This window comes from Ochotona curzoniae, unplaced genomic scaffold (assembly GCF_017591425.1).
Source record: "Ochotona curzoniae isolate NIBS_2020 unplaced genomic scaffold, NIBS_Ocur_1.0 contig_3520, whole genome shotgun sequence".
NCBI lineage: Eukaryota > Metazoa > Chordata > Mammalia > Lagomorpha > Ochotonidae > Ochotona > Ochotona curzoniae.
Window position 1 is genome coordinate 13,168,934 of NW_024465894.1, and position 243,793 is coordinate 13,412,726.

Sequence of the window (243,793 nt, forward strand, 5' to 3'; positions counted from 1 at the left end):
GCATTAAATTTGGAGAGAATGCAGATGTCACTGGGGTGGGAGGGGATGGGGTGAGGAAGTGTGCCTAGAAGGGTTACCTTCCTGTTAGATTATTCAGCTTGTCTACCCATTGTTCTATACATATGCTTTAGTTAATCCCGCTATATATTAAATAGATCCTAAGCTCCAAGTATGTTAAATGTAGAGGTAGGAAACTAATCCCTATATAAATGCCTCTTTTGGTAGTTTTTAGGAAGGGCTGTCTTCTGGGAGTGATTCTTGCTAAACCCTCTTGTAGGGAGATGTCACAGTCCTGGGCTTAGTCCTTGAAGGTGGTAGAAGGGGAAGAGGGAGAGCTTGTTGCTAGCATCTCCACACCCAGAAGATGGCTTTAGGTTACTCCAGTAGGTGTGTGTTTGTGTCTTTGGATAAAGTACCTATGTTTATTGTGGGCAGAGTTCATTCTTACAACATCTATGCCGTATAGATATCCTGGGGTGACAGTGTATGACAGAAAGTAGAAGTAGTGAATTAACTAATTTGTATCTTTTGTTATAACTGAAAGGCTGCATCTTAAACCTGCACCTCTTGGGTGCATCAAAAGTTCCTGGCAGCAGGAAGTGGGAAGGAGAGGTGTGACAATTTATATTTGGCTGCTGGCCATCCAGGTGCCATTCCCTTTGGCTGTGCAAAAGGGCATTAAGTAAATGCAAGCATGCCTTCTAGCTAATATCTCGCTAAGGTCAATGTGATTGTGAATTCTAGAAACAATACATAGTATGCACCGTTGCTGTGCGTGTCACTTTAAGTCAGGCAGCATCTTCTCTAACTCAGCCAAAGCGAGTATTTAAAGCCTGTTGCTATATTTGTCTCTTAAAATTTTTTGTCCCCAAGAAAATCAGAATTAAAATTTTTTTCTAACAGATTGAGTTGGTGTAGTGTGTTCTTGGTTATTGGAATACTCATACAGCTTTAGGATTTTGAATTGGTAAATATCCCTAAAGTGTGAACAAGCATGATGCGTACATTCCGTGTGATTCCAATCGCATTCAAGTGGATATGTGTGCAGGCGCGGGACCCAAAAGGACATGTTGAGCTCCTCTGCTTGTGATTGTGAATGGCTTTTTTTTTTTTTTTTTTTTGCTTCTTGTGTTTTCCAGTTTCCTGTAATGCACTTATTAGCTTTGAGAAAATAAAAGTTATTTCAAAACCATATGAAGTCCATATGAAGTTGCTTGTGGGAAGAGAACTTCCTGCATGGGAGCTGCTGGCTCAGCAGGTAGCCCTCACCTGGCTGCTAAGGCGGGGCTTTGCTGTCGGGGGGGGGTCACCTCACATCTAGGGGTCCTGCCTAGAGGACTCTCCCAACCAGTTTTCACTCAGCAAAAATCATTCTGCAGGGCTCCACTCCCAACAGCTCAAAATCAAAGTCCTGTTGTGCTGAAGAGGGAAAGGGTCCTAGGTAGTCATATTGTTGTTTTTATTTGTTTAAGATTTATTTTTATTGCAAAGTCAGATATACAGAGAGGAGGAGAGACAGAGAGGAAGATCTTCCATCTGATGATTCACTCCCTAAGCAACTGCAACAGCTGGAGCTGTGCCAATCTGAAGCCAGGAGCTAGGAGTTTCTTCCAGATCTCCCACACAGGTGTAGGATCCTGAGGCTTTGGGCTGTCCTTGACTGCTTTCCCAGGCCACATGCAGGGAGCTGGATGGGAAGTGGGGCTGCTGGGATTAGAACTGGTGCCCATATGGAAACCTGGCGCATGCAAGGCGAGGACTTCAGCTGCTAGGCTACCATGCCAGGCCATTTAATAAAACTTTCAAGAGCTCCCTGCTGCCTAGGACAGAGAGGTCTGACAAGGATGGCCTTCAGATCTAGTCTGAACAGTGGATTGCTTTTGTAAATAAAGTTTAATTAGGACACAGCCAAACACTCGTTTTTGTGATACTGAGCTCTCAGCTGCAACAGACACTCAAAGATCTGAAAAAAGCCTCAAACTCACTCCGGGCCTTCCAGCAAGAGTGTTTACCCCTGGCCTGGAGCACAGGAGGCCACCCGCCTGTGTCTTTCCCTCCGTGAGCCTGCAGCAGAGCAAGGAGCTGAGACCTCTCAACAAGGAGCCCCTGCCATCAGCCTGGAGCCACAGCCCCATGTGCCAAGAGAGCCTTAAATAGTTAATAGTCAGACGGTCCACTCAACAGGCCCCTAACAGTGACACCTCTCCTTACAGGTCACAAGTGGCCTCCCAGGATGTCCAGACCCTTTGGAGCCACTAGGAAGATAAGGTTCTGAGGTCTGCAACCTCTCCACCCTTTTGTGTCCACAAACCTTTACCGTAAAAACCTTCAGAGGCATCCATCCTTGTTTTAAGTTCAACATGAAAATCATTTTCTGTTCAACCTAACAAGTAGAATGGTGATACAGAATATGCTTCTCAAACTGCCTCCTTACTACTTATCTTGTCCATCCTGTAGGTTTCACCCCTGGGGAGACAGAGGGGCAGGTCCAGAACTCCAAGTGCTCTCAGAGGCACAATGGGATGAGAGCTGGAACCACGCCTGACCAGGACTCCACTGCTCAGCTTTGCAGGGTCCACCCCTGCCAAGAGTGGGATGGGGGGTGTTTGTGGATGGATCAGGGGTCAGGGCAGGGGCTCCCGGTCACCTGGTCCTATGCCAGGTACCCAGTGCTCTCTGGCTAACCAGTGCAGTTCCATAGCGGAGAGAGGCCTCAGCTGGCACTTGGTCTGTGGTGCTGATCTGCACGGAAGCAGGAGCCCCGAGTTCTACAACTGGGTCAGTAACGATTCCCCCCAACGCTGTGCCAGGGACCAAGCAGCCAGCCCTCTTTGGCCCCAGGCCTGCTGTCTCGTGTCTCTGGCTGCCCCCTCTATCAAGCTGCTCCATTCTCACCCCTAGGAGGCCCACAACCACCTGCCATTCTGTCTCCAGCTCCTTGTGTAACCCCCTCACTTCCCATGATGCTCCCTGCCACACCTCATCATCTTCAGTGACCCAGCCCATACACAATCTGCAGCCCCACCAAAGCCCCAGCTGTGGGCTAAAGCAATCTGGATTCATTACTCGTGCTTACAAACTGTAGGAATCACCAGACATACTAAATTTTTTCATTCTCAAAAAATCAGCATCGGGCCTCGGTGATATTTCAACAGACTGATTCATCAGGACGGGATGGTTGCTCCACCTGGACCAGGAGATTGCACCACAGCATCCTCACTGCAGCTGCTGGCCCAGTCCCCACGTGGGCCCACTGCTCCCTGCAGTGATCCGTCTAGCCTGGGGAGGTGGCCATGGGCACAACTGCCATCTTCACAGCTTTGATGGGAGCTTTCCTGCACCTCTGCTAAGTCCCTCCCACCCTGAGACTCAATGACAGCCTGTCCCCACCCAGCCTCCTGACAACCCACCGGCTCAGTTCAGCCCATAGGTTTTAAGGGAGACTGCTTCAGTGGCTGTGCCCAAAATGCTTCTCTGTACCGGTAGCTCCGCCGTCTGGTCTCTCACTTCCCTGCCTCTAGGCTCACATGGTGACCATTCAGAAAGCATGGTGGTTGAACCAACTTCCTTTATTGGTTCTAAATGAGGACCCCATCATTCTTAAACTGAGGCAGCACTTCTTGGATCTTGTGCCGCGGTGCAACAATGGCATGGACAATCCTCAGTGGGGGGAGGGATTTCTGGGGTGCCATGACGATGGGGTGGGGTGCTTTTTTCTTCTTTTCGATGCTACATAAGTCCAGTATCATGGACTTAGGGTGGTAGATCTGTTTCTTCTTGGGCTGGATTGGGGTGAACGGTGGGTTTTGGCGACTCTTCAGCAGCAGCCGCACCAGGTCCTTCCGGAAGACGTTCCAGCTGTTCTCCAGGAGGAACCTTTGGCACATCTCTTCATCACTGAAGGACAGGCACAAAGGCTGAGCTGCCCACACCAGCTTCTCCCTGTCCTCCAGGTTCCCAGCCTTGCCTCTCATCCCTCCTTCCTAGCCCGGAAAATATGTGTTCCGTGCCACCTCTCTCCCACTTCCTACACTCTTCTCTGCCCCCTTCACCCCTCTTCAGCTTCCTTCACTTACCCCTGTGCTGTCCCATGTAGCAGCCAGAGCTGCAGGTATAATCAGAGACACCTGTGAGCTGAATACACACCAAGTTCCAAAGACAAGGGGCTTTGATATCTCCCTAATAACATTTTAAATAGTCTGAGCTCCACAAAAAAAGATGATTAAAATTAACTCCACCTGATTCATTTTACTTCTTATAATGTGCCTACTGAAAAATTAAATAACAAATGTGATCATGGGCTATCAGGAAAGTGCCAGAAGCACAGTGAGATACCACATAAACCCCTTAGGATGGCTAGGGTCACAGAGGCTGATAATAAGAGGCACAGATAAAAATAAGGAGAGTCTGAAATGTGGCATCAAATACATCACAGGTGGCAACTGGGTCAGCCACGTTGGAAGAGGTTGGCAACTTTATAGAAAGTCAAACAGAGCTACCATAAGATCTAGCCATCTCTTCTAGGTGTGTAACCAAGAGTAATGAAAACATATGACTACACAGGAAGCTTTAGAAGACTTTTCATGAAAAGTGGAAATGGCCCAGATGCCCAGCAATGGAGACTTGGATGAAGGAAGTGTGACAATGCGCCATGTGAGTGCATCAGTCTGAAATGGCAACAACAGGCAAATCTGTAGAAATACAAGCAGCTCAGGGTAGCCGTCAGAGACTGGTCATGGCGCTCTGGCTCCACTCTGCTCTCTTGACTCAAAGCGGAGAAGATAGGGAGGGTGGGGAAAATTGGGGTGGGTGGGGAGAGTAAGAACGGGGAGATGGACTGTGTGTCACTGGTTTGTTTCCTTTTGGGACTACAGCAAGGGAAAAACAGGCTAACTTCAGTGACTTGTCTGAGGAATCAAGTCTAATAACTCACCCACAATCCAGAATCTTACTAGACTATAATCAAGACACAAGCTGGATCTGATTCACAAAGACCCACTTAAGAAAACCCAGAGGTCAGAATGGTCTACAATTAGTTTCAATGACTCCCAGTTCATGAAAAATAGCTTTGTGCAATTTTTCTCAGCTCACATTGAACAACTTCAGATTGGTAGCTTGGAATTGGCCAATTGCAGCACTCACACCAGAGAAGTTGGCAAGTACCAACAATCAGATCCCTCACCCCACTCCACCATGAAGAGAGCCAGTTAGGTACCAGTGTTGTGAGAAAGCCAGTAAAGCTGCTGCCAGCAACACAGGCATCCCATATGGATGACTGAGTCCCAGCTATTCCACTTTTGATCTAGCTCCCTGCTAATACCATCAGGGAATTATCAGATGCATCTAGTAAAGCAGAAAATGGCCCAAATCCTTTTGCCCCTGCCACCCACATGAGCGATCTGGAAGAAGCTCCTGGCTCTGGCCTGGTCTATCCCTGGCTCAACCCTGGCCATTGCAGGCATCTAGGAAGCAGATGGAAGCTCTCTCTCTCTCTCTCTGTATGTCTGTTTCTCTCTCTGTAACTCTGGCTTCCAAATAAATATTTTTTAAAAAGCACCAGTTGCTAAATAATAACCAGGAAAACACTGACACTCTGCCCTTGACACTCAAGTGTTCACTCTAGTCTATTACAGAATGAAGAGTGTCCATCTCTAATTTGGTGCACATCATGTGCCAAGCACGTCCCAGTGATTAACTCATCTGCTTTTCACATCATCCCATTTCACAATCATGGAAACTGGGAATCAGAGAGATTTCCATGGAAAATCTTCAGGGATCAGTAAAAACAGACCAGAGTCTATGTCACCTTCTGAAGATGATGGTGGTGGTGATTTCTGGTCTACTTTTTCACTAAAATGAGCCTGCTATATATTGTCTAACTTTCAAGTCCTACCTTGCAGTTGTCCTGGCAGGACCAGACCAAATGATTTTGTGGATAAAACAAGTCCCAAGGGTTGGACAATCTTCACCCTTGCAAAACTTCAGCCCACAACGCCCCTTCCCTCCCTCCTGGGAGACCCCAGCATCCAATTACCCTGCTTGCTTGATTGTCAGGATTCTCTTCCCTCTGCCCTGGGGGGTTTCCAGTTATCTGATGCTTTCAGCTGTTCATCTAGTTCCAAAGGGCACTGCTTAGTGAGCCCATGGAGCTCACAAAGACAGGTGCCTCAGCCCCTGAGTCTGTGCTCTTTAAAACCTGGAAATCCTCCGTGCAAACACAAGGGATTCGGGCTGGAGAATGGATCTGTTTTGTGCCTGCCTTAGCAGTTTAGAAAACCGAGTTCAACAATTAATGACTAAGACAAAGTTCCATCTGTCAGCATCATCGATGATTGCAACAAAATGCTGAGTGGGCAGGACAGTTGCCAAGTACTGAACATCTGCTACCCCCAAGTCCACACGAACCTGCTCTGAATTTCAATTCAATAAACGTTATAGAGACATCATAGGTCACACATTATGCACAGAGCTAAAAACTCTTACATTCTTTTCTGAGTAGGTAGATTTAAAAATAATAATTTTAAAAAATAAGGGCACAGCTATATCCTCACCTTGCATGTGCCAGGATTCCATATGGGCACCAGTTCATGTCCTGGCTGCTCCACTTATGGAGCCAGCTCCCTGCTTATGGGCTGGGAAAACAGTAGAGGGTAGCCCACAGCCTTGGGACCCTGCACATGTGTGGGAGACCCAGAGGAAGTTCCTGGCTCCTTGCTTTACACCAGCTCAGCTCCAGCCATTGTGGCCATTTAGAGAATGAACCAGTGGATGGAAGATCTTTCAGTCTCTCCTTTTCTCTGTAAATCTGATCTGCCTTTCCAATAAAAATAAATAAATCTTAAATAAATAAATAAGAATTATAAAAACATTATTTTTATGGGAGATTCTGCTGTCTTTCTGCCTTTCAAATAAAATGCATTCCCGCAAATGCCTGAAATAGCTAAAGCCGGGAGCCCAGAACTCCAGCTGAGTTTCCCAAGTACTGGACTATCGTGTTCCCAGGGTGTGCGCTACTAGGAAACTGCAATCATAAGCAGAGCCAGGACTCGACCCCAGGCACTCAGATATGGGATGTGAGGGCATCCCAAGCAGCATCCTAACTGCCTTGTTACTCTTCTCCCAAGCAAGAGGGTTTTGTCGGCCCTTCTCAGTTGAGGAAACACAGGAGTCACAGAAGCAAGCATCTTTGAACCAGGAAGAACCAAGAGTGTTTCCCAACTTGCTTTTCTGACAAAATTGTTCCAGTTTGAGTCATTTCTACATCTCAGATGTTCTTTCATTTATTTAATGATATTTCTTAAATCTACTTAATTTTAGTTATTGTTTTTACTCTAGCTTTACCGTAAGCAATAAGACCTGTGAAATCTTGGGTTTGGCAAATCAGTCCTGTGATTTTTATTTACTTATTTATTTTTACTGCAAAGTTGGGTATACAGAGAGGAGAGACAGAGAGGAAGATCTTCCATCCACTGATTCACTCCCCAAGTGGCTGTAATGGCCAGAGCTGAGCCAATCCAAAGCCAGGAGCGAGGAGCTTCTTCCAGGTCTCCCACATGAGTACAGAGTTGCAAGGCTTTGGGCCATCCTCGACTGCTTTCCTAGTCCACAAGCAGCGAACTAGATGAGAAGCAAGGCTGCCGGGATTAGAATTGTTGCCCAAATGGGATCCCAGAGCAAGCAAGGCAAGGACATTAGCCACTAGGCTACCACATCAGACCCAGTCATGTGATTTTAAATTCGCATTGGGATAAACAAGTAACTGTCAGAACTGAAAATGTTGAGGCAGACATCCGGTACAGCAGTTAAGGTGCTGCCTCTCAGAATGTCCAGGTGTGAGTCCCAGCTCTGCTTGATTCTAGGTGCCTGCTAATGTTCACCCTGGGAGGCAGCAAATAATGCTACAAGCACTTGGGTCCCTGACACCCACATGGGAGACAATAAGTCATTTTAACACACACACACACACACACACACACACACACACACAAAGCCAAGTCTTTAAAAAATTGCTGAAGCACTGAAAGACTGTAAATGGCTTGCGTTTGACCTTTTACTCGATTTCTGTGATGAGCGTGACCCATTCATTCATTGTGTACTAAGTACCACCCGCAGGCAGGGCAGGACACAGGCACCGGGCTGAAAGGTGGGTGAGGTGCAGCCCAGCCTTCCTGAAGCCCCTCACCAGGTGGTGGGGAAAGCTGGGCCAAGGGCTCACTGCACAGCAGCCCAGTGTGCTCAACAGCAGAGCGTGTCAAGGACATTCCAATGATACAGACAGGGTGCTTCTCCTGACCTGGAGGTGGGCAGGGAAAGGCCTACTGGAGAAGTGAACCTCAAGGAATGGACTGGAATTTGCCAGAAAGAACCAGAGGAGGGCAGGATAGAGGAACGGCCAGAATTGTCATGCTGTGATGAGTTGAAACAGCACGCATGGGCTCCAGCAGGGAACAGGCCCGCGCTGGGTTAGAGGTGTGACAGGTGTCCTGCACTTGACTGGGTCAGGCTGTAAAATGCCACTCAGGCAGCACTGAGTTTGGACTTTATCCTATCAGCAGTGTGATATCACTAGAAGTTTCGAACAGGCATTTAGTATGGCCAGTTAGATTTGTCCTAAGAGCCTGGTGCATAGAAACGGTCCAGAAGGGAGTAGACTGAGGCAGCAGCACCAGTTTTAGGACTGTTGCAGGATTCTAGCTCAGAGCTCCCAGAGAGGCAGTGGGGAGACACGTGTGTGTGAAGAAGATAACAGAAAAATAGAGGGAAAGTAGAGTCCACTGATCCATCCCAAATGGCCACAACAGCCAGGGCTGGGCCAAGCTGCAGGCAGGCAGCCCACAGCTCCATCCAGGTCTCCCACAAGGGTAGCAGGGACCCAAGTACTTAACCATCATGTGTGATCATCATCTACTAATGCATCGGGACACATTAGCAGGAAGCTGGGTTGAAAGTAGAAGAGCTGGGACTCAAACTGGCACTCTGATAATAGGTTACAGGCAAACAACTTCCTGCATCACAACGCCTGTCCTATCACAGTTGTTAACAAAGACCAAAATGCACAACTATAGCATGTATTAGTAATGTATGGATTTGATAAATAAATCAGCATGTCACATTTATGCTACATACACATGCCAGTTAGGAATCACTGGTACTTACTTGTAACAACAGTATGAGTTGACAGTGGTTTTCAGGCCATTGACCTGGATGACTAATGAATTCTAACATAAAGTATCTTTGCAAGCCCAATGCAGTAAGCCTAGTGGCTAAAGTCCTTGCCTTGCACAACCAGGATCCCATATGGGTGCCAGTTCATATCCCAGCTGCTGTACCTCCCTCCCAGCTCCCTGCTTGTGGCCTGGGAAAGCAGTCGAGGACAGCCCAAAGCCTTGGGACCCTGTACCCACATGGGAGACCAAGAAGCTGCTGCTGGCTCCTGGCTTTGGATTGGCTCAGCTCTGGTCATTGCAGCTACTTGGGGAGTGAACCAGCAGAGAGATCTTCCTCTCTGTCTCTCCCTCCTCTGTAGATCTGACTCGCCAATAAAAAATACAATAAATCTTAAATAATAAATATTTTGCCCCATTATAAAAGCATTAACATTCACTCTGAATATGAAAGGCACTAAATTTTAAAAATTTTTTTCTTCATCTAATTTTCCTATTTTTTTGAAAATTATGAAAGTATGTCATCCTTACCAAAACTTTAGAGAACAAGCAAAAAAAAATAGAGCCATACATACTGTCCAACCTTGACACAGCTTTTTCATAAGTCCATCTCTTTGTCCCCTCAGTATAAAGGCAGTGCGTGGGGACGGCAGCGACAAATGTGAGAGAAGCACAGACCACACAACCAGACAGCCTCGGGGTCGTAGCTTCCAGGGAGCTACCACCACAAGCTTGGCGACACCTCAGCCCGGGTCACCTCAGCTCACCTAGCTCTCCTCAGGTGAGGCAGTGTCACCGCATGTCACGTCACCGCACCTGACTGACCCCTGCTATAAAGCCACGGATTTAAAAACACAATTGTGTGATCTCACCAGCCTCTTCAAACGCGGCCAGCAGCCCGAGGATTGGGCCGACCCCGACAGCGCCAGCCCCAGTCAGCACCAGGACGCCCGGTTTTTCTTTCCCTCCCTGAGGTGAGAAGCGTGTTTCACAACCGCACGTCGGACGGGCCGCAGTCGCACACTGACCTGGGGTACTCAATCTCCATGCTCGTCAGCTTCTCTCGGAACTCTTCGTCGTCGCCAATCAGGGCGCAAAACTTGTCCTTCCTCATCTCTATGACCTCGGCGCCCAGACTCACGAGGGCCAAGGGCCGCGGGTCTCGCTGGTTCTCCGGGAGGAAGGCCTGGTACAAGCCCTGGGGACAAACCACACGCAGGGGCTGAGGCTCGGCGCCTCCCGCAGCCGGCTGTGCTCCGCGTGCTGCAGCCCCGGCCCTGCGCTCAGCTCCTGTCTCAACTCTGCTCTACCCGGCAAACCAGTTTCCCTCAGGACTTCCCACCAAAGTTAGTCAGCCAGTCCTCCTCAGGACCCCCTTTCTCAGCCAGCTCCTCCTCAGGCCTGAGGCAAGCGGCGCAGGCTGCCGCGGCTGCGCATGTGCACTGGGAAGGGGCCACCTTGTTAGGTGGGAGACCCGAGGGCCAGAAGCAAGATTAAAGCGGCAGGAGGGCCCGGTGAGGTATCCTAGCAGCTAAAATCATTGCCTTAAACATGCCAGGATCCCATATGGGCGCCAGTTCTAATCTCGGCAGCCCCGTTTCCCATCCAGCTCCCTGCTTGTGGCCTGGGAAAGCAGTCAAGGATAGCCCAAAGCCTTGGGACCCTGCACTGTGGGAGAGCCGGAAGAGCTCCTGGCTCCTGGCTTCGGATCGTTGCAGCACTGGCTGTTGTGGTCACTTGAGGAGTGAATCATTGGATGGAAGACCTTTGTCTCTCCTCCTCTCTGTATATCTGACTTTGCAATAAAAATAAATAAATCTTTTTTTAAAATCAGGGATCAGTCTTGTGGTACATTGGTTTCAGCTGCCCCTGAAAGCTGGCATTCCATATGAGCCAGGACCTTTATCTGAGTCTCCCACATGGGTGCAGGATCCCAAGTACTTGGGCCACCCTCCACTACTCCCTTAGGCACATTAGCAGGGACCTGGATCAGGAGTGGGGCAGCAGGGACTTGACCCAGCAGATATGAGCTCTCTATCTCTGGCCCTTCCTCTCTATTATTCTGCCTTTTAAATTTATAAAATTAGTCTTAAAAACAAAGCAAGAGAGAGTGTGCATGTGAAAGATAGAAAACAATTGACTTTTGTATATTAACTTGTAACCTATGACTTTATTTTAATCACCTATCAATTTCAGAAGTCTGTTTTTATGTTTTAGAATTACCTCCATGGACAATTATGTCACCTGAAAACTAAGACACCTTTGTTTCTTCCTTCCCAGTCTGACTCTCTTCTCATCTTCATATACTGCAGCTAGGACTTCTGGTACAATGTTGACTAGGAGTAGTAAGAAGGAATATCTTCGCCTTGTTCTTAGATTTTTTTAAAGCAAATCCCAGCTGTCTTGTCATTTTATCTATAAATATTTTGATATGTATCTTTTAAATATGAAGACTCTTTAAAAACATAACCATAATATGCTTATCATATCTTAAAAAATCAACATCCTTTCTTAATATCACCAAATACAGGGAGGGGAGTTTCTGAAACTGCAATAGCATCACTCAGCACTTCCTGCCCACATACATAACACGCTCTGAAGTCAGCAGGGCTCTGGGCATACATACCACAATCTCTCCTTGTTCCACGGTGTGGACCCTGATGTAGGCACCCACTGCTGCCTCTTTCGGGAGTTCACCAAACTTGGTATTGATCATGGGACATTTGATCATATGAGTATCCCTGGACCTGAAATATGACAACTTGTTAAAGATATCCCATTGTTATAGCTCAACAGGCCCGTGTGAATATAACCCAATGGATCTATGTGACTATAACCCAGCAGGCCCACATGGATATAACCTAGCAGACCCATGTGGACATAACCTAGCAGACCCTCATGGATATAGTCTGGAGCACCATGTGTATATAACCCAGCAGGCCCACATGCATATAACCAGCAGACCCAATCAGCCCTTACTAGATGCAAGGTGGGAGCTCCCCAACTCCTCCCAGAGAATAGACACCTTCCCCAGAGAGTGAAAAAGCTCAAAACCAAGCTCCGGGAGAGGCTGCCTCCCATAGCAGCAGCAAGAGAGAGGCACAGGGAAGGGTCTTGGGAGGGCATGTGATCACTCTAAATCCTGACGGCTGTTACATGGAGGAAGAAGTTGAGTCCCAGTCATTTAGACCCAAGATGAGGAAGCAATTTTTTTAAAAAAAGATTTTATTTTAAAGAGTTACAGTGAGGAGAATCACATACACACAGATCTTGCATTCCACTGGTTCACTCCCCAAATGCCTACAATAGCCTGGTTATGCCAGGCTAAATCCAGGAGCCAGGACTTTCACTCAGGTCTCCTATGTGGGTGCAGGGACCCAAGCACTTGCATCATCTTCTGCTGTTTCCCCAGGTGCATTAACAGGGAGCTGGCTTGGAAGTGGAGCAACCGGGATTTGCACAGATGCCCATGTGGGATGCCAGCTCTGTAGGGGGCAGGTGGTGGCTTAATGTGTCACATCACAGCACCTGCCCCAAGAAAGGGTTTGCTCAGCATAAATTTCTAAAATGGAACTGCCCTGCTCTGGCAGTGAGGAAGCTCTGAACCCTGAGGACAACAGAAACTGGGATTCTTTTGGACAGAAGGCAGGCAGCTTTTCCCAGCCAGTCCTGTGTGCAGCTTTGTTCTCTGGCTAGGTCGATGCACTGTGCTGTTTGGATCCATCAGCAGCTGAGAATACAGCAAGACTCAGTCAGCATGGGAAGCAGACCCAGTAGCGCATGGATGTGAAAGGCATATGCCCAGCATGACCTTAATTCACTTACTTCTGGGTCCAACCTGTCCCTTTTTCCTTTCTGACTCACAGCAGAGAGCCAGGTCTGGGCCACTTCTACCTTGGGGTTTCACACACTGTAGTCCTTGGAAGGAACATCCATGGGAACAAAAAAACTGACTCAGAAGTTGGAAGGCGCTCAGCATGAGGTGAGCAGCTCGCAAGGGCCTGGAGGCAGAGGGAGCGAGCCTGGAAATCCTGGAGGCAACCTGAGGCTCCAACATGGACGCTGTGGCTAGGATCCTTATGATACTTAGATTCCATATTAACAGAAGCGGGAGGGGTTTCTGTACTGGCCCAGGCCAAGCTGATTCTAGGCTGGTTCTCAGCAGACTCCTTTTCTGCTACTCACTCTCCTTCCCAAGAAAGGCCAAAGAATCCACCTGGTGCCAGCGTGACCGCCTCACCAGACAATGTGACAAACTGAAGACAGAACATGGGGCTAGCCATAGCCAACCTCTGTGATGGATGGCAGCTCACACAAGTACCAGTTCGAGTCTCAGCTGTTGTACTTCCAGTCTAGCTCCCGGACGATATCAGCACCTGGGAGGGCAGCAGATGATAGTTCAAGAGTTTCAATCCCTTCCACACATGTGGGAGACCCTAATGGTGTTCCTGGCTCCTGGATTCAGCCTGACCCAGTCCTAGCTTTTACAACTAAGTTGGTAGTGAAGCAGTAGATGGCAGATGTCTCTAGGTCTCTTTATCTTTCCTTCTCTGTCTCTCTCCTCTCTACTCTTTCTGTCACGCTGCCTTTCAAGTAGTTAAAGAAAGACAAAGATCTGACATCAACAACTGCTCCGAACTGGCTTCCGGCTCTGTGGCTTCCAACCTGCGTGATGCTGAGCAAGCAGCTAGAAGTCCGCCAATACCTTGCAGTCCTCATCTGAACTTCAGCAGTGAAAACCACAGTACTTAACTCCTGGGGTGACTGTGGAGTTTAAAATAGATAACACAATACTGGGCACAGAAGAGAATTCTGTAAGTGCTAACTCCATGGGTAATTACCATGATCTCACTTAATTGCTGTCTTACAACAACCCTGCAATTTGGATGCTGTTATTATGTACAGACAAGGAAACAAGGCTCAAAGGGGTCCAGTCCCTTGCCCAGGGTCATGGAGCCTTAAGAAAGGCCAGCAGGATTTGAACCTTGATTGCACTGATTCCAAATCCAGGATTTTAGATACCTTCTTGGAGCTGCCTCCCACAGATGGGGAGAGTTGGCTGAAAGGGCTCAGAATCAGAAGGGCCCAACAGAACGCACACAGATGGGAGGTGACAGCCTGATTTGCCGTGCCCCTTCTTCCTAATTAGGTTGTGGAGGTCTTGGGCAAAAAAGTAGGTTCTCTTGTGTGTCAGAGGCAGCGCATGGGGTCCTGGCTACGGAGCTTGGGAGTGCTCTAGGAGCTCTGCCTGGTCTGTTTCCTCCAGTACCCCCAAGATGCTGTTCTGTCAGTCATCTCCCCGTTTCCCCCAGTGTAGTACATACAGACCCTTTGTCTGCTGGGAACTGAGCTTACTTGATCTTCGGGCCCATCATCTTTGGGAGACTGCTTCCTGGGGCCTGGAGCTTCCCAACTAGGCTGGGCTTCTGCTGCTCCCTGGCATGCTGCAGGTGCAGAAGCTTCAGAGAACTGAAGTCCTGGAGAGGATATGATTTGATCTGGAATTCCTTGAACCTCCTCGAAGGAGAGGATTCTGCTGGAGAAAGCACACAAAAACAGTCACTGGGTCTTGGGATTTAAAAAAAGAGAGAGACTTATTTTGGTTTTATTTGAAAGGCAGATTTATAGAAAGAAGAGAAGAGATAAAGAAAGAGAGTGCTGATCCAATCTCAGGCCAGGAGCTTCTTCCAGATGTCTCATGTAGGTGCACTTAGGTCATCCTCCCCTGCTTTTCCAGGTCATAAGCAGGGAGCTGGGTTGGAAGTAGAACAGCCGGGACTTGAACAACCACCCATACAGGATGCCAGTGCTGTAGGCAGCACCTTAACTTACTAAGTCATGGCACCAGCCCCTAATTTCAGGGTCTTTGTACAGACGGATGTGGTAGTGGTGGTGATGATGGTCATAGAACTTTCTCAAAGTATGTGCTTTAATAGTCCAGTGCATGGGGAAATTAAGAAGAAATCTGAGAACAGGACATGGTGGCAGCACCTGGGCCACAGCCTTTACTTCCACTACTTCAAGACAAGAGTAATTTGCCTAACTGAAGAGAAACAATAAAGAGCTTGAGTCACCCAGAAATGACCTGAAACTTGGATTTGCATCCAGTGCTATTAGGTCCCTCATCACTCTCTTCAACAGAAAACATTTATCATAGCTTTCAAACTGTGCCAGGGTAGCAACAGAAGATACTGGAGTGATCAAGCAAGCACCTGGGACAGGGCTGTAGCATCTTGCCTCTTCAGACTATTGTCGGAATGACAGGGGAAGTTGTGATGTACCCAGCCCCGTGCCGGCAGAAACCAGCCGAGTGTGAAAGTTACTGAGATCTCCGAGGAAATACTTCTCCAAGACAAAAAAATGAGTACATTGAATATTCACTAACACTATGCTTGGTGAAGGAAGCCAGACACAACACAGTCCTTGCTGTGTGATTTCACTGATGTGACACACCAGGAAGAATGGTGAGAAGCAGATTCTTGGCTGCTTAGGACCAAGGGGAGGGATGGGGGTGTACTTAAGACTTGGGAGGGGTACAAGGAATACAAGGAATACAAGGGGTACAAGGTTATTTAAAGATAACCTTGGTGTGTGGTGGTCCCTTCACAGCTTTTGACAAAATACACTGAATCATGCATTTCAAATGTGTGTATCTGAGTTTATCAATTAGGTCTTGGGACCAATGCAATGGTTCAGTGACTAAACTGTCACTTTGTAAGGACTGGTTCATGTCCAGGCTGATCCACTTCCCATCTAGCTCCCTGCTTGAGGCCTGGGAAAGCAACAAACGGTCCAAAGCCTTGGAACCTTGCACCCATGTGGGAGATTCAGACGAAGCTCCTGACTCCTGACTTCAGATCAGTTCTGCCGTGGTGTCTGTTTGGAGAGTGAACCAATGGACTGGACGGAAGATCTTTTTCTCTGTGAAATCTGTCTTTCCAATAAAAATAAATAAGTAATTTATAACACACACAGATCTTGGAGTGGGTGTTTGGCACAGTGGTTCAGATGCCACTTGAGATGGCCTGCAGTCAGTATTCGGGTGTCTGGGCTTAAAGCAGCTGGTGATGATGGCTCAAGTAATTGTGTAGGAGACTCAAATTACATTCCTGGCTCTGGCCTGGCCCAGCCCCTCAGCTGTTTGAGGACATTTTGGGGAGGGAATTAGCAGATGAAAAATGAATATCCATCTCTTTGCCTTTCAAATAAATACATAGATTTAAATTTTTTAAAAGAAATCTCTTGGGATGGGAATGTAGCCTAGCAATGGAGACACTTTCATCACACACCAACACTCAGCTCTGGCTCTGACTCCAGCTCCCTGCTAAGGCAGACGCCGGCAGGCAGGAGTGATAATCCAAGGGCCTGAGTCCCTGCTGTTCATACAGAAACCTGTGCTGAGCTCTCTGCTCCTGGCACAGCCCTGGTCATGGCACGGGATATGGGAGAATAAATCAGCAGACAGGAACTCACTGTCTCTTCTCCTTCTGTCCCTTTGCCTCTCAAATAAACAAATAAATTAATAAACATTTCAGAAAAAAGATCTTCAGTGTTACAATCAACTATTAAAATTAATGTGAAGGGAACTAAGTTCAAGCTTACAAGCAGTAGGCCTGGTTTAACAGCAACACTGAAGGTGTTTTGGCAACACCCATCAATACCTTAAATGCACATTGGCAGTATATACAGGATCAATGGACTGATTTGGTAATTCTAAGAATTTGTTCCATATATTTCCTTGCACAGGATATAAAGATGAACATACCAAGAAATTCACCCCAGTAAAGTGAAAAATTGGGTTGTGAAAATTTGGAAATAACAAGGCATGTATAAAAGGTAATTGGTTAGTAATTATTACATATTTATGTAAAAGGATAAAATTCTGCTGCTCTAGCCAGGATGAGATAACTGGGACTAGATTTTGGCTCCTATTTGAAGCTATTAAAATACTAGACAAGCTCATAAAAAGTGTTCTAAATCACTGAATACCAGATAATGAAGGAAAATCAGCCTTCCAACATAGATAACAGGACACAGTAGGTTAAGTTTCTACCTACAGCATAGGCAGCCCATATGGGACTTTAACTGCTAGGGTACCATGCCAGGCCCTAAGTGTGTTTTTTTAAATAAACTGGTTCATAAAAATACTAGCTTCTGAATATTATCCGATGGCAGGTGTGGAACTGGGCCTAGAGCTACGAAGCCCTCACAGGCCTCACACGCTAGCCAGACCGCAGCTACTTAATCAGCATTTCAGACGTTATTCTATTTCAGTGGGCTGACGTCACAGGAGAAAAATGCAGGATGTGGGCCCGGCGCGGTGGCGCAGTGGTTAAGGTCCTTGCCTTGCACGCCCGGGATCCCATATGGGTGCCGGTTCTAATCCCGGCGGCCCCTCTTCCCATCCAGCTCCCTGCTTGTGGCCCGGGAAAGCAGTCGAGGACGGCCCAAGGCTTTGGGACCCTGCACCCATGTGGGAGACCCAGAAGAGGCTCCTGGCTTCGGATCAGCATAGCATCGGCCATTGCGCTCACTTGGGGAGTGAATCATCGGACGGAAGATCTTCCTCTCTGTCTCTCCTCTCTGTATATCCGCCTTTCCAATAAAAATAAAATAAATCTTTAAAAAAAAGAATAAAGAAAATAAAATAAAATACCAAAAAAAAAAAAAAAATGCAGGATGTGTGATCGGGATACGATGGGAGCGGGAAGCACTGCTCCAGTGTAAGAAAGCAGGCATACTTCTCCAAGGAGGCAGTGTTTGGTCTAAGGTCTCAAAAGCAAAAGAGAACTGGGCAATAAAAAGGGGGCAGAGGAGGGATGCGAGTGGCAAGGAGAGCAGACGACTCTGTGGGAAAGTCTGAGAGAGGCAGGGAACCACTCCAGAGGGGGAGCTGGTGTGCAGGGCAGTTTCTGTGGTCCAGGCGTCAGTAGATGGTACAAGGGCTCACATGACAGATCCTGGGGAGCCCTCCTGCCTCTTATCCACTAACCCCAACACTCCACCTGCTGGGAGCTGGGCCTGCTCTGTGCTCCCAGCAGGTGCCGTGGCCCACCTACCTATGAGGTGGCTCCCAAGAGGCTTGTCCTCTATCAATCCCAGCTGCTGCCAGACCCACTTGCAGTAGGATGGGGAGTCGGCGAAGTCTAGCAGCCTCAAGACTTCGCAGCTGCCCTGCACATGACAAGGGGCACAACAAAGAGTTAAGTCCAGAGGCTGCAGGTAGGTCAGGCTCTCAAAGAAATCTCTCTTACTATATCATTTGCTGCAGTATTCAAATAGCTAAAAAGGCATGCCACATTGGTGATGGAAAAAATTACCACAGAGGGCACTGCTGGAAACAATGTCAATGTTGGCTATGAACTACACATTATACATTACAACAACATTCAAATTCCCCCAATCTTATGAAAAATGATAAAAATACATTAAAAAAAAACAGACCCAGTGCAGTAGCCTAGCAGCTAAAGTCCTCGCCTTGCAAACACCGGGATCCCAGATGAGCACTGGTTCTAGTCCTGACAGCACCATTTCCCATCTAACTCCCTGCTTGTGGCCAGGGAAAGCAGTCGAGGATGGCCCAAAGCCTTGAAATCCTGCCCTATGTAGGAGACCCAGAAGCAGCTCCTGGCTTTGGATTGGTGCAGCACCAGCCATTGCGGCCATTTGGAGAGTGAATCATCTGATGGAAGATCTTCTTTCCTGTCTCACCTCCTCTCTGTATATCTGATTTCCAATAAAAATTAAATAATTTTTAAAATAAACAAAAACGAAAAAAAAGGAAATAAATATAATTCCCCAATTTTGATAACTAATCTGTGGTTAATTTTTCATTTCAGAAATAACTTGTTGGAGTACGAAGGGGTAAATAAATACAGTGAATGCTACTTAGCTCTCATATTGCGCATACCTTGGGAAGTAGCAGGTGTTGGCTCAAGCATGCAGCTCCTGCCACCCATGTGGGAGACCTCATTTACATTCCAACCTGCAGCTTCAGCCTGGCCCAGCTCTCATGTGTACCAACCTCAGCCAGGCCCAGCCCCAGCTCTCATGGGTATTTGTGGAGTCAACCAATGGATGACAGTTGTCTCTACTTCTAGAACAATTTCATCTTAGTAAAAGTGACCATGTTGGCATCATGTCATGAGAGTGGAGGCTGCTGTCTGGGAAGGGACACAGCGAGTCCTCTCAGGCGGTAAGTGTTCTGTGGAGGCTGACGACACAGGGACACACGCTTAAACACTCATCACGCTGTATTACTCGGACTTGAGATCTTCACTGCATAGAGGTTAGAATCTCAAGAGAACAAAAATAAACATTTTCTTCAAGATTCACATTTGGTTGTCTTTGATGTGCCAGTGTGATATATAACTCATTTTGCTCAGGATAGGAGAGTTCCACAACCAAACTCAGCACCTTTCCAAACTCCTAGATTGGATGTAGCAGTGTCTCGGCTTTAGCTCACAAGCTGGAAGTGCAAGATGGCTGAATAACACTCGGGGGTGGAGATTCTTGATGGCCTTCTTTCCTTGCTCACAACTCAGACGGGATGGCCGGAGGTGAAACAGCCTCATTGTGACCATTAGGCTTCCGTCCATGAGTTAGAGATAATGAGAGGAAAAGCCCAAGGGGGCCTGGGCTCTTCTTAGGATGCATTTATTTCAAAGGCAGAGTGATGGAGAGAAGAAGGGAAGAAAGGAAAGAGCAAAGAAAGGAGGCAGGGACAGGAAGAGGGAGAGAGATCTTCCACCTGCTGCTTCACTCCCCAGGTGGATCCAAGAACAGGATAGCAAGGCCTGGTCCAGGCTGAGAGGAACTCAGACCGCCACCCAGGTCTCCCGTGCAGGTGGAAGGAGCCTGTGCACTTGGGCCATCTTGCACTGCTGTCCCAGGTACATGAGTGGGAACGGGGTCGCAGTGGAGCAGCTAGGACTAGAATCAGTGCTCTGACACACGATGCTAATGATGCAGGCAGCAGCTTTGCTCACTGCACCACGACACCAGCCCTGGGGCCTGGGTTCTTGATGATTTCCTAGAATAGATATTCTATCCTGGACTGCTTAATTCCAGAACTGACAACTGCATAAGAAAATTAACTATGATTTATTAAGCAAGTGGAATTCTGGGAGCTGGAGCAGAGCAGCTGCAGGTTACAACACAGTGCAAGTCTGGCAGAGAGCGCAGGCAGATCTCCACCCAAGCCCGCAGCAGGACTGGGCTCCTGCTTGCAGTGGTCAGTTCAGCTGGATAACTTCTTCAGCAGCAAAATGTATGGTGATGCAAGTCCCCGCAGAAATGTTAAATGTCACCGGGTGACCCTCAGCCCACCCCTCTGCCATCCCATTGATCATGGAAGTAGGTTCAAGCTGGACTCTCCTTCACTAGCTGAGGCCCTCTGAGTGACCACAAGGAGCAGGGTCTCTCTGATGAGCAGCCATGGGCAAAAAGGGTGATCCTGGAGTGACTCTTGCTTGCTGAGAGTAGGGAGTGGAGTCCTAATACAACCTCACCTGTTAGCCTAACGTCTGAGCCACGTTTGACAGTGACCTTGGGAAGAATGCCAAAAGATGCATGGCTTCTGTTTGGGCACATAGTGCCACACTGCCTACAGACACACCACCTCACTCACATTCTTTCCAACAGGTCAGGAGAGAAAACTTGAGAATAATACTGCATCTCAGGGCCCAGTGCAGTTGCCTAGTGGCTAAATGCTTACCTTGCATGTGCCGCAATCCCATATGGGCACTGATTCGTGTCCTGGCTGCTCCACTTCCCTTCTGTCTCCCTGCTTGTAGCCTCGGAAAGCAGTCAAGGATGGCCCAAAGCTTTGGGACCCTGCACCCAGCTTCAGATCAGCTTAGCTGCAGCCCTTGCGGCCACTTGGGGAGTGAACCAGTGGATGGAAGATCTTTCTCTCTATATCTCCTCTCTATATATCTGACTTTCCAATAAAAATAAATAAATCTTTGAAAAGAATAATACTGTGTATTACACAATCCTTTTCATCTTCACTAACTTAACAGTTAAAAGTGATATATTTCCTTTTAATTTCACATCTGTATAAACGCTCTTTTTCAGTGGGCACTCTAATGGAAACATGACACAGATTTAAGATTACTGCTGAAGATGGAGAAGTCGGGAAACCTTTAATAAGCCTTTAGTACATGACAGCCATTGTGCTTAGAGCCTTGTTCAACTTCGCTCAGTCAACATGCGTTACCCAGGAACATACACACACTCTCACACACAGAGTCATACACGCAGTTTCCTCTTGCAAAAGTTGCCTGCGGGTTTTTAATGGCATCACTATCTATGGAGGGAACAGTTTCTTCACGTGTCCCTCACAGAGGCTAACTGTGCAAACTGAGATGCCTGTGGGCGGTAACTATGTGACACCAGGAGCAAATCAGGTTCCCCAACTCTGCAGCCCCAAGGAATATACGGGAACCCGCTGCTGACGTCGCCCTCTCGTGGCAATATTGCAAAACTACAGGAGCTGGGACTTCTAGGTTTCCAGAGCGGTGGGAGAACGCCGAGCCCTGGGATGACCGGAAATCCAAAACAGAGTGGGTAGGTATTAACCAGCTCCAGCTGGAAGGGGCTGCACAGCATAGGCCCGGGCTTGCAGATCTTGTGAATGCCAAAAGGCAGAAATCACAATTTGTATGTAAAACAATTAAATCCTACTTTAATTTCTATGTTCTTAAATGAAAGCAGAGAATGGACATCTCCCACCTGCTAGCTCACTCCCCAAACACCTGCAGCAGCCAGGGAGAAGCCGGGAGACAGACAGTCCGTGGGAGTCTCCCCTGTGGTTGGCAGGGGACAGTCCTGACCACAACCTGCTGCCCTGCAGGGTGCACCAAAGCAGGAAGCCAGAATTGCCAGTAGAGCCAGGACTTGAAAGCCGGTCCAGTGACCGTTAGCTGGAGGCTGTGCTGACTTCCTTCCTCCGTCATATCTCAAGAAGCTGCCCTGGGCATGGCCGCTCACCTTGCAGAGGAAGAGGATGCAGGCCGACTCGACGACGTCTCTGGAGATGAGCTCCCTATACGCGAACTTCACCACCTTCCCCAGGGTCACGAGATGCCAGAGCTTTTCATCGTCCCAGGACTCAAACAGCTCCATTGCCCTGCGCGGAGAGGCCCACCACGGTCAGGACCTGTGGCCCGCCCTGGCTCCTGCCAGCCACACACGGCCATCTCCAGCCAGGGTTCACGCCCTGCTCTGGGAAAAGCCTGGCCGGGAGGAGCCCTGCACCCACCCACTCATCCCATGGCCTTAGCCCTTCACCCTCACAGGAGGCAGGGGCTCAGAAAAACAAAGTAAGCCAACAGCTGACATGGGAATTCAGGCACCAGATAGAATATATCTCTCTCTGTGTCCTTGTCTTTCTCTCTCTAACTCTGACTTTCAAATTTGTGGGCTCTTGGGACCTGAACAAATGGATGGGATCTCTTTGTCTTGAAATAAAATTTTTTAATTACATATTTTAGATTACAGTTTAGAAAGGGGCTGCAAGCACAGGGTGCAGCAGAGACAAGGGTTGGGCAACTTCCCCATGCTGGGGTGAGCACGGGGAGGGAGTGATGCAGGATGCCTGGCCAGGCACAGGTACCTCCTCACCCTGCACCGACCATCGAGGCAAACCAGGGCGCCAGCCACAGGGAGACCAGCTGGGACAAGCGCTACAAGGGGCCTAGTCCACCGTGTAGCCAGCAGGGCTCAGGAGACAAGCAGTCTTACAACCATCCCACAAAGCAGGGACACTGAAGCTGAGCCCTGAGCAGGTACAGTAGGAGTCGGTTGGGCGGAGAGGTCAGATAAGAGCAGGGCATTCCAGAACATTCCAGCACTTCATACTTCCCACCAGGTCCACAACAAAGCCAAGCTCCCCTAAAATACACAGCAGACCCAAAGCCTGTTGAATGAGATGCAGTTACCTAAAAAAATCAAACCGGTACTGAGCAGCTTTCTGAATTTCTTCACCCAGTTGGTTAGTGTCCATATCCTCCCGGTCAACAACCAAGAACTCTGTCTCTTCCATGCAGACCACGGTGTTCCTCGACAGGGAAGAGTTCAGAAAGCCCATTTCCTGGTGAGTGGACAGGACCCCGGCTGGTATGAGCGTCCCCTTCCTGCTCCATCTGCACCTTGGGCACACTCATCCCCAGGCTCTCCTGCCACGCTTGTTGTTTGTGAAAAAAAAAAACAAGAGGCCTGAACAGGCCAGAGGAGAGGATGCTGGAGTGGCCTCTCTCAGGGGTCACCCAGATGAAGACATTAGCCTTGGACATGACCTGGTTCAACTCAGCCGGCAGGTGGCAGGTGAGGACACAGAGGACCAGGCAGGCTGAGGGGCCTTGTCACCCCCACCCCCACTCTGCAGGAAGCCAAGCTCACCCCGAAGGAACTGCCCTTGCACAGCAGTGTCGGGTGGGGGTCCAGGAAGGCACTGCTGCCATCCTCGTCTTCAGTGAGTGCCACTGTGCCCATGTAGACAAAGTAAAAACTGTTGCCCCTCCGGCCCTTCTTGATGATCACACGCCGGCGACTGAAGCTGGGGAGAGACGGCAGCCTGAGCCTGTGGCACTTGCCCTTTCAACCTTCTCGGGTCCCCAAGAGCGCTTGGTGCTACAGCGAGTCCCCTGGAATTGGGGGAGAAGTCAGAGTGAGCCGGCCATGGACTGTTCAGCCTCGACCCAGAGGCTGGGATCTCCATGGTCCTAAGGGCGAGGCCATGCCCCCAGTGACACGAGTGGGACAGAAGGCACTCCAGCCAGGGAATGGGGTTTTGAAGATAAGTGGATGCAGATCAGCATTCCTACCAATGTGGACTTCACAGCTGGAGCTGGAAACCCTTCAGAGGCCATGGATTCCCACCTGCATTGTGGAGACAAGAAAAAAGGGGCCCAAGGCACCCACAGCCCCCAATATCTCAGCGCCAGGACCCCAACCTCCTGCAGCAGCTGCATGATACTGGCCACGAGGCACCAGCTCTGTCTATCTGCCCCGACTGTGCCCTAAGTTTGCTCTAAACTTTCCAGTCCTTGGACAGTATTGCTGACCCCATAAAGCCAGCCCAGAACCAGCGAACCAGGAAAGCCTTTCTTCTCCCAGAACAAACCCCAGTGCTCTCTGACTTGTGTGGCAAAGAGGAGGTCATTTTCTGTTTCCCACTGGACTACAGTTGAAAAGATGGAAATGAAGGGAGGTGACAGTAGCAGTCATCTTGCCCCTACGAAGAAGAGTTGTGTTTATAAAACAAAAGAAGAGCTCAGAAACAGGAACAGACAGGCAGGTCCTTGGCACGGTGCCACTGCAGACCAATCCCAGGACATCGCTGGTAGGTCCCCTTGGCCCAGGCGTTCTGACCCTCGCAATGGCAAGAATCTGGTCTAAGCCACTAGTTCCCAAACCCAGAAATAACCAGCAACCAGCAGAGGACTTTAACAGCCACCGCCTCAAATCCTCCTCCTCCAGATTTTACGAATAAAATCCACACTCTTGTTCTTGTTCCACTGATGAGGTTCCCGAGGCTTGGAAAGACCCGGGAGCTTGCTGAGGTCCCCCTGGGCCGGGGGTGGCATTCAGTTCCAGAGCTTTCAGCTTCCTGTTCTTTGGCTTCCATGACATCACTCTGCAGGGTGGGCTGCACTTCCGCCCTGGGCCGCAACAGAGTCAACTGTGCTCTCTGTGTGGCATGCTTGTCTACACACCCCCCTGACTAAGTTCACCTGTTCAAACTCCACCTCCTCCGTGAAACCCTTGACCAAGTCAGCTGGACAGCTGTCTCCTTCCTCCAGCAGCATCCTGTACTGGTCACAGTGGACCTTGCTGGTGCACACCTGTCACTAAGAACCGTAGTTGGCCGTGTCTATGCACAGACTATAACCTCCATGAACGAATATGCCAGGGTCCAAGGCCGCAGTGACCTCCTATCCTGGCTTCTCATGGCAGGCCCTTCTTCAGCTCTTCTGTAAAGCTGGCAGCATGCTCAGAGGCCCTGGTTCTAAGGTCACTACATGACAATTTTCTTAACCTATGACAGCCTGGCAAAGGCTTCAAGGCTAATACTTAAAGAGCATAAAATAAAATTCAACAGAAGTATACTTAAATGGCTCTAAAATTCCAATGTGGGAGATGGTCATATTTGCACATCTTTATTGAGGCATCAAGTAAGATTTAGCAATTGATCCAATACCTATTAAAATGTTGAGGGCCCAGTGTGGTAGCCTAGTGGCAAAAGTCCTTGCTTTGCATGCATCAAGATCCACACATGGGCACTGGTTTGTGTCCCAGCTGCTCCGCTTTTCATCCAGCTCCTTCCCTGTAGCCTGGGAGGGCAGTGGAGTGTAGTCTAAAATCTTGGGACCCTGCACCACATGGTAGACCTGGAGCAAGCTCCTGGCTCCTGGCTTCAGATTGGCTGAGCTCTGGCCATTGTGGTCACTTGGAAGTGAACCAATGGACAGAGGATCCTTCTCTCTGTCTCTCCTTCTCTGTAATTCTGACTTTCCAATGAAAAATAAATAAATAAATCCTTTAAAAAAAGAATAAATAAGATTTTGAACATTTGGTGAACAAAAGTCACTTTTTAAGAAATCTGATGCATCTCCATTCACAATCGCTAAGCTATGGAATCAGCCCAAATGTCCATCCTATGACACATGGAGGAATAAAACATAAATATACACTGTGGGAGACTGTCTCTGGACCTCTGCCCACTTTGGCTGTATGGGAGGTCATAGGGCAGGGCACACCGTGTCCCCGGGTCTTGGCACATCGACACCTCCACCTGACCTGCTCGCTGCCCACACAGGCGAGAGCAGTGGGCTGCGCCCCCGTTTCCTTTTCTGTCCTTGGGCAAGTTGTGCTGGGATTTTCCTTCTTTCTTTTTTCTTTTAAGATTTATTTATTTTTATTGGAAAGTCAGTGAATTAACAGATGGAAATTTTTTCTTTCTGTCTCTCTGCAACTTTGCCTTTCATTTTTAAAAAGTTATTTATTTTTATTGGAAAGAAGGAAAGATAGAGAGAAGATCTCCCATCCAATGACTCATTTCCCAAGCAGCCGCAATGGCTGGAGCTGAGCCAATCTGAAGCCAGGAGCCCAGAGTCTCTTCCAGGTGTCCCATGCGAGTACAGGGTCTCAAGGCTTTGGGCCATCCTTGACTGCTTTCCCAGGCCACAAGCAGGGAGCTGGATGGGAAGTGGGGCTGTTGGGATTAGAACCGGCGCCCATATGGGATCCCGGCACGTTCAAGAAGTAAACCACAATTTTGTGATTGTGTGAGCAAGATAACCTCTAAGACAATGAAAAGATAATGATAATACTAATAAATATGGAAAAAGTCTATGGAAAACAGAATTAAAAGATGTTTACTTTGGCAAAAAAAAAAAAGAAATCCATTTTCAGTTATAGTTTGCATTTTCCATGAAATTTAAATTTTTGAAAATGTGAGAGGCAGAGACAACTTCCACCTACTGGTTCATTCCCCAAATGCTTGCTATGCCAAGCCCAAACCAAGAGCTGGAGCTCACTCCAGCTCTCCCACACGGGTGTCAGGGATTCAACCACTTGACATCACTGTGGCCTCCAGAGTCTGGCTTGGCAGGAAGCTGGAATCCAGTGGGGACTGAACCCAAGCACTCTGATATGGGATGCAGGTGCATTTGTTTTCAAAATTTATTTTTTTTATTGGAAAGGCAGATATACAGAGTGAAGGAGAGACAGAGAAGATGATCTTCCATCTGCTGGTTCACTCCCCAATCCAAAGCCAGGAGCCAGGAGCTTCTTCCAGGTCTCCCATGTGGGTGTAAGATCCCAAGGCTTTGATCTCTTCTGCTTTCCCAGGCCACAAGCAGAAGCTGGATGGGAAGAGGAGCAGCCAGGATATGAACCAGCACCTGTATGGAATCCTGGTGCATAAAAGGCGAGGATTTAGCCACTAGGGTATTGTGTTGGGACCAAGGGATGCAGATGTCTTGTCAGTCCAAACACCCACTCCCATTAGTTTTTTAAAGAGCACTCTATACATGAACATTAAATTATTTTTTGCACCAAAGGGAGCATTTTTTAATTTTAAGTGCCACAAACGTTCTAAAGTCCCTACCCCTGGTGGCTCTGGCATTTAGGGCCCCAGTGGGAGTCCTAGTTCTGTTCCTTATCTGGGTGACCTGGGATGAGCTGTTTCTCCCCTCAGGACCTACTTTCCTCCTCTGAAATACGAGTGAACTGGATCCTTCCTGAGCTTCCTACCAGATCCTCTCCAGATCCAATGGTCCTCAAATTCAAGAAAGACCCTTGAGAAGCAAATGAGATTGACTGAACCATGACCACAATAAGCATAACGGTGGACAGACAGGGTCTTTGTCGTGGCTGATAGTCTTCCGAGGGACGGGCAGGGCTGGCCACATGCCCCAAGCTGGGCTCCTGCTGCCCAGCTGGTGGTCAAGGACTGACCCCTTCACTGACCGTTCAAAGCGCATGATCTTGACCAGGAGCAGCTGCAGGGACTCGGTGAAGTTCCGGAAGCTGTCAAGGACCTGCATGATTTTAAGGAGAGTCTGGACTTCCTTCTCAGTCCTCCAGGAAGGCTTCTTCCGTGTGATCTTAATGGCCCTCGGAGGGAAGTGACCCTGAGAAGAGAAGGCCAGAGTGACTGATGGGAACTAGCAGCTCCCGCCAAGAGGCAGCTGGCAGCTCCACACACTGCCAGGTGCAGGCTGTCCCACTCCCCAGACAACCCTGGCTCACATGCCATGTGTCCTTTCAGTGTGCCAGGCTGTGGGCACCTTGGACACCCATCCCTGGAACCACATCCCAAACCAAGAGCCATCTGACAGGCGGAAGACACTCAGGCAGGAATATAAGTGGACTGGCCAAGGCCAAGGCCCGTCTCTCTCCAGCTGTGCTGTTTATGGACTTCCCCATGTTAGAGGTGGCTTCCAGGCCTCAGGGGTCTTGCAGAATCCTCTTGGGGCATGCACACAGCAGAGTCTGAGCCCAGACCTCAGCATGCCACAGACGACTGACAAGCCATGCCACACTATCAGCGAACATGGGACAAATCTGCCGGCCAGCACTCCTGCCGGCCATGGAAATGGTCCCTCACATCGCGAGTACCACCAAGCTCTTCTCCCATCTCCTCCCTTCCTTCTCTCCCCTCCGCTCTCTCCCCATATGTGCCAAGCTCTGTCTGGAGGCCTTTGCTTAGGCTGTCTCGCCTACCTGGAATGTTCTGCCCCTGGATCTTCATGTGGCCACAGCCGCCTCCTCCTCACCAGTCAGGTCTCAGTCTGTGTGCTGCCATACTCATATGAGACCAAAACAGTGGCCACTGACCACATATGGCTATTTACGTTACAATTAAAATATGAGAATAATTTCCCTGGTTGCACCAGCCACAAGTGCTCCCCAGTTAAGTATGGCTAATATGTTGGACAATCCAGATATTGAACTTTTCCATTCTCTCAGAAAAGTTCAACTAGACAAAGCTGCTCTAGAATATGAGTTCCGACATGACCAAGGCAACGACCTTGACCATCATGTTGCGCCTCCCATGCAGTAGGTACTCAACAAAATAAATATTTATAAAAAGCATGGATGGATGCTGGCAATAACAGTAATTGTTATGAAAGCAAAATGGAAATGGGAGACAGAAGTGGTGTTAATATGCAGCAAGTTAAGCTGCCACCATCAACCCTGGCATCCCATATGGACACCAGTTTGAGTTCTGGCTGTTCCAGTTCCAATTCAGCTCCCTGATAATGTAACTGGAAAACAGAAAAAGACAGCCCAAATGCTTGATCCACTGTCACCCATGTGGGAAACCTGGAAAACAGTCCTGGCTGCCAGCTTCAGATGAGCCTAGCTCTGGCTACTGGAGCCATTAGGAAGTGACCCAGTGGGTATAAGATAGCTCTCTCGCTCTCTCTGTAAATCTGACTTCCAAGTAAAATAAATAAAACCTTAAAAAAAAAAAAAAAAAAAAACGGGCCCAGCACAGTAGCCTAGCAGCTAAAGTCCTTGGCTTGCATGCACCAGATCCCATATGGGTGCCGGTTCATATCCTGATGGCCTGCTTCCCATCCAGCTCCCTGCTTGTGGCCTGGGAAAACAGCAGAGGATGGCCCAAAGCCTTGGGACCCTGTACCCAATTGAGAGACCTGGAAAAAGCCCCTGGCTTCTGACTGGCTCAGCTCTAGCCATGGCAGTCATTTAGGGAGTGACCCAGAGGACAAATCTTTCTGCCTTTTTCTCTGGGAAATCTGCTTTTCTAATAAAAATCAAATGTTTTAAAAAAGAAAGAAAGAAATCAGAAATCAGAAGTTCACGTCCCCTGGTACCGTATCAGCCTAATCCAGACCACAGACGACACACCCAGCACAGGTTGCTTTTTAAATAAATGTCAGACTGCAGACATTGTTTATGCAACTTGCCCCCCCCCCCCCCCCCCGCCCCACGTTTTTGAAGCTTCCCCCTGCTTCCCACATCCCAGTTGCTACAATAAGCCTGTCTCCCATGAGAAGCCTCCCTGATACCAAGGGTTCGCCCAGGGAAGGTGAATGTCGTTAGAGGCCTCCTGCGGACTACACTGAGGACTAGTTTCCCGTCAGAATTTAAGGGCTGTGCTGAGGCCCAGGTGGTAAGTGCATAAACGTGTGTATCAGCTTTTTTGAGGTAGAGTTCACATATCCTGTGAGCCACGATTTCAAGTGTGTAAGGCTGGCGCTTGCAGTATCTTCACAGACTTGTGCGACCACCACCACCACAGTCCGCCTCAGAACCCTCGCATTACCTGACGTATTCCCGTGCTCACTAGCAGACACGCCAGCGCTTTGCGGGGCGCGGGGCGCGGGCACGGGGCGCAGCGCCCACCTCTGCTGCGTAGGATCAGCCAGACAAGCGCCTGTCACGAGCGCCACCTAGCGGCCTTGCTTCTAACAACAGTTTTGTGCCTCTCGCTCCCCCATCCCTGCTGCTTTACACGTGGTTGCCTTGGGCTCTAGAGTGTGGTGGCTCTCAGGCCCTACTTTCTGAGGTGATCTCTAACGTCCTGTGTCCGACGCTGGCCAATCCAGAAGGCCGAGGAAGCACACATTATGAGCGATATGCTGACCGTGTGTCTTCCCAGAGTGGGCAGCTGGAGAGATAATGCTGGGGAGAGGGAGGCGCCAGGGAAGGCAGGGGTGGGACGGAGGAAAGTACCCCTGGGGTAGATCTGTTCTCACCCCTTCAAAAATCAGCATAGCAGGGCAGGGTCTATCTGCACTGGTGAGAACCTCAGGTTTGCCTTGCTCATGCGGAGACTCCCTGACATTTCGAAGTGGGATTCTTAATTGAATTTGGTAGCTGGATTGGATGGGGAGGAGCCAGCAAGGAAACAACGATGCTTGAAACTCAGAAAAAGAGTCGGAGTCTGAAGCCTTGTCACAGAAAGATCAGGGTGGAACCAGAATTCCCATCGCAGCCACGGAGAATCGTTCTCCCCACTGTCCGAGGCTCTCACGCCCTTGACTTCACCCTCTGTTTCCCCCACAGAGCCAAGCCGAGAATTTTCTCATCTTACACATTTCCCTAGAACCTTCTGGCGTGGCCTCACATGGTGACTACTGGTTCAGGGTGGCTCATGTTTTGGAGGGCCAGTGTTGGAAGGGGTCAGTGTGATGGCCTTCTTGTGAGGAAACAGAGTAGCAGGGAGAGGCCAGCTGGACACCAGTGCTCTTCCAGGCAACGGCGCAGCAGGACAGTCCCTTCTTGCCCAGCGAATCTCAGAGCTCAGCTTACCTCCTCTGCAGCCAGGTCCCGAGTATCAAAAGTAATCCGGCCTTGCTTCTTTTTCTGAAAGAGAGCAGAGAGGGGAGAGAGAATCAATGACTGCATCCTAGACCTCTGTCCCTGAAGACTGACTAGGCGCCCATGGTGGGTGGGATGCTCCAGAGAGAAATCTCCTAGCAGTGGACCCCTGCACAGCCACCCTGGCCGGAAAGCCCCCCACTCAGGCCTAACTTCATGTCGGAAAAAGACGGCACAGCTGGGAAGGCGGGGTAGCGCGGGTGTGGAGAGAAAGATGAGGAGCAAACGGAGAAGGGAAAAGGCACAGAAAAGTTGAGGGGAAAAAATAAAGGAGCAGGGTAAAAAATAGGAGGGATGAAAAGGAGGGAGCAGAAGTAGCCCTCCTCCCAGTGCTCCACGCTTCCATCATCAGGACAAAGCAGGTTTCGTTCAGTCCTGCAGTAGACGGAAGTGGGGACAGGACCTTGCCTCAGAGCTACCCAGCAAGGACCTGGTCCAGCTGGGACTCAGACCCAAGGCTCTGGCCGGCACAGCCCACGTCTACAGGGAGCCAGGGAGTCAGGAGTGTGAGGTCTTTGCGATGAGTAAACCCAACTTGTCTTCTGACAGAAAAAATAAAGAAGAGATAAGAAATGGGAAGGGGAATGGAAGAGGGGGGAAGGAAAGGGACAAACAGGGACTTGTCACCATCCTGGCCCAAACCAGGGCTCCCCTTTCTCCTCTAGCACCCACTCAGACTCCCGTCTTCCCCGCATGTAGCTTGTGCATCCCTGACCATGTGGTGCTTCCCGGGGGCTGCCGACAGACAGGGTGTCGCTCAGACACCTGGACATGCAACCTCCACTGGCAACGTGCCTGTAGCACTCACCACTGGGCCCCATGACGCAGCCCCCTGCTCTCCACCTGGTCCCACCTGCCCCACACAGGTTGTCCTGCTCGGCTCAGGGCTGCTTGGGCAGGCACAATGCAGTGAAGCTCCATCTTTCCCTCTCAATTGGCCTGACTCTGGGTCTTCAGGCTGCCAATTCCCCGTGCTTCAGGTCCAGTCTGCCACTAACCCAAGCCCCCAGGACCCAATGCCTTATCATGGCTCACTGCCCTGCAACTCAGGCTGTGTTTCCTGGTTATAGCTCTTCAACTCCACCCCTTCCCCATCCTGTGGCCCAACCACAGAGCTGCAGACTGCTTGAAGTTGGCTACTGGAGGGCCTCAAAATATCTGAACCACTCTCAGGTGAACCACAGACCCCCTACTTCTAACTCAGCCACAAGCTCAAGTTACATTTTCTGCTGGATCATCAGAAATCGAAGCTTCGTTTCTTTCCCCATCCCATCACCCCCAGACTGTCTCTTCGGCCAGTGTTTTTCAGAAACCATTTTGAGAAATAAATGTCTCAGAGTTAATCTCTAGGTGCAGGGGAGCCAGGGGCTGGGTCACTTTTATTGCAGTGGGAAAGATGACACTGTTTGTCAAGGTGCTTGTTGGAGAAACCTTAGTGTCCTGGGTAACACACCACACAATGATGCCACCTGTGGGCAACCGTGGCAAGTGAACAGAATGGTGACCAACTTCTATGAGCCCCCAAACTCAAAATATTTCATACTGGGGCCTTCTAAAAAATGGAGATAGCATAGGGACCCCAGTGAACAGAGTCCTGGAACTGTTCTCTTCACTTAAGTGGGTTGATAGGAAAGATAGGGAGGGTCTACAGCCTGGGATTGTTCAAAAGTGCAACTCTGTCGAGACTGCTGATCCTGCTTGCTCTTCTGGTCAGAGATGGGAGACCGCCTCTTCTGAACTCCTGGTGTTTCCGGCCACAGGGAGGCAGTGTTGACAGCAGAATGCTGCTAGCCTCCACAGTGAGTGAGGGTTGACTTCCAGGCCCTTGTGAACTTGGAAGGAGAACACAGGCTTGATTGTCCCCTTGCCCTTCCCTCTGGGCTCCTGCTCTTCCCCGGCATCCTCTCTTGCAAGTTCCAGGAAGCACACTTTGGCCTAGCCCTGCCTGCAACGAAGGATGTGAGTTTGTCTCATTCTGGGGTTCGGTGCCAGGTAACCCTCTTGTCTGATGATGACACTCACTCTTTCATAGAAATCTGGTCACGAAAAAAGGTGGCAGTGGGCCCCTTTGTTCTACCTTCCCCTTCTCTTCCAGTGGACTGACAAGTAGGATGCTATATATTGGACCCCCTTGAATCCTCATGACCCTGTTGAGCCCAACTGCTTACATCCCAGAAGGAGAAGAATGGGTGCTTTCGGTGAGCAGCTTCGATGATCTGATACTCCCGGAAGCCCCGGAGGCCTTGGCGGAACATCTTGCACACTCGGATCATCATGATGATATCCCTGACAAGCTGGTACAGCCCCTGCAGAAGCAAAGTAGACAAGATCGGTGGGACCTGTCTGTCCTTGACACCCCCACAGCAAGCCGGATGCTGCAGGACACTGGGGGACTTTCTGGGACTAACTGCAGTGCGCTTCTTTTCCAATAACAATGCTAAGTCTTGGCCTGGCACAGTAGCCGAGTGGCTAAAATCCTTGCCTTACAAACACACTGCTAATCCATTTCCTGACTACACTATTTCGGATCCAGCTCTCTGCTTATGGCCTGGGAGAGCAGCAGATGATGGCCAAAGTCCTTGAGACCCTGTACCCACATGGATATCTGGAAGCAGCTCTTGGCTCGCAGGCTTGAACTAGCTCAACTCCGGTCGTTGCGGCCACTTGGGGAGTGAACCAGTGGATGGAAGGCCTTTTTCCCTCTTCTCTCTTTGTAAAATCTGCTTTTCAAATAAAATGTTTTAAAAGACGTGCTTACTTTTTTTTTTATTTTTGACAATCTTTACATAGTTAATTAGGGCAAAAAGATGCTTACTTTTATACTGGAAAGTTAGATATAGAGAGAGGAGAAGGAGAGACAGAGAGGAAGATCTTCCAGTTGATGATTCATTCCCCAAGCAGCCGCAACAGCTAGAGCCGAGCTGATCCCAAGCCAGGAGCCTGGAGCTTCTTCTGGGTCTCCCACGTAGGTTCAGGGACCCTAAGCTCTCACTTTCAAACAAATAAACTTTTAAAAACAGTTATCTAGGGGAGAAAACAAAGGCCTAGCAAACCAAATAACTTGCCTAGTGCTACATGACTAACAGGTGATGAGGACAAAAGCCAGCTGGCTCCCTCTTGGCCTCCATCTGTTGCCTACTTCACAGCTGTTTCTGTAACAATTTCATCAGAGCAGAACAGAGTACGGTCTGTGGCTGTCCCAGTGCCTAGGAGACAGCAGGCAACAAGGCAGAGTCCAGAACTCAGTCCTGAAGCCTAGCTTGGGACACCTTCCTTCACGCCATGCTGTGACCTCAAAAGGTACAGAGCAGCCACAATCCATCAAGACCTCCTCTCCCACCTGCCTCTTCCTATTTGTCCAGCATTCTGTTCTTCCCTTTTGGGGCCTGAATCCCTCCTTACCAGTTCTTTTTTCAGGATTTGCCAGGCATGAGATACCATATATCGCCTCATGGTTCAGGAGTTGGAAAACTACAGTGAGCCCCTTTGCCTTTCAAGGGGAGGATGACAAATCTTCCCAGAAAATTCAGTTATAATAGAAACACAAAAATTCCTTGGTGACAAGCAAGAACTACTTTCTTCCACCGAATAAACTGCTGCTAGATGCCTTGTTGTGAGAAAACACCCCTCTCGGAATCTCCTTATGTCACAGTAGAACATTCTGCAAGGAGAAAGAAGGGTGTGGTGGAAATGACTAGTCTGTGTGTACACTCAATTCATGTTCACTCCTGAGCCATGGAGAGGGAGCAGCTTCACCCAGGAAGAAGGGGAAAAACGAGGAGCACAGCAGCTTCCTCTACTACAATGGCACGCTCCATCACAGGGAAGGTTCAGGTCCAACAGCCTCACTTCTGACCCAGCTCCCTGCTAATGTGCCTCAGAAAGCAGTGGATGGTGGCCCAAGTACTTGTTACCCCTTTGGGAAACCAGGATGGAGTTACTGGCTGTTGGCTACTGGCTTCCGTGTGGCCCAGACCTGGTTCCTGGGGAGGAAAGCAGTGGATGAAAGAAATCTCTCTTCTGTTGCTACATTGCTTTCCAAATAAATAAATGTTAGCTTTGCCAACCACCCAAGAAAGAAAATACCAGCCAAGTACAAACAGGCCTTTATTACACAAACAGTAGTGGAGACAAAGGTTTTATCCCTTCTGACATGGATGCTGGCATTGTCCCTGCTTGGACCCTGACAGGAAAAGGAATGTTGGCACTTGTCCATCATTGGCCTGTGCATGGCCTTGGCTATCTTCAGGGCATGCCAGATCTCTGGCTGAGGTCACTGCAGTGTCCACCCACTTCCTGTAACCATGGTAACCATCAATAAATCAATTTTTAAGGATTTATTTATGGACCTGGTATGAGAACTCAGTAGCTAAATCCTCGCCTGGCAACCTCCAGGATCCCATATGGGTGTCAGTTCATATCCTAGCTGCTCCACTTCCCATCCAGCTCCCTGCTTGTGGCCTTGGAAAGCAGTAGAGCATGGCCTAAGGTCTTGGAACCCTGCACCTGTGTGGAAAAAATCTCTCAGCTCCTGGCTTCATATTGGCTTAGTTCTGGCCATTGTGGCCACTAGGGGAGTTTAAAGGAGCAGAAAGATTTTTTCTCTTTGTATCTCCTCTCTGTAAATCTGTCCAAAAAACATATATTTTTTAAATTTGAAAAGCAGATTTTACAAAAGGAAAAAGATGCAGAAAGAAATCTTCCATCCACCAGCCACACAATGGCCAGAGATGAGTCAACCTGAAGCCAGGAACCAGGAGCCAGGAACCTTCTCTGGTTTTCCCATGTGAGTACAGGGATCCAAGCACTTGAGTCATCTTCTGCTGCTTTCCCAGGCCACAAGCAGGGAGCTGCATCAGAAGGGCACAGCCGGGACATGAAACAGAGCCCACATAGTGTGCCAGTGCTTAGAAGTGGAGGATAAGCCTGGTATGCTACTGTGCCAGTCCCAAATGCGTTTTTTAAAAAGAATATCCAACCCCATTTGGGAAACATTACCTTTTTTTTTTTTTTAAGATTCATTCATTTTTACTGGAAAGGCACATTTACAGAGAGAAGGAGAGACACAGAAAAAGATCTTCCATCAGGCCCAGCACGGTGGTCTAGCAGCTAAACTCCTCGTCTTGCACATATCAGGTTCCCTCCCATATGGATACCAGTTCTAATCCTGGCAGCTCCACTTCCCATCCAGCTGCCTGCTTGTGGCCTGGGAAAGCAGTTGTGGCCTGGGAAAGCATGGCCCAAAGCCTTGGGACCCTGCACCTGCATGGCAGAGACCCAGAAGAGGCTCCAGACTTCTCACTTCAGATTGGCTCAGCTCTGGCTGTTATGGTCACTTGGGGAGTGAATCATTGAATGGAAGATCTTCCTCTCTGTCTCTCCTCCTCTGTATATCTGAACCAGCACCCATATGGTATCCCGGCACATTCAAGGTGAGGACTTTAGCCTCTAGGCCACGCCACCGGGCCCTGGGAACATTTTTCATTATTTGTGAAACAGAGTGGGTGGAGGGCAAGAGGCAACGGCCAGGGCTGGGCCAGGCTGACCCCAGGAGCTCACATCAGGTCTTTGATTTGCATGACAAGGACCAAATTACTGGAACCATCACTGTGTCCTCCCATGATCTGCACAGCACAAAGCTGAGGTTAGGAGCTGTAGCTGCGCCTCCTAACTAGCATCTGAATTGCCAGGGAAAATGCCCACTTACCAAACGCTTTCTGAAGTACTCTGATCTGTGTCTATGCACACATACACACTTGAATATCAGTCTTAAGAAAGAACAAAATTCTGATCATGTTCCAATGTGCCTGAAGACATTATGCTAACTGAAATGTACCAGACATTAAAAGACAAATATAACTCAATCAAGGACCAGGACAGCTGATTCAGAGACTGAAAATGGAACAGTGGTTGTCACAGACAGGAAACCAAGGGTTATTAGTAAATGATATAAAAGTTCAGCTTTGAGCAACAAAAAGTTCTGAGACAGATCATGACGACAGGTACATGAGGATGTGAAGGTGCTAAATGCCCTTGAATTGTACCTGCGGAAAAACCACTTAAATAATCAACGCTGTTTATTTACACTTATTCACAATTTTTTAAAAGATGTGTTTATTTTTATTGGAAAGTCAGATTTACAGAGTGGAGGAGAGACAGGAAGATCTTCCATCTGCTGGTTCACTTCTCAATAGCCACAATGGTCGGTGCTGAGCTAATCTGAAGCCAGGAGCCAGGAGCTTCTGGGCATCCCATGTGGGTACAGGGTCCTAAGGCTTTGGGCTGTCCTTGACTGCTGACCTACAAGCAGAGAGCTCGATGGGAAGGGGGGCTGCTGAGACACAAATCGGCACCCATATGGCATCCTGGCATGTGCCAGCAGGCTACTGCTTCTGACCTTATCACATTTTTAAAAAAAGTTCATTAGATAAAAAACAAAATACGTACCCTGGACATAAACAAAAGGAGAAAATAATAATTTAAAAACAAAAAAACAGCACAATGAGCTGTCCCTCATCACTTACGAGAAAGGCTTTTTAAAAAATTTTTATTTTTATTGCAAAGTTAGATATATAGAGAGAGGAGAAGAGACAGAGAGGAAGATCTTCCATCCCAATATTCACTCCCCAAGTGACCACAATGGCTGGAACTGTGCTGATCCGAAGCCAGGAGCCAGGAGCTCTTCAGGGTCTCCCACATAAATGCAGGGTCCCAAGGTTTTAGACCATCCACAACTGCTTCTCCAGGCCACAACCTGGGAGCTGGGTGGGAAGCTGGGCTGCCAGGATTAGAACCGGCGCCCATATGGGATCCCAGCGAGTTCAAAGTGAGGACTTTAACCACTAGGCCACGTGCCAGGCCCTAGAATGGCCTTTAAAAACAGGACAATACCAGGCGTTGACAAGTGTTCAGAGTGACTAACATGGGCTCACTGCTGAGACCTGGCTGCTGCCCAGGCTGGTACCCCTAAATTTGGACATTCCTTGATCCGTCTGTGAAATCCTGCAGTTCTGTAAATCAAACACATCTCCATAACAACAAAAAAAAAGGCAAGCACACATAGCAAAATAACTTATCCACCTTTGGGAATTACAGTTTAGTGTCCTTACGGTCCAAGCTCTCAGAACTCTGGCTTCTGTGGTTCCCTGCTCTTTACTAAAGTATACTTGTAAACGTACAACAGCTGGTAAGACACCACCTCACGGTCACCAAGGGTAGCAAGGATGCACAGGCCTCCGTTTCCCTTTGTGTGCACCGGGGGAACCCAAGGTCTGCTCGTGGGTGGGCTGTGGAAAGGCTGTGAGCTACACACTTCCACCTGCATTGGTCTTACGGAGTCTCACAATAACCTCCAGGAGGTAAGACTCACAGAAAACTGTAGCTCATAGCAGCCACTTGCTTAGTGACAACAGCAAGCGTCCTTTCTTGCCAAGGGCTTCATGCAAGTAATTCCTGCCTGAGGGGAGAAAGCCAGCAGCAATGCAGCTCCCACCACACCCCTTGCTCGAAAGAATACCCCAAACAGCTGCAGTTAAGAAGTCCAAAGCCACAGAAAATGTCATCATTTATTTGAGCTCCCAAGCGTTTGCGACGGCACCCTGTCTGACCAAGCCCTCGCCCAGAGCGGCCCCGTCCACCAGGCATCCTAACGCGTACACACGGCCAAGGTGGGCCGCGAGCCTGCCAAGGGACAAGCGGGGTGCAGCGTTGGCGCCCCAATTCTGAGTCTACCACGTCACTCGTTACCTTCCCCCTCCTCCGCCTACGGTTGCGCCTCACGAGCGCCGCTTCCGTCAGCTCCGACCTGGCTTCCGGGTTGCTAATGCGCCGGCGGTATTCCCGAGGAGGCTCGGGGAACTTCCGCTTCCGGCTGCGCTAGGGACTCGGCGGTGCAGGTAAGCTGCGCGTCCCTCGCGTCCCGCGCCCAGTCGCCTCCTTCGTCGAGGTCTCCCTTCCCCGCCAGGGGACACGTTCCTCCGCTTCCTCATCCCGCCCCCGCGCAGACGCAGTTGCTGAGAGCCTACGGCCGCTGGACCAGAGTGCCGACGCCATGGCGGAGAGCGAGCCGAGCCTGGTGGCCGCCGGCAGCCCCTCGGCGGCGGCGCTGGACACGCCCGAGGACACTGGCCCGAGTGCGGACCCCGAAGGCCCCTCCAGCCCCTCCGCAGCGGCAGCGTCGCTGGAGGCCCCCGAGGACGCCGGTTCGAGCCCGGCCCCTGAGGAGCAGGCTTGGCCGCCCGAAGCGGTGCCCGCGCCCCCCGCGGCCCTGGAGCTGCCGTCCCCCGCCGAGGCCGCCCCGCGCTCCCCGCCCGGCTCCGGGGGCTCCCGGCCCGGCCCCGAGACGTTCCGCCAGCGCTTCCGGCAGTTCCGCTATCAGGACGCGGCGGGGCCTCGCGAGGCGTTCCGCCAGCTGCGGGAGCTGTCCCGCCAGTGGCTGCGGCCCGACATTCGCACCAAGGAGCAGATAGTGCAGATGCTGGTGCAGGAGCAGCTGCTCGCCATCCTGCCCGAGGAGGCGCGGGCCCGACGGCTGCGGCGCCGTGCCGACGTGCGCATCACCGGCTGAGCACCCGCGGCGCCGCCGGGGCTGCAGGTGCTGGGGGGTGGGAGAGGGGTCGTGACCGGGGGCCTGAGCCGGGCACCCCACCCGCTCTGTTCATGGAAAATAGAGTTTTTGGCAGCTCCAGCGGTCTGGTGTGTGTCTTTTCCTTCGTCTTCTGTCCACCACCTCCTTTGTGGCTGGGGCAAGAACAAAGCCTTTAATTCCTGTTCCTTCACTGTTGTAGGATCTGGACCATCCCTGCATTACACCTGTTAGGCAGGATGCTACGTGGGGATCCCAGTGGTCTGGTCCATACCTGGAAAGAATGATAATGACACTGTTCAGAGATGGGATAGCTCTTGTTTGTGAGCTTTATGCCTCCCCACATGTTCTTACAAACTTCTAGGCTCCTGGTAGGATTTCAGTGTAGGAACTGGTGTAAACAAATGAATTGTTTGCCTCAAGCCACTCATTTTAACATCTCTGCAACCTGCCCTCTAGCTTAACTGCTTTCTTAAAGAAAACCTGGCAAATAAGGAGAAAATCTTGTTCTTGTTTTTTAAGATTTTATTTTTATTGGAAAGGCAGGTATACAGGGAGGAGAGAGAGGAAGATCTTACATCCGATGATTCACTCCCCAAGTGACCACAATGGCTGGCACTGTGCCGATCCGAAGCTAGAAGCCAGGAACTTCCTCCAAGTCTCCTCCTTATGTGCAGGGGCCCAAACACTTGGGCCATCCCACTGCTGTCGCAAGTGCATTAGCACAAAGTTGGATCAGAAATGGATCAGCCAGGACTCCCACTTATCCATATGGGATGCAGGTGGCAGCCTAACTTGCTATGCTGGCCTGGCCTCCTCTGAAATTCTTGAGGCCTCTGTCCACTTGAGGAGGATCTGGTTGGGTTCCACAGGCAGTTTGAGGTAGATCCCAGAGAATATTTGGTGCCATCTTAACATCTTGGTAGAATTAATTATTGAGGGTTGCTTCAGCTAGACCATGGCACCCACTGGTATACATGAGGGACCAGGCCTGTGGTAGGCTGGCCGAGCTGTGCCACAGCATCCATTGGTTCACATGGGAGATGGGGCTGGGCTGGAACTGCAGAGGTAACTGCATCCACTGGTATGTGTGTTGGCTAGTGCAGGTGACAGGCCAAACCTGAATCTGCACTGGCTAAGGAACACAAAAGTCTGAGGTCCCCCAGCCAAGGTTTCTTGGGGACTCCCCAACTAGACCACTGGATTCAGACCCTGGCCACCCCAGAAAAATCACAGGATGTGTGACCCAACTTTGGAGTGCATGGACTGGGCCTCCTTAGTTGCTGATGCCTTGTATGGTGGACAGCATGCCCAGATCACCTACACTAGCAGGGGACATTGACTGCCCCATCAGAGTGAGGATGGAAAGCATTAACAGATTGGACAATTCTGACCAAGCTAGTGCATGTTCCTGGGTCTGTGGATGCACTAGTGTGGACTCTGTTGACCAACAGACCCTGGAAAGATTTCCTCAACCCTGATGCAGTGATGCCAACAATGTCTCAGGGTTATCAAAACCACACTGACACCCTGGGAACACACGCTCTTCTCCCACACCAGGTCTCTAAGATGACATCAAATGTCCCCTGTTCCTCCCTCAGGTGCTGATGTCATCTGACAGCAAGGAACGGCTCCCTCCTCCTCCTTCCCTGTGAACACAGGAGGAGAAAAAAACATCCCACTCACCTTCCTCCGTTCAACCCTCCCCACTGTAATGAGAGGTCCACATAGGCATATATCCCTCTCAATTATGTAACAATATTAAAATTTCTAATTTTAAAAAGATGGCATGGGGATTTTGCTTTTGAATAAAGAAAAACATTAAGTTCAAAAGTGTTTTGCATACTTCCTTGGGATTTCCTGGTATAGCTTGCTTCTGCTTTCCTGCAAAAGATCATCCTTTTAAAAGGTTGGATTTTGGGAAAGCAGTGGAAGAGGCTGTAGTGCTTGGGCCCCTGCCAGCCACATGGGAGACAAGTTTCAGGATTCCATGCTTTGGTCTGTCCTAGCTCCAGGCCATTTGGGGAGTGAGTGATTCAGTAGGTGAAAAATGTTAACTCTGCCTTCTAAATAAACCTTAATAAATACAAGCTTGGGTTTCACATTAGATAAAAGAATACATATTAAACCAAGGGTGAAGACTGTAATTCAATAATGAGACTGAAACATAGCAACAAGAACCTGTTTATTGTTTCCAAATACAGATACAGAAGTTTGCATGTTTTGCAAATATTGCTTCAAAGCAACATTTCTATATACAGCGCCTTCTGTTCTAACAGCGCGTAAACATATAGATCCACAGTGCAACGTTGGCTCGTCACTTAAACAAAACCATTCAAATCAGACCTTTTATCAAGGCAATTTCTTATAGGTGGATAGTTTTTCTAAAAAAAAAAAAAAAAAAGAAAAAAAACCCCTTAGGTAGTGCACATATTTCTAAATGGTAACAGCAAGGTTTGAATAACAGTTTCCAGTGCTCCAAAGTGGGAAGTTAACTTGACCTGGAACTTGGGAATGGAACCCCTCAACATGGCTTTAAGTTAGGGAAGCACGCTGCCACTATCCCTGCTTTCCAAAGAACAAAGGTCACAATGAGTGAAATGGATTATTTCCTTTATGAAACTTAATACAGATAATCATGGCCACCTGGCAGAATGAAGGTAATTCCGCTTTCTACTTTCATCTTTGAACCTGACACAAGAAACGTTAACAGCTTTCCTGTGATTTTTTTTAATGCATTTCCTGAAGGAAAAAAAAAAAAATCAGTAATGTAATACAACATCATCGTATCTCACAGTTGTGGCTACAGAATACCATCCTGTTTCTTCCCTTTTTTGGACCAGTACCACAGTTGGTACAACACAGCTTTCTGATAAACTGTACAGCGCACTGGTGCTACACACATACTCAGCATTTCTTCCCACATCAACCACCAAGGCTGGCAGTGGTAAACAACTTCTTACAGGGAAACCATGCCAACTTTGTTACCCCCTATGTCACAGCCTCATGTACTCCCCTCGATGGAAAAACTACAACAGGTTAACTTACGCTTGTTCTAGAATTCATTTCATACCAAATGGTGAACACGATATAGAGGGAGCTCTCCCTGAAACAGGTCTTCCTTGGCGCGAAGGCCTGAGTTCATGACCACAACGACCTGCACCTTAAAGCCTAACCACTGCGGCGGGCCCTTGGAGACACTGTCACCACTACTTCATGTTTACATAGTAAATATTTGCAGCAGATAACATTATAGATTCATAAACCCATAATTGTGGTTGTGGACAACTGTGCTTTGATTTTTGCATTTAGTGATAAGAAAACTAGTGAAACGGGTCACTTTGTCAAAGCATGGAACACATTCTTTCACTGCCTCGCAAGGAAAAACAAAAACAAGATACAGACATTACACGTGTGGAACCGTAACCTGCAAAAGTAAGAAATAATGTCTCAAAGGGTATGAGAGGCTTGTACCTGGACCTTAAGCAGCATAATTACTTTGATCTCACAAAACAATACATGGGAATTAAAGTGTTGAAGTATATTAACAAGACAATCCTGAAGATGCAGACCATTAAGCACACCCTTCAGGGGAGGAGAAAAGCGGCACGGGTCACATCTGACGTTTACGACGGTATAAAACAATAAGGAAATTTCCCCAAACCACATTCTCTGTAACAAATCTTTACAGTGAAAGTTCAAAATTTTGGGAACCGTTTTTTTGGACGTTAAATAAGAACAAGGAAGTGGTCAGTGTTGAGAGGTGGATAGGAAACGCTGTCCTTTGGGATTCCACACCCTGCCTGCTTCAGTTTGGAAGATTCTAGTTCCTCCACCGGCTGACAGTCTCTGCTACAAAAGCCAGCTTGGGGTGAAATACAAAATGTGTCCCAGGTACCAGAAAATCATGCAAGAGATGTGAGATACGTGAGGAGTCCTGGTGGAAAAGCAGGGCAGCCAGGCCTCTGCTTCTTCCCAGCCGCCACAGAATGCTGGAGTCCCAACAGTCCCATGAAGATGCCTAAGCACCATGCCAGGCAGAAACCAGCAGGGTGGGCATGTGCCCAATCTGACAAAAAAGTCAATTAAATACATTGCAAGTAGAATTCAACAACTGTCTCAAACTTTTTTGGTTCTCATTCCATTATCAGTGGCACGATTTCAAGTGAAGTTTGTGCAAAACGACTCTTCTTCATTCAACAATGTGCACAGAAGAAGGGAATCCCCAAGAGTCTTATCCGCCACCTTCTTAGCAGGCTTCAAGAGCAGAGTGCCTTGTCCTCCACCAGCCAAAAATGGCCTTTGTTCAGCATCCCCTCATGTTCCTGGCTGGATCCCTGAAGTCAGTTGGTGTCGCGTGCATTCGGCATGCTAAGTTCATTTAAATATGCAACGCTCCTCCTGCAGGTGCCCGGGAGTGGTGCTCCCACTAGTGCTGGGTGCCCAGTTTCATGTAGAGCAGCAGAGGGCAATCTGCTGCACCTTGCCCAGGTCTGTGAGCAGCTGCTTGATGCAGTGCTTGAGCTGCGGGAGCCTGGCCAGCGGCTCTGGGGGCTCCAGCTCCCCAGTGTAGTCCAGCCAACTCTCCAACACTGTGGCAGAAGAGAGAAAGAACACGCTATATGAGTACCCAACACTTGATTCGTTAGCAGAGCAACAAAGACCTCAGCACCTGACCCTGCATGCCCCTTCAGAGCGAGATAAGAGGGCGGGCCTCTACAGCCAATGTTATCTCCATACCTGCTCTACAGAATGACTGCTTCAGAGCTACACAGTCCTCAGTAACCACCTGCAGTGATGAGAATGTTCAGCATGGTCCAATATAGAGCCATATGCAGTTACTGAGCACTTGAAATGTGGGTACCGCAATTCAGGTAGTGAATCTTAAATTTTACACCATTAAACAGCTACATGGTACTCACTGGTGACTACTATATTGAACCACACAGTCTAAAAGGCTTTGAAGAACCTGTCTCTCGGGGTGACTGTCCACTCTTCACAGAACTTTTGTTGGAAATCAGACAGTCTGGTATTTCAACCTCAAGGAAAATTTATAGGGAACGTTTCAAGGGTCCATTTTTTTTTTAAATCATACATTCTGATTTGCTTCATGTTAGTTCCTGATTAATATATAACTACCAGAGACACAGAGCACTATTTTCCCCCTTTAGGAATTAAACACGTTATAGATCCTCGCTTCACTGTAATTGGGTCAGTATCTAGAAACCTGTCATGCTGGTGAAAGCCAGGATTTCTCCCCAGGAGCTCTGGCATTTGGGGAGAGGTCACCGGGGAACCTGCACGTTTATACGAGTCAGTCCCTCCGGGTGAGCCTGTGCTTACCCTGGCTGACCAGCAGCCATGCCTCAACCTGTACTGAGAACCTACTGCACTCTGGAATGAGGCAGGATGAAGGCCTTCCCTTGCCCCTGTCCGTTCCTCATGCAGCCTACAATCCACCACACAACCCACAACTCTATCAGATCAAACCCCACCTTCCTCTTTACCCTTCTAATGCCTATGTTCCTGGCAAGCTACTCCTTAGGGCATCCTTCCTCATCTGCTCCCTGGGTTACAGTGGTGAGGAGGGTGGGGGAACGTGCTGCCCTCGGAGCATTTAATACTGATGATTAAGCACAAAGGAATAAGAAAAACAAGACCGACTTCTTGTATCTAAATGTGAAAATCAAAACTAAAAGCTTCTAGTCGAGTAAGAGGGACTAGTGGCCTTCTAAGCAACAGCTGAGAAGTTTCAAAACATCAGCAAGGCTTTAAAAAAATAGTAAAAACCAGAGGGAAGCAGCAGACAACAGGCACAGGAATAAATGGAGAAAAGGCAGGCAGGGCTGATGGGTCCATCTGAATGGGGACGAGTGAGTGAGTGCTTAGAGAGGCCTGTTGTAAGATCACCTGAACCACCTGGGATATGGCTCACGACTCCACCCAGAGGTTAACATACAACAGTGGCTGGGGAGTGGGAGGGGTAGGGTGGGGTGGGACAGGGACAGACAGCAAGCATGAACATGCAGACTAGAAGAGCCTAAGCCCTCAGCCGTGCAGAAGAACAATTTACAGGTATGTCTAGAACTCCTAAGACAGAGCAGTCCGTTGAGGTTGGCTGGGCTGAAGAACAGAGCCAGAGCTATGGGAGGCCAGCAGCATCTGGGGACCTCAGACACCAGCAGGATGGCTCCTCTGTATCTTGGGCTGCCACATCCCAAGCTTCCCTCTTAAAGAAGTGGAATTATTTATAACAATCACTGGCAGGACAGGAGGTGACAGGCCCAGCACGCTGGTTCAATAGGCTTAATCCTCCCCTTGTAAGTGCTGGGATCCCATGTCCTGGGTGCTCCACTTCCATTCAGCTCATTCTTATGGCCTGGGAAAGCAGCAAAGGATGGCCTAAAGTCTTGGGATCTTGTACCTGTGTGGGAGACTGGGCAGAAGCTCCTGGCTTTACAGCAGTTCAATTCTGACCGTTCTGGCCATCTGGGGAATAAACCAGCGGATGGAAGATCTTTCTGTTTCTCCTCTCTGTAAATTTGCCTTTCCAATGAAAATAAATAAATCTTAAAAAAAGAAAAAGAAAAAAAAGGGGGTAGGAATTGGAGGGGGAGGAAATCCCAGACTACGGAATTGTACCATAAAATCCAAAATAAAAATTAAAAAAAAAGGGAAAATCTCAGAGCCTACGGAACTGTATCTTAAAAAAAGAAGATCACGAGGGCAATTTTCATTCCAAATACATTCCATAAGCTCATTTGTTTACTAAGTTGTCATTTTTTTCCTTTAAAATATTTCCAAATACTTAAAGATTTAATATTTCATTTTTTTTTTGGTCACTGCTTTCCTTTGTCTTTTATTTTAGTTTTATTATTTATTTGCAAGGCAGAGTGACAGAAACAGAGAGAGAACAAATACAGTTCCATCTACTGGCTCACTCTCCAGATGCTCACAATAGCCACTGATGAGCCAGGCTGAAGCCAGGACGATGGCATTTCATCTGAGCCCGGGGCCATCACATGCTGCCTTCCCAGGCACAACAGTAGGAAGCTGGATTGGAAGCAGGGGACCCAGAACTGGAAGCTGCACTCGTGTGTAGGTTGTAGGGGTTCTAAGCAGCTACTTTGCAGCATCTGCCCTCTTTTGCCTTTTAAAGCACTATTCACACAGCTTTATAAATTATTAAATAATCATTAATATTAGAACAATGACTTTTATTTACCTTTATTTACATGTCTCAGTCAACATGGTAGCTTTTCTATGTTTTCTAAATTTATTGTTCATTTATTTGAGAGCTAAGGAGACAGACCGCTCCAATCTGCTGGGTTAGTTACCAAATACTTGTCATGACAAAGCTGGACCAGGTCAAAGCCAGGAACGAGGAACTCCATCCAGGTCTCCCACGTGGATGGCAGGGATCTAACTAATTGAACTACTGCTTCATGGGTATATGTTAGAAGAAAGCTGAGAGTAGAGCCAGGAGTGACACAGATGTTGAAACCACCAAGATAAGTGACTGCTGCACAGGGCTTTATTTATTTATTTATTTTTTTTAAAGAATACCACATCTAAATACCTACAAATGCTCAGTTAATCTTGATGGTGTTTAAATGAACTCAAGAGTTCATTCCTTGGAGACTCTAAGGTGAACTATGTCAGCTAGTGGATTCTGGAGAGATTTCATCATGCTTAGAATGGAGAGACTGGCAGCAATTCAGAACTACTGAACTATCAAAACCACTTGAGCAGTGCCCTAGGAGCATGCCCCACATCAGGGACCTGGGATGGGTGGGAAGCAGGGTGGGGATTCTCCCTTTATCTCCCCTCTTACCCAAGATACAGAAAGAAAAAAATAATAATAATGTGGAAACATTTTTTAAAAATTGGGTTTCAGAAAACCCAACTAAGGGGAGGGGTACTCAGTACAGGCCAGTGGCTAGGGGTCCAGGGAAGGGCCTACCATCCAGCTCCTTCTCAATGGAGTCCATCCTGTGTGTGACTTCATCCTGCAGAGATTCCACGTGGGTCAGCAGGTTAAACTGCCACTGGTGCTGCGAGCTCAGCAGCCCCTCTCCACCTCTGTCCAGCAGCTTCCGCGCAGGGGTTTCTTCTGGGAGGATACAGTCCCTCACCTAGGGAAGCAAAGGAATTGGGTGACTGAGTGCAGGAGGCCTCCAGCCCCTCACTCCAAACCCCTCACACTCTGATTACTCTGTCTCCTATAGGTACTGGGCAGAAGTTTGCCTGATGGAACAATCTCACCCTTCAGGGCAGCCCAGACCTCAGGCTTGGGAGGCCTCCTGCCCCCAGCTTGAAGCAGGCCTCACAGAGCGGTTTCCAGAGCCCTGGGATGTAACCAGAGAAAGGCTAGTGAGGCACGTGATCCTGGCCCAGTTCCTTTCTCTAAGCCTCTGTTCTTCAAAGGAAAAATAATATGTAGTAAATCCTACTTTGAAGGTTTAGGATATTGGAACGTGATCAGATGAATACAAACAGCATGGGTCACAGACACTCCACCAGCAATGGCAGAAGCTCACTGACCTGCTTAGGCTCACCATCTCCTAACACTGAACCAACAGACCAGATGTCTGGAAACACTCCTCATTCGCAGGCCATGAGCCCTTCTAGGATTTGGAAATTCAACACTTCATTCATTTATCTTGAATCAAACCAGGTCATAGCCATGATTAAGTCATATTGACTTAATGCTTATGTGCAAAGCCATGAGCTAAAGAGCTTTCCTCAAACACGCCCCCAGAAACTGAGGGGCAGCGTCACTGGCCCCATTCTGCAGGCGTGCAAACAGGTCTCATTGGGGAGGTGAAGTAACTTGCTCAGAATCACCAAGTGGCTTGGGCCCAGATTCAGCTGGGTCTGTTTGAAAAGAATCCTTATCACCTTGCTCAGCCATGCTTCACCACTGGAAGGGCACATATGGATCTGGGACCATCACCACCCCTGAGGAGCTTTCAGCCCAGGATGCTTCCTCTTGGCAATGTGAGGTGGGCCTTGCCCTTAATGCAAGTGACATCACAGCTATACTAAGAATTTGCATGATGGAAACCACACAAAGAAAAACAGAGTGTCCATGCCCTGGTTCCATTTCTAAAATTTCTGGCAGCACTGTTCTTGCTGTTTCTCATCTTTCTGTTCCCATACCACCAGTCATGTTTCCATGGGTAATTTCTGGAACCAATCATCATCAGGTTAAGTAAGCTTTCTTGACTTTGAATTCATTTAATGGGAAAAGCATGCACAATACACAGGCTCATGACTAAGCATTTTCCACAGAACTTTTAGCCTACCGGGACAAGCACTCTAACACGGAGGAGGACAAGTACAGTGAACCACATACCTTTGGGGAGCTGGGTTTGGGGTCACCGTCACCCCTGCTCCTGTCTTGGTCTAGAGGCCAGCCCAGACGTGGGGAGAGGGAGTCGTCGCCGTTCTCATGGAGGGGGTTGACTGCATGGTCCAGGGCAGAGCCCCGTGTCTCCACCACCAGCCTCTGCTCCACGGCAGGGTAGTAGGCACGGGGCTTCTGATAGCAATGCTCGCTGGTGATATAGGACTCCTCAACAGACCGGGGCGGGGGCTTCTCCACTGCCCCATTCAAAGTTCTGTAGATGGGGTCCTCCTCCTTGCTCCTGGGGTCCATGATGTGGATGTGCGTGGAGGGAACTCGACCCTCCCCTGAGTGCTGCTTCCAGGGCTGGCACCACAGCTGCAGATCGGGGTGCTCCCTGCTCCTGTTGAGAGGGCAGACAGGAAAAGCTTTACACTAATCCATGTCATGACAGGGCTTCTCAGCCCCCACACATTCTTCCAACAGGGAGAACAGCTCTCATCTGGGTCATTCAGCCACACACCACCATGTGCTAAGCAAAAGAAAAGGCCAGTCTTCAGGCTCCAGTGAGACCTTCTTGACAAACTCCCACTGGCACAAACACAGCAGCCAGGACCAGGCTTGCTGCTGACAAGCGGTCCCTTCTTCCTCTTAGAACTGGGCCCATCACTCACCAGGTTACCAACTGCTGAGCGTCACAAAGGGCACATGAATTCACGTGAATGGAAGGATTCCACTGGTGGTAAAGTGCTCTTCAAGTGTGGTGTGCTAAAATGAGCTTTAACTTACTAACAGTCACAGTTATCCTGGCATGCAGTGGCACCCATGACAGCCATGCAGCAGTGATGGGGTGGGGTAGGATCAACTGTCATCTATATAGGGCAGTTTCCAGAACCCTTGTAAGCTCTACTAGTTTCATTCTCCCTAACAGAAACATGTGTCAGGCAGGGATTCTTAATCCTTTCTGGGGCCTCGGCCTCCACTGGGAATCTGCTGCATCTGCCCACATGTGTGCATATACACTGTGCGTGAGGCTTCAGTCTCCCACCTTATTCACTGCTTGAGTTCCAATCCAACAGTAGACCATTAAATTAAATCACTGGATCATAATCAATTGTTTGAAAAGAAAGAAAAGAATAGAAAACATCAGAGGGTACTACTTTAAGTAAAGGTAGGTGGTTTTGTGAAATTTTAGCTTTAGTACTTAGCTTTTATGTATTTCTTAATATTAGAATATATGAAAGACAAAGGGGGGAGGGGAACCTTCCATCTGCTGGTTTACTCCCCAAATGGCTACAATGGCCTAGGCTGGCCCAGACCTAAGCCAGGAGCTTCTTTTGGATCTCCTGGTTGGAGCAGAGACAGAAACAACTGGACTTACTTTTGCTGCTTTCCCAGGAACATTAGCAGGGAGCAGAATTGGAAGTAGAGAGGCTGGGACTAAAACAGGCTTCAATTCAGCCTGGGATTGCAGGCATCTGGGAAGTGAATCAGCACATGGGAGTGGGAGCCCCATCTATCTGTCTCTCAAGTAAACAAAATTTTTTTAAAAGTTAAAAGTTCAACAAGCTCTTAAAACTATGCAACCAACCTAACCTTCCATGTCATAGCATCATTCCCCTCATCAGACTTATGATGGATTTTGTGGTTTTATAATTTCTTAAATTTATTCCATCTATAGGTAGTTCCCCAAACCACAGACACCACACTTACTGTAAGATGCTCATCTTAAGCTGCAGGCCATGCAGAACCTCAATCACTCTCTGCACATCGCCAAGAAGCTGGTGTGTGGCCACAATTTTCTTAGCATTCTGATGGGAGTAGTTTTCTTCTAGAAATGCCAGGCCATGCATGTGTCCCCTGCTCAGCCACTCCTTGTCATACCAGTACTTGAAGCCAGGCCTCTGACCTAAAGGAGCAACAACAAGAGGGTTAAATGTGAAGGAAACCCAGGCCATTTCATGTCATTGCACAACTGTCACACGAACCCTAGGACAGACCAGCGAGCTCATTTTGCTATTTCAGCCATTCACTGTACATTCACCCAACACCAATCATATGCTCGGCTCTAGGCTAGGTGTTGGAGTTCTGATCTCCTGGGACTGGCCAGAGGTGCAGTGGAAACCTGAATTCTCTCTTTAAATGCTTCCACAACTTGCTACTGCTCTCAGAAGGAAACACCAAGTCCTAGCCTGGCTTAAAGGAGTCCAGAAAACTCAGCTCCTTCCTGACCTTGTCCACCACCCAGAGTGGTTTTCTTTCAGTTTGCAGAACACATGAGCTCTTGCAGGCTTGGCATCTTCTCTCTAGCAGCACCCTCCTATCTGGAGCACTATTCCGCAAGGCCTCTGCAGGACTGGCTCCTCACCCCATACCCTCCTGAGCTCCAGAGCCCTTGGCTATCTCCCAAAGTAAGGGGCACCTCAACAGTGCCTTCCAGCCATGATGGCTTCCCCCTCTGCAGCTAACAGTCTAGTTGTTTACATAAATGAGCTCATTTCTGGACCCCTGTTTCCCACTAAGAGCCAGAAGAGTCAGAACCAACTTGTTCATCATCATATCCACAGGGTTGGCAAAATGCATCTTGAATTAATTTATCAACTGAATGAAAAGAAGCTCCAGATGCAGCAGCTACCAGCCCCTCCCTTCTCCGGACCTCCTGCTCCCACCTATCATCAGACAGGCTGGTTGGTTGGTGACAGAGGTCTTGCTGGTTATAGGGCTTCTTAAGAAGGACCAGAAACATAGCACAGGTGACTTGTCACCACCTCCTGCTCCAAGAGCCCAGAGAATAGCTTTAAACCAGACTGTGGCTCACAGTATCTATAAAAAAACCAACATAATCAAGCTGATCTCCACCAAGGTCACCAGGCTCATTCAGGCTTTGCTAATGCACATCATGGGGATACACCTTTATTCTAACAATTCTTAAGCAACTTTTTACACCAATTCATAAGATGGAGTTTTGAGCCTAGCTACCTGCAGAATTCAATGATCTGTAAGCACAAATCCTGTGACAGATATAAAGTGCTGAGATCAAGAGAAGTCTATGATTATAGCTACAGAAAACATTCAGAGACTGCACAGGACTACACAAAGACAGTGTGTCTGACTTCCCAAGAATAAAGAGTGGATACTATGAAAAGGTCAACAAGATTTCTAAAAGGTGCCACTAGGGCCCTTGGGGAAGCCTCAGAGAGAGCTGCTGCAAGCACTGGTGCAGCACTACCTTTTCAAAGGACAAAGTTGGGGAGAGGACAGATTCTCGTTGCTTATCTGCCGTTAACAGGTGAAGTGATTGAGCCATTCCGGGTCTGTGTGTATTTGCCTCTCTACTGGTCTGATTATGTTCTTATTCAAAGACTAACAGAGGCAGATTCTTCTTCTCTGTCCATGCATTAATATAGTATGAGGAGACATAATGTCACCACAGAAGTTATCAGGGCCAAATCAACTATGCTGGCTGATCCTCCCCTACATAAACAGCAACATTATGAGGTGACCTTCCGGGCCCAGTGCAGTAGCCCAATGGGTAAAGTCCTCACCTTGCATGTTCTGGGATCCCATATGGGCACAGTTTTTAATCAAAGCAGCCCCACTTCCCATCTAGCTCCCTGCCTGTGGCCTGGGAAAGGAGTCGAGGAAGGGCCAAAGCCTTGGACCCTGCACCCACATGAGAGACCCGGAAGAAGTTCTGAGCTCCTGGCTTCAGATCAGCTCAGCTCCAGCCATTGCAGCCGTTGGGAAGTAAATCATCAGATGGAAGATCTTCCTCTCTGTCTCTCCTCCTCTCTGTATATTTGACTTTCCAATGAAGTGACCTTCCAAGCACATTCTAATTCCAGTATGGTCTAGGGAGTTAGAAGTCATTTGCATCCTCTGTCCACTAATTCCTTCCTTACAACCAAAAATTGGAGTAGGCGTTCCAACCAGGTTTGCCTCAGAGGACCACAGGAGGAAAAGCACAGGCTCTCAGAAGTAACCCAGCTGTAAGGCAGCAGCTGCCATACCACTGACAGCTAAGACAGGAATCATCAATCTATCCACCACTTCTAGAAAGGAGCGTGCAAGGCAGCCCCTGGAGCCATGAAACTAATCGATCCTCCTGCTATGAAATTAAATCCTGCTCTACAGGGTGACAACTCTGGGCTACCATGCCTCTGACATTCTCCAAGGGCACAGGTCCCTGCCAGGCAACACAGACACGGAGGGAGTTTCCAACCCTCCTGCAGCCCCAAAAGGAGAAGGACAGAATTCACAGTCATCTCTGTGATTTAAGAAAAAGAAAAAAACTTGCTCTAGCAGCAGGTGCATGAAAATGAGAAAGTAGCAGCACAGAAGACTGGCACGGCCTCTGCACAAGGATGAGGTACAAAGTCTCTAAATGTTCCATATTTTTAACTTTTTCTTTGAGGTTTTTATGAAAAAAACTGTATGTACACTGAAAATTTTATTAAAAGAGGGGTCAGGATTGTGGTGTAGCAGCTTAAGCTCCTGTCTGCAACTATAGGATCCACATGAGTTCCAGTTGAGTCCCAGATGCTCCACTTCCAATTCAGCTCCCTGCTAATGCACCTGGGAGAGCAGGGAAAGACGGCCCAAGTGCTTCAGTCCCTAGCACTCACATGGAAGATAAGCATGAAGCCACTGGATCTTGGCTTTGGCCTCGTGCAGCTTCATTCATTGTGGCTTTTGGAAGGAATGAAGCAACCAACAGATGGTTTCTCTCTTTCTTTTAACTCATTCAAATAAATAAACCTTTTTTTAAATTTTGTTTAGAAAAAAGGATCTCATACATCTTTGCTTTTTATCACAATTAAGAAAAAGTCCTGGCTCAAGGCCAAGCATTGCACCAGACAAGCCCTCTTCACCCATACTCTCCTGCTGTTTAGACAAGACAGCAGCTACCAGCAGGGCTGAGGACAAAGAAGTGAGAATCAGGACCACAGACACTTAGGGGTGCATCACAGCCAGCTGTGCTGTGAAAAAGGCTACATACTGTGAAAATCCCTGACTCCAGAAATCTCTACCTGGAGGGTCTTGGCAAACATAACAGGTGTATTTCTCAGGCACATTTTCTTCCAGTAATCCCATGCAGACCCCATGCTGCCAGCACTGGCACTCTTCACACTGTTAGAATTAAAGAAGCAACAAAAGTTAAACTCAGAAGGTATCCCTCCTCCAAGCCTAAGACCCACCTGCAGGGAAGAGGAAGGCAGGAGAGGGGAGGGAGGATCACGCTTCACATTTGCACATCTGGGCTGGAGCCACACATGTGCACGGGCACTGTCCATTATGGTAGCACGCTGGCCCCATGTGGGTTTGGACACTTAAACACATTAATATTCATTTCCTCAGTCGTATTAGCAATATTGTTAAATACTCAGAAGCCACATGTGGCCAGGGGCTATTATACTACAAGATTTAGATCTATTCAACAGTGCTGATCTCACAAGAACAACTGTTTCATTCTCACTTCCACAGGCGTTCACTTTGCTGACCCCTTTTTGGGAACAGAGCTAAAATTCTCTGATGCTTGGAGAAAAGCTAACTTGAAACAACACAAAGCTGACATGAAGCTACATCACTGGGGTGTCTGCTCAACTTGCTTCTCTTCACTGGCCTTCAGTTTCCCCATAGACAGCACGGAACAGCATTCCTACTTGCCACAGGGGCTGTCAGTGAGGATCTGGTGGGTCAGATTAAAAAAAAAAACAAACCACAATTGCAGACCCCTACCTCACAGCTCCACAACTCTGACTGCGCCCACGGGCATCCCTCCCCACCTTTCTGGAATACTGCGAAGATGAACGGGCATGGACAGGAGGAAGAGGGGAAAAGAGGAGGCAGACAACAAGGGCAGCACCAGGAGACTACAGCTGCAGACAGACACCAGGAGGGAAGAGAACAGAGTGGAGAGAGAAGGCAGCTTCCCAATCATACAACAGGATACTTTAAAAGGAGTTCTGAGCCAAGGCTCTAAACTTAAACTCCCCAAACACAGGTTAGCCTGGAAAGGAACAGGGAATTTTATAAGGGGGTACAAATTCTAACATGAGACAGTTATCAAGCACGTGGAACCAGATGGCCCCAGCATCCACAGTGCATCCCTTGGTAGACCGAAGGTCCTGGAGACGCTGACTCCAGCAGAACCAACAGGAGCAGAGCTAGGAAGCCAGCTTCGGCTAGGACTTGTTATGGATTCCTCCAATCAAAGATGAAAAATAGAATTTGCAAGACAACAAAAGCAGTTAGAAACAGGAAACAGACAAATAGGAAAAAACTGTATCATTAATGACTTGTCTGACTGTCATGAGGATTAGAATTCACCAAAAGCAAATTAAAACACAGTGAAGTGTCAGAAATCAAAATGACAGAATTTTTAAGGTGGGTCTATTCTATTCATTCTTTAAAAATTTAACTGCAGAGGCCAGAGTGGTATTTCAACTGGTTAATCATCCACCTCCACATGCTGGCCTTCCATATGGGTCCAGTTCATGTACTGGCTTCTCTAATTCCCACCCAGCTTCCTGCCTGTGGCCTGGGAAAGCAGCAGGGGACTGCCCAAGGTGTTGAGACCCCATACCCACATGGGGACAGGGAATAACCTCCTGGCTCTTGGCTTTAGATTGGCTCAGCTCTAGCCATTGGAGCCATTTGAAGAGTGACCTACTAGATGGAAGATTTTTCTGTCTCTCTCTCTCTCTGTAAATCTGCCTTTTAAACAAAAATAAATAATTTTTTAAAAAAAATTTTTAATAGCAGAGATCAGTGCCATGGCAGCATATCAAGTTAAGCTGATGTGCCTTATTAGCACTAGTTGGATTCCCAGCTGTCTCCTTCCAGTCCAATTCCTCATTAATGTACTGGGGATAGCAGTAGAAAATGGGGACCCTGCCACCCATACAGGAGATCCGGATGGAATTCTAGGCACCCGCCTTCTGTCTGACCCCTGACCCTGCTCCAGCTGTCATGGCCCTTTGGGGAGTAACTCTGTGAATTAAGGAACACACGATTCTGCCTTTCAAACAAACAAATAAATCCTTTATAAACAGTTGAGGGGCTAGTGTTATGACACAGCATGATAATCTGCTGCCTGTGAAACCAGTATCAAGTCCCAGCCTGGACAATGTATCCATTTGGGGAATGAAATAGCAGTTGGAAGATCTATCTCTCCCTAACTTTTGCTCTAATTCTATATTTCAAATAAAATTTTAAAATCTTCCCCTCCTCCAAAAAAGGGAAAAATTCTACAGGGTCTATTATTGTGGCATAGTGAAGCTTGTGATGTTGGCATTCCATATTGATATCTGTTCTGACTCAACTACCTGCTAATGTGACTAGAAGGATAACTAAGACCACAGAACTCTACCCAGGTCTCCCACATGGGTGAAAAGAGCCCAAATATTTGGCCTAACTTAAGCTACTTTCCCAGACACATTAGCAGGGAGCTGGATGGGAAGTGAAGGAGTTGGGACTGAAACCAGTGCACTTGTGGGATGCTAGCACTGTAGGCAGAGGCTTAGCTTGATATGCCACAGCAGCACTGACCACTATTCTTAACACTTAATAAAGCAGTCAATAGACAAAATACCATGAAGCAGAATTGGGTCATGCACTGTTAACATGGAACAGTCTTATTAAAAGGGGCCTTTATTATACACAACTGAGAATTACTAGGGAAAGCTGACGGCCAAATCTAATCAGGCTATCAGGACCCTGAATTCAGCATGCATCCAGAAAACCATTGTAGTGTTTATGAAGATTGTCAATATCCTTTAGAAAACCAACTTTAGGGCCCAGCACCATGGCCTAGTGGCTAAAGTCCTAGCCTTGAACACACTGGGATCCCATATGGGCACCGGCTCCAATCCTGGCAGCTCCACTTTCCATCTAGCTCCCTGCTGGTGGCCTGGGAAAGTAGTCGAGGACGGACCAAAGCCTTGGGACCCTGCACTCGCGTGGAAGACCTGGAGTAGCTCCTAGCTCCAGCCGTTGTGGTCACTTAAGAGTGAATCATTGGACAGAAGATATTTCTCTCTGTCTCTCCTCCTCTCTATATATACCTATATATCTGATTTTGCAATAAAAATAAATCTTAAAAAAAAAGAAAACCAACTTTATGTAACAATTTGCTAATTGTTTTTCCTCAAAACTTGAAAGGTTGTAAAAAAAAAAGTGCATGTGTTTAAATGGGACCTAAAAAATGATTCAGTGTACAATGACTCAATAGGCTAACCATCCACCTAACAAGCACCATCATCTCCTATGAGTACCAGTTTGTACGCTGGTGGCTCCACTTCCCACCCAGCTCAGTGACTGTGGCCTGGGAAAGCAGCGGAAAGTGTCTCAAGTCCTTAGGACACTGCACCCGTGTGGGAAACCTGAAACAAACTCCTGGTTCCTGGCTTCAGGACAGCTCTGGCCATTGTGGTCATTTGGTGAGAGAAACAGCAGATGGAAGCTCTGCTTCCCTCTCTCTAAATCTGCCTTTCTAATTAAAATGAATAAATCTTTTTTTTTCCATACACAAATGATTTTTTATTTCATTTTGTGACACAGTTTCATAGGCTCTGGGATTCCCCCAACCCCTTCCCGTGCCCTCCCCCCATAAAATGAATAAATCTTAAAAGAAAAAAAGAAAAAGCACACCCATACACATGTCAACACATCTATTAAGGCAGAAGAGCCCACCTACACACAACTGTGCCCTGCGAGGCTGGTGTCTTAAAGCAAAAGCCTTTCCTCCCATCTCTGAGGAATCAGCAGGACTAAGCTGCTTGGTCTTCAGGAGCAATCACCTTGGTAATAGTCATGGGTTTCGCATTTGTCTCATTGTTGTTTAAGAAAAAGAAATGAGTCCCCAAAGAATTCCAGGTCAACAAATATCACCATTCTGCCTCTCAGAACTCATCCACATGTCCCACCTGAAACATGAATATTATCCATACTGAATTTTCAAAGCCTGTTTTTACTTGCTACAGATTTTGTGCTTCTATAAAGAATTCCAATGGGAAAGTTAACTGATTCTGAAAAAGGATTGAAAACCACTAAACTAAGGGATTCCAAAAGCCACCAAGATCATCAGGGCTGCTAAAGATCCATGTTCCCTGGAGATCCCAGAGAGGTTATCATAAAGGCTACTGGGAAAAAATTAAAAAAAAAAAAAAAGACACTGCCTAAACTGAAAAAGAAAGAGAGAGAGAGACAGAGATGGTCAGCATGTGGGCTCCTATGTTTGGACACTGGTAGGAAGGGTGGGTTGGCTGGCTTAGATAGTACTGTTATATTTCTTTTGTTTTTTTTTTTTAAGACTTATTTATTTATTGGTAAGTCAGATATACAGAGAGGAGGAGAGACAGAGAAGAAGATCTTCCGTCTGATGATTCACTTCCCAAGTGAGTGCAACAGCCAATGCTATGCAGATCCAAAGCTAGGATCCAGGAACTTCTTCCGGGTATCCCACACGGGTGCAGTGTCCCAAAGCTTTGGGCTGTCTTCCGCTGCTTTCCCAGGTCACAAGCAGGGAGCTGGATGGGAAGTGGAGCTGCCAGGATTAGAACCAGCGCCCATATGGGATCCCGGCGCTTTCAAGGCGAGGACTTTAGTTGCTAGGCCATGCCACTGGGCCCTGTTTTTGTTTTTGTTTTGTTTTGTTTTTAAGATTTATTTATTTTTATTGGAAAATCAGATATACAGAGAGGAGGAAAGACAGAAAGAAACAACTTCCATTCACCGACTCACTCCCCAAATGGGTGCAATGGCTGGAGCTGAGCCAATCCAAAGCCAAGAACCAAGAGCTTCTTGCAGGTATCTCACATGGGTGCAGGATCCCAAGTCTTTGGGTCCTCCTCAACTGCTTTCCCAGGCCACAAGCAGGGAGCTGGATGGGAAGCAGGGCCACCTGGATTAGAACCATCATCTACATAGGATCCTGGTTCATGTAAGGCAAGGACCCCAACCACTAAGCCATCATGCTGGGCCCTGACCCTGGGATGGGGTGTGAGATCCGGTGGGGCTTCCTACTTTGTCTCTTTCCTTACCCCAGATACACACAGAAAAAATGTCTGGAAACAGTGGTCTTACCCATTTTCTTGTAACCCTTGACCCTTTGTGCCCTAATCAACTATGTAAAGATTATCAAGATAAAAAAGAATAAATAAACTTATTAAATAAAAAAATTTTTTTTTAAGATTTATTTACTTTTACTGGAAACACAGATTAGAGTTACAGAGAAAATAAGACAGATACAAAGATCTTCCACCCACTGGTTCAAACCCCAAATGGCTACAATAGCTGGAGCTGAGCCAATCCAAAGCCAAGAGCCAGAAGCTTCTTCCAGGTGTGCCACACAAGTGCAGGGTCCCAAGACTCTGGATTATTCTCTACTGCTTTCCCAGGTCACAAGCAAGGAACTGAATGCGAAATGGAACAGCAGGGACATGAATTGGCACCCATACGTGATCCCAGCATGTTCAAGGTAAAGATGTACCCAACTGAGCCATTGTGCCACGCCCAATACTGTTAGATTTCAAAAACCCATTTATTTTATTTCACTTCTCAATTATAAATGTGAGTCCTCATACCTAAGGAAAGAACACTTGCCTGGGTATCTTGAGTTCAAATATCCTGTTTACCCATTTTATGGTTCTACACCAGGAGCAAAAAATATCTTCATAATTTTAATCTTAACTCTTCCCTAGAGATTTGTGATAGCCTGGCTACAGGTGAAATGACACTTTTGAAAATCTTTGAAGCATGATGTGGTATTGCTACAATGAATAAAAATAACACTTCTATGCTACATGTGTGTCATGGAACACACTGCACAATCAAAAGGAGCTAATCACAGACACAACAGCATGGATGAATCTCAACAAAGGAGTGCAGGGGGTTCCCCTGTGTGCTTTTCCCAAACCTCTTATGAAATGATGTATTCAAAACAAAATTGTTAAAAGCACTGAGAAAATAAAAAGTGAAAAGGCAAGTGAGCCAACTCACTCTTCAACCTTTCCAAAAATTCGAGGAACACTGGTAAAGGCCCCCCCAAAAAGGGGACTGCTGAACACAAGAGACAGATGCAAAGATAAAGTGGCATAAATCCAAGAGCATTCTAAGTCAAGACCCATAAGAGGACCTCAAAAATCCATGCCCACAGCACTGTAAGGGCAAGAAAATGACAGGAGATGGAGCAGCCATTCCATCTCCCACTCCCGCACACATGGACATAGAGGTAGGCCCCAGGCACAGACTTCCAAACTCTCCCATCCAGCGAAAGACCAAACCTAGGATGAACATTTGGCCCAAGGCAAATCTCTTATGCCTCCAATCAAAAACTTTTATCCAACTTAAACCTGACTGGAATTCTCTGCCTACAACCTCATTAGCCCAAGTAGTCTCATTAACACAAAAATGTAAAATTGGGGGTGGAAGGAGCATCATGAATGATCACTTTACAAGAAAAAGACAACAAAAAAGAGAAAGAATCAGATGGACTTTGTAAGGAGAGGAAACAAAATGGTCCAAACTCACAATGGAAGGCCAGGTCCCTGAGCCTGGCTGTATTTTGTGTCTGGGTTCCAAGTGCCAGTCCATTTTCCCAAAAATATTTGTATTCACCCTAAAATAATCGTAACTGTTGAACCATAGCTTACTTTAAGAAAAAATAAATTGAAAAAAACCAAAAAACAAACAAAAAAAACAACTCACATTCGGGCATGGAGCGATGGCCTAGCAGCTAAAATTCTCACCTTGCACATGCCAGGTTCCCAAATGGGCACCAGTTCTAATCCCAGTGACCCCATTTTCCATCCATCTCCCTGAATGTGCCCTGGGAAAGCAGTTGAGGACACCAATGCCTTGGGACCCTGCACCCTTTAGGAGACCCAGAGGAGGCTCCTGGCTTTAGATCTGCTCAGCATCAGCCATTGTGGCTTCTTGAGGAGTGAACCATTGGACGGAAGATCTTCCTCTGTCTCTCCTCTCTGTATGTCTGACTTTCCAATTAAAAAAAATAAATTTTAAAAACAAACAAAGAAACAAAAACACCTCACATTCCCTGGCCAGCCAGGGAACTCCCAAAAACGCTTGGAGTATTTATGGCAGCACTTAGAGGCAGCAGACAGCAGCCACCTTCTCACCAGAGGAGCTGCAATTAACAGCAAGACAAGGGCAAGCAGGTGAGGCAAGGTCTTGCCAGTTAGGAAGGCCCCCCAAACCAAAGGCACATCCCAGAGATGGAGAAGACAGACAAAAACGTCAGAATATTTTTTAAAACAAACAAACAAATAAGCACATAAACAAAAACCCAGCAGCAGTAGCTGCAGAAACATTACAGAACCAGCCTCCAATCCACAGGCTACCAGGGAGAGCTGCGGACTCCCAGTGGAGGACCTCAGTGCCTGCGGCTTGTCCCCTCACTGTGTGACCTCAAGCAAGGCTTCTCCCTGGCCAGCATCAGGGGCTGAGACTCAGTAATTCCCCAAGTCCCTCCCACTTCATTAAGGGGACATTCAAGGGCTGCCCAGGATTCTGAGGAAACTGAATGGCAAACGAAGCTCAGTCCGCTGCTCTTCATGCTCACTACTTGGGGTTGCCCAGACGACCTGCCCGGGTGCTGGGTTCAAGACTCCCACTAGGGACTGCTGTGTGCCTCTTATGGCCCCGTCTGGGAGCTCTACCTACCTGAATCATGAAGTCATTTTCTTCCTGGACTTCACAGATGCAGCGGACCACTTCAAAATCATAGTGGTCATCTCCATCAAGTTCTTCATCCGGGTTGGGGGTCCCATCAACATCCTGGCTGTACTCCTCATCACTCCAAAGAAAACTCTCAGAAGAAGACTCACTGACATTATCCTCTTCTGGGAGCAAAAGGCAAACAGTACGATCATATGTTACAGTGACAACACTTAAATCCAGCAATGGAAAATAACCTTATGAACCCACCATTCCACGAGCTTTCAAAAGCTGGGAAATGGGGATGTATGTTCCTAGGACCTATCCTCTACCGCAAAACCAAAACAAGGATGCTGCTGGCACTGCCCTGGGCTCTGCAACCTCATTTCATTGAAAGAATGAAGCCCAAGTTAGCAGCCTGTTCTTTGTCAGAGGAAACGTAACTCTTCATGAACCACAGGCTAGTTCCTGAGCCTTACCCCACCAGGTCAGGCTCTGGCTTACAGAAAGCCTGCACTACTAAAGTTCTGCACAACGTGGGGAAGAGTCAGAACCAGAACTTGCTGCTAAGTGAGGAACGCAACAGCCACTATCAAAGGATCACCAAACTAGTGGTGCCTCCTTACCAGGTGCTTTCACTTTCCCTTTGTGGTTTCCAGACTCTGAGCCATGAAGTTGAGGGCTCATATGGACGCCAGGCTTATGTGAAGACCCACACCTGGTGACAGCGAATGCCTTGGGTGGAGAAGGATCCCGGGAGGTGTCACTGACCTCCTCACTACAGGGACATTCTGGAAGAATAGGGTAAAGAAGGCGTGAGCAAGCCAGACATCACCAGGACAATGCAGAATCAATCTCATCTAACCAACAAGGCCTCTGCTCCAGGGATTCACACTTGCACTTGCCTCTAAGCATTCACTCCAAGCACTACCTGTTCACACCACCCCACACCCTCTTTGTCTAAGCCAGAAAACACACCGAGGATACAACAAAGCATCCCTGTAACTCTCAAGGACAGAAGGTGTTTTCTTATACATCTTTCTTGTGAACAGATAAACATTTTTCAGGAAGCAAATCCTTTCTAGAAAGAGTGCGTAGATGGGTATTTAAGTTACAATTATAAACAAATTCAGTCACTCTTCCACACATCCTCTAGTGCTTTGATGTCCTCGTGCAGGCAGCACCAGGCCAGGGTGTGCTGGCAGATACAGAAGGTAGGCAGGCCTTCACAAACGCCAAACAGCACCTCCGCGCAGAGCCCACGCACCCTGGGAAAGGCCTGCTGGGGCCATCACGGGAGACAGTCACCCCTCCCAAGCCATGGTGAGGAAGAACAGGTGAAACCCCCAAGCAGCACTTACCAGGTTTGACTTTCTTTTTCTTTTTCTTTTTCTTCTTTGGCTTCACTCTCACAAACTCTTTAAATTTCTTCTCTTTACTCTTTTCCTTGTCTTTTGCAGCTAGGAATGAACATGAGTTGAGATTTTAATGTTTTAAATGAAGATTTATTTATTTTTATTGGAATGGCAGATTTAGAGAGAGAAGGAGAGAAAGATCGTCCGGCCGCTGGTTTACCCCACAAGTAGCCACAATAGCTGTAGTTGAGCTAATCCAAAGCCAGGAGCTTATTTCAAGTTTCCCACACAAGTGCTCGGACCTAGGCTTTGGGCCATCCTTGAATGCTTTCCCAGGCCACAAGTAGGGAGCTGGATGTAAAATGGAAAAAGACAGGACACAAACTGGTACACATATGGGATTCCAGCAGATGTAAGGCGAGGACTTTAGCCACCAAGCTATCATGCTGGGCCCCAGAAGGTTCTTAAGTAATGAAACATGTCCACTGAGAAGAAATGGACAGGCAGTGCCGCCAGTTCGCGGCCTGACAGTTTGCCTTCCTGTCCTTGCCAGCTTCTGAGAGGATGGCCTGAAGCAGAACCACTTCTCCACCACTTAGCCTTCATTTCACTTGATTTGAAAGGCAGAAACAGACAGAAAGACTGCCCACTCACTGATTTCGTTCCCACCTACAACAGCTCACTCAAGGCAAGGCCAAGCTCAAGTAAGGAGCCACAAATTCAACCCAGATTCCCAACATAGATGGCCAGGAAGCCAAAAAATATGTAATAATATAATCATTTGTAAAAACAGGCTGAGATAATTGCAGAATTTCCTGGAAATGCATTAACCTTCTGTAATTCCCCTCCTTTAAAATATAATTTTTCTACTTTGGGTGATTTTCCAAACAGACACTGTGAAACCATGAGAAGAGATTTTCTGGTGGTCCAGTCTACCCTCATCATGGTTACATACAAAATCAACAGTACTTTAGAGAACACCCTCAGGGGCTGCCACAGTGGTACAGCGGGTTAACAGGCTTTGTCCTGGCTCCTCCACTGACAACTCAACACTTTGCGGTTCTCTTGTCCAGCTGGCAAGGACTGGGCATGGATCAGGAAGGGCAGGAAGATGGCACTCCTGCACATCAGGGAACTGAGTTATGCTGGTTGCTGAGGGAGCTGTCGTGGTTCCACTGTCCCCCGCCAACACACTCCAGCAGTGTCAGCCCAAGTGAGCTCTCCACAAGACTTGGGCAGCAAGAGGCAGAGACAAGTAACAGAGCTCATATTTTGCCACCTCCCAGAGGGCCACAGCTCCATAATTCAGCTCCATTTTCACCTTGGTAGGATTCCACCAGACCAGATCAACCCAACATCTGCTTCTTGTCTCTGAGATGTAAGCACTGAGGCTTGAGCAGCAGGACCCTCTATGACACGTGCAGAAACAAGTCACTTACTTGGGGAACTGGCTGAAACACGCTTCCTCGTTAGGCTCTCCTGGCTGGACTTGTCCAAAGCTGAAGAGCCTCTCGTCTGGACGTGCCTCTTGCCTGGGCTCTCCTCTGGCTCGGGTGACTTCTCCATTCTATGGAAATACTTCATGTGGTAGTGCAATAGCTTGGCTTTGCGGAAAAATTTTAGACAGTCCACAACTTTGCACCTAAATTTGTGGTTCAGGTCCCCAGCTGATACGTTAGATGTCATAGAATCATTTGTTTTCTTAAATGTATTTGTTACTGGAAAAAAAAAAAAAAAGCAAAGATCCTTTGTGCTTTATTCTAGTTGTGACAAAACACACATTAACACACGGCCACAGCTAGGGTAGGAGCAGCATGGGCACAAAGCCCAACATAGCAATCACACGGCCCTGACAATGAGAACCACTGCTGCGAGACAATGAGGACAACTTCAGGCAGGAGACTCAACTGCGATAGTTTCAGAAAGGAGGCATCAACATATCTGTTTGAGGCAGATATATATTCTCAGGGCTTCAACAATTGGAGAAGAACAGGAAAGCCCTACATCCTGATACCTGGCTGTGTGGACAAAACTAGGGCACACTGCAATGCTCCCGATAAAATCAAAGGGATATTACAATAGTTTTTACGCAAGACAGCAACTGTTAGAACAATTTGAAATTTCAATGTCCCTCCCCCGTTTTTGTTGAATTATGTATTTTATTTCATCAAGAAGATCAAAATATTGCAAGAAAAATTAAAACACAACTCCTAACTGAATGAGTGGGAAAGCTGAAAGAGGACTCAGTGGTCAAATCCAAAGAGACAGAAGTATGGCCCTCACCCAAAATAAAACACACAGAAGACCACCGTCTGTCACACACCCATGACAAAAAGGGGAGATGTCATAAGGACGTCCTGTGGATAGGTTAGAAACTGTTTACTGCAGCCTGCCTTCACAACACCTTCACCCCACTGAAGGCAGTCACCTTCAAACCAAATCAATTCCCTTCTACAGGTCAGATCGCCTCAAGAATATCCTGCAGTGAAGATGAAGTGCAATGGAATATATATTTCTTTAACAAACATTAGTGGAAGAAGAGAATGTCAGTGGACAAATTCAAATTAAAACTTCTAAATTAAAACTACTCAGGGCCCGGCGGCATGGCCTAGTGGCTAAAGTCCTTGCCTTGAACGTGCCGGGATCCCATGTGGGTGCCGCTTCTAATCCCGGCAGCTCCACTTCCCATCCAGCTCCCTGCTTGTGGTCTAGGAAAGCAGTCAAGGACGGCCCAATGCCTTGGGACCCTGCACCCATGTGGGAGACTCTGAGTAAGTTCCTGGCTCCTGGCTTCAAATCGGCGCAGCACCGGCCATTGCAGTCACTTGGGGAGTGAATCATCAGATGGAAGATCTTTCTCTTTGTTTCTCCTCCTCTATGTACATCTGACTTACCAATAAAAATAAATAAATCTTTAAAAAAACTTCTAATATACTCAAAAATATCATAAAACACAAATACAATAGAAATCACTGATTAATGGCCAGTGGGAGAAAAAAAAATTATTTCAAGAGAAAACAACAGAGTGGTACATTGGAGTGTACCTAGCTTTGCTGCTGGCTCTCACTCTAACCGCAGCTTTCTGCTAAGATACCCCCTGTAAATCAGTTGGGATGCAGTAATTGGGCTCTGGCCATCCATGTGGCAGTCCTGGATTGTGTCTGTGCTTCCTAGTTTCACCCACCTGCCTGCCATGAGTTATGCCACATAGGGATGAGTGACTGTGCTGACCACTAAAGTTTGAGAGTTAAGTAAGAGAGAGAAAAAAGAAGAGACAGATTTTCCATCCATTGTTTCAGCAGCTAGAGCCCAGAACTTCAAGCACTTGTACCACAGTCTGCTCCCTCTCAGAATGCAGTAAGAGACAACTGCTGCTCCACTTTCAACCCATCTCCCTGCTAAAGCACTTGAGAAAACAACAGGCCCAAAGTCCTTGGGCCCTTGACATCCACAAGAGAAACCAGAAGAAACTCCTCACTCCTGCCTCTGGTCTGACCAAGCACCACACATTTTGGTCATTTAGGGAATGAACCAGAGGATGGAGGATGTCTGTCTGTTTCTCTCTCCCTTTCTTCCCACACCCTCTTTCGATCCCTCCCTGTCTAACTCCGCTTCCCAAAGAACAACAATAAAAAGAAGCAAGCAAGTAGCATAGAAACCATTAAGTTCATACAGCTGTTGATATTACTGCCAACATGATTAACGGTTCTGCTTGGAGGAAACAACATGCTGTGCAGAACTCAAGCTCAAAACTTCAAGAGTGATTCTTTACTTCTGCTGCTCCTACATTGACTGTCACAACTGGGAAGTATGGAGAAAAATGGCCTACAGATTTCACTTTTAATCGTGGCAAAAAGAAGTCTATCGTCTGGGGGATAGGGAGAAGATTAAAAGAGGTCAGGCCAGTGCAGCAGCCTAGTGGCTAAAGTCCTCACCTTACATGCACCAGGATCCCATATTCATGTCACAGTTACTCCACCTCCCTTCTAGCTCCCTGCTTGTGAACTGGGAAAGCAGTGGAGGACGGCCCAAGGCCTTTGGGACCATGCACCTGCATGGGTGACCCAAAAGAAGCTCTTGGCCCATGGCTTTGGACGGACTCAGCTCCAACTATTGCAGCCACATGCGGAATGAACCAGCAGATGGAAGATCTTTATCCCTGTCTCTCCTCTCTGTAAATCTGATTTTTCAATAAAAATAAAACCTTAAAAAAGAAAGATTAAAAAGTCTCCTAATATCCCACCTCTTGGTACTAACATCTTTTTATCTTCCTCAAGTGTGTCAGCACTTTAAAGGAACACAGAAAAGGTGGCAGTATGTCCATGCTGTGATTATAAAACAATAACATCTGTCTTCCTAGTAGATATTCTCCTTCACTGGCTTGATGAAACAAGCTTCTAGGTTAGAAACTACTCCAGCCAAGGCAAGAATGACAGCAAAGAGAGCTCTATCTGACAGCCAACTAGGAACCATATGCTGCCAACCCACACGAGCCTGGATTCCTTTTTGGCAGAGTTGTAGCCCTGCAGCGCTGGCCAACTGCAAGATTACAAGGTTACAGAGCAGGTGATTCTATTCTGCTTGAACTTCTCACCCACAGAAACTGGGAAAGCAATGTGTTGGTTTAGGCAACCATGTTGAAGGGGATATTGCTACCTAGCAGAACATAGAGGGGGACAAGCAGTCCTCTTACATTCTATATTCTTGAATAAAGTTTTTCCTTTAATAATAAGCACATTATTCATTTTTAAAAAGAAGGCTTTCAACTATTTTTATACTTTTTTTCTTTTCTTTTAAGAAATTTTGTATTGAAGAAAGTGAACTATTTAATCTTTTTGGTATTCCTACTAACAGCATCTCAAAATCCCCAAAACTACTGACCAGGATGGAGACAATCCCATCTGCCTAGCAGTGTTCAGCCTGGTCTCCTTTAAGGCCTGCCTCACGATAAGCCATCCAGGTTTCCAAACTCATCTCCTGTTAATCCACAGTGAGGCCTCAGCTCCAAGCCTGGCTGACTGCTGCTCCACTGTTTTACATTCTCAAGGTCGAGTTCTATTGGTCAGTCAGTGCCATTCCTGAGCCAATCCTCCCTGTCTCAGCCAAGTCTTTACTCCCATGAAAATTTGACTCACTCCATATGCAGGAAGATGTCCAGATGGCTGGCCCTGGCTCTCCGGGCCACATGCCATCAACTCCTGGCACAAGTGTCAACCTGCAGCACTTCATCATCAACACTCAGCATCTGCTCATGGATCCTGGGACTTGTCACCTCTCCAGCCAGAGAGCAAGAGACACTTCTCAGGATCTGGTGTCCCTCAATACCAAAGCCCTGAGTGGTGGGTGTTCTTGGCACTGACACCATGCAGCTGAGTGTTTCAATACCTTTTGACATTAGCTTCAAGTACTATAACAAACAAAACATTTTAGGGCTATGAAATAATGTCCTCAGTTTCGTAGAATAAAAAAGCAAAGGGGAAACAAGAGGAGACTGAAACACAGTGGTCACCTCCTTATGTGCAGTTTCATCTTCCATAGTTATTAAGAGAAGTCTGGAAATATTAAATGAAAAACAGCAGAAATTTACAAATATATTATAGGGACCACAGTTGCGGCACAGCTGGCATCAGATATGTAAGTGCCAGTACAAGTTCCAGCTGTCCTGCTTCTGATCCAGCCCCTTCCAAAGTACCTGAGAAATCAACAGAAGATGTACCAAGCACTTGAGTCCACAACAGACTTAGATGCAATTCTGAGCTCCTGGCTTCGGCCTGGCCTACCCTTGGCTGTTATGGCCACTTGAGGGGCAAATATGCAGAAGCAAGATCTTATCCCTCTTTCTAATTCGGCCTTTCAGATTAATAAATAAATCTTTATACACACATATAAATCCATATGTAGGGAAAATACCTACATATACATATACTAAACCATATATGTATATGTGCATGAGTATGTGCGTTTACCCACATCTGCCCAGAAAAAATACCTGGAGTCCACAGAATGGATACATGGAAACAAAGCAATCTGTGATGCTGGTGAATACTTCAAGGTTATTCCCCAGAATGCACATCTCCACTCCTGGCCCCCATAAAAATCCCTGAGCATTTATTCCACAAGATGGCAGAGCTGCCCAAGACACAGAACTGGTCTGGAGCAACAAGCAGCCTCTCTCTTCACCCTTGATGAGATGTGCAGCCTTCCACCACTGCCTGCCTGTCCTGCTACCCACAAGACTGCATTACAACAATTTCTCACATAGCAATTCTACCACAACTGAGAAACACCACAGCTGTAGCACCAGCTCAGGACAGCCAATGGCAGAAGCCTTGCTGGATGATTCCAATGATGATCCTGCCCTACTTCCTGCTTCCTTACATAACACATTCCTGGTGAATGAGTTCTCAATGACCTCCTTCCTTCCAAACTATCTTTCTGGGTTGTCCTGTCCTTGCTGCTAAACTCAGGAACACCATCAAATTTCCAGATCAACATATTTTCCTCCTCAATTAAAGAATTCCAGAGGTACTGCATAACAAGAGAGCACCAACACCATGTGCACTGCAGACTGTTCCTCCAACCCGGGCTCTCATTCTGCAAGCGGACATACAGCTCTAACGGGGGCCCTCAGAGCATCCCACTCTGCACTGTCCCTCAAGGAGGAATTCTTCATTTGATGTGTACAATACCCAGTATCTCAACTGGATTTAGGTTCTAACGTGGAAGACAAAAGCAGCCGACTGTAACACTAACCAGTGGGAGGTGTGGAACATGAGCCGCTCCCTGACACTATAAGGTCCACTGTCTACAAAACAGGGAAAATATAAGGGTACCTTAACAAGTTTGTGGAAAACAGAATTTTAAAAGTTCATTTGTGATCCTAAAAGATTTTAACACACCAGTTAAGATGCCAACGTCCTGGGTGCAGCGAGGTAGCCTAGCAGCTAAAGTCATCACCTTGCATGCACTGGGATCCATATGGGTGCTGATTCATGTCCTGGTGACTATACTTCCCATCCAGCTCCCCGCTTGTGGCCTGGGAAAGTAGTAGAGGATAGCCCAAAGCCTTGGGACCCTGCACTCACATGGGAGACATGAAAGAGGCTCCAGGCTCCTGGCTTCAGATTAGCTCAGCTCAGCCATTGTGGCCACTTGGGGAGTGAATCAATGGATGAAAGATCTTCCTCTCTGTCCCTCCTCTATATATATCTGCCTTTACAATAAAAATCAATAAATCTTTTTTAAAAAGGGGAAAAAAAGATGCCAATAGCTTGCCTCGCCTAATACTCAGCTTATGGCTCTAGTTTCCCACTGGTAAAGACCCTGGGATGCATCAGTAATGGCTGGGTCCCTGCTACTCATGTGGGCAATCCTGATTAAGTTCTCAGATCCGGCTTTGGCCTGGCCCACTGTTGGCTAGTGCTAGAATAAATTAAAGGATGGCAGTACAATCTCTCTAATGAATAGAAGAGAAATTTTAAAAGTTCAGGCAGGGGCTTGTGCAGCAGGTCATCAGGCTAACTGCAAGCATCTGCATCACATATGGGTATAGGTTCATATCCAGCTGCTAGCTGTTCTACTTCCCACCCAGCTCCCTGCTTTGACCTGAGAAAGCAAAAAGGATGGCCCAAGTCCTTGGGACCCTGCAACCACATGGGAGACCTGGAAGGACCTCCTGACTCTGGGTTTGGATGAGCTCAGCTCCAGCCACTGTGGGCATTTGGGGAGTGAACCAATGGATGGAAGATCTTTCTCTCTTCCTCTCTGTAAAACCTTTCTGGAAAAAAAAATCGTTAAAAAAAAAAAGTTCAGGATTGGCATCTGTCTGTGACATCAGGATTCCATAAGAGCACAGGTGTGAATTCTATATATTCCAGCTCCCTGCTAATGGTCTGGGGAAGCAGTGGAAGACAGCCCAGGGCCTTGGGCCTCTACTCACACAGGAAACTCAGATGAAGCTCCCCACTCCCAGATTTTGCCTGGTCATTTCAGGAGTGAACCAGTGGGTAGAAACACTTTCTAACTTTGCCTTTAAATATAAATAAATTAACCTTTAAAAAAAAAAAAAAAGCTAAATAATTCAACTACACACCATCTAGAAGGACACACTTAATTTTAAACATTAAGTTTAAAGAAAAGAAAAACATGCTGGTACAAGGAATCATAAGAAGAACTGAGTATTTACACTATTATCACACTGAATTGACTGTAAGTCAGAGACTATTACCAAAATTAGACTAAGGTTTCATAAACTGGGCAATTCACCAGGAAGCTATAATAAACACAATCAGCCTTCTGTATATGTGGGCTAAACAAACAGATTCAACAAACTATAGATCAAAAATATTTAGGGAAGATAATGGGAGAATTCACACCTTATCTTTCCTCTTCTCCTAAAAACAGAAAGGAAAAAAAAGAGAATGTGGAAATGATGCTCTCACCCACCTTCCTGTAGCCCTTGACCCTTTGCACCCTAATCTCCTATGTAAAAATCATTAAAAAAAAAAAACTTAAAAAAAGCATATTCGGGGAAAAATTATATCTGCACTGAATATGGACATTTTCATGTCATTTTTTTTCCCTTAAACAACGAAGTATAATACCTATTTTTATACCACTTAGATTGTATCATGTATTACAATTAACTTAAGATATGATTTAGAATATACAAGTGAATCATATACAGGTGATGCGCCAATATTATACTATTCAAATAAAGGACCTGAGCACTGGTAGATTTTGGCATTGAAAAGGTATCCTAGAACTCATGTCCAAAGATACAGAGAACTTATGAATATGTACGTACCTAACAAAAGAATTTCAAAATACATGAATTAAAAACAATAAAATCAAAGAGAAAATAGACAAGACCACAATCACAGAAATCTCGCCCCTTACCCTTAGTAACTGACAGAACTAGACACACACAAAAAGGCCACAAAAATCAACTGGAACGCACCACCTACTACTTTGATCTAATTAGCAGGTAAAGAACAGACATAACAAATTAGAACACATGTTCTCTTCCTATGCATACAGATTATTTACCAAGACAAATCATATGGAAGGCCACGTTATGTCTTTACAAACATAAAAAGACTGAGCATACCAGAGTATGTTTCCTGATTCACAAGGAAAGTAACATCTGAAATAACAATAAAAACCCTAAATTCTTAAAAACGATGCAACATGCTTGCTTTCCTTGCATGTTTTATCTATTTCTTTTGAGAAGCAAAGAGGTAGAGGCAGAACTCCACCTCAAATGGCTGGTGCTAAGCCAGGAAGAGCGCACACAACCTGCACCTTCTGTGTAGGCGGGGGCAACCTACTACTTGAGCCGTCAACTACTTGAGCCTTCCAGGGTTGGCATTAGCAGGAAATGAGGCCAAGAACTCTGATACAGAACACAAATATATTAACTGGCATCTTAACTGTAAGTTCAAAAGCCAGTCCAAAATAATATACTTGTAACTGATCCACTGTGAATAAATAAATCACTATTTTGAAACCTATGAGAAAAAAAAAATACAAAATAACTAAGATCTGTACAACACAGCTAAAGCAATACTTGATGAGAAGTGTTTAACACTAAATAACTCCCACTAGAAAGGAAACAAGACCAAAAATCAATAAACTATGAGGAAAAAAACAGCTGAGTGAAAAAAAGTACAGAAAAAAGTTAAAAGGTTAATTCTTTAAAACATAACAAAATAAATTCCTAGTCATACTAACCAAGGAAAGACAGGCAAAACATTACTAAAATTGGAAAATGAAAAGGGTATATCATAAAAGGAAATATGAAAAGGTGAAAAAACATTAGCAAATCCATTTTAAATTCACAATGATAGAAGCATATTTAGAAAAAGCATAATGTCAACTCTAAACATGAACCTTCCACCGTGGAAATCTCTCGTAATTCAGCAAGCGGAGAGGCTGCCTCAGTTTTCATAGTGTTTTCTCCCATGGACTTGCAGTTCAGCTCCAGGCCTGCAGCCCCGGACCCATTCCCTAAGGAGTGGCAAGTTAGTGCTGTTGAGACCTGGCCAGCGTCCAATGGAGATTTCAAACGACCTAAGATGGAGGAAAAAGAAAGACTAAGGAACACAAATGTCATCTGGGAACCACAAGTCTCAAAACATTAAGCAAGCCAGCAATTTTTTTTAGAAGAAGCCATTCATGTCAGCCTCTGGAAAATACAACCAGGTCTGGAAGAAATCTCAAGAAAAGGGGCCCAGTGAAAGGAGGAATTGTGGGAACTGTCAACAGAAAGGAAGCTACACAGTGGTATGCTTCTGAATCAACATTTAGTGGTAAACAAAACCAACCACTAATCCATCTACAACAAATCAGCCAGGAAGTACAACATAGAAGCACAAATTGATTTCAGGACCACTTGCAGTGCTTGCAGAAGGTAATGATAAGTAACCACACTGGCCAGACTATTCCAGAAATGCTTGGACTCACCTTCTTCAGACTCCTTGACATCAGATGGCATGTGATGCAAAGGATCTACATCAACTCGATCCACCAAATCTGATCCGGCCAAGTCAGGATCTGGGATCTCCTGAGTCCCACTAGTGGACAGCCTGCTGGACCGTCTCCTGGATAAGTCTTTCTCAGCCTTTTCTGTATAGTTTTTTGACTTTTCCTGGGCTACAAACCATTAGAAGAGTTGCAATCAAGAGACCAATAAAAAGCAGTAAGCACAATTATACTTCCTAGGCTGGCTGTCTCGATTAGGGTTTACACAAACATTTTCTGGAATGTTAAACTAGTGATGAAAAAGCAATACCCTAATTTATAAAGTTTTAAGCAAGGGTACCTTAACAAGTTTGTGGAAAACAGAAGATTCTGTCGCATTCCACTCATATTAGCTCATGTGCTCAAAGACAAACAATACAATCATTAGAAAACAGGGGGAAGGGCCCAGCACAGTGGCCTAGCGGCTAAAGCCCTCATCTTGCATGTGCTGGGATCCCATAGTGGCACCGATTCATACCCTAGCTGCTACACTTTCCATCCAGCTCCCTGCTTGTGGTCTAGGAAAGCAGTTGAGGGCGGCCCAAAGCCTTGGGACCCTGCACCCATGTGGGAGACTCTGAAGAAGCTCCTGGCTCCTGGTATAAAATTTGCCTGATTCTGGTTGTTGTGCCTTCCTGGGGAGTCAGCCAACGGAAAGAGATCTTTCTGTCCTTCCCTCTCTCTGTAAATCTTACTATCCAATAAAATAAATAATATTTAAAAATAAAACAGGGCCCGGTGGCCTAGCAACTGAAGTCCTCGCCTTGAACGCACTAGGATCGCATATGGGCGCCTGTTCTAATCCCGGCAGCTCCACTTCCCATCCAGCTCCCTGCTTGTGGCCTGGGAAAGCAGTCAAGGACAGCCCAAAGCCTTGGGACCCTGCACCTGAGTGGGAGACCTGGAAGAAGTTCCTGGCTCCTGGCTTCAGATCGGCATAGCATCGGCCGTTGCACTCACTTGGGGAGTGAATCATCAGACAGAAGATCTTCCTGTCTCTCCTCCTCTCTGTATATCTGACTTTGCAATAAATAAATAAATCTTTAAAAAATAATATAAATTAAAAAAAATAATAAAACAGGAGGAGAAACCAGCATTGTAGCATAGCCAGTAAAGCCTCTACTTTCTTTTTTAAGGATTTCTTTTTATCCAAAAGGCAGATATACACAGCAAGTAAGAGAGACAGAGAAAATGGTCTTCCATCCACTGATTAACACTGCAAGTGGCCACAAACGGCCAGAGCTCAGCCAATCCAAAACCAGGAGCCAGGAGCCTCTTCCACGTCTCCCACATGGGTGCAGGGTCCCAAGACTTTGGGCCTTCCTCAACTGCTATCCCAGGCCACAAGCAGGGAACTGGAAGGGAAACGGGGATGGAACTGGAGCAGCTGGAATTAGTACTGGCACTCATATGGGAACACTGCAAATGCAAGGCGAGGACTTTAGTCACTAGGCTACCACACCAGGCCCCAAGCCTCGGTTTTTGATACTGGCATCCACATGGGTGCAGGCAGGTTTAGATCCTGGCTGCTCCACTTCTAATCCAACACCCTGCTGATGTGCCACAGAAAGCAGCAGAAAGAGTATGGTCCAGAGCTTGGGTCCTTGCATGCATCTGGAAGACTCAGAAGAACCTCCTGGTTCCTGGTTTTGGACAGGCTCACATTAGCCATGGCAGGCATTTGGGGAGTGAATGAGCAGATGGAGGACTCTTTCTGACTGTTTCTTATTTTTGCTCTGTAACTCTGCTCTCAAATAAATAAAATAATTTTTTAATGAGAGAGAGATCAAAGGCTGAATTAAATAGTATTACATATTTAAACACATAAACTGGACTTACATGAATTTTTGTCAAGTCGAGGACGTTTTAATGGAACTTCACTTCCCTTTGATATTTTCCGTCTTCTCAATTCCAATGTAATTGGTTGCAAAGTTTGAGAGTTTGAATCTACTGCTACAATGTATACAAAAAAATCAAAAGAATATGTATAACTTCTTGTGTCTAATCTTTCATTTTTACACAAACAAAAATACACAAACACATTTTTTGCATTACAAACATTCTCAAATGGACATCCTTATTTAACATTTAAAAAAAAAAGGAAAATTAAAAAATAACTTCCTATTAAGAGATGCTGACTGACACCTTGCAGGTCAACGTGTTGAATCTTTTTTGGTGGGGGTTCTTATTTATGATCCAGCTCCAACTATACACTTCTCCCCTGAAATTTACTCTTCAAGACAGTACAACTCAACATGACAACTTTAAATTAGGATGGTGCAAGCACAGCAGCAAACTTATTTTTATAAAATTAAATCTTTTCATTAAACTGATCTATTCAACACTCAGGAAATTCACCACTACAGGCTAATTCCTAAAATGTGTGTGCTGGGACTAAGGTCTGCTTATTATTATAAAGTCACAACTTGCTGAATTAATTATCTTGGCAATGACCTTAGTTGTGAGTGCCCAAAAAGAAAGTCAACACTTAGAATCTCTTAAAAACAATCCAAGAAAAACTGCAGGAAACCACAGTATTTCACAGATAACGCTGCAGGCAAAATACTGACCCTTCAAACCCAGCTGACAAAATTCAACAAAGCAAATGCTAAATCCTCAGAGAATAATTTTATTTTAAAACACTTGGGCCTGACACAGCAGCCTAGTGGCCGGGATCCCATGAGGGTACCAGTTCCAATCCCAGCAGCCCCACTTCCCATCCAGCTCCCTGCTTGTGGTCTGGGAAAGCAGTCGAGGCTGGCCCAAAGCCTTTGGACCCTGACTCCGGGCCCAGCGCTCCTGGTTGCTGTCTTCGGATCAGCTCAGTTTGGGCTGTTGTGGCCACTTGTGCGGTCAATTGGTGGACAGAGGATCTTTCTTTGTGTCGCTCCTCTCTGCACATGACTTTCCAATTTAAAAAAAAAAACTAAATAAATCTTTAAAAAAAGAAAAAAAACCCTAAAGCTTAAGAAAAAAAATCATCAGAAAAGATCATTCAAAAGGCAAGCAGCGGGCCCGGGCAGTGGTGCAAGTGGTTAAGGTCCTCGCCTTGCACGCCCAGGATCCCTATGGGCACCGGTTCTATCCCGGCAGCCCCGCTTCCCATCCAGCTCCCTGCCTTGCACGCCCGGGAAAGCAGTCAAGGACGGCCCAAAGCTTTGGGACCCTGCACCCACATGGGAGACCCGGAAGAGGCTCCTGGTTTCAGATCGGCATATCACCGGCTGTTGCGCTCACTTGGGGAGTGAATCATTGGACGGAAGATCTTCCTCTCTGTCTCTCTTCTCTGTATATCCATCCGTCTTTCCAATAAAAATAAATAAATAATAAAAATTGATCTTTAAAAAAAAAAGGCAAGCAGAAAAATCAAAGAATTTGGAAGGTTTGGTAGGTAGGCAGGGCTGAGCAGTCCAAAGAGAAAAAAGTGGAGAAAAGAGCAAACAGAAGGAAGAAAGGGAGGAGAGCAGAGAAAAGCTCTAAACCCAGCAGCTTCCAGTCAGCTGTGTCAAAAGGCCTGAGCATCGCCAGCACCAAATTCAGACGAAGTAAATCTAGCAAGGGCTCAACACCTCAGCTCTGTGTCAAATCTCCCCAAAACGCTAACATTATCTTGTTCCAAGTGACAGGCACATGATGACCGCACATTACAAGTAAAGCTGAAATACAAACAACCCTCTCTAAATGGCTGCGATCGTCTTTCCAATCTGTACAATGTAGGGAGCCCAATGAGTCAAGAAACATTCCACACAATTTTTTAAAAGGATTTCAACAATATATACAGGGATTATTTGTCAACAATATATATACATATAGGGATTTACATAGGGATATATACATAGGGATTTTAAAGAGATTTCAACCATATATTTATATATATATATATATATATATATATATAGGGATTATTCAGCAACCCATCCTCATTTTGTTACTGTACAAATGGGGCTAACTATACAGAACTTGAGGGTTTTCTAAAACCTCCTTTTACAAGAAAAATGATCTGAAAAGTCATTAACCAATCCTGAGATCCTGTTGAGAAGACTAAGACAAATCTAGAATGTGTTTTCATAAATCCTTCAAGCCAGGGCAAATGGTAAATATAGAAAACACCCTTTCTCTACGCTTACAGGGGGAAAAGCAATAAATTAATGAATACAATAAACAAAATACTCATTTTCCTTATTTAAGTAAAGACACACAGCTTCATAGTAGCAAACCTGCAAAGTGGGGTATAACTTGCACAGGACACCATTTCCAGAGGGCATGAAACAAAGCATGATTTGCTAAAAGGACAATAGGTCTCAAAATACTCAATTCTTAGGTCCCTTGTTGCAGCCTGGTGGCCAAAGTCCTTGCCTTGCACACACCGGATCCCATATGGACACCAGTTCTAATCCCCGCGGCCCCGCTTCCCATCCACCTCCCTTTATGTGGCCTGGGAAAGCAGTTGAGCATGGACCAGAGCCTTGGGACCCTAACACCCACATTGGTGACTTGGAAGAAGCTCCTGGCTCCTGGCTGTAGAGTGGCTCAGCTCCAGCCATTGCAGCCACTTGGGGAGTGAATCAACAGAGAATCTTCCTATCTGTCTCTCCTCCTCTTTGTATATCTGACTTTCCAATAAAAATTAAAATTTTAAAAAAGCACTTTGATTACAGAAGGCATATTCTTTCATAGCTTCAGCAGAGGATTATAATGATTATTTTAATAAAAATGGTTCACTGTATGTTAAAAAAAAAAGCACTCAATTCTCATATACCCTTTTTTCCAAAATTAAGCTGAGATATGCCACATTTCGAAGGTTCCCATTTTCCCCTTCTTGTATAATTGTTCTTTCCTCATTTTACATAAAAGGGCCTTTCACCCCACAGCTAACACCACGCACTGCATGATACAAGGCTTGAAACACACACTTTTTCATCTGAGGACAGAACAGAGAGAAAGATTTTCCATCCAATGTTTCACTCCCCAAGTAACCGCAACAGATGGAGCTGAGCCAATCCAAAGCCAAAAGCCAGGAGCCAGGAGCTCTTTCTGGTCTCCCACACAGGTACAGGGTCCCAAGGCCCTGGGCTGTCCTCAACTGTTTTCAGGGCACAAGCAGGGAGGTGAATGGGAAGCAGGACAGCCGGGATGAGACCCGACGACCCTATGGGATCCCAGTGTGTGCAAGGCGAGGACTTTAGCGACGAGGTTATCGCACCGGGCCCAGGAAAGCTGATGATTTTTTTTTAAAGATTTATTTTTATTACTTTTTTTTTGGAAAGGCAGATATACAGAAAGGAGAGACAGAGAGGAAGATCTTCCGTCCGATGATTCACTCCCCAAGTGAGCGCAACGGCCAATGCCATGCCGGTCCGAAGCCAGGAGCCTCTTCTGGGTCTCCCACGCGGGTGTAGGGTCCCAAAGCCTTGGGCCGTCCTCTGCTGGAAGGGAAGCGAGGTTGCTGGGCTAGAACCGGCGCCCGCATGGGATCCTGGGCGTGCAAGGCGAGGACCTTAACCACTGTGCCACCGCGCCGGGCCCCGAAAGCTAATGATTTTTAAGGCTACTCCTGTCCAGCAGAAACAGGAGTGAGTCAGAAATACAAGCCACATGTAATCTAAATTTTTCAGTAGTCACAATATAACCTTTTTCAAAGATGAAACTTTGTGGCTAGCATTATGTTTATTTGTTTTTAAGATTTATTTATTTATTTTGGAAAATCAGACATACAGAGAGTAGGAGAAGCAGAGAGGAAGATCTTGCCGCCTGATAGTTCACTCCCCAAGCAGCTGCAGCTGCTGGAGCTGAGCCAATTCCAAGTCAGGAGCCAGGAGCCTCTTCAGGGTCTCCCACGTGGGTGCAGGATCCCAAAGCTTTGGGCCATCCTCAACTGTTTTTCCAGGCAACAAGCTGGATGGGAAGCGGGGCTGCTGGAATTAGAACCAGTGCCCATATGGGATCCCAGTGAGATTAAGACAAGGACTTTAGGCACTACGCTACTATGCCAGACCCTAGCATTATGATTTAACAGGTAAACCACCACCTACAATGCTGGCATTCTATATGGATGCCAGTTTGAGTCCCACATACTTCATTTCCAATCCAGCTCCCTGAAAATGCACCTGGGAAAGCAGAAGAAGACAGCTCAAGTCCTTGGGCCCCAGCAATACATAAGAGACCCTGAAGAAGCTCCTAGCTCCTGGCTGCAGCCTGGCCTAACCCTGGCTGTTATTGCCATGTGGGGAATGAAACAGCAGATAGAAAATCTGGCTCACCATTTCTCCCTCATTTTCTGCCTTTCAAATTGTTTTCATCACACCTCTCACACCCCTCAGGAAAAAAAAAAATAAGTAAAGCTCTAAGAGCTTTGTGGCGCAGTGGGTAAAGCTGCAACCTGTAATAGCAGCATCCCATCTGGTTCAAGTCCTGGCTGCTTCACTTTCAATCCACCTACCTTCTAAAAGCTTGGGAAAAGCAGCAGCTGAAGGCCAAAGTGCTTGGGCCCCTGGGGATTAGAGGCCAGGAAAAAGCTCTGGGCTTCTAGCTTGGCCTGACTCCACCCAGACATTGATTAATTTCTCTCTGCCTCTCTTACTCTTCCTTTTCTCTGTAATTCGGACTTTCAAACAAATTAATTCTTTACAAAAATACAAAATGAAAAGTCGAAGTTTTGTTAAAGATTTATTTTATTGAAAATAATCCATCTGCTGGTTCACTCCCCAAATGGCTGTAACAGCTGGAGCTGAGCTGATCTGAAGCCAGGAGTCAGGAGCTTCCTCTGAGTCTCCCATACAGATATAGGGTCCCAAGGCTTTAATGTCATCCTCTGCTGCCTTCCCAGGCCATAAGCAGGTAGCTGGATGTGAAGCAGAACAGATGGGACATGAACTGGCACTCATATTGGATGCAGGTGCTTGGAGGTTGAGGATTAATAAGTTGAGTCCATGTGCTGACCCCAACAGTGAGAATTTTAAGACTATATTTTATTAACCTAACATACTAAAAATGTTTCAACGTTACTGATATAAAAAGCTTATTGAGATATTTTACATTTTGAGGACTAAGTATCCAGTCATTATTTTATATTTACAGTACATCTCAAAACAAGTAACTACATTTCAACTGTCCAAGAATCACACATGGCCACTGGCTATCATGGTGGACCCCAGAGGACTAGGTTACATCCAACATGTATAGCCCTTGAGAGTAAAACCCACTGACAACCACTGAAGGAGAAACCACCTTACTTCATCTAGAGACAAATCAATTCATTACCTAACTTCCTATATTAATATTTTAACTTATATGTAACATTTATTGAGACTGATTACTAATAAATTTATTTGAAGCAGATTAAAATTTTATGAAAGCAAGTCTGATATAGCAGTCTGATTTGATAGTGAGGGCTAATGTATATTCCAAATCATCAGAGAACAATGTATGCACTTACTCTGTAGTTTCCATAATTTTGTGTCAAATTTTATGCTTTAAATACAGATTTCAACATTTACACTTTTGAGGAAAAAATAGATATTGCTTCAAAATGTGAGCAAGCCAGCTGTTCAATATTCATGCAATGAATATGCAAGAAAGTCTATCTGAACATTGGAGCAGGTGCTTAGCCTAGCAGCTAAGGCACCAACATCCTTCATCAGAGTTCACTTCCCTGGATCCAGCTTTTAACTCCAGATTCCTGCCAGTGCAGACCCTCAGAGGCAGTAGAGATGATGGCTTAAGTATCCTGCCACTTAGTGGAATGTTCATTTTCAGCTCCTGACTCTGGCCTACCTCAGCTTGACCGATTGCAGTCATCTGGGGAGAAAACCAAGGAATGGGAGATGTGTGTATGTGTGTCTGTCTGTCTCGAATACATCAATCTGAGAACAAATATCTGAACACCAATGCCCTAAGTTGAGAGAACCATGTGAGATTCTTGACACCACTGATTTGAAAAATAAGGTAACTGAGTTGGAATCAACTGAAGTTTATCTCATTCTAGGTCTTTGTTTAATAATTGCAAATGTCAACTGCCTTTTTTTTTTTTTAGAAACAATACATTCTTCACTATATCCATACTCTCCAACCTTTATTATTACGAATTAGCCAGCTCTGCCTTCTATTTATACTGTGAAGATCTCCAATCGCCTCCTAGAAACCTCAAAATCAAATGTATACATGCCTCCCTAGCTCCAGTGCTGCTTTGGTCCTGCCCCCTGCCAAAGCCCACAGCCTGTAACTCCTCCTCCGGTCCTGCACACCACCACCACCCCACTTCCCCACCCCTGCTGCCAAAGCACACAGCCTTCAATTCCTCCTTTAAGTCCTTTGATGGCTTTCTCATTAAAATTACTGTCTCCTAGTCCCAGGTTCTATTAAGCTTCCTTAAACTTAGATCACTAAAAAGAGTGGGGTTGGGGTGGGGAGATGACAAACTGAATTCTTCTGAATAAAGCAGAAGGTTTTAATACAGAAGACAAAGCATTTAATTAACAATTAACTATTATCCCAGAAGCTTAGCAATGGACACAACCCCTGATTACTTCCAGCTAGATGTGTAGTGTTCATCTCCAGCTCCACAGATACAACTGGCTTTCCGGTCGCAAGGTGATTCAAAGTCAGACACAAAAACAAAGGGCTCACATACAGCAGTGACAGAAAACTCCAAATGCCACAGAAGAACACGCTGTTATTGCCCATTGCAGAACCCACTTGGGAAACTCACCCGTAGGAGCTATGGAAGGGGGTCGGCCTCGTCTTCTTTTTGGCTCTCTCAGCTTCTCCTGCGGACTCTTCACAATGTCGTCTTCTGGCTTCTTATCCACCTGGCTGTCTCTGGAATACTCCCTGTCATTCTCTGAAATGTTCTCTTTGTCTTCCTTCTCGTTCTTGGGAAGGCTTTTCTCGGCTGCCTTTCCCTTTTCACAACAGATTAACTTTCCTTCTTTGTCAGGTTGCCTGGGTCGCTTTTCGGCTTTGAAGACTTTGTCCTCTTTGTCTTTCTTCACTCTGACCACAGCTTTTCTCTGCTCTTTAAACTTCACTTGTTTATCAGGAGATGGTGAAAGACTTTTGTCATCTGTTTCTTTAGGCCTAGCATTACCCACAATATTCTAAAATGAGCAAAATAGCGATGAAACATACTTTGTGATTACTTGCAAATACAAAAGTAGGAGGTCTTTGCAAATGTATGAAGACAAACTCAAAGACGAAATATATCAGGCCACACAACACCAAGCACCACTAAAAATGGCCACCTGTATTCTGCGTTTTGAGAGCACTAAGCTTAAAGAAAACAACTGCCATTGCAATTGCCTCCTTTGTTGTGATGAAGTTCCTAGAAAAGAGTCAGCCAGCCACCCCAGGGTTCTTTTCTGACAGAGACATTCTAAAAAAAAAAAAGCCTGTATGCTCTACCCTGATGCCCAACATGGCCCTGCTGACCCAGGGTTGTTCAGAGGCTTGGCTCAGTTTTCCAGCATATGCTGAAACCTTACATAAAGACCCCAGCTGGCAAATGCAGGCTGAACAGGAAAGCAAAAACATGCCCGACCCAGAACCAGGGTCTCGGCTTCCTCTGCTGGGTAAAGGAGCTACCTGGTGAAGTCATCTGCTATATTTCTGAGCAACTCTTGTCATCTGTCCATTGATAGGACAGCAAGTACTGCTTCTTGGTTACTTTCTTCTTAAACAACTTCCTCTGAAATTCATCCTAGCAGAGGCCAGCACTGTTTTATGGTAGATTGAACTGCCACCTGCAGCAGCAGCATCCCACATGAGTACCAGTCTGAGTGCTGGCTACTCTATTTCTAATCCAGCTCCTGGCTAATATGCCTGGGAAAGCAGCAGAAGGCCCAACTGCTTGGGCCGCTGCACTCATGTGGGTGCTCTGGAAGAAGATCCTGTCTCCTGAGTCCTGCCTCGATGAGACATGGCTGATGGGTCATTTGAGAAGTGAACCAGCAGATGAAATGATGTATACTTTTTTCTCTCTTTCTACCTCTCCCTTTCACCCTCCATTCCTCTCTCTCTGTTAGTGTGTTTGTGTTAACTTTGACTTTCTTTAAAAAGTTCAACCAAAAAAAATTTTGCATCTTAATGTGACTCATAATAAAATGGCTCTGAAAACTATAATGTATCTCTCAAGACATCAAGAACAGCCAACTCCCATTCCTCATTTTTAGGGGATCCCCAATGTACAACACATACTGGGCACACTGATTTCTGACACAAACAATCAAGTATACCTAAATACTTGGCATGCAAAAGTTTAATTTGTACCACAGGCAAAGACAGTAAGAATGAAATATCTTTTCAAGTCACAGAAATTATTCTGAAAGAAGCCACTTATAAGAACAAGCACTCTTAGTGGGCCCCTGTACCCATACAGGAGACTCGGAAAAAGCTCCTGGCTCCCAGTTTTGGACTGGCCCACCTCTGTCCATGGCAGCCACTGGAGAGCAAATGAGTGGATGGAAGATCTCCATCTTTTTCGCTCTAACTCTGACTTTCAAGTAAAATAATACAATGAATTTCAAAACATTTCTATATTCTCAAACAAGAAACATCAAAGTACAAGAATCTTTTAAACCAAAGCCAAAAAGTAGGCCCAATGTCAGGGTTGTAAGCTGAAGAACAAAGCCAGATCAGGGAAGAACATGTTCTGGGTCTCAAGTCTCCTGTGATAGAAACAGCTCTGAAGACAGTGTATGGAGAGCAGGAAAAAAAGAATAACAGACGTTTTTGAGAAAAGTGAAGAAAAGAGGTAAGAGGCCAAAAAACGAGTTAAATGGAAAGGGCAAAGAAACAAATATTCACAACTTCTGAAAACCTGCATGTTATTCTGATGAAATTATGTCAAGGCCTGCATCATACACAAGCATAATGATTTAACTGGAGAAACAGAACTACAATGTTAGCATTAGACACACTACAAAGCACAAGGCCACATTTCTCACCTGATCTTTGGAAAAAGCTTTGACATGAATATGTTTGACAGTCTGAACTATGCCATCATAAAATTTCACAGTGTAAGTACCTAAAATTCAAGAAGATATGATTTTATCTCAGTTTCATGAAAGCAGTAAATTTTCAGAGTATAAAAAAACTCCAATCACACAATAAGCTTGTTTGTGTTAAACAATTCTTTGCAAACCATATTTACTACTTATAGACACAATATTAATCATATGCTAGCCTTCATTTCCAATCAAGATTACATAGCTTTCATTTTATCTATACAAATCAAAATCCACAAAATGTAACTCATATGTATGGTGCTTCATTAAAATAAAAACTTGCAATAAATTTAGTACAAAGAGCAGTAAAACAATGAAGAATGTGAGGAGAAGGAAGACTTATTCCCCAATGAATCTCCTTTTTAATAATTTCATTTTCTGGGCTCAGGATAGTATTGTATTTTAAATTTTAGGATGAACTTGAAAGCCAGACTTAGAAGCTAAGACAGCAGGTCAGAAGCCACAACGGAGAACTTCGACCCTAGTCCCAGCTCCAGCTGCTAATCCCAGCTGTTGGAGAAGATATGGTACCCCCACCACAGGGGGGATCTGGATTGAGCTCCTGGCTCCCAGCTTTGACCTGCAGGCATCTGGGGTGTGAGCGGGGAACAGGAACACTTTCTTTCTCTCTGCTGCATCTCAAATTCTCAAACAGCATAATGAAGGAAACATAATCGTTCTATCAACAATATCAAGTACTTAGAGGCTGAATTAATCCCCAAATTCAAATGAATTACCTCTATATTCTCATATTTTAAGACAGAGACTTGGTCAAACACTAAATACTGCCAGCTCTATAGTCAGTCCACACCCCCCTTGCCAATCACAAAAACTGCTTACTAAGGATCACTCTTTGCTAAAAACAAATATATCAAACTGGAAACCCAAATAATTCTTTTCAAATACTCCTTCCAACTACAAAAGTCCTCACTTATTACATCCAAACCAATACTTTCAAAATTTTGCATTCTTGGCAAAATCAAGATTTTAACATCTCTAGTATTTAAAATTACCTGTGAATCACATAAAAACGGTTAATCAGTGGTAAACATGGTTTTTTCAGGACCAATTCCCTATCTCCTTTACAATCCAAGAAAAAAAAAAAAAACTGATGCTGAGTGTTAAAATGGAAGTTAAAATGGCCTAGTTCCTTCTTTCTTGCACACTGCCTCCCCATCCCACTGCTCCTCCTGACTTCAACAGGGCCTGGTCAATGTCCAGGCACCACTGCCAAATCAAGTCCAAAAATCGGCCTCTCTGTTACTCACAGTCCAGTGCAATCTGGATCCAATTATTTTCCCTATCTTTCTCATTGCCAGCATCCAATACTCTCTAACTCAAAGTGATCAATGACTTAACTACTCACTGAAATTGCCAGCATCATTTCCATCTCCACATTCATCAGTGTTACCTACCTGAAATGTGACACTCGAAGATCCTTAAGTGCCCAGCTCAAAGAACCCACAGCACTCTGTAAGTTTCCTCCTTTGTCAGCTACTGGTGATTTTCTCTAGCTCTGAATTTCTGATTCACTTGGCATCTTAACTGCAGAACTTCTCACCTGATCTACCTTTAGGTAAATATGGTCCCTAGACCAACGGTATTAGCAACATCCGAGAACTTGCCAAAAATCCAAGTTACTAGCCCCACCTCAGATAAACTGAATCACAAACTCTGCAAACAGGTTCAGAGAGGCTGTAACAAGTCCGCCAGGTGACTGATTAGCACCACTGCAGAAAACGATCAGCCATTATCTACAGACCTTTTACTCCTGGCAATTACCAAACGCTATTACCACAAGTAATCACCAATATGGAATGAAACTGGTGAGCAAACCAACCATAAGGGTATACACACTCAGGCTAGGCTTGGTCAGGTACAATCCCAGAAATTAGGTGAAAGCTTGTGATGAAGGAAGCCCAAGGACACCAAGACAAATCTCGACATGAAGCAGTTCAGTGATGATTTGTGAGTACTTAACATTCAAGGTCTGGGTTCCTGTTTTTCCCTGCCTATATCAAGAGGGTGTTGGCAAGTAAACGAGTAAAGAAAAAGCAGTATTATAAGTTCTAAAAAGATGATTCACAGGCACCCCTAATGCATGCAGCTTTGGCCAGTGTGGGGATTAAATAAGGGATAGGAGCTTTCAGAATCCAGCTTTGACGAAATGTTCAATACAAGATGGGTTACCAGGCCACACAAATCTACCATTTCAACTATTTATTGTCAAAGAAAGTTTGTTACAGCAAAACAAAAACTCACTTTCATGAACACTTTCAGTATCTAAATCAATAACATCTTGTAATACTATCCATGAGTCCAACCTTTTCAGCTCTTTGAGATTAATTTTGAGGCCCACTTCTGACAGCAGGTTCCAAAAGGTGGCCGTGGATGCAAGGATCTCAAGCTCCATAGTCTGACAGCCAAGGATTAGAACCTGGGCTCACCTATAGAACTCTAACCATTCTTCTCCCACCATCCTCGCTGCCCACTGCCTAAGCAAACTACAGACCCAGAGCCTTACTGGCTACTGGCTACTTTGAAATGACCAACAACTATGGCCTAGGCCAATTCTGGAGACAGGTCCCAAATCTACCTTAAGGGTCTCACAAATGAAAAAAGGAACACCTCACGGAATCCTCACAATGGATAAGAAAGCTCTCCTGGCCAGAAATGACAGAACTTGAAACAAGCACACCCTGCTGTGTCTGCTCTAACTTGATGCAAGGGTTACCTGCCTCAGGCTCCCCTAAATCAGCCATGTGAAACAAAACATCTGCCCCTCTTCTGAGGGGTGAGAATTCAGCATTTCAGACAATTTGATAGCAACCAGTAATAGGAGTGTAAGAAAAACAAACAAAACTGGAGCCTTTGAAATAAATAAATCATTTTTTTAAAAAAACTAAAGTTCAACTACACTAGATTCAATTCGGGATTGAACAGATTTCCATTGCTCCTGAAATCTAACACAAGGCTTATTCTCACACACCCTGGTTCTCCAGCTAGCAGAGATTGCCAAAATGCAGACGGAACATAGGTTCTTCCTATAATTTCAAAATACATTTGTCTATTCCCTCTTCCTTTTCCAGCTACTCAAGTGAGTCCACAGCAAGGGTCATCAACTGCCCTGACTGTAGGAGCAGGGACTAGATCAGAGCTGGACTCCAAATTAGGGATTCCAAGACAAAATTGGGCTCCACAGACCACCCAACCATAACCCAGCAGCACATGCACGCCTAAACCTACTTGATAATCTTACCCTGTTAGGAAAACCCTGCTCGTGGCAGAGGGTGGGGAGGAATGGGGACCAGCTGAGCACTGAGGGACCTGCACCTCAGGAACACTGGAGCCCCAGCAGGCTCATTCCAATCTCAGCTCAACTGCTTCCATGCCTTGTAACCTTAAGCAGTTTCTTCTATGAGCTTAGTTCCTCGTCTGTTAGAATGAGGTTGATGACAACAACCTTTCCATGTTTGTACAAAGTCAAAATGAGGTAAGACATAGAAGTTACCCAGCATAGGGCTTGTGGCAGAGGAAGGGATCAATAAGCGCTTATTATCAGCCACCAAATCACTCTACAAGGGAAGCACCAATCCCTATCCAACCACAGAAGAGCCACGCCAGCATCTGTATGTGTGGGCCTGAAATACTCCTTTTATCTCTATGCAAAACCGGTCAATCTCTTGGTATTTCCAATGCAGGATCAGTAACAGCTTACATAAAACAAAAACTAGGAACTCACTCAGCTACAGAGTCTAGAAATAAGCCCATTTCCATAACATTACACGTTACAAGCACGGACGGTAGGCACTGGCCCATGGACTGAACTGCTGAAGCAGAGTATATGCAACACAAAAACTGCACCTATTTTCAGTAAGAGAGACTCAGTGCACCTGCTTGCTCACTAAAGACCCATGCATCATACCTCATATCGGGGACCCTGGGATGGGTGGAAAGCTGGATGGGGCTTCTCCCTTTATCTGCCCACTTACCCCAGATACAAAAAATAATAATAATAACAATGGTCTTACCCACTTTCCTGTACCCCTTGACCCTTTGTGCCCTAATCACCTATGTAAAGATTATAAAATAATAGTTAAAAAAACAGAACCATGCATCAACAGCAAGAAACAGGGTCTTGTTTTGTCATAAACATTAAATACCTGCAGTCTCCCCAAAAAGAATGCCTTACAGAGCAGAGTGCAGCACCATCACGGCATAGGTCCCTAATGGAAGCTGGCCTGGCCAAGCTGTATAAAAAATGGGGAGCCTAGCAGCCCCAGCAGACAGTCCATGTCATATCACATTATATCAGACAGAGCTTCCAAAGATTTCCCAAAGGCAGAATCCTGACTTTTTATTCCAATACAGGAGGATTAACAAGGCTAGCTAGCAACTCCCACTATCTTCACACTAAATGATGCAGCAGGTTAAACCACCAGCAATCCCATATGAGCACCAGGTCAAGTGCCGCCTGCTTCATTCCCAATTGAGCTCCCTTCTAATGCACCTTGGAAGGCAGTGAGTGGACCCACAAGCTAGGTGCCTACACCCACGTAAGACATCTGAATAGAGTTCCAGGCTTTTGGCTTCAGCCTGGCCTGCCCCAGCCAATGTAGCTGTTTGAGGTGTGAAGCAGCAGATGGAAAATCAATGTTCTTGCTCATTCTCTCTCTCTCATCTTCCAGATGGAAGATCAATTGTTTCTCTCCCTCGCTAACTCTGCCTTTCAAGTAAATAAATCTCTTTTGAAATAACAAAAGAAATGGGCCTCGTGCGATGGCCTAATGGCTGGGGTCCTCGCCTTGCACACACCAAGATCCCATATGGGCACTGGTTTGTGTACTGCCTGCTCCACTTTTCATCCAGCTCTCTACTTGTGGCCTGAGAAAACAGTAGAGAATGGCCCAACACCTTGGGACTGTACCCGCATGGCGGTCCCTGAGCCCATGTGGGAGACTCAAAGAGGCTGCTGGTTCCCGGCTTTGGATTGGCTCAGTTTCAGCCGTTGGGGCCAAGTGGAGAATGAAGCAGTGAATGGAGGATATTTCTTTCTGCCTCTTCTTCTCTCTATAAATCTTTCTAACAAAAAAAGAATAAATTTTTTTTTGAAAATTGTATATAAAAAATAAACTTCCACTGTCAAACAACCATATCAGATAAAAAGGCTATTTCCCTATTTCTAAACTACCACATCTCTTTAAGTTATTGCTTAGTTTGGCCTAGCTCCTATTAAGATTCCTCAGTAGGGCCTGGCATGGTAGTCTAGTGGCTAAAGTCCTCCCCTTGCATGCCCTGGGATCCCATATGAGTACCAGTTCTAATCCTGGCAGCCCTGCTTCCCATCCAGCTGCCTGCTTGTGCCCTGCGAAAACAGTGGAGGACGGCCCAAAGCCTTGGGACCCTGCACCCACATGGGAGACCCAGAAGCTCCTGGCTCCTGGCTTTGGATGAGCTCAGCTCCAGCCATTGCAGCCACTTGGGGAGTGAACCATTGGATGGAAGATCTTCCTCTCTGTCTCTACTTCTGTCTGTAAATCTGCCTTTCCAAGAAAAATTTAGAAAATTGAAATTAATTGATCACCAGTGACTTTTAGTCCTTAAATGAGCATCTATTTCAGAACTATCCCCCACACAAAACTGTATACAGGTATAACCGCCCACTGCCCCCCCAGCACCACCCTGCCTGCAGCACACAGCTCTATTCTACATTTTATATCGACTTGATTCTATCTTGAACGAACTCTTCTTTTTTTTAATCCATAATACCAGGCTCTGACCCCTGCAGATGGAAAGGTACAAACAAGCAGCTTTCAAGCCTTTACTGCCTCCACCAAGGTGACAGCTCCCCAGCCCCTAAACCCCTCTTCCTCAACGCCTCCTTAGCCATTCTTCTATTCAGCCCCACCTACATCCCCATGGGATGGAAGAACATCCCTCGAACAAACCTCCACCTGCAGTTACCCGTATTACTACCCAGGACTGTCACCTGACTAAAAGAAAATCACACCCCTTCTGGCTACCAAGAGGTAAAACAGGGCTTGCTCACCATAAAGCATCCGAAGAACTTAACAGGAAAGATTTACATGTTAAGAATAATACTTGGACTTCATCCCATATAATTTCAAAAGCCAGTAAGAAACTTAATCTTGAAACAAGAATCAGAAAAAGCACACTTGGTTTAAGGACTGAGGCAATTTACTAATAGATAAGCTGGGATGTCCATTTGGCCTAGCAGAGAAGATCCCCACATCCCATGTCAGTCCTTCTGGGTCGGAGTCCTAGGCAGTAGCACGCCTCAAGCACGTGGCTTCCTGTCACCCAGGTGGAAGGCTGGGATTAAGATCCAATGCCCTGGAACTATGGCAGCCATTTGAGGAGTGAAACAATAAAGGAAGCTCTCTCTCTCAAATAAACAAATATGAAAGCCTACCCATAAAATAAGTTTTCTTAACATGATAAATCAGAAAACTAGTAACAAATTATTTGGTTTTGAATATAAACTCACAAAAGTAGCTCAGGGAAACGGGGGGGGGGGGGGGGGTCCAAAAAGACTCAGCCATGAAACCAAGGATCAAAAACTGCTTAGGCAACTCAGAGAATACATCTCTGCTTTTCAAGTTATTTCTTGACAGTTTCAACCACTATTAGACAGAATTTAGTCAGCTTAATATTTAGCAGGGCACCAAATACATACCTAAATAACACCTGGAAACTCAATACAGTCTGTCAACCCTCTAATGGCAGCACTAAGAAGCCAGACAACCCTAAACCCTCACATCAAACATGACGAACCACCACAAACTTCCTAAGAGACACGTACTAAATAGCTTTCTCTGACACCAGAGTCTATTTTGTGATCACCAGGATCCTGACAATACATATCCTCCTCAGAACCTTGCTCCAGCCTTCATGCTAGCAAAATGAGCTTCTCTGGGTCAAGGTTCCTGTCCTGTCTTCTTATAACTTGTGAACTAGCAAAGGTAACCAACTGAGTACTTTAAACCCCCAGCAGCCTGGATGTGATGAACCGCCCTCAGCCTCTCTACATCCACAGAGCACATTTTGAACTGTTTCTAATTCATCTATAACATGAACATGTAAAAAGAACATTAAGGGTTTTATGTAATCAGTGACACGATGCACTCCTAGACAGCAAAAACCTGCAAATATCCCAGAATGCTAACCAAGCTATCACTGTTTGGAAAACAATGAAAGAAACTCAGAGACAAGAGTCAAGCATCCCCTTTGTTCCAGCTTTTCTTTTTGTTTCTAATCTCTTCCTCATGCCTGACATGGTGATTAGCTTGAAGATACCTGAGAACAAATACTGCAAATACACTATCAAACTCTAATATCCCCCCTAAGTTCAAAGTAAATAACAACCCAAATGCCTTACCATCCTTGTTAACAGCAGTGACTTTGGCTGGGTAAAAACGACAGTCAGACCAGCAAGCAAGAACTTGCTCGTTTATTTGAAATTCCTAAAACAAACAAACAAAAAACCATTAGAAAATGAATTTTATAGAACAAACACTGTAACAGAATTCACCCAAGAGGCTAGGATGAAAAAAAGAAACAGCTGCTGAAAGGGAAGAAGATGTTTCTGCTGTCTCACACGGGAACCAGAACAATGGGCTGCGACACAAGGCCTCATCAAGCGGGACAACCTAACACAGCACCGCCCTGGGGATAACCCAACCCTACCCAGGATGCACAGTGAAAGCAAGCTCAGAAACCAGCACCAACAAAGGACACAGCGGTAGAGAAGCTGGCGGGGATGAGGCCGGCTCATCTTCAGGGAAGCAGCATTTATAACACCCACAATTTTAAGATCTTATGCCAAGACAGACTCTCACTTTTTAAAATTTAGTTCCTTATTTGAAAAGTAGAGCTACAAAGAATATGAAAAAGATAAATGGGGGGGGGGGGTTGTGGAGCAGATGAGAGAGAGATCTTCCATTTGATTGTTTACTCCTCAAACGGCTGCAATGGCCAAAACCAGGAGCCCTCCAGGTGTCCTTTTTGAGTGGCAGTGACAAAGTGAGAAGGTTCAGCAAGATTTCAAGCTGCCCAGTCAAGGTTAAAACCCAAGGCTGAATCAAAACCAAAACCAGTAACAATACCAGAGGTCTCAATGCTTATTTCTAAAAGGCTGAAACCAGGGACAGGTATTTGGCACAGTGGTGAAGACATCACTTCAGCAGCCCACATCCCCTGTTGGATGCCTGGGAGCAACTCCCTGCTCTGTTCCCAATGCCAGCTCCCTACTACTGCACACCCTGGGAAGCAGCCGGTGATGGTCCAGATGGAGCTGTAGGCTATTGCAGGTAACTGGAGAGTGAACCAGTGGACAGAAGAGCTGACTAGGCCCTTCTGTAAGAGATGACTTGGCATCTCTGACTTGTCCCTTCAAGCAAAAACAAAAATCCTTTCAGCAAACTTACATCATTCTGAATTCAGCAAAAGCTCAAGGCACAGTGAAGAAATTTAGAGAGCAGGAATGCTGTTCAACTGTTTTTTCAATGATATGAAAGACTTTGTATATGACAGGGTCAGTCAAAGTGGATATGACAGGTGGCAAAGTGGATGATACAGCCACCACCTGCAAATCCAGCATGCCATGGTGGTGGTGCCAGGTGCTGTCCTGGCTGCTCCACTTCGGACTACCTCTCTGCCAATAGTTTGGGAAAAGTTTAATCCCCCGCCACCTTCATGGATGAAGCTCCTGGTCCCTTGTTTTGCCCTAGTCTAGCAATTGGCATTGCAGTCATCTGGGGGGTGAACCAACAGAAGAAAGATCTCAAAAAAAAAAAAAAAAAAAATATATATATATATATATACATACACACACAAAAAAAACCCTGATTTTCTGAATAAATCTTTAAAAAAAGAAAACACAAGATTTTTGTATATGAAACCAGCAGTGTTCCACATGGAATAATTACTTAATAAATGGTCTAGTCCTTCACAATTCCTAGAATACTAGACACAATGAGTCTAAACTCAATCATTCAATCACTTAATCAACAATTATTTGTTAAAGATCTACTAGGGGTTAGGCAGTGTGCTGGAGACTAGGAACAGCAATTTCTTTTTTTTTTTTCTTTTTTTAATTTTTTAAATTGTTTTTCTTTGTTTTTAAAGATTTATTTATTTTTATTACAAAATCAGATATACAGAGAGGAAGAGAGACAGAGAGGAAGATCTTCTGTCCGATGGTTCACTCCTCAAGTGACCACAACGGCTGGAGCTGAGCCAATCCTAAGCCAGAAGCCAGGAGCTCTCCCGGGTCTCCCACGTGCATGCAGGGTCCCAAAACTTTGGAACATCCTCAACTGCTTTCCCAGGCCACAAGCAGGAGCTGGATGGGAAGCAGGACCACTGGGATTAGAACCGGTGCCCATATGGGATCCCGGGTGTGCAAGACAAGGACTTTAACCACTCCGCTATCGTGCCGGGCCCTGCTTGTTTTTACACAGCAATGCCATAAGAGATTAATAAGGTCATGGTTCATTGTTAAGCAGTCTTAACCAAATCAGTTTAGTTTGCCAAGAGCCCAGGTGCACCGGATCTCAGGGTCACAACCGTGGGCTGAACAAAGTTGGGTTCCAAGAGGTACCTTTCTCCACAACCAACACCAAAAGCTGAATGCCAGCTGCCTAACGGCTGGCCCCTCTCAATGTAGAACAGCCCAGATTTGTTAACTCACAGAAGATCCGTCCTCTTCATGTAAGCCCTCCTTCCTCAGCTGTATTTTTTCTAACGGACGTAAATAAGGACTGTCCCAGCAGAACCACTCATCATAACGATGATTCCAACGCTTGAAATGGATCAGCACTTTTCCTTCTTCGTAGTCAATGTCTTCTATGTGAGCTGGATACCTGAGTCAGAAAACAAAATTCAAAATCCCTTTAATACCACCCACAAATATCCAGAATGGTATGCTTGCACATCTCTTCACAAAGAAGCAGATCTAGCCAAGTATCACAGGCCTACCATTTAGAAACTATGTAACCAGATCTACTAACAAAGCAGAAAGGATAACAGACATATGGTTGAAATGCAACCTGGACATTCATTACTTTATAAACTATGCCACTAATCTTTCAGAGGGTGAGTGTTTGCTCTATGAGTTAAGACAACAGATGGTATGCCTGCATTCCATATACGAATGACGAGGGTCAAGAACTGGCTCTGACTCCTGACTCCCGCATCCTACGCATGCACCGGCTGTGGAGCAGCAGCGATGATGACACCAGAGTTTGTTTCCAGCCACCCTCATGAGAGACTCAAGTTGACTTCCTGGCGCCCAGCTTTGGACTCGCCTATCACAGCTATTATAAGGGACTGAGCCAGCGGATGAAGAGTTCCCTTCCCCACCACCCGTTCTCTTATATAAACAAATAATTTAAAAATAAATTAACGTTTCAGAGTCTATTTCCTCAAGTAAAGCATGGGAAGCATACATGACCGCGGTACAGCTAACATGTGATGATATATACAAAAGCATGTGAGAGGCACCAACTGCAAGTAGCTGGGCCCTTGCCTTCTAGCTGGGAGATGTGGATTGAGTTCTGGCTGCCAGCAATGGCCTGCTGCCATCTCAACTATGGCCAGCACTGAGGGAACAGAAATGAATGCTAATCTATGTTTCTCTCTCTCTTCCTACCTTTAAATTTAAAAAGTCAAGAACATTCTGTAAATTAGAACAACCCTATGACTCAGATTGTATCACAATTTCAATCTCAAGCATTCTGTAATCATATATAATGGACTACCTTGCAGCTGCTACAAAAACCAAGAAGAGGGGCTGGTGGTGTGGCACAACATATCAAGCTATTTCCCACAGTGCTGGCACACAAAATGGGTGTTCGTTCATGTCCTGGCTGTTCCACTTCTGATCCAGCTCCCTGCTAATCCTCCTGGGAAAGCATTAGAAGATGGTCAAATTGCTTGGGACCCACCGTAGGAGACCTGGAAGAAGTTCCTGGCTCCTGACTTCGGCATGACCCAGCTCTAGCCATTACAGCTTTCTGTGAAGTGAAGCAGCAAATGGAAGACCTCTCTGTCTGCCTGTCTCTATAATTTTACTTTTTCAAATAAATCTTTTTATAAAAATAATCCTGTATGTCATAACAGGAATGCTCTCCCACAGTGTACCATTAAATTATGCACAACACTGTGTATGCTAAAACAATACTGACTCTTAAAACAAGATGGAAAAACAATAGGCATTTACAAATTCCTGCATATATTCATGAAGTGTCTGGAAGGCTATGCAAGGAACTAAAAATGGGTACCTGTGGAAAGGTTATTTGTCAATTCAATACATGGGATCCCTCAACCTCCATTCCACCCTCCTTCCAGACTGAATTAGGGACACCAATAACATGGTTAGTGGCTTGATCCACACACCAGTCAGGACCTCTCGAACTCTCATCAGATTCTGACTAGGCCAAGCCAGGACCTAAAAAGCTTCCAGGTGATACTGATGCTGCTGGTCTACAACAAACAAGAGTCACAACTCCTTGAGTGCCACAACTACAGTACAAGTGGCAACAGGAGCAGTGGTGTCAGAGCTCCATCCAGCTTCCATCTGCTAATGCTAAGGCACAGTCACCCTGAGTTCTACACCTTGAGTCCTTGCAGAAACTGTCTCCATGCTAAGTCTTTTTGTAGTTAAAATATCCACACTGGTTTCCATTTCCAGCATTCAAAGCTTACTGATACAAGAACACTGTGGGGGTGGATGAAGCTCAAAGTAACGAGATTTTTATAGCATCACTTTCAATATCTTTAAATTTTCAACCACACAAATGTTTTGCTCATTCTAAAAATAAATTCAAAAAATTTTTAAAACTTATGTTTTATACAATAGTCTTTAAAATATAATCTATCAGATCTCTAGCTCTGGATTGAGAAAGTTTAGGTTCTATACTCTCTCCCTGCAACTTGGATTGGCATAATTTCCTTTCATTCTTTGTTTTTTTCAAACATTTACTGAGCACAAACACCATATTTTTCCTTTTATACAGCAAGATTGCTAGTTCCAAATTATCTGAGCAATTATTAGGACTGTCAATTGCCACAAATTTAAAAATGATTCTACTTGTCAAACTCAAATAGAAAAAAAAAAAAAGAAAGAAAAGAAAAGCCATGCAATATACAAATCACTAACAGACCTCTGGCGCAGTCAGCAAGTTTCACTATTTTATTAAAATCACATAAATGAGTTGACAAAAGTACACAATCGAAGGACATCACTGGCTTACTATAATTCACAGTGAAGTACACCCACAGAGGACTTGTGGGTGGGGCAGAGATTATCAGGGACAGATGCTTCCAATCAATAGCTTAGGCCAGTCATACTTTACTCCCCCTTTCATTCTTGTATTCAGCACCTAGTATAGTGTTATCCTTCCTAAACGAATAGACCTGCCTTCTTGATCTGTAAAAGGTGTCCTCTTCAATCCTACACTAGCCCCACACTCTTACAGCAGTTAGCCTGGCCTTAATCCATCACACCACCTTGCACACACCAGGCACTCAACCAGCGCTCACCAAGTAAATCCTGCTCTCCTGTTCCTGAAGGAACTGGGTCGTACCAAGCGTTCACAAACCACAGTAGCTCATTCCACTATCAGAACCTCCTAGGTATAAGCCCCAGCACCTCAGGTCAACACTGCTCACACAAGACCGACAAAGTACGTTTTTCAAAAGTCCTAGTATGACACTATGCATATATTAACTGCTCAAACATATGAACAGAAGGAATAGACTGTCCTGAAACTAATCTTCCTACTCCAATCCAATGACAGCTGCTATAAATACAAGATTTCTTGACAGCAGACTGGCTAACCACATGATCTGCCGAATAGTGATAAAACTGGAGGAGACATGAAAAGAATTCCCAAAATGTAATCTTCTCTGTAAAGAGGGGAGAAAGAGATGATATCTTGATCAAACACCTCTTGCCCCCTCATTCATTCACCCTATCAGAAGCTAGTAAAAATATCTCTTAAGCTTTATTTTTCACTTAAAAGGTGGAGTGTGAAAAAGAGAGTAATCTTCCATTGCCTGGCTGTCTCCCAAATGCCATAAGAACCGAGGCTTTACCAGTAAAAGCCAGTATCCAAATGAGGGATAGGGGGACATGATCTGCTGGAAGTTGGATTGAAAACAAAGGCAGGACTTAATCCTGATCATCGTAAGGTGGAATGCAGAAACACGTTTGAGCAGACATTAAATATCAAACTGGGAGCAGCGCGGTAGCCCAGCAGCTAAAGTCCTCGCCTTGAAAGTGTCAGGATCCCATATGGGCGCCAGTTCTAATCCCGGCAGCTCCATTTCCCATCCAGCTCCCTGGGAAAGCAGTCGAGGACGGCCCAAAGCCTTGGGACCCTGCACCCGTGCAGGAAACCCAGAAGAAGATCCTCAGGAAGCTCCAGCCATTGTGGTCACTTGGGGAGTGAATCATTGGATGGAGATGGAAGATCTTCCTCTCTGTCTCCTCCTCTCTGTATATCTGACTTTGCAATAAAAATCAATAATAAATTCTTTAAAATCTAAAAGAAATAAGCAAAACAAACACAACAAACTGCTGTAGTACTAAAGTTATACTGCTGCTTGTGGGGCCATATGGGCATCCAGCCAAGTCCTGGTGGTTGCACTCTGATCCCACTCCCAGCTAATGTGCCTGGGAAAGCAGCAGAGAATGGCCTTCCATGGGACCGTGCAGCCACAAGGGAAGCAAGCCCAGTGGAAGGTCTCACTCTTTGTATGTCTCCTCTGTTTCTCTGCCTTTCAAAATAGGGCCTGGCACAGTAGCCTAGTGGCTAAAGCCCTGGCTTTGCACACGCCAGGATCCTGGTGTCCCGCTTACCATCCAGCTCCATGCTTGTAGACTGGGAAAAGCCAGTAGAGAATGGCCCAGAGCCTTGGGACCCTGCACCAGCGTGGCAGACCAAAAGAGGCTCCTGGTTCCTGGCTTCAGATAGGCTCATGTCCAGCCATTCTGGCCACTTGGAGAGTGAATCAGCAGATGGATGATCTTCCTTTCTCGCTCTCTTCCTCTCTGTGTATCTGACTTTTTTAAAATGTTTTTTAAATAAATAATAATAATAAATCTTAGCGAAAAATTGTTAACTTGGAGCAGACATTAATGCACATAATGATTACATGACAAAATAACATTAGTCACTAAAACACTTTCTTCCAAAGTCCAAAAAGCATTTTTAGTGTTTTTATTGATCTAAACTAGATCAGAGTAGCTAATGTCAAATGAAAAGGCAAAAGGAGAATAAGAAACAGAGAAAAATCATCAAACCGAAATTAAACAGACATTTTCTGCATACCCACCCTAGGCCAGAAAACTATGCTAGGGTTCAGAAACACAGAACCAAACCTGTGACTGAACCAAACACAGAACCAATATCTGTGACTGAGATAGCACAGAGAGAGATAGACCCTGTTACTAGACCAGACCTTTCTATTCATCAAACATACCAACAATTTCCAACACTTAGTTATGTTTCCTTTAACTGCAACAGCTCCCTGCACCCATGATTTCCAGGTGACATCCTTACCTTCTGGCTGCCTGGTCCCTGACTATGTCATTTCAAGCCGACCCCACCTCCGGCCAGTCAGTGCCACTGTCCTGCTCGTTTCCATCACAGAATTTACATCAATCTGTACTCATTTCATTGGTTTCTCTACTTGTTTATTTCTGCCTCACCTACTACTGTCTTTTCATGAGAAATAAACATGCTTCCACAGGTACTAACAACTTTAGTCAGGTGTGCCAAGTATGCACAAAGACAACTTGTCAGGGTAGGACATGGCAGCAAGGAGAAGTCAGAGGAGGGCTGTGGACACCCTCCCAAGGCCACTCACAGGAACAGGAGCCCTGGAACTCAACGCTGCAAGATGCAGCATGAAGTGGTTTGGGGGAACAGTCCTGGAGGATGCGACAGGACCAAGCAGGAGTGAACAGAAACCGCAGAATCAGGCAAGAACACCGTGCAGTGTAATGCCCTATGGGACCGCTTCCAAGAGCAAAAACCCCTTGGTGTGACTGGCACGTCCCGAGGTCTTCAGGAGGAATGTTTCACTGTGCTTTTCCAGAATTATGATCATTTGCATTAACACCTCCCAGCTGGTGTGCACACCTTAAATAATATGGATATGCAAAATGAGCACTGTCATTATCAACTAGTAAAAAAACCAACTGGGTCCATCTCAAACACTTGGGGGCTAAAGTCTTCACCTTGCATGCACCGGGATCCTATATGGGCACTGGTTCATGTCCCAGCTGCTCCACTTTCCATAGAGCTCCCTGTTTGTGGCCTGGGAAAACAGTAAAGGATGGCCCAAAGCCTTGGGACTCTGTGTAGGCCCCGGTCTCCCAAGGGTTAACTCCACAGCTCAGCTGTTTCTCAAAGGTGTAACAGGAAGGGCAATCATGGCCTGATACATTTTTGTATGTCCTGACTGCAATTTCCCTCCTTCCTGCTTCCCCTTTTTGCATGTCCTTGGGGGAGCTTAGGTGTTGCTTAACCATTGGGAAGATCCTGGGAGGGGCCAAGCAGACTATATAAGAGAGTTCAACTTTGAATAAAGGCCTCACTTCACAAGAATGAGCCTCAGTGTGTTGTGTGTCTAGTCTGTCTTGTCTGTCTCATAATCCGAGTCCCTCCGCTCGACTCGGGGCTGGAAATATGTGGCGACGCGGGCGTTGCCAACAACTCTGCACATGTGCAGGAGACCCAGAAGAAGTTCTTGGCTCCTGGCTTCAGACTGGCTCAACCCTTCAGCCTTTTGGCTAAGATCAAGTGCAAACTGGCTCAGCTCCAGCAACTGCAGCCACTTAGGGAATGAAACAGCAAACATACCTTTCCCTCTCTCTCCTTTTCTTTGTAAACCTTTCAAATAAAAATGAATAAATCGTTAAAAAAAAAAAAAAAGAACCATAGTATGTGTTTGCAGTTGTTACCCTTGCATTGCATAACAGCTCTCAAACAGCAGGTGCAGAGGCTTTAAGACATGTCTGTAAATTTAATTGTCATTCCTTCAAGAGGCGGGGTCTAATTATTGTCCCCTTGGATGGGATCTCATTTCTAGCAAACAGAGCAGGTGGAAGCAATGCTGTCGGATATCCTAAATTGGCTCATAAAGTACACTGCTTCAACTCCCTTCTGGGTAGATAAACAAAAGGACAGAAAGGAAAAGCAACATGAGGGTCTGGCACATGAGTGTCTAGCACTTTCTACCCATCTAACTTTGGTCATTTCCTTAACTGTCCTATGCCCCTGCTGCCTCATATGTAAGGTAAGAATTAACAGAAGTATCCATGTCATAGTGTTGTGAAGATTAAATAAGGCATAACAGACAAAGCTACCAGATTTGTACCTAGTACACAGCAAATCACTCAGTAAATGTGAGACAGATGCATAAGAACATATGATTAACTTTTCATAGCCAAAGTAGCCCACTCATTTCCAAACTTCCTATAGGCACTTGTGTGATTCTTCTTCCTTCCACAGTATCTTAGTGTATTAATTCCCAACTCACAACAAACATTCAACACCTGTGCATGGAAAGCTCAGAAAAGACATGAAAGCAAGAAAAGAAGACTGAAAGTAGGCCTTTGACCTGGCAATGGAGATATCAGTTACAATCCACTGCAGTGCTGCATTAGGTTCCCAGCCCCAGCCCAATTCCAGCTCTCCCACTAACACAGATCCTGGGAGACAGGAGTGGTGCCTCAAGTAATTAACTCCCTTCCACCCACAGGAAAGATCTTGTCTGAATCCCCAGCTCCTGGCTCCAGTCACGACCTACCCCAGCCAAGTTTGGCCCCATCCTTTTTATGCACATAGGGCATAAACCAGCACACATTAGCTCACTGTCTCCCTGACACTCAACTAAATTAAGTAAGAAAAAAAATCCCTTCCAAAAAATGGTAAAACATGTAAGAACCAGAAACACAGATACACTTAGTACAAATAATCTCAAAGAAAAAGAAATACAAGGGACTGGCACCAGTATCCTATATGGGCATCCATTCAGATCTCAGCCGCTCCACTTCCAATCCAGCTCCCTGTTTATGACCTGGAAAAGTAGCAGGTGATGGCTGAAGTCTTTAGGCCACAGCACCCACATGGAAGACCCAGGAGAAGCTCCTAGCTTCCGATGGACCCAGGTTCAGCTGCTGTGGCCATTTGAGCAGTGAACCAGAGAATGAAAGATCTCTATCTCTCCTTCTCTCTATAACTCTGCCTTTCAAATAAAAATACTTTTTTAAAATAATCTTTTAAATAGGGCCTAGCACAGTAAAGTCCTCGCTTTGCACATGCCGGGATACCGTATGGGAACTAATTCATGCCCCAACAACCCCGCTTCCCATCCAGCTCCCTGCTTGTGGCCTGGGAAAGCAGTCGAGGACAGCTCAAAGCCGTGGGACCCTGCACCCATGTGCGAGATCCAGAAGAAGCTCCTTGCTCCTTTTAAAAAAAGAAACGAAAGAAAGAAATATAAGAGATAATAAAACTGCCTTAAAGCAACTGTTTTCAAGTATCTCAATACTAATAGCAGAGAATCATTTGCCCCTGTTTCTCTTCCTATACCCCAGAAACTAATCAACCTGCTTGATATAATTTCAAAAGGGTTAAATTCTTCCTGACAAACATTCAAAAAGGTTGGAATTCTGAAAACCCCTCTCTCACCTAGAGTCCTGATTGATGACCAAACTCTAGGAGGACCTCAACCCCACAAAGGACTTGACAGTTTCTAAGACATTTCCCGCATACTCCATTTGATTGACACAAAGACTAATTCCATGAGATCAATATTACCAAGGCATCTATAGTTGGAAGTCAATGTCGCAAGTCACAGGCAGTGACAGAGAGGGACAGCAATCCTTCAGCTCGTGGAATACATCTTTCTGAAAGTGCCTGAGATATTTCAACCACACAATACCACACCCAGAAAACAAGAGGGGTTGCTCACAACACAGGAGCCATCCAGTCCTAACTCTTATCTGCATCTTTTCATTCCTGATCTTTCCTCTCATCTTCAGACCAGCAGCAAGAGCAAGAGCAGCCACCATTAACCCTTTCCCTTCCTCAGACCCACCTGACTTTTTTCTCCCATAACTCCTTCAGAAGAAGGACAGGGGAAACAAGTATGAACAAGGGGTCAAGAATGGACGCCCTGTCAGAGAGACCCTATACCCAAGATGAAAGGAGGACATGCTCACGCTTCTAGACAAGTCTCCCTCCCTCATCCAAGAGTCAGAAAGCAGGAAAATAGCAGACAAGCCTCGGCTACCACTTCATGTCAGTGCTGGCAAAAATCCTTTACTGAAGACCTTTAATAAACAGAAAAATGTTAAAAAAATACCAGTTTTTTAAACGGTCCCGGGCTTCCAACTGGGCTCCCACTTCAAAGCTGATTCCTCGTCTGTTAGGTGGATGCTTTGTCATTTTCAGTCATCAACGGGGCTGCCTTTATTCTCCTGAAAAAGCCAATTAAATATTTATGAAACTTAGGCACAGTCTGCCCAGAGTGTAGCACCACTCCCTACACATAAAAAGCAAGCAGGCATTATTCCAACAGCAAAGCTCCAGGAAGCCCTGCCAGTGCTCTTTCATACCTGCCCTCACTCTAACACACATGTTGTATTCTCCACTGTTCCTCCTCTTCTGTGCAACAGCATCCTGCGGTCTCTGGGACTGCAGGGCACCCCTCCCTCAGCACTGTTCTCCAAGGATTCCTATGAGGGACACTCCTCAGAACATCAAAACACAAGCAAGGGCTGGCACAATGGCTCAACTGGCTAACCCTCAGCCTAAACACCAGCATCCCATTTGGGTACCAGTTCTTGTCCTCACTGTTCCATTTCCCATTCAGCTCTGTGCTTACAGCCTGGGAAAGCAGTGGAGAACGGCTCAATGCCTTGGGAACCTGTCCTGCATGAAAGACCCAAAAGGAGCTCCTGGCTTCAGATCAGCTCTGGCTGTTGTGACCATTTGGGGAGTGAACCAGTGGACAGAAAATCTGTCTCTCTGTAAATCTGCCTTTCCAACAAAAATAAGTAACACACACACACACACACACACACACACACGCAGTCTCCAGGTCAAATGTCATCATTTGCCCTGCATTTCACAAATATTTGTTCAAACTTCATAGGGAATATCAAGACCAAAAGTGACACAAAGTTTCCGTCCTCAAGAGCCTTCCATCTATTAGAGGAAGGCAAAAATGGACAAATGAAATAACTACAAGCTGTCAATGCTAAGAATCTAAGAAAAGGTGAGACACTGATGCCTAACTCCACATTTGGAAGGCTCAACAAAAAAAATCCCTACTTAGATTTTCTTTGATCTATTCATATTTTCTACATGTGTAGTACCTTTTGATAATGTGCATTAATGGTTTCCAAAGAAATCAACCGCTTCAATCAGCTTTTCAATTTTATTAATACACAGTAATACTGGCCCAACTGCCTCTGAATCTGCAGTCACCATTTGAATCGCACAACTGTCCATCCCTGACTGTGTATCTCTTCTCCTCATTTGTCCTTTTTTTTCACTCGTTTATTCTCTTTATTAAGCCTCTGGGCAATGCAACTGATGACAATGCATGATCAAAACTAAATAATGAGGGCTGGCATTAAAGTACGTTAAGCTGCGCTTGCAATGCCATATGGATGCAACTTCTGCCTGCTCCAATCCAATCTGGCTCCCTGCTAAAGAGCCCAGGGATCACAGTGGAAGATGGCCCAAGTACCTGGGACCCTGGCACCCATGTAAAAGACGCAGTGAAGCTTCTGCTTTTGACGTGGCCCAGCCATTTTGGGAGTGAACCAGTACTTGGAAGATACCTCCTTTTCTCCTTCTCTCCATAGTTCTGTCTTTCAAACAAAAAGTAAACAAATCTTGGAACCGGCAGCGTGGCCTAGTGGCTAAATTCCTCGCCTTGAATGCGCCGGGATCCCATATGGGCGCTGGTTCTAATCCCGGCAGCTCCACTTCCCATCCAGCTCCTTGCTTGTGGCCTGGGAAAGCAGTTGAGGACAGCCCAAAGCTTTGGGATCCTGCACCTATGTGGAAGAGCTGAAAGAGGTTCCTGGTTCCCAGCTTCAGATCGGCACAGTACCGGCCGTTGCGCTCACTTGGGGAGTGAATCATCGGATGGAAGATCTTCCTATCTGTCTCTCCTCCTCTCTGTATATCTGACTTTGTAATAAAAATAAATAAATCTTTAAAAAAAATAAAAAATAAATCTTAAAAAAAAAAAGGAAAAAGTCATTATGGGCCACCACTGGGATGCAGAAGACTCACACCATTTACAATGCTGTCATTCATAACACAGTGCTCTACTTCTAACCCAGCTTCCTACTGATGAAATGGGGAGATCAGCAGCTAACGCCCAAAGTACTTGGGCCCCTGTCACCCGTGCAGGAGACCTGGCTGCAGCGTATGACTCGGCTTCAGGCTGGTTCAGCCCTACGAGCTAAACCTGACGATAGACAATATCTCTCTATGGCATACTGCTTTTCAAAACAGTGAATAAAAATAAGCAAGCAAATCCTTACTAAGAGACAACTAATAATGAAGGTATTTTCAGGAGGAAAGATGCATTGAATTAGGCAAATTCTGATATAAGTGACTACTGCCGAACAGCAGTTCCTGGGGTCGCTGAGATGATCTGGGAACTCCCAAATGCAATCAGAAGGTCCTGTGGTTCTGACAGAGAGGTACACAATTTTACAATGAATGACTATGAAACATTTAAAGAAGTAAGACACTAATATCTCACATGGAACATAAATCTTTATCAGTAATTTTGATAAGAATACATTGCCTGAAAGGCAGGATACAAAACTGCCACGCATAAGGCCAGCACTATGACACAGCAAGTTAAGCTGTTATCTGCAACACTGGCAGCCCTTACCAGCACCAGAGATTACCAGCATTAGTTTCAGTCTGGCCTGTTCTATTTCCCAATAAAAATTTTCCAATAAAAATAAAATAAATCTTTAAAAACAATCTTATTCTCTGATTCTCCTTCTCTGTTAATCTTCCATTAAAAATGATTAAATCTTTTTTTTTAAAAATTCCCTTTGGGTCTGGGGTGATAGCCTAGAGGATAAAGGCCTCCCCTTGCACACACCAGCATCTCATATGGGTGGTGGTTTATATCCCAGCTAACCCAATTCCCATCCAGCTCCCTGCCAGTGACCTTAGAAATCAGTGGAGGATGTCCCAAAGCCTTTAGATCTTGCACCCGAGTAGGAGACCCGGAAACTCCTGGCTTCAGATCGGCTCAACCCTGACCATTGCAACCACTTGGAGAGTGAGCCAGCGGATGGGAAATCTTTCTGTCTCTTCTCTGTAAATCTGTTTTTCCAATAAAAATAAATAAATCTTTTTCAAAAAATAGTTGTAGGAAAGCTGGAACACTACCTTAGACCTAACTGTTGTTATCATTTCCTTTTTTTTTTTTTTTTTGAGATTTACTGTATTTTTATTTGAAGCAGAGTTACAAAGAAGAAAACCAAAGAGAGGCCTTTCATCCTGGTGAAGCTTCTTCCAGTCTCCCTGGAAGGTGAGACCCCAGGACCTGGGCCACCTGCTGTTTTCCTAAGTGTACAAGCAGGGAGCTGGATCAGAGGAAGAAAACACTGCAACCCTGCTCTCTGGAGAGGAGCAGGTAACAAGACACACATACTCCGAAATGTCATTTCTCACAGAGAAGACCCTGGAGGACAGCAAGAAAATGACATGAACTGTAAGTGACAGATAAAGCTGAGAAAGGGTCCTCTGTGGAGCCACAGTCTGAACAGAGACCTAAGTGACGGAGACGACAATGTAAAAGTCTAGGGGGAAAGAATCTGAGGGAGAAGGAACAATCTCCAGGCAAAGGCAGCCTGACCCAGAGATGCCACTCCCCGAGGCCCATGCCGCTTCCCGGGAAAAGCAGAAATGCAATCAGCAGGTGCAGGGACAAGCAGATCTCCCAGGAGAAGCCTCTGCAGGGGACTCTCTGCCACCAGAATTCCCTCAGGGGAAGGCCAGGGAACGCTTTGAGAAGGGAGGACAGCCAGATTTTAGACTTAGATTTGGGCCAATTCTGATTTTACTCACTGATTTCATTCACCAGCTGACTAGTGAGAAAAAAAAAAATCAGTGAGCCTCCATTTATACATCTATAAAATACAATTGAATGTCTCAACCTCCTGGGGTGGCTGTGAGAAATAAATGAGCTGGGTCCAGCATGGTAGCCTAGCAGTTACAGTCCTCACCTTGAACACGCCTGGATCCCATACGGGCAATGGTTCTAATCCCGGCAGCCCTGCTTCCCATTCAGCTCCCTGCATGTGGCTTGGGAAAGCAGTGGAGAACAGCCCAAAACCTTGGGACCCTGCACCCACGTGAGAGACCCAGAAGAGGCTTCAGCCTCCTGTCTTTGGATCAGCTCAACTCCAGTTTTTGTGGGCATTTGGGGAGTAAAGCAGCAAATGGAAGATTTTTTTGTCTCTCCTTGTCTGTGTAAATTTGATATGGCTTTCCAATTAAAATGAAGGAGAGACAGAAAGGAAGAAAGAGAAAGAAAGAGGAAGAAAGGGAGGGAGAGAGGAAGGGGAGAGAAGGGAAAGTGAAGGGAGGGGAGGAAGAAGAGAAGGGACGGGAAGGTGGCAGACATGGATGTGAGGAGGGAGACAGAAGTCAGCCTCGGAAACTCAATTCACCCCTTCCAACACACTTGAAAGGCTTTCTCCAGGATCGAGCGTTTCCACTCACAATTAAAATTCAGACTGTCAAGCAGACACAAGTTGCATTGACTCATTCCAAACAACTGAGGACGAGTAGGTTAAATCAGTGGGTCTTCCCAGCGGCAATTCAAATGGCCTGGTGCCCAGGCTTGGCTCGGGGAGGAACTTGCTACATGACCTTTGCCACATTGCTCAACCACATGGAGCTAATCATCTTACGTTTACAAGCTGCTTCTTTTCTCCCCATCACAATCTAAGAGCCCAAGATGAGCCGAAGTGCCAAGCTTAACAACATAAGCGTTACCATCATCTTTCACCTCCCACTCTGAGTCAACCCTTCTGTAGACCTGCCTTTAGGCTTCCATTGCCAAAGTGCTGCCCAGTTCAGGCCCCCATCAGCTGTAATCCAGATCACAACAATTGTTTTTATTCTTGTTTTGTAACTGAAGTTCAAAAGGGGGCCTAAGTAAGAAAATCAGCGAGTTTCAGGACAAGGCGGGAAGCCAGTCTGACTCAGATCAGGTATCACACTGCTCTAATCTTCCACCCATTACCATTTTTATACTATACCAGGTTATAAAACTGTGTATTAAAATCGTTTAACAGAACAGAACTCAAGGCACTGAAGGGCGGCAGTACGGACATCATCGGCTTAGCTGTTAAGACCAAACCAGGAAGGAGTCTCTTAAGGTGGCAGCCTAAAAGCAGGGAAACCAGCTAGCTCCACAGAAAGGCGGCACACTGGAAAAGGACTGCAAGGATGGGGATCCCAGCCCTGCCTGACCTCCTTGCCCAAGCCATTTCCGTTATGAGCCTCAGGCTCTGCTTCTACTGGCTCCTACTTCATACCATCACGTAAGTGTTAGGAAGAATTACTTACCTAGCACAGAGACTGATGTACAAAAAATCTCAAGGTCATTACCATTCTTGCAACCCACACACTCTTGCTTCATTCATGCTCCTTGCAATTCCAACCTCCAGGACTTTGGCACAAGCAAGCTGCTTCTTCTGCCTAGTCCTTCGGGGCTGGGCACAGCCATCAGTACCATCCAGAAGGACTTGCTGGACCATGCATATTCATCAAGTCAGCCTGACCTGTCCTCTGGATCACAACGTCCCTCACTTTCCACCAAACCAACCTGTGTGACCGATCTCTCCAAGAGATGAGGAACTCCTCTCTGGGGAACCCCTAACAGTGCCCTTAAACAGCAGCTCCAGGCCTGTTAAATCAGATAGCACCTTTAACTACTTGCGCCACCGCGCCGGGCCCTATTGAGTCTTTACTACAGGCTAAACCCTTGACAAAAGCCACAGAGAAGTTGGCAGCATTATCCCATTTTACCAAGTTAGTACAAGAAACCTAAAGAAAATAAATAACTTCCCCATGGTCATCCAGATAGGTAAAGAAATTGGGATTCTACTTCAAAAACAGAGACAGGGAGATTTTTTTTTTTTTAAGTTTTTTTTCTTCTTTTGGAAAGGCAGAATAATTTTTATGAAGCGAAGGGAGAGAGAAAGACCTTCTATCCACTGGTTCATTTCCCAAATGGTCTCAACAGCCGGAGCTGAACTGATCCAAAGCCAGGAGTCAGAAGCTTCTTCCAGGTTTCCCACGGGAACGCAAGGTCCCAAGGCTTTGGGCCTTCCTTTATTGCCCTCCTAGGTCACACGCAGGAGCTGGATGGGAAGTGGAACGGCAGGACATGAACAAGCACCCAAATTAGATCATGGTGCCCACAACGTAAGGGTTAAGCCATTTAGCCATCAAGCCCTAAAAGAGATCTTCTAAATCACCTTTTATTCTACAAATGCCTGCAATAAGAGCCAGGGCCAGGGCCAAGCAGGAATCAAGAACTCCATCCCGGTCTCCCATGAGGGTAACAGGGACCCGGCTACTTCAGCCATGCCGCCCAGGGTACACATGGGCAGGAAGCTGGAATCAGAAGCAGGCCCAGTACTAGAACCCAGGCCCTCCAATACGGGATACAGTCATCCCAGGAGCTCCTTAGCTCTGCAACAAACAGCAGCCTCATTTTCCTTTCTCCCTTCCTTAGAAGCAAAAATAGATTGGCGCACACAATGACTCAGTGGCTAAAATCCTTGCCTTGAATTTACTGGGATCCCATATATGCCCAAGGTACCGTCCCAGCTGCTCCACTTCGTATCCAGCTCCCTGCTTGTGGCCTGGGAAAGCAGTAGAGGATTGTCTAAGTCTTTGGGTCCCTGCGCCCATTTGGGAGACTTGGAAGAAGTTCCTGGCTCCTGGCTTCAGACTAGGAACCAGTGGATGGAGAATCTCTCTCCCTGCCTTTCCCTCTCTCTCTCTGTAACTCTGCCTTTTAAATAAAAACAAATCAATGCATTTTTTTTTTAAAGAGACAGAATGCCTTTATCCACTGTTTCATTTCCCAAATGCTCACAATGGCCAGGACTGAGGTCCTGAAAGTGAAGGCAGTCAGTCCCAGACCCTAGGTAAGGGATCCTGGACATCACCACTGCCTCCCAGGTCAGCATCACCAGGAAGATGAGACAGGGACAAGTCACCACAGGAGGTGTCTGATGGGTCTTGGCTGCTCTACTTCCCAAACTCCTCCCTGCTAATGCATCTAGAAAACCAGCGGGGAGAGGTCTCTGTGACACACATGGGAGACCAGATGACATTCCAAGCTTCAGCCACGCCCAGCCCTGAGCCTTGAGGCCACTTTAAGTGAATCAGCAGATGTCTCTCCATCTCTCTAACTGCCTCACAAAAACAAACAGAAAAAAAAAGTATCAGCAGTCACAGACAGTAAAGGAAGCCAGATGCTCTGACATGGGAACCAGTGTCTTAATCACTAGTTCTCAAATAGCTTTTAGAAAAAAGGACTTTGGGTTACTTAAGCATTAATTATCATATTACTGTTAGGTTTTAAAAAGTGAAAGAAAAAGAAAGGGGTCCAGCACAGTAGCCTAGCAGTTAAAGTATGCCACTTGCATGCACTAGGATCCCATATGGGCAACGGTTCTAATCCTGCCAGCCCTACTTCCCATCCAGCTCCCTGCATGTGGCCTGGGAAAGCAGTGCAGGACAGCACAAAGCCTTGGGACCCTGCACCCACGTGGGAGATCCAAAAGAGGCTCCAGCCTCCTGGCTTCAGATTAGCTCAGTTCCAGCCATTATAGCTGCTTGTGGGGGAATCATTGGAAGGAAGATGTTCCGACTTTCCTCTCCGTCTCTCCTCTTCTCTGCATATCTGCCTTACCAATAAAAAATGAAGTCTTGGGCCCAGCACTGTGGCCTAGAGCCTAAAGTCCTCACCTTGAATGCACCGGGATCCCATATAGGCACAGGTTCTAATCCCGGCAGCCCTGTTTCCCATCCAGCTCCCTGCTTGTGGCCTGGGAAAGCAGTGGAGGATGGCCCAAAGTTTTGGGACTCTGCACCCACACGGGAGACCCAGAAGAGCTCCTGGCTCCTGGCTTCAGACTGGTGCAGCACCAGCCACTATGGTCACTTACATATATATATATATGTATGTATATATAACTGCAATAAAACTAAATCAATCTTTTAAAAATAAATAAGTAGGGCCCGGCAGTGGTTAAGGTCCTCGCCTTGCACGCCCGTGATCCCATATGGGCACCAGTTCTAATCCCAGCTGCTCCACTTCCCATCCAGCTCCCTGCCTGTGGTCTGGGAAAGCAGTCGAGGACGGCCCAAAGCTTTGGGACCCTGCACCTGCCTGGGAGACCCGAAAGAGGCTCCTGGCTTCGGATCGGATCGGCACAGCACCGGCCGTTGCGCTCACTTGGGGAGTGAATCATCGGATGGAAGATCTTCCTCTCTGTCTCTCCTCTCTGTATATCCGCCTTTCCAATAAAAAAAATTTTTTAATTAAAAAATTAAAAAATATATATATAAAATAAATAAATAAATAAAATCTTCTAAAAAACAGTGAAGAAGAAAAACTGAAGACCACTTATGTTTTATAGACAATACTGGTAAAGTTACAGATGAAACTACGGGATTTCTTTTTCTTAGCTCTTCCCAGTCCCATGGAAGCAATTTACAAACATTTTTCTTTTTTTTTTTTTGAAAGATTTATTTATTTTTATTGGAAAATCAGGTATATACAGAGAGGAGGAGAGACAGAGAAAGATCTTCTATCCAGTGATTCACTCCCTAAAAGATCACAAGGTCAAAGCTATGCCGATCCAAAGCCAGGAGCCAGGAGCTCTGGTCTCCCACCCGAGTGCAGGCTCCTAAGGCTCTGAGCCATCCGCGACTGCTTTCCCAGGCCACAAGTAGGGAGCTGGATGGGAAGTGGAGCTGCTGGGATTAGAACCGGCACCCATATGGGATCCCAGCATGTGCGAGGCAAGAACTTCAGCCACTAGGCCATCAGACCAAGCCCAACAAACATTTTTCTAAGAGGAATAATATAGAGGGTGGTGTTGCGGCATACTGAGTAAACCCACTGCCCCGTTAACACTGGCATACCATATGCGTGCCAGCCCAAATATCAGCTGCTCCACTACCAAGCCAGCTCCCTGCTAATGTGTCTAAGAAAGCAGTGAAAGACAGTGCAAGTGTTTGGGCCCAGAGGAACCCAGGGTCCAGTTAGGTCAAGTGACATGCCACGCTGCAAGTGCCTCCATGTCCATTCCACAATGAAAGGTCCAAAAGATATAAGCCACATGCCCAAATTATGTGTGGCCTTGAAACAACGGCAGCTGCTGCAATTCAAATTCAGTTATTCTGACCCTAAAGCCTGGGGACAAGCATCCAGGACAGAAAAGACAGCCTCTGTAACCGTCTCACCTCCTGAACTGCAAATACTGCAGAATCACGTGGGCACAGCATAACCAACTTCCTACTCATCAGAGCACACTGCACACCATTCACCACTTCATGCGAACAAGGACAGGCAAGCAGTCCAAACCAGCCATGTCAACAAACCTCAAGAAAGGACAGAAAAGTAGCCACAAATCTGAGACAGAAAACTAGAAGGGAGCTGCCAGAAAATCCGAGATGGGGGAATAAGGGGTTAGTATGGCCTGGAGGCAGAGTTTCAGTTTTACCGAGTTGAAAAGAATGACAGGGGGATGGCTGTACACTCAGTGATTTCCATATTAGTGATCTGTACACTGAAAAAGGGTTACGATCATAGATTTTATGTGTATTTCATCTCAAGGACAAAGAAAAGAGAGAGGGAGGAAGGAAGAGAAAAGCAGAGGCAGCCTGCTCAACCAGGATGAATACTGAAGGAGATTTGCATGGTCAGGAAGGAGACCCGGGTGGGGGTGGCAAAGTGTCTCAGTTCCTAGTTCCAGGCTGCCACCTGTTTGACCCTGTAATTAATTCATTCTAACCTAGCAGGGGTGGGCAAGCTTTTGTTCTGCCATACAACACATGACAATTTTCAACAACATTCACAGGCTACACAAAATTACCAACTTAAAAATTAGTCTGTGTGCCAGTGCAGTAGTGTAGTAGTTGAAGTCCTCACCTTGCTTGCAATGGGATATCATATAGGAGGTTGCTCCACTTCCCATCCAGTTCCCTGCTTGTGGCCTGGGAAAGCAGCAGAAGATGACCCAAGGCCTTGGGACCCTGTTCCCACATGGGACACCAAGAAGCTCCTGGCTTTGAATCAGCTGAGCTCCAGCCATTGCAGCTACTTGGGGATTGAACAAGAGGGCGGAAGATCTTTCTCTCTGTATCTCATTTTCTCTGTATATCTGCCTTTCCAATAAAATAAAACAAGTATTTAAAAATAAATTATTCAGGGCCCAGCACGGTGGCGCAGTGGCTAAGGTCCTCGCCTTGCACGCCCACGATCCCATGCGGGCGCTGGCTCTAGCCCGGCAGCCCCGCTTCCCTTCCAGCTCCCTGCCTGTGGCCTGGGAAAGCAGTCGAGGATAGCCCAAAGCCTTGGGACCCTGCACCCACGTGGGATACCCGAAAGAGGCTCCTGGCTTCGGATCAGCATAGTATCAGCCGTTGCGCTCACTTGGGGAGTGAATCATCGGACAGAAGATCTTCCTCTCTGTATATCTGCCTTTCCAATAAAAAAATAATAAAAATAAATCTTAAAAAAAATTATTCAATTAAGGATTGAAAAAAAACCAAGTCTGCTACATAGATTTCTTGAATTTCGTGTCCCACCTACAGTTGCGTCAGAACAGCCAGACAAATTGGTTTTCCAAGCCTCAGTCCCTGGGGCAGACATTGCAACCCTTGCCAGAGAATAAAACAAAGTAGCTGCAGACAGAGGTGGTAAGAGCACTGGAACTAGAGGCAAAGAACCCTGAACTTGGGCCCAGCAGGATAGCCTAGTGCTAATTCCTTGCCTTGCATGAGCTGGGATCCCATATCGGCAGTTTCATGTCCTGGCTGCTTAACTGTGATCTGGGAAAGCAGTAGAGGATGTCCAAAAGCCTTGGACCCTGTGCCCACATGGGAGACCTAGAAGAAGCTCCAGACTCCTGGTTTCAGATCAGCTTAGCTCTGGCCACTGCAGCCGCTTGGGGAATGAACCAGCAGACATTATATCTTTCTGTCTTCCCCCCTCTGTAAAACTTCCCTTCAATAAAAATAAATAAATCTTGAAAAAAACCTGAACTCAGCCAGGCTGTGCTTATTAGCTATAAGTTTTAAGCATTCAGTGATACCAAATAGAGTGCCCCCCACCCAAACATCAGCTACAGTTAGTATTGCAAAATCTCCACAGTTCCAGGCCAGGGTTCCACACCTTCCAGTACCTGAGTACAATATATAATCCACCTAGCCATGGACTTTTTCCAAGTGGGAAACAGATTTCTGAAAAATCAGGTCTCTACTTGGACAGTACGCTCACCTGCTGTATTTGTCTCAGATGTCTGGGAGTCAAGCTTTAAGATCCCAAGCTTATATTCCTGACACAGAATAAACTGTCATGAAATAAAAATGTCATTTTAAATTTTTCTCCAAGCCCAACTTCACCCTTCTCTCTAAAGTTCACCATATCAAGCTCCGCCTTCCCTGCTTACATTTGACTCACACAAGGATCCTTAAATTTTACAGCTCTTTGGCAAGCTTACTACTTTTATTATTTAACCAAAGGAAGCAAACTACAACTGAACACCTACCTTAGGATATATTACTACAAAGCAGGATTTCAATTTTAACTACCATGTTATTAATCAATAAATCAATGAACTATGAGAGCAAAAGTAAAACTGAGGTGGAAGTTTAGCCTAGTGGTTAGGACATCTCCAATTCCATATCACCCTGTCTGGCTTCAAGGCTTGCCTCCAATTCCTGGAGCCCAGCTTCTTGCTACTGCAGATCCTAAGAGAAAATGATGATGGCTCAACAAATCGGGCTCCTGCTCCCAGCTTCCACCTCAGCCCAAACCAGGCTGTCAAGGGCATTTAGGGAACAAACCAGCAGATGGGAACTAGCTCAAGCACGCTCACATGCTCGTGCTCTCTCTCTCCCTCTTATTCTGCTTTTGAAACAAAAAATAATTTTTTTAAAGATTTACCTTATTTTTATTGGAAAGTCAGATATACAGAGACGAGGAGAGACAGAGAGGAAGATCTTCCATCTGATGGTTCACTCCCCAAGTAACCGCAACACCGGTGCTATGCCAATCTGAAGCCAAGAGCCAGGAACTTCTTCCAGCTCTCCCATGTGGGTGCAGAGGCCCAAGGGTTTGGGCCGTCCTCGACTGCTTTCCCAGGCCACAAGCAGGGAGCTAGATGGGAAGTAGAGCTGCCGGGATTAGAACGGCACCCATATGGGATCCCGGCGCATTCAAGTTGAGGACTTTAGCCACGAGGCCACGCCACTGGGCCCAAAAAGTTAATAATTTTTTAAAGGGCTATTTTCACTAACCAAAAACAAATTTCATAGGAAAATCATTGATCAACTACCCCAGCAAAGCCTGACAGTAAATTTGTGGGCAAATGGAGACTCTGAGATGTACTACTTCAGCCTATAGACCTTGGAAAGACTTCCTCATCCTTGAAGTGGCAATATCAACAGCATCTCAGAATTATTAAAATTACTTGAGCAGAACCCTCAGAACATGCTCCACAATGGGGTCCCTGGGATGACATCAAGAGGCCTTTCCCCATCCAGCTACTGAGGCAACTGGGAGGCTGGGCGTGGTTTTTCCCCTTGCAATCCTCCTTCCGCCAGATACAAAAAGGGAAAACTTGTAAGCAATGGTCTTGCCCACTTTCCCCTGATCCTTGACCCTTCCAACCCTGATCAACTATGTAAACATCATCAAAAATGAAAGAAAAAAAAAGGAGGGGAAAAAAGGAACTATTTTCACTAACAAAAAAATAAAAAACTGAAAGTCATTGAGAAAGTTAATACTGCGGCCCCTTTTTCTCCCAGCTTACAACTAGGAAAGTGACTAATCATAGTTTGGTTTTAAAGTATGATTTTTACTAAGAAAAATGTGGTGAAGGGGAAGCACTGTGGCTTAGCAAGTTATACCACAGAGCCATGAGGCCCACATCCATGTGTCCCAGCTGCTCCACTTACAATCCAGCTCCCTGCTAAAGCACTGGGAAAGCGGGCAAATGTGGACCGAGTGCTTGGGTTCTTAAAGCCGTATGTACAAAGCTCCTGGCTCCTGGCTTCAGTCTGGGCTACCCCTGATCACTGCAGCCATTTGGAGAGTGAATCAGCTGACCAAAGGTTTCTCTTGCAGCCCCAGTGCAATAGACAAGTAGCTAAATCTTCATCTTGTAATTGCCAGGATCCCCTATGGGGCACCAGTCCATGTTCCAACTACTTCATTTCCCATCCAACTTCCCTGCCTGTGACCTGGGATAGCAGCAGAGGACGACCCAAAGCCTTAAAATCCTACACCTACTTGGGAGACGGAGAAGCTCCTGGCTCCTGGCTTCTGATTTCAAATCAGATCGCAGCTGTTGTGACCACTTACGGAATGAATCAGCAGACAAGATCTTTCTCTGTTTCTCCTTCTCTCTGTAAATCTGTCTTTTCAAGAAAATTAAATAAATCTTTAAAAAAATTTTTTTTTCTCTCTCTCTGCCCCTAACTCTGCTCTTCAAATAAATAAATAAACCCAAACACAGAGAGAAAGACTAGAAAACCGTGGGGCACATGGTTAGTGCAGCAGCTAAGCTGCTGGGAACACCCATCTCCCTCATCCCAGGGTTTGTGTTCAAGTCCCCAGGCTCTGCTTCTACTTCCAATTCCAGCTTCTCATGCACCCTGCAAGGTCACAGGAAATGGCTTCAGTACTTGACTCTGCCACCAATAAGAGAGACCAAGACTAACTTCTATGCTTCTGGCTTCAGTCTGGCTAGTTGGAGGGTCAAACACCGAATCAAAGGCCTATCTATCTCTCATTTACTTCTCTGCCTTTCCAATAAAATGAATAGTGCTTTTTCAAAATAATTTTTTAAAAAAAGAAAGTAATTGTGGAGCAGCTGGTAAAGCTGCCCCTGCAATCCATATTAGTGATGGTTCATGTCCTGGCTGCCCACTTCCGATCCAGCTGGCCTGGGGAAAGCAGACTACGCCCCTAGAGTGTTTTGGCCCTTGCCACCACAACAGCCTGGCTCAGCTATGGCTGTTGTGGCTACTTGGGGAGTGAACCAAAGAATAGAAAGTATCTCTCTATCTCCCTTTCTCTGTAACTATTTCAAATAAACACTTAAATCTTTTTCTTTTTTGCCAATTTTTTCAAAATTATTATTTTGATAATCTTTACATAGTTGATTAGGGCACAAAGGGTCAACAGGTCTACAGGAAAGTGGATAAGACCAATGTTTCTACATTCTCTCTCTTGGTCTTTTTTTTTTTGCTTTCTGTATCTGGGGTAAGGGAGGAGATAAAGGGAGAAGCCCCAGCCAGCCTCCCACCCATCCCAGGGTCCCCGATGTGGGGCATGCTCCAAGGGAACTGTTCAAGTGGTTTTCATAGTTCAACAGTTCTGAATTGCTGCCAATCTTACCATTCCAAGAATGATGAAATCTCTTCAGACTCGACTGGCTGACACAGTCCACTTTAGAGACTCCGTTTGCCCAAGTATTCACCAATACACAACCCACTGGCCAAAACGGCCTTCACTCATACAGTCAGTTGCAATTGCTGGGTCAGTTGTCTCCTGCCCTGTCTTTTGCACAAATTAATGCGTATTGCTGTCCAGTCCGATCCTGCGCACTGTATACTTGGTCCCCAGGCAAACCAGTGGGAGTTGTAGCCTAGTCAGAGTAACCCGCAATAACCTCCACCAGTCCTGCCCCCTGCGCTGATTCCCATGCTTGCCAATATGTACAACAGACTGGTCTTGTCTGTCCCACATCCCATTCAGCTCTCATACTAGGCATTAAAGCCTAGTTCAACCCAACCAGCCCAACTATCTAGCCCAAACATGTGGTGGCAGGAACCACTCTCTAGCCATGCCTGTCCCAGTGCTGGTTCTTTCTCACCAGTCAGAGTGGGAACCCATAAGGGGAGTAGCTGCTATTTCCCTAATGGGCTCACTCCTCCTCCTGGATCTTGAAGTCTCCTGGTGGTACTGCAATTTAGCTCCACAGAGTTTTCCCTGTGCCAGCATCTGACAGCTGATGCTGCGGCAAAGCCCAACCAACCCACACCTACTCTGGCTTATACATGTACCAGCAGAAATAGTCCATCCAACCTGGCTTTCCCCTGATCCAGCTTACATGCAGCCAACAGGTGTTATAGCCCTGCCCAGCCTGGTCTACCCCAATCTCAGCTGACGCTCACCAGTGGGAATAGTTGTCCAGCAAGAGAGCTCCCTGTAGCCCCCTACCAGATTCGTTCTCTCTCTCCTGGCCCGCCTCACCTCAGCATTTGTCAGTGGGTACTGTAGCCTGGCCCGGACCAGCCCAGCCTGCCCCAAGTTCTAGCTCACGCTGGTAGGGACTACAATAGCCTAGCCAGCCCAGCCAGCACCCAGTCCCGGCCCTAATGTGAACTGGCTAGTATTTCAGCCTGACCTGGCACGACTCACACACCATTCTGGCTCTTGAATTTGCCAGCGGGTGATATGAACTGGCCCAGCCTGACTCGCCCCAGACATGAGCCAAAGGTAAGCCCATGGGGACAGGTAACTGGCCTGGTCTGGGCTGCTTCCTATCACGGTTCTTGTGCTCACCTGTAGGGGCTGTGTCCCAACAGAGGAGTTTCCCAAGCTCCTTCATGAGAACCTCTCCCTATGCCAGATCTCCCACACATCAGTGGGTCCAAGGGCAAGCCCTACTATTCTACCTCCCTTCCTAGCAGGAACAGTAGCCTTTCCTGACTGGCCCTTACCCATTCTGCTTCTCACTGTTGGGTCCACACCCAGACCAGACACAGCTCACACATGGCTCAGCCAAGGGCAGACCTAGTCCAGCCAATCCTACATCCACCCTGGTTCTCACAATCACCAGGTGCTGGAGTCTAGCCCAGTCTTGCACACTGCAGACCCAGCCCACATGCATGCCGAGGGAGACTGCAACCATGTCCAAACCAGACCACAGCCTACACTCCAGCCCCGCACTCACCAATGGGACCCACAACCCAGCTAAGGCATCCCCTTAGCTTCCCAACCAGGCTTGATCTCAGCCACAGATCTCCCATGTGCCGGTGGTTTCTCTGACCCAGCTTAGCATAACCCCTCACCTGTCTTGGCCTTTGCCTCTGGATGCTGTTGCTTGGCCAGCCTCCAGTCCTAACTCTCACTGACAGGAGCTGTAACCTGGCCCTGCTCACTCTGCTCTCATCCCTGGTTCATGTAAACCAGTAGATGTGACAATCTAGCTTGGCATGTACTACACTCCTTCCTAGTTTCTGCACTTGCCAGTAGGCTATGGTTTGCTCAGCCCCACCAAGTCTGCACCCATCCAAAACCAACTCACACACTTGCTGGTGGATGGAGCTACCCTGCCCAGCCTGCCCAAGACCTCATCAGTGGGAGCTGTGAGCCACTAGGGGAGTTTCCCAGGTTCCCCCACTCAGGCCACTCCCATATCCAGATCTCACACACGCCAGTGGGTGTTTGGCCCTTACCAGACATGGCCTGTCCCATCCGTCCTGGCCTAAGTATGAGCTGATGTGGCCCAGCCCGCCCCACCTGTTTTAGGGTGTTCATGCAGGTGCTGCAGCCTGGACCTACCCCACTTGTTCCCAGTCCCATTACCGGTGAGCATCAGTGAGTTCCATAATCATACCCAGCTCAGCCCCTCACCACTCCAACTCTCAAGCTAACCAGTAGGACTTATAGTTCCATAAGAATGGGCCTACATATCCCCCACAAAATCCACCCCTGGACCTGGTTCTCTTGCCTGCTGAGTGGTGTCATGGCCCAGTCTAATGTGACCTATACCCTGATCCGACACTCACTGTCATCAGGTACTGGTATCTAGCCCTGCCAGACAGGCCCCAGCCATAGTTTGCATGTGTGCTGGCATGTGGTGGTCAGCAATGTTCCATGCTAACAAACCCAACCCAGGACTCCCATGTGGGCTGGTCTATCAGTCTGACTCATAAATATCTTCAGGTCTCTTCCCTCCAAACCACAAGGTCTCAGTCATCTTGCTTACCTGCAAGTACAGTGGCCCTGTCATTGGGTATTCCTCAGGATACATTCCTCACCTACATACAGTGGCCTTATCCATGGATGCCCCTAGGCAGTAATTCCATACCCCCAAGAATTCAGAGCTTGCTGCCTGGTGACCAGCAGGAGGAACCAAGAGAGCGCCACTGCCAGCAAGAGAGCTGCCAGCAAGCCCAAGATTTCGCACTGCTTGGCAGGAAGCGAGTATCCCCAGCAGGAAGCCTGGCCCAGCATGGGTTCTCCCAGCCACACACGTAGCCCAGAGAGTAAGGTACCTGCACCACTGCTCAGACTTACCTGGACTCCCAATGTAGATGTTAGGGAAAGGGGACTAAATGCATTAGATCTCAGCTTCTCCAATTGCAGCCTAAGGCAAATTACCTGCTTCAGCTTTAAATCACAACCTACCAGGCTAGGCTAACATGACTGGGTCCAGTATCTGGCTCTGGCTCCTGTCTCCCAACTTCCTGCAAATGCTGATGCTGGGAGGTAGCAATGATGACTCAAGTCACTGGATTCCCGCCAATCATGTGGGAGGCATGGGAGGAATTCTAGACTGAATTCCTGGCTCCCAGCTTTGGCTGGCTTAGTCCTGGCTGTGGTCGCCCTTTAGGGAGCAAACCAACAGATGGGAGTTCTTAATCTCTTTTTCTGTCCTCTAAATAAACACAGGTTTTTAAGATAAAGGCATTCCTATTACCTACCCTGCTCATTCAAAGCAAAAAGAAAGTTGAGGGTGTAGAGGGGGAAGCCTTAAAATACACATCAGATAAAAGAATTTACAAGTGAAAGAGAAGCAGAGGAAGCAGCAAACAGGAAACAGAGAATTCAAGGAACGCTTCTGTTTAGGCGTGGAGCTGTGGAGGACGTGGAGTCAAGGGAAGGCTGCAGTCAGATGTGAGGGTGAGCTGGCCACCTCGGCCACAGAGAGGCAGTGGCAGAAATCAACTCAGACAAGAGAATGACTGGCAGACTGCCCAACCAAAGCACGTGAAGGAAATCGGAACCTGCTAGGAGCTCCCACAGACAGCTGGGTGTCTAAGTGCTGTTCTGACAAAGCCCCAGAACAGAGTGGACCTTGGATATCAACAACCCCTCACTTTACAAATGGGGAGGAGGCCCAGGAGCAGCATTAAGTGACTTGCCTGAAGTCTCACACTCAGGGGAAGAATTGGGACTAGAGCCAAATCCAGATTTGGTCTGTTACTGAGAAAGATCCAACATTCATAAGAGGAATGGAGAGAAAGAGGTACGGCCAATCGGTCTGCCCCAAACAGAGCCTGAAACAGAATCATGCTGGAAAAGAACATCGGCAGGAGACAGGTACAGATAAAAAGACATTCAGAATGCAAAACCACATCTGAGACTTGGAGTAGACTCTTAGCACAGAAGAGAGGAAGACATCTTCTTGCCCTCACTACTGCCCTCAGGACCACCCATTTGCGGGACAAGCCAGCAGCTTCTATTCCATACCCAGGCTCCTACCTTGACCTATCTTGACTTCAGCCTTGTCCCACACCCAGTTCCAGAACCCAGAAAACCAGACAAGATTCCTTGTGAATTACAATACTGCTGACCCTGCAGACTCCCCAGTCACAACAGAAGCAAGCTGGTTATGTAGTAACTGAAGAATGATTCTATGTTAAGACATTCAAACAAGAATTATTTAAATATTTAAGTATCACCAAAATCCTAAAGTCTTTGTCATGGTTTAAAAGCTAAATATTGGGGTAAGTATTGTGCATATCAGGTTAAGCCCTAGCCTGTAACAATGGCACCCCACAAGGGTGTTTTATGCCCCAGCTGCTCTGCTTCCAATCCAGCTCCCTAAGTAGCCTTGGGAAAGCAGAAGATAACTCAAATATTTGGGATCCTACATCCACCTGGCAAAAAGGATGAAGCTCCTGGCTTTGGCTTACCCAGGCAGGCATGGCCAGGGCAGCAATTTGGGAACTATGAACCTAAGGATGGAAGATCTTTCTAACTATGCCTTTAAAATAAATATATCTTAAAATTTAAAAAAAAAAATTTAAACATTAGAATCACTGTAAATGAGTATTAATGAGTCTTCAGAAGGGGTCAGTGGCCTTCCACAAACTTTAAGAATGTCTGAATATAGGGCCCGGCGCGATGGCGCAGTGGTTAAGGTCCTCGCCTTGCACGCCCACGATCCCATACGGGCGCTGGTTCTAATCCCGGCGGCCCCACTTCCCATCCAGCTCCCTGCCTGTGGCCCAGGAAAGCAGTCAAGGATGGCCCAAGGCTTTGGGACCCTGCACCTGCCTGGGAGACCCAGAAGAGGCTCCTGGCTTCGGATCGGCACAGCACCGGCCGTTGCGCTCACTTGGGGAGTGAATCATTGGACAGAGATCTTTCTCTCTGTCTCTCCTCTCTGTATATCCGCCTTTCCAATAAAAATTTTAAAAAAAATGAAAAAGAATGTCTGAATATAGCACAAAATGAAAACCACTACAGCAGCAGAAAGCTAACTCCCATTTTCCTATTTTTCACAGAGAAATCTTTGGCTTTGTATATGGAAACTCACTACTCTGATGTAACTGAATAACACCAGCATCACACGCAAGTCAGAGACACAGACACTTGGGCTCACCACAGACATACCAAAATCAGAATCAACATTTTACCAAGACCTCCAGGTGACCCATACAAACATTTAAGTCCGACAGGCACTTTAAGGGTGCAGTACTTTAGAGCAGTACACAGATGGAAGCATCAAACAGTCGAAGAGAAAGGAAAAGTATATATAAAAAGAGAGAGAGAGAGAGAGAAAAGTACCTGTTTACTTTCAACATACCATGTTTTATTATTTACTTCCTAGACCTCCAATGTTTTTTGGTAATTGCAGTACCCACTAAGGATCACATGATCTCAGGGTGGAATCTATTTCACTTCCTGAAATAATATAACTTGCTTCCATGGTTTTCATGGATAATATCTTAAGTCACTCTGAAAATACAATGATAGTTCATTTCATTCAGGTTCTAGCACAGAGTTCAAGGCAATTCCCCACAAGCTTCATTAACTCCTACAGGTTCCTGGGATTATCACTGAAATCCTCCAGCATCCCCAAGAAGCAGCTGCTTGGCAAACATCCAGTTCCAGATGCGACTGAGAAAGACTTGCTCCTGGAAATGCATTCTTTTCCTGCCTGGTCTCAATGAAGAAGCTTCCAAGACCCAAACTCTTCCCCCTGCCTAGGCCCCGTGCAGCTGCACATCTAGTACCGGCCCAGAGGCAGAGAGGTCAGAGGAGTTGTTATTCCCTAAGCATTTAGGATTCCAGCTGTGAAGAAAGTAATCAGAGCCCCTAGAAACATCTGGAGAGGCAGTTGAGAAAAAAAAAAAGGAACCTACAGGCTCTAAGGAGCCAAGGCACCTGCAGACTTTCAAGTGGGTAGGGAATGAGGATACAAGACACAAGAGAGGAAAACAGGGAGCGAAAAACAGCCATCCTTCTCTTGGTCCACGAGAACAAACAGTGCCCAAGTAAATTCCTCCAAATGACCTCTTCTCGTGATACAAGGCGGGGGGGGGGGGGGGGGAAGCAAACTTAGCAAAGTAGTTTATGGACTAGAAGCAATACAAATCGAGAAAAAAAAATCCTGTAGGTGTTTTTTGGCTTTCCCTCCCTGCCCCCTTCCCCACTCCATCCTACCCCCAGGTAAGGAAAATGAAGCAAAGGAGAAAACAGAACCCACCTAACCAGAACTTGACAGAAAGCAAACCACCAAGAGAATTAATTATCCTATGAATAACCAATTGCAGGCAGGGGTTTTTTCTTCCATTTGACCCCTGGGCTAGGAAGCCAGGCCAGGCAGAGATGGAGGCTTCCCCCAGCACACAAGCCAGAGAGCACAAGATTCCACAGCCTCTCAAAGCAGAACAGTTTCCACCAGGAGAAACAAAATAAATAAATAAATAAATATTAGATTTAGCCAGCCAGAGAAAGAGCTTTGTTTGCAGATGAAAGATAAACTAGACAAGGTGCACGCAGTGTGCAGGCAATCCTTTAGCAAAGGGATCCTGGAACGGTAGCTGGGGTGTCTTCAGCAGCTCTGACCCTAGAAATGCAAACAGGAATTAAAAAAAAAAAAAAAAAAAGGCGGCGAAAGTCCTGCGCTGAACAAAGATACACACTCACCAGAGGAAGAGGAAATGGGTGCACTGACCAGCCTGGAAGAACACCTACTGGGAAACGAAGCCCCCAAGCGGGAGGGAAAGAGAATATCTGGCCTGGAAGAAGAGCCTTAAACGTAGGAAGGCAGGAACCACGGGAGAATGAAACTGAGGGGAAGTGTGCCCACCAGACCCAAGAAGCCCCAGGCGCATCTGGAGGACTAAGGACACACTATCTGACATGCACAAAATCCTGCTGGAAGGAAAAACTGGTCTGGGGAACTCCTTAAAAAACCAAACAAAAAAAAATGTTACCCCGAAAGAGAGAGCGACAAGACAACAAATTTCCTTACTTATGATATGGAAATTAGGTACTCACAAACTTCAGGACTTTGCTTTGATGTCTGATACACTAAAAATCAAGTGAAGTGTACCCCACCCCCAGATCTGAAAGATTAAGGAACTAACCTCGAAACTCAGGAAATTCTGGGAAGAAATTCTGGAAAACATGCTCTCAGATTTAAGACCAGGAAAAAAGGAACGCGGGCAATCTAAGCAAATATCCCAAAACACTGGTGATGGACCACACTTGAGGGACCCCGCGACGGGGCGAACCTCCAAATTACAGGAGTGCGTGTTAAGATTTGGAAGGAACCTTGAAAAGGAAGTGTGCTCCGGTTTGAGGTGAAGGGGGTAAGGGCGTAATCCCTCAGTTTGAAGAGCTTCAAGAATTACAAAATTCCAGAGTTGGAGCTCAAGAAACAGGGTGCATGGCCCAGATATTCAAAACTACAGAAAGGGGACACTCCCATATTCGGGGTCTCGAGAAAGGGGCGTGCTACACCCGGAATAATACGAGTCAATAAAAGAAAACGCGTTCTCAAACCACAAGGCAACCTCAGGGGGGCGGTAAGGTAATGAGGGCACCCAGGGGCCACATCACCCAGGCTCTGCCCCAAGCTCTGAACCCCACACACACCCCCACACCCCAGCTCGGCCCGCTCCGCGCCCCGGGCCCGCACCCCGCGGCCCAGCCCCCTCGGGCGGCGTTGATTGGCTGCGGCCCCCGTCACTCCCGCGGGAAGCGCCGGGCATTGGGCGCCGCTCGCACGCCCGCCACGCTCTCGGCAGCGGTCCCCGGGCCTCCCTCAGGGCTGGGCGAGCGGAGGCAGGCGGGGGAGCGGGGCCGGCCAGGGGACCGGAGCAGCGGTGCCGTCCGTCACGGCTCCCGCCCGAACGGCGGGGGCGCGCGCGCACGCGGCGCGGGACCCGGCCCGACCGGGCCCCGGCCAGCCGGCTTCGCCTCGCCGCGCCGCGCCACGAGCTCACCTCACGGCCCCGCTCCTGCTGCGCCGCTCCAGGACCAACCGACAGAAGGACTCTGCGTGCCGCGCACCACGTGACCCCAGGGACGCGCCCAGCGTATCCCCCGCCCCCCACACACACGCACCCTCGCCACCACCGGGTGACGCAGCGCTCCAGCTGCCCCGCCCAGGCCACGCCCACTGCCCTGACGCGCGGGAAAGCGGGCCGGCAGCCCAAGGGGCACTCGAAGTCCGCCTGCACCGAGGAGCTGCTCAGATGGCAAAAAGGCCGCGAAGAGCCCCTCGCCCTCACCTCCAAGCTGGCGCCACGACGATGCAGACCACCATGGCCTCTGTCCAAAAGGACGGTGGTCTCCACCCAGTTTCCGTTCCCGCATTGACAAGGAAAATGAGAACTGTTATCCTCTACTCAACATCCTTTTCCCTCTTTTCTCCGAGTTAGTACCTAGACTTGCTACCAGGATCTTGGGTGTCTGGATGTACCTCCTTCTTGTGCTTATGCCTCTTTTCAAGTCCTCAAGCATTAAGGTTCTTTCTCACCTCAGGGCTTTGTCACTCCTCTGCCTTAGGGTCATTAATTCCTAGGAAAGGATTCCAAACACTGCTGAGAAAATGGAACCATACTTTTGTCCCCAGGGACCAAGACACACCTGGTAAAGCCCCGATAAAATAATCAAGATTACTTAAGCTGGCAATGCTGACTTTTTTAGAAATTGATTTATTGGGCCCAGCATGGTAGCCTAGTGGATAAAATCCTCTCCTTGCACCCACCTAGATCTCATGTGAGCGCCAGTTCTAATCCTACTTCCCTCCCAGCTCCCTGCTTGTGACCTGGGAAAGCAGTGGAGATGGGCCCAAAGTCTCAGGATCCTGTGCCCACCTGTGAGAACAAGCTCCTGGCTCCTAGCCTCAGGTTGGCTCAGCTTCAGCTGTTGAGGCTGCTGGGGAGTGAATTATCAGAACGAACATCTTCCTCTCTGTCTCTCCTCCTCTCTGTATATCTGACTTTCCAATAAAAATAAATAAATATTTTTAAAATGATTTATTGGGCCCCTGTGCAGTAGTCTAGTGACTGAATCCCATATGAGCAACGGTTCATAATCCCTGGTGCTCTACTTCCCGTTCAGCTCCCTGCTTGTAGCCTGGGAAAGCAGTAGAGGAGGGCCAAGGCTTTGGGATTCTGCATCCACACACGGGCAATTTGGAAGAAGCTCTTGGCTCCTAGCTTCGAATCAGCTCAGCTCTGGGCATTGCGTTCATTTGGGGGGGTGAACCAGCCATGGAAGATTTTTTCTGTATCTTTCTGTATCTCCTTTCAAATAATGTGTATGTGTATATATTATATGCTTTTTAATGTTTTCTCTAAGTTTTGTAAGTCTTTATAAAATACTAATTTTTAAAAATTTTTATTGGAAAAATAAGTGTACAGAGAGGAGAAACAAAGATGTTCCATCCACCAGTTCACTTTCCCAAATGGCCATAATGCCCACCTTGTGTCCCTAATCTTAGTAGTGCCCACCTTAAAACAACTTGTCAGTTTCCCCATCTGCACTATATTCTGTCCAAACATTTATTTATTTATTTATGATCTTACATAGTTGATTAGGGTACAAAGGGTTAAGGGCTACAGAAAAGTGGGTAAGACCATTGTTTCCATACTAATATCATCATTTTTTCCCCCTGTATCAGGGGTCAGGGGAGAAACCCCACCCAGCCTCCCACCCATCCCAGGTCCCCAATGTGGGGCATGCTCTGAGGGTCCTGCTGAAGCTGTTTTGATAATTCAACAGTTCTGAATTGCTGCCAATCTCGCCACTCCAAGCACATTGAAATCTATTCAGACTCCCCTGGTTGACATAGTCTCTCCATGGTTGGGGTTCTGAGATCAGCAGTTCAGTTGGAGGGATCTCCAAAGAAACTTTGTCTGAGGTGATCCCAGACCTGATTCTTGTGTGCTTGCCAGTAGGGCCTGGCACAGTCCGTCGCCCCAATCAGCTTATGCATATGCTGGTCATTGCAATTGCTGGGTCAGTTCTGTTTCCAGCCCTGTCTTCCATGCAAACTGATGGATATTGCAGTCCAGTCCAATCCTGCCCACTTCATACTCACCAGACAATGTAGTCTACCAGGTCTTCCATGTGGTCTTGCCTGGGGACTTTGGGAAGATCATGAAAAAAGTAGCTATAAATAAATGCTCACATCCTTATTATGGGCTCTACTGTGTATATCTTTAAAGTAACTATGACCATTCAACAAATTATGTGTTTCTAATTTCCTGGTGAGGAGGACTGGTCAGGACTGCCTTGGTCTTTGCCTTGGTCAGGACTGCCTCTCCCTCGGTCTGTGGTTGCTGACACCTGCTGTTTCTCTGCTGTTTCTACACAGGATCTCGCCCATCTTGTGTGCCTTCAGACATGACAGTTTTGAACTATAGATGTCCCTTCATTATATTCTGCTTAGTTTCTTCCTCCTCAAAGCTCATGTTAAGTTCCTGCTCTGTCTTACAGCAGGATGAGTTTGGGAGGGGTTCAGGCATTGGGATTGGGGCAACTGCAGCTCCCTGCAGTGTGGTGGCTATGGGAGGTGCCCCAGTCAGGCCGGACCCAAAGCTGGGAACTCAGGCCAAAGCCACTGCCAAAAGGCAATGACTGAGTCCTAAGCTTTGGGCGGTGAACTCTGGGGTCTTTAGGATATATAATTGCTACCTAGAGACACCCATGAATAAGGCCAATGTTAGTGTAGGTGAGAGATGAAGTGTGGGTGACTCCCAGTAACAGGGTCACAAAACTTTTGGGCAAGTGTGGGGACCTAGACCTGATGGTTTGGAGGGAGTGTCCATAAGATCTATTTGGGCCAGACTGATTCACCAGCCCAATTAGGAATCCTGAGATGGGCTATTAACATAGAGCATCACTAACTGCCACACACCAGTCCACACCAAAGCTATGGATGGGGGCCTGTCTGGCAAGGCTAGGTATCAGTACCTGACTGGGTGGTGGAATAGTGGACTGGTCACATTCGTCAGGGTCAAGACACTAACCAGCACGCAAGAGAACTAGGTCTGGGGGTAGATTCTGTGGGGGAAGTGTAGGCACAATCCTGTGGAAATAAAAGTCTCGCTGGTTAGCTCGCGAGCTGGGGTGGTGATGGGCTAAGTTAGGTGTGACCATGGCACCTGCCATCACTTACGGGTAAAGGAACCGATAGCAGTCTGGGCAGGTCAAGCCAACAGCACCCAAAGGTGTATCCTAAAATAGGATGTGGGGTGGGCTGAGCTGCAACTGAGAGGGGACAGACTGGGCAGGCCTAGCAAACATCAACTCACAAGAAAGAACAGAAATCAGGATGGAACACATGTCATGCCGAACTAGGCTCTTACACCAACTGGTCTGTGTGAGCCAGGGATACTAGGCCACAACATCGAAGGCAAAGGCTGAGACAGGTGAGGGGCTAAGCCAACTGGGTTAGAGCAATCACTGGCACGCACGTAATTTAGGGCTGAGAATAGACTCAGTTGGATAGCAGTGAGAGTACACCCTTGCTGGGTTCGAGTTGCCATGGGAGAGTGCAAGGGCCGGAGTGGGGGCTGTGTTCTAGTCTGGATATGGCTACAATCTCCCTTGGCACAAGTGTGGACTAGGGCTGCGCGCACCAAGCTGGGCTAGATGCCAACACCATCTGGTGCTCTGGAGAACCTGGGTAGATGTAGGATGGACTAGGCTGGGTCTCTGCCCCTACTGAGCCATGTGTGAGCAGAATCTGGGTATGGACAAGTCTTGGCTGGGCTGAAACATCTAACAGTAAGAACTGGAACGGATTGAAGGCCAGCAAGGAGAGCTGGCCCATGGAACCACCAGTACGCCCAAAATCTAGCATAGGGAGAGGTTCTCATGAAGGAGCTTGGGAAACTCCTCTGTCGGGACACAGCCCCTACAGGTGAACGCAAGAACCACAATAGGAAGCAACCCAGAAAAGGCCAGAGAAGGATACCCACCTGCATAAATATTAGCCCATTCAAATCACCTGCTGGTGAATCCGAGCACCAGAATAGAGTGTGGGTTGGGCCCGATTCAGTCACAACACAAAGCAGTGCACGTTAAGGAATGCCAAGGTAGGGTGAACCGTACCAGATGTGGTCACTGCGCCCAAACAGCACAGGTGAGAACCAGGTGGGGAGGGGGCAAAGCAGTTAAAGTCCTCGCCTTAAACCCGCCCGGGATCCCATATGGGTGCTGATTCTAATCCCAGCAGCCTTGCTTCCCATCTAGCTTCCTACTTGTGTCCTTGGGATCCTGCACCCATGTGGGAGACCTGGAAGAAGCTCGTGGCTTCAGATTTGCTCAGCTCCAGCCGTTGTGGCCACTAGGGAAGTGAACCATCAAATGAAAGATCTTCCTCTCTGTCCCTTCTCCTCTCTGTATATTCGCCTTTCCAATAAAAATAAAATAAATCTTTATATAAAGATTTAAGACCTTGGATCCCTGCCGCTCAAGTGGCATTTCAGAGAGAAGTCCAGGTTCCTGCCTGAGGCCTTGCCCAGCCCTGAGTGTTGTGACCATTTTGTAAATAAAACAGAACATGAAAAAACTCTCTCTACCCTCTCTGTCTTTCCCCTCTCTTCTGTGTCACTCTGCCTTTCAAGTAAATCTTTAAAATAAACTAATAAATAAAAGCAAAGAATAAAATAAAAATTCCATATTTTGACATCCAGAAGCATTGAGTCAGCAGTTCAAATGCAGGAAGAAAGGACCTTCCCAAAATCCTTTGCATTTATGCTAACATGCAATTACTTAGATGTGAGTGGCTGTTTCTAACATAGATTTTTGCCCCTGAAACACAATAATGCAAAGAATCCCTAACTTGTGCCAGATATTGAGACACAAGGGGTTAAGCCCTAGCATGAGAAACCCATGTGGCCCAGCTGAGAGATTGAGTCCAGGCTACTCCACTACCAACTAATGCACCTGGGAAGCAACAGCTGACTCAAGAAGCTAAGTTCTTGCTCCATACTGGGAAACTCAAACGGATTTCGTGGCTCCTGGCTTTGGCTGGACCTGTTCTAGCCATTTGGGGAGTGGAACAGTCAATAGAAAACCTCTCTGTGTGCATCAATCTGACTTTCAAATACATTTTTTAAAAAGATTTACCTATTTTTTTATTAGAAAGTCAGATTTACAGAGAGGAGAGTCAGGGTCCTGCACGGTAGCAGTCGAGGATGGCCCGAAACGTTGGAACCCTGCACCTGTTTGGGAGACCCAGAAGAGGCTCCTGGCTTCAGACCGGCACAGCTCCAGCCGTTGTGGTCACTTGGGGAGTGAATCATAACATGGAGGATGATCCATATGCAAGCACAAGCAAGACAAGGACTTTAGCCATTAGGCTAACTAGCCAGGCCCTCAAATAAATTCTTTAAAAAATTTTTTAAATAATAATAATTCCAGTTCTACAACTCCACACACATATAGTCTGTTTTCCCACCCATTTACTTTGCATATGATAAGGATCAAAGTTGAGCTGAGCACTGAACACACAGAGCAACGTGTGATTAAGGGCCTGAGAGCAGGAAGCTCATGGCGTGGTGAAGCAACCATCAGCTGTTCTAAGTCAAGCTTCATTTTGTCTGTTACAAGTACAAGCAGCGACATAGTCATAAGGACAAGCCAAAGAGAAATCTATTCCAGGGATGCAGGGGCACTGAGCAGCCACAGGAGGGCTGGCCTGGCAGACAGGCAGGCGTAAGGGCAGTTGAGCAAGAAGCAGCCACAGGCGGCACTGTTAGCACCCACACAGTGCACCACTGCTGCAATTCAGTCCTTTGTCTTTTTTTTTTTTCCAGGGGAAAGTGCAGACGCAGTCTCCCACTACCACAAATTACGCAGTTGACTTTCACACATTTGGAGAAATCGCTAGAGTCAGCATATCTAGAGTGCAATGGATGCACTTCACCCTGGGAAAACCACCTTGGTGATCATGGTATCTCCTTTGCCAGGTAAGTATAGTTCTTTGTCTATGAGACTTTGGTTTGGGAGGTGAAGTCTTGGACCACAGCCATTATTCGTTGGCCAATCTTAGGTCACATGGGATGACTCCTTACTGCCAGGGAAAAGAAAGAGAAACGATCTGCCCCTAAGGGTATATATTCCAAGGACAGAAAGAGTTGGGGGGTAAGGGTGTGAATAGAGATAGTTGAAGGAAACTGATACTGACAGGTCAAAAACAATTTAATACAGTTAAGAATAAACTACTTAGGAAGTTAAGCTCTTTCTGATTAAAAAACTTAGAGGCTGGCATCATGGCACAGTGGGCTGGGCCACTGCTTGCAATACTGCCATTCCATATAGGTGCAAATGCAAGTCCTAGATATTTCACTTCTGATCCAACTCCATGCTAATATGTCTAGGGATGACAACAGCGGACAGCCCAAGTACCCAAGTCCCTTCCACTTCTGTGGGACATCTGAAAAGACTTCTAGGCTCTTGGTTACAGTCTGGCCCAGCATTAGAAATATTTAAATATTTAAAATAGTTGTTAACAATTAAAAAGAACTTCAGATGAGACAAGGTACACATGAGTATCTTGTCTCATCCTGTATCCAACAAAACTTGTTAGACTCTTTGTGCAATCCCAAGGCATTAACGCTGAGTCTGACAAGGAAAAGGAGGGAACCAAAACAAGACAAGTTCTCACCAACTACAGGTACCCCAAGCTTGAGCAGCTCAGTCCCCAAAGCAGGAACTGCAGGGAGATCTCTACAGCCACAAGTATGAGAACTCAGGAAACCGGAAGCCACAGTCAGAGTAAGAGGTCAAAGAATCAAACCCGCAAAGCACCAGGGGCCCAAGGAAGGTAGGCGGAGGCTCTGCCTTGGCCACAGGTGCTCCAGCCTGGGCTTGATAGAAAGTTCTGAGTTTCCAGCCCTTATCTGCAATATTACAAGATTATAAGTAGAAAGAGACACTTCTACTTTTTGTCCTAACCACTAAAAAGCCTGATAATTCCAGCCATACCACACTAAGAACAAGATCTATATCTTGCTTCCCTTTGTCCCCTGAGAGTCCCAAGACCTAGCACTGGTTCCTATCACAAAAGCAGTTTTATTTATTTTTTCACTTGCAGATTCATTGAATAAAATATAGGTACCGGCAAATTAATAACATTGTGAAAGGAACACACAAACCAAATAGCTATGCCCTAGACAACTGTTGCCTGAGAAAGACTACCATTTCATATATACACCAAACAGAATTTAGGATACATGTTTAATGATGGGAGGAACAAAAGCAGATTCGATAAGCATTTCTTGTAGATTGACACTTCAGGCAGCTCAGTGCTAGACAAAGAGGAAAGGGTTTTACCCACAGGCGATGAAGGGAATGGAAGTTATTAGGATCAAACAGCTTCCACGTGTTCTACTTCCCCAATTATTATATAATTTAATTTTTATTTCTTTGAAATGCAGAGACCAGGGGATGGCACATGGCGTACTAGGCTAAGCCTCTGCCTGCAGCATCGTCATCCGATATAGGCACCAGGTTCAGATCCTGGCTGCTCCACTTCCGATCCTGTGGACAGGATGATATAAGATCTCTCTCTGTCCTTCTCTCTCTGCCTTTCAAATACAATAAATACATGAAAAAAGTCTTTTAAAAAAAATACAGAGACCAATAGAAAGAGCCTTCATCCACTAGTTCTGTCAAAACCCCAGAGACTCAGAACTTGGTCCAAGTATCCCATGTGGGTAGCAGGAATCCAGGGATTGAAGCCATCACCAGGGCTTCACAGGGCGCACATCAGGAGGAAGCTAGAATTCTAAGTAAAATCAGAACTTGGATCCAAGCTGCCAGTGTCCCAAGCACCACTCCCGGATGCACCCTTGTGATTTTTTTTAAAAATATTTATTTATTTGCATTGAAAAGACAGATTTACACAGAGACAGAAAGCTCTCTAGTCCACTGGTTCATTGCACAAGACCACAAAAGCCAGAATTGAGCTAATCTGAAACTAGAAGCCAGGAACTTCATCCAGGCATCCCATGTGGGTACAGGGTCCCAAGGCTTTGGGCCATCCTCGACTGCTCTCCCAAGAAGAAGCAGGGAGCTGGATGGGAAGTAGAGTAGCTGGGGTACAATCTGGTCCTGGCACACTGAAGTATTTAGAAACTAAGCCATCCCAATAGGCCCATACATAAATCTTTTTATTAAAAATTTTTAATTACCTTGTCCAGAGGGAAATAAAACATATAAAGTACAAGCCATTAATAAAACATAATAAATTAATTAAAACATTAAAATTTGGGCCCAGTACAGTAGCCTAGCAGCTAAAGTCCTTGCCTTGCATGTGCCAGTTTGATCCCATTTGCTCCACTTCCCATCCAGCTCCCAGCTTGTGGCCTGGGAAAGCAGTTGAGGATGGCCCAAAGCCTAGGGACCCTGCATCCACATGGGAGACTTGGAGGAGGTTCCTGGCTCCTGGCTTTAGATAGGTTCAACTCCAGCCATTCCAGTCATTTGGGGAGTGAACCAGCAGATGGAAGATTTCTCTGTATTTCTCTCTTTCTAATAAAAATAAATAAGTCAGTAAATAAAAATAAAAATAAAAATACTCAGTTTAATCTTCAAAAAAAGTAGAGAAGTAGGTTAGGCATAAGAGTACCTAGGATTCCCTGTGATGACCTTTTTCTCTAATTCCTGATCCTTTCCTTGCTTGTGCTATTTACAGCCTGGAATCTGGACTCCAGATTGGACTTGGATACTTGTACAGGTCAAAGGAACTGTGGGTTGGGCTGTGGAGGATTAAGTGAAAGAAGTGAGATTTTAAAAGTGCAGGGCAGCAGAAAGGAGGGGGGGTACTCTTGGATCTTAGTGGGCAAAGGAAAAAGGGATCCTGACGGGTCTTCCCAGCTGTCCATTTCTATCTCTGTTGGCCCTTTTTGACTTCAAATGCACATGATTACTGAGATGTAATCAATCAGGCTTTTGTTCCTAGCCATACAATTCTCTAAACCCATACAATCCTACTTTTTCAATCACTTGACTTTTTTTCAATGCACAAGGATTTTATTGAGGCATTGTTTGTAGGAATCTGAAAAACCCTATGAATGATCATTAGTAGAGGTTTATTTATTAAAATGTTGTTTATAAACATTGCGAACAAAGTGAATGGCCCCTCTTTGTTGCCCTGCTTCCCCTCCATGCTGTCACATTTCAGGACTGTTTCTAAGATCATCCTGTTGCATGTATATTGTGGATAGGATACCAGCGTCTATATTTTTATAAATTTTTGCATTTTATTTTTTAAAGATGTGGACATTTTTTGAGATTTATTTGTTTGTATTGGAAAGGCAGATTTAAGAGAGAAGAAGACACAGAAAGAAAGATCTTCATCCGCTGGTTCACTCCCCAAATGGCTGCAATGGCTGGGGCTGAGCTGATCTGAAGCCAGAGCCAAAGGCTTCTTCCAGCTCTCCCATGTGGGTACAGGATTCCAAGGTCATCCTCAACTGCTTTACCAGGCCACAAGCAGAGAGCTGAATGGGAAAGAGAGCAGCTGGGACAGGAACCAGGGCCCATATCCGATCCTAGATGATACAAGGCAAGAATTTAGCCACTAGGCTTTTTCTTGGTTTCCCATGTAAATGCAGGGTACCAGGGCTTGAGCCATTCTCTGTCACTTTCCCAGGCCATAAGCAGACAGCTGGATCAGAAGTTGAGAAGCCGGGCCTGGCAACGTAGCCTAGCAGCTAAAGTACTCGCCTTGAACATGCCAGAATCCCATATGGGCGCCGGTTCTAATCCCGGCTGCTCCACTTCCCATCCAGCTCCCTGCTTGTGACCTGGGAAAGCAGTCGAGGAAGGCCCAGATCTTTGGGACCCTGCACCTGCATGGGATACCCGGAAGAAGTTCCTGGTTCCAGGCTTCGGATCGGTGCAGCACTGGCAGTTGCGGTCACTTGGGCAGTGAACCATCAGACAGAAGATCTTCCTCTCTGTCTCTCCTCCTCTCTGTATATCTGCCTTTCCAATTAAAAAAAATAATAAATCTTTAAAAAAAAAAAAAGAAGTTGAGAAGCCAGGAGGTGTACCAACACCCATATTGCAGGGAGAAGATTGACTTGTTGAGTCACTGTGCCGGCCCCCACAATCTTGAATATGAAAGGCTGAGTCAATTTTTGTTTTGTTTAACTTCATATCCCTGGTGCATGTATTGCTAGAAATAAGTGATGGCAGTTTTTCTTTTAATTTTCAAGATTTATTTATTTGGAAAATATATTTTCAATCTATTGCTTCACTTCCAAGAAGACCTCAATAACTGAGGCTAGGCCATACTAAAGCCAGGGACCTGAAACTCAATCTGGTTCTCAACACAGGTGGCAGGGTCCCTCGCGTTCAAGGAGAGGATTTTAGCTGCTAGGCCATGCCGCCGGGCCCTAACCGACCTTCTAAATGTGAGATTCCTTGTTCAGAACTTTTCAGGGCCTGGTGCAGTAGCCAAGCGACTAAAGTCCTTGCCGTGCACATGCCAGGATCCCATATGGGCACCGGTTCTAATCCCAGTGGCCCTGCTTCCCATCCAGCTCCATGTTTGTGGCTTGGGAAAGCAGTCGAGGACAACCCAAAGCTTTGGGACCCTGCACCCATGTGGGAGACCTGGAAGAATCTCCTGGCTCCTGGCTTCGGATCTGCTCAGCTCCAGCTGTTGTAGCTGCTTGGGGAGTAAACCATCAGGCTGAAGATCTTCCTCTCTGTCTATCCTCCTCTATTTTGCAATAAAAATTAATTAATTAATTAAAGAACTTTTCAGTAGCCTACCAATAACTGGCTTTCTGAGATGAAGGACACAGCTGTTGATCTGCTGCATTTGTAGATAACGCGGTCTAAATATACTTAGTGTAGGCAATGTCAAGCTGCGAAGGTGAGGGAGATACACAGAATTCCTGAACATTCAATTATCAGCTCCTGAGTAGGTAAAAGCCAGCTGGTGATCACTGCATAGCTGATGATCTTAAGGGATCAACACAGATCATCCCTTCTCTCTTTCATATGCAATCTCCCAGGATTCGACTTAGTCTCCAACTAACCAATTAACTTTTTAAAAATTGTAATTTGGACTTTTGAAAAATACTATTATTGGGGCCTGAGTAAGCAGTCGAATGGACGATCTTCCTCTCTTCTCTCTCCTCCTCTCTGTATATCTGCCTTTCCAATAAAAATAAGATAAATCTTTAAAAAATGATATGCATTTTCTATGCAGGAAATTAGAGGGAATTGGGAACATCTGGGGTTGAAATGAGAAAATAAGATAAGAGAAATTTTAAGATTTTCTGGGTTCTTGAAATGGAAGTATTACTGTCTCCACTGCTTTTGCAAAACCCTCCCCAGTAAATTCTATTGCATCCCATTATAGCAGAATCCCCAGTGGGCAGTTGGTCCAAAATCTGCCACTAGAGGAAAATACAATGATGCGAACATTTTAAGAAATGTTTGCCAAAGTTTTTTTTTTTTTTTGGCCAAATTTGTATATCTGTTACCAACAATCATTCCCAACAGATTAGGTAGGTATCCTGCTGATTGATCATACAATGTCAGAGAACTGCACAGATGCATTTCAAACATTGAAAAGCATAGCAAAAGTGATAGAAAATGTCAACATGGCGAGGAGAAAATATACATAGCAAATAAATAACCAAAGGAATAACATCATCATTATCATAACAAAAACAACAGAAATCCACTATGTTTTGGTGCAGTAGGTCACGGCGTACAAAGCCAGCATCTCGTATTGAAAGCATTGAAATCCTAGAACCGTTTCGTACAATCCAGCTCCAATGCAGCTGGGACAGCAGCAGAGCAAGGTCTGGAGCCCCGCCTCTAATGTGGCAGAACCAGATGAGGTTCTGGATTCCGACTTTATTGTGACCTGAGCCCCAGCTGTCACGGCCATTTGGAACATGAACAAGGTGATGTTCTCTGTCTCTTCCACTCTGTCACTCTGCTTTTCCTTTTCTCTTTTTTAAAGATTTATTTTATTTTTTTTATTGGAAAGGCAGATATACAGAGAGGAGGAGAGACAGAGAGAAAAATCTCTGTCTGATGGTTCACTGCTCAAGTGGCCGCCACAGCTGGAGCTGAGCCAATCTGAAGCCAGGAGCCAGGAGCTCATCTTGGTCTCTTATGTGGTGCAGGTTCCCAAAGCTTTGGGCTGTCTTCCACTGCTTTCCCAGGTCACAAGCAGGGAGCTGGGTGGGAAGCGGGGCTGCTGGGATTAGAACCAGTGCCCATATGGATTCTGGTGCATTCAACACAAGGAATTTAGCCACTAGGCTACTGCACCAGGCCCTGTCACTCTGCTTTTCAAGTTAATAAAATGTATTTACTATTTATAGTATATAAATTATAAATTAAACATTAAAGAGTTATTTATTTTTATTGGAAAAGCAGATTTACAGAGTGAAGAAGAGATAGTAAGAGCCTCCATCCACTTTTTCATTCCTCGAGTGGCTGCAATGGCCTGAGCTGGGCAGACAGAGTAAGGGAAATTCTGTAAAGGAGATGGACTTAGTTAGATACTACTTAGTTTCAAAAAATGAAATCTCTTGTGCATAGTTGAGTGCAAGCAAATATCCACATTTAATGAACGCGTGCTTCATGTCCAGTGCTGAGATAATTGTTTCACATATATTTTCCTATGTAGAAGGGCATTGTGACCCTAGAAGGTCAGTCAGCACAGGATTACAATTGACAGGATAATATTTGTATGAAAACAACTGAGTGGATACCATTATAACTAAATGGATATCATTTGTATGAGAACAGCTGAGTGGACAGCATGTGAATGAGAACACTTGGTGGCATATACAACAAGTAAGAGTTCCAAACAAAAGTGTAGAAATAGTTGATGGATTTTGTTGATAAGCTGAATATCTCCTCCCTTATCCTATATGACCCTTGGTGTATAAAGTCTGATGCCACTAATAAACTTGACCATCAGTCAGAATCCACATGTGCTATTATCGGCTCCGTGCACCAAGTACCAAGTCCATGGCTATAGCACAGCGACAGTCCTACTTAATACTCTCTCCATTATTTTACTTATACCACAGAGCCTCTGGGGGGTAGGGAGACTGAAATGTAATAGAGTGGTTAAGTAAATTGCATAGAATACACATGTAGGAAAAGAGATTACATCCTATGTTTTTGCCTGTTGTATACCTATCCTGATCCATTAGAGTTGACAGGTTAATTGTTCAATTGGCTAATCCTTTCCCTGCAAGAACTAGAATCCCATGTGGGTACTACTGGTTCATGTCCCAGCTGCACCACTCCTTTTTTTTTTATGATTTACTTATTTTTATTGGAAAGGCAGACAGAGAGGAAGAGCTTCCATTTGATAATTTACTCCCCAAGCAACTGCAACAGCTGAAGCTGAGCCAATCCGAAGCCAGGAGCCAGGAAATTCTTCTGGGTCTTCCATGCGGGTGCAGGGTCCCAAGGCTTTGGTCCATCCTTGACTGCTTTCCCAGGCCACAAACAAGGAGCTGGATGGGAAGAAGGGATGCCAGGATTAGAACTGGCATGCATATGGGATCCCAGCATGCTCAAGGTAAGGACTTTAGCTGTTAGGCTCTCTAGGCTATCACGTCGTTCCCTAGCTACTCTATTTCTGATCCATCTGTCTGCTTATGACCTGGGAAAGCAGTAGAGAGTGGTTCAAGTCCTTGGGATCCTGCACTAACGTGGAAGACCCAGAATTGTCTCCTGGCTCCCAGCTTGGGATTGTCTCAGCTACAGTTATTGAGGTCATTTGGGGAAAGACTTTGCTACAACACTGTAAAAGATCTTTCTCTGTCTCTCCTCTCTGAAAATCTTCCTTTCCAATGAATATAAATATATCTTAAAAGAAGAAGAATTGATAAGTTAAGCATGTTGGGTCATGGAGAATTTCAGTATATAGTAATTGTTGAACAAGAGTGTATACAAATGTGAAAATAAAAACTCATGGGCCTAAAGAAAGAGATTAGGCATTAACTGGGCATTTTTAAAAAGCTTTGCTTTTATTAGAAAGGCATATCAGATTTACGAGAGACAGAAGGTAAGATCTTCCATCTACTGGTTCCTTCTCCAAATGGCCAGAATGGCTGAAGCTGAGCTGATCCTAAGCCAGGAACCTGGAGTTTCTTCCCATTGGAATGTCAGGCCCCAAAGCTTTGGGCCATCCTCTACTGCCTTCCTAGGCTGCAAGCAAGGAGCTGGATGGGAAGTGAAGCAGCCAGCACATGAACTAGCGCTCACATGGGATCTTGCAAAAGTGAGGATTTAGTAAAAAATCCTTTAGCAAAAGTGAGGATTTTGTAAATTGAGGATTTAGCCATTGAGCCATCATGCCAGGTCCTATCTGGAGAATTTGAACTGCAGGGTATAGAAAAGACACACACATAAGTAGTATTTGAATTGGAGTTCGAAGGCTAAATATCAGAATGTTTCACATCAGTAACTACCATGAGAAGCAATAGAAACCACTAAAGAGAGTCTAACATAATGATGCTCAATTAGGTAACTGGTAAAGGAAAAACCCAAAGAATCTCAGAGATAATAATTGCAGGAGCCGCTGACTCCCCTAGAGCTTGAGGGTGTCAGAGGGAAGAGGATGAAGTGGTCAAAATAAAAACTTAAAGGAAGGGTATGCAGAACTCAAATTTCCACCTCACAGGAGGAAGTTTTGCTTGGTAGTTGCTGGACTGGGTTGGGGCCTAGCCTGGTGCGTACTAGAACCCAGATGCATGGTGTGGCAAATAGGACTGGTTTGTACTGGGACTGGAAGTGGCAAATAGGACTGGTTTGTACTGGGACTGGAATAGGGCAAACTGGATTCAGTGCTCTAATTGGGGGGAAATACCACTGCTCGAGGGAAGTTTTTCTGTAAGGCTATTCATAGGAACAGGAAGCAGGAAGGAGGCTGGCACCCTTCCCCTGCTGGTTTTGCAGCATCTTTAGTGGTCTCCAATGAAGAGTCTAATAGAGAGCCAGCAGACAAGGGAGAGAGGTTGCCTACAGAGTCTCAGGCTCAGAATCATTAGGCAGAAGTGAGGACTTGGAGCTGAGGTAACATCTGTCTCCAGGTGGCCATAGCAGCCAGAGCTGAGCTGATCTCATATGAAGACAGGGGGAAGGAGCTTCTTCCAGGTCATGTATGTGGGCCCCTATCCAAGGACTTGGGCCATCCTCTGCGGCTTTACCAGTTCATTAGCAGGGAGCTGGATGGAAAGTAGAACAGCTGGGATTGGGAAGTGGTTCCCCATGCTTATAGGCAGAGGAGTATTAGCTTGTTAAGCCACAACACCAACCTCCTTAAGTGATACACTAATAAATACACAATAAAGTTGAGAAAATTTGGGGTAATTCTTGGGAGGCCAGTGTTCCATACTGGAGTACCTAGGTTCCCATCTCTGCTCTGCTTGGCATATCAGCTTTCTGTTGAAGTGACCCTGGGAGGCTGCAGGCGATGACACAGGCACTGGAATCCTGCCCAGGTGGGGACCTGACCTGAGCGGCACACTCCTAGCTTTCATCCTGCTCAGCCCTGGATATTGCAGACATTTAAGTTAGAGACACAGGAGCTCACTTTGTCTCTTGTTCTTTGATTTTTAAACAAAACAGAAATGGATATAAAATTGAGAAAAATAGCTTATATGAAAGACGCGACGATTTAAAGACAATATAATCTGTCCAACTGAATTTTTGAAATATTTATCTTATTTATTGGAAAGGCCTGCTAACAAAGAGGGAGACAGAGATTTTCCATGTGCTGGTTACTTCCCCAAATGGCTGTAATTGCCAGAGCTGGGCCAATCCAATTCTTCCAGGTCTCCCATGTGGGTGCGGGGTCCCAAGGCTTTGTGCCATCTTCCACTGCTTTCCCAGGCCACAAGGCATAGGAGTTGCAAGAAAAAAAGATTGGGCCCAGCGCGGTGGTGCAGTGGTTAAGGTCCTCGCCTTGCACGCCCAGGATCCCATATGGGTGCTGGTTCTAATCCCGGCAGCCCCGCTTCCTTCCAGCTCCCTGCCTGTGGCCTGGGAAAGCAGTCAAGGACGGCCCAAAGCTTTGGGACCCTGCACCCGTGTGGGAGACCCGGAAGAGGCTCCTGGCTTCGGATCGGCATAGTATCGGCCCGTTGTACTCACTTAGGTTGTGAATCATCGGACAGAAGATCTTCCTCTCTGTCTCTCCTCTCTGTATATCTGCCTTTCCAATAAAAAAATAATAAAAATAAATCTTTAAAAAAAAAAAGAAAAAAGAAAAAAAGATTGACCATTAGTAACTACAGCATGGCTATGAACCTTACAATGAAACTTTTCTTAGCCATGTGGAAAATTAGCCTGAGAGGCAAAAATGCCTCCTATATTTTTGTTGTGGTTGTGAATTTCTGTATTTTAAAAGCAAAGTGAGAGAAACAGAGCTCTGTTCCATTTGCTGGTTCCCTTTCTAAATGCTGGCAGCAAGGAAATAGCAGTTCAGTTGAGTTCTGCCCTCTGGGTGACAGGGGCCCACATAGTTGCCATCATCTGCTGCTTTTCCAATTGCATTAGCAGGCATCTGGATTTGAAACCCAGCAGCTAGGGATCTGAACCAATGCCCTGAATGTAGGATACTGACCTCCAAGTCCAGGCTTAATTCACAGCATCCCAATTTTAGCCCTGAGGCAAAGCTTCCTAAGGTATTACATTTTCTCTAAGGAATCTTGTCTAGTTAATTCCTGGCCAGGCATGTTACTAATATTGTGCTACTTATTGTTCACTTGTATTCGTTTATTGAGCATCCACTTAGCTAGTTTCTCCCTGCTAAGATTTGGAAAGCCAGTGATCATTGCTGACCTGGTTATTCTCAAGAAGCTTAATCCAGCTACTAACAACATCACTCACTCCCTCCTGTCTATGGGAGGAAATGAAAAGATCTTCTCTGCACTGCTAATTTTCCAGTCCAAGGTCACATACTGTTGTAGCAGCTTCATGAACCAAGGTCTTATTCAGTCTTTTTTTTTTTTTGTCTTTATTAAGAGACTTCTGTAAGACTTCAAATTTTTTTTTTTTAGGTATTATCTTTTTTTTCCCCATATTTTTTAAAAATCTGGAAGCAAAAGCCCTTAGTGACACCTATGCTCCCCCCCACCCCCAGTATTATCCAAATAAGGGTGACTTTTCAAACTGTCATGCCTCTGGGAAACTGCAGGGGCTAGGAGCCAATCCCGGGGGGAAGAGGGACATTTCTGAATAGTAATAGCAATCCCGACACAAGATCAAACTAAACTACGCGGCCCAGGGGCTGGTAGGCGAAGGTAAACTGAATTTGATGTTCCCCTCTCCCCGCCCAGTTCTGGTTTTTCCTGCACCATTTCCGAGGGTGTTTTTTAAGCCGACCTCCGGGTTCCACCTCTACCCGTGATTCCAAATGTTGGGGGAAAAAAACCCCTCCATTTTTATCGTATCCCGCTAGGATGGTGTCTCCCCGCCTGCTCTTACAGGCTATTCCCTCCATCCTCATCTTCGGAGGATAACGTCAATACCATGGATTTATCCTACCGCCCTGTGGCCCAGGCTGCCTGATGGCGACCTTGACAGCCATCGAGGCGGGAGGTGGCGGCGGGGGAAAGGGGGTGTGAGCTATGCGGGAACAAACCTTCCAAGCGCTCTGAGGAGGCGCCACGAGAACGCGCCGAGCGCTCGAGGCCAGTCAGCTCCGAGTCTCCGCAAAGATTGACAGATTCTGCGCCAACGGTCTTTGCGCTAGAGACTTGCGCTGTATCGCGAGACTTCTGGCCCCGAGCCGGAGCGTTGGGGGAAGAGTCCGGCAGCCCTCCGAATGGGGGATGGGAACATCTGTGGCGCAATCCTTGCGCGAGATTAGGCCCTAGTCGGTGGGCCTCCTCCCCCTCCAACAGACTGAGATCTCGCGATATTTCGGCCTCTCCGGGCTAGAACTCAGGGCTGTTTCTCGCGAGAGCCCTTGCTTCAGGCCCTGTGAAGCCCCGTGTGTTTGTGTGTGAGTGTGTATGTGTTGGTGAATGTGAGTACAGGGAAGCAGTAGCAGCCGCCATTTCAGGGAGCTTGTCGACGCTGCCGCAGGGGTGGATCCTGAGCTGCCGAGGCCGCCGTCCTGCTCTCCCGCGCGGGCTCCTCTAATCCCATTGTTTCTTCTAGATTCGCTCGGGCCTAGCCGCCCTCGGAGCCCGATATTCGGGCTGGGCGGCACCGCGGCCTGGGCCTAGGGGCTTAACTGTAGCGGCAGCGGCGGCGGCGGCGGCGGCAGCAGCATCGGAAGCAGCATTAGCAGCCGTAGCTCCTTCTCGATTACGAGCAGCACAGGCGCCCGAGAACCCGCACAGGTACGCAGGGGTGGCGGACTCGATTGTGGTGGCGAGAGCTTTTTGGAGGTTAGGTTGCCTTAGGGACGAGGGGTTGGGGGGGGGGGCATCTCTCGAACGAATATTGGGAAGGCGGCCGGGGGTTGGGGTTGGCGGGATGGAGGCTGTTACGGTTTTTGAGAAGTCGACACGCGGCCGCACCCTTTGGCTTTCGGCAAGAGTCGGGCTTGTTGGTGTGGTAACGACCCTTGAAAGGTGTCGGGCAGATGGCGACCGGTTGCCTTCGGGGCCTTGGCTGACGCCGACTTCCCAACATGGCGCCAGGCGAACGCTGCCTTGGCACACGGCACCCCTCCCGGCAGAGGGAGTTTCCCTTTGCCCCTAAAATGGCAGCGCGGGGTTTGCGCGGAAAGGGCGCTCTCCCTGGTGGCTCTCAGGTTCTGGATTTTTTCTTTTTCTTTTTTCTTTAAATTTTTTCGTTTGTTGTTTTGTGTTGAGATCAAATCTTAGAGAGTTTGTATGTTTCGTGTTTGGTCCCAGGCGTTTTCGGATTAGCACGATCTAAGCCTGCAGAAAGTGTGTTGTTCGGCTCTGGAAGGTTTTTTGAAGTTTCGCAGCGTATCGATTAAAAAAGAAAATTAGAATCTCCAGGAAAGGGTCCTCACAGAATTGTCTTGTCCTTTCCCAGCTGTTTAGAGAAAATGGCAGACGATATTGATATTGAAGCCATGCTTGAGGCTCCTTACAAGAAGGTGAGAAAAAACATGTTGGTGAGGTTTTTCTATTTTCTTAATTTAGCATTATTCACGAAACTACTGCTGAAATGTAAACTAACCTCCCCGGAGTCCTCTTGATTTATCTTATCAGAGATGCATTACGTGTAACTTACAAAAGTAAATATATGCTATTGATGTAATAATATTGTGCAGTAGTTTCACTTCAGCGTGATGAATAAATGCCCATCTATCTCTCTTTGTAGACTTGCCTAACGATATCTCACCTCTACTCCCATGAATTCACCTTTGATTCCAGTGTGAACTGTCAATCATAAGGTAGTAATTGAGTGACTTATCGCTGTACCGTGGTCCCCTAGGTAAAATGACTCAACTAAGAATTACCAGCTCCAGTTTGGTATAGCAAAAAGGTGAATGTAGTGGTTTGGGAAACAGCAGGGGTCCAAGAATAAAAAAAAGCATAACCAGTCTGTGACAAGTAAATCTCCAATAATCAGTCTCATGAGAAGAAGTGGGTGAGATTTTTAAAACTCAAGTACCAGACTGGTGACAGTAAATTTTTAAGCAGGCAGGTGGCGATCTGCTGCTCAGTTAATAATTACTAAATTCTTGGATCCCTGAATAGAAAAAAATCTAAAACAAGAGACAGTATCACAGCTTAGAGTCACTTGATGACTGTTTTACTGTTCTCCATATTGTTTTATTTTCATTTAGGCCCTACCATAGTATTTCACACTAAAAACTACAAAGGAATTGTTTTGGCTAATAAGATCTTTGACCCATTTCAGTATCAGAGTAAAAGTAAACTGTCTTTCATTCTTTTCACCAGTTGGTGGTGAATCTAGCAGCATGCATGCATTATCACTTGTATCACAAACTGTAAAGCCTTGTAAAATTAGCAGTTATACTCCTATAGCTGATGTGATCGAACTTGAAACATTGCACTAAACCTTTTTAAAATAATGCATTTATTTTTTGAGCGTATAGCACGACCATGTGGTACCAATTTGGATGAATTCTTGTTAGCTTTAAATAACTTAGTTTTGTAATGCTTGTACTCTTGAAGCGCTACTTTCTGTTTGAGTGTTAAGATTCTTGTGCCTTAGTGTAACATGGATGTAATTCCATGTAAACAGGTATGGAAGTAGAAAATGTTTAGGCTGGACTGGTGGATTATTAATTGACTTTCTTGGGTTCTTGGGAGTCAACATTACTAAAGCAGTGTGAATCCCTGTTTGCTTCAGGGCGAGATGTGTGACAGAGGTGGCATCAAGCTCTTACAGTCCCAACCCTCCAACGGAAATGGGCGAAGATCTCAGGAATGGCATCGGTCACAGGAAATCGATAGTGGCTGGCTGCTAGCATGGCCACATGGGGCTTAGGCAGAAATAGAGCCATGGTACTGACGAAAGGGAACATAGAACAAGGAATAAGACTCAAGAAAGGACTTCCTTCGTGTTTTATAGATTTCATTTAACCACTGCAACATTGTAAATCTGGATAACTTATAAACTAAATAAGAAAATAAAATTTGATATGCTAATGTGGAGATGTTCCTTTTTCTATCTTGATGGCTTAATTGTAAGCAACAAAGTGGTTAAACATACCCATCTAAATTTTTTTATAGCTTTCCATATTAAACTATAAGCAAATAATTAGTTTTAAAATTGTTTTGTATTTTCTTATTCCTGTTCCCTTTACCCTTTGACAACTTGAAATGTTACCACTTCGTCCTCATGATGTTCTTCTATCAACCCTGCTTAGGATGAGAATAAGTTGAGCAGTGCAAACGGCCATGAAGAACGTAGCAAAAAGTAAGTTGCAAGAAGGGACTTGGGAGAGGGGTGAACTTAATGTGGCTGAATTCTTGCATTGTGACTCTGTGGCTAAGACCAAACTGAGTTTCTCTTCTGAAGTTTTTCTTGACTCGTAAATTAATGATTTTCCTTATGGAATAAGAAGCTCTGAGGATATAAAACTGGACTTTAGTGCCTGGATTTCAAGAATCCTCTAGACACATTTCTCTCAAAGGTCATCGTAATAATCTGGTTAGGATTTCTTGTGTTAGACTTTTTTGTTTTAAATTTATACTTTTGCTTAATATTGTCAGGTAAAACTATATACATATCTGTTACAAAGAAAAGATAACCTAGACAGAAATAATCAGAAATCGTGTGAATTACTTATGACACTTGCTGCTGAAAGGCATTTCTTTTATAGTAAGGTGATAGCAAACTTAACCTACTTAATGTAGTTTTTGCTTTATACCTTTTAAAGTCTAGTGTAGACTTTATAGAATGTAGGTTTTTAAATTATGAACATTTAGACAATTTGAGAGTTTCTGATGAGTAACTCACGTAGGAGCTCTAATATAAATTACTATATGAATGCAGTTTGTAGTTTGAAACCAATTTCTTTTTAAGATTGGATCCTAACAAATCTTGAAGTTTCAACTCTAAGGTCAGTGAATCTTCACACCATGTGGTCATGTTTTAAACATTAAATCGTTTTGCTGTGTTTATGATGTTCTGTCACATTCATGACCTCATAATAATCAAGAAGTGATAAAATAGTCATTTATTTGAGTCTCTGTGGTTCTTTTCCTTCTAAAAACTCAATGTCTTATAGTAAGTATCTCAGTCATGCTCAAAACAAATATTAAGTTGGTTATAGCTTCAATAGCCGATTAAAATCTCAAGTAGGTGAGAAAAATGGTCAGATTGGATTATTCAGGGCTTATGAAACCAGTGTTCTGTTGTATTGCCCTAAAATAATGCAGTAATAAATTTAAAATAATAATGACCTAGTTTTTTTCTACTATGGGTGGGAGATTGTATTTTTAGCAGAGATGTGGGGGTTAGGTTGGATTTAGTCATGTATTGTGATTTGAGACAACTAGTCATTGCAGATTTATGATAATCTGACTTTTGAACTTTTAGCAAGGTTTTTCTAACATTTTCTGTATTAGAAAAATGTAATCCCAACAAAACCCAGCAAGAGGAATGTTACCTACTTTGATGGACTTAATATCAATGATGTCCAATATCAATGATAGGCCTAGTAGATGAATAGTTAGAATGAGACGAAATATTTTTGGGTGCAGAATTTGATTACACCATTTGATGTCATCACTCGCCAATAATACCATCTCCAGATTGTACTCATTTTTATTATGTGTTCATGTGCATTATGGGTCCCCAGTTTTTACAGGGAAATGGAACAGCAGGCTGAGAAGTGTTCAGTGGCTATTGTCTAATGCAAAGTATTAGGGACTAAAGAATGGACAGTTTATGTTAGTCATGCAATTGATTGTTCAAGGAAGACACTTTCTAGACCATGTAATGTTCTTTGAAAATGTACACACTTTGAAAATGTTTCATTTATAGCTGACTAAATGATTCCCTAATTAGTCAGGAAATTATCACTCATTTTTTGTAACAAAAAAAATTTCAGGGATACATAAAATATAAGATATAGAAACATGCCATTTTGCATTTTTCACCATTAAACTCCATTGTCTTTAAAGCTATTGAATGTTATACAGTTTGTACGGTAGCTAAAAAGCACCTTTTTAAGAAATATTTGACTTAACTGTATATATGGTTTCTTAAAAAAACGAATGTTGATTCTCAACATATCATGTACTGTAGTAACATTAAGTTTGGCATAAACCAAGTCATCAGGATGTTTTCTGAAGAGCTATAACCTGTGAGTTTGGTAAGCTCTCAAAGGATGGTTTTTTTAGTCTCTGAGGTTGCCTTCATGGGAGTACTAATTATTAGTGTATCCAGTTTTGCAACCTCTAAGCCAGCATTAATTCTGTTAACCTCTAGAGAATTACTCAAAAAAAGGATGACAAAAAGTGACACAGTTGAAATAATATTGGCTACTGTGGTGTGATTATCTATAAATTTTGGGATAAATGACTTTTGTATTTTTTTTTCTTATTTTCCAGAACACTTTGCATTTAAAATTTAGATCTTCGTCAAATCCAGTTATAGCAAAACACCTTACAGCAGAGGCCATATAACCAAAAAGTCCAAAGGCCCAGCCCAGTGGACCATTTACTTCAATGATGTTCAGTACAAATCCCCACTGCCACTAAAGACTTTGGAAAGTCCCTTTTAAGTTGTAACAGGATTTGACTATTAGTGAGGATTTCGATAACTGTTAATGTTTTCTGAAGTTGAAATTTGTTATAGAGAAGTACACTGGTTTTGTGTACCCTTCAATTTTTGAGCTTTTATGCCGAATGTATTTTCTGATTGTGTTAGTATGCTGTGACTTTGAGTGGGGTTGCCTTCAGATGTGGGTGGGAGCTTCTATACAAAAGTTACTTCAGATACCTTGAGTTTAAATTATTTTGCAATTTTGACAGTTACTGGACCTGTTAAGTCAATAGGGAAGTTGGATACCTCTGTGCTATGGCTGAACAGAGCAAAAATTTGCTGTTTTTATCTCTGGGAGATTGGATTGCATTTTATCTTGTCTCCTATTTGAATTCATTATGTTTAGGACTTTAGGTTTTAACCAACTCAGAATTTTCAAGTTTAAGAGAGAGTGTCAGGTTTTTCAGGCAGGGAAGATTGTTCTGTTGCCTTTCTGGACGTTGCTGTGATGACTTCCATATGAATAACGAGTGTAGCCTAATTTTCTGTCATGTGCTACCTAGCATATACATTTCTGACAGTCAGGTGGATTATCTTGAAATTTTAGACAAAGTTTCTGCCTCCTTGGAAAGCTCTACATCTCCTTGTGATTGGAGTGTGGGTTTCAAGATTCCAGAAGGTGGGTGTCTTCATTTTCTATTTCCCATGCACTCTAAGATAACCTGATTTTCAGGTTCTCTGAGGCAGACCTCCATTGTTCTTGTGTTAACTTTGCCTTGATAAGAACTAAAACAAAAATAAATTTTCAAATAATAATGTAGCATTATCAAAATGTTTGCTTTTTAAACCACTACAAGTTGACGGCTTAATGGATTAAGTTTATTTGAGATATTTTTCAATTTAAAATATCTGAAGGCACCTCTAAAATTTGGATGATAATAGATAGATTTTAAGATTTAAATTTGAAATGAGTGGGTAATATACTGTGAGGCATGGAAATTAACAGAAAGGTAAAATGGGATTTTTTTTCCACTTCTGAGTTTTTTATGGACATTTGTGAAGATGGAGTTTTTGATTGCACTCCATAGGCTTGTATATACTGGCTTAAAAATAGCACACTTTTTTTTTCTGGTTTATTATAACTAGAAAATATTTCAATGGGCTCATTCAAGTCTAAGAGTGTATAGATGTACTGCATTGGTTTGTACTCCTATTGTGTAAAAATCAAAGTGTTGATATTTTTGGTCTTTGACAGTATGAAAATATTTCCATGTGAATTGGGTCAAAATTTACTTTCAATTAAATTTGTTTACTTACTGAATTTTATGTGTGTACCAAGTAATTGGTGTAAATGTGATTTCTTATAACTTTGGCATCGTAGGTATATCTTGTGACTTACAGTAATGGTTGTTGGCCACATGGAACTAGATTTTGACTTATATCTGCCAACAAGTGTGCCTGGTTGAATTGTAGCCAACAATCAGTAAATCAGTATAGTTTGTGCTCTTAAGGATGAGTTGCAGATATCAAATAATCCCTTGGATGCTCATCTTTTCAGCAATATAAGGCAAAGATGAACTAGAGTGTTTACCATAACATGTGATTATGTATCTTATTATTCTCAAAAATACCAATTAAGTTTACAAATGGATAAATGATTTTGTAACCATAAAAGGAAATGTATTTTGGTCAGTTCTTAGCCAACATTATAATCATGATTTTTTTTTTCACTTAGGAGGAAAAAAAGCAAGAGCAGGAGTCGTAGTCATGAACGGAAGAGAAGCAAAAGTAAGGAGCGGAAGAGAAGCAGAGATAGAGAAAGAAAAAAGAGCAAAAGCCGGGAAAGGAAGCGAAGTAGAAGCAAAGAAAGGAGACGGAGCCGATCAAGAAGTCGAGATCGCAGATTCCGAGGCCGTTACCGAAGCCCTTAGTATGTATCTCTAATTTTGTTTTTGGTTTGACAGTGATTTTCTGAGTATTTTGACAGCAATGTGATTTCAAGGACTTGAAATGTCAAAAACATAATTGGCCAATGAAAACCTAAGGATATTGACATTGAAGTCTGGAGAATAAAAAAAGGATGGAAGTAAATAAAAATTTATTTTTCTAGGCATACAGCTTATTTCCTTTTACTCCATCTAAAAATTTAAATTGTATGCCTTTTTACACTAGCATTAGAATGCTAGAAGGACAAGTTACATGAAGTCTTGTCTGTGGCTGTTTTCAGCCACAGACCCTTTACAGATTTTTTGTAAGCTCCTTGATAAATAATTGTGCTCAACACAAACCTTTGATGTTTTTTAATATTCCACACTGAAATTATTTTAAAGATTTAGTAACTAGGAAATTTGGTAGCATTTTTAAACAATGGGAACAGCTTATTGTGATCATTAAAACACAACGTTGGAAAGAAACTGCAAGTAAGCAAGAGTTGAATCTTAGAGTCCTTGCTGCTTTATGATGGTATTTCCCCTAAAAGAAGCAGAATTGTTGCAAACCCTGTTCAGGGTCTGTTAAGCACTTCCAGTGGTTTGATGGAAAGTAGAAATAAGACTGAATCAAAAATGGCTCATTCACCAGGGCAAGTTGTATCACCCTGTATTCTTGTTCTGTTTATGTAAGAAAAAAAAATCTTGTATCCACTGATTCATTCCCACATAGTTGCTACAAAGTTGGAAGCTTTTTCCAGATCTTAGGTGTGGGTAGCAGGGACCTAGGTAGCTGGGCCATCTTCCGCTGCGTTTTTCATGCCATTGGCAGGGAGCTGGATTAGGAATGGCGCAGCTGAGACCAGTGTCCATACGGGATGCTTGTATGGCAGACAACATAATTACCTGTACTGGCACAACACTAGCCATTTCCTCATCTACTCAGAAGGGGACAAATTGCAGAAAAACCAATGAGTTATACTGGGAAAAGAATGCAAATAATAACTGTGCTTGGGGAAACGTGGGATTTATTTGAAGCCATTTGAAAGTAATAACAATGATTTCTGATTCTGACTTGAACTTTTAAATTTTTTTCTAAGATTTATTTGAAGTAACACAAGAGCCTTGGAGAGATAGAGCAAGATATACCATCTACTACTGCTTTACTCTCCAAATGGCCTTGGGGCAGCAGCGTGTACCATAGTCAGGTCACCCCATGTGTTGTGAGGCACAAGTGCTTGGGCCGTGTTACCTCTCTTTCCCAGGCCCTTTTATCATGGGAGCTGGATCAGAAGAGCAGCTGGATGCTGTATGGGATGCCAGCATTGCAGGAGAATCTTAAACTAGCATTGCTGCAACGCTCATCCCATGCTTTCATGTTCCTCTAGCTGATTATTTCATGAGTTTTCAGAGCTGAAAATGCAACCAAAATGTTTAATTCTGAATGTTATAATAAATTTCTTATTAATTAAGATTTACTGCATTCTGAATGCAATTATAATTTATTTTTTTTCAAAAGTGAATTAAATGAAATGGGAAGGGTATATTACCTGAATGATGAGACAGAATACTGTTCTGCTCACAATACTTGTAAATTGGCCTGGGATCATGGTTGGACTGTTAAAAAGTGTTTTAAAAATGCTGTAATATTGGAGCACATTTTTTTAAATTTTTATTTTACCTATAACAAGCTACTTTTATAATTAAATATACCTTATAAGCAAATATACCGTAGAGGTTCCTGTGTGTTCCTTAAGATGTGTATTATAAGTCACTGTTAGTCTGAATTGCAAATGACACATATACTGGAATAGGTTATATTTGAAACTGAGAGCTAATTGAAATGTGCATCATTTCATTTGGCTACACTTCTGAAATAGGAGTCAGATGAGCACTGATGGAGAGCTGATTAATACAGCTTTAAATTGGACTTGTTTTTAAAAGGCACACACAGCTGATATAGAACAATTTGCTTTGTGAGGTTTGAAAACACATAATTTCTGAGAAATTAGTGAAATTACCTTCACATATCTACTAAGAAATATTTTGGCACGAAGAGCTGGAATTTAATGTGATAAATAGATTATGTGGTCTAACAATTGCTTATACAGAGAAATTTGCTTCATGACTATATGCATTATTTCCTTTATTTTAAAAGTTTGGAAAAGCAATATTTATACACCATATGTTCCTCAGGAAAGACTTAGAGGAATACACACCAGCTTCTAACAATAATTATTGCTGATGTGAACAAAGGGGATTTCTTTTCAATTTTTGTGTTATGTATTTTTTGTTTCATGATTTTATCTATAAATACAAATAATTTTAAAGTGAAACTAAATCTTGAAAATGGGTCTAAAACATTTTCAGAATTAAAAATTTGAGGCAGTAACCTTTGGTCTTGGCACCTCTCAGTGGTCCAGGTTGGAAAAACATAAGGGCAGCTTGCCTGGGAGAGAGCTGAGTTTTTTTTTTGTTTTGTTTTGTTTTGTTTCCTCTTCATAATTGAGGTGGAAAAGAAGCAGCCTAAACAATGTTAAACTTGCTGGAGAGCGCATGAACGCGATCTTAGCAAGACCCTAAACCTGTAACTAGTGTAATTTTGTGTTTCCTTTTTAGCTCCGGACCAAAATTTAACAGTGCCATCCGAGGAAAGATTGGGTTGCCTCATAGCATCAAATTAAGGTTTTTAAACATACTTCTGAATTGTTTAAATTGTTTTTAAAGGAACTAATGTGATTTTACTTGTTTGAGTAACTTCTTAAACTTTTTACCTTTGCAGCAGACGACGTTCCCGAAGCAAAAGTCCCTTCAGAAAAGACAAGAGCCCAGTGAGGTAGCTGTTGTCCCTATATTACTTTTTTCTTCTAAGGTTTTGAAATTTATGCCACTGCTAAACTTAAAAAATATAACATGAAATATATTAAGTTTTGCTCTTACTTTGTTTTGTAGTACTATAGAGCTTTCAAATCAATATGAATTTCTGCCAAGTTTTCAATATCTTAATTTCATATAATTAATAAAGGAGCATACTGCTATTAATGTGCAGTGATTGCAAGTGATAAATTTATTTAACATTTTTAATGCCATCTAGGGAGAGTTAACCTACGGGCCCGGCATGTTAGCCTAATGGCTAAAGTCCTCACCTTGAAAGCACCAGGATCACATAAGGGTGCCGGTTCTAATCCCAGCTGCTCCACTTCTCATCAAGCTCCCTACTTGTGGCCTGGGAAAGCAGTGGAGGACAGCCCAAAGGTTAGGGACCCTGTACCTGTGTGGGAGACCTGGAAGAAGTCCTGGCTCCTGGCTTCTGATCGGCTTAGCACTGGCCATTGCAGTTGCTTGTGGAGTAAATCAGTGGACAAAAGATCTTCCTGTCTTTCCTCCTCTTTATTATATCCAACAAAAATAAATCTTAAAAATTAAAGTTAACCTACCTTTAGAAGAAACAAATCATGGGTTAATTGAAAGTATGTTCTTGAATGTTTCCATTAGTAACTTTGTTCGTAAATACAGTTTGCCATTTCTTCTGTGCTGGAAACATTGGAACATATAATAGTGTTATTCATTACAGATGACTTCCCTTAAAAGAACTTCTTTTCACAATTTATTCTGCTAATTTGTTGTAGTTTAAGTGCAGATTTTGTGAAAAATTAGTGAATTTGGAAGCTCAAATAACGGATTTAAAAGAAAGTTCACTCATTTGAATCTAATTCAGATTTGCTAGTTGTACCATAGTATCGGAGGTAGAATGAATTTTATGGGCTGGTTTGGTGAAACAGTCTGAGAATGCCTAGAATATGAATGCAAAAATATAAAGATTAACATAACTTTAACAGATAATGATAATAGATACTTATGAGAAACAGAAGTCTGTTCTGCTTTAACTTTTTGTTAGGTGCTTGAGTTGCCTTTGTAAGGTTGAAAGTACACCCTACTTGTAAGCCCTGCTACTATGAGTAAATGAAAGCCTACTGTTTTAAGTTTGCCTAAATAATTTAATGGTTTTGGTTTTTTATTTTAGTTGTAGTTACTGTCTCCTTATTCATTTAAGCATCAGGAGACTGATTAAGACACCAGGTTCGTGAAATCTTATCTTTGAAAGAGTTTAGAATAAAGGAAAGAGAACTTCATGGTCGATTGGTTGATGTTCAAGGAGGTTGCAACGGCTCAGCTGGATGAGGCCGAAGCTTGGAGCTTCATCTGTCTCCTACTTTGGCGGCAGGCCTGTCTTACTTAGTTTTAATCAGGCCATTATAAAGAAGCTGGATTGGGAATAGAACAACCAGGATATAAACAGACACCCTTCGACCTGCTGTACCACAGTGCTCATTCATTAAAACATAATTTAAATTAATAACCAGTTCACTGTTGTCCCTCTAAGTAAAATAAGTTTGAATTCTCAAAATCAAATAAATTTGCATCACTTTTTTACTTTAAAGTTTATTGTTATTTATTTGCCTTTACTTTTAAGGCCGTGAGTCAGAGTTTCCATCCTAACTGATTTGTTCCTCAAATGAATTGCCAGCCAGGAGTGGGTAACTCAATCTTAATTTTTCACATGATTGTAAGAGGACCAACTATGAACATTAATAAGTTTGTGTAGTCTTCAAGACTCGGCCCATTTCAAGACTTGAGTCCGTAGATTCTTGAGATGGAGACAAACTAAGTTATATGTTCATTGCTATGTCAAGCACCCATCAAAATTATTTGGAGTTCATGATTTTTTGATGATGATGCTATGTGGAAGGATACATTATATCCATTTTGTACCTTTCTGGCATTTGGGCCTGTTCAGGTTATTTTGCATTGCTTACTAAATTGTCATGGTTCCTTTGGGAATACCCTTGTAAAAATTACTGGACTAAACTTTTGTTGCCTTGTAAGGTGCTAAGGAAATATTTAGTATATCGTCACAGAAGTATTTGGATCATGTCAAAGTTTTATATATTAGTTTTTTATAAATATGTTTTATGAAAATGGGCATACTAAAAGTGATAGTACTAATTGTTGAAGCTTATTTTACTTGCCGAGACTGCAAGTTTCAAAATAGTGTGTAAAACTGACTTTGTATTCTTTACTTCTTTTAGAGAGCCTATAGATAATCTAACTCCTGAGGAAAGAGATGCTCGGACAGTATTCTGTATGCAGTTGGCAGCAAGAATTCGACCACGGGATTTGGAAGAATTCTTTTCTACAGTAGGAAAGGTAATCATGTCCTGTGTGGAGAAATTGTCAGTGTGGCAGAAAAAGAAAACATTTAAACAAACCCAGAATTAGTTTATAAGGAAGTATTAGCTTTTGCTATGAAGTTTTCATTTTCAGGCCAACAAAGCTGCTGGCTGAAGTAATTTATCAACTCATGCAAAATTTATATGCATTAAAGAGTTTCCGTCTGTTGCTGCACACTGAAATGCTCAGGACAGGACACTAAGGCCTGAGCCATGGATAAATAACCACGTTGGCTGGGACCTTTGCAGCTCAGTTAGGAACAAGGTTCATATTCCCAAATTTGTCACTTGCATGCAGAGCCTAAACACTTGGGCCTCACTCTCCTGCTTGTCTTGGCATATTAGCCAGCCATCAGAATTTATCCAGGGTGAACTTGAGCCAGAACCTGTATACCAGTGCCATTTGATTACCTTCCCTTCCCTTTTTATCACCTTTTAGTGAAGTGCTTTTTTGTTTGTTTTTTTTTTTAAGATTTTGTTTTTCTTGAAAAGGTAGATTTACAGAGAAAGGTTGATACACAAAGGTTTTTTGTCCATTGCTTCACTCCTAAGTAGCTATAACAGTGGTAGCCTAGCTGATCTGAAGCCATGAGCTTTCCTGTAAGTCTCCCACGTGGGTGCAAGGTTCCAAGGCTTTGGTGTCCTTATTGGTTTCTTGGGCCACAAGCAAAGAGCTGAATGGGAAGTGAAGTATCCCAGAATGAACTGGAGCTTATATGGTGTCCTCATGCATGTAAGGCAAGGACTTTAGCCTCTGAGCCATCATTCAGACCCTTTTAATGACTTTTTTTAAAGGCTTATTTTTATTGAAAAGAAAGATTCATGGAAGATCTGTCTCAATGGCTGCAGCGACTGGAGAAGGACAGAGAAGGGTGGAACTGAAGCCAGAAAGTAGGACCTTTCCCTTTGTGTGCAGAAGCCCACAGACTGAACCATCCTCAGCTGCTTTCTGAGTCCGTTAGTCAGGAGGTAGATGGGTTGTGGAGAAGCTGGAGGGACCAGAGCCATTGCTAACCATATGAGATTGGCAGTTAATGGTAGAGAATCAGCCAGCTGACCCACAGCTCCCCAGCTTAATTATCAAGAAGTTTTATTGAGAAGGAGAGAAAGATTTTCCATCCACTGGTTGCAGGTGGGTGCAACGACCGGATTTGAACTGACCTAGGGCCAGAGGCCAGCAGTCTCCTCTGTGTTTTCCACATGGGTGCAGTTCTCAAATCTTTAGGCCATCTATTCCTTTTCCCAGTCCATAAGCCAGGACATGTACCAGCAGCCATATGGGATCTGGTGCATATAAAGCAAGGATTTATCCTAGAGCCATGCACTGGACTACAAATATACTTTGCATTGATAATCCTAAAATGTTACACATCTTGCTGTGCTTTAAATTTTCATGGTTTACATTAATAGCATGCAAATTATAATTCCTAAATGATAAACCAAGAATGAATACAAAGTAAAATATTCCAAATTGTAAGATTAATTTGTTACAGTTGTGTTCCATCCAGTGTTTCTCTTCCCACATTGTCTCAACGGCCATTTGGGCTGGTCAAAGGCCAGGAGATTATTCTACTTCTCCTGTGTGGGTGTAAGGGGCACACAAAATGTGTCTACCTCTTCCCTACACCATTAACAGAAAGGTGGGTGGAGAGGGATAAACCTGGAATCCTGAGCTGCCAGTGCTGCTTGACCGTGGCACTGGGTTTATACATGTTTAGGTTCAGTTTTCATTCAGATTCCTGAACCAGATTGGAATATGATATTAGTTCAGAACTGTCGTGTACTACCAGATTTCTTTTAGTTAGTGCTTTAACATAGTTTAATTAGAAGTCCAAATTGTTCTGGTGTTAATACCTCAGATCATGAGTGTCCCAGTTTATCAGTGTGTTTGGCAAGGGGGAAAATTCACTGCTCTTTTGGGGAAATATAACGTGATAATTTTTTAAAAAGCGATAACATTGGCTCAGCCAGGTAGCCTAGTTGCTAAATCCTTGCTTTGTGTGCGCCAGGATCCCATGTTGGCACTGTTTCATGTCGTTACTGCTCCACTTTCGTATTCTGCTTCCTGCTTATAGCATGGGAAAGCAGTAGTGGATTGCCCAAAGCTTTGGGACCCTTGAGGCTCCTGGTTTCAGATTGGCTCAGCTCCAGCCATTGCAGGCTCTTGGGGATTATACCATTGGATTGAAGATCTATTTCCGTCTCACTACAAATCTGAATTTCTAATAAAAATATTTTTTGAAAAAATAAATTTTTCTATAATGATTGCATGATTGATCCAGGATGGTAAGGATCAAGGTTTAGGAAAAATTGAGTGATCTCATTTTATTTGTTGTTACTGGGGAAAGGGGAGAGACATAGGGAAAAGCCACACAATTTTCTAGACATCTCAGTACCCAGGGATGAGGAACTGTCACTTATAATCAACCCATAATTTCAATGTGTGCATATTCTGATGGTTCTGCCCAGGTGGTTTGGATTGTTCTGAAATGCTGTCGATTTCAGTGATCCAAGGATGATGTCACCCTCCCAGTGTCCATTGGCTGACATAGTAAGCCTCAAGTCTCCACTCGCCGAGATTTTTTGCTGTCATCATTTGACTGGGGTAGTTGTCCCGTTTGTTCTGTTCTCCTTATTCTGCTACGGCACCAAATGAGCTGCCATATTCTCCTTTCACAACAGGGCCTTGTGTCGACTGCTCGGCCTTTTTCACTAAGTAGGACATGTTCTTGCAGGTGAGCCGAAGGACCCAGGCCAGGCATCCCAAGCCTTGCTGGTTTCTCCACCCCTGGGTCTCACAAATCCGCTACCCACCTCACAGGTTGACCCCAAGACCTGGGTTAGGCAACCTGCATCACTATTGATCCCTCTCCCCAGGGCATATGAACCTGATATGTCTGTTAGGCAGGCCCAAGGACCTGGGCCAGGAGACCCAAGGCCAATCAGTTCCCTTGCCTCTTGGGCTCCAAAACCCAGCACCAACTTCACTGGCAGGCTCCCGGATGCGGGCGAGGTGAAAATAAATCTTTCATAATGAAAAAAAAAAAAGATATAATAGTAGAATTTGAACTGAAATTGGTTAATTTGAGCTATTAAGTTACTTTAGTATTAGAATGATTGTAATACTGCAAGTTTATGTGGAATCTTAGCATTTTTTAACTGTCTAGTTGTTACATATTGGTTTTCAGTTTAGTTTGCAAAACTTTTCCTGAAAGTTTTTATGCCTAAATTATGCTTTGCCTTTTATACATTTTGGACTAATGAAGCTTACATTATTTATAGTGGGTAAGTTCAGTATGTGGTAGTGTATATTAAGGTTGTGTTTTATTTTTAGGTTCGAGATGTGCGGATGATTTCTGATAGAAATTCACGACGTTCTAAGGGAATTGCTTATGTGGAGTTTGTCGATGTGAGCTCAGTGCCTCTAGCAATAGGATTAACCGGCCAGCGAGTTTTAGGAGTGCCAATCATAGTACAAGCTTCACAGGTAATTTTTTCAAAGCTAAGTTTTTTTTTTTAAATTTTAACTATTTAGTTTGGTGTAGTGTTTCAGATTAACTGATCAAAGTTAATCACTATGGATATTCTTAATACCTGTTTGATTTTTTCCTCAGGGATTACTTTGAAGTACTATGTTTTTTCATAGAAATTGTGAATAATTTCTTCCAGAAAAAGAACTGTTTTATAATTATTTTTTAAAATATTTCATTTTATTTTGAGAATTTGTACATAGTTGATTAGGGCACAAAGGATCAAGAGGTGCAGGAAAATGGGTTAGATTATTGTTTCCACTTTTTTTTAATCTGGTATAAGTGGGGAGACAAAAGGAGAAGCCCCAAGCAGCCTCCCACCCATCTCAGGTCCCCAACATGGGGGTAGCTGAGGCACCACTTACATGGCAAAGGTGCATCAGACCTGGCCTGGGTCTCTCCACCCAGACTCTAATGTCGCACTCCCCAGGTACATCCTGCCTCAGGATGTTGGTGATGGGTGGAGGCTAGGGCGGTCTTGTTCCCAAGAGACCCCCTCCCAGTGAAATCTCCAGGAAGACTGAAGAAGCCTCTTGAGTTCAGGCAGGCCAAGGACTCTTACCTTGTGACAGAATTAACTAGTCATGGCTCCCGGTTTATAATTATTGATTTGCAGTGATGTAAGGAGTTTGTGCCTTAAGGGAATGAGTAGAAAAAATAATACGTATTTTTTTTAAGATTTATTTTTATTGCAAAGTGAGATATACAGAGAGGAGGAGAGACAGAGAGGAAGATCTTCCATCCAATGATTTACTCCCTTAGTAACTACGGTGGCCAGTGCTGTGCTGATTCAAAGCCGGGAGCCAGGAACTTCCTCCAGGTTTCCCATGCAGCTTCCCAAGGCTTTGGGCTGTTCTCAACTGTTTTCCCAGGCCACAGGCAGGGAGCTGGATGGGAAGCAAGGCTGATGGGATTAGAACCGGGGACTATATGGGATCCCGGTACGTGCAAGGCAAGGACTTTAACCACTACGCACGCCATTGTGCCGGGCCCCAAAAATATTATGCTACATGATAAGAGTAGCTTTACAAAGTGGGAGCTCTAGTTTGAAGAACAGAGTTCTGTTTGAAATAATGCAACTTATGATTGTGTTGCACTTAAACCCAGAAAGTAGATGGTGGAATTAGTATTGAATTTGGGTCTTACTTATTTCTACCTTTAAAAAAAGTTAGTGGTATTATAGATAAATTTTTTCATTCAGCTTGGCAATGTGAATATTTTATTTATTGGCAAGGAAAACGAGATGCTAACATCTTCCATCTGTTGGTTTACTGTGCATATGAACACAGTAGCTGGACCTGAACCTGATCCCAGAAGAGAAACCTGACCCAAATGTGGAACCTGAGAGTTTCTTGGGCCTCCATTGTGCGTGTTGGGTCCCAAAAATTGTACAGTTTTCCACTGCTTTCTGTCCTCGCAAACTGTGGGAGCAAAATTGATTGCAGAGGTGCTGAGACAGGAAGCACTGCGCCAATGGATTCCCAGTGCTTTCAATGGGAGGATTAGTTAGTTGAGCCATAGCACTGAGCCATAAATGTTATTAAAGGTTTATTTATTTTTAACGGAATGGAAGAGTTACAGAGAGGAGAGACAACTTCATCCTCTGATTTATTTCCCATATGGCCAGTCTAGTGCGAGTTTGTTCTGCATCTCCTATGCAGGTTCACGTCCCAAGCCATCTTCTGCTGCATTGGCATGCCTTAAGCAGGGAGCTGCAACTGATCTATGGGAAACGGAGCAGCTGAGATATGGACCACTTCATTGTGGGATCCTGGATATTGGAGGAGGGGGAGGTTGGGGTTTGATTAGCTAATTTAGCCATTGACTTGACCTAAAAATTATTTTGAACAGTGAGAAATCCAGTCCTATTTTGTTTTTCTTAAAATTACTGAAATATTTCACAGTTGCTTCTAGATACAATTACTTTATTAAAACTTTTTTGAAGATATGTGTCATAAACAGATTTAAGTTTACATTTCCTTTTTCAATAATAAGTAAGGTCTATGTGACTATGGCTAAATTACTTCTTGGCCTCTTTTTTTTTTTTTTCCTAGTTTTTAAAGGTTTTTGGGATTATGGTTCTGAATGTTTAAAGCCATGAAGTTTTTTGTTATATATTTTTTTGTTGGACAGTCTGATTAAAAAAATTTTTTAAATTAAAAAAGATCATGTTACATAGTTGATCTCATAATCAGGATCAAACGTTAGGGAAAAGTGATCTGGTCATTACTTATAAAGCATCTTTTCTTCTAGCTGTATGTGGCGGATGGCGAACCAAAAGGGTGGAAGTCATACCAGTGATAGGGAAAAGGGACACGATATTAACCCAGGGTCCCCGATACGGTGCATGCTACTTTGTTCCTGCCCAAGTAGTTTTGCTAGTACTGAAATGCTTTTGATAGAAGGGTGAGGAATCCTCTCAAGTGTCCGTTGGTTGACTTAGTTGTACTAGAGTATTCATTCTTTCAGATATTTGCTGTGGATAGATTTAAAAAGAAAATAGACTAGCATTGTGCTGAGGAATAGTGCCCATATGCCTTGCAGATCCAGTGGGAGGATTAGCTTATTAATACCACTGCACTGGAGGCGCTGTTTGTGTTTTTATTTATTTGATTTATATTTATTCAAATGTTAGATTTACAGAGAGGAGAGACAAAGATCTACCATCAACTGGTTGACTCTGCAAGTGGTATTAACAGACAAATCTGAAGCCAAAAGTTTGTTCTGGGTACCCCACATGAGTTGGGTGCAGAGTCCCAAGGACTATAAAAAATATGACTTTTATATAATTTCTTGGTACTGATTATTTGAAATTGTTTTCATGTTTGAATATGTATGTAACATAAAGCATGACTTTAATGTATGAACTGTACAATTCAGTACCTTTTATTAACTTCATGGTCTGGTTTAGAAGTAGTTTCCAATGTTTGAAAAATCTTGAATTTTGTCAGAGATCATATATTCATCAATAACTTCTTATTAGTTGGTAACCTTGGATGTGTTTCTGTTTCTATGACTTTGTCTTTGAAGCATACCATATAGAAGTGGTTTAAGAGAAAATTTGTCCTTTTGCTTCTGATTTAGGGTATCCTAAACATTAACGAACCTAAAGTAGGAATGTTTTAAAAGCCTTGTATTGTTTGTAAGCATTGTGCATTTTTTGCAATATTTTACTTGCAGGCAGAAAAAAACAGAGCTGCAGCAATGGCAAACAATTTACAAAAGGGGAGTGCTGGACCTATGAGACTGTATGTGGGCTCATTACACTTTAACATAACAGAAGACATGCTTAGAGGAATCTTTGAGCCTTTTGGAAGGGTAAGTCCATATCTTGAATGAATGATTGTTTTGAATATTGCCAAGATAATTTCTGTGTGTCTGCATAGCTATTTTATGATTGCTCATAAATTTTATATGGCAGGAGTTAGTTTCTGAAATTTCCATGGCAACGTTGAATAGGATTGGTAAATTAATTTATTTGAAAATAGAGGATTTGTAAGTTACTCATGATGTCAAAATGAAAAAAAAGAGCATCTCTTGTTTTAAAAAATTGGTGTGTTCTTAACACAGAGCTGATTTTGATACTAACCTTGCAGTATAGATTCCATGGTTGTAGAGGTTGTTTTCCTGGGGAGAAGCTTACTGGTAGCACTTAGATGTGCCAAAATTTACCCAAATATTGGAAATTTGATTACATAATTTGTGGTAGTCATGGACTGTTTTTACTGTCACCTGAAAATTAAAAACAAACTTGGTTCCTTGTTTCATGGATTATTCTATTTTTACACAATTGACTAATATGGAGATGTGCTTTTTTTAAGATTTATTTTTTTTTATTGGAAAGGCAAGTTTACAAAGATACGGGGAGAAAGAACATCCATCCTATAATTTCACTCTGTAAGTGGCCACAACAGCCCGAACTAAGCTGATGCCAAGCTTAGCTTGTTCTGGGTCTTTGTGAAATTGCATGGTCCCAAGGCTTTAGGGCATCCGCTGATACTTTCCATGGCCACAAACCGGGAACTAGAAAGGAAGTCGGGCAACTGGGATAGAACTGGCACCAATATGTGACCCCAGCAGATGTTTGGTGAGGATTTGTCCCCTAGGGTAATACTCTGAGCCCTGAAATGGTTTTGTTTAGGGGAGAAAGTGTGAAATGTTAGTTTGACCTATATTTAAAGAAATAGGTACTTTATGATAGATTATTTTCATTGGAAAGCCAGGTATGCAGAGAGGAGTGGAACAGAAAAAAACCCACCTGTCTGATCATTCCCCAAGAGGCTGCAATGGGCAGAGTTCAGTTGATCCAAAGCCAGGAGCTTCTTCTGAGTATACCGTGTGGTTACAGGGTCCCAAAGCTTTCTTCTCCTGTAATGCTCTCCCATGGGACAGGAAGCTGCAAGGAAAGTGAACACACACTGGTGCCCCTCTGGGATCCTGGTGAATGAAGATCACTGTTTAGCCACTAAGATATTTTGATGGTCTTAAATAGGTATATACATTTATTCGTCACAGTGATGAGCTGAAGAGACAGAAGGAAATCCACCCACTGTGGGTTTACTTCTCAAATCAACATTTGGAGTCAACCCAACATGTTGGGTCATCCAAAACATAGCCTGAGCCTGGGGATAAAAACATAACATTGTTGTCCAATTTTGGTGGAAGGATTGTTATCCACTGCTTAAGCAGATTTATTGGCCATATTAGCAACATAGCAGGTAGGACTGAATTAATGGTCACGACCCTGTGTGCCCATTGTGATTGCTTACATAAACTATACATTGATATGTGCAATTCTTACACTTAATTGGATTTCCACGTATAAAAAATTTTATTCCTGCTTTAAATTATCCATTGTTATTCTAAAAATGCAGTCATGACTAGACCCCCTTTTAGAATTTGCTTTCATCATTTCTTAACATTTACTAAACTGCTAAAGTGTGAACACTAATTAAATTCAGGCAATTGTGCTTGCAGAATTCATTCTGGGTGTACACACTTCAGGTCTTAGTTGTGTATGTTGCATGTATGAAAACAGTATGAAAAAATCTTTAAGCATTTTTAAATGAACGTTTGAAACATTAAGTTACTAGAATACTTTTCCAAATTGTGCTGTATTTCCCTATAGAGAGGGTAATTACATTAAAGTAATTGGCATATTCCATCTGTCAGACATTCATGTTGAGATTAGTATTCTTAATTTTTCTTATGCATTTCTTAAGATTTGCTTATTTTTATTGAAAAGGTTGATATGCAGAGAGAAGGAGCCTCATTGGACGGAGGTGACCCTATCTGAAGCCAGGAGCCTCTTCCAAGCCTACCAGTATGGTGCATGGTCTAGAGGCTTTGGGCCTTCCTCAACTGCATTCCCAGCTGAAAAGCAGGGAGCTAGAAGGAAAGTGGAATAGCCAGAACATGAACCAGTCAAAAAAATGGGATTCTGGTTTTTGGAAGGCCAGGAGTTTAACTACTAGCCTACTGTGCTACTTGCTCCCTGGGATGTTTTTGCAGTAAACTCACTTGCTTTTAGTACATTCACACAACATGCAGTTAGTTAATTTGTAATGCCTGATAACATTTTTAGTGTTTGATATTTTTAAAAGAATGAAATGGAATACAGAATTGTTTTAGGCAATCATTTATTTGAATGGCAGAGAGAGAAATTATTCTTACATTCAGAAAATTGCTGGTTTTCAAGTCAATTCCAGGGTCCACGTGGAAGGCAGTGCTTAAATATTCAGTTCATATTGTGTTTTTTTCTCAGGCACATTATTGGGTAAGATGGAGAAGCAGATGTGCCTGAATTACACAGCCTGATTGGCACTGTCTGAATCAATTTAATATGGTGTACTAGAGATGTAGCCACTTGTCTGTGTTAATAGTTTTTATGGATGTCTGGTTTTCAGTGATTTTTACATACAAAACCTAATTTTTGTTCTTGCTCTGTGTGTATATATTCATGTTAATTTAGGAAGCTGCTAAGCTGTTAGGTTTTGTGCAAGGAATGAGAAATTTTTGAGGGCAGGAGTATATTCTAAATTTTATAAACAATTTCTCAAAATTAATTGTTTCTTTTGGTTTGTATAATAATTATGCTTTGTAATTTTAGATTGAAAGTATACAGCTCATGATGGATAGTGAAACAGGTCGTTCGAAAGGATATGGATTTATTACAGTAAGTAATCACAAGGAGTTGAAATTTTATTTCATATAAGTGAAATGAGAGATTCGCTGATTATTAGGTGGGCTGAAGGATAATTGCTATGCTCATATTACTAAAATAGTACATAGATGCTATTTTTCGGGAGGCGGTAGTTAAACTCATTCTCTTATCAGCCTGTACTATTCTGTAGTCCCTTTTTATAGATTGTTTATCTGTCTCTCCACATTTTCCATTGGCTGGTTAGTTTACCAAATACCGACATAGTTACTACTTTTCCTGGCTGTGTGTGGAAACATGAATTAATGTCTCACGCTAATGCTCCTGACCATGTATATGAGCAGGAAATGAGCGGATGAACAAAATTGGCGTTTCTTTCACAATGTGGGCATGTGGATTCTTTGCTGTTACATAGAAGATACATATAGGCATCCAGTCAATCCTTTAATTGCTTACTTAAACACTTTTTTTCTTATTAAAGATTTATTTTTTAATGGAAAGTGAGATTTACAAAGAGGGTAAAACTGACAGATCTTTCATCCATTTGCTCACTCTTAACTGGCCGCAATGTCCAACATATATGGAATCTTGATGCATCAGATGGCCTCTTAATGTACTATTCCACAGTACCATCCCTACTAATTGCAACTTAATTTTTGAAATATTGCTGCTTTTTGATACAAAGATTCCATAATATCATAAAGGTTTAATTCAAAGGCAGCGTGTCAGTGACGCATATCATCTATGAACAAATTGGTTCACAAAATGGCCTTTGTAATTATAGCCAGGCCAGACTGAATGTCAGAAAACTAGTACTTTGTCCATCTTTGGTTTCCATACATTAGCAGCAAGCTGGATCAGAAGCATAGCAGCAAGGATTTTTACTGCACCTCTGACATGATATATTTATTAATGATGCTAGCAATGGCATTTAATCCACTGCAGTGCTCAAGTTGTTTAAAACTGCCACATTAAAGGTTTTTTGATCATAGTGTCTGTATAATGTGGGTTATATTGCGTGTAGTCCAAACTATAATTCTGAGTATATTATATCTACTGTAGTTATAGCAGTTGCCTGCTATAGCTGGATACGCAAAGCTGGACAGGAGCCTTGTACACTTCGCAGGTCTCCAACCAAGATGCATAGCTTTGTTGATGTATACCCACTGAAATTAATATAGTATAATAAGTTTTTTTCCTTACTTAACAGTTTTCTGATTCAGAATGTGCCAAAAAGGCTTTAGAACAGCTGAATGGATTTGAACTAGCGGGAAGGCCGATGAAGGTTGGTCATGTTACTGAGCGTACTGATGCATCCAGTGCTAGTTCATTTCTGGATAGTGATGAACTGGAAAGGACTGGAATTGACTTGGGAACAACTGGTCGTCTGCAGTTAATGGCAAGACTTGCAGAGGGTAAGTTTTTTGTTTTCTTTGTTTTTCCTTTTTTATTGGCATGGCACATTTATAGAGAGGAGGAGAGACAGAAAGATCTTGCATCTGCTGGTCTACTCCCCAGAAGACAGCAATGGCTAAAAATGAGCCAGTCTGTAATCAGGAGCTGTGAGCTTCTTTGAGACTTCCATGTGGGTGCAGGTTCCTACCGCTTTGGGCCATCTTTCATGGCTTTCCCAGGCAGGCCTTAAGCAGGGAGCTGGTTGGGAAGTACGACTTGAACCTTCGCTTGCCAACTGTTTTTGTGCTGGCCCTGGAGTTTTTCTTAGTGTTGCAAAATATTTGGCGTATGAAGGTAAAATGAAATTAACTGCATTTCTCTTTATTTATTAATTGTAAAAATTTTGGGGAATCTGCCTTTTTGTATGTTAACTGTTCCAGGATGTATTCAGAAGCCAGGAGGTCAGCCTCCATCCCCCTGTGCATGTTAGATGACTCATGTAATTGGGAGTCATCTAGCTCCCAGGTTTACACAGAATCCCAAGGATAGCCCTTGTTTGAACTCAGAACTCAGGTACACCAGTCTGGGTTGCCTTCATTCCCACACAGTTTCCCATGATTTGCGTTAAATGTCATAAATGACAAGATTATTTAGTATGCTAAATTTATTTTTTTCATCTGTGCCTGTAGTTACAAGTATGATGATTTCAGCTTTTTATTAAGTGTCAGTATAAACTGGATAAATTTTAAGGCATTCCTGTAAGATACAGCAGTGTTTTTGTTTCTTGGCTCGTTTTCTGTTCCATAATTTCTTTTAAGATGTGATAGTAATGTTTTCAACATAGTAAGGACTTTGAGATGTTTTTTTTACAGGTACTGGTTTGCAGATTCCTCCAGCAGCACAGCAAGCACTGCAAATGAGTGGTTCTTTGGCATTTGGTGCTGTGGCAGGTAGGAATTGAATCTTTTCTAATTTCGAATCACTGATTTTTCATCTAATTGGAAAAAATTTCCAAATTTTTTGCATTTAAAAGGACTTACCTGAGAATTCAATTCATCAAGTACTTTTAGCATAGTTCTGGATTTCACCTAAATATGAGACCAGAATTTTCCACTAATCAGATTAGCATGTCCGAATAGTTTTGATCCCTATAGCGTAGTGTTAACTCTTTTAAAATGTACTCTTAAAAACTGCATGCATATATCAGTTTTGTTAAATATACAAGAAGGCTCATATTTTTTCAAAACAAAATGCTTCTCTGCAATATTTCAACACTGAAAATGTCCAGTGCTTTTAAATCAAACTTAAATTCAGTTATAGCAGTATGAGTATGCAGCAGAAATTTTTTCCAAATGATACATGTTAAAACTTGAGAGAATGAAGTTCTAATATAAAATGGAGGAAAAAAGTGATTAGAATTGTGCAAGTAGGTGTTTAGTGTATGTGACATTACTATTAATCTTCCTTGGTAAGTACCTAAACTTTTGAATTTATAAATCATAGCCCGGACCTAAATCTGTATCACATAACACTTTAGAAATTGTAATTCCAATTCAGTTTTGATCATGTTTGCAAATTGAGACTTCATGTGTTGTAGAGATTCATGGTTTAATGTCTCAGATCAGAATATAAATTCATGAAATAATCTGGTTGTTTCATAATTTCTGCTGAGATTGAAGGCTTTTCTCATAAGAATATGATTTCTGCTTTTATGTTATTATTAGGACAGAGGTGTTTTTCTTTGTTTGCCTTCTAGTGGGTAACCAGAAGTGTGAGTACCTACAGAAAATGTTTGATCATTTCTTCTTATCAAATCAATAGGGCTTAGCTTGAAATTTAATGTAGTTAGAATTTTGCACAACCATACCAATGATTGTTAAGAGAATAAACAATCATGGAAGCATTTCTGATACTTGATATTTTCCTTAATATTTCTATTTTACTCCTTGGTTGTTATATGCATTTTGTTTGATTTAAAATAAATAATAGTGATATCTTTAATTATTTGCATGGATATTAATAAAACTGAAACCTTCCCAAAAAACAGACTCTGTTCTTTCAAAGTTTGTGTAACAGAAATTTTCTCCCTGTTAAATAAGATTTTTAAATAAAATGTACATTTTTCCTTTGAAAGATGGAATTGGCTTCCATCTCCATTCATGGGTGCTAGGGACCTACCTTTAAGTGCATACTGAGGGCTCCCTATGAGGAAGCTGGAATCTGCTGCAGTCCTCCTAAGGCATTCTATTCTTCCCAACAGCGTAGTCTCCTGTTACCAAGCCACTCCTTGTTTTAAAAGTTAAAGCGCAGGGAAAAAAAAGAAAAATACAACTAAATGCCTAGTAACAGAATCTGTTCTGCTTTCTAAATAGCCAGTGATAATAGACCCCGATATATATATATGGACATATTTAAGATTTATTTATTTTTATTGCAATGTTAATAGAGAGGAACATCTTCCATCCAATGATTCACTCTCCAAGTGACTGCAATAGCCAGTGCTGTGCCGAATCAAATCCAGTAGACGGGATCTTCCTCCAGGTCTCCTGCGGGAGTCCAGGATCCCTAGGCTTTGGGCCGTCCTTCAGTGCTTTCCCAGGCCAGGAGCAGGAAGCTGGATGGGAAGCTTACCTGCCAGGATTAGAACTAGCGCCAAGATGGGAATCCAGCTTGTTCAAGGCGAGGACTTTAGGTGCTATTGTTTTGATTAAGCATTTTCTTTAGGTAACTGAAGGTTCTGTTTTAACAAAGGAGCCATGATTTTCCTGTAACAATTAAATCATGTCTCTTGTTGGGTACTTACATAATTATAGTACTCCTCTTTTGTGTGTATTGAAATGGATTTTAAGGATAGTATTTTTTTTATTGTATCTCATATTTATTGCTTGGTAAATGTGTTCTTCATTTTAATTCCCTGGAAATCTATACTTTGCTCCTAATTTGTCTAAAATCATCTGAGAAATCATTTTTTTATTCTTTTCTTATTTATTATTAGAAAATCAGATACACAGAGTAGATCTTCCATCTGCTAACTTCACTCCCCAAGTGATCGCAATGGCCAGAGCTGAGCCGATTCACAGCCAGGAGCCTGTAGCTTATTATGGGTCCCCCATGTGGGTTGGTTTAGTGTCTCATGGCTCTGGGCTACTCTCCATGGCTTTCTCAGGCCACAAGCAGGGAGCTGGGTAGGAAGCCCAATCAAACTGGCTCCGATAAGGGATCCTATCACAGGCAAAACATGCCTTTAGCTGCTAGGCGAACGCTCTGTGCCCCTGACAAATAATGTTGTAACTTGAATGAGATGCAAGTATATTTAAAAAGCCTTCTCCTCAGTTTTTGGAAAATAAGCAAAGTGCATTAATAATTGAAGTGGCCAAATGTTCAAGTAAGTTGTAGTTAAAATTTCAGTTCAAGATGCCACTTTTGAGCAATTAGAAAATCCACATGTAGTATGTATGTAATTATCTGCATGTAAATTGAAGCACAAACATCTTGTGTTCATTGTTTCAAGAAGTTTGAGGCCATGTTGTTTATTTATTTACTTAACATTTTTTTCCTTCTCAATTTTATGATAATTTTCATAGGCTCTGGGATTCCTCATGTCCCTTCCTATATTGTTTGTTTTTAGTAGTGTAATGTTCAATTGTATCTTAATTTTATTTTGTAGATTACAAGAACCCTGTTGATTTCTTGCTGCCTAAATAATATGACAAACCTCAGTAAAATTTTCATCTTTGAGATTGTCTTAAAATTAAGAATTTTTAAAGTGTGTAGTTAATAGTGAGTTAGAACAAATTTGTAAAATTATAGTGTAGTATATTAAAACTAAATCTTCCCTTTAAGAAAATATAAATATTTTTTATTCCTCAAGTACTTGGAATTGAATTCTCAAAATCAGGGTTTTTCATAGTTTCTTACTGGTGTGCCCCCCTTTCCCCATTTCTCATTCTACCCAAGTATAAAGGATTACGGTGGAATAAGGTTGCGACTAGAAAAGTATTAGGAATAGGAAGAGAAAGAGAAAAAGATGTGTAAGTTTTTCTAAGATGAAAAATGAAAAAATTTCCCCAAATCTTTGTTAATGAGGAATGGGGAAGGGGTTTTGCCACCATGATTTATTAAAACGTTTGTTTTAATAAACCCTGCTCTAATAGTCCTCTTTTATTAATGCTCTCCTGACATTTACCCTGTTAGTTGAGGCTCTTCATTGTTCCTGCACTGAGCTGTAGAATTCTCTTTTGTTATAGATTTGCAAACAAGACTTTCCCAACAGACTGAAGGTGAGTTCCTTCCTTTTTTTTTTTTTTTTTGAAGTAGTGTTAAGTATAACAAGATAAATTTTTATAAATTTGCTACAATGTTTTCACAGAATGCTATATGCTTGGATATATAGATATATCAATATGTTGATCCACTAATTATCAGGGATAAATAAGTAAATGAAAATTTTCCCTGATATTTCTTTCCCTATAGCCTTCATGATATTTTCAGAACTTTCCTAGTTGTTATTTATCTATTCTGACTTAAGTTTTCTTGAAAATTAAAAAATGGAGTATTATGGAGTGTAGGTCCTTCAGAATTGGACTCTGCTTAATGTAAAGCTGATCATAGTGCTACTGAATATGAACTTGTTAGTATGCTAATAGTATTGTTAATTTTGATGATTTGTTTGAAATAATATGAAACAATGTATTTGTAACTTGCATGTATTAAACAGAAATAGGGTATAATTGCATGAGATTTATTTGATAGGCGAGTTAATGCATTTAGAGGGAGAGTTGGAACAGTCCTGTTATTGCTGGTTCAACTCCATAAATTCCCACAAAAGCTGTGAAAAGCAAACAGCTAGCCCAGAAGTCCCATTTCTTTCCCACGGGAGTGGCAGTACTCGCGAGTCTGTCCATGGGAACAGCTGGGACTGTTTTAACAGGCAGCCCTTTAGATGCTAGCATTACAGGCGGGGGTGAAATCTGCAGTACATTGATTAAGTCCTTTTTGCAAATTTGAAATTATAAAATCTTTGTAACAGTCAACATTTTGCTCCTGGAGAAATTTTGTTCTATTTACCTTAACAAAGATTGTATGGGATGCTTGGGATTAATACTTTTTGCTAAGGGTTTTTAGAAGTAAAAAATTTTCCATTTTTATTTCATCATTAATTGATATAGCAAATGCTGTATTTCCTTAATATTTTTCATATTTCTAATCAGAGTGAACAAATTTAACCTTTTTTAAGTCTCTTGTTGTATAAGCTAACATTGCCACTCATGTTTTTCTTCATTATAATTATGAGAACTCTGGAATCTTCTCAACCATTCCTTTTAGATTTTTTATGTTGTCTTGGCATTTTTCTTTTAACTGGAAATAATGCTTTACTAATTAAAATATTTTGAATTAAAGGAAATGCAAAGAGTCAAAAGCCTTGTAATTTTATCATTGCTTCATGATGTATTTCACAGTTTCTTTTCAGTGGAGTATATCTTATGCTTAGGAGATTCATTTTATCGTAACTTCTAATGCACTGTTTTATCCTTAGCTTTGTTTTCTTATGCATTGGAATCAAATATGGTCAAATAATATGACAACGGTGAGTTATGGTAGTACAGCCACCAGGAAAACTCATGGAAGTCAGGATAAAAACATTGGAGAGACTTTACATTAATTTTGAGTCATAATGTCTGGTGTTATTTGAATTGTGGTAGGGTGATCCTTAGTTTTTTTCAAATGGTAGTAAAAAAATAAGGATTAGTAATGTATTGATTTGGTAACAGGACTTCATTTGGTAGCATATTCTGGAAATCTTGGTTATTTTTGTCATTTTAGAAAATTAATATTTTATTGTAATTAGATTTTTATTTAATATTTCAACTATTTATATTAGTGTCAGGGAAAGTGCAGTTTTGGAGCCTAAGTTTTGTAGTTAAAATTTCATCTTTTTTCGTTGATTTGTGTTGATTGTTGTTTTTGCTTTTAGATATTGTATTAGGAGACTAGAAAAGAGTTCTCTGACTCACTCACCCTCCTGTAGATCACTTTGCAAATATATACAACAGCTTAGACTGGGTCACCACAAGCTTTGGAAACCATAATTTAATTCAAGTGTCCCGCATGCTAGGCAGGAGTTTAAGTATCTGTTCTATTACCTTCTGCCTCCCACATGGCATTGTAGGAAGAACTACAAATTGAGAATGTAGCTGAGTGAATGCACACATCCTGATATGGAATGTATGTTCCAAAGTTGTCTCAGTTCCTCAGAATTTTGTGTAATTATTTTGATAATAGCATTGTAAATTTTGTTGTCCTTTGTAAAAATAGCTTCAAGTTTTTTTAATGGTTCAAAAAGAGGTCGCAATAATTTTCTGGCTACAATATTTCAGTAAACTGAGCTGTTTATATCTGCCAGTTTCCTCATCAGAGATTTAGAGACCACAAGATGTCTATATTTGTTTGGGGAGGTATATGTAATAAATAATATAGTATGGGACATATATACATAGCATTTGCATTACACTAGAGATAATATGTGACAAATGTTTTAAACTGATCTAGTGTTGTGGGTAACAAAGGGAAATCATTGATAGGTTTTGTTGGTGTGAGAACATAATGCACTTTTTTTTATTATTATTTATTTACTTTGATTGCAAATAAGATACACAGAGAAGAAGGGGGATAATGGGTTAAAAGATCTTCCATGCATTGATTTGCTCCCGAAGTGGCCAACAGCTGGTGCCTACGGGATCCACAGCCTGAAGAAATGAGCTGCTTTTTAGGTTTTCCATGCTGGTGCAGGGTCCCAAGACCAGAAGCAGGGAGCTGAATGCAAAACGGGATGCAGCGGTATCAACCAGCGCCTGTATGGAATGTGGCGCATACAAAGGCGAGGACTTTAGCCATTAGGCTACCGTACTGGACTCTACATTTTTTTTAATACATTTTAGTTAACAAAGATTCAGATAAACATAGATTGTCAGAATTGTCATTGGCTCGTGCCCTTTTCTGGCTTTTGTCTACTAAAAATATATTTGCTTTGTGTATACAAATATGCCATTTAATTTTTATAGGCGTAGTATTTTGGTTTCCTGTGTACTGGAACATGTTTCTGAGGAAACTTATAAAGTTAAAGTAGGGAAATATGTCAGTTCGCAAATTTTTGTTAGGTGAAATATATTAAACACTGACATCTCTACAAGATTAATGTGGGTTTTTTTATTTGTAAGGGATATTCAAATATATTTTCTATGAAACTAATTTTCTTCTCTGTTTTTTTTAAGCTTCCGCTTTAGCTGCTGCTGCCACTGTTCAGCCACTTGCAACACAGTGTTTCCAGCTCTCGAATATGTTTAACCCGCAAACGTAAGTGCTTTATTCTGTCAAAATCATGAATTATACTGTGAAAGGGATAGTGCTGAATTTTGTGTTACGTGTCAACATTTAGATTATTATGTGTTTTTATTGAAACAAAGTTTATTTTAATATAATTTTTCTGTACATTGTTAATTTCCTTTGATCTCATTCATTGCATGATTGGAATTGAGTTAAATTCCTTATAGATCATTTGTGTTTATTTCTGAGAAATTTACTGTTTAAGGTTTTTTTTTTTTTTGCAATATTTCCCTTCTTCCTCGTTTCCCTCCCAGCCCCATATTGGGCTTAGTACTGCAGCCTTCTCTGTGGGGAGGATAAATGATCGAGCCCCAGTTCTGCTTCCCAGCTCACTGTTTAGACCACCAGCATTTGTGATTGGGGAGCAATTCTTCCATTTGGCTTCCAACTCCCCATTTTTAGTTATCTTGCTCTTTGGGTCGAAAGCCCTGTGGAGGAACAGTTAGAGGCAGCTTTTGATGAGCTGCAGAATGGAATTGGTCCCTGCTGCTATACCTGTTTTAGAGCCCAACATGGCACCTCAAAAGCACATAATTCAAAAGGGAATCACATAGAATCTGATCTATGCCTGCAAGGAGCCAGTGACATGTGGAGTAATCTGTTGAGAGGAAGGGTGTAGTTTACCACCAGAATATGGTATTATGGGGAACAGGACTTCTCCAATTGGCCCAGTTTCTCTGAAGAAGTTCGGCCCCTATTTCCTCTCACTTCACTGATAATGAAGGCATACTTTGGCTTACTCCTCTCGTTGAAATGGTATGCTGACATTGACATCTTTCCCTTTAGTCCTCCTCTGTTGATTATTTATTTAGTACATTGATTTTTGACATCATTCTAGTACTAAGTTTCAAGTTATTTTTTGAAGTACTTACGGTTTAGTTTCTTTCCTTGTAATCAGAATAAGCCTCCTTTGTCAGAGTGAACCCCTTTTATGAGGCTGCTTTATTTTATTTAACAGCCATCACCCAGATATTTTTGAGAGGATTTTTGTTACTAAGTAAAAAAGTAAATGGTCTAAGAAATGGTTTTGAAATGTGTAATTGGTATAAAATTTGTGAATGAAACAATTTAAGAAGTATTATTCCAGTAGAAGAGTAACTTTATTGTTCATTAATGCATGATGTTTTTAATTATCATCAGTACTAGTTATCGTCTGCCCACTGATTTTAGTGGTTTAATAGAACCTCTGATAATTGGTTTTTGAGTAGTTATTATTACTTATGAGGTACCTTGATGCAGCTCAAATACAGGTTTTCTGCTTTATGTTTGTATAGCATCTTGTTACATAGCTCTAATGTAAGTTCACAGTTTGGTTTATTAACCCTGGATTCTTGGAGTTGGGCAAAAGTAAAATTTATTTTTAACCCTTTGACATGGTGATAAACCACTTCAATATTACTTCTAAGTGATAGAAATGCATTAATTAGGTTGATAGCAATGTTTTGTATCCTGATTTACCTTAGAGATATATACCACTTAACATTTTTTGCCACAAATACGTGCTTAAAAATCCTTTCATATGTTACTGCCTTGCATTGTGTTTTAATTAAGTTTAATACTTTGATAACAGAGAAGAAGAAGTTGGATGGGATACAGAAATTAAGGATGATGTGATTGAAGAATGTAATAAACATGGAGGAGTGATTCATATTTATGTTGACAAGAATTCAGCTCAGGTATTTTTATGTTTTTGATAACGGGATTTTGTTCCTAATAGATTAGTGCATAGTCGCGTGAAATTTTGCCGTCTTGATATTGGAATCTTATTCAAGTTTCAGACAATTGAGAATCCTTTGGGCAAAGTTGTACATATGAATGTTGGGCCTTGGACACAGGAAACATTTTCTATTTTCATGTATGGAGTTCGGTATAGGCAATCTAAATCAACCTGCATTCTTGTAACAGCAGTGTTTTTACCTTTTAGGGCAACGTGTATGTGAAGTGCCCATCAATTGCCGCAGCTATTGCTGCTGTGAATGCATTGCATGGCAGGTGGTTTGCTGGTGAGTTGAGTCATTTTTCTTAGTGATTGTTAGTCTCATTTTATATCTGTATGTCAATACTAACCAAAATTTGTTTCTGTTCACAGGGAAAATGATAACAGCAGCATATGTACCTCTTCCAACTTATCATAACCTGTTTCCCGATTCTATGACGGCAACACAACTTCTAGTGCCAAGTAGACGATGAAGGAAGATACAGTCCCTGTGTACATAGCTTTTTTTGTTTCTTGAGAATTCATCTTGAGTTATCTTTTATTTAGATAAAAATAAAGAGGCAAGGGTCTACTGTCATTTGTATACAATTCCTGTTACCTTGAAAAAATAAAAATGTAAACAGGAATGAAGTGTGCTCTTTCTCCCTAACTAGCAAATCCCAATGTATACAAAGCTGTTCTTTTGTTCTGCCTTTTAAAATGTACAATGTAGAAAAATAACATTAAGGGTCTATAGGAATAGCTCTAGGGGAACAAGTGTGCTTTCTGTATAAAGGCAGAGAAGGATTTAATGTTGTTTTTAATGTTCCGGAAGCCTAACTTTTTACACAACAGCTACATTTCACTATTGTTTAAACTTGGTTCATGGTTTAGCAGGTTTCTGGCACATGTGTAGTATGGAAATTTAAGACAGCGAAAAGGCTGTTTGGGGAACATCTCATCTTGCATTCTTATATTTTAGCAAGAAAAAGGAAACTTCAAAATTATATTTCCTGATGGTATCTTTTCAATTAATGTATCTGTAAAACTTACTTTGTAAATACTATGTGTTCTGGTGTGTCTTAAGATTCCAAACAAAATGATCCCTGCATTTCCTGAAGATGTTTGGATAACAAAGCAGTCTGATTAAGAAATAGGAAATGCAGAAATAGGTTTTGTCTGGTTGCATATAATCTTTGCTCTTTTTAAGCTCTGTGAGCTCTGAAATATATTTTTGGGTTACTTCAGTGTGTTTGACAAGACAGCTTGATATTTCTATCAAACAAATGACTTTCATATTGCAACAATCTTTGTAAGAACCACTCAAATAAAATTCTCTTTAAAAGGCCACAAGCAATCTTTATTTTTCAAATGTTTCAAGGTTATAGAAAATTTAGGATAGTTTTAGGCTTGAAGTCAGAAAGTAAATTCAGTAGAGTTACCCTCAGAAGATTTTGTCATTCCTATTGAGAAATTCTGCCTTCAAGCTGTCCAGTTCCTTATATTACTGATATACTTTTTAAGTATCACGTTTACTGAAAGCAATGTAAAATTTGTACTCTGACCAACTTACTATTAAGTCATGTAAATGAGTATTAACAAAATGACTTATGCTTAAACTAAATGAAAAGTCTCAGAAAAGGGAAGTAATTTTTAAAACTGCATGCATTTTTATAAATCCATTATGTTTTATGCCTTGAAGATAAAACTAAGCAATATAGTTACCATTATGGTAGTTTTCACAGAAATTGGTTAAAGATTTTTGAATTGTGGTGCACATTTACACTAGCCTGATAAGCTGCCTGGTTCTGAATATAGATCTACATGATGCTCTTGGAAATATTCTTTTGTATTATTTACCAGATCGCCGATTATAATTTCAGGCAACCGATCAGCAAACATAAATTTTATTGTCTAATATCATCTGGTAATATGCAGGCAGAATTTACGCATAACCTTAGAAATTGGGTGTTAATGAAAAGAAAATGTAGTTAGGCTTATGTGAATATTCTCAATAAAATTTCTTTGGTTCCCAGGAACCAAATGTTAAGTCGCAGGAAGAAAATCTAGAAAACTTGTGGCCTTAATGTGCTAAGCACTTGCCTTGTTTCTACAGAGCGATTTCCAAGCAAATAGTTGTGTAACTATTCATGGTTAACAAATCTTGGATAGGAAATTTGAACTCCGATTAAAAAAAAAAAACCCTCGAGGAATAACCTAATTCACTGAGGATGTACCTAGGTTCCCATTTCAGCTCCCAGCTAATGCATACCAGGTAATGCTGCCTGAAGTTGGTGGCTCTCTGCTTCACTGTCCTATTCCTGGTTGTGGGTGGTGTGATCTTTAGATTAACTGATCTAACCATTGGAGGTTAAAACTGGCTGATGTTTCAAATCAGTAATGTTTAGCAGCTATGTCAAACTGTAGAATGACAAAACATCCCATGAAAGTTTCACATCTGCAGAATGTGACTTGCAAAAGGGAGACATTTAATGTTCAATAAGTCACCAAACCTACAGAATTAACCACGATTAGTTGGAAAGGATACCTATTGTAGAAATTCGAAGTGAAACAGATGTTGAGAAACTCCAACAAGCTCATTTCCATCTCTTCACATGATGTTCTCAGGTTCTGGATGAGCGAATGCAAAATAATGCTTCTAGCATACAGGCTACTCAAAGATGACTTTATTATACACAATGCTTGGGGTGATGGGAGGCATCTATGTACTGCAGAGCCACTGCCAGGCTCAGCAGCGGATCCCCATGCCAATGGCCATGAAGGTCCCGAAGGTGCCACCGCTCTGCATCATGGTCTTCCCGATGCCACCCATCAGCTCACGACCCCGCATTCCGATCCTGTGGAGGAAACCAGCATGGAGATAACTTGGCAAAAGAAACTTGAGCACAGATTATTTGCTCCATTCCAATTTGTGCTAATAATGCTGAGTCCTATCTGGGGTCAGGAAGGCTCCTTCAAGGTTCACAGGACAGTAGATAGCGATAGCCATCTGCCTTTAATCAGTAGTGAGACATGTGCATGGAAAACGGGTTTTTGCAGATTTTGACTTTAGGGTATATAGGAAGACTCAACATTCTTTGGGCGTATCTGATGTGAGAAATTCCCAAATTGGAGACTCAGTAATGTAGAAGTATTAAATATAAAAATGAGCAGTACCATCAAGCTTAGAAAACTTTAATGGCATACTCTAAAGGTGAAAATCACGTTTCACGTGTATCGTTCATTTGCCTCATCCTCACATTCCAAGCCAAGATCGTAAAACCACAGGTCGTCACTGAGCTTTTATCAAGTGCTGGATACTGTGACCTGACTTTCAACACTCAAGGAGTGTGTGTGTCTGGTCTCTTAACACCTTAATGTCCAAAATCTCCACTGAACCCCTAACAGCCCTCGGGGCGGAGCCTGATCTGAGGACGCTGCCCTAGGCTCCCGGCCCAGAAGGGTGCGACGGGGCGGGAAGTGACTGCGTCGCTCCTCACCTTAGGCAGGAAAAGGTGCCGAAGAGCGCCCCGGCCGCCATGCCCACGGCGCAGCCCATCACAAAGCCCATTTTGACGCGGTCGAAGCAGCTGGGCTGGGACTGTCCGTAGGGACCCACGGCTACCGGCATCTGTGGGGGACGAGACAGAGTCAAAGTGCGGGCCTAGACGCGGGCCCCGACGGAGGGGCGCGCCCGGGGCCTCGGGGTACCTCCGGGAGGGCAATCTGTGCGCAGCCTGCCTCCTCTCGGCGTTTTGGCGTCCGGCCTCCCGCTCCGCTCCGGGCCGCACGGCTCCCGCGCCCTTCCTCACCTCGCTCACGGCCTCGGAAGCTCTGCAATACGTCTTCCAGGGAGAGCGAGGCGGAGCGCGCCCGTGGCCCCAGGAATCACTTCCGGGTCGCGCAGCAGCACTTCCGGGCTCCCGGGGTGCGGAGGACGGCGGCGGCTGCCGGAGGTGGACTCGGCCACCGCGACCATGCTGCTGCGATCCGCTTGGAGGCGGGCGGGCCTGGCGGGGAACACTGCTAAGGGAGCCAGGCCTGCCGGGCCCTTTCGCGAGCTGCGCCTGCGCGGTACGCTCCTGCTCGCGCCCTTAATTGGGGCACCCTTTCGACCCTGCGGTCCATTAGGCAGTTTGATATTCTCGAACGTCCCGGGCCGGCCCCACAGCGCACAGCTTTTGCCTTTCTTGTGGTCTCCCCTCCGCCCGGCTCAGGGCGACCGCTGTCCCGCCCCCCAGGCTCAGACCTCTTTGGAGCCTGGTCCTTCCAGACCACTCAGGGTTCGAGCCTCCTGTCCCACCACAGCCTCTGGAAGGCGATCTCACCTGGCAGTTGTGAAGATGGCCCCAGTGTCTTCCTGCAGGACCCAGTCTCCCCTTTTCCCTTATGTCCCTCTCTGGTCGTCTCGGATGTCCTCTTACTTGGCCCCTGCGCCTGTTGTTTCCCGGCAGTTCCTGACCAGGCTCCTCAGTCGCATGTTCCCTCAGAGACAGCACCTGCTACGCGCGCTGAGGCGGCGCTACGGCCTCTCTACATGGATGTTCAGGCTACAACTCCACTGGTAAGAACACCGACAGGCAGCCTTTGCCTGAAGGTCCGCGGTGGGAAGTGTGGAGTAGAGGTGACAGTCCCCAGAAGCCGCTGGGTTCAGGTGGAAGGCAGATCTTGTGGGGGCAAGCAGCCAGCCAGCTGTCCGGAGGCTTACCTTCTCCTGCCTTCACTAGCTGGTGAGTGGTGAACTTAATGAAATCACCCATCCCCAGGAGGGTTCAAGTTCGCTGGAGGGAGCACCACCCAGTGATCAGGAAAGATTGGGTCACTAAATGTTAGATCATGCACATTATGAGCACTTGGCGTCCTGGATGAGCATCTGCATCTCTGTGGGCTGTCCCAGTCCTATCATCTTCCAGCCCTTCCTGACATCACAAGACTCTTGGTAGAGAAAGATGGTACAACCCTTGAATGGAAGGCGGGAGTGTATTACAGTCATATTTGGTTATTTAGAGGAGATGAAGGATGGATGAAGGCTCAGGCTGTGTCTGACTGGTTGGCAGGTGTGATGCACATGAAGGACTTGAGGGAACAACTGGAGGGCTCTGTTGTCTTATGCCTAGGACCCCCGAGTGCTGGATGCCATGCTTCCTTATCTGGTCAACTATTATGGGAATCCCCACTCGCGGACACACGCTTACGGCTGGGAGAGCGAGGCAGCCATGGAACGAGCTCGCCAGGTGAATACAGAAGTGTCTGGAAGGGGTTGAGCTCAGGTTTAGTGGCCTGTGGGAAGTGTTTCCTGCTTGCTAGGAGTTGGCAGACGCAGAAATAGCTTTGAGTTCGTCCTGGAAGAGATATAGACTGCACCTTGTTTGCAGTCATTTGCTTTTTTCCCCTGATTTCTAGCTAACTGGCCTTGAGCTTGTTTCTCTAAACTTCAGTTTCCCACATGTGCAGTGGATATCACACTGGTACCAATTCCCTAGGGCTTTTGTGGTGGGTGAAATGAGACCATATTGGAAGAGTGGGTGGTGAACATAGGACTTGTACCTATGGGAGCTCTGGAAATACATTTTTAGAAAAAACAGTGGTATTTTGTTGGGGGTTGGAAGCAAGGCTGGGATCCAGGCTGTCACAGACTTTGGCAGGCACAGACTGTCTTCCAGGCCTGCTGGTGAGCAGCCATGGGGCTCTCCCTGCTTCGAGCTCTGAGCCAGCTATATCTGTAGCTGTGGTTCTGGGCTGGACGCTGATGTTATGTGTCTGTTTCTGGTTTGCAGCAAGTAGCATCGCTCATTGGGGCTGACCCTCGGGAGATCATTTTCACTAGTGGCGCTACTGAATCCAACAACATAGCCATCAAGGTGAGAGAAAGGTAACTGACAGTGGATCTGGACTGGCCTCTGCCTTGTGTAGGCTCATGTGTAGGCTTTTTTCATAGCTTTCTGCCCCATATTCTTGTGACAGGAAGACGCTCCTGATTTATTGCTTCCTTCTGTCCTTGGCAGTGTATTTTAAGACTGTTGGCTTGAATTCGGCAAAGTGGTTGGCTAGGAGGGGTGTGAGTTTCAGCCCTAGTTTCTTAGATGGCAGCAACTTCAGAAAGTTGATAGTGGTGACTGAAGTCTCTAAGGAGGTCCAGAATCACTTGTATTTGCACGTGTTTCTCCTATACACGATTTTGGGGCTTCCCTCATCTTAGCTTTTTGTTTCTTTTTGAAACTTATTTAGTTATGTATTTGAAAGGTAGAGTTTCAGAGAAAGGTAGAGTTTCAGAGAAAGGAGCAAATATATTCCCTTCTCTGGTTCATTCCCAATGAACATGGCTGGCCCAGGTGAAGGCTAGTAGCCTCAAACTCCATTCAAGTCACTTACATTTGGCAGGAGCTCAAGCGCCTGGGCCATCTTACTTGGTTTCTTACATGCATTAGCAGGGATTTGGTTGGAAACAGGGCACCTGGGACTCAAACCATTGCTCTATAGGATGCCTGTGTTGCAGGCACTGGCTTAACCAGCTGTGCCATAGTGCAGCCCTTCCCTCTTCTTTCTGATCAATTCTGTAACAGGTTTTTTTGATTCGTTTTTAAAGATTTGTTTATTTGATAACAGAGATCTTCCATCTGTTGTTTTATACCCCAGTTGGCCTGAATGGCCCCAGTTAGCTGCAGTGTATGGAGACACATTGGTTGGAAGCTGGGATTCAGCAGCTTCTTTTTTTTTTATATAAGATTTATTTATTTATTTTTATTTCAATGTCCGATGATTCACTCCCCACGTGAGCGCAACGGCCGGTGCTGTCCTGATCCTGAGCCAGGAGCCAGGAACCTCCTCCAGGTCTCCCACACAGGTGCAGGGTCTCAAAGCATTGGGCTGTCCTTGACTGCATTCCCAGGCCACAAGCAGGGAGCTGGATGGGAAGCAGGGCTACCGGAATTAGAACCCGTGCCCATATGGGATCCTGGTGTGTTCAACACGAGGACTTTAACTGCTAGGCCACAACGCCAGGCCCAAATTTCTTCATTTTTAAATGCTTGATGTTGCGTTCTCTGTAGGTATTCGTTTTGGCACATATTCTGGCTGAGTCATTCTGTCCTTGGAACATCAGATCGTTGGTTTTTACACATGTAAAATTCCAGTATTAGGTTTCATGGAACATAAGCATGTTTGACTGGGTCTCAATGCCAGGCTGTTGAGTAAGTGCCAAGGCTCTGAGAAATGGTATTTAGTGAAGCTTCAATGGAGACTCACCCTTTCTTTCCAGTATCTCAGCACTTTGCTGCTGCTTTTGTTTTCTCTGGCCTTGATCTGAGTACAGGAGGCACTAGACAGACTCCCAAGATTAGTTCCCTCCCTAAATCCGTTAGTAAAAAGGTATCCTTTATACTTCAGAGACCACAAAGTCAGAGTGCAGATTCCTCCAAGGATCAGGTGGGCTGGGAGCACTTAAAACTTTGGAAATATTTGGTTTTGACTTTTCCCTAGCTCCCAAACCTAGAGGTCAAGGATTGATGGTAGGGGCCAGCGCTTGGTTGGCTTACTGCCTTCAGGACTGGCATCTCATATGGGTACTAGTTTGAGTTCCAGATGTTCTTCCTCTGGTCCTGTCCCTGCCTCTGTACCTGGAAAATCAGTGGAAGATGGCTTAAGGACATGGGCCCTGGCATCCTTACAGCAGACGAAGGAGAAGTTCCGAGCTCCTGGGTTTTGGCCTGGCTCACTCCCAGCCGTTATAGCCATGTGGGGACTCACCCAGTTGATGGAAGACCTCTGTCTCCAATCTCTGTGTAACTCTGCTTTCCAAATAAATAACTAAATCTTTAAAAAAAAAAAAAAAGTGACATCTACTCATTATGTTGTTTGGTTTACTGCTATTATCCTGTCACCTAGAAAATTACTTGTCACATCAAGTTACTGTTTGAATTGGTGTCTGAATGAATCATAACTATTCAAACAAAGTGGAGCAGAATTCCTTAATTTATTCACAAAGAGATCACTTCTGTTAACCATTTGTTACATATTTCTCAAATTTGTAAACATACATTTGCCTAAATATTATTATTGTAATAAGTATATAATTTTTGAAAGGCATATATATGCGTATATTTATTTATATTTGTATTTGATATAGAGAGAAAGAGAGATAGAGTGATCTTCCCTGCAATGGCTGGAGCTGAGCCGATACTGAGCCAGGAGATGGAGTTGAAGTCATGGCTCGTTGCTCACTCTGTGTTCTTCCTCCTATCACCTCCCATTTCCAGGGAGTGGCCCGATTCTACAGGTCACGGAAAAAGCACTTGATCACCACCCAAACGGAGCACAAGTGTGTCTTGGACTCGTGCCGTTCCCTTGAAGCCGAGGGCTTTAAGGTCACCTACCTCCCTGTGCAGAAGAGTGGGATCATCGACCTGCAGGTAAGAGTAGCTGTGGTCAGGAAGGACAAAACAGCAAGAACCTAGCTTTAATCTGTATGTCTGTCTTTCCCAGCTCACCTTGAACCTGGACTGTAGCTAATGGATGGTGGTGGGAATGGGGGTAGAGAAACAGAGATGTCCTAGAACAAGGTCATGTTCCCCCTGGAGTGTGTATTACTGTTTTCTAGGGAGCCTTGTTTCTCAGCTTTATTGATGTTTTCTTAATGTGTGTAACTGTTCTGCACATATACAGGATTTGAGGGACTCACACTCACCAGGACAAAACTGACCTCCTTCCCTGGGCTGATGCCTCTAAGTCCTTTGAAAAAGAGGAAGAATTTTACTTCTTACTCCATTTTGGCCCATTTCCTTGTGTGTCCGTGTGGCATGCTGGTGTTTCAGACAGCCGCTTATCCTTCTATGCTGTTGCGCCAGCCCTTCATTTTGACATATTGATCTACAGCTTTCTTGTGCTTTGGTTTTGCTACTAGGGTAATGGTGGTCTCATACAACGCCTGAGTTATAAACTACTGCTTCAGACCAGCCCCTTCATAAGACCTCTTATCTAAAGCACACTAACCTTCACATTTCCTGTCCAGTTCTAGCTTGAGCCGTTCCTCGCTGTCCCCTTAATGAACTATTCATCTTTTATTTCCTTTCCTATGTTTGTCTTCCTGTTGGATGAGTGTTGGTTGTAGGGATTAGGATGTTGCTTGGGATGCCACACTCTATATCTGAGTGCTTGGGTTCAAGTCCAGGTTCTGCTTCTGATGCTAACTTGCTGTTAATGTGTGCTTTGATAGAAATTAGATGATGGCTCAAGTATTTGATTCCTTGACACATCAGACATCTGGAAGGAATTTCTGGCTCTTGGCTTTATCGTAGCCCTACGTTGGCTTTGGAGGTATTTGGAAAATGAACTAGCAGTTGGTTAGTTTTCTTTGTCTCACTTTCACTGAGCCATTGTACCAACCCCTGGAAGCAAAGTTTATTCCCCCTGCCTTTCTCTGCTCCTCCTACTAGGTGCCATCTCCTTTTTTCACTGCCAACTTTACATGCATATTGGTCTCAGTTGCGTAAAAAGGCTTGTGGATCTCCAAAATGCCATTGATCAGGGCACTGTCATTCTGTATTGTCTGTGCTCTTGTCACATTTAGAGGGAATGATGCCAACAGAAGTGGAACACTCTCCTATAGGAGGCCTCCTAAAGCTAGGGACTGCACGCAGGCCCCCAGGCTTCTGCCTCCTCTGTTTCGACCAGGCCTTGGAGGATGGGCATGCCATAACTACAGGGCCCTGAGGTCAAGCAGAAGATGAAGGAGTCCCAGAGGCCATCCAACTCAGCCTTGGGGAGACTTGATACCCTGTCTGGCCTGATCCTCCCGACAACATGTGCTGAGCAAGGACTACAGCAAGACCAAATGGGGCCCCTGGCTGCACTTGGGAAAGGGCCTCTTGGACCACCTAGGGACACTGTGCCCTGCCACCTAGTGCACCTGATCTTACCTGTGGTAGGCCTCTGTTATAATGTCCACCTAAACCGGCTGCTGCAAGGTCATGAGGGTCCTGCTCCCTGCAGCCCCCAGCAGCTGCATGCAATTGTCTCGTGGGGCTCCTACAGAAAGACAGGACCCATTTGCACCCCTGTGGCTGTGCTAAAACCTTGACCTTCTAGAGGTAGGTCCAGCACTCAGTGGGGATGCAGCCAGGAGCCCTGTGATAGGTTTTTCTAATCTGGAGACACAGGCTACCCTGTTGATGACACTGTTGTCTACCCCACCTTTCCTCTGTACTGGTGACATCATCTAGTTTGTCAGTTGGCCCAGGCTAGGGACACATTGGTAGCTGGAGCATGGAGGGTGCCCTGTGTGGAGGTACCCCCTGATGAGGTTACTACAGCCAGCTTATGACAGGTGCCACAGCGCTGGACACCATGCACACCTGGACATCATGGCCTTGTAGAAATTAAACTCCACTGCCTATCTTAATTCCTGGGGCTCTTTGTCTTAGTTCCTGCAGCTGTCCCTGGGGCTGCTCAGTAGGCTAGATGGAGTGGACTGGGAACTTGACCCCAAAAGAGGAAGGGTGGGAGGCCTGGTATAGGCAGCATCAAGTGTTTAGGCCTTCAGGGAGTGATCCTGGGGCAGGTGTCCATCCCACATCACTGCTCTAGATGGCTGTGGAATTCAGCCATCGGAGGCACAGGAAAGCCTGTGACAAGAGACTCATGGCTTCTAATCATATCAGCAAAGGGGAAGCCCAAGGCTGAAGGTCAGAGTAGGTTTTACTAATTTTCTGTTGGGGGCAAGGAGCTGAATGGCATTGAACTTTCCTTCCTCCTATGTGTGTATAGTCCGCCATTGTCGCTGGAGTCAGGGCAGGAAGAGAGCTTGGTTCTTGAGTCACTTGCCGGGCATAGAAATGAGGTGCTTGCTGGTGCCCTGAGAAAGGGGCTGGGGCGAATGCTCAGAGGCCCTGGGAGGTGGGTGGGGTGTCTCTGGGTGACACAGAAAGTGACAAGCCCTAGGATGAAGAGGCCCTGGAGGATCAGACTGATGATGAGAGGCCGCAGGAAGGATGGCTGGTCTAGGGCAAGAGAAAGCTGGCACAAAGCTTGGGTGTCGGCACTTCTGCAGAGAGGGGCTAGAGTGGCAAGACTTAGAACATAAAGTAGAAACACAAGACGGGCTCACGGAGGCCTGGAGGACAGTTGCCATAACGGCTGTGATAAGCAAAATGAAGTGATCAGTACGTAGCTGGATGGAAAGTGGAGCTGTCAGGATACAAACCGTAGCCCATTTGGGGTGCTGGCCCTTGGAGGTGGAAGATTAGCCAATTGAGCCACTGTGTCTGTCCCAGTGATGGGCTCTTTTCAAGAGTGAGTTTGCCTATGTTCTGTGTCAGGAGAGACCTTGATGGCACTGTGTAGTCTCTTACTCCTTACTCTTAGGAATTGGAGGCCGCCATCCAGCCAGATACCAGCCTGGTCTCAGTCATGACTGTCAACAATGAGATTGGAGTGAAGCAGCCTATTGCAGAGATAGGTAAGAATCACAGGTTATCCTTGATTCTGGTGAAACAGTGGGTCTGTGTGAGAGAACACGAATAGACTGGGAACTATAGGTAACAATTTGTAGACTGCTATAAGAAAATCAAGGGAAAGAGTTCGTATACCTTGTTGAAGGACATTGGAAGTGGCACAAACTGTGTTTAGTACCCTATTTTTTTTTTCATTTCATTGCAGTTGCAGCAAATAACAAAATTCCTTAGCCTCTTTTCTCTGTATTTAGAATATGTCTTTATTATCCCTACTTAGAGATTGCCCTATAATCTCTTCAGATATGTTAGCAAAAAAAAATCTGTTAAATCTTTGTTTATTTTAAATAAATAAGAAAAAGATCTAAATAGTAATGGATGGCATATAGGAAAAGGCTGCTGTTGCTGAGATCCTAAGAATTTTATGCATTAGAACGTCAGGGGCAAAACAAAAAGAAATGGAAACAGTCATCAAGGCATGTTTGAATTTGCTACTTTGCCATTCATCTATTCATCCCATTGGAGAGAGTGAGAGAGAGGGCAGAGTAAGGAAAGGGTTAATGGAATCCTCAGAAAGGTCATGTCATGTGAGTAGGGACAGGTCCTGGGCATTGTGGCACTGCTGCTGGGCGACTTGGCCACATGTGCTGTTGTTTTTCTAGGGAGGATTTGCAGCTCCAGAAAGGTGTATTTCCATACCGATGCAGCCCAGGCAGTTGGAAAAATTCCACTTGATGTCAGTGACATGAAAATCGATCTCATGAGCATCAGCGGTCACAAAATCTATGGTCCCAAAGGTACCAGTGCTTCTTATACTTTTCTCTTTCTGCATCTCCCAGAAAACCATTTGGCAGATGTTCCTTAGAGTCATTTAGTATTATCATCACTGTTAAAGGAAGGTGTATTTTCACAGTTCCTTGCCAAATGCAGGTTTCAAACAAAAGTTTCAAAAATAATTGCACATTCAGGGCCCGGCGCCATGGCCTAGCAGCTAAAGTCCTAGCCTTGCATGCCTGGGATCCCATATGGGCGCTGGTCCAAGCAGTTACTGTGTAGATAACAGGGCATTCTTCTTGAGCTTCTGTTTAAAAAAAAAAAATTCTTAGAAGACATGTAGCTGTCAGTCTGGTTGGGGAACAAGCTTTGTAGAATCAGATTTCATCACATAGGCACAGCCATCTTGTCTGCTTCAAGAGGATGGGCAGGGCAACAGTTTTTGAGTCCTTTGTTCTCTCAGTCTGGCTTGACCTTAGTGATGGATTGTACAGGTATGTGTCTGTTGCAGACTCAGGAGTCGGTTCTCCTGTTGGTCTGTAGGATTGCTGGCTGGTCCTCTGGGCCCAGGAATGTTTGCAGGCTTGAGATCTGATCCCTCGTCCTAAACCCTAGGGAGAGATTGTGACCCTCTGTGGAGGTAGCCATAAAAAAATAAATAATTTCTCTGTCTGTGGAGGAAGGGCCCCGTTTTTATTTTAATTTTTATTGTAAAGTCAGATATGCAGAGAGGAAGAGAGACGGAGGAAGATTTTCTGTCTGTGGATTCACTCCCCAAGTGGCTGCAACAGCCTGGACTGAGCTAATATGAAGCCTGGATTCAGGAGCCCAGAGCCTGTTCCGGATCTCCCACATGGGTGCAGGGTCCCAAGGCTTTGGGCCATCCTCAACTGCTTTCCCAGGTCACAAGCAGGGAGCTGGATGGGAAATGAGGCTATTGGGATTAAAATCAGTACCCATATGGGATTCCAGTGAGTGTAAGGCAAAGACTTTATCCACTAGGGCACTCCACCGGACCCAAAAGGGCCCTTTTTCATTGATGTCCGATGACATGCGGTGTCTGCAAGGTGCGTCATATCCCTGTGGTGATGGTGGGACAGCTGTGGCCTGTATGATGAAGTTGGCTTATTCTAGGGCTTCCTAGATTTGGTGAGAGATTGTTTTATGAACTATTATTAGAAAAACAAAAATAAAAAACAACCCAGATGCATTCTATCTTTAATTAGAGTGCTGACTTGGTTAGGTATTTCATACATATATCTGTGTTTTTTGTTTTTTGTTTTGTTTTGTTTTGTTTTAGTGAGATTTGAAAGTAGAATGATAGAGAGATGGAAAGTAAATACATCTTCCATCTACTAGTTTTTTCTTTAGATGTTTGCCATGGCTGAGGCTTGTTCAGGTTGACCCTAGGAAACTTTGCCAGGTCTCACACAAGCCCAAGTGCTTGGTCCCTACACTGCCCTGGAGATCTGCAATAAGCTCCTGGCTCCTGGTGGTTGTGGCCATTTGGGGAATGAACCTGGGGATGAAAGATTTTTCACTTTCTATCTGTCTCTCTGTAACTTTGCCTTTCAAATTAATAAAATGCAACAAAACAAAACAAAAACCTTAAAATTAATTATTGATTTATTACTGATATTCTTTTTCTTCAGATTTTTTCATTAGAAAAATTTCAAGCCTACAGAAAGTTGAGATAAGATATTGGCAGCTTTGGGCAATGGTCCTTCATTTCATCTGTGTCTTCTGTTTTTCTTCTATGTTGTAAATAACTTTGTTCCCTAGGGGTTGGTGCCATCTACATCCGCCGCCGGCCCCGCGTACGTGTGGAGGCCCTGCAAAGTGGAGGAGGACAGGAGCGTGGTATGAGGTCCGGGACAGTGCCCACACCACTGGTGGTGGGGCTTGGGGCTGCGTGTGAAGTGGCACAGCAAGAGATGGAGGTATGGGGAGAGCGTTTGCTCCCATCACTTTTTCCCCTGTGCTGGGACTCTTATTTAAAGTGATCCTTAAATGATTGATCGCTCCCTGAAGAGGAAGTTGAAGAAAATCCTTCTTTGTCCTAATGGTTATTGGCACTTTGTTCATAGTTGGTGTTACAGAGCCAAACTCCACGACCCTTTAAGGGCAGTTAGCTGTGTTTACAATTGTGTGCCTTTCACAGTCTAGCTGCCCTGCTCGCTTCTGGGAACACGGATCTCCCTGGATACATAGGAAGATAAGTGGGCACGGTCACTGCTGGGTGGAAAAAGGTTTCTTAGTCATTGTGTCTTTGGGAACCAGTGTGCTTAGTCTGCCTTATCTGTTGTTTAGTACGACCATCAGCACATCTCCAAGTTAGCAGAACGGCTGACGCAGAAGATAATGAAGAGCCTTCCTGATGTGGTGATGAACGGAGACCCTGAGCACCATTATCCCGGTATAGATGTGCGCCTTCTATCCCTATTCTAGAAGGAACTGGGGCTCTGCAATCCCTCTCACAGCTTTTCTCCCCTGTAGGCTGCATCAACCTTTCTTTTGCATATGTGGAAGGGGAGAGTCTGCTTATGGCACTTAAAGACGTTGCCTTATCCTCAGGCAGGTGAGTTGGCTTGGGAAGTGAACAGATGGGGCTGACACATGGCTCCTCAGTTCACGGTGTAAGAGTTCCTGAATGAAGGGTAATGGTCACTTTGAAGTGGCTTTGCACAGGTGACATGTGCCACCCAGGGAGGGCTCCTGGGGCATTTTTGTGCCTTTTATGAACTCATGGAATGAGTAAGGCTGTGTTTTCTCTGGTGTTAACACCAGCAGTTCTCTTCTATGCCTCCAGAACTGAAGTGTTCCAAGGTCTCTAAAGGTCTAGTGGCTCTCTCCAGGGTTGTCCAGAAGGTATATTTTGTTCCAAGGGAGTGGGCATATGGTCCCTCTGTTGCCTGTTTTTGTCAAATGTAATTCCTACTGCCCTAACTGATGCTGAATCTCATTTTGGCAGTGTCCTGTTCCCGGAGGTTTGCATCCAGAGACCAAAGGTGTCAGGTTCATGCCCTAGGATGTGCAGGGCAGCATCAGGCCCTGTAACTCTATGTGAATAGTTGATGTCCTGTGTTTCTGTGGAAGAACACCAGGCACTGGGACAGAGCAGTGGAACTGTAGGCTTATAGCTGGGTGCTGATGTTAATGATGAACTAAGCCAGGAATTTGTCTCTCCTTAGTGCCTGCACCTCTGCATCCCTGGAGCCTTCTTACGTCCTCAGAGCGATTGGCACTGATGAGGACTTGGCACACTCTTCCATCAGGTGAGGCATTACAACAGCCACAATCATGGAAGGCATCTTTGAATGCATTTCATCTCCTGTTACAAGCTTCTTCATTCTCATTCTTTACTTCCTCTGGATTCTTTTTTTCCCCCCTTAACATTGATTTATTTTTATTAGAAAGGCAGATTTACAGAGAAAAAGAGAGACAAAGATCTTCCATCTGTTTGTTCACTCTTAAATGGCCTCAAAAGCCAGAGCTGAGCCAGTCTAAAGCCAGCAGTGAAAAGCTCCTTCCAGGTCTGCCATGCAGTTGCAGAGTCCCAAGGCTTTGGGCCATCCTACATTGCTTTCCCAGGCAACAATCAGGGAGCTGGATGGGAAGTTGAACAGCCGGGATACGAATTGGCACCTATATGCGTTCTTGCCACTTTAAGGGGAAGGATTAACCAATTGAGCCATTGTGCCAGGCCCTTTTTCTTGATTCTTTATGAAAGTTTTTGGAGCATTGACTCTCAGACTGGATTGATGTCACTAGGCAAGTTTGTGGAGGTGACAGTATGTGAGCCTCAAATTTTAGATACTATGCTTTCATAGCACACATATAGGAACCATAGAAGAGACAGAGTACTGGCATGTGGGACAGCTCAGAAAAGTATAGGCAATAGGTGGAATTTACCATGGTAAAAACATCACAAACAGTATTTAGTTCCTGTCAATGAAATGTATTTGCTTTCTAAATATTCAAATGATGGCACTGTGTATATATATATATAAGCAACACTGCTCTGGCTTTCTTAATCCTTCCCATGGAGCACTTACTCTTAGGACAGGCTGCTGCAGCCATTATAACCAGTTGTTTCCTGGGGCTTCACCCCAGATGGATTTTTGGACATCTACCTTTCCCTTCCTGTGGTCAAGGGACCTCTTTTCTCTGCCACCTACTCCTTGAACACAATGACCACTCTCCAGCGTTTGGGTTCAATAGGTCCAAAGGAAAGTAGGAAATTTCCTGTCGGGTGAATCTAATGTTGATGGTCCCTAGACCACATTCTGAGAAACTCTGACACACTGGGCAGTAACAGGTTCCTTCTGTTTCTTTAATGTTGTGGGCCCTCCAGAAGTGTTGGCTGTCTGAATTTACCCCGACCCAGGGTGCTGACAGAGCTCCTCCCCTGGGACTGTTTCAGGTTTGGCATTGGCCGCTTCACCACAGAGGAGGAAGTGGACTTCACAGCGGAGAAGTGCATTCATCATGTAAAACGACTTCGAGAAATGAGGTACACCCTCTTATATCAGAGACTTTTTGTCATTTTTAAGTTCTGCTGAATTTATTTCAAAGGCAAAGTTACCGACAAAGAGTGAGAGACAAGTCTCCTCTGTCCCCTGCAGTGGGCACCATGTCATGGCCGGGTCATGCAGAAGGCTGGAGTCTAAAATCATATCTGTGTCTCACACTCCTCCATTCCCAGATGCATTACCAGGCACCTGGTTCACAAGTAGGGAAGAAATTGGCACTCAGTGCCTCAAATCAAAGCTTATCCCAACGCTTCCCCACGCAGGCCCCCATCAGAGACACTTTGGAAGAAATCAGATTGTCACTTTCCTTCCATCATCTGTTTTATTTCCAGCCAAGAATCAAGAGATTCTGAATCTCCCACACAGCTGCAGGGTTCCCAGGCTTTGCACTGTCCTCTACTGCTGTCCCAGGCCACAGGCAAGCAGCTCCTTCCGTCAGTTCTGTGTACACATTGTTAGAAACTAAAATTTGAGAGTACTTCCATTTAGGAATTAGAGATTCCACAGAGCAATAGAGTTTATCTCCACCTTGGTTTCTTCATTTTAGAATATGAGAATGCATTTTTAAAATCTAAAGGATGGGGCCTGGCATGATAGCCTAGCTGTTAAAGTCCTCGCCTTGCACGCACCAGATCCCATATGGGTACCAGTTTTAATTCCAGCAGCCCTGCTTCCCATCCACCTCCCTGCTTGTGGCCTGGGAAGGCAGTGGAGGACGACCCAAGGCTTTGGGACCCTGCACCCACATGGGAGACCCGGAAGTGGTTCCTGCCTCCTGGATTCAGATTGACGCAGCACTGGTCAAGTTCTTCGAGCCAGTGTTTTCTCCCTTGTAAATTTTCATTCATTCCTTGACTCTTCTCTTTGGCAGCCCTCTGTGGGAGATGGTGCAGGATGGCATCGACCTCAAGAGCATCAAGTGGACCCAACACTAGAAGATTGGATCTGAATTTGTACTGGCCTGCCCCTCCTGTTTCACCCATGTACAGCCAGGCACCTTGTGCATCCAGTCAGTGTGCCATGGTGATGACAACATTGATATACTGATGTCAGCATCTCTTTCACCTCCATGACAGAAACACAAGGAAAGTTAATGCAGCATTAGCTCTCCAATTGTCTTCAGGAGTTCTGTGGTCATAGACTGTGTGGATGTTCTTCTCCTGAGGCAGTGCAGACATTTGCTATGATATTGCTGCTGGACAGTCCAGGTGGGGAATGCCAGGGTACCAGAGTTGGGTGTTTGTTTAGGGACCCTGATGCTCTTTGGCAAGTGGTCTCTTTCTGCTGCTCAACTGGATTGGCTCCTTCAACAGTAAGCTGAATTGACTGCTTCAATTTAAAATTTTCCATAGCTCCAAAGGATATATGTTCATATTCACTGTAGACCAAACAGTGGATTTGTGAGATGGCATCTCTTCCTTCTTTTCCCATCTTCCTCATTTTCTTTTGACCCAATGGAACCAGAAATCTTTATGATCCTACCCAATCACTGAAATAATTTGTGTTTTTTCCTTAATTTTGAAACTGGAGAAATAAACTCCCTTTGTTGTATTTACTGTTACTCTGTGAGAAGCAGAGGGTGAAGGGAAAATTACTCTGAGAAGCCAAGAACAAGAATTCTCTCCCATTCGGTTTCCACAGGTGACTCAGTTGGCTCATGGTGTGATGGGTTAATATCGTGCGATCATGACATCACACCTGGGAAAGGAGCAAGAAGTGGCCCAGGTGCTTGGGCTTCTGCATCACATGGGAGACCTAGAAGAAGCTTCAGGCTGCTGGTTTCAGACTGGCTCAGCTGTGACTGTTGTGTACATTTAGGAAGTTTATCCAGTGGATGGAAGATCTGTTTATCTCACCTCTCTATATAAATTTTTCAAATAAAATAAAATGATTCGGGTTCTGCGTGGTAGCCTACCACCTAAAGTCCTAGCTTTGAATGTGCCAGGATCCCATATGGGCTCCAAGTCTAATTCCCATGTCCCGTATCCAGCTCCCTACTTGTTTCCTGGGAAAGCAGTTGAGAATGGCCCAAAGCCTTGGAACCCTGCACCTGAATGGGAGGTTCCGGAGAATATTCCAGGCTACTGGCTTTGGATCATCGCAGCTCTGGCTGTTGTGGCCACTTGGGGTGTGAATCAACGGATGGAAGGTCTTCCTCTCTGTCTCTCTTGCTCTCTATATATCTGACTTTCCAATAAAAATAAATAAATGAGTCTTAATAAATAAGTAAATCCATGAGTGTGCACGCACACACACACACACACACTCTTATATATATTATTTGAAAGGCAGTGAAACAAATGCACAGAGAGCTAGACATGGAGATTTGCTGTTCACCAGCCCACTCTCAAATCCCTGCAACAGCCAGAGCTGAGCTGGACCAGCCTGATACTTGGAGCCCAGAACTCAATCTGGCTTCCATTTGCGTGGCAAGGAAGGTCCCAAGTAGTAGAGCCATGCATTCAGATAGTGGATGCAGCTGTCCTAGCCAGTGACCCAACAACTGCGTCAAGCACTTGCTCTGTGGAGGTCATTATGAAGCAGAAATAAGACAAACCCTTAACGGGTAAGAAACAATAGTAAGGGCAAATTATGTTGAGAAAAAACATGATATGTTGGAGAAACTAAGAGAAGGCTAGAGCAGCTGCAATTGAGTTTATATAAAATCGTGGTGTCATTATCAAAACGTAGGAGATTAACAGTGGTACTTTTGAATAACCTTTAGATTTCATCCATTTTCCAGTAGGAATTAGTCCTTTTTGTGTTCTAGGACATGGCTTGATACCACACTGCATTTAATAGACTATGTTTTGAATATGATATTATATTTTCAAATTATGTATAAAATACAGGTTTTATTTACAAATGTGATCTGGTTTTTTTTGCTTGTTTTTTCAGTTTGCTCACTTTGGCATGTCAAATCTGTCACACAAGTCTTCTTAAAAACATGCTGGGGGTCAGTCGTTTGTTTCCTCACTTTTGTTTCCTCTTTAATAAATTACAGAGGGGGCCCGGTGCGGTGGCCTAGCGCCTAAAGTCCTCGCCTTGCATGTGCCGGGAACCCATATGGGTGTCAGTTCTAATCCCTGAAGCCCTGTTTCCCATCCAGCTCCCTGCTTGTGGCCTGGGAAAGCAGTCGAGGAAAGCCCAAAGCTTTGAGATCCTACACCCACGTGGGAGACCAGGAAGATGCTCTGGGCTCCTGGCTTCGGATTGGGGCAGCTCTGGCTATTGTGGCCACTTGGGGAGTGAATCATTGGATAGTAGATCTTTCTCTCTGTCTCTCATCATTTTGATATAGCTGACTTTGAAATAAAAACAAATATTTTCAAAAAAGTGACACAGAGAGAAATTCTTCCATCATGTGGTTCACTCCCCAATGGCCTTAAAAACAATGGCTGGGACACCCCAAAGTCACCATTACAGAGCCTTGGTGCAGGGGTCCTAGCCCTTAAACTGTCTTATGCTGCTTTTCCAGGAGCATTAATAGGGAGCTAGATTGGAAATGAAGCAGCTGGGCCCGGCAGCATGGCCTGGTGGCTACAGTCCTCGCCTTGAACGTGCCTGGATCCCATATGGGCACTGGTTCTAATCCAAACAGCTCCACTTCCCATCCAGCTCCCTGCTTGTGGCCTGGGAAAGCAGTCGAGGACGGCCCAATGCTTTGGGACCCTGCCCCCCTGTGGGTTACCCGGAGGAAGTTCCTGGATCCTGGCTTCGGATTGGCATAGCATCGGCTGTTGCACTCTCTTGGGGAGTGAATCATTGGACGGAAGATCTTCCTCTCTGTATTTCTGACTTTTCCAATAAATAAATAAATCTTAAAAAAAAAAAAAAGAAATGAAGCAGCCACATTTCCAACCATCACCTATATGGAATGTTACTTGCATAAGTTTAAGTTGCTATGCCACATCACTGGCCCTTTATTTTTTGCTTGCAAGGCTAGGTCAATGATGGGGATATTCATTAAGATATAAACTAAAATAGGAGTAATAGAGTCTGGGGCTGGGGTTAAGACTAAAGAAATATGGAAATATAGTTTCTTAATACATCTTTTTAAGATTTACTTATTTTTATTGGAAATTCAGATTTACAGAGAGCAGAAACAGTGATCTTCCATCCTCTGTTTCACTTACCAAGTTGGCTGCAACAGCTGAAACTGTGCTGGACTGATCTGGACCCAGGAGCCTCTTCTGGGTCTCCCACACCAGTGCAGGGTTCCAATGCTTTGGGGCGTCCTACATTGCTTTCCCAGGCCACAAGTTGGGAGCTGGATGCAAAGCACAACAGCCAGAACAGGAACTGGCACCCATATCAGAGCCCGGTACAAGGCAAGAATTTAGCCACTCAGCTACCTAGCCAGGTCCAGAAATATGTCTTTTTAAAAATATAAGATCATGGGCCTATTGCAATGGCTAATCCTCACCTTTCATGTGCCAAGATCCCTGCACAATGACCCTGCATACTTTTTGGGTATGGGAGACCTTGAAGAAGCTCCTGGCTTCTCCCTTTGGATAGGCTCAGCTCTGGCTGTTTCAGCCACTGGGGAGTGAATCAGTGGACGGAAAATCTCTGTATTGTTTTTTTCTTTTAATAATTGCACTGTTTTTTAAGATCTATTTTATTTTTGTATTGTAAAGGCAGATATACAGAGCTTCTTCCTGTGGATCTCCCAGGTGAGTTCAGGGTCCCAATGCTTTGGGTCACCTCTTACTGCCTTCACAGGCTGCAAGCAGGAAGCTGGACGGGAAGTGGACCAGCAGACAGAAAGTGTTGCCCCATATGTGATCTGGGCAGATGCAAGTTGAGGATTTAGCTACTAGGCTATAGCACCGGGCCCACTCTTTCTCTGTAAATTGTTCTGCTTTTCCAATAAAATAAATATTGAAAGAAAGCAAAACAAACAAACAAAAAACATTGTAATGGCTCTGGTGACAGTGGAGTGGTCTTCCATGTGCTGGTTCCCTCAAGAAAAACTCCCAAACAGACAGAATCGAGAAGCCAGATCCATTGTGGGCCCAACTACTGGCACCACCTACTGTTGGTTTCCCCAGGCGCATGAGCAGATTCCTGGCCAAGATGCCAAACAGCAGGAGTGAACATACTGGTGTTAACTGGATTAAAATTTGTTAATGCAAAAAGCATTTTCATTTGTTATTACCAACACAAGCATCCACCAGTTCCTGGATCTTACATTAAATACAGTATTCGGGGTGTGCGCAAGGGCTCAAGTGGCTATTCCTCCACCTCCAGACACAGCATCCCATGCACGCACCGATTCTACCCCAGGCTGCTCCACTTCCCTCTGCCGGTCTGTGGCCTGGGAAAGCAGTGGGGAATGGCCCAAAGCCGTGGGACCCTGCAGCATGTGGGAGACCGGGAAGAAGCTCCTGGCTCCTGATTGGCTCAGGCGCAGCAATTAACAGCCGGATTGAACCAGTGGAAGGGAGATTCTTCCGTTTCTCCTTTTCTCTGTAAATCTCCTTCCAATGAAAATACATAAATCTTCAAATAAATTAAAAAATATATATTCAACACAGTTTGAGTTTGGCACCGTGTCCCTCCTTTCGCGCAGGCGCCACCGAGTGAAGCAAGGGTCTGAAATCCCAGTCAGAGGCCGAGGGGACAGTCGTCCCCACCGCGCAGCCTCAACACCTCGCGTCGCCAGCGCCATCTCTAATCCCTCTCACGCCAAACCCCGGCGACTTCCGGGAGCTCTCGCGGCAGCCGCAGCGCGCCTGCGCCGCGCCGCCCCGTGACGTCCGCCACTCCGGCCCGCCCCGACCGGAACGCGGAGTCGCGGTTCAGCCTGGCGGCCATTTTCTGAAGCGGCGAAGGAGGTGGTGGCTGCGTTGGGCTCCTGGAAGCCGTCCGAGCTGGGGCTGTCGTCCGCGGGGCGGAGGCTCTCGCGCGGGGGGTAACTCGGGTCTGGGTTCTGGTGCCCAACAGCTCTCCCTGGTAAGACTCCCGCAGCCCCGGAACGGGCGGGGCTGTGCGGGGCTCGAGCCGCCCCTAGGTGGCCCGGGGCGGGGCCTTCGGAGGAGGCCTCCCGTGCCCGCCGCAGCCAGTTCCCCACACAAAGGGACGAGGCCAGGTTGCGGAGGCCCCGGGATGGGTGGACGCCGCTGACCCTTTGGGGTGTGAGGGAAATGCAGAGAGGACCCCGGAGGATGAGCCTGCCTCCCGGAGTGGGAACGAGGCCATGGCGTGGACGCCTCCCTCTCGTCACCTGAGGGAGGAGGCCCGAGCCGGGTGGCTCCAAGCGGCTTGCGAACTAACGGGGACTGCAGTGAAAACACAAACACTTATCCCGAATGCAGAAGGCGTTCTGTGTCCGCAAATGTGGTAGAAATCCCTGCCAGCCTGCTGCTTCCCCCCCGAAGTGGGGATGGAACGTGGTCGTGCCGTCCCTGCCTCCGCCTTGCTGGAAAAGCAGGCTCCAGTGTGGACCTGCCCGTGGGGCGGAAAGCTGCTGTCGGGACCCTCCTGAGAATCCGCGACGGAAGTCTCGGAGGAGGGTTCCCCTCTGCTCTCCCGCGGTGGCCTAAAGGTGTAGGGAGCGGCGAGCGGACTGCGTCCAATGCCCAGCTCGGGGAAGTAGGGGGCGACCACGCTTCCTGAGGCTCAGAAATGTAGTGAGAGTCTCCTCCATGGGTCCCCACCCCCTCGGTCAGGAGCCGAATGCCCTCCCTGAGGTTTAGGAGGAGGAGGTCCCGTGAGATGCGGAGGGTGGGAGCAGAGTTGGAAGGGTAGTTTTCTCCGCAGTGTGGCGGAGGTAGTTTGCAGCCTCGTGAGGTGGTGGGCGGAGCCTCGTTGTGGCCTTGTGCTGGCTGGCCTGAGTGGGTGGGTATTCGTTGGTGGGCACTAGGGCAGCGCGCCTAGCTGCTCGGCGGTGATGGCCTGGACGTCTTGAGTGACTCCCGGTAAGCCCTCATCAGGCCTCTTCTCCATTCTGAGCCAGCCTTCAGCTGCGTGCTGCAGATGGAGAATTGCACACTCTGCAGTGGACCGGGTCATGGCGGTTTTCTCTGCCTCTTGGATCCTCAAAGTTGGCCCAGTGTGATTGGGGGAGGTTGGCAGGAATCGTTTTGTGTTATCAGGGTTAGGGTGATGGTCAGTCTCCAGAACTTGAAAAACGGGATGGCAATGAAAGATTTGTTGAAGGCATGGGACCGGAGTTGTTTTTGCTCTTCCTTGAATGGTTTGAAGTAGTGTGATTTGCCTTCGGATCTGGTTAACTGGTTGTGTTAATACGTTTCAGAGTATTTGAAGTTGAAAGAAACAAAACCTTGCAAGTTTGGGCACGTAGTGAGAAATCTTGCTTTTTGAAGTGATGGACTACAAGACTGGTTGTGCTTGTTTTTGAAATCTGGTAGTTGTTTTTTTTTTTTTTAAGACTTATTTTTATTGGAAAGTCAGAGAGGAAGATCATCTGTCCATTGATCCAAGTGGTTGCAATGGTCATAGCTGAGCTGATCCTAAGCCACGAGCTACGAGCCTCTTCCAGATCTCCAATGTGGGTGCAGGCTCCCAAGGCCTTGGTCTGTCATGGACTGCTTTCCTAGGCCACAAGCAGGGAGCTGAATGGGAAGCAGCCACTGGGGTAAGAACTGGAAACCCTGTGGGATCCTGGTATGTGCAAGGCGAGGACTTTAGGTGCTAGGCTACTGCACAGGGTCCGAAATCTGATTGTTTTGATGGAAAGAAGTTTTGTTAGTGGAAAGTAATTGTGTTCAGATGTTTTCCAAGAATACTAAAAATTTTAAAAAGAGCTTTTGTGGGTTTCTTAAGTGAATTCTTTGGTCATTTTTTAAGAAAATTAAATGTTTGTGTTTCTATGAAGGTGTGTAAGGATTACTGTGTTATTGGGCAGTTTTTTTTTCTCATGAAATAGGAAATGCATCGGTATCTCTTTAGTATTGTAGGATGTTCGGCACCAAAACATGGCAGCAACCTCGTTTCTTGTCTTACATGAAAGAAGTTGTTTCATGTGACCAACTCTAGTTTTAAAGCGGGATTTATTTGAAGAGAGTAGGGAGCATGCCTCCTGCCCTAGTGGCAGAAGGGGGGTCCCTGGGAGGAAACATCCTTGCTCTAGAGAAAATAGTACGTTTTAAACCTCAGCTCAAAAGGAATTTCTCCAAGAATAAAGGAAAGATTCCCGTAGCACCTGGCTCTGAAACAAAAGCCCCAGAAGGGTGGGGTGGGTTAATTTCCTCATTCCCCTTCTAATTGATCATTCAGGCACTGCCTCCTGGACAGTGTCCTGGAGATGAGATTAGGTGGGTCACCTCCAGATGGTGAATTGTTAATTCTGCCCCAATTGGGTGTCCTTGGGAGAAATGTGCTTTGGGGAAATTAAGATGTGGGGGAGAAAATACTATTTTATATTTAAAAAATAACTTGGGGACCAGAAAAAACTCTAGCCGTCTGACTCCTCACATATTATGCTCTGTTAAATGTTGATTTCTTCGTTTATGGATTGTAATGCGTGATTTGTTTTTCTTATGCTCCTTTGTGCTAGATGAAATATGTTAAGCTTCAGAACTGTTTTGGTAGTTACTTGCAACATGTTGTTATGTGCTAATATCAGTACATGGTAGGCTTCTTTCCCTTTTTTGATGATTTACATTTCTGGTTGACTGCGTATTGAGCATTTGGTGTATTTTGGTGGAGTTTTAGATATGAAGGTTGCTTTTGTGAGTCAGTGTGTTGTGGGTACTGAAGTCCAGTGTGTTGATGTTGATACCGTTTATTCCATTTTGCAGAGAGCTACTCCCTCCTTCAGTTTGAATGAATGAATGCTTTCTTCTGTAAACATTACAGGAAAAACTAAGTATCAAAAATTGGTTGCACAAAAGATGCCCTAAAATGGATAGTTATCCAGTGTTTGAATTTTTTTGCTTGACCTACAAGTAATTACTAAATGTTCATGGAATAAGTGAACATTGTTTTTAGATCTACTAAACAAAATTAATTTCACGTAAATTACCACTGTATGCCAAGAGGGAGGGACAAAGATCTTCCTTTTCCTGGTTCACTTCCCAGATGGCTGCAATGGCTGGAGCTAAGCTAATGCAAATCCAGGAGCCAGAACTTCTTCCAGGTCTCCCACATGGGTGCAGGGTCCCAAGGCTTTGGGTCGTCATGGACTGCTTTCCTAACCCATAAGCAGGGTGCTGGATGGGAAGTGGAGCACCCATCACCCGAAACAGCACCAGGTTGGAATGCCAGTGCTTGAAACCTGGGGATTAGCCAGTTGTCACGAGGCCAACCCCTTAGTTGATTAAGCTTAGACTCTGCTTTACCTTACAGTAAGGGTGACTGTATTTGGTTAGATTGGAAGCTGATTTTTTTGTTTTGAAGTTTAGGTAAATTATGAACATTGTTGTTGACATCTGAGAGGATCAGAAGATAATGTCTTTTTGGTTTTTGGTAGAAGAAATGTTATTTAGAAATATCATTTGATTTTCTGCCTTTGGGTACTGAACAGAAGTTGGTGGTAAAATTTAATGATGAACTATAAAAAGGATACATCTCCATCCATCACTGTTGGAAGAATTTTTCATGCCGGAATCTGATATTGTTCCATTTGGGGGTGAGAGACAAAATACCATGAATAAACTGTGGTGGCTTTGTAACACCTGCCACAATGTGAGTGTACTGCCTACAGCATTGTGCCCGTTGGTTTGAGTCTCTGTTATTCATTTGTGAGGTAAAAATTTGAGGGGTTGCTGGTTTTTTGTTTCTTTTGCATCTGAAGAACCTAGCTCTTAGTACCCTGGCTCATGTGAAGAATAATAACAGTTAAAATTCACCCTTGGATGTTTAATACCAGTTGAAGAGTATAAATGATCAGGTTTTAGTTTGTACCATGATTTCTTGCTAGAAAAATTTGTCAAACATTTTGAAATTTCAAGTGATTGGAATAGCAAGTAAGTGTTCCTAATATTCTAAGGTTTTGTAGCATATATTTATAATTTGTGCATCTCTGGTATTTGTGAAGCTACCTTGAAGTAAGGTGTGTGGTAAAATAAGCTTCTTCTCTTAGATCTTCTGAAATATATCAGTGGAGCCTAATGATGGAGCAAGCAGATTTTCTTCTTCACTCTTTAAATTCTATGTATAGATAAAATATTTATTGGTGTTTGAGTCTTTAGTATTTTTCTTCCAAAGGTTAAGGTGGATGGGTGGGTTTTTCATTTTGTAATCATCTGTGGAGCTGATATCTCTCAGCATACAGGAAGAGACTCCTGGAAAACAGTGTTGACTTAAATTATGTGGTCTTCATAAAGTGGGTGCTGTAAACAAACGTGCCTTACATTTTCAGTTCCCATTTCCCTGTCTGGTTTGAAGAACTACACCTGATGTTCTTCAAGTATACTGAGGTTCTGACTTCAGCCTTTGCTGCATTTTTCCGTAGCATGCCGTAGCTTCCTCTTCGCTGAAGAGGAGCAGAACCACAAGTATTATCTGGGATTATCTGTGCCTTAAATTAAGCAACTGAAACTTTAACTAGTCATTTCTTCATAGCTTCAGGCAGCCCAGTAGATATTTTGAGGCGAGATCTAATAAGTTCTCTGTGGGTTTAACTGGCTAGCTTTGGGTTTGTCCTTTCTTAGGCAAGACTTGCTGTTTTGGGGCTGAGAGGGGAGAGGTTGAGGAATCTGTGTCCGCTGTATTTGGGAAATTGGCCTGACTCCATGTTTTATTTTCATTGGAAAGTCAGATGTACAAAGAGGAGGAGAGATAAGAGAGGAAGATCTTCCGTCCGATGATTCACTCCCCAAGCGACCCCAACAGCAGCCGTAGCTGCGCCAAACCGAAGCCAGGAGCCAGGAGCCTCTTCCAGGTCTCCTACACGGGTGCAGGGTCCCAAGGCTTTGGGCCGTCTTCAACTGCTTTCCCAGGCCTCAGACAGGGTGCTGAATGGGAAATGAAGCAGGGCTGCTGGCTTAGAACCTGTGCACATATGGGATTCCTGCACAGGCAAGGTGAGGACCTTAGCTGCTAGGCTACTATACCAGGATCATACCTGAACTTTTGAATTGATGTCTTCAGGAGAGGTCAGATGTTTATCAAAAGTGCTTAATTAGAAAATCACTCTGGTTAAGAGACTATTAAGAGTCAAACCTTTAAAGAGCAGATAGTTCAATCCATAATATCCCCCTTATGGAAGCAAGTATTTTGTTGATATTGTTCCACATTTTACTTTGTGACCATTTAAAACAAAGATTTATTTAATTGAAAGGCAGAATTAGAGAAGGAGAGACAACCTAAATGGTTGCAATTGGCAGGGCTGGGGTAAGCAGAAGGCAGTTGCCAAGAGCCAATCTTGCTCTGCTTTCCTAGGCACTTTAGCAGGGAGCTCTTTTGGAAGTGGAGCAACTGGAACTCAAATCAGTACCCATATGGTACACCGTGAAGGCGATTATTTTGAAAGGCAGAATAAAAGAAGGAGAGTTACCTTTGATTTGCTGATTCTCTCTACAAATGCCTGTCGCAACTAGGGGTAGACCAAGCTAAAGCCAGGAGCCAGGAAGTCCATCCAGGTCTCCCACATGAGTAGTAGGAACCCAAATATTTAGACCATGTTCAGCTGCTTTTCCAGGTGCTGCATTAGATTGAAACTATATCAGAAGAAATAGGTAGTAGAACAAGAACCAGGTACTCTGATCTGAAATGCTACAACAAATCCCCGCCCCTAAATAATGGCTTTTGAGTAAAAAAGGCATTTTTGGTTTTTGTTATTTAAGATCTTTATTTGGAAGGGAAAGGGACAGGAAAAGAGATCTTCCATCTGCTTATTGGTTCACTCTGCGGATGGCAGCAACAATCTGAGTTGGGCCTAGTGGAAGCCAAGAGCTGGGAGTTCTGTCTGTGGCAGGGACCCCAATGAGTCATTTCTGCTTTTCCTGGTGCTTTAGTAGTAATTCTGAAAACATGTTTATAATATCTGCAAAAGTTTCTGTGTCAAGCAGTCGCTTTGTTCTCCTGGAGTTTGAGTACTTAATTGGAAGATGTTTATTTGATCTTTGGGAAATTTTTGTAGTCGTGTTTTACTTTTTGGTGGTGAATATTAGTCTTGGTAGGAGTATTTTGACCTTGAAAGATTAACATGAGCTTTGGCTAAGTCTTCTGTTGCTTATCTTAATGCCCAAAAGAAACAGTTTTCTTTTTCTGAATTTAAAAAATGACCTTTTGAATATAGTTGAATCATTGGCTATACATACTGCTTATGAGTTGTTCAAAATTTTTCTTTGGGAAGTACTTTCAACTTACCAGACTTGGAGGGGTTTTCATTTTTTTTAACTGCAAGTTTTTTTTAGAACTGCTGTGGTGTTAATTTTCCGCAGGTTAATTGAAATTAGTTCTCGTAGCCAAAACTTTTCACTTTTTAAATTTTGTTATTGATTCAGTTTTGTTGTAAAAGAAAATAAATAGAAAGAATTGCACTCATTTCCCCAGGTACCTTTGAATTGATGACTTAATTTTTCCAGGACTTACTGTTGTTTTCAGGAAAAGCTTGGTGGGAACTTGGGGAAAATGGCAGTTGAATTTTGTGTTAGTTTTCTGGACTGGTTTAATGATCAAATGATGAAAACTGTGAAGAAGTTGACCTTATTTGAGTGGTTTAGTTTTCACTTGGTTTTTTTCTTGGACTAAATATCATACTTTCTTGATGTATGTAAATTTATAGATACTTTGAGAGAGAATCATTTGAAAGTAGTACCAAGTTAAAATACATGTATGGAATTTTGATACATGGTTTTTCTCTTTTTAAAATGTGTTCTAATGAAGTACGTTGGTGTTTCAGACTCGCCTTCATAATGTACAGTTCAGTGTGGCCTGTGCGTATTGTTTTGTGTTTCCTGAATTGATTTTTGCCTCCATTTATTCTCTATTGCAGTCTAAAAGTTGGTTTTAATTGGTTGCCCACAGGATTGACTTGGCCTCTACTTCTTGTTAAGAAAATACATCTCTTATATTATCAGGTAAGAGACTTTGTATAGAGGGTTTGATTTTACACACCATAAAATTAGATAACTTATTAAGAAACATGAAAATATGTGTAGTAATTAAACAGTGTGTGTGCTCATAAGAATGTTTGTGTGTGTTTAGCTTATGTGACAGTTGGGATGGGGAGATTGGGGTTCCTTGGACAGTTACACCTTTTTCTGGGGGTCAGCTTTACATACATACACTTCTGCTGCATTCTTTGGCAGTAATTAGTTGGGTCGTTTTCCTTAGTAGCAGCTGAGACTGCTTAGAAATATAGATTCTTCTTATTGGTATGGTTAATCATATTCCTTAGAGGTATAGATATTAGGTTGTATCTTCAAATTTTAGACTTAAGATGGAACCTTGGAACAGTTGGGCATGTTACTATACATAAGCTAGGAGGCTCAGGATAGTTTGGAATGGCTTATCTGGCAAGCAGATACCTGGTAAGCAGAGTAAAGATGTTACTTTCTATATTTCAGAACTTAAAACCTGTTCTCATCTTCAGATGGCTTTATGAGTAAATCTTGTGCTCTATTTTAATTTAATTCTCATCTCTAAGTAACATGAGGCAGATTTTCAGTATGTGTTTTCCTGTGTGTCTTGTACAGACTCAGTGAATTCCTTTCTTAAAAGAAAATGGTGAAAGACTAATGGCGTGTGTGACTTTAGGCCTGTGTTTAATGTTTGTGTTTCTGTTTCATTATCCCAGTGCAGACTGATATTTCTTAAAGTTGTTTTGGGTACCTGGATTACCCATCATGCTTTCCCCATATAAAGTGGCTAAGCATTTTTGAAGTTGAATTGGAATGCTTTTACAATTTCGCATATAACCCCATATTTTAGAATTAGTAAGGAAGGTAGATTTGATTTAATGATTTGAAACTTGAGGAATTTCTTTATAGTTGCTAACAAAGTCTGTTAGTGTGATATTACGTAGTGTTCATTTTTCTTGTGGACTTTTGAAATTACAAAGCTTCACTCAATCTCCCCCAAGTTACTAGTGTTTTGTGGTGGTCTCACAAAGAGCATTGTGTTTGCCAGTCAGTTTGAAGATGGTTTTTTTTGTGTGTGTGTATATGAAGAAACTGTCAAACCCAAACTTTCTCTTGTATACCACAATCCTAATGCTGAAATAGAATTATACATTTTAACAGATTTGTGTATTGATTTATTTGAAAGACATAGCAACAAAGAGCACAAGTGAGAGAGATCTCATTCTTCCATCTGGTGGTTCACTTCCAGATGGCCACACAACAGCCAGGTCTGGCCAGGCTGAAGCCAGGACCCTGGCCCTCCGTACTGGTCTCCCACTTGGGTGGCAGGGGCCCAAAACACTTGGTGCATCTTCTTTTGCCTTCCAAATCATATTAACAGGAAGTTGAATCTGAAACAGGGCAACACAGATTCAAAGCAGTTTTGTGGTGTGGGGTGGTGACTTAGCTCACTGAGCCACAGTTAACAAATTTAGTTGCATTGATTTTAGTATTTCTAGAATACTTGACACTGTAAAACTGCTGGCATGGAGTTACAGAATCATAGAGCTTACATATACTAAGACTCCAAAACTCAACAGACACAGAATGAAGTCACAGAACCCAATTATTTATCTATTGGGACATATTTTTATTGGAAAGGGAGATTTACACAGAGGAGAGTCCAAGGGAAAGATCGACTGCTTCATTCCTCAAATGGTTGCAACGGCCACTGCTGAGCCAATCTTAAAGCAGGAGCCAGGAGCTTCTGTGTCTCCCTTGTGGGTGCAGGGTCCCAAGGCTTTGGGCCATCCTTGACTGCTATCCCAGGCCACAAGCAGGGAGCTGGATGCAAAATGGAGCAGCTGGGACATGAATTGGGACCCATATGGGATCCTGGCATATGCAACGCAAAGACTACCACTAGGCTACCACACCGAACTCCCAGTTTGTTTATTTAAAATATTTACTTGAAAGTCAAAGTGACAAAAAAGAAATATCTATCTTCCATGTACCAGTTCACTCCCCAAAAGGCCACAACAGCTACGCCAGAGACAGGCTGAAACCAGCAGCCAGGAGCTCCATCTGTATGTACCATGTAGTTGACATGCTCAATACCTAGCACTTATGCGTTTTTCTGCTGCCTTTCCAGGTGCGTTAGGAAAGGGATGGATCAGAATCAGAGTAGGGGAGCTCAGACCAGTTCCCTAATACGTGAGGCCCACATTGCTAGCAGTGACAAGCAGCAGCTGTGTGGAAACACTGGCTCCACTGGGCCAGAAACTGTTTCTTCTGGGTTTCCCACATGATAGCAGCTGACTGAGGAGTTGGGCCATCCTCAGCTGCATCCCCAGGTGGAAGGCAGAGAGCTGGATTTGAAGTGCAGCATTCAGGACATGAACTGTTGCCCATGTGGGATTCTAGTAAGCAGAAGAGTTAGCTTGCTGCACTGTTGCACTGGTCATATATATGTGTATGTTTGTACATGTGTTTTAGGTTGCAGACAGAGAAGTTTTATTTGTGAAATGACCAGGTGAACGTGGAAGAAGAGGGAAGGGGAAAGTATCCCTCAAGTTAGAGCCAGGGGCCAGGCGTGATAGCGTAGTGGTTAAAGTCCTCGCCTTGCACGCCGGGATCCCATATGGGCACCGGTTCTAATTCCCGCAGCTCCATTTCCCATCCAGCTCCCTGCTTGTGGCCTGGGAAAGCAGTCAAGGACGGCCCAAGGACCCTGCACCCGTGTGGGAGACCTGGAGGAGGTTCCTGGCTCCTGGCTTCGGATTGGCACAGCACTGACTGTTGCAGTCACTTGGGGAATCATTGGACGGAAGATCTTCCTCTCTTGTCTCTCCTCTGTATATCTGACTTTGCCAATGAAAATAAATAAGTCTTTAAAAGAAGAGCCAGGAGGTGGGGTCCCTTTCGAAAGGAGAGTGTCAGAGACACACACCCTGGTCCTGTATATATATATTTTTGTTGTGGTTGTTGTTGTTAGATTTATTTTATTTTTATTGTGAATTCAGAAATCCATTGGTTTCACTCCCCAAGTGACTGTAACAGTTGGGGATGCACCAATCTGAAGCCTGGAGTCCAGAGCCTCTTCCAGGTCTCTTAAGTGGGTGCAGGATCCCAAGGCTTTGAGCCATCCTCGAAACCGGCACCCATGTGTGACCCTGGTGCATGCAAGGCGAGGACTTTAGCTGCTAGGCTACTGTGCTGGGCCCTGGTCCCATATTTTTAAAGTTTTTTTTTTTTTTTTTAAGATTGCTTGATTTTTCAGTCTTGGGAACTTTAGTGCCACTGCCCCCCCCCCCCTTTTTTTTGGAAGCTCATATACAGAGAGGAAGATCGTCCATCCGATGGTTCACTCTCCAAGTGGCCGCAATGGCTAGGGCTTAGCCAGTCAGGAGCCAGGAGCTTCTTCCACACCCCCATTGCAGGTGCCTGGTCCTAAGGCTCTGGGCCAACCTTGACTGCTTTCCCAGGCCACAAGCAGGGAGCTGGATGGGAAGTGGGGCTGCCAGGGCTAGATCCTGTGCCCATATGGGATCCTGGCACATTCAAAGGCGAGGACTTTTGCTACTACGCTGCTGCACTGTGCCCTGGATTTGCATTTTAAAAGGCTTTAGAACTGAAATTTTACTTAAATGAGTGGTAAATATTTTCTTTGTGAGAGTATCAGTAAGCAGCCAAAGATCTCACAGGAGTTGGATTGGATTCTCAACTGTAACAGTCACCGAGTTAAGATGTACAGCCTAGTTCTTCTAAGACAGAAAGCTCGCTTTTCTTGTCAGGTCTTCTTTAGGGAACAAACAATTTCTTGCTTTTGTTTACTTTAAATGCTTTATATGGTAATGAGTTATTGGATTTATTTTAATTCATATGGCCTACTTGGCATTGCTACTAATTTCTGCTTTTTGGTTGATAAATACAAGTAATTCTGATTTTGGCTATCATTTCTTTTGGTATCGTCATTTATAAGAAATCTTGTGTGATTTAAATGGTAAGGCCGAGTGAAAGGTCTTAGTATGAAATGTGGAATAGATTTTCATTAGAGACTTGAAGCTGCTTTAGTGTTAATTATTATGTATAACCCATTCATATTCTAGTTTTCTGTTTGTTGGATTTTGAGAGTGAACCCCGGAAACACTCTGATTTATTCCATGAGGTTATCAGATAATATAAATAAGATGCTAAACTTTGATGTGCATTTCGCATTTGTAAAACTTTGTTTCCTGATTTGAATTACACATTTGTCTTAACTTTGTAAATGATCAGTGGTCTGAATGATGTATAAAATGGTTTCACTGCCCTACAATAATTTTTTCTGAAACTTTTGAGTCTTGGAATTGAGTTTCCAATTGTTTCTTAAATTAGAGTGTTTAATTTAAAAAAAAATAGCCTATAATAACTTGAGGGAACATTGGAGAGCTTGCTATGGTAGTTGGTCATTCTTGTAGCTAAAAACCTGGTGTGATAAAAAGGAGTCTGACCTGGCCGTTGCCTTTTCTCATCTGCAGGTGTGTGTGGTTTCAGCGCAGCATGGCTGTGGTCATCCGTTTGCAAGGTCTCCCAATTGTGGCGGGGACCATGGACATTCGCCACTTCTTCTCTGGATTGACCATCCCTGATGGGGGCGTGCATATTGTAGGGGGTGAACTGGGTGAGGCTTTCATCGTTTTTGCCACTGATGAAGATGCAAGGCTTGGTATGATGTGCACAGGTGGTACAATTAAAGGGTCAAAAGTAACACTATTGTTGAGTAGTAAAACAGAAATGCAGAATATGATTGAACTGAGTCGTAGGCGGTTTGAAACTGCCAACTTAGATATACCACCAGCAAATACTAGTAGATCGGGACCTCCACCGAGCTCAGGAATGAGTGCCAGGGTAAACTTGCCTACAACAGTACCCAACTTTAATAATCCCTCACCCAGTGTAGTTACTGCTACCACTTCTGTTCACGAAAGCAGCAAAAACATACAGACATTTTCCACAGCCAGTGTAGGAACTGCTCCTCCAAGTATTGGGACTTCCTTTGGGAGCCCAACATTTAGCTCAACTGTTCCCAGTACAGCCTCTCCAATGAACACTGTCCCACCACCACCAATTCCTCCAATCCCAGCGATGCCATCTTTGCCACCGATGCCGTCCATTCCTCCGATACCAGTTCCTCCTCCAGTACCTACCTTGCCTCCGGTGCCTCCTGTGCCCCCGATTCCCCCGGTCCCTTCTGTACCACCTATGGCCCCACTGCCACCTATGTCGGGCATGCCACCCTTGAATCCGCCACCTGTAGCACCTCTGCCTGCTGGAATGAATGGCTCCGGAGCACCTTTGAATCTGAATAATAACCTGAACCCTATGTTTCTGGGTCCATTGAATCCTGTTAATCCTATCCAGCTGAACTCTCAAAGCAGTATGAAGCCACTTCCCATCAATCCTGATGATCTGTATGTCAGTGTGCATGGAATGCCCTTTTCTGCGATGGAAAATGATGTTAGAGAATTTTTCCATGGGCTCCGTGTTGATGCAGTTCATTTGTTGAAAGATCATGTAGGCCGAAATAATGGGAATGGATTGGTTAAATTTCTCTCCCCTCAAGATACATTTGAAGCTTTGAAACGAAACAGAATGCTGATGATTCAACGCTATGTGGAAGTTAGCCCTGCCACAGAGAGACAGTGGGTAGCTGCTGGAGGCCATATCACTTTTAAGCAAAGTATGGGACCTACTGGACAAACTCATCCCCCTCCTCCGACACTTCCCAGGTCAAAATCGCCCACTGGGCAGAAAAGGTCAAGGTCAAGATCACCGCATGAGGCTGGTTTTTGCGTTTACTTGAAAGGGCTGCCTTTTGAAGCAGAAAACAAACATGTCATTGATTTTTTTAAGAAGTTGGATATTGTAGAAGATAGTATTTATATAGCTTATGGACCCAATGGGAAAGCAACTGGCGAAGGCTTTGTTGAGTTCAGGAATGAGGCTGACTATAAGGCTGCTTTGTGTCGTCATAAACAGTACATGGGCAGTCGTTTTATTCAAGTTCATCCAATTACTAAGAAAGGTATGCTAGAAAAGATAGATATGATTCGAAAAAGACTGCAGAACTTCAGTTATGACCAGAGGGAAATGATGTTAAATCCGGAGGGAGATGTCAACTCTGCCAAAGTTTGTGCTCACATAACAAATATTCCATTCAGCATTACCAAGATGGATGTTCTTCAGTTTCTGGAAGGAATTCCAGTGGATGAGAATGCTGTACATGTTCTGGTTGATAACAATGGGCAAGGTCTAGGACAGGCATTGGTTCAATTTAAAAATGAAGATGATGCACGTAAGTCTGAACACTTACACCGTAAAAAACTAAATGGGAGAGAAGCTTTTGTTCATGTAGTTTCCCTAGAAGACATGAGAGAAATTGAGAAAAACCCCCCTGCCCAAGGGAAAAAGGGGTTAAAGCTGCCTGTGCCAGGTAATCCGGCGGTACCAGGGTTGCCCAGTGCAGGATTGCCCAGTGTGGCATTGCCCAGTGCAGGTATACCCAGTACAGGAATACCCAGTACCGGAATTCCTGGTGCTGGAATGCCTGGCCCGGGAATCCCCAGTGCGGGACTACCTGGTGCAGGAATGCCTGGTGCAGGAGTACCGAGTGGAGGATTGCCCAATGCAGGATTGCCTAGTAGTGGAGGTGAAGAGCATCCCTTCTTAGCTGTAGGATCAAAGGAGGCGAGCAATGGGCCTCCATTTAACTTTCCTGGTAATTTTGGTGGATCAAATGCCTTTGGGCCACCACTCCCTCCTCCAGGATTAGGAGGGGCATTTGGTGATGGTAGACCTGGTATGCCTTCAGTTGGAAGTGGTGGCCTGCCTGGTCTAGGACTGGATGTTCCAGGTTTTGGAGGTGGACCAAATAATTTAAGTGGGCCATCAGGATTTGGTGGAGGACCTCAGAATTTTGGAAATGGTCCTGGTAGTTTAGGTGGCCCCCCTGCCTTTGCAAGTGGTCCTCCTGGTCTTGGAACTGCCCCTGGGCATTTGAGTGGACCACCAGCCTTTGGGCCTGGGCCAGGGCCTGGGCCTGGGCCAATCCATATTGGTGGTCCGCCTGGGTTTGGATCTAGTTCTGGAAAACCAGGGCCTACAGTAATTAAGGTGCAGAACATGCCCTTCACTGTGTCTATCGATGAGATTCTAGATTTCTTTTATGGCTATCAGGTGATTCCAGGTTCAGTATGTTTGAAATACAATGAAAAAGGTATGCCCACAGGTGAGGCCATGGTGGCTTTTGAATCTCGGGATGAAGCCACGGCTGCTGTTATTGACTTAAATGACAGACCTATAGGCTCAAGGAAAGTAAAACTTATATTAGGATAGCCATTCACGTCGACTCTTTCTAGGGTAGATCTTCATATTGCTGTGATTAATGCATTCAGATTGTTTTCCTAGTATTTCCAGGTTAGAATCTGTGGACTGTTTTGAGTTGCATAGATTGGTTCCCATAACATAGAGCATTGTTAACTGTTTACAGAAGACTCACAATGGGATAAACCTTGTTGTATTTTACAGTAAAGCTGTCTGAAAAGAACAAAAATGATTGACATAACGTCAGAGAAACCGTTTGTAAATCTCAACTGATTGCATAAAGCTTATCAAGGAGCCTAGATTGGTTTTGTTTCATACCACATGGGATGAAAAAATAGAAATGTCAGTAGAGCTCATTGAGTGTGCTCTTGCCAGCTGTGGAAAAAATATTAAGTTGGCTACTCCTGGAATTTGGTTTAAAGCTGGACGGATTTGCTTTGTTGTAGGGTCAAAGCTTTGTCTAAAGTCCTCGTTTTCTTTTAAAACTGAATAAAATCTCTGTATACAGATTCATTGTATGTACTTTTATTGCTTCTTGAAGGTTCTTGCTGTACAGACAGTCCTGCTTTAGAAATTGCTGCTTTGTTTCCCTGTTTGACTGATATGTAAATGAGCAGAACTGCTTCGTTGGGGTTTTTCCCCCTAAAATACAAAACTCCACACATGGTTTGTGCTATAACCTTGAACTTTGATTTCTAATGTCACACTTAAAACTGTGTGGAATAAGACTTTTGCCATAAAAATAAACTGAAGTCTTCTACCTACCAGAGCCTTTTTGGTTTGATCGCCAAGTTTAGTGTAGACAGTTTAAAAATTGCTCATGTTATTTTGATGACAACATAAACCAGAAGCCACTTGTAATAATTGAAAGATGCTTACTTTGAAGCCCTATTTAAGGTGGACTTATTTTTCGGTCAATTTTGGTATGTCCCAGTTTATGTGGCCTTTAAGTAAATGAGAGGTTTGCTCATAAAAAAATGTCGTTGTTATCTAGGCCTTATAAAACACAAGTTGAAATTGGTAGCCTTGTTAGCTATAGCAGTAAAGAACAAAAGATCCTAAACTGGTCTGTAGATAATATGTGTAGTCCTGTCACCTGAAGATGGTTTGGTGGTATAGCTTGATGTGTAGGCTGTGTACAAAAATTCATACAATTGCAGAGGAGAGAAAGTGAGGCTCCTTGCTCTGTCAAATACCTTTTTTTTTCCCTTTGGCAATCAGGACACTAAGGCAGGAGGACCACATGGGTTCTGGTTGGTAAATGTCCTTGTCATGAAAGGATTTGCGTACAATGTTCTGTTCATTGCCACAAAAAGGCTCTACTTAGAATTGCTTTCCTTAGTTAAAATGCACTAAGGATGGGTCACCTGGCACAGTAAACGTACGGAATGGAAGATTGGTAGATAGCATGAAAAGCAAATTTTGTCTTCTATATGATCCTCTCGCCTTGATTTGAAACATCCTCAACATTTCCTGTAGGTCGATGTATTTTCAAAGGTGTTAGTCGTTTAAAAGAAGTATTTGCTATTTAAAAATACATACATAGTGCCTTTTTGGTGTTGCAAGTCAGTGGGACGCTGAAAAACAGCGTCTCGTGTACTTCAGAGTTATGAGTGGCAATAATTTAATTTGTGTAATAAGATTTAAGATTTGACATTCTCAGAGGACTTACAGAACTGGATTTCTTTGAGGGACAGGATTGTTTTAGACTTTGAAAAAGAGGTGGCTGGGTTGTGGGTCTTTTGATAATTTAGATACAGATTTGCTTTGACAGAGCCCTAGATACTGCCTCCTCAACTTAAAAAGCAATATGTTTGTATATGCTGTTTGATTTACATTTTCTGTTAAGTTGTTTCTGATTCCAGAGACAGAGTGCAAAACACAGCAACATTGCTTGGGAGTCTATTTCAACTGCAGATTTTATTCTCCCCATTGGAAATCTATTTCCATTTTAGAAAAATGAGTTGTCTGAAGATCAAAGTCTTTTATCATTTTTGCAGTTTGATTATGTTTATGCATTCATATTAAATAATTCATACTCTATTGCAACTGCTTTGTTATTTCTACATCTTAGATAAATACTGAAAAGGAGAACTTTCTTTCATTGTTCATCAAATTAAATAAATTGAGAAAATAGTGGTTTGTGTAGAAATTGGAGAGAACTATGTTTCATTTCATTGAATCACAGCAGTGCGTCTTGTTGTGAAATGTAATTAAATGCTTTGCGTTCTGGAACTTCGTTTTTGTGTATCTGATACTTATTAACATAGTACTAACTGCTAAGCATACTGTTTATCTTGTTCTGGGTATTGGAGCCTTCAGTTTTTAAAAAATTCTTTAAAAGGTGTTATGTGAAACTGGTCATACCTCATTTTCCTGAAAATTTTCTTCTTAATCTAGGTTTGGGGTGGAAATGAATTTATTTTCTCATTTACTTTGCATGGTCCAAAGGGTTTGTAAAGCTTTGCTGAAAGTCGTGTTCATTTGTAAACACTATCGTGATACTCAATTATATGTGTATATATTTGTGATCACTAACATTATTGGAAGAGATTCTTTAGTTTCTTTTCCTTCTACTGAAGTTTTTTTATCTTTTTTTAGTTTAAAGGATCAGACAAATTTGCAAATGTATTATAAATAAGCAAATTTGTAAAGATTTCTGAATTTCTGTGGAACATTTAGTTTGAAAGCATAATTTGGAGGTGTGTTCTATGTTACATGTTAGTTTGGATGTGCAGTTACTAGTGGCTTTATTTTTAATCCAACACTGTGTTAAGTGAGATGTAGTTCTTGGCTTTGTTCTCCAGGTAGTCAAAGCATCAACGATGAAAAGTTCAGTAGGAAACTTGATTCAAAATTTCAGATAGCAATTTGAGCAGTCAGCATAGTTAAGGGTCAGTAGGTAAAGTTTAGGAGACTGTGTAAGGAAGTAAGCAAGTATGTATAAAAGTAAGGGTATATAAAAGCCTTAAACTCCGAACTCAGAACATAACTGCATTGTTATTGTGTACAGGTGTGGGTCAAGTGTGTAAAAATAACATCTTACCAATTTTAAGAACACTTGAAAAATAAAATGCTGAACTGCTGCTGATTAAATCTTCTGGAAAGAATTTCTGGCAGTAATCACTCAAAATTTCAAAGTTGCCACATTTAAATTGTTTCACTGGCAATTCCACTGTGTCCAAGCTTCAGAAACCAAACACAGTAAAATGGCTCCCTGTCAGTATAGCCACATCATTGCCAGCAAATACTGCCGAGGCATCATTCAGCAAAGATTTTGTTTAAAGATGAAGTATTGCATACTACTGTTCAATAAACTTGTCACAAAATAAAACAGGCTGATGCTTTCAATGCTTTAACTGTACAGAGAAGTACATCAGGTTTTAAACCCCTGGACAAACATGCCTTGAAAAGGTGGATTTGGTGATCTTGGAGGTAACGATTGTTCTTTATCTACTTAAGCTGAAATGTGGAAAGAAGAAGATACTTGACTGGTAGGGAGAAAATTGTTCTTGGTCAAATCCATGCTACCCACATTTTGTGCATTTTATCATATATGCCTTTTGCTACTAAATTACTTAAAAACACAGAAAGAGCCAGGGATTGATCACATATTTTTTGACAGACATCTTAAAGGGATTTGTGAATTCCGGTTTCAAAATACTGTGACAACAGTAGGAAATTTTCAGAATAGGTTCTTAATTTCACAATCCTCAAGCTTTGGTTTTTGCTTTTGCGTTATTATGGTATGTTGTCTATTTGAGGTGGAGAAGAAAGAGAAATGGAAAATACTGCTGCTTTCTAATGTGCTGATTTTCTGCCTCCCGCATTTGTTTATCTTCTGAAAAAGAAAGTGGAAAGTTAGTTTCAGCTTTACAGAGGTGTTTTTTTTTTATTATTTAAATAAAATCTAGATTGGGCTTCATTGAAACCCATAGAGTGTTCTTTATAACCAAAGTGATTGAAAAATATATAACTTTTTATGTTGAAAGGGTTTAAACAGGCGTTGTATGTGAATCTTCTGTTTGTTCTAAAATGGCATATGCTAGACATAATTCCTGGTCGTAGGCGATCAAGGTGTAACTAAGCATTTGAAAATCATTGCGTGAAATCAGCCTGCAGGTATCCAGGATGTCGCTTATCATCTGAAAAGGTTGAGTTCTGTGTGGTTGTCTGCTTCTTGTCCTGGAAGTGTTGTTTCTGCAAGTTAGTATTTGCTTTCCGGTATTTTTTGGAAAGAAGTGGTTTGTTAGATATATACTCATAACTGTTTTTCTAAAATGTTAAAGTGTTTTTGTTTTGGTTTTTCTTGAGGAAGGATGGGAGTTTTAGCCTATGGCCTTGCCCACCACCCTCCCTCTTAAGTTGCTTGATTTATCTGTTAAGTATGCAGCTAATAGATCAAATTGACTTATTAAATGTCTGGGGAAGTATACTCTGATGGTAGCAGGATTCCTTGGTGCTGTAGTGATTTTTCTAGGAAAAGCATACCGTAAGTAGATTAATCCATTGGTACCTACTTGAGCTGTTTGTCAATTTCAAATGCACTGTAGAATGTAGCTCCTTTTCCCCGTCAACATGACTAACGTGCAACCCGACGTGGTGGTTCCTGCATCACTGTACTACTGAAGTGTCAAGAGAAATAAAAAACTGCCTGATAGAAACTTTCCAGCCCCAGATCCAGAGCAGCAGTACTTGGGAGCAGGAAATCTTGTTAATTAATGTCCTTTGAATTTTGTCGAGAGCTGGGAACCTTTTATTAACATGTTGAAGATTAAGCCTAGAGATTGAGCACACACTTGTAGAGAAGTAGTAACTGGCACAGCAGAACATTGCATTTGGCAGATAGCTGGAGATGTCTGCACTCTGACCTTACTTCTCTTTACAGATTTTATTTGAAAGAGAGTTGGAGATATTTTTCCATCCATTAGTTCATTGCTAAAATGGTTGGAAAGTCCAGGGCTGCACCATCAGAAGCCAGGACTTCGGTTCTTTTCAGGTCTCCCATGTGGGTACAGGGGCCCAAGTCCTTGGGCCATCTTTCCCAGGTGCATTAGCAGAGAAGTGGATTGAAAATGGAGCTGTGGAAGTGGAATTTGCACCTATATTGGATGCCAGCTCTACAGAGTGGCTTGACCTGACTTAAGTAACACTGGATCCCAAAGTCACCTTTAAATCAAACTGATGGTTTGTCATTTCATTTTGAGAAGGGGAGATAAAACTTCAGCAGTAACCAGTAAGAATACTGAGCAGTGAAAAGTGTTGAATCATTGACTCATTCCTAGAGCAAGCTCTGTTATAAACCAGCAATATATCTTAGTGTTTGAGTCTCTGTATCCTGCCAGTTCCTCCTCTTACACTTGTTGGTAGCCAAGAGTATGAGTTTCTCTCGCCTTCAAGCTGCCACACTGTTCTAACTCCATTCTCCTAATGAGCAGTGATAGTAATATTTATTCATTTTTACGGCAAAGCCAAATATACAGAGAGAAGGAAAGACAGGAAGAACCTTCGTCCGATGATTCACTCCCAAAGTGACTGCAACAGTCAGTGCTGTGCCGGTACAAAGCCAGGAGCCAGGAACTTCCTCTAGGTCTCCCACACGAGTGCAGGGTCCCAAAGCATTGTACTGTCCTCGACTGCTTTCCCAGGCCACAAGCAGGGAGCTGGATGGGAAGTGGAGCTGCAGGAATTAGAACCAGCGCCCATTTGGGATGCCGGCGCATTCAAGGTGAGGACTTAAGCCACTAGTCTACTGCACTGGGACCACAAATGACTTTTTGTTAAGATTTATTAATTTGTATTGGAAAGGTGGACATACAGAGAGGAGGAGAGACAGTGGAATATCTTCCTTCTCATGATTGACTCCTCAAGCAGCCTCAGTAGCTGGCTGGAGTTGAGCCTATCTGAAACCCGGAGCCGTGAGCTTCTTCCTGGTCTCCCACGCTGGTGGCAGGATCCCAAAGCTTTGGCTACAAGCAGGGAGCTTGATGGGAAGCAGAGCTGCCAGGGTTGGAACTGGCGCTCATATGGGATCCTGGTGTATTCAAGGCGAGGACTTAAGCTACTACATTATAGCACTGGGCCCACCCATAACTTTTTATACTGGCCCAAAAAGTGGCAATCATGATAATTTTACTACAGATCACCAGTGTCTTAAACTGTACTGACTGGTCCTTCTGCACTATGGCCTGTGGTGTCCAGAAGGTGTCTCCTGTATATCTGGCTAATGTCGTGGAAGGATTTTAATGCAACTATTGTTTCCTGAAGTAGATGCTGCTTGTAAGTTGGAGTTTGAAACATCTGTTATCTTCAAGGTTTTCCTATGAAATGAATGCATAGCACAACTATATCGTTCTAACAGCTTTTTAGTGTTGTACACTAGCATTTAACATTGGTAGAGGCAGAAGCAAGATGAAATGTTGGGTTGTACAGTGCTTGATTGTACTGGGTGCGGTTGGGTACCAAAAGAGCCAGAGGAAGGCTTTCCTGGAGTTTTGGCAAGTGGTGAACTCCGTTTGGAAGAGCAAAACAATCTATGAATGTCGTGTGGATACCCTGTTGAAATATTTTCTCTAGTTGTCTAACATGCGAGATCCCCCAAGTATCCCAGTGGTAATTATTCCAGTGAGGGGTGGGGGAATTCACATGATGGTAAACAGATATGTGGTTATTTTCCCATGGTCCCTAGTCCATTGCATTGGTAATTCGCTTGGCTCCCTTTATACCATAGGTCACACTGCACACTGAAGTTTCATTGGCAATGCTGACAGTTATGAATTGCTCAGGAAAAAAAAGTCTAGTTCTGTTGTCCCTCATACCCTGCAGTTGATGGAGAACGAAAAGAAACCTACGTTCCTGCTTGGCAGGATGGGGCCAGAATTGACTATATAGTCAATTGGTGTTGGAAGGTGGTGTTTCTGCTGTCTTTGCACTATTCATATTTGCTATATAACATTTACTCCTTTAGTAGGATAACATAAAACTGAACACCAACAGTTCTTGCACTAGCGTGACATTAAATACAAATAAGAATTTGTGACTATGGAGTTATTTTCCATGTGTGAGAGATCATGGTGGAAGAGCACATGAGTTTTGCCGATCTGAGTGGCCAGTTAAGTTTCACATTGGAATGTGATACAGGATGTTAGTTGTTGTTCAAATGTGTGACTATAGAAATCACAGTTCTGAGGGAATTAGGTCATGGTTCTATCAGTTACTGTGATCGAGGGCAAATGCCCTCCGTTGGCCTAGTATTTCTTCTGCTAAATGTGATTAAATGTTCTTAAATCTAGTTTTTCTGTGTCCTTGAATATTTGCAGCAAGCTGTAACTTAAAAGAGAGGACATGATTGGAACCCAAACCTATGTTCTGCCTATTGCTTGGCTTTTTCTTGTGTGGTGTCTTCACAGCAACCCGAGAACCTTATGGGGAATATTGTTCGTTTACCCCTCAAGGATTTTTTTCTGGTCCTCTGCGTTGAGATCTGCGGCATTCCTTTTGCATGATGCATGGCACAGCAAGAAGTTAGTGATATGTAAAGGAGTGAAAGTAGTACTGAATGGTGGAAAAGTTAACCCATTCAAGGCACTTCATCTGTTCCAGGCAGGGCACGCTTGATGAGGTTGGCATCACTTAATCTTTCCACAATAAGCTTGTAAAGTTCCCATTATTTTGTTACCCCCTTCTTAACAGGTGAAGTCAGGCAAAGTGGAGTAAATTGCCTGCAGTCTCAGTGGGGTGTCCAATCTTGGGTCCTTTCATGACTGCAGTTAAAGCCTATATTTCAGATGTTCCTTGCCTCTCCCTGGTGTTTGAGAAACAAATCATTGGCAGCAGTATGCTAAGCCTGCTGGGGAAGGCATTCTGGTTCTACCTCAATGCCTATTCAGTCCCCTGCCTCCAGGTATAGAGGGGCAAAGCATCGCCCACTGGACAAGATTTCTTGGTCTCACAGTCAAGTTCATTATTAGAGTTGAACTTAAATTTTAAAGTAGACAGGTGGAAACAACATAAGTATGTTCAGAGCCTGGTTAAAGGAAAAACTCCCCCATCTTGCAGTCTTGCGTGAAGGCCATGTTTTCACTTTGCTTCCCTCATACTCGATTCTAATCTCATATTGAGTTCTTAAAGAGTTTGCTACAGATTAAATTTCTTTGATTTTAGGTGATGGGGTTGGGTCAGTGGCTTTATGCTGTGTTTTGGCCTTTATGTAGTGTAGCAGGTTGAGAACTCAGTTCCTGTTAACTTTACCAGACTTTCTCACGTTTTGCTTCCAGCATGCTTTTGAACATTTTGAGCTTTGTATTGTTCCTGAATACCTTAGTGGCCAGACTGCTTATGGATCTAAACCAAAATTAATGTTTAAAGTTACTATCTTATTAACATATGTTTAGTAGCCCTTAATCATGGATGTGAATACATTCATGGTTTTATAGCAAGGACTTGAATTTTGGGTGCAGTTTGAGACTTACAGGGAATATCTTTTGCTGCTCATATAGATGGGACAATACCAGCATTAACGTAGCCAGTTTAGGAAAACTTGATTACCTTCTCCATGTTGGGTCAAGGAGGCTGGGAAGGAAAGGAAGAATGAATGGTGGTGGGTGCAGTTTGTCTTCCATCTGCTGAGAGTATTCAATGGGTGATGCTCCCTTCAGTGAGCCTGTGGAGGGTTTCCTGATTGGCTTTCAAGATTATCCACCATCTGTGAGCTCTACCCACACATGAAGGTAGGCAACAGAAAGGAATGTGACCATGATTGGGCTGTTAAGAGTAGTCCTACCGCCCAGGTGCAGTTTGTTTGTGTTTCCTTGTAGCCTGTGTATCACACCTAGGCTGGACAAAGAAAAAAAGGAATAATTTGCTGGTATCCTCACTTTTTAAGCTTTTTGGAATGGAAGAAGGCAATGTTAACTCCTGAGCTTAAATGATGAATGAATTTCATGTCATCTGGTCGTTAATTGGATCCAGCATCTAGCAAAGACTTGTTGGGTTTCTAAAGGGCAGATTTAGAACCTCCCGAGGCAGGGCAGGGGATGCCATGAAAAATGAAGGACGACACTCCTTGTTAGTATAGAGTAGGATGCCTGTAATGGGTGGTACATTGATAGAATGACTGGCAGCAAAGGAAACCCCATCTGAGCATTTGCCCACCTTGTAAAGTTTTGAACTTATTGACATGCATTGTCAGACTTCTTTAACATTCCACAGTTGGCTGTTGTAAAGCCATAGGAGCCTGTTAGCACACTTCTGCAGATGTCCTTTGGGTGTCTTTAATTTACCATTCTGTGATCAGGGGTGATTTGTGGGACAGGAGATACCAAGGATTAGTTTTTTCTAAAGAAATTTGTCATTTAACTGACAAGCAAAAAGTGGAGAGACCTCAACAAAATGCAGTGTATGGTAAACAGTGGGTTTAACACCTAAGGCTTAGTGTGATGATTTTGCCAGTGTCGCATGGATAGCCATCAGTATGGTGCAAAATGTTTAAATCTGACTAGGAAGGATAAAGCCAGTATTTGAAAATTTGCCACATCACTGCAAACCCATTCTGTCCACTACATTAGATTGGTATTGATTATAAAGGATGTTATTTTAATTGAGAGGCATAACCAAAGTTCTAGACTGGTGGGAATCAGTTGTCTAAGTCTATCCTGCATTTCAACTATTGCATCTCAACTTAAGTATGTACATGAAATGATCTTAGTCAAGTCACTTTTTTTTTCCAGAAAACCAGTTTTCTTAATTTCTAAAGTTATGCCAGAAATGTTTAGCAGGTGCCTACTGTCACCTGCCAGATTTGCACCAGGTTGTCTCTGTAGTCAGCAATCTGGCCATCAGCACACCAGTTCAAGGAGGTACACTCTGGTGACTGATGCTAATAACTTTTTGCTTGAGTTCATCTACAATGATCTTGCCCTCCAAGACCTAGATCTTGTTACTTAATACTTATTAAAAAAATATTGAGAGGGAAAAAGATCTTTCATTTTCTGGTTCATTCCACAGAAGATTGTCGTGGCCAAGGCTGGACTAGGTCAGAACCAGGAACTGCATCCAGGTCTGTCCCATGTAGTTTCAGAGGCCCAAGTTCTGGACAAGCTGCTGCTTGCTTTTCCAAGTGCAGAAGCAGGGAGCTAGCTCAGAAATAACTGGAGCATATATGGAATGCCAGCATTGCAAGTTGGCATCTTCACCTGGTACACCAAAACGCACTCCCCATGAGTAGGAGCACCTTAGCCCCCATCTAAGTGTGAACTTGTCCTACTTGGATGAAAAGCAGATTCCCAGGGAATTAGGATGAGGCTTCTGAAAGTCAGAAACACAGTTGGAGCTACCCTTATACTTGACTGTTTGGCCAATACAGACTAGTTCCAAATGGAAAAGTGTTGTAATGGGTACATGGAGATAAGTTTGCCTCTCCCTTGATGGCCTAGCAGAAGGCTGAGGATCCTTCGGATGTCATCCTATCCTACCTTTTACTAACAACACCTGTTATATCCCAGTCCCTGGAATGGGAACAAGGCGTGTGTCCCTCACTTTGTTGAATTTACAGTCTAGTAGAGAAATATCTGATAAGCATGTTACAGATTTTGCCAGGTTCATGAGAAATTAGTCCAAGAAAGGTCTTATACTGTAAAAGAGAACAAGTCTGACAAGACTTGGGGTGGAAATGGTAAGACAGATTACTACAGACATCTCAGGTCAGATGCTTCTGACTTCCACTAATATTTCATATCATTTTATAAAATTCTTATTTGAAAAAGGCTGACAGTAAATGAGTCTTGTTTAAATTATGTAACTGTTTTAAGAGGACACTATAGGAATTTTAATTTCAAAACATCTTGAAGCAGAAGAAGATAAAAATTTGGAAGAGTATAACCCCATGAATTATAGGTGATTTAAGGGAAATAATGGCTTTCATAAAGAATTGTTGATTCCATGGGACTGTGTGTGTGTGTGTGTATGTGTTCACATGGGTCTGGGGTGGGACAGATAATGAAGCTCTACCTCTCGAGAATGGGAGCCAGGCCACCGTAGTCATCATGTAAACAAGGCTTAACATCTGCTTCCATAGGTTCCTGAGACATGGCAGCCAACCTGGTTGTGGTTATGGCTTAACGTTGAGTTTAAAGAGTAAACTTACAAAGATCATACAATGGAGCCAGCTAAATGGGAAGGTGGTAATGACTAAGAATGTGAGCAAGTGAGGCCTAGAACAGCAAGAATCTCTTATCCCACTGCATGTTTTGCCCAATTCAAAAGCCTTTTTTTCAGTGGGATCTTTTAGAACTCGTAAGATGACAGCAGCTCCAGTTGCCTGTAATTTCAACACTTTTGCTTGTCATTGTGCTTGTGATTTACAATAAGGTTTTACTAGAAGGAAGACTTGTACATTTCCAATTTTCTCCCAACATTTTATGATGAAAGTTTCCAGCATGCAAAGAAAATGGTTTTTGTTCCATTTCAAAAATGGCAGGCACAGTTACACTTCAGCATTTCTGAGTTCAATATTGGTTTGGTGTTTTGCCCTTTTTTTCTTTTTTAAATAAAGTTTATGTGCAACCAGATGTGTAACAACCAAAGGATATCTTTAAGGAAAGTGACACATGCATACACCTCCCTGTGATTCATGTTCCTGGCGTGATAACTTTCGTCCCTGCTTTGAGTTCTTGCCTTTTCTTGGGTAATGTCTGTCCGTCCCCTGGCAGAGATGGGAGCACAACTATTCTGAATTTTTCATCTTAAATTTTGCTTGTTCTGAAATTTCTTGAAGAAACCATGTACTTTAAATGCATGCATCTTACAAATAGATATTATTTGTTTTTGTGGCTGGATAGTTTCTCTAAGCATCGCAGTTCATTTACCTGTTCTCGTTGATGGACATCTGAGCTGATTCTAAGGTTTTTTTGGCCATTAATAAAGCTGCTGTGAACATTGTTGTTCAAATATTTGTGGATGTAATTTCTCTAGAATAAAAAATGTAGATGTGGAGTTACTCTTGGACTAGGTATATGATTGGTTTTGATACGTGTCCAGGTTGCTTTCCAGAGTGGTACATGTGTGGAAGTTGCTCATTGCAGTTGCCTCTCAGTATTGTCAGTCCTTAGATGTTCAGCCGTTGTGGTGTGTATAGAACATGTCATTGTCATCTTGCTTGCATTTCCCTAATGACTAATACTGTTTATCACTTTTCTGATTCATGGGAAGTGTTGATTGAATATTAATTGGCTGTCATTTAATATTGAATTGTAGAAATCCTGCATTTAAATTTTAAGGAACAAGGATAGGATAGGATAGAATAGGGAAGACTTACTGCTGGATGTTAGTTTATATAAAAACACTTATATAAATATGGGTTTAACCAAAGCACAGTCATTGTTTTGCTAGGTAGTAAGCACTAATACTAAAGATACAGGTAATGCTCACTCCCAGTTCCAAGGAGGCCATAGTTTATAGGATAAATAGCCAAAGTTAAAATACTTTTGGTTTCAACAAAATAGTCACTGAGTACTCCTGCAAGATATTCACCATTGAAAGTATCAGAAATGTATGTATAACTAGGCAAACCAGGCAGTGTTCCCACTTGTACAGCTTATTTGTTGGACATGAGGAGACAGACAATGCCAGAACTCTCAGGGGAGGAGAAGGTGTTCATGTGCATCAGAAAGCCCACCTGGCGGCAGCATAATTAAGTGGCTTGTTTGGCAAGGGCCAGGTCTTACAGGACCTCATAACGTGGTGAAGCTGCATTTTGTTTTCACTGTTCTCTGAAATCATTCCAGAGTTTTAAGCGGATAAATGGTTGGATCTGCCTTTTGTTTGGATAATAAACTCAAAATTGTGTGTGCAGTTTAGGAGGACTGATGAGAAAACTTGCAGTCATACAGAAGAGAGAATGAAAATCTGCCTGTGGAATGTGGACAAGGTTTCATAAAGGAGTTGTGTCATACCAGCACCTTGGATGAGAGATTTGTTAGTCAGGAAAGAGTGTGTGTGCAACCAGAAATAACTGGATGCCAGGAGATAAAGGGCAAGTGGCAGGTTGAGAAGGCATATTGCACAGCTGTTGAACTCGGCATCTGTGCCTTCTGATAGTCTTACTAGGAATAAGAAGTTTTGATTCTGAGCTGTGGATAACTATGCAGGTGTTTTAATTGAAGATTCTGGATGCGGGCATGAAGAATGATGAGGTGAGGAGTTATGGTTAAGATGCACATCACTAATGCAGACCCTGGGAGGTCATGGTGATGGCTGAGTAGTTGAGTTGCTATGAACCATGTGTGAGATCTGGACTGAGCCCATGGCTCTTAGTATTGATCTGCCTCTGTCCAGAACATTACAGCATTTTAGGAGTTAACCTGACCACAAGAGCCCTTCCCTTTGTCTCTACCTCACAAACTGTCCAACCCTCTATTGCAGTGCCTCATATATCAAACACAAGGATGATCTGAGTGAACACTGTAGCTCAGCTGGTTAAGCTGCCACGTTGGATGCCTACAACCCATATTGCAGTGCCTGTATTGAGTTCTGGCTGACCTGCAGTACAGTATCCTCCCAATACATTCAAGAGGTAGTAAACTATGGCAGACCAGGTGTTTGAGTTCCTGCCACCCAGATGGAGAAACGCAGAGATCCTGGCTGCTGGCTTCAGCCAAGGACGTTTGGAAATTGAAATCACACTTGGAGGAGCTTTTCCTCTTTGTGTCATCTTGCCTTTTAAATGATTTTTTTCATGTACTTTTAAGATTCATTTTACTTGAAAGAGTTACAAAGAGAAAGGAAGAGACAGATCTTCCATGCAGTGATTCACTCCACAGGTGGTCACAGTGGCCAGAACTAAGGTGACCCAAAGCTAGGAGACTCAGAAAATAGCTTCTTCCAAGTCTCCCATGTGGTTGCTCGCTTCAGCAGTCCATATACCAACAGGTGAAGGTGCAACCCTCAGCTTGAGCCATCCTCAGCTGCTTTCCTTGTATATACACCAGCAGCCATAGGGGCGACCTGTGCTGCAGGTGCAGGATTAACATAGTAAACCACTGCATCAGTCCCTGATTTTTATTTTTTTATTTTTAAAGATATATTATTTTTACCAGAAAGGTAGATTTACAGAGAGGAGAGACAGAAACATTTTCGATCTGCTGGTTCACTTCCCAAGTGGCCGTAATAGCTGGAGCTGAGAATCTGAAGCCAGGAGCCACAGCTTCTTCCATGAACTCTCATACATGCAGGGTCCCAAAGGCTTCGGGCCATGCTCTACTGCTCTGCCAGGCCACAAGCAAGCACAAGGAGCTGGAAGGGAGGGGGAGCAGCCAGGATAGGAACTGATGATTGCAAGGCGAGGACTTCAGCCACTGGGCTATCTCGTCAGGTTCCCTGGTTTTTATTTTTAAAGGTAACTGCTACAAGTTGGACTAGGGAAGAGAAAACCAAGAATAGCTACAAAGACATGTATGAAATTAAGTTCTTTAGAAAATCCAAAATAAGTAATATAAAATTGATACAATACAAGAGTGTATAGTAGATAAAAGTTAAACCTCAATTCCACTGTAAGACACCTAAAGTCAGTGTTCTCTCAATGCATTTATTAAGCTGTTATGTATATTTTTAATTTTTTTATGATTTATTTGTTTTTATTGTAAAGTCAGATATACAGAGAGAAGGTGATACAGAGAGAAGGATCTTCCATCCGCTGGTTTACTCCCCAAGCAGCTGCAACAGCCAGAGCTGAGCCAATCTGAAGCCTGGAGCCTGAAGCTTTCTTCTCAGTCTCCCATGCAGGTGCAGGATCCCAAGACTTTGAGCTGTCCTTAACTGATTTCCCAGGTTACAGGCAGGGAGCTGGATGGGAGCTGGAGCAGCTGGCATTAGAACTGATGCCCATGAGGTTTAGGCACTAGGTTTCTGTGCCATATTCTGTTATGTTTATTTATACACATATATCTTGAGTCTACTATGGACTCACGTTATTACTAGTCTTCACAGTTTTCTTTTTTTGAGAGTACTGTCCTGATTTTTAACTGCTATTAAGCATTTTGTTGTTTGACTATAACAGAATTGGGCCCAGCAGCGTGGCCTAGTGGCTATAGTCCTCACCTTAAATGTGCCGGCATCCCAAATGGGCGCCGGTTCTAATCCCTGCAGCTCCACTTCCCATCCAGCTCCCTGCTTGTGGCCTGGGAAAGCAGTCAAGGACGGCCCAAAGCCTTGGGACCCTGCACCCATGTGGGAAACCTGGAAGAAGTTCCTGGCTCCTGGCTCAGGATCGGCACAGCACCAGTCGTTCTGCTCACTTGGGGAGTGAATCAGTGAACGGAAGATCTTCCTCTCTGTCTCTCCTCCTCTGTATATCTGACTTTGTAATAAAAATAAATAAATCTTTGAATATAACAGAATTAACTTAGTCACCAGCTAGTTGGTAAGACCTTTAGATTATGTCAGGATTTTCACACTTCTTGGCAATAATTAGAGATTTGTTCTTATTGTGTGTGCACTGCAAAATCACTGCCTCAGCACATGTGAGGTGGCATACATGGGGTTCAGGCTGTGACTTTGAAGAACCAGTTGTCCTGATCCCTTGGCGTGTTCTTTTTCACATCTTTCCCTGAGGAACCTACGGTGGAATGGTCCAGATGGTTAAAAATCTGCAGGCCACATACTAGGGGCAACAGTCAAAAGAATGGGGTTGTTACTAGATATTTTACTTAGTTGTAACTAGAAACTGCTCAGGTGTTAGGGAGGTTCTCAGAAGGAGATGGAGAAAGGCTTTCCTGTGGAGCTGTAGATTGAGTAGAGGGGTAAGCGAAGGGTAGAAATGAGAATTGCAACTGGTGTTGGTTGAAGTATCCTCTTAAGGAGCTGGGCTTGGTCATGGATGGATTTCAGAAAGCAGCGGGGTTTACCTGCTTGAAGACATTAAGGAGAAGGCTGAGGGCTGTGAAGGGCAGCATGTGAAGTACATTCAGCCCTCAGTCATTTCAGTGCTAGATTGCTGTGTATGGGGTGGAGGGAGGCAGAGGCAGCCTATGGTGTATTGCTGGGAAACCCAGCATGCCAAGTGCAGCTCATGAGAAATCCAGCCTCATGTGATTCTTAGCTAGTGCAGGTGGTGTGTGGGTACATGAGCCTGGGGAACAACAGGAATAGTAAGGATCTGATGTGGATTGTTCGTGTGGCTCCTAGTAGTGAGATGATCCATGGAAGGTGTTTCCGTAAGGGACCTGATGAGCTGCAGAGTCTGATGCTACTTGATTTTGGGGGCAGGAGGTGGGAGCGGGACTGAGACAGGCTTTTTTAGCTTTTATTTGGCAAATACTTACTGTCCATGTGTTTGGAATAGTCATGAGCAACTAAGAATTCCTCCCCTCACAGAGTTTACCTTGTAGTCAGGCAAATCACGTAAATATATTAGACATTGACAAATCATAAAGAGCAAGAAATCGGTACATGATGTGTCACTGTCATCATGGTTGACAATTTAGATCAGCTAGAAAAATAGAGATGATTTTGAAGAGTTGGAAGTAGAAGAGGGAAATAGCCAACCATGTACATCAGGTGAGGTTAAGAACATCCTAGGTACTACAAGGGCTCTGAGATAAAAGTATGTTGACTGATTTGAGGGATGGCAATCCAGGTAACTGGATTGAAGTAAGAGAAAAGGTGTTTTGAGATATGTTTAGCGAGATCTAGGTCTTCTAAAAACTGTAGACCATGGTATGGGTTGGTGGTTTTTTGTTTTTGTTTTTCTGAGAGCCAAGGGAAATCAGAGGGTTCAAGCTGACATTTGTCATGACTTAAGTGCTAATAGAGCCACTTCGGGTTGAGGATGCTATGGTGGAGAGTGAAGGAGAGATACCAAACGAAAAGGGAGTCTGTTGAAAAGACTAATGCGAGAAGTAACGATGGCTCCTACCAGATAGTAACAGGGAAAATATTGAGGGAACAGGTGTGAACAACTTATCAGAGGCTAGGGAACCAGTGAATGGTGGGCTTCAAGGAAATCATTGGGAAAAGGCTTCTAGGCAGGGAGTCTGAGCATCATGGTTACATTGGGGACAGTGTTGGGATCTGGTCTGCCCTGGGATTTACAGAGGGTTAGAATGGCATTCTTTAGTCTTTACAGAGGTCAAAGTTGGTGTCTGGGTCTGGACAACAGTGTTAGGACAAGATTTAGGGTGAGGACTAATTTTGGATCAAAGTTTTAGATAGAGATTACTATTGCCTTTTCGTGTCTTTCCATCAGAGTCTGTGGGATCAGCGTTGGTTTTACTACTGTTTTCCTGTGATGTTGAATTCTCCTTGGAGGGTGGATGGGTATGGGAAGTTTAAAAGCCTGCTCTTCCTTGAGGGTGGATACCGGCTCAACCATCCCTAAACGAAGCCTGCTGGCCCTGCTGGGAGTGTAGAATTTAGAGTTGGGATCCCAATGCCTGACCCAATTCTTTTCCCCCCAGATGGCTCGCTGTGTGACCTTGGTTCAGCTTTCGGTTTCCTGTGAACACCTCATTGACAAGGACGTCGGCTCCAAGTCTGACCCACTCTGCGTCCTTTTTCAGGATGTGGGAGGGGGCAGCTGGGCAGAGGTGAGTTGGACCACGGAGAGGTTACAAAGTTGGCAGTGGGGTGTTGCACTTGTTTTGGGTTGGAGGGTCTGCTGCAGGGTGCTTATTGGTTTCTGCCCACAGCTTGGCCGGACTGAGAGAGTACGGAATTGCTCAAGCCCTGAGTTCTCCAAGACTCTGCAGCTGGAGTACCACTTTGAGACTGTCCAGAAGCTACGCTTTGGAGTCTACGACATAGACAACAAGACACCAGAGCTGGGAGATGATGACTTTCTTGGTGGAGCTGAATGTTCGCTAGGACAGGTATGTGGGACCAGAATTGTGGATTCTCCCCACCCTGATAGGACTCTCTGTAAGAGCCCTGTCAGACCACTCAGCCTGCCTACAATTGGGGAGCAGGGGTCCACAGGATATGTGTCTGTCTGAGATTTTGAAGCCTCCTTCCTTGCTTTTCTCTAGATTGTGTCTAGCCAGTTGCTAACTCTGCCCTTGATGTTGAAGCCTGGAAAGCCTGCTGGGCGGGGAACCATAACGGTAAGGAAGAACCCAGCCAGGCTGGAGTGAGGGTTTAGATCAATAAAAAATTGACAAAGGGATGATTATCTCCCCTCCTAGGTCTCTGCTCAAGAACTCAAAGATGGTCGCGTAGTCACCATGGAGGTAGCGGCCAGAAATCTAGACAAGAAGGTTTGTGTTAGGAGACCCTGGGAATCCAAGAACTATGGAACCTGGGATAGTGTGTGGGAAATGGGTGGGACAGAAAGCCAGCATTGTTGTTTCTCTCTGAGTCTTGTAACCAGAGTATCTGTGGCATTGACAGGACTTTCTGGGAAAATCAGATCCATTCCTGGAATTCTTCCGCCAAGGTGATGGGAAGTGGCACCTGACATACAGATCAGAGGTGTGAGACCCCTGAGATTGCTGGGATGGAGTGGGAGAGGTTCTCTGGAGCCTGTGACTGCATTGCTTAGAACACAGGGAGAAAAAGACTGCAGGTATGGGTAAGGAGAGTGTGGCAGAGTGTCATGCTCAGGCCAGAGCTCACTGATGCCTTGACACTCAACTTCAGGTAATCAAGAACAATCTGAATCCTACATGGAAGCGCTTCTCAGTCCCACTTCAGCATTTCTGCGGCGGGGACCCCAGCACACCCATCCAAGTAAGGAGCTTGCCTCCCCAAGTAGACTGAGAAACAAAACAGTGTGGGGAGAGACATGTTCTCACCAGCCTCTTTGCACATACACCCCTTCCTCTCAGGTACGGTGCTCAGACTATGACAGTGATGGCTCACATGATCTCATTGGTACCTTCCACACCAGTTTGTCTGAACTGCAAAAGGTCCCGGTAAGTCCTGGCCCTGATCAGGGCTATTCAGTGGGCCTAGAATAGAAGGCTGCCACCTTCAGGAGATGGTGCATCGAGGGCAGCCTGATTGCTTTGCAGGTACTCGGATTTTCCTGGCCTAATTTTCTTCCTATCCTCGTTAGACTGAATTTGAATGCATCCACCCTGAGAAACAGCAAAAAAAGAAAAGCTACAAGAATTCTGGAACTATCTGTGTCAAAGTATGCCAGGTACGGCATTATCACATGTGACCGAGGTTTAATTCCACCATCCCAGACCCTTTCATCCAAGCTGTGACCCTGATTTTGTTCACAGGTGGAAACAGAGTACTCCTTCCTTGACTATGTGATGGGAGGCTGTCAGATCAGCTTTACTGTAAGTTGCATTACTGAGTGCGAGGGAGCAAGTGTTTGGCCTCAAGGTGACCTTCAGCTTGCTCCCTGCACTCCTCCAAGGTTGGTGTGGACTTCACTGGGTCCAATGGAGACCCCTCGTCACCTGACTCCCTGCACTACCTGAGTCCAACAGGGGTCAACGAGTACCTGACAGCACTGTGGAGCGTGGGCAGCGTGGTTCAGGACTATGACTCGTGAGTAACACCCTACGGATACTTCAACTTTTGGGCTCACAGTTCCCACACTGCCTCTTCACAATTTGCTCTTTTCCCACAGGGACAAGCTGTTCCCAGCCTTTGGATTTGGGGCCCAGGTGCCCCCTCACTGGCAGGTAAGCATTTTGTTCCTCTCCTGTTTTTGGCTTCAAGATCCTGATTTTTTTGGGAAGGCAATTAAATTATTTGCTGCCTGGTCCATTAACTGCAAGAGATACAGCATCACATCCTTGCAGGTGTGTGCACACCAAATGCTCACAGGGTGAAACAGCTGGTGTGGGGTCTTGCTTCAGGCCACAGTGCCCTTTCTCTGTGCAAAAATCATTTTCCTCCTTGCCCTCAGGTCTCACATGAATTTGCCTTGAATTTCAACCCCAGTAACCCCTATTGTGCAGGTAAGTTCCCTCATGCTTGTCATGTCAAGCAGATCTGTATACACCTAAAGAAAAGCCCATAGGAGCTACTGGGGTTGGGGAGCAGATGGCTATCTGCATTCTCCAGACAGGGGTATTTTAGGGGTGGGCCTGAGTGAGATCTTAATTGTATCACCTGCTAGCCATGTGACTAGAAGTGACTTGCTTAGCCTTGTGTGCTTTTCTTTCACAATAAGTGTCCACCAGGAGGGTTTAGGTAAGGCAGTGAACTTGGCTCACATCAAACCTGTCTAAAACAGGTTAGCTGCCATCCTAGCTAAAAGCTTGCAGGTACTTGTTCGGACATCAGTGGAATCCATGGTGCTTTTCTACAGGTGTTTCTTGGTTTTCGGGTTTTGTTTCTATTTAGCCAGAATTTCCAAAAAGCCTATGTGGCTCCCCATCACCCCCAGGTAGGCAACAAATGGAAGTGTGGGAAACTTGATCTGAAAATTAAATTTTTATTTTGTATTTTGACATAAAGCTGCAAGAATAGTCATGAAGGTTCATATTATTAGAGCTCAGAGTTCTTAAGATCAAGAAGATTGACTTTCATAGCCAAAATACCATTTTCCAATCCATACCATTTATTCAGATTTTTGCAGATGTCCTAATGTTCTTTAGACCCACTGCATTCACACACTGCATTCAGTTGCCCTCTGTTTTTCATCTGACGGAGTTCATGATGCTAACATTTTTTTAAAAAAGAGTACAGATCAGTCAGCATCTAGAATGTCCTTCAGTTTAGGGTTATCTGATGAATTGTCATGGTTAAATTCAAGTTAGATGTGTATCTTGGCAGGAAAACCATCTGTGTGATTCTGTGCATTCTCAGTGCTTCATATCAGGAGGTGCATCATATTGATTTGTCCTATTACTAGTCATGTTAACACTTGGTTAAGGTAGATTTCTGCCCTACACAAAGCTCATCATTCCCTTTGTTAAAAGTATCTTCTGGGAAGAAACTTAGAAACTATATAAATATAAATATCAGTTATCCTCTTGTTTTAACATCCATTGATGATCCTCAGCTGAATCATTTATTTCTGATGATTGCCTAAAGATTTTGTGAATCCTTTTACTTTGGTTGAGCTTTCCTTCTTAGTAATTATTTAATATCAATATGGATTGCTTTATTACATAGATTTTAAAAAGCTATAATCTGATGCTCAGATTGTCCTGGGTTTGTCCAGGGAATCCCCTTAATATAAGGCTTTAATACAGACTATAATTTGTGATGTCTTTTTTCAAGCCTTACTTTCCTTACATAGGATTACACACCCTTGACTGAGATACATCTAGCTTCCCAGAAGTGTCCGACTCAGATGGGGTAATTTCAAGCGGGACCTAAGAGGTTCAGGATTATACCATGTTTCTGCCCTGTCTCTTTCCCTGCAGGCATCCAGGGCATTGTGGATGCATACCGCCAGGCTCTGCCCCAAGTTCGTCTTTATGGCCCCACCAATTTTGCACCCATCATCAACCATGTGGCCAGATTTGCAGCTCAGGCTGCACAGCAGGGGACTGCCTCGGTGAGGCTCACAGACAGTAGTAGCAGTAGGGTGGTCAGGGGCTCCCCTGGGAACTTGTTAGTGTAGAAATGGGCAGCTAGGGGGTGTGGTCTGGGGGAGAAGTGGGAGGGAGGATCTGTCTCAGAACATGCATGGCCTTGCCTCCAGCAATACTTCGTGCTGTTGTTGCTGACGGACGGTGCTGTAACTGACGTCGATGCCACCTGTGAGGCAGTGGTGCGTGCCTCAAACCTGCCCATGTCAGTAATCATTGTGGGAGTGGGCAATGCTGACTTCGAGGCCATGGAGCAGCTGGATGCTGATGGTGGACCCCTGCGTACACGTTTTGGGGAGGCAGCTGCCCGCGACATAGTGCAGTTTGTGCCCTTCCGTCGATTCCAGAATGTGAGTAGGGGCAGGTATGGGGACGGTTGACCTGGCACTGCCCTGTGGCAGTGGGGTTGAGGTGCAGTGGGTGCTCCTCCTTCTGCCAGGCTGGTGCCAGATGATGGGGTTTGTATCCTTTCTGTCCTGGGTCTCCTCTGACCTTGTCTTTTCCTGGCAGGCCCCTCGGGAAGCGTTGGCGCAGACTGTGCTTGCAGAAGTGCCCACACAACTAGTTTCCTACTTCAAGGCCCGGGGTTGGCCTCCATTCAAGCCACTTCCTCCCCCAGGAAAGGGCCCTGCACAGACCCCTCCGCCCTAGATTTCCTTGGGGAGTAGGTGAGACCAATTATCTTCCCTGTGTCCCCAAGATCCTATCCCTGTATGCTGCCCCCAATGCTAGCTCATATTTGATACTTTTGTAATCTTGCACTTTATATTTGATACTTTTATACTTGCTGTGCTGTTGCTGCCCTGGAGCCTGACTCCTTGCCTCTGGTACCCCTTGTTCAATAAAGACAACTGGAGATCACTGCTTTGCTACCTGTATGTGTGTCTGTGTGTTTGTGCCACAAAGTTGAATACTAGGTTTCCAGATTTTTATCAACATCAATGTGATAATCAGTCTTGTATTACCTTTGGGGACATTTGTGTTACAGTCTTTGAAAAAGATTGACCCTATCTTACGAAAGGAGTTACTGCAAGAGTATTGAAAGCAAAAAAAAGTATGAAAGGCAAGACTTAAACTGGGTTGATGTTGTGGCATAACCCATTATGCCTGTAGTGGCAACATCCCATAGCAGCACTGGTTAAAAGTCCTGGCTGCTCCACTTCTGATCCAGCTCTCTGCTAACATGACTAGGAAAGCAGCAGATGGCAGCCCAATTGCTTGAGCCCCTGCACCTGTATAGGAGACCCAGAAGCAGCTCCTGGTACCTGCCTTTGGACCGTCTAGCTCCAGGTTTTGTGTTTGTCCACCTTCTCTTCCCTTCATAATTCTGCTTGTAACTCTGGTGTGAAGAGTTCTCAGGTGTGTGTGTTGTCCTTTGTCAAACATCTTCCTCCCCCTGGCAGACTCCTTGGGGATCTGGACTAGTGAACACTGGTCACCCACACCACGCCTTGCACAGACCCCATGCTCTCAAGCCTCATAAAGAGCCTAGGCAGGGGCTACCGAATCTGCTATGAGGCGGGTTCCCCTGGCCCCCAGGACTCCCCCCTCACTAGCTGTGTATCTAAGCAGGTTTCCTATTTGTGAGTGATGTGAGGGTTATGTTAGGTATCATGCCCACAGCACCATCTCTTTACACACAAAAGCAGTCCATCAATACCACTGCTCCAGGATTGTGTGGGATGTCAAGATAAAAAGGTGCTCTAGAAGATGGACCTCACTGCAGCCAAGTGCCAGAGGCAGCTGGAGTGCAACCCCACACCCCCAGCACTGAACTCCACTTGACTCCAACTGTCAGCCTGTTTAATGGGGCCCCCCAGGGACCCCCATGGCACTGTCCTCTGACCCCCCTGAGGTTCGCACACCATGGGCACGAACTCGATACAAGCATGTGAAACGCGGGTGTCCCCAGTTGCTGAGAATCTGGATCTTCACCTTGGGAAAGGCGGCTGGGGGGTCGTTCTGGGGAGACAAAGGGGTAAGAGCTGTTCTTCACCAGGGCTTCCCTCCTCCCCAGCCATACCCCTCCCCTACACCTGCCACCCTCAGACACAGACACACCTGCAAGTGGAACGTCTGAATCTCCGATTTCTTCACATCAAAAGTGAATTTCCCCAAGAAAACTTCAGTCTCATCATCAACCTGAAGGCCCTGATGGTGGTAGAGTAATGGAGGCATGGTAAGGCACAGGTGAAGGGGGCGGGAATTGATCCTCCCTTGTGGAGGATCAACTATGTATTCAGTGGCTGAATGTGTGCTGTTGTATGTCTGGGTGGTAGGTGGGTGCTAAGAAAGCAGGCTTTCCATCTTAGTCTGCCCAAGCTTTGTGACTTGAGGCACATTACTTTGCTGTGAAGGGGATGGTCAGAAGACTGCTTGGCAGGCTGGTAGGAGGAGGCTGTGATGCCGCTAATAAGGGCAATGACTATCACGGAGTAAAGCCTCAGCCATAACTCATTTGTAAGTGGCTATGATCATTGAGAAGCCACAGCTGCTAAGGCTCGGACCCATTCTGTGGCTTTCTAAGCAAAAGACCTCCCACTCCTGGCCCTAGTCCCAACTCACAAAGACTGCAAAGTCTCGGGGGGCGCTGTTGGCTCCCCCAGTGTGCGCCACGCTGGGCGGTGGATGCTGCAAGGTGATGTCGCTCAGCTGCACACGACCTGGTAGCCGGATCACCACCTGGCCCTGGTCACCCTCGAAGGCCCAGCAATTCCCAGGGAACACATCTGGCTGTAGGCAGGGCAGGCAGCTAAGTAGGACTGGCCAATAGAGTTGCCCACTCCCCCTCCCCCACTGCCCACCCAAGTAGGTCTCTGCTCCATGCAGTCCTCCTGGAGTTCCGCCTTTACCCCATGTTCCTGCCCAGCCAGACCATGCCACACCATGCTGAGTGACTCCTGCTAGGTTTGGCCGGGAGCCACCTAGACACCTGGCCCCTCAGCGCATCCAGGTCCTGTGCCTCCTGGAGACGCCCTGGTTGCCTGGACTGAGTCCTGCCTTGTTTCCACCCCAGCATCCAGGGCCAGGCCCACCTCTAGGATAACAGTGGGTGGCCGTGCATAGTTCCAAAAGCTAAAGCGCTTCCAGAAGTAGGCAGTGTTGGTGTCCTCATAGTCTTGGGAGGTCTTCTCCAGGTCGATCGAGGCTCCTGGAGCAGGAAGATGTGACCTTCAGGCGACTCCTACACCTTACCACCCATCTGTGTCCATCTCTGATCCATCCCAGCACCTCTGGGCCTTACCCACAGAGCTTAGCGCATAGTCTGGCTTCCGCACAAAATCCTCGTGGAGCCTCTGGAACACCAGCTTGGCCACTCTCTGAAAAGCGATGGGGCAGGGTGTGCAGGTAGGGTTTAAGGACAGGGCAGGGTTCTCAGGGACCCAGACGCTTGGCCTCAGAACCCAGGGAACCGGGATTGGAAATGTGGTTCTGGGGCGGGCAGAACCACGGGGCCAGGCTCGCTGTCAAGCAGGTGCAGCTGCGGGGCTCACCTCACTGTTGGCAGAGCGAACACTGGACACCTCCTTGTGGAGTTTGTCTAGCTCGGCTTGGAGCTGCTGCAACTGCTGCCCCTGGGAGTGCACACGCTCATGGTAGTCACTGGAGGGTGGGAGGCAGCCAAGGTTGGCTCCCTGTTCCTCCCTTGGAACCCGCTCAGTTTCCCCACCCTAGAATCCCTCTTTCACCTTAGAGTCAGCATCTCCTTAGGTTCCTATTTCAGGAAAGGAGGGTGGGGCACAAAACATAGCTCTGCTCAGTTCCTGGTCGCCTTGGGCCCACTTCAGCCTGGAGGTACCTAGCCTCCAAGCTCTTCGTGAGGACTGTGCTCCCAACTCACACCCTGCTCCTGATCTTTGCAGACCACAGCCTCACGCCCTGGCAGCTCAGCAATCCCCACGCCTCCAGATTCAAAGCCCACCACCCACCTCAGGACAAACCTCACTCACGTTTTCCAAAGGCAGTACTAGGTACAGGAGTCCCCACCACAGTACTGAAGACAGAAGGAAGAGTATCAGAAAGAGGGAAAGGAATGCAGGGGGTTTCTCTAACGTAGGGGACTGGGGGAAAAGACTTGAGGGGGTAGAGTCTTCGGGGTTGGGGGCCATGGCCTTAGGGTTATGGGAGGAAAGAGGCAGGATTTGGCATCCAAGGGGTCTGTCTGTGCCCTCACCTGCCAGAAAGAAGCCCAGCAGCGACAGGGCCGTGAGCAGGAATCGGACGGAACAAACCTCCCTGAGGGACGGTAGGCAGGCTGAGGCTCAGACTGGGGCAACCCCACAGCCCCCACCCCAGGGTCCTAGACCCAGCTTCTGGGAACGAGACTCAGCCAGTTCTGAGCCAGCTGAGCCTCAGCCCGGCCCGGCCCTGCCCCGCCCTCTGACCTGTACACACTGACCAGCGCGTCTCCCGCCAGGGACAGCAGCACGCTCAGCACCTGGAAGAGCAGGCCTGGGGGCGGGAGGAGGCTGATCAGGCCGGGGTGAGCGACAGGGGAGCAGGGAAGGGGCTCGGCCCCGAGCAGGGGCATTTGGGTCGGAGGGCAATGGGGGCTGGCCTGGCTCGTACTCAGCAAGCTCTTGGACACACGCGGGGGAGGCATCTCCTGCCTCAGATCCAGAGAGAGAAGCTCGAGCGGCTCTTCAGACACTACGGGAGCCTCAGTCGGTTCTGCGGGAGCCCAAGGGCTCCATTGGGGCCTGGCGCACTGCAGGCCTGTTTGTCCCTCTGCACCCAGCTGCAGATTGCCCAGACCAGCAGCCAGAAGGCTGGGCAATCTCTCCCGGGCTCGACTCCCGCGGGACCCCCACGGCGGCCCGCGGGACATCCTGAAGCCCCGCCCCTCAGGGCAGTGCTGGAGAATTAGTAACGCCCCCAAACGGATGCTCCGCCCTCCGGCTGCGGGATTGATGCCCCACCTCCATTCCCCTAAAGCCACGCCTCCTCCCCAGTGATGCCCAATCACGGAGTTTTCCCGCCCCCTCCCAGGAGGGCTCCGCTAAACACCACCCCCTCATAATCACCTCCCAAGCCCCGCCCAGTAGGCCCGACTCCTCCCTCCACTCACCCGGGTTCGACCCCGCCCGCACCCGAGGCCCCGCCCCTCACGGTTGCCGCGCCACTGGCTGTCTGCCCATTGTAGCTCCGAGGCGCAGGCTTCGGCCGAGAGCTTCCTTCCCATGTGGTTCTTCCGGGCACTCCTGCGCTCAAGGCGGGCTCACCACAGCTCGAGCCCTGGGCTCTTCTGCCCTCGAGCTCCCCCGGCCCCGACCCAGCTGACCGGTGCCCGCGACTGATCCCTGAGGTGACGCTCTCAGAGCTATTACTGTTGTCGCTGTAGAAGTTGGGCTTGTGTTTGTGTGGAGACGCGGCCGAGCCCGGGCGGGGGCTCCGCCGCATCCTGACCGGGACGCCCAAGTCGCTCCCGCGACAGCCAAGGCCCTCGGCGCCCCACTCAGCAGCTGCGCGCAGCCGGCGGGCCCTGAGGCCCGACTCAGCTCTCTGTATCTGGGCCGAGTTGCCAAACGTCATAAAAGGGACCCACGTCTCCGTGGAGCGCCCTGACCGCGCGTCACAGAGCTAGCCGTGACGTCCCTGGGAGCCATAGCAGCCTCTTATTCTTGCGGACGTCTGAAGCAAGCAGTGACTTACCTCATAGCAACTTCCCAGGACACCTTATCTAAAAATGCACCCAGAATATCTATCCCCTTTCCCTGTGTCTTCTCCCAGACACTTGTCATTATGATGTCGTGTATTTCACAGCATGAACTTTCTCAGGCAGGGACGGCTACTTTCTTCACTAGTGTATCCCTCTAGTGTATCCCTAGATAGATTTAGATGGTTAGTAGTTGCTTCAATGTTTGTGAATGAATGAATCAATGAATGAATGAATGTTAAGCAGAAGCAGGGCATTACCCAGGGCACTTAAGAAAAAATTACTTTGTTTATTTCAAAGGCAGAGTTCCAGAGGGAGAAGGAGTGAGGACTGAGATCTTTCATTCCCTGGTTCACTCCCAGTGTCTGAAGCCAAGAGCCTGGTGCTCCAGCCAGGTCTCCCATGTGTGAGGCAGGGTCCCAAGTGCTCAGAAAAACTTCCACTGCTTTCCCAGGCACATTAACAGGGAGCTGCATTGGGAGTGAAGTGGCCAGGGCTTGAACTGGTACTCACATGGGATGGGGGGTGCCAGCAGCCCTTTGTCTTCCTGCTGCCCCGTAGGGCACTTCTAAACAAACATTTAGTCTCTTGCTCTGCAAGCCCTTCAGCCACCCTCTCTCATCAGTCCTCAGGCCAGAGAGCTTAGAGCTCAGCATGGTTGGGTCCCTCCCCAGCAGTCCTGTGACGGGTGATGTCATGGAGAATGAAGAACCACAGATGGTCACAGCTAGATCAGATGTCTGTAGGCTTCTGTACAGTAGATTACCTACAAGTTCTACTTCAGTGTTTCTAGAGTGGGCCCAGGACTACGCTTTGTTGTTGGAGAGCAGGAAGGGAGAAAGTTCCAATCTGCTGTAACTAAATGCTCACAAGGGGTTGGTCCTAAGAGCTAGGGATTCAATCTTGTTCTCCCATGAGTACCGCAGACAGAAACTGTTTTGAGAACAAAACGCCACAAAGATCCTTGCAGACAAGGCAGCAACTGACAAAAAGCCAAAGCTAGTGTTCTTTAAAAAAAAAAAAAAAGATTTATTTATTTTGATTGGAAAGTCAGATATTCAGAGAGGAAGAGAGACTGATAGAAATATCTTCCGTCCATCAATTCACTCCCCAAGTGGCTGCAACAGCTGATTCTGCACCAATCCGAAGCCAGGAGCTAGGAACCTCTTCCAGGTCCCACACGCTGGTGCAAAATCCCAGTGCTTTGGACCATCCTTGACTGTTTTCCCAGGCAACAGGCAGGGAGCTGAATGGGAAGTAGAGCTGCCAGGATTAGAACTGGCACCCATATGGGATCCCATCATGTTCAAGGCGAGGACTTTAGCCGCCAGGCCTCCACACTGGGCCTGTTCTTAAAATACAAATTCAGATGTGGGAGGTCGTTAGGGAGAGTCAGCAGCAAGTGTCTGAGATGGACACTGTAAGGGACGAGACAGTGCTAAGTGACGAGGTCTGTGGTTGGCAAGGCAAAGCCCTGGGCAGCACACGTTTCTACAGTGATTGGCTACATGATCTGCTCTCCTCCTCTCCCTGGGCACAGGGGGATCCATCGAAGAACCTCCTGGCTGGGACAGTGATGAGTTGGCTAACTAAAGTGCCACAGGTGCATCAAGCATATATATGGTTGCCGAAATGAATAAAAGCCACCAGGATAGGCAGATTCACTCCTGCCTAAGAGGAACTCACTGGCATGCTCTACTTTCAAAAACTTTTTCTTTTCTCATTATGCGTTCCCCTCTCTTGAAACCCTGGTTCATATTGTGCTAGTTCCAGCATATATAAGTGGCAGGATGTGCCAGGAAGCCAATTCCTTGAGCTGTCACTACTGACTCCCAGGATCTCCTAGAATCAGGAGCACAAATAAAGAAACTAGATTTTTTCTACTTTTGTGATTTCTGCCCTACTTGCTTGACTAGGGGCTGTGTGAACTCCATGCCTGACAGTCTACATGGCACCCAGCAGGGCACCTGGTAGGTCATGTAGGCAGAGCACTCCTCAGGAAGGAGATACCTGGTGTTAGATAAGATCCACTGCCCTATAGTTCATCAGTTTGTGCTTTTTGAAAATTACTTGCTTCAAACCCACCAATAGAAGCCTGCCAACTTGTTCTTTTTGAAAAACAGTTAAACCGACGAATCATGACTATATAATTATATGGAATTGGCTTGAAATGTATAAGAATCCTGTGCTGTTCACCCTCACTCTCTTTTTTCTGTCCTGCTGTTCCTGCTGCAGCCTTAGCTGCAGCTGCCCCTACCCACTACCAGCCCTGCAGGACTGGGGTGGTGGGGGAATGGCTGGGAGACCTAGATTAACATGAATAAACAGCGCTTTAGACATTAGCACCAACTTCAGACTCCTAATGATCTTCCAGGGATTGCAAAATCTGGCACAATACTGCAATGTGGAAACCAGGGATTTTTTTAAATAAAGATTTATTTTTTATTGGAAAAATAAAAGGCAGACTTACAGAGAGAAGATGGAAAGAGGGAGAGAAATCTTCTATCTGCTGGTTTACTCCCCAAATGGCTGCAATGGCTGGATCTGGACCCAGGCAAAGCCAGGAACCAGGAGCTTCTTCCAGTTCTCACACATGAGTAGAAGGGCGCTCCTCCACTGCCTTCCCAGGCCATTAGCTAAGAATTGGATTGGAAGTAAAACCACCAGAACTTGAACCAGTACTCTTATGGGATGCTGGCACCACAGGTGGAGGCTTAGCCAGCTATGCCATAGTGCTGACACTAAACTGCTTGGCTAAATACCTATTCCAGAATGTATATTTTTATCAACCACATTCCTGGTCCTGATTAAGAGCCACACCATAAGGAGCAATCATATGAGTTACACAGCTGGGCAGAGGTTGTGGATGGATTAGAATCCCCAGGACCCCAAAATAAGCGCCTTCCGTAGAATGCTAGGAAGTACAGGAGGGGCAGTTCTTGGAGGGAATGAAGGCACAGGGACAATCAGTTAAGCTGTGTTCCAGCCCAAAGGGGAGGTGCCAGTGCCAGGCTCTAGGGGTGAAGTCAACCCTTTGCTTGATTAGAAGTCCACAGAGCCCAAGATGAGGAATAGGGAGAGGAATGCCAAGATACTACCAACAAAGAATTCTGATCCTCCCCTGCTGCCCCATGCCTGTTTCCTGTTTGACCATTAATTCCTTTGGGTCCTCAGTGTCCTCACATGTGCTGAAAGACCAGGGGGAATGCCCTCCCCTCACGGCAGAGGATCTTAAGGGCCAAGCTGGACTTTGCTAATGCTGTTTAGCTCCTAAACTCATCCCAATACCCAACACCTGAGGAACAGGCAGCACAGGGTTTCCAACCCCAGTGGTGAGACAGAAAAGGTGACACACAAGGAAGCACCATGGCAAGACCCAGGGCCACTGAAGGTCTAATCTTATCTGCCACTGCTGCCCAATGCATGCCTTATAATCAGACACAACTGAACAAATGGCACGTCCCAGACACACCCTGCCTTCTCCTCCACTGCCTGCCTGGCTGGCTCTGCTCTCATCTCCTGGCCTGAACACTTCCAAGCCTGCTCTGATCCCTGGCCCTTTCTACTCTAAAGGCAACTGCACTCCTTCTGGGCTTTTTGAGGGATGGAGCCCCAACTGAAGCTCTCTGTGGCTGAACTGCCCCCACCCCCAGAATGGCACAGCACAAGTCCTGCTCATAGCAGGTAAGTAACTAGAAC

General features: G+C 44.8%; 8 protein-coding genes and 2 non-coding genes across 30 annotated transcripts; 5 read left to right on the plus strand and 5 right to left on the minus strand.

Annotated features, from left to right (window-relative positions):
• Nucleotides 1–3,495: 3,495 nt before the first annotated feature.
• CNBD2 (cyclic nucleotide binding domain containing 2) lies at nt 3,496–34,641 on the minus strand. 2 transcript variants are annotated; one of them, XM_040981116.1, is made up of 12 exons: nt 34,428–34,641; nt 33,194–33,331; nt 30,957–31,010; nt 27,642–27,805; nt 23,568–23,724; nt 23,108–23,259; nt 22,158–22,296; nt 18,224–18,338; nt 14,520–14,697; nt 11,791–11,911; nt 10,193–10,350; nt 3,496–3,897 (listed from the first exon to the last, which is right to left on the minus strand). In XM_040981116.1, exons 1-12 carry the CDS (start codon nt 34,476–34,478, stop codon nt 3,579–3,581), a joined length of 1,746 nt encoding a protein of 581 aa, XP_040837050.1. In that variant the 5' UTR covers nt 34,479–34,641; the 3' UTR covers nt 3,496–3,578. The 2 variants fall into 2 exon arrangements, with proteins under 2 accessions (XP_040837050.1, XP_040837049.1); XM_040981115.1 differs by having other exon boundaries at nt 10,193–10,362.
• Nucleotides 34,642–38,848: 4,207 nt separating this feature from the next.
• On the plus strand, nt 38,849–39,707 carry SCAND1 (SCAN domain containing 1). Its single transcript, XM_040981117.1, has 2 exons — nt 38,849–38,920; nt 39,029–39,707. The coding sequence occupies exon 2, from the start codon at nt 39,076–39,078 to the stop codon at nt 39,589–39,591; it is 516 nt and encodes a 171-aa protein (XP_040837051.1). The 5' UTR covers nt 38,849–38,920; nt 39,029–39,075; the 3' UTR covers nt 39,592–39,707.
• Nucleotides 39,708–41,777: 2,070 nt separating this feature from the next.
• PHF20 (PHD finger protein 20) lies at nt 41,778–125,416 on the minus strand. Of its 3 annotated transcripts, XM_040981540.1 has the most exons (18): nt 125,339–125,416; nt 102,915–103,029; nt 94,225–94,396; nt 91,912–91,996; nt 84,453–84,532; nt 82,220–82,607; nt 75,352–75,465; nt 73,456–73,644; nt 72,883–73,062; nt 64,431–64,709; nt 62,998–63,096; nt 62,263–62,427; nt 61,643–61,821; nt 53,989–54,088; nt 50,672–50,867; nt 48,968–49,361; nt 47,573–47,744; nt 41,778–44,201 (listed from the first exon to the last, which is right to left on the minus strand). In XM_040981540.1, exons 2-18 carry the CDS (start codon nt 102,995–102,997, stop codon nt 44,059–44,061), a joined length of 3,018 nt encoding a protein of 1,005 aa, XP_040837474.1. In that variant the 5' UTR covers nt 102,998–103,029; nt 125,339–125,416; the 3' UTR covers nt 41,778–44,058. The 3 variants fall into 3 exon arrangements, with proteins under 3 accessions (XP_040837474.1, XP_040837475.1, XP_040837476.1); XM_040981541.1 differs by lacking the exon at nt 72,883–73,062 and having other exon boundaries at nt 125,339–125,396; XM_040981542.1 differs by lacking the exons at nt 102,915–103,029; nt 125,339–125,416 and having other exon boundaries at nt 82,220–82,587; nt 94,225–94,393.
• LOC121157536 lies at nt 53,252–53,357 on the plus strand. Its single transcript, XR_005884058.1, has one exon. It is a non-coding gene; the product is annotated as a U6 spliceosomal RNA (small nuclear RNA).
• Nucleotides 125,417–131,167: 5,751 nt separating the features above from the next.
• On the minus strand, nt 131,168–131,331 carry LOC121157511. The gene has a single exon (XR_005884040.1). It is a non-coding gene; the product is annotated as a U1 spliceosomal RNA (small nuclear RNA).
• A 12,017-nt stretch (nt 131,332–143,348) lies between these two features.
• RBM39 (RNA binding motif protein 39) lies at nt 143,349–177,203 on the plus strand. Of its 14 annotated transcripts, none has more exons than XM_040981555.1 (18): nt 143,376–143,710; nt 144,378–144,441; nt 144,669–144,741; nt 145,668–146,237; nt 148,379–149,211; nt 150,268–150,462; nt 153,243–153,296; nt 155,551–155,668; nt 159,026–159,178; nt 162,402–162,539; nt 165,331–165,396; nt 166,592–166,796; nt 167,649–167,726; nt 171,006–171,056; nt 174,048–174,129; nt 175,730–175,835; nt 176,084–176,162; nt 176,249–177,203. In XM_040981555.1, the coding sequence occupies exons 8-18, from the start codon at nt 155,606–155,608 to the stop codon at nt 176,347–176,349; spliced, it is 1,122 nt and encodes a 373-aa protein (XP_040837489.1). In that variant the 5' UTR covers nt 143,376–143,710; nt 144,378–144,441; nt 144,669–144,741; nt 145,668–146,237; nt 148,379–149,211; nt 150,268–150,462; nt 153,243–153,296; nt 155,551–155,605; the 3' UTR covers nt 176,350–177,203. The 14 variants fall into 14 exon arrangements, with proteins under 14 accessions (XP_040837477.1, XP_040837478.1, XP_040837480.1 ...); XM_040981554.1 differs by having other exon boundaries at nt 146,188–146,237; XM_040981543.1 differs by lacking the exons at nt 144,669–144,741; nt 148,379–149,211 and adding an exon at nt 153,080–153,145 and having other exon boundaries at nt 143,349–143,710; nt 146,188–146,237.
• A 1,317-nt stretch (nt 177,204–178,520) lies between these two features.
• On the minus strand, nt 178,521–179,771 carry ROMO1 (reactive oxygen species modulator 1). Of its 2 annotated transcripts, none has more exons than XM_040981561.1 (3): nt 179,668–179,771; nt 179,356–179,486; nt 178,521–178,713 (listed from the first exon to the last, which is right to left on the minus strand). In XM_040981561.1, the coding sequence occupies exons 2-3, from the start codon at nt 179,484–179,486 to the stop codon at nt 178,605–178,607; spliced, it is 240 nt and encodes a 79-aa protein (XP_040837495.1). In that variant the 5' UTR covers nt 179,668–179,771; the 3' UTR covers nt 178,521–178,604. The 2 variants fall into 2 exon arrangements, with proteins under 2 accessions (XP_040837495.1, XP_040837496.1); XM_040981562.1 differs by lacking the exon at nt 179,668–179,771 and adding an exon at nt 179,567–179,658.
• Nucleotides 179,772–179,795: 24 nt separating this feature from the next.
• Nucleotides 179,796–194,156, plus strand: NFS1 (NFS1 cysteine desulfurase). 2 transcript variants are annotated; one of them, XM_040981558.1, is made up of 13 exons: nt 179,796–179,929; nt 180,310–180,419; nt 180,973–181,089; nt 181,633–181,716; nt 184,111–184,263; nt 187,214–187,307; nt 187,962–188,096; nt 189,856–190,013; nt 190,384–190,489; nt 190,570–190,651; nt 191,265–191,348; nt 192,497–192,586; nt 193,477–194,156. In XM_040981558.1, exons 1-13 carry the CDS (start codon nt 179,833–179,835, stop codon nt 193,538–193,540), a joined length of 1,374 nt encoding a protein of 457 aa, XP_040837492.1. In that variant the 5' UTR covers nt 179,796–179,832; the 3' UTR covers nt 193,541–194,156. The 2 variants fall into 2 exon arrangements, with proteins under 2 accessions (XP_040837492.1, XP_040837493.1); XM_040981559.1 differs by lacking the exon at nt 184,111–184,263.
• A 4,265-nt stretch (nt 194,157–198,421) lies between these two features.
• CPNE1 (copine 1) lies at nt 198,422–235,299 on the plus strand. 3 transcript variants are annotated; one of them, XM_040981563.1, is made up of 19 exons: nt 198,422–198,563; nt 205,516–205,600; nt 210,103–212,938; nt 213,959–213,967; nt 230,398–230,526; nt 230,629–230,808; nt 230,965–231,039; nt 231,121–231,192; nt 231,326–231,406; nt 231,575–231,664; nt 231,763–231,849; nt 231,993–232,079; nt 232,165–232,224; nt 232,305–232,438; nt 232,521–232,575; nt 232,803–232,854; nt 234,271–234,404; nt 234,552–234,788; nt 234,949–235,299. In XM_040981563.1, exons 3-19 carry the CDS (start codon nt 210,125–210,127, stop codon nt 235,087–235,089), a joined length of 4,437 nt encoding a protein of 1,478 aa, XP_040837497.1. In that variant the 5' UTR covers nt 198,422–198,563; nt 205,516–205,600; nt 210,103–210,124; the 3' UTR covers nt 235,090–235,299. The 3 variants fall into 3 exon arrangements, with proteins under 3 accessions (XP_040837497.1, XP_040837499.1, XP_040837498.1); XM_040981565.1 differs by lacking the exon at nt 213,959–213,967 and having other exon boundaries at nt 198,425–198,563; nt 205,548–205,600; nt 210,103–210,245; XM_040981564.1 differs by lacking the exons at nt 198,422–198,563; nt 205,516–205,600; nt 213,959–213,967 and having other exon boundaries at nt 211,770–211,919.
• Nucleotides 235,300–236,227: 928 nt separating this feature from the next.
• Nucleotides 236,228–239,838, minus strand: SPAG4 (sperm associated antigen 4). Its single transcript, XM_040981566.1, has 12 exons — nt 239,529–239,838; nt 239,008–239,109; nt 238,824–238,890; nt 238,613–238,674; nt 238,389–238,432; nt 238,128–238,153; nt 237,933–238,041; nt 237,683–237,758; nt 237,474–237,589; nt 237,004–237,171; nt 236,500–236,589; nt 236,228–236,400 (listed from the first exon to the last, which is right to left on the minus strand). Exons 1-12 carry the CDS (start codon nt 239,836–239,838, stop codon nt 236,242–236,244), a joined length of 1,329 nt encoding a protein of 442 aa, XP_040837500.1. The 3' UTR covers nt 236,228–236,241.
• Between the last annotated feature and the right edge of the window lie 3,955 nt (nt 239,839–243,793).

Bases quoted from the DNA above. Each gene is read 5' to 3' on its own strand.
- CNBD2 (XM_040981115.1), bottom strand. From the start codon at position 34,478: ATGAGGCGATATATGGTATCTCATGCCTGGCAAATCCTGAAAAAAGAA. The intron at 33,332-34,427 runs GTAAGGAGGGAT...TTGCTTCTGCAG, and splicing joins AAATCCTGAAAAAAGAACTG to GGGCTGTACCAGCTTGTCAG. The intron at 31,011-33,193 runs GTAAGCAGTTGG...GCTCTCTTTCAG, and splicing joins CATTCTTCTCCTTCTGGGAT to AAAAAGAAGCAAGGCCGGAT.
- CPNE1 (XM_040981563.1), top strand. From the start codon at position 210,125: ATGGCTGTGGTCATCCGTTTGCAAGGTCTCCCAATTGTGGCGGGGACC. The intron at 231,040-231,120 runs GTAAGGAAGAAC...CTCCCCTCCTAG, and splicing joins CTGGGCGGGGAACCATAACG to GTCTCTGCTCAAGAACTCAA. The intron at 231,407-231,574 runs GTGTGAGACCCC...ACTCAACTTCAG, and splicing joins ACCTGACATACAGATCAGAG to GTAATCAAGAACAATCTGAA.
- RBM39 (XM_040981543.1), top strand. From the start codon at position 144,391: ATGGCAGACGATATTGATATTGAAGCCATGCTTGAGGCTCCTTACAAG. The intron at 153,146-153,242 runs GTTTTTAAACAT...TTACCTTTGCAG, and splicing joins CCTCATAGCATCAAATTAAG to CAGACGACGTTCCCGAAGCA. The intron at 153,297-155,550 runs GTAGCTGTTGTC...TACTTCTTTTAG, and splicing joins AAAGACAAGAGCCCAGTGAG to AGAGCCTATAGATAATCTAA.
- SPAG4 (XM_040981566.1), bottom strand. From the start codon at position 239,838: ATGCGGCGGAGCCCCCGCCCGGGCTCGGCCGCGTCTCCACACAAACAC. The intron at 238,042-238,127 runs GTGAAAGAGGGA...CCCACCCTCCAG, and splicing joins AAGGAGATGCTGACTCTAAG to TGACTACCATGAGCGTGTGC. The intron at 237,590-237,682 runs GTAAGGCCCAGA...TTCCTGCTCCAG, and splicing joins CTATGCGCTAAGCTCTGTGG to GAGCCTCGATCGACCTGGAG.
- NFS1 (XM_040981558.1), top strand. From the start codon at position 179,833: ATGCTGCTGCGATCCGCTTGGAGGCGGGCGGGCCTGGCGGGGAACACT. The intron at 180,420-180,972 runs GTAAGAACACCG...TCTTATGCCTAG, and splicing joins TTCAGGCTACAACTCCACTG to GACCCCCGAGTGCTGGATGC. The intron at 192,587-193,476 runs GTACACCCTCTT...TCTCTTTGGCAG, and splicing joins AAACGACTTCGAGAAATGAG to CCCTCTGTGGGAGATGGTGC.
- ROMO1 (XM_040981561.1), bottom strand. From the start codon at position 179,486: ATGCCGGTAGCCGTGGGTCCCTACGGACAGTCCCAGCCCAGCTGCTTC. The intron at 178,714-179,355 runs GTGAGGAGCGAC...TTTCCTCCACAG, and splicing joins GGCACCTTTTCCTGCCTAAG to GATCGGAATGCGGGGTCGTG.
- SCAND1 (XM_040981117.1), top strand. From the start codon at position 39,076: ATGGCGGAGAGCGAGCCGAGCCTGGTGGCCGCCGGCAGCCCCTCGGCG.
- PHF20 (XM_040981540.1), bottom strand. From the start codon at position 102,997: ATGACAAAGCATCCACCTAACAGACGAGGAATCAGCTTTGAAGTGGGA. The intron at 91,997-94,224 runs GTGAGTTAACAA...TGTTTGTTTTAG, and splicing joins ATGAAGAGGACGGATCTTCT to GAATTTCAAATAAACGAGCA. The intron at 75,466-82,219 runs GTGAGTTTCCCA...TATACATTGTAG, and splicing joins CCCTTCCATAGCTCCTACGG to CAGTAGATTCAAACTCTCAA.